Source organism: Schistocerca americana, chromosome 3, assembly GCF_021461395.2.
Source record: "Schistocerca americana isolate TAMUIC-IGC-003095 chromosome 3, iqSchAmer2.1, whole genome shotgun sequence".
Classification (NCBI taxonomy): domain Eukaryota; kingdom Metazoa; phylum Arthropoda; class Insecta; order Orthoptera; family Acrididae; genus Schistocerca; species Schistocerca americana.
The window spans coordinates 826,096,519-826,384,876 of NC_060121.1; the positions used below are offsets into that span (position 1 = coordinate 826,096,519).

The 288,358-nt window shown below is 40.3% G+C and overlaps 1 protein-coding gene across 1 annotated transcript; it reads left to right on the forward strand.

Annotated features, from left to right (window-relative positions):
- The first annotated feature begins 30,665 nt into the window (after positions 1-30,665).
- On the forward strand, positions 30,666-181,957 carry LOC124605507 (rac GTPase-activating protein 1). Its single transcript, XM_047137240.1, has 12 exons — positions 30,666-30,810; positions 30,894-31,096; positions 58,273-58,459; positions 62,525-62,688; positions 78,620-78,815; positions 106,521-106,698; positions 114,319-114,445; positions 150,802-150,948; positions 155,060-155,310; positions 155,545-155,677; positions 170,793-170,974; positions 181,815-181,957. Exons 1-12 carry the CDS (start codon positions 30,705-30,707, stop codon positions 181,864-181,866), a joined length of 1,926 nt encoding a protein of 641 aa, XP_046993196.1. The 5' UTR covers positions 30,666-30,704; the 3' UTR covers positions 181,867-181,957.
- Positions 181,958-288,358: the final 106,401 nt, after the last annotated feature.

A 288,358-nucleotide genomic window follows, 5' to 3' on the forward strand; every position in this document is an offset into this window, starting at 1 on the left:
GAGTCTGGGTTGGAGGAAGACCATTCTCGGTGCCAAGCATCGTCAATGTTAAAATTGTCTCTCACTAAACCCTCTCCCATCTTCCATGATGGTTTACGAGACCTTAGTCGATTGGGAGATGAGGTCTTGATGGATAGGAATTTGACGGTTGTCTAGACATTTTTGCCACTCTTTTGTCAGTGCTAGCTGTCTTCATAAGTGTGGAGGATGGATGTTGGACAGAACAGGGAACCACTGGGTTGGTGTTGTTGATGGTTCCCGATATCAACCTCAATGTATTATTGAACTGAGTATCTACTGCTCTTGTATGGGCGCTATTTAACCACGTAGAGCTGCAGTATTCTACTGCTGAATAGACAAGAACAAGGGCCGATGAGCTGAGGGTTATCGCATTCGTTCCCCAGCCATTTCCTGTCGGTTTTTGTATTATGTTATTTCTAGTTTTTATTTGGCAGGCTGTCTTCTCCAGGTGGGCTCTGAAGGTGAGAGCGCGGTCAAGCGTTACTCCCAGGTATTTTGGTTGAGGGTTGTATCTCAACATTTGGTTTCTGAAAGCGATTCTGGGTGCATAGTGAGCCTGCTCGTTGATTTGGTGAAAGCAGGCTCTCTCTGTCTTCATGACGTTGGATTTAAGTCGCCATACTTCGAAATATTCATCCATCTTTTTCATGTCGTTTTCAAGAGTATTTTCTGGTGTATCTAAGTCGACAGATTGGCTAATTAAACATATGTCGTCGGTGTAAATGAACTTTTTAGAGTGGGTGTTTGATAGGTCATATATGTATACATTGAAGAGTGTGTGTGAACTCCTAAGAGACCAAACTGTTGAGGTCATCGGTCCCTGTACGTACACACTACTTAAACTAACTTATGCTAAGAACAGCACACACACCCATGCCCGATGGAGGACTCGAACCTCCGGCGGGAGGGACCGCGCAATCCGTTACATGACGCCTCAAACCGTGCAGCCACTCCGTGCGGCATTGAGTTGGTAGTTGCGGCTTTTCTTGCCACGAAAGTGTACCTCGATGTGTCTATTTTCCAGCACGTTGTTAAGTAGTGTAGCCAGTTATTTACAAGGTAAGATGCTTAGGAATTTCAGCAGCATTCCTTGTCTCCGTACTGTGTCATAGGTAGACGATAGATGAATAATTACAGCTGTGGATTTTTTCTTTTCTTCAAAGCGCTTTGCTGTGAGCGGTGGTGGTGGCATGGGTGGCGAAGCCCGGTTGCTGTGTCCGTGCTATTGTCGTCGGGTGCAGAGCATACTGTACAGGAACGGTTTTCTTTTTCTCGTCTCAGTGAAATTTCAAAGGCCTCTTTAATCAAGCAACCCCAGAAGGAAGAAGACTGCTTAAGTATCTCGGTTATGTTGTAACTATAGAATGGTCAGTTTAGACATTGTGGTCAGCCACGGCTTAAGTAGGTTGGCGTGATTCAGTGTGGTGTGTATGTTCATAGCAGCTCTTTTCTACCGTGCCTACAGTTTCCCCGATGTGTGCTTTGCCGCATTGGCAGGGGATTTAGTAGAACACTGGTTTGCGACGGCCTAGATCATTCTTTACTCAGTAGGGTCAAGGTCTTGAGGAGTGTTTAGCTCCCCTCTCAGGAACTTAGCATTACTAGGGAAATAAAAGTAGGTGTGAGCGAAGAAAGGAAGGACAAATAGAACTAAGAGTTAGATAATATAAAGGTAATAGTATTAGTGATAGCAATGCGGCGTATAAATTACCGATTTAGTTGAAGATCTAACAGAAAGTGAGTGGAGAGATATTATTTGTAATAACAGTAACAGGGTCAAATGAGAAATCAGAAGTGGACGAGAATGTTGTTAACTCTAACATAGACCAACTTAAAAAAGACGATGAAGCGAGTATCTTTTACATGGAAAGAGAAAGAACTAGATCTACCATAGTAAATGTCGTAAGAGAATTAAAGAAAGGTAAGAAGAAGCAGGGAGAGAAACTGAGGAGGGCGATACGAAAAAGCCACCATACAACGAAAAATTTATATGAGTACTGAGTTCAGACAAGAGTAGACTGGTTCGCAGCTTATGTGACTCTTGCTTGGAGCACATGGCTTCCCGTGTCGATTGCACCATTTTTGCGTTGTCATATGGGTTTTTCCTCTTTTTTACTGTTGTGTACGTCTAATAGTAAAACTTTTCAACTATACTTAATCTGCCTTCATGTTTAAACAGTAATACAAAATGAGGAGTAATAATCAGTGTAATTTTCTGAATTGACGAAAAAGGTATCCACTGGAAAGCATAGTCCATTTACCTTCGTACAGGATCACGGAGAGTAACACCAACATAACAAACGAGAACCCTTTGTAAGCTCCCACTTCCTAATCGGCCTACTAGACTCCGGTGTAACTGACCGTAATCGCATATGCCTAATTAAAATTTTACAATGAGTAAGGCTTTCGTTACCGAAGGAAAGTAACGCCGGTTAGTCGGAGAAAAGTTTACAACAGACTCTACTGAAGGAAGAATCTATTTTAAGCTTAAGCTAAATACTGATGATAAGTTTGAAATGGGTGGAAAATTGTACAATCGCTCACGAACCGCTCGGGCGGGAAAAGGGTACCACGCAGTATTTACTACAAAAATCACTGATAACACAAAGAAAAAACCGATTTACCAAAAAAGGGATAATTAAACTGTCGCCAGCCCGCTAGGGCAATGCATCTCCAGAATCTCGAAAAAGGTAATGGCAACGAAATTTAAGCACTGGCGAGACAAAAGAAGGTTGTCACGCTTTTCAAAAATGCAACAGTTCATGAGAAAGTAAATGAATCAGAAAGCACTGAATTTGCAGTTACTTATTCTGAAATATTAAATTTTGAAGGTAATACTAAATGGAGTTACTCGTTAAATGAATGACTGGCGTAACTTAAACTCTGTTACGCAAAAAAAAAGAAAAAAGACCTTCAGTAACCTCAGTGTGACATAAAGCAAAATTTAGAAAAAAGCAAGCAATTTATTTTTGATTATTGAAAGACTGAACTGAATTTACTTTAAGCAAATGAGCAACTGGTTTTACTTTTAAAATACCAACAATGAAATGCATACTAAGACAGCAGAAGTCACTGGCCAAGCTAAATATAGAATAAACGAAATTGCACACTCTTAATTTGGGCTGTATCTTTGGTTATTAGTTTTGCCAGTGAAATTTTACTTCACTTTAAGTAGCTTCTGTTACGCAATACAATAACGAACGGTTACTGAGGCAGCAAATTTAGACTGAAACTGATCATTAGCAAACATACGAAACTGGCAGTAAATATTTAATCAATTTTGATATTCTTACGACACTCTGTGATTGCATGGAAAGGAAAAGGACCCTGCTTGGTAACAATGCCTGAGGGCAATGACAACGCCGATGCCCTACAAGTTTTAACTATTGCAAGTTATTATTCAAGTTATTTATACTCTGCGAAAGAAATATTGCTGGACACTACCAACATGAGTTCATAATTTTTCACATAACAGTCTTACGATGTTGTAGCTGTGCGGACGACGAAGAATGTAGCCGACGACAATGCTGAGCAGCCGATGTTGCTGCTACTGCTGTTCAGTAAAAACCCTGAGTCGTATCCAGAGCCATTGATAACTATGGGACAGGCAATAGATGGAACTGCAGCTTCCTCCGCCTGTCCACACCTGTCGAGTTCTCAATATTCGCGGGTACAAATCAGGCGCGTCTACACTGACGCGAGCACAGCTGCACACCGCGCCGGCGGGAGCGCCCAACAAACACTTCCGCACTCTTTCATCACTCAGGCTGCTCTGCTTCCTTTCTGCTCGCAACGCGACAGAGACTCGCCATACTCAAAGATAAACAACGGTACATCTACTACCATTTTGTCATTGTTATCGATATATTTCAATTAAGCTCCCTTGGCTATTGCCCAACAATTTACAATATTGTCATTGTAATAACAATCAATTACACACAGCAGAAATAAATACACTAGTACATCGATTACGTATTAAATATAGTTTCCGTAATACAGATTACAGTTCCAGAATCGGAAGTACAGTGTAAGTTATCAACGGATACTAAACGGCGAAAATTTTGGATGCCAAAATAGGGGCCAGCATTCAGTGAATGGTATCTTCATTCATCACTTTCTGACCATGTGCCAAGTGATGACCGAAGGGATCGCTGTGTCATCTATGGATACCAGTCATTGAGTGCTGGCCCCAACTTTGACTGGATCAGAGGTGGGATTTGGAGATGGGCAAACTCGTTCATCATTGGGAACTAGTTCACTGGTGATCCCTCTTTTTTGGGGAACCGTTTATTTTTACTCGTTCACCGTTCATATGTGCTTGGTATGTGGTTCTTTTGAAAAACTGAAAATTAGTAGCATAGGTGACCGAAGATGGAAGGCGCCAAGAGGGGCACTTGCCTCCCCCCGGGAGTACAGAGTTTTTACTCATAACAGAATTATCACACACTTGTAATTTTCGTGATTCTGCAAAACCTCTCGTTTAGCCAACTGTAGCGTTATGTGGCTGATCGTAGTGAAATAAAAACCGGCCCCGAGTACAGACTGCTCGCCAGTTATGCATGATTTGTTGACCACTCCGAGAAGAATAGATAAACATGTAATAATTAGGCAGTGAAGAAATAACAAGTAAGCTAATGCAGACAACAACTTAGAAACAATAGATGAGGACTGGTGGGCGACAATGAGCAGTCTAGTACTCGGGGGCGATTTTTCGTGCGCCACCCTGTACCACTGAAATAATATTGTAGAACTTATCATATTTTCTTTTCAAAATGTGACACCAGACACTCGTTTGTGGAGCTCGGGCTTCATTCGGTTGTAGGTCGGTCTACCTCCCATAAAAATGAACATGCCCTTTTACCTTGGATCAAAAGAAGACGGAAAATGGCGACTCGTGTGTGCCGTCCAGACTTCCTTTGCATGTGTAACAATAACAAAATCTTGCCTTTTAACACGTATTTCTTCTGCTGTTTATCGAAATAGTGAAGTAAGCTGATAAGCCGTTTTGTTACCTGAAAAGATGTATGTATTATATTCCATGTAATTTTTATGTAATTTACGTAATTATAAAACACATTTTAATTACCGGTCGTGGACCCTGAGTAGAATACGAAAAGGACCAGAAGTTCAGAGTTCAAAAAAGGTTTGAAACGGATCTAGAACGGGCGTGCGCAGCGAACGAAACGAACAGCAATTCGATACTGAACTATGACCAGTCGGCAGTGGAACTGCGACGAGTGGCCACGCGAAGAAGGACGAGTCCGACCGAACGAGACCGAGACCGACGGGAACGGGACCGAGGCTGGAAGGAGACCGGCCGACGTGCCGTTGCGGGAACGAGATCGACCGTTTCCCATTCCCGGGAACTATAAGTAGAAAGTCGCGGCCGAAGTGAACTATGAAAGACCGTTCCTTAGAAATCGTTCCTCGCTCGTTCCGTTCATCTTGATGAACCGTTCCTTTGTTCTCGTTAGTTCGCGAACGCCCTATCTCTAGCAGGATTCTTCCTGCATGTCGATCAGAGGGCCTGAAGATGGCGAAATGTAGCGCTGAAACTGGCTACTCAAATAAAATACTGGAAATTTAGACAACTGAAGGTGTTTGCGTTCGACATTTCAACAGCAAACTACGAGGGTAAGTTAATTATTATCCGCAATTTAGTTATAGTTTTGTTTATTTTGGTAGTACTGTCGTTTTACGTTGATGGCGCATGCTTTGTTTATTTGTTGTTATATATTTGCGGTTTTCAAGCTGCTAGGTTAGTTTCGTTATCGCTGCCGTGCTGTTAATCATGGCTATTTCACTGTCTATTTGCACCGTAGAAGAGCAACGTTCAGTGATCCGCTTTTGTTGTCGGAAGGCGTATCAGGGGTCGAAATTTATCGAAGACTTTCGGTACAGTACGGGAACAGTGTTTTGCCAAACAAATGGAAAAATTCCGAAATGGTCGCAAAAGTGTTACGCACGATGAAGGAGCCGGACGACCGTGTACCGCCACAAATGAAGAAATCATTGATCGTTCACGTGAAATCGTTCCCTTAGACGATTAACTATTGACGAAGTGGCACATCGTCTGCAAATTAGTCACGGTTCTGCCTACGAAATCATCCATGAAAGACTTGCGTTTCGAAAAGTTTGTGCAAGATGGGTGCCAAAACAACTCACACAGTTGCATAAACAAACGTGCTTGGACATCTGCAAAAAAAATTTGGATCGCTATGGTAACGAAGAGGACAACAACTTCTTAGACAGGATCGTTACTGGTGACGAAACATGGATCCATCATTACGAGCCGGAGAGTAAACGGCAGAGTATGGAATGGAAAAATCCAAAATCGCCGTGCAAGAAAAAGTTCAAGACCCAACCGTCCGCAGGAAAACTGAATCTTATGGTTTTTTGGGACGCGCAAGGTCCAGTACTGGAACATTATGGAGAAAGGGGCACAACAATAAACAGTGTACGTTACAGTGAGATACTTACTGCCAGGCTAAAGCCTGCAATTCGAAGCAAACACCGAGGATTACTGTCAAAAGGTGTTGTGTTGTTGCACGACAATGCCCGTCCGCATACTGCTGCCCACACTGCTGAAACGCTCCACAAACTCCAATTTGAAGTACTGGACCATCTTCCATATGGTCCCGATCTTGCCCCTTCTGTCACTTGTTTGGTCCACTCAAACCGGCGTTAACGGGGCCGACTATTTGCCTCGTACGAAGCAGTGAAAGAAGCAGTGCATTCCTGGCTCGCAACTCAACCGAGAACCTTCTTTTATGAGGTACGATGGACCAAGTGCGTTGAAACGCAAGGAGACTATGTCGAAAAATGATGTTCTTGTAAGTTTCCTACTTGATTACAATAAAATTTTATAACTAATTTGTGGATAATAATTGACTTACCCTCGTATCTTTCTAGCTGCACTAAAGTGCGCGTCATTTATGTTGGCAGCCGAGTTTAAGTTCATTCTGCGCACCTGACGTCACAAAACACAGTCAGCCAATGAACAGAGAACGACATTGCCATATCTCGACTGCAGTGCAGAGCCTGAACGAGTGTCTTCAGTTTTAGAAACGTTCAGTCATAAATAAAGTAATAGAACAAAAGCAATGTCTTGATAGCAGACTTTCTTGTATAGAAAGTTTGGAAAAAGCATTCTTTATACCAATTGCTTCATATTCTATTAATTAATTAAACCAAACAAGCAATAAGACTCCTAATTCAGGCGATAGCAAGGAAAGGTGTTTGTATCAATCTCACGAACCGCTTTTTCGCAATAAAGAACAGCGGTAATTGTTTATTTCCTATTGTACTTCGACGAAGCGTGAGTAATTCATAATCATGCCAACAGTGTTTGTCAGTATTTTGCGTGACGTGTTAGAGTCCTTATGGCATACTACAATCAGACGAGCTGCGTTAGCGTAACGGTTAAGGTGTTGGGCTTCTACCCGAAAGGTGAGGAGTTCAAACCTTGTGCGGTGACTAACATTTTCATTATTTAAAAACAATATCGAAATGCCTTACTTCACGAATTATATTCGCTTGAATGAAATTTTTTGAAACTTCTAGTGCTTCGTCTCTTCATTAACCCTTTCCCTGCTGCAGACACGTGCTCCCTGCATTCCGCGCTGTGCGCGATTTTGTCATCACTGCACTGCTCGCCGGTGCAGACACATGGTGTTCCCACTGCTTTGACACACTTATCATGCGACTTCACAAGAAGTATTTGGCCCAAAAATTTGATTTTTACGCGTCTTCTTGACTGATACTTTCCCCCATAAATGACTTAATTTTGTTTCGATGTTCAACGCAATTATTATGCAGCATTAAATGTAGTAAACCATTGCACGAAATTTTGAAGAGTTTGCAGAGGTAGAAGTCCATAGCGTATATTTTCCGTATGGTCGATTTTAGTTGCCACAATGTTGAGAATGAGATGTGGACAAGATACCTAAATTTCATATACAATTTACTGTATAAAAATATCTCATTTAATTTAAGGACCACATTGGTGTCGTATGTAATATTGAGAAATATTCCGTCTTTCGCGACTGTAATAAAAGTTTTATTTACACCGGACGCTTTTGGCTTTCTTTAAAGCGCTTCATTCAATGAAAGGTATGGCACATACACAATGGTACTCATGTTATCTTTCTTATTTTTGTTCCACAGTCGCAGTTTTACCAATGGTACTGAAATATATTCCTCTTCTGCAACTGTAATAAGCGACTTATTTAGACCAAACACGTTTCTCTCTTTTGAAGCATCTTCAGTGTACAGTTTTTTGTCTCCTCCATTGCAAAGTCACCTTTCGTAGTTTTGTGCTGCGGTAACACAATATTCAACGTTTGTGTTGGCTGATCAGTGTTTTAGCAAATAAATGATGTTTGTGTGTGCCACACACAAAAATTATATTTGACATAGCTCAGAGCACTTCAATGATAGACGGTATATTCAAGTCCTAATGTTTTTGTAAGTCCACAGTTTTGTTTAATGTATTTTGTCTACTTCCTTTTGATTGATTGAAGTGCTTTAAAATAAAGCCAAACGTGCTCAGTGTAAATAAAACTTTTATTACAGTCGCGAAAGACGGAATATTTCTCAATATTACATACGACACCTATGTGGTACATAAATGAGATATTGTTATACAGTAAATTTTATATGAAATTTAGGTATCTTGTCCACATTTCATTCTCAACATCGTGGCAACTAAAATCGACCATACGGAAAGTATACTCTATGGACTTTTACCTCCGCAAACTCTTCAAAATTTCTTGCAATGGTTTACTATATTTAATGCTGCATAATAACTGCGTTGAACATCGAAACAAAATTAAGTCATTTATTGGGGGAAGGTATCAGTCAATAAGATGTGTAAAAATCTAATTTTTGGGCCAAATAGTTTTTGTGGAGTCGAATGATAAGTGTGTCAAAGCAGTCGGAACACGATGTGTCTGCACAGGCGAGCAGTGCAGTGACAAAATCGCGCACAGCGCGGAATGCAGGGAGCACGTCTTTGTAGCAGCGAAAGGGTTAATGCGGCCTTGGTGGCTTTACTTCATGAACTGCGCGCTCCCCCCTAAACATAAGCTTACGAACTATGCTATACTATGGCGCTGCTTCTATTGGCGCGTGCGTCGTGTGCAACTGGCAACGCAGCCATCTCCCGCGTCTGGGCGGGCATGCGCGAGCCGCCAAGATAAAAGAATTCAACTATAGTTCTTGCAGACCTAATTAATTATGAGGTAGGCAGCTGCTGTCCCGTGGAGCCGAGCTGTCGAACTGAGGAGACGATGTGCGTTGACGAACTGGCCCCCGAGCGCTGTCGTCGGCGTTCTTTATGGCAGCGCCAGAGAGGATGCCGGTATCTTGTAGTCTTCCCAGAAAGGGGAGGTGGGGCGCCCGATTTCCATATACTGCCTCATTGGTGCCACCCCTCCGGATCCGCAGGTACTGATGTTCGTTCTGGTGGGCTTTTGACGGCCAGCACATGAGTGGTGTCTTATGATAATAATAATGAGCGTGTGTCATTGGTGGCCGGGAGACACCTCGCGGGGCGGTTCGGCCGCCGCTCCACAAGTTCTTTAACGTCACTACGGTGACTTGCGAGTGAATGAGGATGAAATGATGGTGAAAGACACACAACACCCAGTCATCTCGAGGCAGAGAAAATCCCTGACCCCGTCGGGAATCGAACCCGGGACCCCGTGCGCGGGAAGCGATAGCGCTACCGCAAGACCACGAGGCGCGGACGTGTCCTATGATGACACCGCAGTATCAGCATTACGATCCACCCATCGTAAAACAGCGCCTGTGAGGCAATCGTTTGTGGACAGTAACATCCCTAAAATGGAGTGGCCTGCTCAAAGTCCTGACCTGAACCAAATGGAATACCTTTGGAATGAGACAGAACGTCGACTTCGCTCCAGACTCCAGCGCCCTCCATTGTTAGCGTCTCCTGTGTCGGATCTAGAGCAAGAAAGGGCCGCCACTCCTCCACAGGCACTCAAACACCTGATTGAAAGTGTCCCCAGCAGATATGAAGCTGTAATAAAGGTGAAGGATGGACGCACACCCCTATTAATGTCCAGCAATAGATGTCTAGATAATATAGTGAGGCGAAGAACCAGACATGAACTTCTGAGGCGATACGTGTTGGATCTAGTGGAAGAATAGGTTGCTCCTCCTCCACAGAAATTTAGACACCTCCCTGAAAGTATCCAGAGTCAAGCCGTCATAAAAGAGAATCATGGATACATCTCGTATTAATGTCCACCATAGATGTCTAGATAATAGCGTGGGGCGATGAACCAGGTATTTACCTTTGAGGCGACGCCCCTAAGCCAGCAGCAGTAAGTTGTGTGTGTGTGTGTGTGTGTGTGTGTGTGTGTGTGTGTGTGTGTGCTAGCGCTCGCGCGCCACAGGCCTCGTGGAGCCAGCGCCAGGCAGGCAACAGGTGTGCGCTGTGCTGTGTCGTGTGGTGCTGTTGTGTGCGAGACTCCGCGCCTCGCCAGAGATCAATACTGCACGGCACGCGCGCCGCCGCTCCTAGCCTCTGGCGCTGACCTGGGGTCGCGGCCACTGCCTGCTGTCGCCGCTGCCTCTCCCGCCCGACCCGACCGAACAGACCGCTACACCACGTCCTACGTGAGCGGTCAAAAGCGAACGCGGCGCGCCGCCGGACCGCGTGAACAGGCGAGCGACACATTGCGAAGCAGTGCGGTTCGCTCGTTCTGTCTCCTATGTGAGCTGTCAGCTGCGCGGCGGATGATGACAGCTCATGAGAAAAAAGTTTTATCCGATTTTCTTGCAGTAAAAAACACTGTATGTTAATGAAGCAGGGCTACATCAACTCCCATAGTTAGTTTTTCGGTAGAGATTCTCCTCCTCCTTTAAAAAATTGAAAACCGCTTCTTTTGGTTTTGGAAGTTTTCTTCACTATATAACACTTCTCATTCAATTATAAGAAAACTAATTGTTGCAAAGAACCGATTTTTCCGTATCTTACAGTATCATATAGCAGCTTGATGATGAAGTGTCAATTTTTTCGATATTTGTCATATTCACTGTGATAATCAATTTCTAAGTAAGCTATCACATCAAATGTAGAGTGTTTACAGTGAAAAATGTGGTCGCTGGCTATTTCACCTTTGGTTAATTTTAGGTGATATGTCCCTGCACATAAAATGTAGCTGACATATAGATTGTTTCTAAAGCCGAAACAAAAGCCATATCTCATTACAGCATGAAGAAAGATGCTGAAGTACTTTAATTCGAGAGCGCAGGTGCCGAGTGTGCTGTCTGAGTGCACCACCAGCAAGTAGCCTTCAGGTCAGTCGTGAGTACTTGTGGAAGCAGACGCGTTATTCTGGTGTCAGCACACTCACCCTTTCAATACACTGCATTTTTAATGGAAAACTCGTATCTCAAGTATCAGATACTGAAGAAATATTGCCTACAACAAAAGAGTAAAACTAATATTATATATTTGGAAAGGCATATTCATGGAGATTTCACCATTTGTATGAAGAATTGAAATGTCGACATCTGCTATTCAAGGAGTATGCTCGAATGTTACCTACAACTTTTGATTATATCGTGGATGCTATAAAACCTGTTCTTCCATTCAATTCAACTAATTTCCAGCGACCTATTTCAGTTGAAGAACGATTGTGGTGACTTTAAGGTAAGAACACAAACAAATAATAAATCAATCCTTTTACTTCTTTATTCAAATAACTGTATGTACTTAATCTTTTACATTTATCGAACATTAGTAATATCTGAATTATCAACTTGTGACACCTGTTGCTTCAACAACTCCTTTAATAAAAACTCCTGCATTTGTGTTTTAAAATGTAATTTATTTAACAATGGCAACTGTTTGATAAATGGCAATATTGTCTTGAACCACATTGTTATCTTTTTGGTCTTGATGCATTATTTAAATTTTGTCTGTCTGTAACTAGAGAAATGAATATAGCGTATCTTTTTGCTTATGTTTACTTCTTGTTGCAACCGGTAGATTTATCGAGCGTGAAGGGATGCTATCATTGTGGGTAGTGTCTGTTGCTTGGAAAATCAGCAGCGTAGCCTGCTCTGGCTATTCAACTACAGGAACCTGAAGTTCAGGTCATCGTTGTTATCAACACTGCTGTCATTGAGTCTCATAACTGATATTGACAATAGCACTTTCAGAGGCATTTTCTGTGTCCCTCACACACATTTCGTCTTCCAGAGTAGTAGCACATGTAGAGTCCAAAACATCTGAAGACGTGCTCGCTGCTGAGTGTTCCGGCTAAATGTTCCCTTCTGTTTCTTGTTGTGCTAAAATATCTTTTAAAAGTAGCATGGACTCAAAATATGGCCATGTGCCTCTATATACCGATTCACTGTCGGCATCAGCTTCAGAACGAGGCTTAGGTATTTTTTTCAATTCTTTTCAAATGTGGCCCTTATATTTTTCCATTTTTTTCTTTGCCACATCACCTAAAGTAAAAATTTAAAAAGAAAAAGTCTTTAATGCGTAATGGTACTAAAAGATTGTTACCCTGTCTCTTTAACAATTGCCGTTTCAGTGGGGAATGCTACAAATTGTTGACTTGTTTGTTTAGAATTGATGGCTAACGGTATATTCGCGCTCAGTGAAAATGGAACTTTCCGTACACTATATGAGCTGAGCGAACATGAGACAAATTTAGTATCAAACTCTCCATACTACTGATTCATCCTTGTACATAGAAGCGTAGGAAATTAATGCAACTGTTTAACAACATAATAACTGATGAGATGCTGCAGACTTTCCTCCACAGGCAGATGTGACCTACATGATTTATAATTGCTTTTCCACTGAATCGCTCTATATCACAACTGACAGCTTGTTGACAATCTCTTTCAAAAGATGTTAAAGGCACATAATGGCAGGATATCACTCTGAAATCTATAGTGACTATAATCTCGAGCTCATTAGCGTGTAAACAAAGACTAGCTCACTATTCTGTTGTCATCAATTGTGAAAGGGACAGGTTATACAAATAACTATGTTATCTGTTAACGTTCGATATATCACATTACATACATAAAAAGGAAACAAATAATATTGTCCAATTTACAACCAACCCCATTTTTAAACAAATTTGAAAAATATAAGAAATTAACAAAGATTTTTCATCATTCCATGTACTTACCCATGGGCATACTGTTCTGCCAACTCGCTTTTTCATTCAGAATTTCTAAAATGGCTATTTCCACAATCGTTGCAGAGGTTTGTAAAGCTATCTAGACAACACTCTTAATGAATCATATGCCTGAGCCAACAGAAGATGACTTTAAAAAAATAGCACAATGTTTTTGGGACAGTTGGCAATTCCCTAACTGTATTGGAAGTATAGATGCGAAACACATTTGTATTAAAAAACCCAGTAAATCTGGTTCCATGTATTAGTGCTACAAATCCTTCTTTTCCATTGGATTATTAGCCGTCACCAACGCAAATTATATCTAGGTTTGTCATGGTGAATGTAGGCTCCTACGGCAAAGACAGTGACCAAATATGTATGATGAATGCCCCTTCCGACATGCAGTAGAAAAGGGAAGACTAAAACTACCTGAAGAAGAATTTTTGCCAGGATCCAGTGTCAAGTGTCTGTATGTTTTTCTACGTGATGCAGCATTTCCACTAAGGGAATATTTAATAAGGCCTTTAGCAGAAAGCACAACGACTGCAGGTGATGGTAAAGAGACATACAACTAACGGTTATCTCGGGCAAGAATGGTGGTAGAATGTTCATTTGGTTCTATAACATCTAAATTTAGAATTTTGCATAAACCTATCGAAACTAGTGTGGCAAATGCAGTACATATTGTTAAAGCTATAAGTCTATTATACAACAACATCCGTAATCTTGAATCAATTAATGAGCCAGAGGAGGCATTTTTCTAAGATGTATACTGAAATAGACCAAATACAGCACAAGACAATTTACAAAAGAGATACAATGCATCATCACGAGCAGCTGTGCAAGTGAGGGACAATTTTAGAATACAGTAAGCAGATTCAGAGGGATGTAGGTTGCAGTAGTCACTAGGAGATGAAGAAGCTTTCACAGGATAGATTAGCATGGTGAACCACATCAAACCAGTCACTGGACTGAAGACCACAACAACAACAAAATTTCATAGAGAGTAATCTAGCTTTCCCAAAGTCTACAAATGCTATAAACGTAGGTTTGCCTTTCATTAACCTATCTTCTAAGATATGTTGTATGGTCATTTTTATCTTGCGTGTTACTGGATTTCTCCGAAATCCAACCTATCTTCCCAAAGATCAGCTTCCACCAGTTTTTCCATTCTTCTGTAAAGAATTCGTGTTCGTATTTTACAACTGTGACTTATTAAACTGACAGTTCAGTAGTGTTCACACCTGTCAGCATCTGATTTGTTTGGATATGTAATTATTACATTCTTCTTGATATCTGAGGATATTTCGCCTTTCTCATACATTTTACTCACCAGATGGAAGGGTTTTTTCATGGCTAGCTCTCCTAAACCTATCAGTAGTTCTGGCACAACGTCGTCTATTCCTGGTGCCTTGTTTCGACTTAGGTCTTCCAGTGCTCCATTAAATTCTTCTCACAGTATCATATCTACCATCTCATCTTCATTTATGTTCTCTTCGATTTCTGTAATACTGTCTTCGTCTCTCTTGTATAGACACTGTATATACTCCTTCCACCTTCAAGCTTTTCCTTTTTTCCTTAGGACTAATTTTCTATCTGAGCTCCTAATGTTCATACAGCTGGCTTTTCTATCTTGATTTTAGGCTTTTGTATTCCCTTTCAACTGCTTCATTTGCTGCATTTTTATATCTCCCCTTTTCATAATTTAAATTCGCTATCTCCTGTGTCATCCAAGGATTTCTGATAGGCCTTGTCTTTTTATCCATTTTATCCTCGTTTGCCTTCATTACTTCATCCCTCAAAGCTGCCCATTCGTCTTCTGTCACATTCCTTTTCCCTGTAGTACTCACTCTGTGCCTACTGTTCGCTCTGAAACTCTCAGCATCTTCTGTTTCTTTCAATTCGTCCAGGCCCCATTTAATTAATTTCTTACCTTTTTCCAATATCTTTAGTTTTAATCTACAGTTCATAACCAATAAATTGTGGTCAGAGGTCACTTCTGCCCCTGGAAATTTCTTTCGATTTAAAATATTTACGTTTTATCATTATATTATCAATCTGAACTCTACCAGTGTCTGCAGGTCTTTTCCTCATATCCCCAGCCTTCTTTCACGATTTCTAAACCAAGTGTTAGCGATGATTAAATTATACTCTGTGCAAAATTCTAGCATGCAGCTTCCTTTTTCATTCCTTGCCCCCAGTGCTTATTCAACTACAGTTTTTCCTTCTCTTCCTTTTCCTACTGTCGAATTCCAGTCACCCATCACAATTCAATTTTCATCTCCCATAACCATCTGAATATTTTTTATCTCATTATACATTTATTCAATCACTTCATCGTCTGTGGAGCTAGTTGGCACATAAACTTGTACTACTGTGGTAGTTGTTGGCTTTGTGTCTATCCTGATTAAGATAATATGTTCATTATGCTGTTCGTAGTAGCTTACCCACATTCTTATTTTCGTACTCATTATTCAATCCACTCCTACATTACCCCTGTTTGATTTTGGTTTTATGAGCCTCTATTCTCATAACCAGATGTCCTGCCACCCAACTTCACTAATTTTCACTATATATAACTTCAACCTATCCATTCCACATTTTAAATTTTCTAACCTACCTGCACAATTAACGGATCTAACATTCCACACTCTGATTCTGGATATCCGAATAGGGGATTATTTTACCTCTGGAATATTTTACCCAAGAGAATGCCATCATCATTTACCCATATGGAAGAGCTGCATGCTCTCGGGAAAAATTACTTCTGTAGTTTCTCCTTGCTTTTGGCTGTTCGCAATACCAGCACATGAAGGCTGTTTTGGTTCTTGTTACAATACCAGATCAATCAATCATCCAGATTGTTGTCCCTGCAGCTACTGGAAAGGTTTGTGCCCCTCTTCTGGAACCACATGTTTGTCTGTCCTGTCAACAGGTACCCCTCTATTGTGATTGCACATACAATACAGCTACCTGTATCACTGTAGCATGCAAGCCATCCTACCAATGGCAAGGTCCATGGTTCATGGAGGGTACCTTAAAACCCTTGAAATTGTCTGGTGAACCCATTCAGTACACTTGTTAGCTTGTGGATGGAAAGGAATAGTACAAAGTTTTCATATAGGAACAGGTGACACAACTTCTTCAGAAGGTCTGACATAAAATTTATATCCTGATCTGCAATTAAAGAATCAGGAACACCAAACTTTAGTATCTAAGTCGTAAGCGATGTGTTTACTGCTGTGCTTGCTCACTGTCCAGAATTACCATCATTGCGTTGAACCAGAAAAAAGGATCTATTACTCTTAGAATATACGTGTTACCAGCTGCTGTCCTATTGAAATGTCCAAGAATATCTAAAGAAAACATTTCAGAAGGTGTCGTCGCTTCTGCTAATCTCTGAAATTGAGCACATCAGTGACTTAAACCTGCTCTTTGCGCACATGACACACAATCAGTCATGTACTAGTCACATCTTGGTTTCTGGTTATCCACAACAGCTTTCCTGCTATGCATCTATCTGTCGTTCATGTCCTTCATGATCTGCCATCAAGTGATTATGAGCCTGTTGCAATACTTCATTTCAAAATAATGCCGGAACCACCACACATGGTGCTCACTTTGTATTTCTGCACACCAAATCATAATGTATCAAAAACTGTTGCTGTGGACGGGAAGCCTGACGACTTGTGTCTGTTGCTTCTGCTTTCCGCCTTTCTCACAAACTTTTGTCTGGTGCTTACAGAGCTCAGTTTTCCTACTTAATGTGTCTGCGTTAGTGTGCATATTCCCAGATTTGTGCCCTATCTCATAAGTGAACTTGCTTTATTTCAATGTCCATCATGTTAATCTACTGGAGGGTTTTTCAGTCCCAATAGCCACTGCCTTAAATGTTTGTCCTTAAACAATAACAGCTAAAGTAGATAACACAATAAATAACAGCTGGCATATCTTTTTCTGTTGTTGAATAATTGCTTTCTTCTTTATTCAATGGTCTCGATGCATAAACCACTTCACGTTCATTATTATCCACGATTTGGTTCAAGACACACCCATCTGTCGTATTCCTTGCGTAGCAGGATAAGCTGTGCACCTCTCCAGTTGGACTTGACACTCTACCGACCACTCGAATTTTACTCCTTTTCTTAACCCTCGAGCGGACGCACCTTTGTATAAAGTGAGCCAAACACAAATAACATTGTATTGTAATGTTCCATTGTTGCTTTACAACTGCGGGCCCATACCTATTCCTTCATTATTGCGTCAGCTAATCCAGTGCTAAGTTATGCTGTCATACGTCGAACTGAGCAGCAGTAATGTAAAATAAACTGCATGCTGGTTGAGGAAAAATGTGCGATCCATGCAAAAGAACGACCAAGATTCAGAGCTAGCGACACAGTCTCACAAGGAGGCAGTTGTCTATGAGATAATTAGTAATCGAATAAATGGTTGGTTGGAATCTGATGAAACAGTGCTGTTCAATGCTTAGAGAGTGTCATTACTTTTACACAGCATCAGAATGATAAAATCAAAGGTTATTTCATTATTTTTTAATTAAACAGAGATTTAGCTCATATAATATGAGTTTATTTTATCTTTGTTTAATTAAACTAAGGTTAATCTGCGATTTTGCTCACTCATGTTTACCTTGGTAACATGAAGACAACTATTCTTTAAATTTGTACAGAGTGCACTGTGCACCCGCTCGTGTTACAAAAATCGGCACAGACACTTGAGGTTTGATTCAAGTGCTCAACAATTCCTGAAAAATTTCTTTGATATTTCCAATAATAACTGCAGAAGCTAAAACTGATTGTAACTGTTTTGTAGTTTGTGGTGGCACAAAATCACGAACTGCTGAAATTAAACTCCTTCCTGTCTATTTACATGCCCTAGATGGTTTACTTTTGTTTGAGTGAAACGGCCCTTTTTGGCACCGAGTGTTAAGCAAGCTGCCCTTAGTCATTTAAAGATTTCTTGCAACTGTTTCACATGTTCTTACACTTTGTTTGAAAATGCGATTATGTCATCATCTTAGAACAAGCATTTTGAGGTTTCAAACAGCGAAGCCTTCCATCAAGAGTCTCTGAGAGCTAGCCACTGCACATTTTAGTCCAAACAGCATTCAACTATACTGTTAATGTCCCTATAGTGTGGCAAAAATTGTAAGTGGCCGGTTTTATGGAACTGCTTCAGGCTGATGGTAGCCACTCTTCAAATCCATAGTCGAAAAATACTTACATTGACCCTGATTGTAGAGTGTCTCCACGAAGTTCGGAATGAGATACACTTCAGTGACACTTTTTGCATTTAAGAAGTGATAATCGCAACAGAATCTTTTTTTTTGGCACAATCTGATGATTTTTGGAGCATAATAATAACTTTTACACTCTACTATCAATATACTCAATGATGTATATATGCTGACTGAAGTGACAAATGAACATTTGTACCAAGATTGGGATTCAGATCCAGATCTCCCACCCACTAGAAACATGTGCTAACTATTACCACCCCAGAAAGTGTAGCACAATGGCTTTGCAAAATTAGATGGAATTACTGTAGCACAAGTCCCTATTTGGCCCAAATTCCCATTCACATCTCAGCCCACTGGGTATTCCCTCTAAACTCAAACAGCATAACGAAGGCCACCCAACAGTATTTGAATAGCACCTCAGCATCAAATGAAATAGGGGATTGTGCCTGAAACACAGCCACATGCTAAAGTGCTATTCATGTTTTGGGGGAACACCAAATGGGCTGAGCTGTGAATAGGAATCTGGATGCTAGGGTAATCGGTACAGTTGTGCAAAGCCACTGTGCCATGGAGGTACAGTGGTTAGCACATCTGCCTCGGTCCAGGTTCAAATCCCAGCCATCATACAAATTTTCATTTGTCACTTTAGTCTGTATATATACATCGTAGATGTCTGAGACTTGGAAAGGTCTATGGAACCACAGAGTTTCATTTGAATAAAGCATCTATGCCTGGCTCTCAGGCAGAATCCTCTGTCTCGTTCAATGCTGAGGTGCTATCCCAATACAGTTGGAGAGCCTGTGTAATACTGTTTGAGTTTAGGAGTGATACCAAGTGGGCTGAGGCATGAAGGGCAATTTATACTGAGGAAGGAGGCATGCTAAAATATTCCTTCCAGTTGTGCAAAACCATTTTGCCAGGGAGGCATAGTGATTAGCACGCCTGCCTAGTGAGCAGAAGACCTGCTTCGAATCCCAGTCTTGGTTCAAGTTTTCATTCTCTGCTTCAGCCTGCATCACAGATGTTTGGGACTTGGAGAGGTCTCTGGCACCATAAAATTTCTTTTGCTGCTCAATGAATTCCTTCATTAGCTGTTGTAATTGATTTGAGACTTCATATTGTTCCTTATACACCAGAGCATTGCTTCCTGTTGGTATCCTATGCTCTTTTTTAAAAAAAATGGCTCCAAGCACTTTGGGACCTAACTTCTAAGATCATCAGTCCCCTAGAACTCACAACTACTTTAACTAACCTAAGGACATCACATACATCCATGACCGAAGCAGGATCCGAACCTGCGACAGGAGTGGTCACGCAGTTCCAGACTGTAGCGCCTAATACCGCGCGGCCGATTGGTATTATATGCTGTGTGACTCGAGTCACTGGTAACAGACCTGCTGGCTTAATCAAATCTGTGAATCTAATCAATAAAGCTTCCATGTCTTCCCAATTTTTTCCTTGCAACTGTTTGATTTTATCATTTACAGCAGAAATGGTAATGATATGGTTGACATTCAAATTGGCAACCACTAGGCCATTTGTAAGACTCACCTTGTCTATACCAAAATTGTCAGGCACCACAAATCCTCCATGCATGGATGTGTGTGATGTCCTTAGGTTAGTTAGGTTCTGAGTCCTAGGGGACTGATGACCTTAGAAGGAACTATATGAAGTTTCAAATCAAATCCTCCATCTATATCCATAATGTCTACTGTGCTCCTATGCACCATACAATACAACTTATTTAAGTCTTTGTGCATGCCAGTGGTTCTACCATGCAAAACAAATATCTCAATAAGTCTGAACCAACGCTAACCCAGATCAATTTTCCTATACCTGATGATACATCCCACAGTGTACATGTATATAGTTAGCCAGTGCTACACTGATTACACGTGCACCTTGTGATATTGTTTCATTAGCAGCTTTCTCCCTGACAGAAACAGAGTTACATCACTTTGATCATATGCCACAAAAGATCAATTACTGCATGGTGTTTTTTTTTCCTTCTTCTTCAGAAAACAAGTACTGAGAATTGCACATGTGCCAGTACCTCCATATACTCTGTAAACTTTTCGATCCCAATGCTAAAAGTGAGCAGAGTTGTCCTCAGTGATTCTACCTTATTGTTACCAACTCCACACACATAAGCTGTATCATGGAGACCGAAGTCTCTTCATACCAAATGCCAGCCAGCCATCCCTGTCAACAATTCCAGTCATGCCAGCCATTCCACGAAGGCAGACATGCCTGCCAGGCATACTGGTCAGCCATGCCAGTCTGCCAGACAGGCATGTCAACCATATAAGTCAGCCACAACAGCCAGTAATGCCAGCAATGCCAGTCATGCCAGCCAGCCAGTCAGTCACGCCAGGCAATACATCCATGCCAGCTAGCCATGCCAGCTAGCCATGCCATCCTACCATGGCAGCTATGCCAGTCAGCAAACCATGCCAGCCGACCATGTTGGCCATACCAGTTATGCATGTTGGCCATACCAGTTATGCCAGCCATATCAGAAATGTCAGACATGGCAGACAGCCATATGTGTTAGCCATGCCTTCTAGTGTTGCCTGCTATAGCGACTATGCCAGTCATATGAGCCGTGCCATCAATACCAGTCACTGCAGCCAAGCCAGAAATGCAAGCCAGCCAGCCATGTCAACTGTGCTAGCAGCCACACTAACTATGCCACCCATGCTAACTATTCCAGTCGTGTTTGCCTGCTGGAAATACCAGCCAGCTCTCTGTAATTTAACCATGCTTTCTTCAGAATTTCAAATACTGGATTCCAGGCAATACTGTCAAAAGCTCTCTCTAAGTCCACAACAGTTCTAAACGTAGGTTTGCCATTGTTTAAGCTGTCTTCTAATATGAGTTGGAGGGTCAATATTGCATAATTTCTCCAGAACCCACACTGATCCTCCCCAAGACGTGCTTCCATTCTTCTCAAATAGGTGCTGTTAGTATTTTGCACCCTTGACTTATTAAACTGGTTGTTCCTTAATATTCTCATCAGTCAGCCCCTCCTCTATTTGCAGTTGCAATTATTACATTATTTTGGAAATCTTAGGGTATTTCCCCCATCTCATCATTACTGCACATCAGGTGGAATAGTTTCGTCACAGCTGGCTCTCCCAAGGACATCAGCAGTTCTGAGGGAATTCCATCCACTCAAGGAGACTTGATTCAGTTTAGATCTTTCAGTGCTCTGTCAAATTCTTCTTGCAGTATCATATCTCATCTTCATCTACCTCTTTTCCCTCTCTATAATACTGCCTTCATTTTCATGCCCCTATATTATTCCCCCGCCCCTTTCAACTTCCCCTTCTTTGCTTAGTACTGGTTTCCCATCTCAGTTCTTTGAATCCATATATTTGCTTCACTTTTCTCCAAAGGCTTCTTTAATTTTCCAATAGGCGATATTTATCTTTCCCTTACTTATACATGCTCCTACAGTCTTACTTTTGTCCTCTAACCATTCCTGCTTAGCTATTTTGCGCTTTCTGTAAACAACATTTTTATTAATTCCTTTTGTCTACTTTATTTGTTGCCTTCTTGTATTTTGTCCTCTCATCAGTTAAATTCAGTATCTCCTGTTACTGATACGATTCTCTTCTGTCTTTACTAACTTATTTCTCAAAGGTCCAGCACACACGAGCAACATATTACAGTAGGAAGATCATACAACTCTTTTGTGTGCAGTATCATTTGTAGACTGATTACATTCGCCTAGTATTCTATCAATGAACTCCAGCCTGGCACCCGCTTTACCTATGACAGAGCTTGTGAGATCATTCATATCCCTAAGAATTGTCACACCCTGATATTTTTTTGAGCTGACCAACTGAAACTGAGACTAATTCATATGCAGTCAGATTTTTCGTTTTATGCAGTGCACGATTTTATATTTCTGAACATTTAAAGCAAGTTTCCGATCTTTGCACTACTTTGAAATTTTATCAAGATCTGACTGAATATTTACACAGTGTTTTCAGTCAGTAATTCATATGTATAGATGTATCATCTGTTAAAAGTCTGATATTTCTATTAACATTGTTTGCAAGGTTATTAACATACAAAGTGAACATCAAGGATCCGAAATCACTTTCTGGGAGCTCACCTGTAGTTACTGCTACAACTACGGATGGCTCATCATCCAAGATAATATGTTGTGTCACAGATCTCGATTGATACCTTGTATGATTTCACTTTCGATATTAATTCATGTGTGATAATGAGTGAAATACCTTTCTGAAGTCAAGAAACACTGCATCTGTCTGGATGCCTTGATCCATGGCTTTCTGGACGTCATGGGAGAATTACTCAAGATGGATTTCACAAGCTCGATATTTCATGAATCCATGTTGATTGGTATAAAGGTCATTCTGTTCAAAATACCTCATTACATCTGAGCTCAGAATATGTTCTAAGATCCTACAACAAATGGATGTGCTTTCTTCCAGCTACTGAGAACAGTATTTGTTCGAAGGCTCACCAGAATTTATGGTTAAAAGAGGGACTAACTTAGCCACAAAACATAATCTGATAGTGATTCAATCAGGCCCTGTAGTTTTGTTCACTTTTAACGATTTCAGCTATTTCTCAACAATACAGACACAAATCTGTAGTCCACTTTTCTTTGCAGCAGTACAGGAGTTAAATTGGGGCAGTGGTCTTGGGTTTTCCTTTGTGAAGGTACATTTAGAAACTGAGTTAAGTATTTCTGAGTTTGTTTTGCCACACTCAGTTTCAGTTTCTGTCTTTTCTATGAGTGACTAGGCACTAACTTCAGTGCCATTGACAGCCTTTACATATGACTATAATTTCTTTGGGTTGTGTGAAAGATCTGTTTACAATATTCTGCCATGGTAGTCATTAAAGGCTTCATGCATTACTCCCTTGACAGCCAAATACGTTTCATTCCACATCCCTCTATGGAAACCTCACAAATCCATCTGTCTGTGAAAACCTCGTAATTCCAGTAACCTGCAACTCCATTATGAAAGAGAGATTTGAAAGTGCATGGATTTCTCCAGTCTGTCAATAACTAGAATTCTACTATATAGATACGTATGCAACAAGACTAACTGTATCTCGTTATATTACTTTTTATGTCACCTTTTTGCTTCTCTTGTACAATTTCACAAAATGAAGTTATGAGATTTTCATTGTCTACCATCACTATACTTTGTTTGTAACTAGTATGCAGTAGTTCTGTTTCTTTAAAAGTTCCATTACAGTGATTATATATCATGAAGCTCCCATTATGAACTGTTGTAGTAGGTACTTACTTATCTGTTCAGTGCATGCTCAACTATTCTTTTAAACTTGGATTATAGTTCTCTGCACACTCCAGTCTGGTCTAAAGTTTCAAGTCCCTTACTGAAATATGACACTAAGCCTTTTTCATGTAGTTTAAAGAACATATAAAGGTGTCTACTTGTTTTGGTACTCTATGTGCTTTGGTAATCATTATTGCTACAGTGGCCTTGTAGTCAACGTGGGCATTCTCAAAGAGGTCAGATGTCTTTGCTGTCATTACATCCAATGTATTTGCATTGTGAAAGGGGTTCTGATCTATCTGTTCTAGCCTGTTTTCAGAGAAGGTATTCAATAATGTTTCACAGGAGGTCTTGTCATGCCCACCACCAACAAAACTGTAATTGTACAATTAACTGTTGGGTGGATAAAATTTCCTTTGATGATTACAATATGACTGAGGAACCTATGTACTAATGAAATGAGATTTTCTAGAGTGTTTTCAGTTATATCAGGTGGTTGGTCTGGTGCTCAATAGAAGAATCCACTTATCTGTTTATGCCCATCCAAGACAGTGAGGTTATGAGACACCATTTGTGATAGAAAAGGGCTGAATGTAGTATCAGAATTTAACTATAGAAAATCAATATTCATAATGGATGTTCTTCACATATCTTGCATGGCACACAGCTGAAGGATGAAACAATAAGAAAGGAGTCACCCAAACCTTTCAGAACATCAACATTTATTTCATAGAGGAAATATGTTCACTCACACAAGGTAACCAATATTTAGAAGGATGTATGTAATACCTTTTATGTTAAATTTTGTCTTTTTCTCAAAGTACCAAACGAAATGAAATACAATTATATTTTATCCTTCAACAGAACTGACAGGTTCTGACTAAAATATTTCATGTACTGAAAATTGTTTGATTAATTTATGTTCTTACTTACACACAAGCCAAGTTCTTTCTTTACCCATGTATGTAAAACATACAACAATTTCACTATCAGGTATGGGACATTATTTGTGGAAGAAATAGGAAAAATATTCAAGTCGTTATGGAACCTTTACAATGTGTCATGAAGCAAAGCAGATAATAAAATAACGATTAAGAAGATGCAAATTCATGGAATCCACAGCTACAACATGTGTGAGCCCAGTGAGAATGTGTTAACCTCCAACATTAGTAGATGACCCCACTGCCCCACCACCAACATTAACATTTACTTTTTTATTGGAACTGGATCTGTAGACAAAATACATTTATGGAGCAGCTGATATGATGTTACTGATAAGTAAATATTATTTAATAATTGGAGTTTAGCACATTATGATTATGTACAATAATGATTGCAAGAATCAAAGTAAATGACCTGTCAAATAAATGTCAAATCGTATTTTGTAGTAAGCAAACTATCAGAGTAGTGTCAAAATGTTTTCCACACACTTATAATTACTACATATCACATAATCTCTATGAAGTAGACAAAAACAGTTTACTATAGATGCAATATGGACATCAAATCAAACTATGCGTTACTGAAGAATGTTAATAAAGCTGAAACAGTTGCTATAAAGAATATTAAACTTATTGCAGTTACTCAGGACCTTTTCTTTCCAAAATGTCATATTGTTCCAAGGAATTTTGTGAATTTTAAGTTTTCTGTTCCAACTCACCTATGTAAATGATGGTATCTTTATTGTGACAGTTTGAAATTTAGACAAACTATTTTAGTTACAATATGATGTACATTTAATTCAGTAAATCTTCAGTCAACATTACTGGTATTTAACTCGAACTTGATTTTTATTTTTAGATATACTGTGCCTTTACCCTTGTGTCATCTGCATAAATAACTATATTCCCACTGTTAACAAAATCTGAGATGTGATTTGTGTGTAAAATGAAAAGCAATGAGCCATACTGGATTCCTGTTGGAAAGAGAAGTGTAAAATTCTCCTTTCAGATCTTATTTTCTCCTGTGGCGTTTTTGTATTTTCTATATGCTGGCTCCATTTTTCTCGTGTATGATAGAATTCAAACTCCTGCATTTCCTTTTGTAGCTCACAGTCCTAATATATCTAATAGTATTTTGTGATCTCCACAGTCAAATGCCTCTGTTAGACCCATAAATATTCCTACACATTTATTTGTACGCTCGAAGTTGGTCATGACATTCTCAGTGAGATCTGTGACTGCATTATGGTACATTTCTGGAAGCGAAACTGGTTCTTACTCATTAATGTTTTATCTTCAACTGCTGTAAGTTACATTATTTAAACTCATTCAAATATTTTTGACGTGACTGGTAGTGGAGCTATGAGTACAATTTTCTGGTTTGTATTCATTTCTCTTTTCATGTTATGGGTTTTATCAACATTATCTTCAAGCAGTTTGGAAAAATTTCTTCCAAGAATGTTGTGTTGTTTAGTTGTTATATGAGGTCTCTTGAATTTCTGCATGCAGAATTTTGCTTTATATACAAGCTATTCCACCAGTTCCATATGAGTTTGTTTCTTTCAGGCTTTCTATTACCTGTAATGTTCCTTCTTCTATCAGTGTAAACACTGCCATAGATTTGTTGTGGTGACTAATGGATGTTTTTCATTTGTTATTGCATTTACTAATTGTTTTTTTTCTCTTACACTTCTGTCTACTGTGGAAACATGATCAGTAAGGGATTTACAACATTGTTCTGTCCAGTTATAGATTTCTTATATTTGCTGAATGTTAACTGCTTTTACTATGTTCCTGTGAGTCTGATGGTGTATGATTCCTGTTGATAATTTTCCAGCAAACCTTGCATTTGTTGTTGGCAGTACTTATGTAAGGTTTTACATCTAGTTGTCTGGGTGCCTGCAGAATTTGGCACTTTTTTTTTAATTTCAGTAATATACTCAAAAGTTTGCGTCATTTCTAGTCCTATACATCCAGTGCACCATTTTTATCTTTTTTCTGGAGATCGAAATACCTTTTGCTGTCCATTGATAATTTTGGTATAATCTTGTTTACTGGGCATATTATATCGAGATAGTAGGAAAAAGTATTTACTTACTTAAAAGGTACAACAGGTCTACTAAAGTGGCTGTCTACACTATGCTTATTCACCCTTGCTAGAGTATTTCTATCTAATAAGGGATCCTTACCATATAGGGCTGATGGACAACATAGAAAAAATCCACAGAAGGGAAACTCGTTTTGAATTACTGTGAAACAAGGGAGAAAGAATCATGGGTATGATAAGCGAGTTGGGGTGGCAATCGTTAAAACACAGGCATTTTGTGTTGTGGCGAGATCTTTTCACGAAATTTCAATCACTAGATTTCTCCCCTGAATGTGAAAATATTTTATTGTCGCCTACATAAGGAGAAATGATCATCATAGTAAAATAAGAGAAATCAGAGCTCATATAGAAAGATTTTGGTGTTCATCTTCTCCACAAGCTGTTATTGAAGGAGTGGTAAAGAAATAGTCTGAAGGGAGTTCAAAGTATTCGCTAACAGGTAATTAAGTGTGAACTGCAGAAGAGTGATGCAGGTGTAGATGTAGATAAAATGTCTCATTGTGCTTTAGTGAAGAGTCTCTTCCCAGTGTATCACGTCTTGTTTTTTGATTTTAAGCCTAACGACTCTTAGATTCTGTTCAATTAAACTTCATTTTTTTCTGTGTTTTGCCCTTTCTTTTGTGGTGATATGGCTTCATCATATTTTCTTCCAGAGAAAACTGTCTTTGATGATCTGTTCTGTTCTGTGCCATTAATGGGTTGTGAGTGTCTCCATTTGAAATAATTAAGGATATATTTTGGTGCTTCGTTTCTTCTTGGCAAGTGTGAATCGCTGCTAAAAGATGAGATCGTTTCAACTTAGTGGCTCCACAAGTCGTCCCTCATCACCAACTGTCACAATTCTCTGGTTATAACAACTGACAAAGGAAAGGATGATTGTTTGAGAATATCATAAGACTGAAATTGAGGTAGTCTGTTTTCTGCATTATACATTTTACTTCTAGAAAACACAAGTTGCTTTCTTTCCTTTATGTGTATTACAAGTTTATCAAGGTACAAGTCAGATATTGTATGTGAATTGGATAAACCTCTAATATAAAACATCTGTTTTAAGAGAGTTTTTGGTTACATTTAATTTTGTTGTCACTATGCTCACATCAATTGTGTAAAGATGTGAGCACTTCATGTTATGTGATAACACCCCTGGTAATCATGAAAACAAAATAGTTGAATTACATTAACAGAAGCATGATGTTTCCTATCAATACACTCTTGACAAATGTGATGACAGGATGAGGTTTCATCATGCCTTTTGTGAGTATAAAAACATCTAGAACCGAACCAAATTTTAAACATTTTCTGTCCCAGACCACTGATGTTGTTTAAAATGAATGAAGCAAAATATAGTAAAATAAATTCGTATTTTTTGCTAGTTGCAAAGACAGATTTTAAATAGTCAAGAAATTTGTTCTCAATTAAGTTCCTGTTATTAGCGTATGTTTGTCTTCAAGTCAAAGTTAAATATTATTTAAAAGCATATTACTTAATGAATGACTGAACAAATTAAGTTCTTAATGTATGTTAGTTAATGAATAAATGAACAAATGAATAAATGATTGAATGAAATTCTTCTTAGGATTTTGTGCCTCAATTGGTAAAAGAAAATCATTTTGGGATCACTTTGCTATCTCTCTGTCTGTCTGTCTGTTCAACTGATAAAAACTCTTTTTCTGAGTAAGGGGTAGACATATCAAGTTTATCTCACATACTATGTGAGGGCTACGGTCGTATGGAAATGTTAAAAATTGTAGCTTTTAAGTCAATGCAATACAAAAATATGGCCATTTAGGTCACAATTTTAATACTCCCAAAGTCACCCATCAGAACGTTTGGGATACTTTCTGTCGGCCTAGAATGATGAAATTTAGCAAAAACGAAGGTGTAACAGTACAACCAAAGGAAAAAAATCGAATCCATTAATTTGCGAATATACCACAAGAAATTTTTTTTATCGTTTCTTATCTGACTCTCCGTGTGTTCATCTATCTATTAAGACCTCTTTTCCTCAGGAACAGTTTCACATATGTCATACCGTAAAGTCTATGGTCCCTTGGCGGTATAATAAACGTTAGCTTTTAAGTCAATGGAATAAAGAGATATGGCCAATTATGTCACATCATACAATGTATGCTTTCATGACTGGTATTGTTTTAATTGAAGAATTATGTCACATGTTTTGAGTCTCACAAATTCACTTATCGAAGCCTAAAGAGTACTCCTGTTGATCTACAACAGTGAAATTTGGCAAGAAGTAAAGTTTCAAAGTACAGCTAAAGGAAAAAACCGAAAATTGTTAATATGTAATTATATCACATGAAAAAATATTTCTTTTTGTGTTTGTTATCCGACATCAAATTTAGAATTAAAACAGTCAATAGCTCTGCATTCAGGCTGAGTGGGTCACAATGGTAAAAGTCAAACATCAGGTAAGGAATGAGTCTGTTGCTCATTTGACATGTTTCAGAGTTCATCCATAATCAGATATCCACTGCAGGTAGGTATGGAGTTTCAAGTTGCATATGAAATAAACGTTTTCAGACTAGTCTGCATCTGAATATGCCATTGTTAGAGAGAGAAATGTAAGACATATTAGAGAGATGTCAATAGCTACCGACTTGTTCCACCACTGGCATCATTTTCCAAATTTTTTAGAAGGTGATGCGTTCTAGAATAGTATCACACTTTACCAAAAATAATATCCCCAGGAAATCACAGTTTGGTATCTTCTGTGACGTGTTTAAGACGTTTAATTAGATATTTTTGTGGGATTGATTATATAGCCAACCAACGCATAAAGTCATATATAGACAAAAGAATGTATAAAATTGTACTTAGTAATTCAAATAATACAGTCCAGAGGCATAATACTGATTATATGTAATCCTTTACCATCTAATATACAACAAGCAGAATTAGTTCTTTTTGCAGATGGCACTAATATTGTAATCAATCCAAACGTACACACAGAAGCAGAAGAAATAGTAAAGCAAGTTATTAAAAATATCATTGACTGGTTTTCTGCAAATGGTTTCAACTACAGTTTTAAAAAGACACAACATATTCAATTCTGCACATGTGAGGGTACCACACCAATGATGTTTGTAACACATGGGGAGGAAGTAAATAGGGTGGGAACTTCAAAAGTCCTAGGTGTCCACACTGATGAGAATTTAATCTGAAAGACAACATTTTGGAACTCCTAAAACAACTTACTTCAGCCACATTTGTACACAGAACCACTGAAAATCTTGGGGAGAGGAAAATCAGTAAGTTGAGGTATTCTAGTTATTTTCATTTATTATTGTCTTTTGGACTTATGTTCTCAGGTAACTCATAATTTTTTAGACATCTGTTTAAGGTGTTGGCCATTCTGACTGCTGCTTCACAGAATATTTATGCCCTTAAGAAGTTTGTGGTAAATAATCCACTGCAGTCCAAAAGGAACAATAATCTACGTAACTACAATAACAGAAAAAAATGAGTTCATTACTTTACATTAAGGTTGTCTTGAAAACATGTGTGCATAGTGCTACATTCAAAAGTTTTGAGAAGTTACATAGTCATATAAAATGTCTGACAGACACCAAAGTAGAATTTACAAACAAGGTGCAAAGTTTCTCCTTGAGAACCCTTTCTGTTTCGTAAAAGTGTTTCTGTTAATAGGAGTACTAACTTACATCTGTATAACGAAAAAATACGTTTGTAAATGGTCAACATGTAGGCATATTTGCGAATTAATTTGTTACGTTATGTAAAGAACTCGTTCCATGTAACTACGGTTTGTCGTACGAAAGCTCCATGGACTTTGAACTAACTTACGTATCGATCCATCTACCTGATCGGCCAGCGCAGCTATACCCTTTGCTTTGTAACATTCTCTCTGATGGCGGTTGAAATTTAAAATTGTTGCGTCGTTAGATGGTTGTTTGTGGATTAGAAAGCGGTATGGCTGCGTCACTTGTTGCTCAATATGATGATTTAATAAGGTGCACTAATGTGATAACAGGAGGAGGCTGTGAGCCAGGTAGTTTTCATGCAGTGTACGCTTAAGGGTACGTGTATGATGTCTTTTCTTCTAGAGTTGAACGAAGTGTCATTTTGTTTCAGAGTTCATCAAATTTGTGTTAAACCAAGAAGAATGTCGGAAACGATGGCTGGCATCGGAACAAGAATGCAAACGTCTTCGCTTAGAATTGGAAAAGCTGAACGCAGTGAAGGAGAACCTAGAGATGAATTTAAGCATGGCACGCCGAATTGTTGACATGGAAAAGAAAAAGCGACGCCAAGCGGAAGAAGAGCGGGACTCATTGGTAAGGTGCTATATTGTTGTCTTTTCCAGCTCCCGTCCCTCTACTGCACCAGTGTGTGGTAGACTGGTAGTGAACACCCTCCCCCACCCTCCTTCGTCATTTCTGAACTGAGTGTGTAGTTGTGCACCCCCATTCCCCCCCCCCCCCCCCCCGTCCTCGTTCATCGGCGAGTTTGTCAGTTTTTGTGAGGCTATGATAAAGCCTTTGGAATATGAATGTTCACCAATTATCAAAACCTAATTGTATTATCTGTTTACTTTTTTGATATCCGCCAATATAATGTTTATATAGAGCTAATGTATTTTAAGAGTAAGGAGATAATTGTACTTGCACTTCGTGTGTCGAGTGATACAGTACTGCGAAGAAAGCTGTTTTCTATAAATAGTGGTTTTATCATTACACTGCCATGACCTGGAAGCAGAACTGTGTTCCTGTCACAAGTGTTTTCACCAGCACTTTCTAAAATATAATGGTCCTCTTTTTCTGTAGTCCAAGATAACGTTCATGCTCATATTCTTGGCTGCTCTCATTATCTACTGTGGTGACATGGAAAGATTGAAATAAATTTTCACTGACCACTGGTCTTCTAAGAAACAGTTATAATTGAGAGTAATGATTTCTTATTTCTGTCAAATATCCTGCAGTGGCAACAGGTATGTTCCTCTTGCTCTTTGTTGATATGGTATGTTACTAATGTAAATCGTATTCTTGCAGTCAGTCATTTCTGACACCTTCACTACAAAAAAAGTACTCTGTTTTACATGTTTGTTTAAATTAGGCTACTATGCATATGTAGATATTTGCGATTTTGTACAGCTCAAGCATTGTGAAAATATTGAACTTGCCAGTACCATCAATCTGTTTTGACTTCAATCATTCAAATGGTGAACATAATGATTTGCTTAAGGATAATGTGTGTTAAACAAGATCAATTACAAGCATCAGTTATTCTCATGACACCACACAATGCATGATAAGCCTTTACCTTGCATCCTAATGTGGCCTCAGGGTAATCTACAGAACATTCTGTGACCACAGCATACACTCCATAATAATATAATAGCTCAGTAAATATTGTTATTGTTCTGCATCTCTGTTTTGGGAATGTTGTCACAAACAACGAAACAAGACAATCGAATCTCCACTTGATTTTATACTGAAATATTTACATATCTGATGACGGCAATCTTCGGTGCAAAGAACAACACCCAACTCACTTTACTCATTGGTAAATAATTTACACATACCATCTACATCCAACACTGCTGGGAATTGGTAATCGTAAACAATGTGTACTCCTTGAAAAACATATTCCTGAAATATGTGGTTAACCTGTAACTTAGAATTGTAAACAAATAAGAGATTGATGCTTATGCAGTATTGCATTGCTTTCTTTTCGGTGTAAAGAATTAAGAGGCAGGTTGGGTGCCCAAATGTGGTGATATATCCTTATTTTGTTGTTGCAAGTTACAAACAAAAATCAGTGAAGTATAAGATGCAAGCAGTAATAATAAACATATAATAATATTTTTACGCGTATAGCAGTATATATAGACAGCAAAATACTGCAAAGAACAGTTTCATTTAACAAATTCAAATATAAAGAAATTGTATTTTAAATACTCTTCCACCTTGGATATCCCATTGTTTTCCTTTACATCCTGATCAAAAAATGTAATGCACTTCAAGGTAAGGAATAAGATCTTTTCATAGCATTTGTTGTTGAGTTCATACAACTGTGCCCTGTGCCTTGGTAATAACTGAACATCCACCTAGCATATAATGTTGGAGGAAGAGACCCAAACACGATCTTTGGCACTAAGTCACAAAAAGAATTGAGGTCAACTGCGTCTTTCCTGCTGACTCACATAATCTTCCAATTCGTGTGAAAGCTGGAAGTGTCATATGTGCCAGTCTTCAATGTATTTGAAAGCCATATACTGCTCAATCTGCAGCTGTTCTGATGAAGCATAGCAACAGTTCTTCCATTTACATCTGTGCAAAGTCTTCATTAGAATAGTGTTTAGTAGCAGTAATCTGGAACTACTTTCTGTACTGTACTTGTGTTGCTTACTGTACTGTGCCTCTGTTGCAAGAAATCTTCATAAGATTGAATGCCTTTTAAGAGACAAAGAACCTATTAGTAGTCAGTAGTTTGTGGAATACCAATGTTTACAGATCTTCAGGTGTGAAGATAGATGAATGAATGAATGAAATTTTATTGTCGGTTAGCTATTACAGCAATTGACAAAGTCAAGTTGCATATATACAAGTTATACATCATATATACATGGGTTAAAGATCAATATGTGACATAGGTTTTACATAAAATACAACATTTAAAATGAAATAATATGAAAGCATTGCATCATAACTGATTCAGTTAAAGAAATTATGCTGCACTCTCCAAATCGGTACGACTATGATATTTTACAGTCGTAAAATTCCTGAAGTGAGTAGTATGGATTTGCAGCTAACCAACTGAACAATTTGTCTTTAAATAAATCAAATGGAGCTTCTACCCACTCTAGTGGCAAATTATTAAACATCTTCATACCCACCGCTTTGTAGCTGTTCAATGACTTGGATAATCTGTAGTAAGGTATGTCAAGATTGCTACTATTTCTGGTTCCATGAGAGTGTACATCTCTTCTACGCTGGTATTCTGATAAGTGTCTGCAGCTCGTGGTCGTGCGGTAGCGTTCTCGCTTCCCACGCCCGGGTTCGATTCCCGGCGGGGTCAGGGATTTTCTCTGCCTCGTGATGACTGTGTGTTGTGTGCTGTCCTTAGATTAGTTAGGTTTACGTAGTTCTAAGTTCTAGGGGACTGATGACCATAGACGTTAAGTCCCATAGTGCTCAGAGCCATTTCTGATAAGTTGCTCTTTATATGCAGTAGGGCAGTGTAAATATACATGTTTATCACAGTTAATATTTTTAAGTTGATAAACAGTGGTTTGCAGTGGGCCAGTTTATCACTGTTTGTGATAATTCGAATTACTTTCTTCTGAAGTACCAAAATGTCCTGAAGGTGTGAGCTATTGCCCCATATTAAAAGCCCATAAGATATAATACTTTGAAAAAAAGCAAAGTAGGCTGTTCTTACATAGGCCGCAGGTACATGATTTATTAAATTTTTTAACAAATACACCACTCTAGACAGCCTTGCACTAATGTATTTAACATGCGGCTCTCAAGTCAGTTTAGTATCTATAACAATACATAAGAACTTAACACTATTCTTGAAGTCTTTTGCTGGCGGATCTCTCAAACTAAATACAATCTTTTGAGTTTTACTCTCATTATTGGATGATGATAATAGCTCTTCTGACTAGGCATTTTATATTTCACCAATATCATTACAGGGACTTTTCCCATGGCTTGAAGCAAAAATGGTCATCCTGCTTCAATCCCAAAATTTTCTTGATTGTAAATTGGGTCTGTGAGGATGTGTGTGTCACAGCACCATCACTGAAGTATAATTTTAAAAAATAAAATAAACTGCCCGTCTGCAAGCTGCAGTTTTACATTGTTGACAAAATGTCTTAGAAGCACATTCACAGCTGTGGTATTGTGCTGCATTTGATTAGGTATATAGCCAGGGGCGCCGACTTATAAAACGTATTGGGGGAGGGGGTCTTACCCTGGGAAATTGGAAATTTTAGATGGGAAAATAGTGAGTTTTAACTTTTTTAAAGCATTTTAGATTCAGATTACCAACATTACAGCCCCGAAAACTGGACTCTCGATAACTCGACAAGCTTGACACATTTTTTTGTCTTCGAAAAAAGTAACAAAACATACATGCACAGTATTTTTGTAAAAAGATAACTTAATTTGCAGTAGTAATCAGTCTTATAGACTATTACAGAGCAGTGAATACATCGCGCTGAAAAGACTGAAATTATATTTATTTAAATCCTGAACTATCCTTAAAAGAATAAAACATAAAATATTGCTGTCACACAGTAACAGCACTTTGATTAATAACTGAAATAGCTAATTTAAGCTTACTTTCAATAAGGCTCAGGGTTCATTAAATAAAAACAATATCTCAAAGTTAATGCTTTAATACAGTTAATTAAGTTAATACAGTATGCCTAATACTTTCAGTCAAAAAGTATGTAAATAGCGGGTTTTAATTGGTTCTTACACCCTAAAAATATTTAAGTATTAAAAAATAACTAAAACAGTAATATAGTACTAAACTAGTACTAATATTTCGAAACTGAAACTTTGTTATGCATGTATTTTAATTCTTTAATTTATAAAGATTTTCAAGATTGCTCTAAATGCCATTATTAGGGCTAGAGTGTCTTTAGAAAGGTGCAAAGTCGACCATCTGACTGGATTACTGAATATGGAGTCGTTGATGACTGGTCGGATATCCAATTCATCCATAACATCTCGGTGGGCATGAAGAACAGCCAAGTTGTTGTCGCTTCTGTCCCATCTAAGGGTGCTAAATGACTGTTCTGCTGTTGCTGTCATGATTGGAACTACTTGGAGAAGCTTAATGCACTTCACTACTTCACGTAACATTTCTCCAACTGCAGGCTCTTGTGTAATGTACTTTCTTACATCATGCATGTTTTTATGACCAGTTGTTTTTTCAGAATGAGATTCTCACTCGGAGGTCCCGAGTTCGAGTCTCGGTCAGGCACACAGTTTTAATCTGCCAGGAAGTTTCAGTTGCTTTTTATTAGCGATATTGGCTAACATATTAAAGTGTAAGCGCTGTCTCTCAATGTCTAGGTCATTTTTGAGAAATGTAGTTGATTTTTCCAAATTTGTTTCACCTCTGTTCACTAAAAGCAAGCACTCGTGTTCAACTACAATGACCTTTGTGAGTCCAGTTGAAGCACACCGCTCAGTAATGCAAGATTGCACTGTTTCACAAACTTCAATGTAAATAGCTTTGTAGTATACCTTTGGGGTTTTGAAAGTGTGCCGTGAGCTGGCTTCGTTGTTTTTGTACTTCTTTCGTCTACTTAGATTATGAGGAAGCGAAGGATCATCAACTTGTGAAGGTTTTTCTTTTAGACACAATTCCCAAAAGTGTTCAGAACTATGACGCCGTCCATTCAATATACAAATCGAGCCCTCATATGTTTTTTTTTTTCCAAATCAGCATCTCTTAGATAAGGGCACTGAGTTTTTTCATTGACATCCTCTAGTGGGTTCATTGCCTGGCGATAAAGACATAAAAAGAAGTCAGTCTTGAATTGTAACATTGACTCAGGTAGCCTGCACATTTGTAACCTGCCTCTGTTTCATCCTCTGCAGAAAATGTTTAAAAAAAAATTCTAGAAGTTCTTCAAAGTTTTTCAATATTCTCAAGATACTAGAAGCTCGCATAGTCCATCAAGTCAGGCAAAGGGGTCGTAGACCACCTTGGTCGTTGGCGCTCTCACAGCGTATGCTTCTGAAATGTCCTATCATTTTGTTGGATTCCCTTACGGTGTTTATTAAGTCTGTGGCTAAAGCCATAATATCCCTCATGGACGTAAGATGGCGGAGACTGTTTAAACTGCCAAGCCCAAACTGTGAGCAGTGCGTTGCACATAACATGCTCTTGGTTGTATATCCAAAACTAACTTTTTTAGTGCTTTGAACTTACCTCTCATATTTGAGGCACCATCATAGCACTGTCCTCTTCAGTTAACCAGTGACAAATCAAGACGAGCAAAAACATCTTTTAAAATATTAAACAGATTTAGTGTTGGGGTCTTGTATAAGCCAGTAAAGTCTTCATTGATGATTAAGGAATCATCGACAGTATGAATACGAAATGACACTTGTTCACATGAATCAAACAATCACTTGTTCGCCAACCATAATAGAAAAATGTTCCATCTTCGTGATTGAAGCCAATACCTTTCTCAACACAGACTTTCGTAGTAGATCAATGCTCTCGTTATGAATATCATGGGACATCCACTTATATCCCGAACGCCCTAACCAATCTTTAAACTCAGGTATGTCATTCTTTCGGAGCTCCAACAATTGAAAAAAAAATTGCGTTTACATCTTTGTGCCCTCTAATTGCTAGTCTTTGTCGGCATAGAAATTGCACGGTAGTAAAAATTCTCAAGAGCTAAGTGGCCTTTCTTCATGTCACTATGTAACTGTTCATTCAATTGGGTTAGTGATAGAATTTAGTTTCAGAACCCCTTCTTTATGCGTAAATGTATTTTCAAGAAGATGGCATTTTTCCAAAACCTTTTTTCCAGTTAGAAAACAATATGAAAGTAAATGCATCTCCTTTTATTGAAGAAAATTGTAATAGATTCTCAGCATCTGCCTCATTGCAGGTTTTGCAAAAAGCTTTTTCGGTTGATGCTTCATATTCTAGCCATGTATATTTGATCAACCAAGACTTCTGAAACAATCTTCCCTTACCGTATTATCCAGGTTTCAGCTCTGAACGGTTCTCGCCTAAAGATGACAAAGCAGTTGACGACACAATAATTGTTGGAGGCTGACTTGCAGTATCAACAACTTCCAAGCACACCTTTTAGGTAACAAATTAATCCATTGCAAACTTGTTTCACAATACACTAAAGAGACTAAAGTATACGAATAAAGTATAGTTGTATAAAATAGAGCAATAGACACTAAAGTAGGAACACTAAACACATCTACAGCATGCACTGAACGGAACTATCCGCACTGAATGACTGCATCAGCAGGGTGGGCTTTATATAGCCGCGGCACTGTAATGTCTTGAAGTGTCTAGGCGACGCGAGGTGGAGGGTTCCAGGTGCTTCTGCTGTAGTTCTTTTGATGTCACCACGGCCACAGCGCTGGCCTGCCGGCGCCAGACTTTCCCTGTAGGTTCGAGCACTAGGACAAATTCTAAGTGTGCCCATAGCACCATAACACTATCATAATTCACGCCAAGGTTAGTTATGACAGTGCTATCCTCAAACAAGGAAAATAAAAAATTCTAACATAATTTTGTGATTTTACAAAGCATCTACATATACATACATACTCCGCAAACCACCATACGGTGCATGGAGGAGGGTACCTCGTACCACAACTAGCATCTTCTCTTCCTGTTCCACTCCCAAACAGAACGAGGGAAAACTGACTGCCTATATGCCTCTGTATAAGTCCTAATCTCTCTTATCTTTGTGGTCTTTCCGCGAAATACAAGTTGGCGGCATTAAAATTGTACTGCAGTCAGCCTCAAATGCTGGTTCTCTAAATTTCCTCAGTAGCGATTCACGAAAAGAACGCCTCTGTTCCTCCGGAGACTCCCACCTGATTTCCTGAAGCATTTCCACAACACTTGCGTGATGATCAAACCTACCAGTAACAAATCTAGCAGCCCGCCTCTGAATTGCTTCTATGTCTTCCCTCAATCCGACCTGATACGGATCCCAAACGCTCGAGCAGTACTCAAGAATAGGTCGTATTAGTGTTCTATAAGCGTTCTCCTTCGCAGATGAACCACATCTTTCCAAAATTCTACCAATGAACGGAAGACGACTATCTGCCTTCCCCACAACTACCATTACATGCTTGTCCCACTTATATCGCTCTGCAATGTTATGCTCAAATATTTAATCGACGTGACTGTGTCAAGCGCTACACCACTAATGGAGTATTCAAACATTACGGGATTCTTTTTCCTATTCATCTGTATTAATTTACATTTATCTATATTTAGAGTTAGCTGCCATTCTTTACACCAATCACAAATCCTGTCAAAGTTATCTTGTATCCTCCTACAGTCACTCAATGACGACACCTTCCCGTATACCACAGCATCATCAGCAAACAGCCGCACATTGCTATCCATCCTATCCAAAAGATAATTTATGTAGATAGAAAACAGCGGACCTACCACACTTCCCTGGGGCACTTCAGATGATACCCTCACCTCCGACGAACAATCACCATCGAGGTCAACGTACTGGGTTCTATTATTAAGCAGTCTTTGAGCCACTCACATATTTGGGAACCAATCCCATATGCTCGTACCTTAGTTAGGAGTCTGCAGTGGGGCACCAAGGTAAACGCTTTCTGGAAGTCAAGGAATATGGCATCCGTCTGATACCCTTCATCCATGGTTTGCAAGATATCATGTGAAAAAAAGGGCGAGTTGCGTTTCGCAGAGGCGATGCTTTCTAAAGCTGTGCTGATGCATGGACAGCAACTTCTCTGTCTCAAGGAAATTCATTATATTCGAATTGAGAATATGTTCGAGAATCCTGCAGCAAACTGATGTTAAGGATATTGGTCTGTAATTTTGAGGATCTGTCCTTCTACCCTTCTTATATAAAGGTGTCACCTGCACTGTTTTCCAGTCACTTTGGACTTTACGTTGGGCAAGAGATTCGCCATAAATGCAAGCTAAGTAAGGAGCCAGTGCAGTGGAGTACTCTCTGTAAAACCGAATTGGAATCCCATCAGGACCTGGCGATTTATTTATTTTTCAACCCATTCAGCTGCTTCACAACCCCAAGGATGTTTATCACTATGTCCTCCATACGGGAATCTGTTGTTGTTGTTGTTGTTGTGGTCTTCGGTCCTGAGACTGGTTTGATGCTGCTCTCCATGCTACTTTTAGATTAGATTAGATTAGATTTACTTTCATTCCAATTGATCCGTAGTGAGGAGGTCCTCCAGGATGTGGAACATGTGAGATCCAACAATCCTGTGCAAGCTTCATCATCTCCCAGTACCTACTGCCACCTACATCCTTCTGTATCTGTTTAGTGTATTCATCTCTTGGTCTCCCTCCACGATTTTTACCCTCCACGCTGCCCTCCAATACTAAATTGGTGATCCCTTGATGCTTCAGAACATGTCCTACCAACAGATCCCTTCTTCTAGTCAAGTTGTGCCACAAACTTCTCTTCTCCCCAATTCTGTTCAATACTTTCTCATCAGTTATATGATATACCCATCTAATCTTCAGCGTTCTTCTGTAGCACCACATTTCGAAAGCTTCTAGTCTCTTCTTGTCCAAGCTAGTTATTGTCCATGTTTCACTTCCATACATGGCTACACTCCAAACAAATACTTTCAGAAACGACTTCCTGACACTTAAATCTATACTCGATGTTAACAAATTTCTCTTCTTCAGAAACGCTTTATTTGCCATTGCCAGTCTATATTTTATATCCTCTCTACTTCGACCATCATCAGTTATTTTGCTCCCCAAATAGCAAAACTCCTTTACTACTTTAAGTGTCTCATTTCCTAATCTAATTCCCTCAGCATCACCCGACTTAATTCGGCTACATTCCATTATCCTCGTTTTGCTTTTGTTGATGTTCATCTTATATCCTCCTTTCAAGACACTGTCCATTCCGTTCAACTGCTCTTCCAAGTCCTTTGCTGTCTCCGACAGAATTACAGTGTCATCAGCGAACCTCAGAGTTTTTATTTCTTCTCCATGGATTTTAATACCTACTCTGATTTTTTTCTTTTGTTTCCTTCTTTGCTTGCTCAATATACAGGTTGAATAACATCAGGGAGAGGCTACAACCCTGTCTCACTCCCTTCCCAACCACTGCTTCCCTTTCATGTCCCTCGACTCTTATAACTGCCATCTGGTTTCTGTACAAATTGTAAATAGCCTTTTGCTCCCTGTATTTTACCCCTGCCACCTTCAGAATTTGAAAGGGAGTATTCGAGTCAGCATTGTCAAAAGCTTTCTCTAAGTCTACAAATGCTAGAAACGTAGGTTTGCCTTTCCTTAATCTAGCTTCTAAGATAAGTCATATGGTCAGTATTACCTCACGTGTTCCAACGGAATCCAGACTGATCTTCCCTGAGGTCGGCTTCTACCAGTTTTTCCATTCATCTGTAAACAATTCGCATTAGTATTTTGCGTCCTTGACTTATTAAACTGATTGTTCGGTAATTTTCACATCTATCAGCACCTGCTTCGTTTGGGATTGGAATTATTATATTCTTCTTCAAGTCTGAGGGTATTTCGCCTGTCTCGTACATCTTGCTCACCAGATGGTAGAGTTTTGTCAGGACTGGCTCTCTCAAGGCTGTCAGTAGTTCTAATGGAATGTTGTCTACTCCCGGGGCCTTGTTTCGACTCAGGTCATTCAGTGCTCTGTCAAACTCTTCATGCAATATCATATCTCCCATTTCATCTTCATCTACATCCTCTTCCATTTCCATAATATTGTCCTCAAGTACATTGCCCTTGTATAGACCCACTATATACTCCTTCTACTATTCTGCTTTTCCTTCTTTGCTTAGAACTGGGTTTCCATCTGAGCTCTTGATATTCATACAAGTGGTTCTCTTTTTTCCAAAGGTCTCTTTAATTTTCCTGTAGGCAGTATCTATCTTACCCCTAGTGAGATAAGCCGCTACATCCTTAAGTTTGTCCTCTAGCCATCCCTTCTTAGCTATTTTGCACTTCCTGTCGATCTCATTTTTGAGAAATTTGTATTCCTTTTTGCCTGTTTCATTTACTGCATTTTTATATTTTCTCCTTTCATCAATGAAATTCAATATTTATTCTGTTACTCAAGGATTTCTACTAGCCCTCATCTTTTTACCTACTTGACCTTTTGCTGCCTTCACTACTTCATCTCTCAAAGCTACCCATTCTTCTTCTACTGTATTTCTTTCCCCCATCCCTGTCAATTGTTCCCTTATGCTCTCCCTGAAACTCTGTACAACCTCTGGTTTAGTCAGTTTATCCAGCTCCCATCTCCTTAAATTCCCACCTTTCTGGAGTTTCTTCAGTTTTAATCTACAGTCTATAACCAATAGATTGTGGCCAGAGTCCACATCTGCCCCTGGAAATGTCTTACAATTTAAAACCTGGTTCCTAAATCTCTGTCTCACCATTATGTAACTTACCTTAAACCTGTCAGTATCTCCAGGCTTCTTCCATGTATACAACCTTCTTTTATGATTCTTGAACCATGTGTTAGCTATGATTATGCTCTGTGCAAAATTCTACCAGGCGGCTTCCTCTTTCATTTCTTAGCCCCAATCCATATTCACCTACTACGTTTCCTTCTCTCCCTTTTCCTACTACCGAATTCCAGTCACCCATGACTATTAAATTTTCGTCTCCCTTCACTATCTGAATGATTTCTTTTATTTCATCATACATTTTTTCAATTTCTTTGTCATCTGCAGAGCTAGTTGGCATATAAACTTGTACTACTGTAGTAGGCGTGGGCTTCTTGTCTATCTTGGCCACAATAATGCGTTCGCTATGCTGTTTGTAGTAGCTTACCCGCACTGCTATTTTTTTATTCGTTATTATACCCTCTCTTGCATTACCCCTATTTGATTTTGTATTTATAACTCTGTATTCGCCTGACCAAAAGTCTTGTTCCTCCTGCTACCGAACTTCACTAATTCCTACTATATCTAACTTTAACCTATCCATTTCCCTTTTTAAATTTTCTAGCCTACCTGCTCGATTAAGGGATCTGACATTCCACATTCCGATCCGTAGAACACCAGTTTTCTTTCTCCTGATAACGACGTCCTCCTGAGTAGTTCCCGCCCAGAGATCCGAATGGTGCACTATTTTACCTCCGGAATATTTTACCCAAGAGGACACCATCATCATTTAACCATATGGGAATCTGTATGAGACTCAAACGGCGGTATGTTTGTACGATCCTCCTCCATGAAAGATTTCTCAAATACTAATTTTAAAATGTCAGCTTTCGTTTTGCTGTCTTCCGTTGCCAGGCCAGTCTGATCAGTGAGTGACTGGATGGAAGCCTTCGACCCGCTTACCGATTTTTCGTAAGACCAGAATTTCTTTGGGTTTTTAGCAAGATCTTTTGCTAAGGTATGATGGTGAAAGTGGTTGAATGCTTTGCGCATCGCTCTTTTTAGAGCAGCGCGAATCTCTACTAACTTTTGCCTGTCCTCATTCGCCCGACCTTTCTTGTACTGGGAATGCAACTGTCTTTGCTTCCTGAGCATTCTCAGAATTGCGCTGTTAAACCACAGTGGGTCTTTTCCGTCCGTAACCCACTTTTTCAGCACATACTTCTCCAATGCATGATTTACAATGTGTTTAAAATTTGCCCTTAATTCTTTCACGTCCATCGTAGCGGAAGTAAATGAAGTCGATTCATTTACTAAGTGGGATGCTAACAACTGCCTATCTGCTCTTTCTAGTAAGAATACTGTCCTAGTCCTCTTGACCAACTTTTTAACTTTTGTAACCATAGTCGTAATGACAACATCATGATCACTAATCCCTGTCTCAACACTGACACTGTCGATTAGGTCTGGTCTGTTCGTGGCTACCAGATCTAAAATATTTCCATTACGCGTTGGCTGTTGATTTAGCTGCTCAAGACAGTTTTCGGATAATGTGTTCAAAAGTAATTCACACGATGGCTTGTCTGTACCACCTGTAATGAATCCATAGACAGCCCAGTCTATACTAGGTAGGTTGAAGTCGCCTCCGACTGATACAGCATGCTCCGGGTACTTACGCGATACAGAATGTGGACTCCCTTCGAATGATTCTAGAACTGTTACGGTGGAACCTGGTGGCCGATAACACCACCCCACAATTAACTGTATTTCCCCTAGCCCTGTTAAACGAGTCCAGATAACTTCACAATTACACTCTACTTCGACCTCAGTAGACACAATATTTTTGTCAACTCCAATGAAAACACCACCTCCTACGGTGTCTAATCTGTCTTTCCGATACACGTTCCTATCTCAGGGTTCAGCCAAGTCTCAGTCCCAAGAATAATTTGCGCACCACACGCTTCCTGGAGGGCAGTAAATTCAGGAACTTTATTCCGAACACTCTGAAAATTTACTGCTAATATCTTGATAGCTGAAGTGTCTTTACACTGAGCGTGTCCTGATTTCCCTGCCTACACGTCGAATAGTGAGTGTTAAAGAATAATAATAATAATATAACATAACTTGAACCATGGACCTTGCCGTTGGTGGGGAGGCTTGCGTGCCTCAGCGATACAGATAGCCGTACCGTAGGTGCAACCACAACGGAGGGGTATCTGTTGAGAGGCCAGACAAACGTGTGGTTCCTGAAGAGGGGCAGCAGCCTTTTCAGTAGTTTCAAGGGCAACAGTCTGGATGATTGACTGATCTGGCCTTGTAACAATAACCAAAACGGCCTTGCTGTGCTGGTACTGCGAACGGCTGAAAGCAAGGGGAAACTACAGCCGTAATTTTTCCCGAAGGCATGCAGCTTTACTGTATGATTACATGATGATGGTGTCCTCTTGGGTAAAATATTCCGGAGGTAAAATAGTCCCCCATTCGGATCTCCGGGCGGGGACTACTCAAGAGGATGTCGTTATCAGGAGAAAGAAAACTGGCGTTCTACGGATCGGAGCGTGGAATGTCAGATCCCTTAATCGGGCAGGTAGGCTAGAAAATTTAAAAAGGGAAATGGATAGGTTGAAGTTAGATATAGTGGGAATTAGTGAAGTTCGGTGGCAGGAGGAACAAGACTTTTGGTCAGGTGACTACAGGGTTATAAACACAAAATCAAATAGGGGTAATGCAGGAGTAGGTTTAATAATGAATAGGAAAATAGGAATGCGGGTAAGCTACTACAAACAGCATAGTGAACGCATTATTGTGGCCAAGATTGATACGAAGCCCACACCTACTACAGTAGTACAAGTTTATATGCCAACTAGCTCTGCAGATGACGAAGAAATTGAAGAAATGTATGATGAAATAAAAGAAATTATTCAGATTGTGAAGGGAGACGAAAATTTAATAGTCATGGGTGACTGGAATTCGAGTGTAGGAAAAGGGAGAGAAGGAAACATAGTAGGTGAATATGGATTGGGGGACAGAAATGAAAGAGGAAGCCGCCTGGTAGAATTTTGCACAGAGCACAACATAATCATAACTAACACTTGGTTTAAGAATCATGAAAGAAGGTTGTATACATGGAAGAACCCTGGAGATACTAAAAGGTATCAGATTGATTATATAATGGTAAGACAGAGATTTAGGAACCAGGTTTTAAATTGTAAGACATTTCCAGGGGCAGATGTGGACTCTGACCACAATCTATTGGTTATGACCTGTAGATTAAAACTGAAGAAACTGCAAAAAGGTGGGAATTTAAGGAGATGGGACCTGGATAAACTAAAAGAACCAGAGGTTGTACAGAGATTCAGGGAGAGCATAAGGGAGCAATTGACAGGAATTGGGGAAATAAATACAGTAGAAGAAGAATGGGTAGCTTTGAGGGATGAAGTAGTGAAGGCAGCAGAGGATCAAGTAGGTAAAAAGACGAGGGCTAGTAGAAATCCTTGGGTAACAGAAGAAATATTGAATTTAATTGATGAAAGGAGAAAATATAAAAATGCAGTAAGTGAAACAGGCAAAAAGGAATACAAACGTCTCAAAAATGAGATCGACAGGAAGTGCAAAATGGCTAAGCAGGGATGGCTAGAGGACAAATGTAAGGATGTAGAGGCCTATCTCACTAGGGGTAAGATAGATACCGCCTGCAGGAAAATTAAAGAGACCTTTGGAGATAAGAGAACGACTTGTATGAATATCAAGAGCTCAGATGGAAACCCAGTTCTAAGCAAAGAAGGGAAAGCAGAAAGGTGGAAGGAGTATATAGAGGGTCTATACAAGGGCGATGTACTTGAGGACAATATTATGGAAATGGAAGAGGATGTAGATGAAGATGAAATGGGAGATACGATACTGCGTGAAGAGTTTGACAGAGCACTGAAAGACCTGAGTCGAAACAAGGCCCCCGGAGTAGACAATATTCCATTGGAACTACTGACGGCCGTGGGAGAGCCAGTCATGACAAAACTCTACCATCTGGTGAGCAAGATGTATGAAACAGGCGAAATACCCTCAGACTTGAAGAAGAATATAATAATTCCAATCCCAAAGAAAGCAGGTGTTGACAGATGTGAAAATTACCGAACTATCAGTTTAATAAGTCACAGCTGCAAAATACTAACACGAATTCTTTACAGACGAATGGAAAAACTAGTAGAAGCCAACCTCGGGGAAGATCAGTTTGGATTCTGTAGAAACACTGGAACACGTGAGGCAATACTGACCTTACGACTTATCTTAGAAGAAAGATTGAGGAAAGGCAAGCCTACGTTTCTGGCATTTGTGGACTTAGAGAAGGCTTTTGACAATGTTGACTGGAATACTCTCTTTCAAATTCTAAAGGTGGCAGGGGTAAAATACAGGGAGCGAAAGGCTATTTACAATTTATACAGAAACCAGATGGCAGTTATAAGAGTCGAGGGACATGAAAGGGAAGCAGTGGTTGGGAAGGGAGTAAGACAGGGTTGTAGCCTCTCCCCGATGTTGTTCAATCTGTATATTGAGCAAGCAGTAAAGGAAACAAAAGAAAAATTCAGAGTAGGTATTAAAATTCATGGAGAAGAAATAAAAACTTTGAGGTTCGCTGATGACATTGTAATTCTGTCAGAGACAGCAAAGGACTTGGAAGAGCAGTTGAATGGAATGGACAGTGTCTTGAAAGGAGGATATAAGATGAACATCAACAAAAGCAAAACAAGGATAATGGAATGTAGTCTAATTAAGTCGGGTGATGCTGAGGGAATTAGATTAGGAAATGAGGCACTTAGAGTAGTAAAGGAGTTTTGCTATTTGGGGAGCAAAATAACTGATGACGGTCGAAGTAGAGAGGATATAAAATGTAGGCTGGCAATGGCAAGGAAAGCGTTTCTGAAGAAGAGAAATTTCTTAACATCCAGTATTGATTTAAGTGTCAGGAAGTCATTTCTGAAAGTATTTGTATGGAGTGTAGCCGTGTATGGAAGTGAAACATGGACGGTAAATAGTTTGGACAAGAAGAGAATAGAAGCTTTCGAAATGTGGTGCTACAGAAGAATGCTGAAGATTAGATGGGTAGATCACATAACTAATGAGGAAGTATTGAATAGGATTGGGGAGAAGAGAAGTTTGTGGCACAACTTGACCAGAAGAAGGGATCGGTTGGTAGGACATGTTCTGAGGCATCAAGGGATCACCAATTTAGTATTGGAGGGCAGCGTGGAGGGTAAAAATCGTAGAGGGAGACCAAGAGATGAATACACTAAGCAGATTCAGAAGGATGTAGGTTGCAGTAGGTACTGGGAGATGAAAAAGCTTGCACAGGATAGAGTAGCATGGAGAGCTGCATCAAACCAGTCTCAGGACTGAAGACCACAACAACAACAACAACAACAACAACTAATAATTTTCTTAAATTATTTGGGGCGGGGGGCTTTGACCCCCTCCTGAAACGAATTTTTGAGGGGGCTCGGTCCCCCTCAGGCCCCATGGAGTCGGTGCCTGTGTATACAGCACATACTCAGATATTTTACAGAATTGTAGCGTACTGCAAATGGATGCAGAGTTGCCTGAGAATTATCGCACTAATGTTCTGCAACTTGCCTTGTATCAAGAAACTATAATTTTCAGTCAATTCTGGAATAACTAGGATATCAGAATGGGCCAAATTTTCCATGCAGTATTGTAATTATGAAGACTGCACTTTTGCTGTGTAATGGTGTTGCTGCAGATCATCAACCATCTTGGCTAGATATTCACAGAGTTCACTGACAGGCAGTTGGAAACTTATTATGGTGGTTCTGCCCATATGCATCCATCTACACAAGCTGGTCTACTCTGCAAATCACACTTACATGCCTGGCAGAGGGTTCATCGAACCACCTTCACAGCAATTCTCTATTATTACAATCTTGAACAGTGCCTGGAAAAACGGACACCTATATCTTTCTGTGTGAGCTCTGATTTCCCTTACTTTAGTATGATGATCATTTCTCCCTATGTAAGATGACGTCAGAAAAAATTTTTCGCATTCGGAAGGGAATGTTAGTGATTGAAATTTCGTGAGAAGATTCCACCACAGCACAAAAAGAGCCTTTGTTTTAATTATGTCAGCCCCAACTCCTGTATTATGTCCATGACACTCTGTCCCTTATTTCTCAATAATACAAAACTTGCTGCTCTTCTTCGGACTTCCTAAAGATCTCACACCATGCAGCAGTACTTCCAAAAGAGGATGGATAGGCATAGTGCCATTATGACTTTATCACTTTAGGACATGATGTTGAAAAGATCTGAGGATGGTCATTACAGACTGAAACCGGTCAGCATCAAAAGAATTGGTATTGTGAGCAAAGACTGGAATGAAAAACATTTGATAGTGTAGGTAGTCTCTTTAGTAGACCAGTTGCATCTTCTAAGCATTCTGCTAAGCAGTCTTTGGTTCACCTTCCCCACAACATTTTCTGTGCATTCTTTCCAATTTAAGTGGTTCGGAATTCCTGGGTATCGAAGTGAATTTATCATCTTACTACGATCATCTTACAGGTCCATCTGATGTCCATCGAATTCTTATACAGTGGTCTTTCCAGGACATTGGACATGTTATCTACAGTGTTGGAAACATAATCTTTGCTTCCTGCACAAAGTCGTGAAAAATCGTCATTTTAATAAAACTTCTCATCTTGTTTCACAGTATCAGGTAACATAATTTGACGATTCCTGTATTCTGGAGAAGCAAATACACGACTACTGTTGTTAACTTTCCTTGCTGTGTATACAGTGTGCCCTGTGACACCAAAAGTAGCTGTTACTCTGGCAGTGCTCCATGAAGATGGGGCAAGTGTTAAAACTTGAATATGTTCACTGCAAGTTTAAGTTCTACATGTCCAAATTAGGCGGTCCATTACATCAGAAAAATCTTTGCCCTGCTCTCATGGACTTGCATTTCTTACTTACTGGACTGTAGAATCAGGATTCAAGGCTTTATGAATTTTCTGGTTTGCTGCACAGCTGATTTGATGTGATTTGTTTCCATAAGCTTGTTCGTAGCTGGCAGGAACTGACCTCAGTGGTAACATTCTGAGCAGAGTGTCAGATTTGTTCAGGGACTGACGAAGAATACTGGATGGGTCATGAGCATCGTCTGAATCTCTTGAGCTGACTTCTTTCCTTTCAGCAGTATTGAAGCAGGTACAACACAAATATTGGCCAGCTTCACATTCAGCTTCATTCACTTCATGCATGACTTCTGTAAGAGAGAAAGTTTCATGCTTTACAGTTTGGGAGAAAATGAAATAGCACGATTAATTAAAACAAGACTTATTTGAAACTGCTGATGGTAAAACCTCTATTTTACGTAAATTTTAGACACCAATTACAGGCTTCACATTCAGTACTAATTACACAAATAATATTTATAGTGATGAAATTGCTTACTTGTAATTTGTCTCCTATGCCTGGAGAATGAATTGGCACAACGAAGTTGCTGATGTGAGTGCCAGACACATCTTTTTGTGATGGAAACATCTCTAGTATCCTGGATCAACCACATCTTTCAGGAACAATTTTTCAAGGAATTACCAATTCTCTTTAGTGGTGAATGTGGAGTGGCATTTTCATTTTATTCTTTGTCATTGAATAAAATGCGTTCGCAATTGTCAAGACAAAGAAGAATATTCTATTAGGTATGTAAATATTTCAGCAAAAAATCAAGCTGAGGTTCAGTTGTCTACATCCTGCCCTCGCCCCTACCCCCTTCCTCCAGGTCTTTGAAGTTTGTCAAATTTGTTGCAGTGTGAAATGCTTTTCACTGTAATTTATACTTAACACTATGATTAAAAGAGTTAAAGAGCACAAGGTGGGGTCTGAACTGTTCTCTTGTACGAAGTTACGATTTTTTTTTTTTTTTTTTTTTTTTTTTTTTTTTTTTTTTTAAGAAGAATCATGAAATCTTTGCACAGCCTGAAAAAGTGAATGTTTCAACATTTTCTGCGAACAACCTGTATGATGCGTCCTACTTTTTATACGTTGTATGAACTTAATGGCCTGTGTACTGGACGCATTAAAAAACTGAGATCTACATACTAAGTAGTAGATCTCTGAAAATTTGTAAATTCGTGCCTGGCTGACAAGCTACACACCCTTGAGCATTCAAAACTGATTTTCCTCAAGGTTAGTTAGGACACTGCTATTTGAGAGTTTTACTGTTAAGACACATGGGTATCCTTGTACCAAATATGACTAAATTCTGAGATGGTCACAGTATCATCCACTGGGGACAATGCGTGGAATGACCCTTCAGCTTTCTCCAGTATTTGTAGATCACACATAACCTTTATTTCCCTTATTTCAATGTGTTGCTTCAAACTGTGGACAGACTTCTCAGTTATACCTTAATTAAAATAACAGTGATGGACATTCAAGCATGTTGGTTCACATTTGTATGTACACACAATATGGCTGCAGGGTGTTTCCTAGATACATTCTCACACTGCCCTTTAATGTGCATTATTGGGTTATCCTGGCACGTGGCTCAAATTAAAACTTTTCTACATACTTTTGCAGGTATTTTAATACATTCTTGTAAAATAACCACCACACAGAAAAATAATGAGGAGGAGTAAATTTTTGTGTTTCTGGCTGCAACTATTGGTTAGTGACAGTGATGGACTGAATTGGTGGGGCCAAGCTCATCCTCTGATTGGTTGTTGCTATGGTAATGGTCAGTTACTTTGTGCCTTCTCATGCTAAATAGAGATTACGGCCAAGTTCCTAATAGAAGTGTGGATACCTTTTCTTTCGTCACTTGTTCAATATAAAGCTGTTAACATCTCTGACTTGAGCAGCTGGTTAACAAAGCTGTGGCCAGCAATGGAATCATTGGCTCTGCTAACAGAGCCAGTCTTTACATGCATGTTGTCAATACTGTTCCCCCCTATGGGTCCGGGGGTTAGAATAGACCTGAGGTATTCCTGCCTGTCGTAAGAGGCAACAAAAAGGAGTCTCTCACTTTTCGGCCCTATGAGTTCAGGTCCCATTCTATTGTTTGACGTGTCACTTTCAAAATTCTACAGAAGTGCAGGCCATATGGGTAAGGATGCTTTATGTGGTGTAAGAGTGACCTTAGATTAAATATCCTGAATCTCTTGTCATGGCTTTGCATCTCCACCTGCGATTCAACTATTTGTGTGAGGACAGTTTCAGGAGTATGTCATCGTCTTCCATTGTCACCTGTCCTCTTCGCCCCATGACAGTATTGGATTTCTCTGCACCCAATATCCAGCACAAAAATGGTTCAAATGGCTCTGAGCACTATGCGACTAAACTTCTGTGGTCATCAGTCGCCTAGAACTTAGAACTAATTAAACCTAACTAACCTAAGGACATCACACACACCCATGCCCGAGGCAGGATTCAAACCTGCGACCGTAGCAGTCCCGCGGTTCCGGACTGCAGCACCAGAACCGCTAGACCACCGCGGCCGGCAATATCCAGTCAGTCTATTGTGGTGGGGCCTTCATGTACCCATTTGGTGGTAGCCCCCTAACAACACAGGGATCACACTGCTGATGCGTGAGCTGTAAACTCGCCCCCCCCCCCCTTTTTCCATGCCAAGGAGTAGATGCCTGTCTTTCTGGGGTGTCAGGACTCCCGGCAATGGCCGTCATGTGAGTTGGCCTTTGCTGTGGCTCGGTGGCGCATGTGGGGAGAGCCCCTGATCGGAGTGGGTGGCATCAGGGCGGATGACCCTTGATCAAGTTGACTAAGTCATTTCTTGCTGGTGACCGTATGGCACCAGCAGTCTCTAAGAAGGGAAAGATAGAATACCATGCTGACAGATATGACCCTAAATAATTTCCCTCTCTCGATACACCATGGGAGGTATGTAGAGCTACAAAATGGAGAGAGCCATATTTGCCTCTGTTTTTAGTCTGTAGCAGAACCGAAGGGGACTCTTTTCTGCCGACGAAGCCTCAGTTTTTCGTTGAACACCTTCAGGATAAGTTTGGAGGAGTGACAGAGCTGTCAAAGATGTGAAACGACCCGGTCTTGATTCAGACAGCATCCCCAGCCCAATCCGAGCCTTACTCGCCTGTGACAAGCTGGGTGATACTCCTGTTTCCCTCACACCCCATAAAAGCCTCAACATGGTCCAGGGGATTATTTTACATCGTGACCTCCTCTTTCAGCCTGACGACGAGCTCCGCGCGAATTTGGAATGTCGGGGTGTTCATGCCGTCTGGCTTGTTTACCGGGGACCCAAAGACAACAGGGTTGCTACCGGTGCCTTCCTCTTGGCCTTTGAGGGTGATTTATTGCCTGAAAAGGTCAAGGTGATGGTTTACTGCTGTGATGTTAAACCATACGTCCCTCCCCCTATTTGGTGCTTCAAGTGCTGGAAGTTCAGACACGTCTTCCCGCTGCACTTCCAGCACCACATGTCGAGACTGGACATCCACTGCACCCAGATACTCCAAGTGCACCACCTCCCACTTGCATCAACTGTGGAGAGCACCACTCCTTCCTGCTTGCCAGACTGCCCAGCACTCCAAAAGGAGCAGAAAATTATGAAGTAAAAGACCCTGGACTGGTTGACTCACAGAGGCTTTACTTAAATTCTAAAGATTACACCCCATTCCGTTGATGTCGACATACGCTTGCAGCTACATCACCACCGCTGTCCCATGTGTCAGTGGTTCATGAACAGTGCCCCCCCCCCCCTCGGGCCACCTGAATACATCTGCCTCCTTACTTGTTGGGGGCAAATCTTCCTCCATTGCTCCCAAAGCACCTACTTTGGGAACAAGGTCCCCTCCCCCCAGATGCAGTCCCCTCCCCCCAGATGCAGTCCCCTCCCCCCAGATGCAGTCCCCTCCCCCCTGCCAGAGGAGCAACAGCCTCCTCCGGCTCTCATGTGGAAGGGGTCCCTTGGGGTCCTCTCTTCCGAAGCCTCCACTAATGCCACCACGGACACTTGCCAGTGGTTCAAGGAGCCACAAGCTGCTGGATAAAGAGCTTCATGGTCTTCCTGTGTGCCTGAAGCTGTTTTGAGAAATCTTCCCAGCAAGCCCCTGAAGAGAAGAGAGAGAGCAAGCAAACTAAGTAGTAGTCTGTTAAGAAACAGGACCCCTCTGGTGTCTCCAACACACCACTCCCTATCAGTTTATCAGTTCTGCATCTGATGATGCAGTGGAGATCTTGGCATCCCCTGCGGACCTGGATGTCACTGGTGCCTCATCCACAATAGAAATGGCTACAAATACTCAGTCTGGGTAGCAGGTGACCCCGAGGCATAACCTGCCTCTTGCATGCTTCATTCCTTCCCAGCCTCGCGATAACGTCATCCTCCAGTGAAATTGCAGCAGTTTTTTCCAGTCTGGCTGAGCTACGGCAAGTGTTAAGCTTTACACCTGCTTTCTGGATTGCCCTCCAGGAAACCTGGTTCCCGGCAATGCGGACCCCTGCCCTCCGTGGCCATAAAGGATATTACAGGGACGATAGCAACTGTAATAGTGTCAGGTGGAGTTAGTGTTCATGTCCTGAACTTAGTATGCAGTGAACCTGTGCCACTTTAAAGCTCTCTTGAAACTGTGGCTGTCAGGATAAGGACGACGCAGGAAATAACTGTCTGCAACATATATCTTCTTCCAGTTGGTGCAGTACCCCTGAACACACTGGCTGCACTGGTTGATCAGCTCCCTAAACCTTCCCTACTTTTGGGAGATTCTAACACTCGTAACTTCTTGATTTGTGGCACAGTTATTACTGGCCGAGGCAGAGATGTCGAAAATTTACTGTCACTACTCGACCTCTGCCTCTTAAATACTGGGACCGCCACACATTTAAGTGTGGCACACGGCACATATTCACCCATTCATCTCTCAGTTTGCAGTCCTGGCCTTCTCACATCTATCCACTGGAGAGCACATGATGACCTGTATGGTTGTGACCACTTCCCCATCTTCCTGTCACTGCCCTCTTGTTGGGCCCATGGACGCCTGCCCAGGTGGGCTTCAAACAAGGCGGACTGGAAAACTTTCACCTCTGCTGTCACTGTTGAATCTCCCCCACGTGGTAACATTGATGTGGTGGTTGAGCAGGTAACTACAATGATCGATTATGTGGTGGAAAACACAATCCCTCGTGCCCTTGGTGGTCGCCAGAAGTCGCTGAGACAATCAAGGAGCGTCGGCGAGCTCTACAGCGGCGTAAACGGCACCCTTCCCTGGAGCACCTCATAGCCTTCAAGCAGCACTGTGCCCGTGTTCGCCAGCTTATCAAAAGGCGGAAACAGGAGTGTTGGGAGCGGTACGTTTCGACCTACGGGTGCCATACGTCAGCTTCCCAAGTCTGGGCAAAGATCAAATGAGTTTTTGGGTACTGGACCCCAACAGGTGTTCCTGGTGTTAACATAAATGGTGTGTTATTTACCGACCCAAATGCGATTGCCAAGCACTACGCTGAGCATTATGCTCGTGCCTCAGCGTTGGAGAATTACCCCCCAACCTTTCGCATTATCAAACAGCGGATGGAAGGGAAAGTCCTCTTTTTCACTATACGCCACAGTGAACCCTATAGCACCCCATTTACAGAGTGGGAGCTCCTCAGTGCCCTTGCACATTGCCCTGACGCAGCTCCTGGGCCCTATCGGATCCACAGTCAGATAATTAAACATCTCTTGTCTCACTACAAGTGATATCTCCTCTTGATCTTCAACCGCATCTGGTGCGATGGCGTCTTTCCATCGCACTGGCAGGAAAGCACTGTCATACCAGTGCTCAAACCCGGCAAAAACCCACTCGATGTGGATAGCTATCTGCCCATCAGCCTCATCATCGTTCTTTTTAAGCTGCTGGAATGTATGGTGTGACAGCGGTTGAGTTGGGTCCTGGAGTCATGTGGCCTACTGGCTCTGAGCCAGGGTAGTTTCCACCTGGGTCGCTCTACCACTGATAATCTGATGTCTCTCGAGCCTCGAATCTGCCATCCGAACAGCCTTTTCCAGACACCAGCACCTTGTTGCAGTCTTTACTGATTTATGAAAAGCGTATGACACCACCTGGCGCCATCATATCCTTGGCACATTATAAGAGTTGGGTATCCGAGACCCGCTCCAGATTTTTATCCAGAATTTCCTGTCTCTTCGTACTTTCTGTGTACAAGTTGGTGCCTCCCATAGTCCCACCCCCCCCCCCCCCCTCCACCCCGCCCCCTCCATATCCAAAAGGGGTCCCGCAGGGCTCTGTATTGAGTGGAGTGTATCTCTATTTTTAGTGGCCATTAACGGTCTAGCAGAGCTGTAGGGCTGCCCGTCTCACCCTCTCTATACGCAGACAACTACTGCACTTTCTGCTCCACCAGTACTGGTGTTGCTGAGTGGTGCCTACAGGGAGCCATCCACAAGGCGCAGTCATGGGCTCTAGCCCACGGTTTCCAGTTTTCGGCTGCAGTCATGTGTTATGCAACTCTGTCGGCTCCGTACCGTTCATCCGGAACCAGAACTTTACCTTACTGACGATCCCGTCACTGTAGTAGAGATGTATCGAAGTTTAGGACTGGTTTTCGACACCTGATTGTCTTGGCTTCCTCACCTTAAGTGGAAGTACTGGCAGCATCTCAGTGCCCTCTGCTGCCTGAGCAACACCAACCGGGGTGCAGATCACTCCATGCTGCTGCAGCTCTACAGAGCCCTTGTTCCATCCCGCCTTGACTATGAGAGTCTGGTTTAAGGTTTGTCAGCGCCCTCAACATTGCGTTTACTCGACCCAGTGCACCACTGTGGTGTTCACCTAGCGACGGAACCTTTTAGGATGAGTCTGATGACAAGCGTCCTTGTGGAGGCCGGAGTGCCTCCATTGCAGATGAGGCGTGCACAACTGCCGGCCAGTTATGTAGCACACGTTCATAGTTCTCCTGCGCATCTGAATCACCATATCTATTTCCCACCCACGGCGGTTCATCTCCCGAATCGGCGGCCCAGGTCAGGGTTTCCAATTGCAGTTCCCGTCCGATCCTTTCTTTCCAAACTGGAGTCCTTGCCTTTACCATCTGTACTTGAGGTCCATTCACGTACACCTCCATGGTGTACACCTAGGCCGCAGCTTCGCCTGGACCTTTCACGTGGCCCAAAGGACTCTGTTAACCCCACAGCTCTCCACTGCCACTTCCCCTCAATTCTTGACAAGTACAGAGGCCACAAAGTGGTTTACACCGATGGCTGATGCTCACGTTGGCTTCACGTATGTCCATGGAGGACATGTTGAACAGCATTCCTTGCCTGATGGCTGCAGCGTTTTCACTGCCGAGCTGGTGGCTATATCACGTGCTGTTGAGCACTTCCTTTCATGTCCTGGGGAGGCATTTCTTCTGTGTACTGACTCCTTGAGCAGCCTAAAAGTTCTCGACCAGTGCTACTCTTGTCATTCTTTGGTAGCGACCATCCAGGAGAGGCCATCTATGCACCGGAATGGTCCGGTCATTCTGTGGTGTTTGTGTGGACCCCAGGTCATGTTGGAATCCAAGGCAACGAACTTGCAGACAGGCTGGCCAAACAGGCTACGCAGAAACCGCTTATGGAGATTGGCTTCTCTGCAACTGACTTGCATTCAGTACTACACCGCAAGGTTTTGCAGCTTTGGGAGACGAAATGGCATGACCTCAGCATGCACAACAAATTGTGTGCCACGAAGGAGATTATGAATGTGTGGCTGTACTCCATGTGGGCCTCTCGTGGGGACACTGGGGTTCTCTGCTGGCTCCGCATTGGCTACTCTTGGGTGACACATGGCTACCTCCTGCACCGTGATGAGCCACCTCAGTCTCGGTGTGGCTCCCGGCTGACAGTGGCCCATATCTTGGTGAGCTATTCTTCTTTGGATGCCCTGCAACAGGCTCTTCAGTTACAGGACTCATTGCCATTAATTTTAGCTGACAAGGCCTCATTGGCTGGTTTAGTTTTACGTTCTATATGCGACGTTGTGTTTTATCATTCTATATATGTTTTAGCGCATGTCCCATTTGTGTTCTCCACTCTAATACTTTAAGGGTGGATGTTTTAATGTGTCGCATAATGGCTGGCTTTTCCTTTTTATTTTCATGGCTACAGTCATCTGCTCTCTTGGTTTTACCCCTTCTACCTGTTTCTTGCTTCTCTCTGTGGTTTTCCTTTCCTGTTTTTGTCCACCGTAGTGTTGGTTGTCCTCTCATTTTTCTGGTTCTTCCTTTCTCTTGTTATTGTGCTGTACATCTCCTTTCTTTTGTTCTTTTCGTTGTGTAATTATTTTACTGGGAACAAGGGACTGATGGCCTTGTAGTTTGGTGCCTTCTCCCCCTCTCCTAAACCAACCAACCAACCAACCAACCATGTGTTGTGCAACATCCACAGCACTCATGTTATGTGACTGGTGGCTGTGATTTCATTCTTGGTCTGTTTTTCTTCAAGGATATGACACATCGCTGGCCAGTTAGGCTTACAGTGACATTTGCACATGATTACAGCTTCACATAAATGCAACTGTGTCCACACCAGTATATTCTTCCAAGGTGGGGGGGACACCACATGTTGCTTGACAGGTGACAGATTTGCTTCGAGAAACCTTCAGTAATGACTGCATTATCTCTAGGCAGTTTCAAGGTGTTTGGCCTTCCAGACTTCCCTGTCTGAATCCATGTGACTTCTGGTTGTGGGGATATCTGGAAGGTCATGTCTATCAGGGATGTATCTGGACACTTCCTGACCTGAAGGATATCATATGGCGACATATTGCTCTGATTACACCAGATATGCTGCGAGCTACTGTCAGACATGCTGTGTTAGAGATGCGGCATGTTCCTGAGTCAGGAATGATATTAAACACACATTGTAAAATGTGACAATATCATAATAACCGTGCTCCAAATCTAGGGTTGTCATGTGTTTGATTGTTCCTCCCCTTTTGCTGCACCCAAACCACGTTGACTGCTTATAGCATCATCTTTTCACCTGGCGGCAGAAAGTGGAAGTGTTATTTTTTCAGCATACTTCATAAGTACACCGATTAGGAAACACACAGGCAAATGCCGGGTTGGTTCCTCTGAAAGGGCACGGCCGACTTCCTTCCTCATCCTTCCCTAATCCGATGAGACCGATGACCTCGCTGTCTGGTCTCCTTCCCCAAAAACAACTCAACCCCTAGGAAACACGCTACCATGTTCCAGCATCCTATGATGTATACAGCCAACACTGCACCACTCAGAACATTGTCAGTTTAAGTATAACTACCCGGTACATGCTGTTAAGGTCTTAAAAATTGCATTTATTTTATTTCCATTTTAGTTTAGTGATATGTAGCTTGTGCTTTGTTAGAACCAAAACTTTCTTTTTTTTCCAGGAGAAGCAGATTGGTCTGGTGAGAGAGGTAGTATTCATAGAAAACAGAATAAATGATGAAACAAAGGAAAGACTTGCATTCTTAAATAACACTGCCAGCCGCAGTCGTGTCAGCATAGGGAGACAAGATACTAACATCCTTGAAGCACAGAGACTCAGTGCAATAAAAGAAGACTGTGATACTACAGGTACCAATACAGGACCACTTCCAAGTTGTTTGATTTATGCTTTCATTGTATTTTTTGTGGTTTTGACAGGCATCTAAACAAGACTTAAAATGTCACAGAGCTTTAGGATGTCCTTCAGAATTAACTTACAGAGGAAACACACACAAAACCTATATTGTCCTGTGAAGAGAGAGGAGGTGGTTACGGGGAGGAAAGGGTATATTTGAAAATGTGGAATGTACTGCCCATAAGCCATCCCACAGTCTCAAAAGGCTATCCACTGCTCATGCAATCTATTGTCCTGCATCATCTGTTTATTTATTTATTTATTTGTAGTGCACAACTATTCCCATTCCCAACTCCTTGCCACATGGGCCATACTTTGTGTGTGTGTGTGTGTGTGTGTGTGTGTGTGTGTGTGTGTGTGTGTGTGTGTGTGTGTGTGTGAGAGAGAGAGAGAGAGAGAGAGAGAGAGAGAGGGGGGGGGGGGGGGGGGGGCTCGGTTCGATTTGTACCACAAATTTGATGTGGGTAGTCGCTGATCTCCAGCAGCATCAGAAAATTGGGCCTTAAAGTACATTGTTACACTAACACATTACATGTAGTACAGCAACAACTGAAAAGTCTGTGCAAGAACATTAGCACAGCCACAGAAGACAAAGAGAAAAAAAATGTATTTTTTTCTGGATGAGCAAAGCTACAACTTTTCCCAATGATTTCTGAAAATCTGGGTTGTGTGAAATTGAGTGAAAAGTGGAAAATCCGTAACAGTATAAGGAAAAGGATAGTTGTTACTCACCGTATAGTGGAGACGTTGAATCACAGAAAGGCACAACAAAAAGACTGTCACACAATTAGCTTTCGACCAACAAGGCCTTTGTTGAAAGCAAACCCCACCCGCAGAGGTTGTGCTCATGTCTGTATGAATTGCGTTTGCATGAGTGTGTGCGTGTGTGTATGTTGTCTAATTTTGACAAATACCCTGTTGGCTCAAAGCTAATTGTGTAACAGTCTTTTTGTTGTGCCTTTCTGCGAGTTGTCATACCCGCTACATGGTGAGTAGCAACGATCCTTTTCGTTATTCTGAAATTATGTAACACATTGGATGTAATATCTGCTGGAAGCCATGGATGGAGATGGCTCAGTGGATTTGATGCTTTTAGACGGACTGAAGCTTCTGATTCAGTGCTTTAGATGTCTACTAAATAAAATAGTTCTGTTTGATATTTATCCAAGTTTGCAGCTCATGGAAAATGTTTTGACAGGCAAAATGTTGCTCGTTACCTTGATGACCATTCAGCCAAAGCCAGAAAAAATTTTTGTGCTCTCCAGGAAAGTCTTACTATCGCCAGTGTCAACATTGTATGTTAATGGCTTCACAGAAATTATTAATTGCATCTGACTTTTCACAGATGATGCAAGTTTCTGTAAGGAACTGTCAAAATTACCACTAGTACCCAGTCAGATAGAAAGAAAGTGTTGATGTGGTGCAAAGTTTCTTCAGGAACTTGCAATGCAGGAAAAGTTGAGATTCACCTTACATAAAGTGTTATGGTGGTTATATACCCAGTTATCAATTAAGTCAGTTGGGCCACCAATTATCAGCAACTGTCAGCATGGTATAACAGTGGAGAAATGAGTAAAGTCATTTGTAGCTGATGCAAATTGCACACACCACATTCACCTTCAAATGTATTTCTTAACACTTTCATGGGCGCATTCTTTTGTAGCGAGTCAATGTCAAAATAAAGCAGTTTTTTTTTGGACCACAAGATGATTGGCACATCCAGACATGGTAAGACTTATTCACAGAAGCTTTGTAAAACCACTAATTTGGTGAAAGTGTGCTTCCCAAGGTCAACAGAAGACAAACAAATTTTGCGGTTAGTATACCTCCCTGCTAGCCGTGTGCGGTCTAACGCACTGCTTCCCAAGCGGGTATTAGTGCCAGTCCCCGGCACGAATCCATCTGCAAATTAGCGTCGAGGTCATTTTCCATCTGCCTCGGTGAATGTAGGCTGGTTCCCCTTATTCTGCCTCAGTTACACTATGTCAGCAATTGCTACGTAAACAGTCTCCACGTACATGTACACCATAATTACTCTACCACGCAAACATTGTCTGGAATGAGACGTTCCCGAGGAGGTCCACTGGGGGCCGAACCGCACAATAACACGGGGGCGGGGATGAAGCCTCTCTGTCGTTTCTAGCTCCCCAGTTCAATACATACATGCTGCCCAAATCTCTTTGAGAAACGGCTTGGTGCTAAATATTATTCCCTTGAAAATTAAAATGTTATTTGGTTTGATATGTACTTCTCATAGCCCTAAAAGAGACATTTCACAACAAACTGCAGCAGATTACTACTATACACCAGGCACTTGCAGAACTGATACAATGTATTCCCTTAAATCCAGTAAGGAAAAACGGACAGTGGTAAGTGTATCCCCCATGGCCTACAAAGGGGTTAATATGTCACTTCATCCTCTTCAGATGAACAGTGTCATTTCATTACTGAAATGCTGGTGACAATGTTAAGGCATTTCTGTGTTGTTTGCATAATGTGTAAAATACTTAACAGAAAACTAAGTCCATAGCCACCATTGTTTCACAGGTTGAGAGGGGCAAAGAACAAGGGGAAAAAAGTTTGCAACTTAAATCACAACATTGAAATAACTTAAGCAGCTTGTCTGTGCAGTTGAGGATATTGTTCTGAGGGTAATATTAAAAAAAAATAAATAAATAAATAAATAAAAAAAAGTGAATTTCTGAATCGGGCATGCAGGTCATTCAGTTGGGGTATTGCTAGACTATCACCTCAAGTTGGAAGTTATGAGATAGGCTACATCAGCAGCCAAAAGCAAGAATTGTGCTACAATGTTTGAGTGTCTCTTTGAAATGACAGAATGTTTAAATTACTGAAACGCAGTCAGTCATAGTTTGATCCACAAATTAAGGCCTTGAATTCCAGGACCTGTTCTATCATGAAGTTGAAGTTGATTTTCCCCATAGGATTAATTTTTGTTTGATCTAATTTTTCATACCTGTTACCAAATTATTGGTTATTTCGACCGTATAAAAGATTGTCATCACTCTTCTTACCTTTATCTTTAAGTGTGTCTGTTACTGAGGAGGTGGAAGTGGAGTGTATTTTTAATGGCAGTGACGAATACAATATTAGAAAATTTCTTCTTATTATGCCTATGATTCCACTGTTATAAATTCTGTGACATTCATGATAAGCTCTTGAAAAGATTTCATTGGGCTGTTAAGTAAATCTTGCTACATTCGTTATGCCTGAATATTATCATTTCTTACTAATAACAAAAGGAGGGTGAATATTGGTTGTTGAAGTACAAATCTTTTTTTGTGTTGCAAATCGATTTGAGTCACTGTGTGACCATCATCAGTGCTAATATTGGACTCATAAATACAAGCAGTAAAATTGCAATATCTGCACATACCAATGCAGAGCAATTGTCAGACTGAACTGGGCTGGGTTAGCCCAGTTAAATTTTTACTTGTCAGACCAAAGGTACATATGCAACTGGGCTAGCCCAGCCGAATTCTGTCTGACTGGTACTCGTCATTGGTGTGTTCAGATATTGCAGTTTTACTGCTTGTATTTGAGTCCGTAAGGCTTCAATACTAGCACTGATGATGGTCATGCAGTGATTGAAATCGATTTGTAACAGAAATAAAGATTTCTACTACAATGACAAATGCTGACCCTCCTTTTGTTACTAATACTGCTGTGGTGGTCATGGTGCACACAACTCTTGATGGAGTCCTCATAAAAAAAAACCTTTTCGTAAGAAAACTTAAAAGCGGTTTTACTGATAGACTCATTAAAGCTTCTCATCAGTGTTGTTGGGAGTGCAGCTTGTGTTTATGTGATGGGTTGTGGCAGGACGTCCTGTTTTTACCCTTACATCCATCAAATCTGAAGTCCATTAACAGTCATGCAATGATACCCCAAGGTGTAAATGAAAATTATGATTTATTATTCACTTGTTTTAAATGTGTATCGTATACAAATAAATAAATAATAATTGGTAGTGTTGGTCATAAAAGTTTTTCTTTAAGGTTCGCTGCTATCGGATTTAAGTTACTCCCGGTCTGAAGATGACCTTGATGTGGACGTGGTCCGTACTATTAGATCTTGGAGAAAGCATCGTCCTTCCATAACTGTAGATGAGGTGGAAGATCATGTGCCAAAGCGCCGTAGAAAATCAAATAGGGCTATTGAGGTAAGTTGTTTATTTTCCTGCTTTACAATGTCATCAAAAAATATCTTTGTACCTAATAAAGACAAAACAAGTCTTTTGTATTGAACTTTCTTGCTTCTAGGGGGAAAAAAAGTTCAGTTCTTATTAATTCATTTGCCGAAATGTGTTATTAATAGCAATTTCAGTTGATTCAACCAAGCTATAATGTCAGCCCATTCTTGTTGCTGATGGAGCTGGAATGACAGAAATAATGTGTTGGTTAGGAATCCAACAAGCATCCTGCCTAGCGGGCCAACAGAAATGGTTCAGATAGCTCTGAGCACTATGCTACTTAACTTCTGAGGTCATCAGTCGCCTAGAACTTAGAACTAATTAAACCTAACTAACCTAAGGACATCACACACATCCATGCCCGAGGCAGGATTCGAACCTGCGACCGTAGCGCTCGCTCGGCTCCAGGTTGTAGCGCATAGAACCGCACGGCCACTCCGGTTGGCGGGCCAACAGAATGAATGTGCATGTCCATTGAGGTGTGTGAAACTGACTAAAACATCATTTTCTTCTTCTGAAGCTTCACACACATTACCAGTCCACCATTTTCTATCATATATACAGGCAATGTATTGGCCTGGTTGTAAGGTAGTAATATTTCTGAATGAAACTGTTGCTTGACTTTGGTCAACATTTGCCACAAAAAAAATTGTATCATTGGATAGCTCAGTTTTTAATGTTTCAATTTCTTCTTTTGGAAGGGAAAAAAGAAAAAGATTGGATTCCTCTGATATTCTTTGTACAGTATTTAAAGAAATCAGTTGGTGTCAAAATTTGGTCCTCAGTTCATCTTTGAGGGCTTGCTCTTGCTGCCAGGCACTTAACAGTTCCTCTAATTCCATCACATGGAGATTTCCCGTGGCTTGTAGCAAAAATGTTCCATTCAGCTGAGATTCCAAAGTCATTTTGATGGTGGCGGAGATTGAGAATATTTTTGAACTTTTTGTACTGTGTTGCTGACCCATCACTGAAGTAGTAAATGTGTGTTATTTTTACAAGGAGACACTTTAGATCTTCTATTAATTTCACTATAGAAGCATGTACAGTGATTGCATCATGTTTCAGGCTGTCGCTTATTATACAGTAGCTGATGCTGCTGATGTCCAAGTTATTTCTGAAGTACACAACAAATGGGTATAAAGTTACTTGACTGTTATTCCAGTGAAAACCTGGAGCTGCATCCTGGACAGTGAAGGAATAATTTTTAGTGAAGTCCATTAATATGATCAGTTCAGTTGGCTTACAGCTTTCTTTTATCCATTTTAGGTGCTTGCTCTGGTGTGTTGCAACATAATAATGAGTGGAAAAAAATTGACAATCAGATCTTCAATAAAATCCTCAGTGGTCATCTGATTGGTTTCTAATGTATCTCTATCAGTGTGCACCCACTGTTTGAACTCAATGGTATAATGTGGATCACTGTCTTCAAAACTACTTTCTAAAAACCGTTCCAAGTAGTTCTTTTCCTGGACACATTTCACAGCGATGAAGGATGCAGTCTTTGGATTCCAAAGCACACACTGTTTTAGCAGTCAGACTCTTATAATCTTCTTTAATTGGAGTGCTTGCAAGCATCAGTTACACATTTTGGTGTAAAGTGCAAACACAGACTGAGTGGGTTCCTGCGGCAGCCACAGTGATGCACCATTTTGGCCTCAATTTGAAAAATTTGGAAAATCAAATTTCAGGCCCATGCTGAAGTCTATATGCAGCAAACATTTCTTTCAAATTATTCAGAAGAAGGTATTTTTGCATCAAAACTTTCTTTCCTTCTATTCTAATTGATACACGGTCTTTTGTACCTGGACAAATTCGGCTAAATTCTTCATTTCTGAAAAAATGCTACCACTCTTTCTTTTACGGCATCTGGAATCTTCTTGCCACAGTTGTTCCTTGGCAGAGCTAATACACCATTTTCTGCCCGTAACTTCCTAGCTGCTTTTACCATCCTGTCTGATACACCAAATTTTTGCATTGTCTCTTTTATAGCTCAGCTTTGTGGTATTAATGTCAGTATTTGCAATTTTTCAGGCTGCCTTGACAATTGCAACTTCTCTTTCAATTCTTTAATCAGCTGCTTATAATCTTCACAATCAGGGCATGTCTTATATGGCTACGAAGTCTTTCGCGACGTATTTCCTGAGTAAAAATTTCTCAGTGTACATGCCGCGTCAAATCAGGATAAATCTCCAAGCTTTCGACCACTACCTCCATGGTCGTCGTCAGGGCTAAAACTGACTGTCGTGAACTAGCGAGGTTCCCACTTTTATATGCAAAGGACGGCTTCTTATTGGCTGGAATACGTCAGCGATATGGTGCGTAGTGAAGTGGTGCCCTCTACTTCCATAGATGTAGTTGCTATCCCGCGTTGCTTGCAGCGCCATCCCTCACCTCCGCCCATCATGCTTCTACAGATACGTCGACGATACTTTTTGAATCTGGCCACACGGCAGCGACACGCTGCAGCAGTTTGTCGAACATCTGAATGGTGTACATCCAAACATAAAATTTACATTGGAGGTAGAGAAGGAAGGGAAGTTAACTTTTTTAGATGTGTTGGTAGAGCGAAAGCCGGATGGACGACTGGCCCATTCTGTGTACAGGAAGCCAACCCATACAGACTTATATCTGCATAGCCATAGCTTCCATCATCCGTCTCAGAAGAGAGCTATGCTGAATACTTTAGTACACAGAGCCAAGACTATTTCCGACAAGGACCACCTCGGTCCCGAGATCAACCATTTGACGACTGTTTTCAAGAGGAATGGTTATTCTGCCGGTGAAATTAAATCAGTATTGTCTAAGAAAGTAAGACACGATGCCGGCCACATACAAGAAGAGGACCAACACATAGCGCGGCTTCCTTTTTGCGGTGCTACAACGAGCAAGATAGCCAGAGTCCTGAAGAGGCAAGGAATAAAACCAGTCTTCCGACCACCTAGGAAAATTAAGGAAATGTTGAGACCAGTCAAAGATAGTCTCGGCTTAAGAGTGCCGGGAATTTATACTATTCCTTGCGAATGCGGCAAGAATTACGTGGGCCAGTCTGTAAGAACAGTTGCCGACCGCTGCATCGAGCACCAACGCCACCTGAAATACAGGTATTTGGAAAAATCAGCGGTGGCTGAACATAGCCTGCTTAACAAGCATAAGATTTTATTTGAAGAAACCAGAGTAATAGCCCACACATCGAATTACTGGGACTCTGTGATCCGGGAAGCAGTCGAAATTAGACTTAGCGATAATAACTTTAATAGAGACAACGGCTATGCACTTAGCAACACTTGGAAGAGTGCACTGGATAAAGAAATATCGCAGAGAAAAACCTCTCGCACTTTACCTCCTGATTTAAGGGATGGCGCTGCAAGCAACGCGGGATAGCAACTACATCTATGGAAGTAGAGGGCACCACTTCACTACGCGCCATATCGCTGACATATTCCAGCCAATAAGAAGCCGTCCTTTGCATATAAAAGTGGGAACCTCGCTAGTTCACGACAGTCAGTTTTAGCCCTGACGACGACCATGGAGGTAGTGGTCGAAAGCTTGGAGATTTATCCTGATTTGACGCGGCATGTACACCGAGAAATTTTTACTCAGGGCATGTCTTGCTTGTGCTAGGTGTTTGAAAATCTTTTGGGGTGAATCCTCGAGCAGCAATGTTACTCCCAATTTCCTCTTGAACTTTGCTTATTTTTCATTTTGCATAACCTTTCACATCCCTTTTTGATACTCTGAAATTTTACAGGGGAGACCCCAAAAGCAGTCAGACTTCAATCGATTGATACTTCTGGATATGCTTCATTTTCTGACTGCTTTGAAGTGGACTGTGATTTTTCTGCTTTCTTTGCTAAAAATTGTTTTCTGCAAGTTGGGCTGACCAGGTTTGACATTGATCTTAGTCTTGGCTTGCAATTATTTTGCTGTTTCCACATTGATAATCGGTAAACCCTTTTTAACAGAATGATTCTTTGCACCAAAAGGATTACAACAAGATCTCTGTAGAAAGTCACAAGTATTGCTTTGTGATGAAAGCATATTTGTGGATTTTCAGTAAGACGTATCTCACTTCTTTGGTTTATTAACTCGGTTATTATTTGAGCAATCTGGATGCCACTTGCAGAGTTTTATGACATGCTGACAGGTTGCAGATAAGTAAAGTGTCTGCTTCAGAAAGCTATACTTTCAGTAGATACATGGCAATGAAGTACTGTATAGTCAAAATTTGGTACGTCAAGATTTATGAGCCACTTTGATAGCACACTACGATTAATTTACCGTAGTTTGACCTTTAGAACTACAACTAAGCTATTGTACGCAAAAAGTTGAACAGGATCACAAGTTTCAGCTCAACAGGTCTCTTAGATCCTGAACAATGGTAAAACAAAGTCGATCATTTATTCATTTCAGTCGCAGTGTCAAAAAAACAATCATTTATGAAAAAGTGTCTAGTGGCCCCACCATACTACTTGTGAAGCTGTAATTTGGCAGTGCTTCATGTTAGGTCTATATGTGCATCCTGTAAAAATTTCATTGAAATTGGAGATGGTAGAGTGGGGACCCTTTTAGGCCACCTGACATGGAATGACCCAGGCCACACAGTTTATCGAAAACTCGCACACACAGAGCGTTATCTATGCTGGAATTTGAACCTCCACCAACATGCAAAAAAAGTGATGCATCATAAGAACATTGGCAGATAGAGTAAGGAACATCTGCAAACCATAGCTGCTTGACACAGTATTAAAATACCTCACCAATTCATTGCTCAAGGTGGGTTATTCATCCGCTGACGTAAAAGGAGCATTAAGACCACCACAAAAATCATAGTGGTGCACAAGTTCTGTGAAATGGAAAGTCTTTCTGCCTTTTATTAAGGACATTGCTGACCACATAAAAAGATTTTTGACAAAGTGGTAATCTACAGATCAACCTGGAAAGTACAGCATCACCAAAAATTGGCCAAGGTTGCTTGCAAACTGCTTGGGGAGGGAGGGGGAGTGGGGAGACACAGTTGCTTCCGTGTAGTTGCGGGTTCGTGTGTGTGGATACAACAAAAAGAATGCACGAATAATAGAGATATTTTCAAATACCTACTCTTTCTTCAAAAGTTTATTGAAGTTCTGTGCATAGGTACAGCATGCCTGATTATTTCTTAAAATAGTCTGTGATGTTGATCTGCTCCCAAGAGGAATTTATATTTTTCCTCACAGCATTTCAAATTTTTCTTGCAGCAGCAATGCCATTGTGCTGAAACACCCTCTGGCCCATATGATCTAGAAGGGTATCAGCAGACTGCAACATGGTGCAATGATTGACAAGGTCACTGACTTCATCCCCAGTTTCACATTCACTGTCTTCTTTGTTTTGTTTAGGATCCGTGACAATTTCAGTGTCACTCTTGTACTGGAAACAGTTTGTATGTGCTGACCTTCAGCCAATCATTCAAATTTTCTTTGACGTCTATAAAACCATTTAAACCGGTTGCCAGATCCATTAATTGAACAGGTGTTATTTCTTTATCACTGGAACCTGAGAAATCAGTTTCTTCTAAATATGGAAGAATTTTCCTTCGTGATCAAACTAGTGTATGTGGCTTGACGTCCTGCCAGGCATCACAAATCCCGTGCATGGCATCTAGAATTATTATCTTCTTCCAGAACACCACCAAATTGTCCTCACCAAGTAACAATCTCAGCAGATGAGCCGATTAGTGCTGTTTTACTGGTGCAATTATGTCTTTGTCCATTGGCTGTGTAATGGCAGTCAAGTTAGTGCGTAAAAACTTAGTTTCAATGAGATCACCATCATATATGAGAATTCTCTCATCAGAACGGCATGAACTGCGCTCTTAAAAGCAAGGTTCTGGTTGGTAGACATTTCCAATACACCAGTTTCATCTGCCTTGTAAATTTGGACTGGTGTAAAATTCTAGTCCACAAATTTCTGGAACTCTTCCTGGAAGGGATCAGCAGCCGCAACATTTGAACTAAGCCTCTGTCTTTGTACAGTAATTTCACAAAATACATGATGGTTTTTGAACCTGGTTAGCCATCCAGATGAGACAATAAATTCTCCCTCTAACCCCAGAGCTTAATGAGAAAAATCATACCTTTTCGACACAAACCGTGCCTCAACTAATGAACCTTCTGCTCTGCTTTGGCTGAACCACTGCAAAAGAGCAGCATCTAATTCATAAAATGTAGATCTCTTAGTGATTTTTTTGTGCAGATAGTCCAGAACTAGAATCGCATTTTAGTACCATGATCAGCACTTGGTTTCCCCCTTCTCAAATCTTTCAATTATTGCAAATTTTTGTTTTAATGTCAAACATGTTTCTTTAGTCTCCCTTTCATTTCTTTCACAGAGTCCTTTAAATGTGCTTCAGTGACACACACACACACTGACGAACATCAGAAAACCGATATTGTTTTCCATTGACTGGGGAAATCATCACACCCCCATCCATTACAGGCTCCCCTCCACGACGGAAACACGGTGAACGAGCAACCCCCATGATAGATGGCTCCCATGTTACAGTGGAACATTAATGGGTTCAGGACACATGTGGAGGAACTGAAACTGCAAGTGCAGGAATGCCCCCTGTGCCTGTGTTAAAAAAAAAAAAAAAAAAGCCACTGACACCCCGGTGTTATAGGGCATCCTTCACCGAAAGGGTGATCTGACTTGGGACAGAGCCAATAGGGGGTTGCTGTGTTCGGCGATAATCTGCTTCACTCCACTGCTCTCTCCTTGGCTATTGACCTGCAAGCAGTTGCTGTCAAAATTCATGGATGTCAAAGGATCGCCATTTGCTAGCTGTATTTACCCCTGCCAGATGCAACAGACTCAGGTTCTCATAGACCTTGTGGGCCAACTCCCGCTACCATTTCTCCTGGTAGATTTCGATGTCCATCATGTCTTGTGGGGCTCTCCCTCTACTTGCCCTCAGGGTCGGGTTATGGAGAGCCTCATGACATCTCATAAGCTGTGCCTCCTCAACACGGGTAATCACGTTCATTTCTGCACTGCTTGTGGGTCATCCTCAGCCTCTCTTTCTGCTCTCTGGCCCTTGCAGACTCCGTTCAATTGGAGGTCATTGACGACCTTCATTTCCAGTGACTGCATTCACCTTTTGAATGGAGCATTACCAGAAGAAAAGCTACCATCATGGATGGTCAGCAGGGCTAACTGGATGCTATTCAGTCAGCTGGCTGCATTTGTACATCACAACAGTGTCCAGGACTGAGTGGATTACATATCACAAGTGATCCATCATGCTGCTGACTTAACCATCCCAAAGTCCTCAGGTCATCTTAGGAGGCCACCTGTATGTTGGTGGACAGATGAGTGCCAGTCAGCTATCTGGGACAGACGATTTAAATGCTGTCCTATAGCAGATAACCTCACAGCCTTTTGAGTTGCAAGAGCCAAGGCTCGATACGTAGTTAGGAGAGCAAGAAAAGGTCATGATAAGTGTTTCTGTACTCTATCAACCATTCCATTTGTTCTATGAAAGTATGGGAAGCCATCAGGAGGATTTCTGGCAAACGCAGCTGTTTACCAATAGCAGCAGTGCTGAAACAAGGATATCTCCAAACAGTGCCCGGAGACTTCGCTCAAATGCTGACGGAGGATTTTGCACTAACTGCTGCCAGTGCCAGCCAGGATCCGGCATTTCGTGACTGCCATGCTACTGTAGAGATGGAAGATTAAACTTCAGATCCAACAGTTCTGAGACTTACAGCTACCCTTCCTCTATGTGTGAGCTGGAATCGGCCCTGTCTGAGACTTGCAATACTGCACTTGGTCTCAGCCAAATCCCTCACTGTATGCGTAGAAGTTTGCAGCAGCATAAAAGGAAATCCTCCTCAAATGTTTTAATTTTATATGGCGGACTTTCCCAGCTTGTGGAGGGGGGCACTTTTGGTACCTCTCCTCAAACCGGAAAGGACCGCACATGTCTCAGTAGTTATTGGAGTATCACCTTAACAAGGTATGTAGGGAAGACCCTGGAGCATATCACTAACCATCATCTATTCTGTTTATTAGAGACCTTTGCCACTCTGTGTGAATCCCGGAGATTTCGATCCACTGCCTACAACCTTACCCTGCTAGAGGCAGCTATTCAGCAGGCTTTCCTATGTAAACATCACTGCATTTGCATATTCTTAGATGTCAGTAAAGTGTACTATACTGCTTGAAGACACTGTATTCTCACACAGCTACATCAGTGGGGCTTTCGTGGCCACCTCCCTATCTTCACATGGTCTTTCCTGTTTGAGCAGTTCCTTAGGACTTGAGTTGGTGACTAGTTGTCAGATCGTTTTGGGCAGGAGAATGGTGTCCCTTACAGCACTGTTTTAAGTGTTACCGTGTGTGTGTGTGTGTGTGTGTGTGTGTGTGTGTGTGTGTGTGTGTGTGTGTGTCGCACACACGTTTTCATCGTTCTTGAATTTTTTTTCACTATGAGGTGCGCCACTCTGTTTTAGAGACTCTGGGAGGTTTCTGGGCCTCATTGCCACACCTGACGGATGTGAAAGTCAGAACCCTGAGGACCCAGAAGTCACTAGATATCATAAAGTATCTTAGCCGCACGTTTTGGAGAGTGGGCAGGGCATGTCTACTCCATGGTTACAGGGCTTTCATGCATTTTTGGCTGGACTATAGGTGCACAGTGTATGGATCAGCGAGGGCTTATTTGAAGATCATTGACACTGTACACCACAATAGGATTCGGCTCGCCATGGGTGCTTATAGACCAATCCCGTATTGAATCTCTGTGCTGAGGCTGGGGAACCACCACTCACCGTCTCGTGGCAGCTTCTCATGTAGGGCATGTAAGTTCCTTACAGCTCCAACTTCTCCTGCATACCATGCTGTTGCTCTTCCACCTCTGGAACACTTTTTCTCCAACTATCCACGAGCCACACTGTTGTTTGAGATCCGTGTGCAAAGTTGGGGACTCCATTGGTTGCTCTGTCGTTTTTTGGATCGTGTCCTCAGTGTTCAACTGCCTCAAGAATTCACTGTCTTTGATGCCGAATTATGTGTGTTCTTGTGGACACTGGATCAGATGAGATGTTCTTCCAGTGGTAAATTTCTTGTCTGTTCAAATTATCCGAGTGCACTCCACTCCATCCAATGTTTGTACCCAGTGGGTAATTAATCCAGAATGCCTTCCTCCAACTAGGATGACTGGGGAAGGAGGTGTCTTTATATTGGATAACAGGGCACATGAGTATTGTGTTGAACGAAAGAGCGGATCTAGCAGCCAAGGAGGTGTGTTGTGATCCTCAGTTCCTTCAGTGCAGCATCCTCCCACATGCTAGCACCTCGCTGTTGAGGTACAAAGTCGTGCATCGAGGGGGAGACGAGTGGCTGAAAGCGACTGACAATAAGCTCCGTGTAGTAAAGCCCGCAACTCGGCTGTGGCATACTTCCTTGCAGCCACATCGAAGGGACGAAGTCCTTCTTAATCTTCATCTCATCAGCCACAGCCCTATGACACATAGCTTTTTGCTGTGGCAAAAGGACCCTCTGACGTGTGGTGCTTGTGGAACACAGATCATTATGTGCCACATTTTATTGAAATGTGTTCTATTTTCTAACCAGCAGGCCGTGGCGGATTTGCCAAAGGATCTGCTCTCTGTTTTACATAATGTTCAAACGAATGTGGTTAGATTTTTAAAGTTTTGTGAATTGTCCAATGTTTTCCCCAAGAATTTAGGGGAATGATTTTAATGTGTTCACAGGGTAACTGGCTCACCTACGTTTTTATAAGTGGTCAGCAAGTCACATTTCCCTGTGCTTTTCTTTTAGCTCCTCTGTTGTTTTACTTGTTTCAATCTCCTGTATATCACATTTTAGTATTTATTCATTGTGTTAGCGTGTATGTTAACATTTTTGCTGTTTTATTCACATTCATATCATGTAATGTTTGTCGGGGCACTGATAACTTTGCCGTTGAGCATCTGTTAGCAATCCCCCCCCCCTACCACACACACACACACACACAAACACACACACACACACACACACACACACACACACACTTGTTACTGACTTCAGTTTTTCTGTTTTTAATTCATTGAATGGGTTAATAAATGATTATGAGCTCAGTTACACACACAGTTTCAGCACTCATTAACTTTTTGAGACTCTGCAGTTATGGTACCGTATTTACTCGAATCTAAGCTGCACCTGAAAAATGAGACTCAAAATCAAGGAAAAAAAATTTTCACGGATCTTAAGCCGCACCTGAAATTTGAGACTCGAAATTCAAGGGGAGAGAAAAGTTATAGTCCGCATCTCCAAATCGAAACAAAGTTGGTCCATTGTAATATTCGACGCAATTTAGGTCGAATGAATGACGATACAGCTACAGTAGTTTGGTTCGAATCAGAAGCTTAGCAGTTAAGCTTTACCAGGTAGCCATTGATATGCGTCAGGCGCTCCGTCCGTATTTATACGGGTACCCTTCCTTATCCACGTGCTTAGTTTGGTTTGAATTGATTGCTTATTTTTCTTTGATCTTATAAGCGCAGTTTTCTTTGTTATGGGTGTTTACGTCACTCTAAGCTGAAAATGCATTACTGTACTGTGTCATGCATTGTTTGTCGCATTCTGATAGTGCGTGTTTATGGCCTGTCGCCGCTCACGGCATGGCTTGCTTTTGTGCGCGCTACCGCCACATAATTTTTTTTTTTTTTTTTTTTTTTTTTTTACTGACGCAGAGGATGTGGTGCCAGTATTTATCTTTGTGCCTACAAAGCATTCCTGTGTAGCACTACATATATTGCGTTGCACTTGATTCTAAGCCGCAGGCGGTTTTCCGGATTACAAAAACCGGAAAAAAAGTGCGGCTTAGATTTGAGTAAATACAGTAGTTAGATGCACTAAATACATTCCTCTCTCCTAGGTAAAGTTGGTAATCACCAGAAACTAGTCAGCACTAGTTCATGTCATTCACCTTACGTAGATTCTGCAACACCCCTCAGTCAACTCATCGAGAATATCCGTAGGCTGCATTCACCTAGTGTGTTTGTGTGTTTTTTATTGTCGATATATATATATATATATATATATATATATATATATATATATATATCTAAAAACAAAGATGATGTGACTTACCAAATGAAAGTGCTGGCAGGTCGACAGACACACAAACAAACACAAACATACACACAAAATTCAAGCTTTCGCAACAAACTGTTGCCTCATCAGGAAAGAGGGAAGGAGAGGGAAAGACGAAAGGATGTGGGTTTTAAGGGAGAGGGTAAGGAGTCATTCCAATCCCGGGAGCGGAAAGACTTACCTTAGGGGGAAAAAAGGACGGGTATACACTCGCACAAACACACATATCCATCCACACATATACAGACACAAGCAGACATATTTAAAGACAAAGAGTTTGGGCAGAGATGTCAGTCGAGGCAGAAGTGCAGAGGCAAAGATGTTGTTGAATGACAGGTGAGGTATGAGTGGCGGCAACTTGAAATTAGCGGAGATTGAGGCCTGGTGGATAACGGGAAGAGAGGATATATTGAAGAGCAAGTTCCCATCTCCGGAGTTCGGATAGGTTGGTGTTAGTGGGAAGTATCCAGATAACCCGGACGGTGTAACACTGTGCCAAGATGTGCTGGCCGTGCACCAAGGCATGTTTAGCCACAGGGTGATCCTCATTACCAACAAACACTGTCTGCCTGTGTCCATTCATGCGAATGGACAGTTTGTTGCTGGTCATTCCCACATAGAATGCGTCACAGTGTAGGCAGGTCAGTTGGTAGATCACGTGGGTGCTTTCACACGTGGCTCTGCCTTTGATCGTGTACACCTTCCGGGTTACAGGACTGGAGTAGGTGGTGGTGGGAGGGTGCATGGGACAGGTTTTACACCGGGGGCGGTTACAAGGGTAGGAGCCAGAGGGTAGGGAAGGTGGTTTGGGGATTTCATAGGGATGAACTAAGAGGTTACGAAGGTTAGGTGGACGGCGGAAAGACACTCTTGGTGGAGTGGGGAGGATTTCATGAAGGATGGATCTCATTTCTGGGCAGGATTTTAGGAAGTCGTATCCCTGCTGGAGAGCCACATTCAGAATCTGATCCAGTCCCGGAAAGTATCCTGTCACAAGTGGGGCACTTTTGTGGTTCTTCTGTGGGAGGTTCTGGGTTTGAGAGGATGAGGAAGTTGCTCTGGTTATTTGCTTCTGTACCAGGTCGGGAGGGTAGTTGCGGGATGCGAAAGCTGTTGTCAGGTTGTTGGTGTAATGCTTCAGGGATTCCGGACTGGAGCAGATTCGTTTGCCACGAAGACCTAGGCTGTAGGGAAGGGACCGTTTGATGTGGAATGGGTGGCAGCTGTCGTAATGGAGGTACTGTTGCTTGTTGGTGGGTTTGATGTGGACGGACGTGTGAAGTTGGCCATTGGACAGGTGGAGGTCAACATCAAGGAAAGTGGCATGGGATTTGGAGTAGGACCAGGTGAATCTGATGGAACCAAAGGAGTTGAGGTTGGAGAGGAAATTCTGGAGTTCTTCTTCACTGTGAGTCCAGATCATGAAGATGTCATCAATAAATCTGTACCAAACTTTGGGTTGGCAGGCCTGGGTAACCAAGAAGGCTTCCTCTAAGCGACCCATGAATAGGTTGGCGTACGAAGGGGCCATCCTGGTACCCATGGCTGTTCCCTTTAATTGCTGGTATGTCTGGCCTTCAAAAGTGAAGAAGTTGTGGGTCAGGATGAAGCTGGCTAAGGTAATGAGGAAAGAGGTTTTAGGTAGGGTGGCAGGTGATCGGCGTGAAAGGAAGTGCTCCATCGCAGCGAGGCCCTGGACGTGCGGGATATTTGTGTATAAGGAAGTGGCATCAATGGTTACAAGGATGGTTTCTGGGGGTAACGGATTGGGTAAGGATTCCAGGCGTTCGAGAAAGTGGTTGGTGTCTTTGATGAAGGATGGGAGACTGCACGTAATGGGTTGAAGGTGTTGATCTACGTAGGCAGAGATACGTTCTGTGGGGGCTTGGTAACCAGCTACAATGGGACGGCCAGGATGATTGGGTTTGTGAATTTTAGGAAGAAGGTAGAAGGTAGGGGTGCGGGGTGTCGGTGGGGTCAGGAGGTTGATGGAGTCAGGTGAAAGGTTTTGTAGGGGGCCTAAGGTTCTGAGGATTCCCTGAAGCTCTGCCTGGACATCAGGAATGGGATTACCTTGGCAAACTTTGTATGTGGTGTTGTCTGAAAGCTGACGCAGTCCCTCAGCCACATACTCCCGACGATCAAGTACCACGGTCGTGGAACCCTTGTCCGCCGGAAGAATGATGATGGACCGGTCAGCCTTCAGATCACGGATAGCCTGGGCTTCAGCAGTGGTGATGTTGGGAGTAGGATTAAGGTTTTTTAAGAAGGATTGAGAGGCAAGGCTGGAAGTCAGAAATTCCTGGAAGGTTTGGAGAGGGTGATTTTGAGGAAGAGGTGGTGGGTCCCGCTGTGACGGAGGACGGAACTGTTCCAGGCAGGGTTCAATTTGGATAGTGTCTTGGGGAGTTGGATCATTAGGGGCAGGATTAGGATCATTTTTCTTCGTGGCAAAGTGATACTTCCAGCAGAGAGTACGAGTGTAGGACAGTAAATCTTTGACGAGGGCTGTTTGGTTGAATCTGGGAGTGGGGCTGAAGGTGAGGCCTTTGGATAGGACAGAGGTTTCAGATTGGGAGAGAGGTTTGGAGGAAAGGTTAACTACTGAGTTAGGGTGTTGTGGTGCCAGATTGTGTTGCTTGGAATTTTGAGGTTTTGGAGGGAGTGGAGCTGGAAGTGGGAGACTGAGTAGATGGGAGAGACTGGGTTTGTGTGCAATGAGAGGTGGTTGAGGTTTGCTGGAAAGGTTGTGAAGGGTCAGTGAGTTGCCTTTCCGGAGGTGGGAAACGAGGAGATTGGATAGTTTTTTTAGGTGAAGGGTGGCATGCTGCTCTAATTTGCGGTTGGCCTGGAGGAGGATGCTCTGAATAGCCGGTGTGGATGTGGGAGAGGAAAGATTGAGTACTTTTATTAAGGATAGGAGTTGACGGGTGTGTTCATTGGCTGAGTTGATGTGTAGGTGAAGGATTAGGTGGGTGAGGGCAATGGATTGTTCGGTTTGGAACTGGTATAGGGACTGATGGAAAGAAGGGTTGCAGCCAGAGATGGGAACTTTAAGTGTGAGGCCTTTGGGGGTTATGCCAAATGTCAGACAAGCCTGAGAAAATAAAATATGTGAGCGTCATCTGGCTAGGGTGAAGGCATGTTTGCGGAGGGAATGTAAATAAAACTTAATGGGGTCGTTGTGGGGGTGTTGTGAGGGTGACATGGTATTAGGAGGTGGAAAGTGTAACATGAGGTTGAAATGAAAATGAAAGATAAAAATATATGGGGAGAGATAAGGGTGAACTAGAAAATAACTGGAGATCTGGTATGAAAAAATGCGAAAATGTGTTGGTTAAGTTGATCCTGTGGTGAACTTGGGTTGGTAGACAGCGATGTGCATGAAGGTTAAGTGGTTGTGTTGCCGCTAAAACACGTTAAAGGACGGAGAAATTCGGGAAAATTTCGAAAAAACGTGTAAATGTAATAAAAGGCGTGGTGTTGTGGTGAAAGATTACGAAAATGGGGCTAACAATTGTAAATAATGACGTTAAAACCGGTGGAGAGCGGCTAAAAATGATCAGTGATGTACGAAAAACGGAAGTGGAAATAAAGTAAAAGTTATTAGAACTAGCCGAAATGGTAGTTTAATACGTGAAGGCAGCTGTTATTGAACTAGAAACGGTTAGCGGTATTGTTGAAAGCGCAAAATAAAAATTTTTTGGTTATGGTTTGGAAGTGGGTTACGTATTATAGAGTATATATAGGCGGGATAAAATTGTATTACGGTAAAAAGGGAAGGTGAATAGAAAGTGAGACTACTGGTAAACGCAGAAAGAGAAAATAAGACGACAGGAAAGATTTCGAGATGCAACAGCGACAATAATAAACGTAATTGTTGGGTTCAAATTAATGATATGGTTATAATAGAGGGAAACATTCCACGTAGGAAATATATATCTAAAAACAAAGATGATGTGACTTACCAAATGAAAGTGCTGGCAGGTCGACAGACACACAAACAAACACAAACATACACACAAAATTCAAGCTTTCGCAACAAACTGTTGCCTCATCAGGAAAGAAGGAAGGAGAGGGAAAGACGAAAGGATGTGGATTTTAAGGGAGAGGGTAAGGAGTCATTCCAATCCCGGGAGCGGAAAGACTTACCTTAGGGGGAAAAAAGGACAGGTATACACTCGCGTGCGCCCACAAAGGATGTGGGTTTTAGGGGAGAGGGCAAGGAGTCATTCCAATCCCGGGGGCGGAAAGCGCGCGCTCCCCCCCCCCCCCCCCTCCCTCCCCCCCCCCCCACACACACACACACACACACACACACACACACACACACACACCCATCCGCACATACACAGACACAAGCTGACATTTTGCTTGTGTCTGTGTATGTGCGGATGGATGTGTGTGTGTGTGTGTGTGTGTGTGTGTGTCCGCGCGCGCTTTCCGCTCCCGGGATTGGAATGACTCCTTGCCCTCTCCCCTAAAACCCACATCCTTTCGTCTTTCCCTCTCCTTCCCTCTTTCCTGACGAAGCAACGGTTGGTTGCGAAAGCTTGGATTTTGTGTGTATGTTTGTGTTTGTGTATCTATCGACATGACAGCGCTTTTATTTGGTAAGTCACATCATCTTTGTTTCTTGCTACTATTTGTATACTTAAGAATATAACTGAAAAGTTTTGTTGAGCTTCAGTATGTCTTCACCTGGAAACAAATTTTTTTAATTCTGCCATATTTTATTGTATCCACACTACTGGCATTTTAGATTGATGGTGTGGAGGCAGGACCTGATGAACACCTTGTTGCGACAACTACTTTCAAAATGGCGCGTGATGGTCCCATATCTGCAACTTCCAGAATTGAGGCTGTACCATCATCTGAAACCAAAAGTTCATTTTCAACACCAGTTGTGCCACCTCTAAAAAATGTTGTAGCATCAGCTCCACCAAAACCGACAGACTGTAAGTAATCCTCAGTTACTCTGTGCTGCAATAATTAAATGTTGTGGTGTACACAGTTTTCTTACTCTATGCTGTAATAATTAATTACTTGGTGTACACAATTTCAAACAGATACTTTAAGTATGTATAAAAGTGTTGTTTTTTAAACATTCTGTTTTAAATTCACTAATATGTTAGATAGTTAAATTGTAGCAATAATGAAAGTCTTAAATGGGAAATAGGCAGTGGAACGGTGCCAGACATCTGAAATTCCATATTTTCAGGCAGCACATTGATTCCGCTGGCTGCTGCTTGGTAGTAGATGGTAGCAGTTTCAGAACTGTGTCCAGTCTCCATCTTATATAATCACTTGTTGTTCCTTTTGTTTCCACTGCTCTTTGTTATAGTGATACAGGGTGTATACGATCCGGGAAAACCCAGGAATTTTTTCATACGGGAGAAAACTGGGAAAAATCCAGGAATTTTTCATTATTTTAGTTTTCAGTTAATTTTTTGTAATTTTGACTGGTAAGAACCGATATTCTAACAAAGGATATTACTGTATCCCGCTACTGCAGAATAGTACTGCAGCAATAAAACACGGACTAGAGAGAGAGAAAAAAACGAAAATAAAAAGCAAAAGAAATGCACATTATACAACAACAAAACATAGTGCTCATACAAGTGTCTGCCAACAGCAAAATGTGTCAAGGCTTTGGGGAGACCATGCAATGCTTCATAACAATAAATTGCCTCCAACGAGTGTGACGTCACAACTGTTTACATTTAGATTCGTTTTAGCAGTTAAGAGCGGACTTGTGCGCATGCACAGTTGAGTCACAGATTAGTAGTACCTTTTCCCGCTTCTGGCTACAGAAGTGTGGTAGTGGGATGTGTGAGCAGTCACAGCAAGCAGCTAGGTGCAACCGGGAAAAATTTTACTCCCACCCTCAACCTGCCAGATTCACGCATGCCAACTGGGCCCGGGGGAGGGGGGCAATTTGTTTCACAAAGCACCTAGCATTCAGCACTTCTTGGTCTATCGATTACTTATATGATTTTGAAATACATCCCTGTTTGTTTTTGAACACATTCTAAGCTGATTTCTGAATGAATCGTAAGTTGATTTTTGAATGCATGCATAGTGTGTGTGTGATACCTGTGTCAGGGGAATCCTTGTCGTGTCTAGAAATAAACTTTCCTGCTGGCAAAAGGGGATGGGGCTGTACAAGCTGAGCGGAGTAAAGCCGAACGGGAGAATGCCAAATGCTGTCTGATTATGTGGTTGGTTGGGTTTGCAAATGACCAGTGTTGTTATAATTAATAGCGAAATCCATCGATTCAGTCTACCAGAGTGAAAATAAACGACTAACAGGTACGAAGGATTACATATTATCTCCTCGGTGTATCCAAGAAAATGAAATTTTTAAAGAAAATTTTTGGTCAGATCGCTACGCTAGTAAGGGCCAGTTACACAGTCCCCGCTTAAGTTCTATTCTGGAAGTAGCGCAGAAGACGAGTTTTACGAACATGTAAAAAGCGCAATAACTAAATTGGTGATTCTGGCAGGGCTAGTGAAGTTAACCGGCGAATTAAGTTTTGAGTGTGGCAGGAATAGTTCCAGAATTAGTGATGACAAGATTGTTTGTTAGAATGGGGAAGGAGAAGAAACAGGAACAGCACATAATTATGGAAGAATATAATGATTCCAAATTTATATAAAAAATTTCGTACTACTACGTTTCGATCTCAGACTTGAGAAACTGGAGTGTATGAATGAAACATGAAACTAACATAAAGCTTTTTGCTTATAGTAGGCCTGATAGGCATTGGACATTGGTACTTGGAATTATATTCTGTTGTGTTACAAAAATGACCATTTGTGCCAAAACAGCCTGGTTTATTTGATGTGTGTTGCAATTGCTGCAATATTAGAAAGGCCTATTTTGTTTTATCTATCAGACAGTGACAAAATAGATGTAATCAGATCGAGAAACCAAACTATCTGGTATTGCCTAGGTGTGGAAATATCGTAGATCCGGAGCTGATGTGCAGAGCAGTCTGAATTATATTGGGGAATTGTGTAATCTTCACATGACCCATTTTTACATTTAGTGATTTTCCTCTTTCCTCTTTGTTTACTGCTCTCGTCAAATGAAAACAAAACGGATTTCTGTGGCCGGGAGCTATCAAGGGAATTAAAATACATTCACATAATTACGGAAGGCTAAAATATGTTATTGGTTTCAGATTTTATTTCATTTCCATTTCTTATGACAGTCAAGCATTAATCATCTTGCAGAACAATGAAGTTATTTTTGTCGGTTTGCTCGCAAAATTTGGTTTTTATTAATTGTTCCTGCTGAGGCAGTCAATGTATTTTAAATGAAATGTTTAATTCCACACTATTGGCTAGTTTCAACTGCTTGCTGCATTTCTAGTGCACATTTTAAACTTCTAGCGTGTATGGCATTATGCTATAATGAAGAACCAAACATGATAAGAATTTCACTCTGCAGCGGAGTGTGCACTGATACGAAACTTCCTGGCAGATTAAAACTGTGTGCTGGACCGAGACTCGAATTCGGGACCTTTGCCTTTCACGTGCAAGTGCTCTACCAACTGAGCTGCCCAAACACGACTCACGCTCCATCCTCACAGCTTTACTTCCGCTACAGGGTGTATACGACCCGGGACATCCGGGAAAAACCCAGGAATTTTTTCGTCCGGGCGAAAACTGGGAAAAACCCAGGAATTTTTTAGAATTCCAGGAACTTTCCCATGTTTCAGTTACCAGTTAAATTTTTGTGATTTTGCCTGGTAAGAACCAATACTCTAATGAAGGATGTTACTGTATCCCACTTCTGCAGTATAATGCTGCAGCAAAAAAACATGAACAAGAGAAAAAAACGAAAATAAAACTTAAGTAGCAAAGGAAATGCACCACAAACAACAACAAAACACAGTGCTCATACAAGCGTCTGCCAACCAAAGTGTGTCAAAGGCTTTAGGAAGAATATGCAGCGCTTCCTAACAACAAATTGCCTCCAATACGCGTGACATGACAGCTGTTTACATTTGATTAATTTGAGCAGTTGCGGGCGGTCTCATGCACATGCCTAGTTGAGTCGCCTATGAGTACTACCTTCTCCCGCTTCTGGCTACAGATGTGTGGCTGGGCGCCACTATCTAAATTGCTCCGGTTCGGAAATATCGTAGATCCAGGGCTGATGCACAGAGCAGTCTGAGTTGTAGTGGTGAGGTTGGTAGTCTCCACGTGACTTGTGTTTACGTTTAGTGATTTTGCACTTTCCTCTTCATTTATTGCTCTCACATTAAATGAAAACAAAACGGATTTCTGTGGCCGGGAGCTACCAAATGAATTAAAATACGTTCGCATAATTACGAAAGGCTAAAATATGTTGTTAGTTTCAGGTTTTATTTCCACCTTTCTGACAGTCAAGCATTAATCACCTTGCAGAACAATGAAGTCATTTTTGTCGGTTTGTTAAAGAGATTTGTCTTTTATTAATATTTTGCGCTGAGGCAGTCAATTTATTTGAACAAAGTGTTTAATTTCACACTGTTGGCTAGTTTTAACTGTTCGCTGCATTTCAAGTGCACGTTTTCCATCTAGCTCGTATGGCATTATGCCATAATAAAGAACCAAACATGAGATAATACAGTACTGGTACTCATCCGAATCTGGACATACGATTGTGCACTTTAAGCCGAATTATGCATTTTAGTATAGTTCACGAAATTCCAATGCTCCTGACGTATCCTTTCATGTTTTTTTTTTTTTTTTTTTTTTTTTTTTTTTTTTTTTTTTTTTTTTTTATGACATAATGCAAGATCTTTTAGTATTTTACACGTACGAACATGCGGGCTTCCTTCGTCACCGTAGCTGCACAGGCGCAGTGATGCCTCTTATCTGGCACTCTCTGGCAACTGCTGAAACGAACCAATTTCTAACAGGTCACGGGAAAATATTGCGAATGGCGGTTTGAAAAGTGTTAAATTTCCTTTTATGCAAGATGAACTATGTGCGAGAATGTACAATGAATTTCTTAAATCACAAAGCGTTTGACTCTCATTTAAAAATCAACTCTTTGAGGACGACCATTTAGAAGAATGTCGAGAAGATCAGACATTTACGTCGTTATTAAAAATTTTACTGGCACATTTGTGTGATTTATCTTAAAGTGTAACACGCACAAAATGATCAGCATTATATGTGGAAGCTTAGCTTCTCTTCCAGCTTATTAATCTTAGAGACCAATATTATTTGTGCAAGCTTTGTTTTTCTTCTAGCAAAACTATGTATATTAATTTAAAACATTAACTTTTCTTTTTGTGTGTTCGCGCTACTTAAGAGTGATCTTGCTATTGGTTGACTACACTATGTGTCGTGCTGTCATCAGCTGCCGAGATCAAGTGACATGAGCTATGACTGGCTTACAAAAGCGCGTCGCAATCTTGATTTCATTGCTTCGGAAAGTAACATGCGTTGTTTGGTGGAATTCGAATTTATACCTCTGTAAAACGAAGGAATGCAGCGTACATGTCGCTGCACATCAAAGATCTTTCCAAAAAGGTGTTTTTGTTTCCCCTCTAGGTTTCGTTTTCTAAAGTACCGGCAAATTCTACGTCTGTGTAGAAAACAATAAACATTCTAAGGATTGATAAGTTTTACAGTGCCAAGGAAATGTATACTGTCATTTAACACGAAAAAGTGTATTTTCACCTGGGAGAATGCGTATTTTCAACCGGGAAATCCAGGAATTTTTTTTTTCTTGTCCACGTATATACCCTGCGCCAGTACCTTGTCTCCTACCTTTCAAACTTTATGGAAGCTCTCCTGCGAACCTTGCAGGACTAGCACTCCTGAAAGAAAGGATATTGCGGAGACATGGCTTAGCCACAGCCTGGAGATGTTTCCAGAATGAGATTTTCACTCTGCAGTGGTGTGTGCGGAAGTAAAGCTGTGTGGACGGGGCGTGAGTGGGACGTGAGTCGTGCTTGGGTAGCTCAGTTGATAGAGCACTTGCCCGCAAAAGGCAAAGGTCCCGAATTCGAGTCTCGGTCCGGCACACAGTTTTAATCTGCCAGGATGTTTCATATCAGCGCACGCTCCGCTGCAGAGTGAAAATCTCATTCTCTAGTGAGATGTTTCTCTAGTGAAGTTTACTCAATTCTAGTTCTTACTTGATGTCTCGCTTGACTTCATCCCGCGTTCTTTCTATTGACATTTGATGTCACTGAATGAGCTGTAAGTGGTACAAAAGACAAACGAATCGCAACATGGATGATGGCAGAGTTAAGAGAATACTTCAGGCTATTGCAGAGAGGGGAGACATAAGAGAGGAAATGTTGACATAATCCACATTCAGTGTAGCCAACACAGCTTGCAGTGTTTAGCTTCATCGCGCAATGATAATGGGTCGAATATGTTTCGCACTACTTTTTGCAGGAACTGACATAATTGTGAGATGGTGGCGCTATGAAGGTAACCAGGAATGAGGCTATTGATTTGTCACCCACTATAGCATCAAGTTGATGTTTATGGGCGTGTTAGTGACAGGAGAATCTGTTGTAGCAAGAGCTCTTTAGAGAATATGTTAATGGTTGCACAGTGTGCGAAACATTTGTGACAGGGAAGAATTACTCATTGTTTCACTTGTAGCAGTTTAAACTGTCCTCTTAGGTTCCTGCTTTACCACACACTCGAAATCGCCACACATTGGGAAATAAGCAGGCAAATATTTATTTAATCCTTTGTTTTCTAACTAGATAGAAATGTTTAACAACACTGAATATTTCAGAACATACTGTATTAAGACTATAACGAAAGTGATAACGTTAATAAGTTGAAGAAACTATTGGCATGCAGCAAGTTTGGCACCTCTAACCTCTTAAGTCAGCTGTTACAACTTATTCATCTGAATTTTGTGTTGTGCATTAGTGATTATAAACTCTATCGAAGCCTTACGTCATTGATGCTTTATTAATTCTCATTTAATGATAAGTGTGATGTATTTGTGATATGGTATTTTCAGTGCACCATTGTTTTGAAAAGACATACTGCACTTGTATGGCACACACTTCATACAGGGTTCGTTAATAAACTCTTCCAAATGTTGACAGTCGAAAGCCCACAAGTTATGTCACTACAGTAAAAAGTAGTGTGAAGTGGCGTCCACACTGCCACTGAAAATATGTTTCTGTTGGAAACATCATTTCCTACAGCATTTCATATCTGCTTCTGACTTTGTTTCTTGTCTCCATTTCTGTCCACACTAGCAGCAAACATTTCTCAGTGTATTCACATTGTCTGCAACAAGCTTTGTTGTATTGTTTTCTTATTGTCTGCCATGTCACATATAGAGATGAGGAAACTGTAAATATGTGCTGCTGCGTTATTAATTCTCGAAGGTTTATGCAAACAGAAGGAAAGATGTCTTTGTTAATTCTTTTTTTTATTTATTTATCATAACCCGATGGCCATAAGCATCTCAGTGTTTAATAGATTTACAGAGTAAGGTTGCATTTATCAAAGAATTTCGTAATTGGTTTTAAAACTCTGATATTATTTTGATGGAGAGTTTGTATAGTAGTTGTTAATGGTTGATGAAATTGGATTAGTTGTTGTAAGGAATCAGTTTGTTGGTTTGCATACAGTTGTCTTCTTTGTTGAGCGAAAACATACCATAGAACAACTTGTGGGAAAAACTTGCTCTAGTTCATGTAATTTCAATTGGATATCGTCTAACAGATTTTTGAAATTCTGACATGCATCACTGTTTCTTAAAAAGAAGAAGATATAAATTTCCGGAAAGCAATTACAACCAAACATGCTGTTAGTCTTAGTTACTTTTGAACAGGAGATTCATTCCAGAGCCCTGAGTATTTATTTCACATTTGGAAGCAAGCTACAACAAACTACCCTATTTTCTTTTCTACGCAGACTTTTGCAGTATTCTACCAAACATAGCAATAGTTTCCTGCAGAGCGTCTTGTTTTATTGCTGTTCCTGTACTCCTTTCCTCAATAATTCCACAAGCAGCTGTCAGCCAGGTAAAAGTATAAGAATAAGACAGTCTGCTGCCTCGTTGACTGCATTTCAACCCACACCCTGGAAAACAAAACATCTATACAACAGATGACACAATGCAGCTTATAAACGTCCACTTGCCGCATTCAGCGGTGACATGCAGTAGCTGGCCTGATCGATTGTTTCCTTTGATCTTTACTGATGCTGATACAGACAGATCTTTCCGTGTTTTGAAAGATGTTTCCAAATAGTGTCCACATCAGATAGCTGGAAATGTGTTTCAAGCTTAGTGTGTACATGACTTGTGTAAACTGCCACTGCCTGCACAAAACACACACACACACACACACACACACACACACACACACACAGTTAGATACCGACGCCTTTAACTGTACTTTAATTTCTGGTTTAATTCACTAATTTCATCAGTTTTTGCTTCTTTCTGGGTGAACAAAGGAAAGATATCTGAAAGTTGTGTGATTTGATCTATAATTTATGGTCGTAGCATGTCTGAAAATAGCTCGATTACCTTGTAGGCAGATACCAATTCAAATTTTTGAGGAGATTGTACTTGCTGTTACTCATGTGAATTTTTAACAATTGATGAAATTCACTACCACAAATTATTGTATAAACATTGTATTGTGCCTCTAAAATTTCCTTCACTTGTACTGATTTTATACAATGTATTGGTGGTGATTACGATTTTTATCATAATTGCCAATTACATAAGTTTTTCCTCATATTTTTGAGGTTTTAACATTTTCCTAGACTGCGCATTTTTCTCAGTTTTGCGGTTTTTAAGTCTGGACCCCTCGAATAGATAAAATAGGGGTTCACTGCAGTTTACGTATGGACAGTGTCATTTTACGACTTCAGACAAAAATTTGAAACGTTATCAAATGTTAACTACTCCACTTATGTACAGTTGTCTACAATTGTCAATAACTTATTCTTTGATATGATTGGTACTTTTAACCATGTGATGTTTGTGTCGTCATTGGAATTTTATTAAAAGGCGGAATAACAGTTCTTTCATATGAATCTTACGTGTCAGCAGGCTCTTCTCTGCAAATTATCTAATATGCTGCTCTTCCAGCAGAGAAAGGCGCGCGTAGAATATTGCTCTACCATTGGTCAGTTTATTCAACAGCCAATAGCAAAACAAGACTCTCCCGCGTCAGTCTGCGCTTTTCATCAGTAACCAATGGCAAAATAGTAAATCTAACGACTGCACCTTTTACTGACGTAATTATCTAATATGCTGAAGTTTTGTTTGTGCATGAAGTTATTTACTATTGTTATTCATACCTGAATTAACTTTCCCTTTACCATAAACTTACTTTACAAATCTATTCTACAAAAATCCCCTTTGTCCACATCCATACTTCTTTGAAATGTTCCCACACTAAATCCTACTACATAACCCGTTAAGCAATTATCTTCATATTAACCTTAAACCACACTCACGGATCATTCATACTGCTAAAACACATTTATAACATTTTACATACACAAAAAGATGGGCACAAATCGAAACTAAAATCACAGTCCCCCTATCCAATATTGTCCTCTATCGGCTGATACATAAACTACGTGCGCGTCCAGTCTCGCGTCACCATCTGTCACTATCCAGGTCTGAGACACATCTCCCACTTAACCGCCTCCAAGGCAGGATCGTTATACGGCGCTACACCTCAACAGTTGTCTTCCATTCTTTTTTTTTCTTGGAAATTTTTCCCATCTTATTCTGCAAGGAAGAGAATGAAACTACAGTTAAGTTGGTGAATGAGTTTGAGGCAGTTCACTGCTCTCCAGGTAGATAACACTATGGCTACAAATCAAGATGATGCAAGTGATTCTGTTTGGGAACAAATATCAAGAATTTGTGGAGCCGATAGACTTCTTAAATATAACTGACTCTCCAGGGTAATGTTCTCTTTTCTCACTTTACCCCAAAGCAATGCAGAATGTGAATGTGTTTTCAGCTTTGCGAAGAAAAATAGAACAGAGTCCAGATTATCCATGTCCACTGAATCTCTGGAATCTATTTCTATTTTGAAGACCAGGAGTTTTGGACCCTATTATGACAAAACATTTTTTAAAGACTTTTTGCGGGAAGCTAAAAAGGCTGCAACTGTGATTGTAAAGTCGAACTAGCATGTGATTTCCAATGTGTATTATATTATTTCTTGCCTTTGTTACATTAAACAAGTTTCATTGTGTAAAGCCTTTTTCAGTTATTGCATATCTGCTGCATTTATCAATGAAGTCATGTTATGTATGCTCCCAACCAATATTCACAATACCTGCTGCTGTTAAACATTGATGTCTTCTTGACTGTTATGTTCATGTACTAATTAGCCTATGATGTAAGTAGTTGTGATTTCATTGAAGTATCCTGTTTACAGCCTGAATTATAGTATTGTAAGAAGTATTATTATTTTTCTCAAGCCAGGATATGTCAAAAATCAGTGGAGTTTTTGGTCGCACACGAGTTTTATTGATAACCTTTTCAAAAATCAGCAGAAAGAAATACTGACCTATAAAGGTTAAAGAAATTTGCAACCTTTCAGAGGCAGTGGTTCCTTCTGGCAGAATAGCATAGTTGAAGGGGAAGGAAGAGGGATGAAGGAAAAGGATAGATGAGGTTTAGGAAGTGGGAAGAGTTCATAAGTCGACCAGACCCCTGAGTCGAGGGTAGACATACCGGAGAGGATGAGAAGAAAAGAGTGATTGCACCGAATGAGATTCGGTAGAATTAAAATATTTACAGTAGTCCTCAATAGATTTCACATTTAATGACGTTAACCCAGCAGACACAGAATTTTACACAAAACTGACATAGCTTGTTTGTTCGTTAAGAGAGATCACAGAAGAAAAACAAAGCAAAACTAAGTGAAGGCGCATGCAACAGTCTGTCTGTCTACAAGTTTGGTTATTAAGAGCTTAACTGTGAAAGTTAACTGATACATTGAAAATGTTATTCAGAAGAATCATAAAAAGAAGTGGTTACTTAATTTCATAGCTAGTGGATAGCAAACATAATCTTCCATTATCACAGTGCATCCTTGCAGACGGTGAAGAAGTTTGATATAGCTACAGTTGGCACTGCATAGCAGGAGCACAGCATCAAGGGGTGACATGAGTGCAGAAAGAGAAGATTTAAAGGTACAGATAATTATGAACATACGACTGACAGGTCACATTCATGGAATTGGTACCCTGATTAAGACCTCTTCATCAGCAAAAACCAATGGTAACATTCCAAGGGGTAAGACCATAGGGGAGGAAAGTAGGTGCAGAAGGACAGTATGGTCGGACAAGGATATTGCGGAGATTCGGGGGTCATGAAAAGCTATTCTAGGTTTGCGCCAAATGTTGGACAGAATGGCCACATTTAGAATGTGGTTGTAGAAAGTCTTAAGCTTGTTGAATTAGCTGATCAGTACATGCAGGACCAAGGTGACAATGAGTGACAAGAGGTTTACTCCAAAGTTGTTTTTTGGAGGGATCAGAAGTACCAGGACAGGATGTGGTATCTCAGGAAATATGCTTTTGAACTAAGCTGGTGAGGCAGTTACGTCCAGTGAAGGCTGAGGGAGAATGGTGTTGTGTTGCCGTGAAGTGTCTGCATCTGAACAGATATGTTTGCCTCAAATGCTAAGGCTGTTCAGGAGGGATCTGACATGGAAAGGATGGAACTGTCAAAATGTAATTACTGTTCCTCGTAAGTAGGTTTAATGTAAACAGAAGTCTTTAGCTGACTTGGTGAGGACAAGGACAACATAAGGAAAGAGGCATAGGATTCGGGATAGGACCATGTGAAATTTAATTATAGGGTAATGTATTTAGAGATTGAAAAAATTCTAATAAGTAATCATCATGGATCCATATGGCGAAGATGCAATCAGTGTATTCAAACCAAACCAGGGGTGAAAAGATAGGCATATGAAGTAGCCATAATGATTACCTTGGCTGTGCCCCCGATCTGTTTGTATTCTGATCCTAAAAGTTAAAGTAATTATTGGTAAGTAAAAGTTGTTTAAGGTGAGCAGGAAGGATGCTATAGTTTAGGAATCTGGTCGGTGCTGCTTTAGGTAATATTCAGCAGCAGGCAGATCATGTAATATACAGGTGTTGGTTTGGGAGGTCATTCTACACGCACGTTATTCACCTGATCTTGCACTCTCAGATTTTCATACTCTTTTCTCCCTATTGATCATCCTTCAAGGAGCTTCATTTCCGGTTGAAAATACGCTCCAAACAGGGCTCGACATGTTCTTTGCCTCAAAATCACACGGTGTCTACAGTCACAGAATTGAAAAGTTACCCCAGCATTGGCAGACTGTTTTAAATAATGAAGGAGATTATATTATTGATGATGAGTCAATGTGTATCTGATGTGTTTATTAAACTTGGGGTAAAATGCTACGAACCTGTGCACCAAACCAGTACTGTAGGTTGCAGGTATTCATCAAGTAGGGCAGACGTACATTCACTGGGAATATTGAAGCCAGCAACAATGGGATGGCCAGGGTAAATGAGTTGTGCAGAAGACAGTTCAGAGTCGTGTTGTAGGGACCTGAGAAAGAATTGTGAAGTAATACTGGATGTTAGGAATTCTTGGAAGTCTTGTAAGGGGTCATTTTGAGGTTTTAATGGTGGGTGAAGTTGGAACCGTGGCCAGAACTGTGAACATTGAACCACAATGTTAGGTTTGCTGTTGGAAAGCCTTTGGGATTGGGTTGCAAAATGATATTTCGAGTTGGCATTACATGTGAAGGAAAGTAAGTCTTTCACCAAAGCAGCATGAATAAATGCAGCCCCTGTGTTCCGCCACCTGTGAGTGTCAATTATTGTGACGGCCACTCCCCTCACTCGCCAGATTGCCCAGCTTATGAGAGAGAGAAAAGAAGATCCCCTGCTGCTGCAGACAGCCCCCACCCCCCACCCGTTGACTTCCTCCTTTGTGTCACAACATAAATTACATAAACACACATATCGGTTTGTTGCCCAGAAATTTACTGTAAAATAATACTAAAGTTAAAACATTTTCTCATATTAGAATAGACATATCATTAACTCCTATATCATCACTGAGGTTGCAAAAGTATTTCAGTTCAACAATACTATTCTGTCATGAGCCTTGTAGATTATGTGATATATATCAAGAGTAAGAGGCGAAATAAGCAAAGTATCTGTGTTATGTTATCAACATAGCTGAACAAAAATTGGTTATCATGGTGAGCATGATGTAAAACAAAACCACACTTGCATATACAAGAAAGTATAGTCTATTAACTAGAGAACATATTTTATAAGCATTATGGTCTATTTAAGTGACTGAGCAAGATTTGCCAAATTATGAGATTTGCTATTCTCAAATTGTTGGGGTGGGTGACATGAGCTGTCTCCAAGCATCCTCAGTAAAATAAAGTCCCTCATTTATCAAGTTTACATATTTTGCAATTCATTAAATACTGTACAATTGCTTAAACAAGCATGTTGGAATCATGAAATCTAATCTTACAATAGAATTAAGTGACAATCAGTCTAGATACATCATTTTGCATGAGATATGTTACATGGCGTAGTATGGTGGCTGGAATTTGTTCCTGTGACTTTATCTCACAGCATTTTGATGTAATTCCCCACCCCCCACCCCGTAAAATTCTTTGCAGATACGGGCATGTTCGTAGGCTCAATTTGTTCTTTTCTGAATATATGGCTTCAAAGAAACAACATTTCTAAGACCAAACAGCTTTCTCGACTTGGGATTTACTAATCGGTATGCATTTGGGTGGGGGTTCTCAATAATCTCAAATGGCCCAATGTAAATATCAAAGAACTTCTTATGGTCGCCTACTCTGAATGTGGTGGCCTTTATTTTCCTATCATGTCTGTTTTTCCTAGCGTCACCTAGTTTCTTCATGGTTTTCTTTACAATCTCTTCAGGTTCTTTCATTGATATTGAGCTACATTGTGGAAAGTCTATTAATTCAGAAATAAGATTCACTGGTCTGAGATTGAAACATAATTTCATATGGTGAAAACCCAGTAGTGCTATGCTGCAAGCTGTTCATGATATCCTCAAAGTGGTTTACATGGTCGGAACTTCTAGGGTGTTTGTGACTACAATACGTCCTGCAAAGTCTCCCTATTTCTCTCATGTACCTTTCTGCTGGGTTTGAAGATGGGTTGTGCACAGATATCAAGATGTGTTTTGTGTTAGTTTTTTCCATGAATGCTTTCCAGTTTTTTTAAACAAATTGTGAACCATTATCAGATAGTATAGCTTTAGGTTTCCCTACACTCTTGAAGTAATCTCTCTCAATCTTTGAAATGATCTCTTTACTTGTAGCTTTTCGAACAGAATAAGGTTTAATTAGTTTGGAAAATACATCAACCATGACGAATATAAAACAATGGCCATCTTTGCGTTTAGGTAAAGGACCATAAAAGTCTACAGCTACTAAATCTAATGGCTTATCTGGAATGATATTCTGCATTTCTCCCTGACATATTCTGTTGCTTACTTTTACTCTTTGACACTTGTCGCATGTTGATATTTCTTTCCTCACCTTCTTTACCATGTTATAAAAGTAGATATTTTCTTGTAACTTTTTTACACATTTCTGTTTTCCACAGTGACCGTAAATCTCATGGGTGTACTTAATTAACTTGTCTGCCTCACACTCTGGCCAACATAGCTTCCAATTGTCAGAGTCCACATCTGTTCTTCTAAAGAGTGTTCCCTTAAAGATCTTATAGTATTTGTCAAGTTTATCATACCCTCTTTTGCCTAAACAGTCCTTAACCAATTTCCAATTAGGATCGTTATTTTGTCCCCTCCTGATGTTATTGCAAAGTGTCCTTATGAGCTTTTCATTTTGGATTCCCTTCATGTATCTTATTTTAAATTCTTTTTCTTCTTCTTGATCAAACATTTCCTGATCTCCTCCTACTGGTAACCTGGATAAAGCATCAGCTACTACATTTTCTGACCCCTTAATATACACAATTTCGTAGTCAATCTTTTGCTTGAACATTGCCCACCTAGTTAATCTACTGTGATATAGTCTACACTCCTGCAAGTAACTTAAAGCTTTGTGGTCTGAATACACTTTTATCTTGTGTCCTAACAGGTATGTTTTAAATTTTGCAAACACCCAGTGTACTGCGAGTAATTCTTTTTCTGTGACTGTTTAAGTTCTCTCATGTTTAAGTAACATTCTGCTGGCAAATGAAATAGTACATTGAAGATTTTTTCCATTCACAACTTTCTCCTGAAACAGTTCTGCTCCTAGTCCATAATCGCTACTGTCAGTGTGAAGACAAAATGGCAAACTAAAATCTGGTCTGTGTAAAAGACTGTTCTTACAAATTTCATTCTTAATTTTATTGAATGCTTTCTGACACTCTTCAGACCAATTCCATGTAGCATTTTTTCTAAGTAAGTTGCTTAAACATGTTACATTAATTCATTGTCCATTTATATATTTTCGATAGAATCCACAGAGTCCACAGAAAGATTTCAATTGTTTTCAATTTCTAGGAGATGGAAAGTTTACAATAGATTTTCTTTTCTCAGGATGTGCCGCTTATCCCTTCCTTAGTAATGACATGACCTAAAAATTTGAGTTCTAACACATCAAATTTACATTTTTCCAGTTTTAATGTCATCCCCCCCCCCCCCCCCCCCCCCTTCAGAGTTTGTCATACACCTTTTTCAATAACTTCAAATGATCCTCCCAACTTTGATTTGACATTAATATATCGTCTACATAAATTGTTAATTCTGACACAACTTCTTGGCCAAGTACATAGACTAGTGCCCGTATAAATTCAGTGACTGATAGGTTTAATCCGAAAGGCACTACACAATACTGGTAACATTTCCCATTGTATAAGAAAGCATTGTACTTTCTAGAACTAATTGCAAGAAGTACTTGATGAAAACCTGAAGTTAGGTCAAGGCTTGACATAATTTGGATATTTTTAAATTTGTATAACAACTCATCGATGTTCTCTGGGTGGTCAGTTTCTCTGTATAAACATTTGTTTAACTGTCTGAAATCTAGTACTAACCTGACTTGCCCATTAGGTTTATTTACAATGACTAAGGGATTATTATAAGGGCTTATACTCCTCTCAATGATTTCACACACTTCCATCTTTTGTAATTCTTTCTTCAGTACTACCCTTTTCGAGATTGGAATACTGTACGGTTTTGTAAAGAAAGGTTCATGTGGCTTCAACTGTAAAGTACATTGGTATCCAATTACTTTACCTGGTATATTACTAAATACGTCACTATATTCCCACAAAAATAATTTCAAATCTTGTTTTTGGTTCTCAGTTAGTTCTCTAGCTTCGGCTACTTTTTCATTTACCAACTTTTCAAACACTCTCTCATCTGTATCAAAATCTGTGACATGGCTTTCAAGGTACCTACCTTCTTTTGTAAATTCAATACTGTTCATAGTCTTATTCATACAGAAAACATTTGTTGCAAGAAGTTTCTTAGCGATGACTTCACCACTTGGTAGAGTCATCATTAATTTCTGTCCGGCCCAGTCAAGTGCTGCACTTACTTTTGTTATCCAAGACAAGCCTAGGATAAAATCCTCTGTGAGATAAGGAATGACGAGACACCCATGTGACCATGATACTCCTTCAATTTCAAAAGTAATAAAAGCCTGACTCCTTATTGATTTACTGTGCTTCCCGGTAGCACCTCTTATTTTAATTCCTACTACAGGTAACTCAACATAATCCTTATTAGTTTTCAGTTTTTTCCTTAATGATTCTGATATCCCAGATACTTGACTTCCTGTGTCCACTAAACACTTTTCTTTCCATGATCCTATCTGCACATCAATAAACGGACTGCTTACATCAAAGTCAAATTTTTTGTTAATATTCTCATGTAATAAGTCATCTTCAATTTCACTAAATCTATATCCCTTTCCAGTGTCCTTACCTGTATCATTACTACCAGAGTTATATGCTGTTATTACCCTAATTGCATTTTCTTTGGCCAGATTACTATTCCTGAATATTTCTTTAATCCAACTACATTCATTTGTGCTATTGTGTGTCTCTCCTTTATATTTATCTCTTAACATTTGTGCAATGTGATACTTAATTCTATGCCACCATTCTGGATACAAAGTTTCACATATATCAAGTGTCACCTTTCTGAAATTTTCATCATCCTTAATGGCACTACTGTTAACCCGTAAGTTGAACAAAAGTTGCTCACTATCAGACATTTCATCATCTACTCCCCTAATGCTGTTAAGATTACCTGCTGTCAATTCCTTCTCGTTTTTCTTACATGTATCAAGATCAAATAACTCATTGACAAAAATTCTGGCATCCTTAACATTCAAATTGTCAACTGTGTTCATGTGTACCTCGCTAATTTCATTACTATCCTCTTTTAATCAACATCACAAAAATTATCCTATTGATCCTCTGCACCCTCACCTTCAGTATGCAGATACACATTTAAATCATCTTTACTAGGTGCTCTCTTTCATTCCTAGCCCACCAGACTCTTCCATAAGTTCTCTAATTCCTAATACTCTTTGATCATTTGAACAACTATTTTCCAGCAAGGTGCCCCTCTCAGCCCACTCATAGAATGAATCTAAGTTTAATTCTTCACAGTTTTCTAAACAATCAGTGTCTTTAAATAACTTACCTTTTGTTTCTGGTTTATTTGTATGACATATTATTTGTAACAGATACTACATTAATGGGATAACATTTGTCTTTAAAATAATTACTCATCTTTACTTATCTTTCTGTTTAGTTTGACAGTTTGGGTTGGCCCTTTCCATTAGTGTATAAGTAGCTCCTACCTTGTGGACCGCCAATGGAGCCCTATTCAGTTTTTTAACTCCTGTTGCAGTTCTCCCCATACCATTATGACTATTCCACTCCTTTGATTTATTTCCAAAGTGTCTGCTACCAAATTGATTATGACTATTTCCATATTGACCCTTGTAATGGAAATTGTGTCCTTGTGACCCCTTGAAGTTGCACTGGTGATTTCTCTGATGAGAATCCCTACTTCAAAAATTGTGTGGTTCCTTTTTATCATGTAGTGTGTTTCCCCAATTTGTATGCCCTGTCTTTTGAAAATGGTTTTGACTATGGTGTGGTGGTTTACCTGTTTTCTCATTAATTCTGTCTAGTTTGTCAGCATATTTCAAAAACTGATCTATTGTGTCATCTGGACCATAAGCTAACTCCCACTGTAGTTCATACGTTAGCCTCCTTTTAAGTGCATCGATTTGAGTGAGTTCATCAAAAGGTTTGCTTAGGTGAGTGAGTTTCCTTAACTGATATCTGCAAAATTGCTTCATGCTACCAAACTCATGTTTATAAACAGGTCCGTTCAAGAATTCACTTTTTATTCTTGCTTGTTCTGTCTCTGACCAGAACTTACCTCAGAAGTTCTCCTCAAACTCTGCAAAAGCCATTCCCTCCGTACAATAATGATTAGTCCATGACAATGCTTCACCTTCTAGAAATCTTTTCACAAATTTAATTTTCAAATTATCATTCATATTTGGAAAAAAGTTATCTTTGCAATGCTGCAGGAAATCTACCGGATGCATACTGCTCTCATCTGAAAAGTTTTTTACTGGAATGTTGCACCACAAAGTGCCAATATTGTTCGTCAAACTATTGGTGACCATATTGCTACTAACACTTTCAAGTTTCTTAAGGATGCCATTAATACTACTTTATAAACTTTTGACTTCATTTTTGCTTATCCGGTTAATTACTTTTTTTTTCAGTAATAATTCCTATCTTTTGTTCAAATTTGCTTTCTACTTGAAGAATTTTATTGTCTACAATAGAAATACAATCAGATACTGTTTCTTCTACATGTTTGATACCTGAATGCACAACTTTAAATGCATTACGGATTTTCTCTCTACCTGTACTAACTTCAGTTTTCAGATTTTTGACATTTGCATCTACGTTTTTAACTTTTCTCCCGACATAATTGACCTTACCAGTGATATTAACCATGTTACGACTCAAACTGGAAATCTTTGCTTCTACTTTTTGAAAGTGATCGTCATTTTTATTTTCATATTCTTTGAACTGTTTTTCAAATCTATCACTGATGAGCTTAAGATTCTGGTCTAACTGAGCAGCATTGTTTTGCTCCTTTGTTTCCTAACGAATCTCATTAGCATCACGTCTGTCTTTAATATTTCCTAACCACGGCCCATTTTGTCTGTTAGTGTCATCAATTGCCTTAAATTTTCCCTCCGTATAATTTATTATTGTTGATAACATGTCTTTAACTTCATCCTGTCTCTCCATACGAGTTTCAACTTTGTCTACAGGATCCAGACTATTACTGTTGCATTCACTTTCGTATGATAAATTTACATCGGTACTAGCGTTGGCGACACCGTCGTCAATACTTTCCTCTTTTACAATAGTCATCTTTTTACACAGGAATAAACAAAATACAATAAATTTATCTTTTCTAAAGGATACTAAATTATCTTACTCCCAGTTTACTGTTTACTGATTTTCTTATCTTATTACATCTTTTTTGTTGATTGGCGCGTGATGGAATTCACAACACTGAAACAATACAGTTATGAATATTGCCCTTTTTTTTTTACAACACTTTACAATTTTTCTTCTTTCTTGACTTATTGCGCGATTATTTTTGCTCCAGTAACTGCATTCCGTTGTCTTGAAGCTATCAGTATACGACTTCCTTGAACATTTTCATCCAGGATGTACGAATTCTGTAGTTTTCTTCGCAATCTCGGTGGTAATTTATTTCGGTAATATTTTCAATAATCCCGGACGACGCCACCATATTGTACTGGTTGTTACCTATTTCTTTCCTTGATAACTGCACAGTTGTGGAATCTTACGTGGTATATTGTGGTAGGACCACACTCTCACCACGTGTTTTTTGAATGAGAATAGTATGAGTAGTTCCAGCACAATTTCAGCAAGACTTATTTTTTAGTAGCTGCTGAAAGATTACACACTGCAGATCTCGTTTGTCTATGGGGTTCTCAAAGTTTTGTCTGCAAAATTAATCATTCCAACAAGCATGGCCTGGGTTTTCTTCTTGTTTGAAATAAACACTACCGAATCTGAAATACTTTCAGCTAAACATTATATTTATTTGTACTTTTTGTTAGTAACTACACCATTTTCACTATGAACATTGATACTTTAAATCCATTATACTGCACTTGTCACATAAACACGTCCATCTCCATCCAATACAGACAAAGAAGTGGCGGGCAAGCCAACATGTGCCCGGAAGTTGCAGACATTCCTGCATTCTAGATTCTTTGGTCTACTGACCTTAATAAACTCCAAAGATACATATGAATAAATACATATAAATATAAAGTATTTAACATCTCAAACAAATCCATTATTTATCATAGAAGAAAATATTCATAATTAAATAAATTAAACACATTTTCTGGCAACATAATGAAATTACCTTAACTTATTACTGTGGGCATCGTACTTTTCACATGAGATAAACTTTATCTCCGACAGTTAATTACATTACACTCTTCATTGCAGGTTTGATCCAAGCTCCGTAGCCCTGTGGGCCGCCAGTCCGGGGTCTTAACCTCCAAGGTGCTCTGTGCATGTCAGCGTCCTCTTCCTATCCTGTTACCTTTCTCTGGCAGAAACCCTAAGTTGAACAGACCCCCTCTGTTTCATCCCGCACCTTGCTGAGCCCTGTACTAAGCCCTTCACTGAATGGGAATCCTTGCATGAGACACTTCCCCAGGCCCGGATTCCATCCACAAGTAGATTATCCGACACTTGGACATTCCCCAGAGGCAGCGTCTCATCAGTTTTCTCAAGTGCATTTGGCTCATTGGTGCTTTTCTGTCACAATGGCGAGACAGTATAGTTATCCCCAGCCTTAAGCCCAGGGTGAACACAACTTCTCTCAACATCTACTGCCCAATTATCCAGACGAATGTACTTTGCAAACTGCTTGAGAGGATGGTTGGCTTCAGTTTATGTTGGGCACTCGAACCTCGGGGCTTTTTTCCACCCTTATCAGTGTTGGTTCCGGGCAGGACGATCTCCTACTGACCATTTACTGATATTGGAAACAGCCATCCGACAGCCTTTTACTAACCACCAGCACCTTGTTGCAGTCTTCTTTGACCTACACAAGGCATACGACTTGACTTAGTGCCATCACATTATAGTTACCCCCACTGCTGGGGCTTCCGTGGTCATCTTCCAGTTTTTATCCGCAAGTTTTTATGTAACCGGCTCTTTTGGATTAGAGTTGGCACTTCACTCAATGCCCCTCGATTTCAGGGGAACTGTATCCCACAGTGTTCTGTGCTAAGTGTCATACTCTTCCTTGTAGCCGTCAATGGGCTTTGAAACTCTGTTGGGCCTCTGGTTACCTCGCCATTGTACGTCAATGATTTTTGCATCTGGTGCAGCTCCTACTCGGTAGCATCTGCTGAGCACCAACTCCAAGGTGCCATCTGACGGGCCTCTTTGTGGGCCACCTCCCATGGCTTCCAGTGTGTTACAGATTTTTGTTGTCAACCCACTCTACACCCCGAACCAGAATTTTATTTAGGCAACCACTCATCGATGTTGTAGCAGTCCCGTTTCTTGGTCCTTATTTTTGATAAAAATATGACATGGTTGCCCTGTATTTGCTGCCTAAACACTACAAGCATGCAGAAGCTTAATGCTCTCCGCATCCTGGCCCACAATCTTGGGGTGCAGACCGTACCACTCTTCTCCATCTTTATCGAGATCTGGTCTTGTCCAGACTAGATTATGGTTGTCAGGTTTATGGCTCTGCAGCTCCTTCCACTTCGCAGCTACTTGACCGTGTTCACCATTGTAGGGTGCATCTGGTTTTTGGTGCCTTTCGTACTAGTTCCATTGAAAGTTTCCTCACAGAAGTGGGGATTCCCCCTCTACAAATACGATGGACGCAACTCATGGTTTCTTGCGCAATTGCCATTTGCCAGTGTCCTGACCATTTTGTGTCCCCTAGCCTCTTTGCAAATGAGGGATGTCTCCCTCCTGACACCTGCCCACGGGTGGGACGGCCGGTTGGCATGTGTCTCACTTCCCTCTCTTGGGATCTCCATCTCCACTCGCTAGAATGCACCCCATATATTTCCTCACATATCCTACCTCGATGGTGCCTAGACCACGGATTGGGACCGACCTATTCCAGGGTCCTAAGATCTGTGTCACCCCTGTGGTATTCTGGCGTCTTGTATGTGCCATCCTTGCAGAGTTCCAGGGTGCCACCATCTTCTCCACTGATAGTTCTAAGACAGTTGATAAAGTGAGATATGCTTTCATGTCTCTTACTGGCTTAGAACATCATTTATTGCTGGGATCATGTAGTGTGTTCACAGCAGAGCTTCTAGCCATTCAAAAAACCCTCAATTATGTTTCTTAGCCCCCCCCCCCCCCTCTCCCATAGTGTTTTAATTTGTTCAGGCTCAATGAGCAGCCTGCAGGCTATCCACCGATGTTACTTTTGTCACACTTTGATCTCTGCTATCCATAATCTGATCTCTGCTATCCACAATCTTCTCTCTGCCCTTGGTTGTGCCACCTGCTCAATTGTTATTTTCTGGGTCCTCCCAAAGTCGTGGGCATCTCAGGGAAACAACTGGCAGACAGTTTGGCTAGAGAAGCACATACTTACCTCCCATTCCCTTTCATGATTCCAGCTGCTGAAATGCCAATCTATGTCAAACCTGTCTTTGTCCAAAAGTGGAATGACATCTGGTGCACTACTGCTCATAGTAATAAACTCCGCACACTCAAGAAGTCTACTGCAGTTTGGCAATATTCCTTCCGCTCTTCTCAGGAGTCCACTGTTTTATGCTGTCTACGCATTGGTCATACGAGGCTCACCCATCGTTTCCTCCTCCGTAATGAACTGCCCCCATAATGTGGTCGCGGAGTCAGACGGGTGGTATCCCACGTGTTCATGGAATGTCCCCTTTGTGCTAAGTATAGTGTTCCTGTTTCCTTAATTATAATATTAACAGACTATTTACAGATCGTTGAACTGGTCCTCAGTTTCCTCCGTGAAAGTGGTTTTTATTTCCAGACATAAGGTTTTACTTTACTCTTCGAGCAGAGGCAGGATGGTTGTGGTTGGGACCTCTCTGCTTGTCTTCTCGGTTTGGCACCCCATGACCACTCCCCCACAGAAAGATGCCCCTTTTTTCCAGTTTCTAGATTTGTTCTCACCTTCTGTGTCTTTTACTGTGTGTGTTTTAACTTCATTATATTATAATTTTACTCTGCTGACTGGATCCATCCACTTTTGGCAGACCCTCTTTCTTCTGTGCCTAACTTCGGAACTGCAGGACTGATGAGCTGGCCGTTTGGTCCCATAAACCCTCTCAGTTAATCAGTCAAAATAATGAGTAAATGCAGGTTTAGTGCTGAAAGTGAAACCATTGGATAATACAGATATTTCATGAGGGGAGAGGGACTTGGATGAGAGTTTGAGAACACTGTACTGTTGTGGCTAGTTCTTGTGATCATAAGTTGCCATTGCCCAGCAAGGCATTGGCAAAGGCTGGGGAATGATGAGCAAGTTGGCCAAGTTCGTTCTGTAGGAGAGGGTAAAGTGTGATCTGTTCCAGTTTCAAGTTGGCATGATGGATGAGACCATCAGAGGACACTCAAGGGGCAGATAATTGTAGGATTTTGTAGGAGAGGAGTGCGGTAAAAAGAAAATAGGCAGATAAGGCATATAGGACACAGATCAACTCGGTAAGTGCAAGAGAGTGCTGTATTTGAAACTGTAAAAGGGCCTGGTGTAGAGCAGCATTACATCCAGAAACAGGGCCTTATTTTGGGGGTAACTCCCAGGGACAAGCAGATTTCAAGAAACACTGTGAAACATCAGTTGTGATAGTTCAAAAGCAGGTGATGGGATTCATTGTGGTGAAAGAGGTGGGTTTGGACTATTATAGATGGTGGGAGTAGCAAAAAAGCAGAGGGGGAAGTAAGGGAAACAATCAGGGAAAAGGATGGGAAAAACGTAGGCAAATTCGTACGAAAATTTTAAGGACAAGTGAGTGGGCCAGAACTTCTCCCAAGAAAAATTAACTATATGATAAGAAAGAATTAAAACAATAAATTGAACTGGGAAAGTTCATGAAACCTACTTGAAAACTGTTTAAGTTAAAAAAACCTGGTCACACCCTGTGCACCTTCTGCACCCATTTCCCTACCCTGTGGCTTGTCTACTTGACTGCCCGTTAGTTGGCAAAACACATGCTATCAAAGGGAGAGCCACCTGTGAAATTACATATGTACCGTAAACAGTGTTCAGCTTTCTACGTTGGTATGACTATCACTAAGTTATTACTTAGGATGAATGGGTATAGGCAGAGGGTGTACATTGGTGTCACTCAGTGTCCTGTTGCAGATCCTGCTGTACAACATGTCATGACCTCGGTACCTGTTTTGCAACACATGCCATCTGTATTCTTCCACCAGGCACCAGTTTTTCAGGGCTTCACAAGTGGGAACTGGCTCTAAAAGTCCTTGGTTGGTGCCACCCACCTAGTCTTAATTCACGTTCATTATTTTCTTTAATTTCCTCGGTGTCAGCATTTCTTCTCAGTAACTACTCCTTTCTTCATTCCCGTTTAGTTTTATTTTTCTGACCTGTCTATTTTTCCCATCATGCACCTATACAACATACAATGCCCTTAGCTTTCCACTCTTATGAACTGTACCAGCTTGTCAGTAGTTTCTTTCACGCTTATTACTCCATCTTCCACCTTCAAGCTTTCAGATTTTCAAATCTTGTCCAATGCAATCTCCAGCAGTTAATCTTTCCTTCTCATCACATTTAATAGGTCTCCGCCGCACAGAATGGCCATGCGGTTTGAGGCGCTATGTCATGGATTGCGCGGCCCCTCCTGCCAGAGGTTAGAGTCCTCCCTCAAGCGTGCGTGCGTGTGTGTGTGTGTGTGTGTGTGTGTGTGTGTGTGTGTGTGTGTGTGTGTGGCGGGGGGGGGGGGGGGGTGTATTAGCATAAGTTAGTTTCGGTAGTGTGTAAGTCTAGGGGCCGATGACCTCAGCAGTTTGATCCCTTGGGAATTCACACACATTTGAACATTTTTTGATAAGTCTCCCCTGACCTGGTGTTCTGGTCAATATCAGAATTCTCCCAATTTCCTGGACCTCAGTTGTCCTTTCCATTCATCCCCTATCGTTCCCCTTCAACCATTCTGACAGAATAAGGACTTGCTGGCTGTGAAAGCTTGTACATTCCTTTAACCTTTGTATGGTCTCATATCGCTGCTTTGTGAGCATATCTCCCCCAATCTATCCAATTATAGGACATTGTAGTGTGTGATACTTAGAGGGTATGGAAAAAGATGCACAGCAGTTCAATTTTGCTTGGTAATTTTTTCCTGAGGCTGCAGCTGTTAGCAAGGGTGGTAATTTGCACTCTATTCTTGGTGAGAACGAACTTTCAAATACCTACATAACTTTTGTTTTACTTTCCAGCTTCAACCCAAAGTAGTTAAAAAGAGTATTAATTTGACTCTTCATGGCATTCATAAGCTGTTTGTCAGATGTAGACATTAACCAGGACCATCTACTTTGGTGAAAAATGTTTTTACCTGTAAACTTGTCCAGCCATGCCCCACAGCATGGTATGCAATCTCTACAAAAGCCAAGTGTCTGGGTCAAAGTTCCGTTATAGCGCATAGTCAATCAGAAAGTTTCACGACGGCCTACACTCTTCTACAAAGTGAAATACCCATTCTGGTATATTTGTTTCTTAATTGCTTGTTGTAATCTTCCATTGTCTCCTACTTCAGACAACTTCATGCATTATTTTTAGCGTTTTCATGTTTTTTATTGTTGCTGTTTGTTACTTCCCCTTTTTTATACGGAAATGTTTTTCTTAGTTATGAACTGCTTTCCTCTACAGGCACATAATCCCAGTCTGCATCTTCTTATTCACTTGATCAGCTGCATTCACTTATACACCTGAAGAACTTTCACGTAACGTTAAAACAAAAAGCCAGGCATACCTCCTCAAAGGTTCTAAATTCAGCGCACACATCATTAACATTTATTATGTTTACTAGTGTTATCAGTCACAATGATGATCAGCTGTTAATTTTTCATATATTCCACTCAACATATAAGAAATAATACTGATTAGCGCTGAATGTTACATAGTGTTTTAGCATTATATTGTGATTTGCAGTTTTCTAACCCTTCAGATAGAGGATTGTATTTGCATTCTTCTTGAATTTCTATACCTCTTTACCCAAACTTCCATCAGCATTTTCTTGCTCACTCACTCAGTCATTCAAGATTGGGATTCAAGCACTTTCGGTGTGGCATAGGTATGTTAGTTCGAACGAGAGGCTGGGTTATCTAGCAGTGATCGCAGCATATCGTACTGCCCTATATACAGGGCTATTACAAATGATTGAAGCAATTTCATAAATTCACAGTAGCTCCATTCATTGACATATGGTCACGACACACGACAGATACATAGAAAAACTCATAAAGTTTTGTTCGGCTGAAGCCGCACTTCAGGTTTCTGCCGCCAGAGCGCTCGAGAGCGCAGTGAGACAAAATGGCGACAGGAGCCGAGAAAGCGTATGTTGTGCTTGAAATGCACTCACATCAGTCAGTCATAACAGTGCAACGACACTTCGGGACGAAGTTCAACAAAGATCCACCAGCTGCTAACTCCATTCGGCGATGGTATGCGCAGTTTAAAGCTTCTGGATGCCTCTGTAAGGGGAAATCAACGGGTCGGCCTGCAGTGAGCGAAGAAACGGTTGAACGCGTGCGGGCAAGTTTCACGCGTAGCCCACGGAAGTCGACGAATAAAACAAGCAGGGAGCTAAACGTACCACAGCCAACGGTTTGGAAAATTTTACGGAAAAGGCTAAAGCAGAAGCCTTATCGTTTACAATTGCTACAAGCCCTGACACCCGATGACAAAGTCAAACGCTTTGAATTTTCGGCGCGGTTGCAACAGCTCATGGAAGAGGATGCGTTCAGTGCGAAACTTGTTTTCAGTGATGAAGCAACATTTTTTCTTAATGGTGAAGTGAACAGACACAATGTGCGAATCTGGGCGGTAGAGAATCCTCACGCATTCGTGCAGCAAATTCGCAGTTCACCAAAAGTTAACGTGTTTTGTGCAATCTCACGGTTTAAAGTTTACGGCCCCTTTTTCTTCTGCGAAAAAAACATTACAGGACACGAGTATCTGGACATGCTGGAAAATTTGCTCATGGCACAACTGGAGACCGACAGCGCCGACTTCATCTTTCAACAGGATGGTGCTCCACCGCACTTTCATCGTGATGTTCGGCATTTCTTAAACAGGAGATTGGAAAACCGATCGATCGGTCTTGGTGGAGATCACGATCAGCAATTCATGTCATGGCCTCCACGCTCTCCCGACTTAACCCCATGTGATTTCTTTCTGTGGGGTTATGTGAAAGATTCAGTGTTTAAACCTCCACTACCAAGAAACGTGCCAGAACTGCGAGCTCGCATCAACGATGCTTTCGAACTCATTGATGGGGACATGCTGCGCCGAGTGTGGGAGGAACTTGATTATCGGCTTGATGTCTGCCGAATCACTATAGGGGCACATATCGAACATTTGTGAATGCCTAAAAAAATTTTTTTGAGTTTTTGTATGTGTGTGCAAAGCATTGTGAAAATATCTCAAATAATAAAGTTATTGTAGAGCTGTGAAATCGCTTCAATCATTTGTAATAACCCTGTACTTTTATGCATATGCTCATAACAACACCTGGTGGTGAAACAGCCTGTTGCTGTTTATCCTATGTTTGCAAATTAAATTGGTGTTTTAAATACTTCACACTCTCCAAAATTTTAAGCTTTCTCTGTTTTACTTTTTACTGAAACGTGTTTGAAACTTGTATATCATCTTCAGTGGGTCTTTTTATTTCTATTGATTGTTATACAAAAATTGTGATTGGTTTTGTATTTTATTTTTAATAACTACTATATGTTCATTTTATTTTGTTGTGGTTGATCATCTGACGCTATATCACTTTTACAATGCATTACAAACCAAAATTTTACATATTTGTGCATTATGCATTTATTTTCCTGAGCAATTTATGTAATGGGCCTTCCTTTGGGATAGGGGCTGCAGATAAAGTATCAAAATAGTGATTTTCGTATACTCTCACAGGAAGAAATAGAAAATTGTGTGTGGGCAGACAGTGATGGTGATTTTTGACACCTTTAAGAAGCTTTCACAATGAAAATAGTAATTCAGTTTCATGAATAATCTCTCATATGTGATACATGAATCTCTAATAGATTCAGCGGTGGGACCACTCCCATTGCCACACTTTCAGGTAATTTCATGCAGTCGGCTTACAGTTTACCATTTTTAAATCTGTTTGGTTGAGATTGCATTGCATCATGACAACACTCTCTTGATGCATTTATTTCTGAGTAACAACTGCATTAAAAATATTGTTAGCCTTTTTTTTTTCTTTTAATTTGAGTAATGATTAGTATTACTTGTGTGTGCTACCCATTACGGAAATACTAAATTTCTTGTTCTCTCTTTCCAGTGTCTTCTGATACAGATGATTCATTGACACCAAAAACCAGTCGCAAGCAATCCATACAACCGAGTCCTCATGTTGGTGGATTTAATTTTGGTGCTGATAAAATTATTAATAACAGGCCTCATGCATTTTGCTCAAAGACAATTATTCGCCCAGAGATGTGCGAACCTTGCAGTAAAAAGTAAGTTTCTTTATTGAGGGACTTCACTGATTAATAGATTGGTAATGCTTAATGCTCGGTAACATAAATCTAAATAAGTAGATGACCAGGGATGAGAACTTGGTGCTGTTTACAGCATAAGATCTCTTTTAAATATTCACCAACTTTAATGACCAATTTGTGCTCTTCAGAATTTTTATGTTATGGTCTGCACTTTTAAATTGTGGACGTTCTATTTTCCTTGTATTTCAATGTCATCAATTTTTGAGGCTGAATATGAAAGACTTTACTCTTAATTCTGTTCCTGTAGACTGAAATTAATATATTTCCTTCTTAAATAGTTCAAAATTTTCCTTATAAGTAACTTAACTTCACTGTTTATTCTCTTGTTTTTCATACAAAAGCTTCAAAAACCACCTTTACCGTACTAACATGAAGTTAATGTTATGAAGGTCAGCCAGTAACTGAATGACTTTAACACACATATAATACAGTATATACTTCCACATTCCATTTGTTGAATTACTACAGTGAAGCAAATTGAGGCTCCAGATAATGGGACTCTAGTTGTGGTTTGTGCCAGTTGACGTTCGGGTAACAGGCAGTGCAAAACTTTGCGTCTGTTGAGAAGACACCATATTTTCAGGATCTTATTAACTTTACCTCTATTAAACAGAGAAAGTAACAAGGTTGTGGTAATGTTGGGTGTTCCATTTATCTGATGTCAGCGTGACCGGGGTATTGCAGGCCGGCCAAGGAAGCTGCACCTGCCCCAGTTTTTTAGCCTGAAGGCCACGCAGACATATTGTCTTGTCGGCCACAACAATGGCAAGAACAGAAGTTTCCAGGTGTCGGAGTTCAGAGTTACGATGCAGTTCACAAATTAGTGAATAAATTTCATGAAACAGGAAGTGTGTAAGACAAGAAGCATAAACAATAATGTACTGTGCTCACTGAAGCTTATCTCAATGACATTGCCTGGAGAATTCCCCTAAAAAGTCTCTTTGACGTCTTTCACAGCAAACACAAATATCGTGCACCTCTGTTCAAAGAGGTGCTAAGCTGCTTGCGCGCGTTCGAGAGTGCAGGTGCAGTTGTCTGCTAGTTATGGCTCACATCGGCACCGGCGACACCTGTCACATGGGTTCTGGGGCAATCTTCAGTTTGTACTGGCGGCTGGCGGAGGTGGTGCAGACTGCTGGCCTCGCACACACAGTGCAAACGGAGTTCCAAATTTGCAGCATCGTTCCCATAGTGGATTTGGGTCCTTCTGTTTGGAGCCGAGTAGAGGGTCTCAACCAAAGGCTTCAACTTTGTGACAGTCTTGGCTGCAGATTTCTAAACCTAAGTTTTCGTGTGGGGATTAGTAGGGCTCCCCTTAATAGGTCAGTCGTGCTCAAAACAAATGAAGCAGAGTACTTGAGGAGTGCACACGAGGATTTTTTTAGACTAGGCTGTAAGACATAGGTGTTCTGATGAACAATCACCAGTTGATCCACAGCTATGGAAGTCAAACAGCGTTCACAATAGAGACGCTTCGACTGTCAGATTTTTACATCTACATCTACATCTATACTCCGCGAGCCACCTTACGGTGTGTGGCGGAGGGTACTTATTGTACCACTATCTGATCCCCCCTTCCCTGTTCCATTCACGAATTGTGCGTGGGAAGAACGACTGCTTGTAAGTCTCCGTATTTGCTCTAATTTCTCGGATCTTTTCGTTGTGATCATTACGCGAGATATATGTGGGCGGTAGTAATATGTTGCCCATCTCTTCCCGGAATGTGCTCTCTCGTAATTTCGATAATAAACCTCTCCGTATTGCGTAACGCCTTTCTTGAAGTGTCCGCCACTGGAGCTTGTTCAGCATCTCCGTAACGCTCTCGCGCTGACTAAATGTCCCCATGACGAATCGCGCTGCTTTTCGCTGGATCATGTCTATCTCTTCTATTAATCCAACCTGGTAAGGGTCCCATACTGATGAGCAATACTCAAGAATCGGACGAACAAGCGTTTTGTAAGCTACTTCTTTCGTCGATGAGTCACATTTTCTTAGAATTCTTCCTATGAATCTCAACCTGGCGCCTGCTTTTCCCACTATTTGTTTTATGTGATCATTCCACTTCAGATCGCTCCGGATAGTAACTCCTAAGTATTTAACGGTCGTTACCGCTTCCAATGATTTACCACCTATGCCATAATCGTACTGGAATGGATTTCTGCCCCTATGTATGCGCATTATATTACATTTATCTACGTTTAGGGAAAGCTGCCAGCTGTCGCACCATGCATTAATCCTCTGCAGGTCCTCCTGGAGTACGTACGAGTCTTCTGATGTTGCTACTTTCTTGTAGACAACCGTGTCATCTGCAAATAGCCTCACAGAGCTACCGATGTTGTCAACTAAGTCATTTATGTATATTGTAAACAATAAAGGTCCTATCACGCTTCCCTGCGGTACTCCCGAAATTACCTCTACATCTGCAGATTTTGAACCGTTAAGAATGACATGTTGTGTTCTTTCTTCTAGGAAATCCTGAATCCAATCACAAACCTGGTCCGATATTCCGTAAGCTCGTATTTTTTTCACTAAACGTAAGTGCGGAACCGTATCAAATGCCTTCCTGAAGTCCAGGAATACGGCATCAATCTGCTCGCCAGTGTCTACGGCACTGTGAATTTCTTGGGCAAATAGGGCGAGCTGAGTTTCACATGATCTCTGTTTGCGGAATCCATGTTGGTTATGATGAAGGAGATTTGTATTATCTAAGAACGTCATAATACGAGAACACAAAACATGTTCCATTATTCTACAACAGATTGACGTAAGCGAAATAGGCCTATAATTATTCGCATCTGATTTATGACCCTTCTTGAAAATGGGAACGACCTGCGCTTTCTTCCAGTCGCTAGGTACTTTACGTTCTTCCAGCGATCTACGATAAATTGCTGATAGAAAGGGGGCAAGTTCTTTAGCATAATCACTGTAGAATCTTAAGGGTATCTCGTCTGGTCCGGATGCTTTTCCGCTACTAAGTGATAGCAGTTGTTTTTCAATTCCGATATCGTTTATTTCAATATTTTCCATTTTGGCGTCTGTGCGACGGCTGAAGTCAGGGACCGTGTTACGATTTTCCGCAGTGAAACAGTTTCGGAACACTGAATTCAGTATTTCTGCCTTTCTTCGGTCGTCCTCTGTTTCGGTGCCATCGTGGTCAACGAGTGACTGAATAGGGGATTTAGATCCGCTTACCGATTTTACATATGACCAAAACTTTTTAGGGTTCTTGTTTAGATTGTTTGCCAATGTTTTATGTTCGAATTCGTTGAATTGGAAGAACTCATAATAAAGTTCCTGAATTTGCTGCCCCGCCGGAAAAGTTTTGTGCTCAAATTATTCTTGTGCTGTGAGGTGGCTGAAACCTGAAGTGGAAAGCTCTGAGAGAATTAGTGAGTTGTGGAACATACATCGCAAAGACAGATTAGAGACCATAGGAAGGGGAGTGTTCATTGCAGTTCACAAAAATATTCTCTCTATTGAAGTCTGAGTTGAGTGTGACCATGAAGTCTTCTGGTGACATACAACAGTTGTCGGTGAAACTAAGTTAATTGTTGGATGTTTTTACTGGCCACCTTACTCCACTGTTACAGTTCTAGAGTCATTCAAAGAAAGTCTACGTTCAATAGTGTATAAATACCCAGATCATGCAATACTAGCTGGAGGCGACTTCAACTTGCCAAGTATGACGGGGATGTCTATGGATGCATTGTCAGAGCACAGACAGTCATGCAAAATACTTTTGAACACATTTTCTGAAAATTGTATTGAGCAGCTAACACGGCAGCCCGCACGCAATGGAAATAACTTGGACCTTTTAGCTAGAAATAGGCGGGACATTATAGACTGTGTCAGTATAGAAACAGGGATTAGTGATAGAGATTCATTATAGCAGCTATGATTCTGAAAGTTAATAAATCAGTTAAGAATGCTAGGAGAGTGTTTCTGGTAGATAGAGCAAGTAAACAGTTACTAAAATCTCACTTAGATAGTGAAGTGGCATGACTTAGTTCCATTAAGATGGATGTAGAGGAATTATGGGCAAAGTTTAAGCAGATTGTAAATCATGATCTGGAGAGTTGCGTGCCTAGTAAGTGGATAAAGAATGGAAAAGACCCAACGTGATTCAATAATGATATTTTTATTGAATGAGACATTGATATTTTTTTCTTTGCCATGTCGATACTTTCTGTAAGTATAACAAGGGCCAATGATATTTGTTTAAATATTGTTTTATCGGATTCTCTATATTTTTAAAAACATCAACAGTCCTACAACTAACCTGTGATACCATATGACATTCACTGTTAGTTCCATGTACTCCATCTCTTGCCTAGTACGTAGTTTCCATCAATTTTTTCCTTCCTTTCAGCACCTATGTTTTCTGCCTTCCATCGATAAATTGGAAATGGGCTGAAACATTTAGGTCTGGTTCTTCTAGCATGTGCTACTATACTGTGGCACAGGGTTTTTTAATTTGTCCAGGACAGTAGACGTGCTGCTATAAACAAAAATTAATTACATAACTATTTTTAAGCTGATAATTAAAACTGAGACATCTTTGTTAATTTATGTGTCAGACTAATGTTCTGATGTTTCTGCTGTTTTCTGTTCCTGAATAATAAGTGAAAGAAGTAAATAGATATAAAAAGAAACTACAGTGGAACTTCGATTTTACGTTCGCCAATTTTATGTATTTCACGGTCCTACACGATAAATTCATAGTCCCTGTGAAAAACTCGTAAAATCAATCCTAACTATTTTTTTTTATTATTTTATTTATTTTTTTTAATATATATTTCTTCCTAGTAAAATTTACTTGATTCTACATTCTTACTTAGTCTCACTTTACTTTGTCCCGTTTTCTTCCTAGTGACGTCTGATGTGACTAAATGAGTTAGAAGTGGCCCAAAAGACAGGAGTTTGCACCTTGGATGAACGCAGTTAATGGAAATTTCAGGCTGTTGCAGAGAGAGGAAATGCTGACATAACTCACTATCAGCATTGCCGACACAACTTGTAATGTTTGGCTTACTGCACAGTGATGATGGGTCAAGTACATTTCACACTACGTTTTTCAGGAACTGACTTAATCATAATGTGGTGGCAATGTGGAAGCAATTAGAATGAGGCTATTGAGTTATTGGTCGCTATAGCATTAGGTTGATGTTTATGGGTGCGATAGTGACAGGAAAATCTCAGTTGTAGCAAGAGCTCTTTAGAAGAATATGTTCGTGGTTGTGCAACATGTGAAAAATTTGTGACAAGGAAGAAGTGTTCATTGTTTCACTTGCAGCAATTTAAGCTATTCTATTAGATTCCTTCGTAACCACACACTTAGAAATCACCACATATTCGGAAATAAACAACCAAGTATGTGTGACAAGGAACAATATTAATTTTATTGCTGCTCGTTTAACTTGCAGGAATGTAAGCTGTCCTCGTAGTTTTCTGTGTAACCACGCTTGGGATCACCACACATTTGGAAATAAACAGGCAAATGTATATTTCATCATTCATTCTCAAACCATAAATAAACGTTTAACATCATCAAATATTGCAGAACATATTGTATTAAGACTATAATGAACACGTTAACAACAATATGTTGAAAAAAATATTGGCATGCAGTGAGTTGTGAACTTAAATCCTCTGTCAGCTAACGATGATAAGTGTAAGGTATCTTTGATAGACTTTAAATGCACCGTTGCTTTCAGATGGTGTACTGTGCACATACATGTCACACACTAGGAAGGAAATGAACAATTGAAATGCACACAATTCACAAGTGCTTGCATAAGCTGATAGTCGAAAGCCCACTAGTGATGTCATAACTGCAAAAAGCAGTGTGCAGCTGTGTCCACACTGCCACTGGAAACATGTTTCAGTTGGAAACATTTCCTGCAATGTACTGCATCAGTTTCCGACTTCGTTTCTTGCTCTGTTTCTGTCCATATTTGCAGTAAACATCTTTTAGTGTATCTGCATCGTCTGCAACACTGTGTGTTGTGTTGTTTTCATATTGTCTGCCATGGTATATATAGAAATGAGGAAACTGTAATATGTGCTGCTGCATTATTAATGCTCGAAGGTTTACGCAAACAAAACAGAAAGACATTATCGTCATTCATTCTGTTTTTATTTATTTATCGTAACCCGTTGGCCATAAGCATCTCTGTGTTTCGTAGATTTACAGAATAAGGTCGCATTTATCACAATAATTTTGTAGTTGGTTTTAAAACTATGATAGTATTTTGATGGAGAGTTTGTATAGTAGTTGTTAATGGTTGAGAAAATAGGATTAGTTGTTGTAAGGAATGAGTTCGTTGTTTTGCATATAATCGTCTTTTTTGGTGAGCAAAAACATACTACAGAACTGGTGGGATACTAGCTATGTGTGGGAACTGTATATACAGCTCTAGTTTGTGTAATTTCAGTTGGATATCATCTAACGATTTTGAATTTCTGACATATATCATCATCCTTAAAAAAAATCGGGAATGCAGTTACAACCAGACATGCTGTTGTCTTAGTTATATGCCAACAGGAGATTCATTCCAGAGCCTTGAGCATTTATTTCACATTTTGAAGCAAGCTTTGCCAAATGTAATAGCAGTTTCTGCAGAGTATCTTGTTTTATTGCTGTTCTTGTACTGCTTGCTTCATATATTCCACAAGCAGCTGTCAGCCTGGTACAGGTATAAGAACACTACAGTCTGCTGCCTTGTCCACTGCATTTCACCCCTCCACCCCCATGGAAATACTTAATACAGCATGAGAAAATGAAACGCCTAACAATTCTATAACACAGAAGAGACAATCCACCATATAAACACATACTTGCCTCATGCAGCAGTGACATGCAGTAGCTGGCCTGAAACATGGTTTCCTTTGATCTGTACCGACGCAGCTACAGATAAACATTTCTGTGTTTCAAAAGATGTTCCCAATGGTGTCAACATCAAGTAGCTGGAAACATGTTTCAAGCTTAGTGTGTACGCAGCTTGAAGTCTATTCGACCCAATTAAACTGCCATTCGCCACTGAAAGAAAACACAAGCCACCAAACGTTTGATTCCGATGCCTTTCACTGCCTTCACAGTTTTCGGTTTAATTCACCATGTTCATCAATTTTTGACTTTCCTTGGGTGAACGCAAAGGAAATAGGTCTCAAAAACGCGTGATTTGATGTATAATTTGTGGTCGTAGCATGTTGGAGACCAGCTCGATTGCCTAGCACCCAGATACCAATTTCAATTTTTTGGCGAGTTTCTACCTGCTGTTACACAGCTGTGATTTTTTTGAGAACTGATGAAATTCATTATCAGTGTATTGTATGTTTAATTTCCTTCACTTAGGCAGATTTTATACATTGTATTGGGGAGGATTATTATTTTCTATCATAGATGCCGATTACATATGTTTATGCTTGTATTTTGTGGGGTTTTAATGTTTTCCTCAATTCTGCATTCCCCTCACTTCTATGGTTTTTAAGTCTGGACCTCAAGAAAATGTAAAATAAGTGTTTCACTGTAAGTCAGTTTGCATATCGTCAGTTAAAAGTAATTTATGTTCATTTCAGAATCAAATTTGGTAAAATAGCACTCAAGTGTCGTGACTGCAGAGGAGTTTGCCATCTGACTTGTAAAGATAATCTTCCATTGCCGTGTGTACCAGTTACGAACACACCTACAGGGAAAGGTTTTATTGTGAGTATTGAAAACTTTGATAAAGTTTATTTATTTTACTTCTTGATCTTCGATCTCAACTGGTGAATTCAATCAATTCTGTCCTCTTTTCTTAGCAAATCGTCATAATTTGTGTAACATTATCCTACAACTATCATAAAAATATGTCGTGGCTTATAGAGGTTTTACACTATTGATTTCCAAGACAGATTAAGTCTGGCAATCGACTATTCTGCTTTTCAGATTGAGTCTTTTTGTACTGTAAATGGGTACGGTTATCAACTAATGGTAACGCAAATCTGCTAATGTGCACCGTTTGAAGTGCAGATACTGCCAATTTTGCTGACACTGTTACTTCAGCTAGCATATTTTTAAAGACTTCACATCACTATCACCAGACACTAAAGGCAATGCCATAATGATGTAGTTGTCCTTTTCTCTCTCGTTATATATACCATTTGCAGTGGCGGACTAAGCACTAAGCTTCTCAGAGGCCTGGGGGAGTGAAACTAGATTAGGCCCCTGTCAGGTTACAAATTAATTAATTTGTAGAATACGTTTTGTAAAAAAAAAAAGAGATAATAATGTAATTTAATGGCTGACAAAAATGTATGTATAACGTGTGTATTCTATGCTCTAGGATTTGTGATATATATGTATTTCAAGATATATGTGAAAAATTGAGAACTGGAATCACCATTTAGTGCAAAGAAATAAAGAATATTTTATGCTCTCTGTGACTGACACGATAAACTTCACAATTTTGAAATGGGTGTGAACTGTTAAAAAATTCATTGTGCTGTAGTTAACTGCAAAGGTTATGTAAATAAATATTTTTCTGAACTAGTCAGCCATTGTATCCAACATCAGTAATTGAAGGAGTATATTTAAATAATTCGGTAATGCTGTTTGATTATTTTGTTTCTGCTGCTGATGGGTACAACGCGTCATTTGTCACTCACAATAAAGAAAAGAAATATCCAACTTAAGCTGCTTTCACTGTTAGTCACATTTCAGTGAATTTCTTTATTTATTTTTACCCAGTCCTAACTGTATGATAGGTGCAAATAAATGTAAAAGAACATATGTGACACTGTTACCAAGAAGAAAGAAAATGATGCCGGCATTGATTCTAAGTGCCTTACCTAAATTTGCTTTCTAATGTGTTTGAGCCTAAATTTGATGAAGTTCCATTTTGTGAAACCACTTATCAAAATAATACACAGAGTACTGGAAGCTTATGATATGCCAGTCTAAAAATCATCACTATCCCTGGTGCAAAACAAAGGCTGTCTTGAGCGTAGGTGAAATGAAATTCTTACTGCTGTGTACAAACAAAAGTAAAGCTACTATCTTCATAGACAGTGCAGCCACTATCGTGTTCCTACTAAGAACGGATCAATGCAGATCTTATTGCAGTTGTTGTGAAGCAAACATGATGTACTGTCTCCCAAAGATTCCAATGGCAGTATGTATTTATGGACTGCCAAAATGCCACAAACAATAATTACTTCTCTACCCCATTCTTACTCTCTTGTGATATTGAAAATCAGCTTCAGCTCTGGTGTGTGATTTTATTTGCTGTCTCGTTTTCTTCTTCCCCCCCCCCCCCCCCCCCTGCCGCCCTTTCCCTCTTCTTTAGCTACTGATACTCCCTTTCCAAGAGAATTGTGCCTTACTAAGACAATGCAGAAAAATATACAGAATTCAAGGCAGACTTCCTTCCATCATTTGACAATAGAGACACTGTTGCTTTTTTGTGATATGTTCACTGCTTTTATTTATTTTGAAGTGCGTATAGCGAGATCTTGGTTAGCACTCTTTCTCCCTCGCCATATTGAGCTTGGAATAGCATGGCCAGTTGCTTATACACATAATGAAGAGTTATTTAAACAGACCTTGAAGAGAGTCGGTGTGGTCATTAGCTGAATTGACACAAATCAAAATTACGTGACCAACGCTGACATTTCCTCACAGTCCACCTAGCCTTACTTAGTTACCAAATGTGCTCTGAACCCCTCATGTACAAAAGCAGACAACATGGAAAATGCACAAGTGGTGTAACTCCACCTACGATAGTTTTGAGTAAGAGGAGCATTAATTAAGAAGTGTATAAACAATTATTAACGTTAATAATTTATTTGTATTGGTGAATATGTGATAATATGCACTAAAGTCTGTAAATATATTAACAAAACAGAATATCATACAGGAAATGTGCAGGAAATGACTTGTTTAACAAAAAAGAAAGGGAACCCTTTTATCAGTCATCTACTGTAACTTCAAATACATTGTGTGAATACAGGTTTGTTGCTCATCCGAAATGTGATCCCGGGAATCTGAACGTTGAGTAGTCACCTTCATAGGCAAGTTCTTGAAGAATTCGCGATATACAGTAGGAATAAATTTTATAAGATCAAGCATATCCTTCTTCTTGTTGGTTATCACAGTCCGCCTGGTCTTGTGGACTCGGCTTTGTGTCACTGATGCAAGGCTTTGAAGAGGTCTGCCTAACACATGCTTACAAAAATCCACCCTCACAACATCCCCACGACCCCATTAAGTTTTATTTACATTCCCTCCGCAAACATGCCTTCGCCCTAGCCAGATTACGCTCCCATATTTTATTTACTCAGGCTTGTCTGACATTTGGCATTACCTCCAAAGGCCTCACACTTAAAGTTCCCATCTCTGGCTGTAACCTTTCTTTCCATCAGTCCCTATACGAGTTCCAAACTGAACAATCCATAGCCCTCACCCACCTAATCCTTAACCTACACATCAACTCAGCCAATGAACACACCCGTCAACTCCTATCCTTAATAAAAGTCCTCAATCTTTCCTCTCCCACATCAACACCGGCTGTTCAAAGCATCCTCCTACAGACCAACCGCAAATAGAACAGCATGCCACCCTCCACCTCAAAAAACTATCCAATGTCCTGGTTTCCCACCTTCAGAAAGGCAACTGCTCACCCTCCACAACCTTTCAATCAAACCTCAACCTCTCATTGCACACAGACCCAGTCTCTCCCATCTACTCAATCTTCCACTTCCAGCTCCTCTCCCCCCAAAACCTCAAAATTCTAATCAACACAATCTGGAACCACAACACCCTAATTCTGTAACTAACCTTTCCTCCAAACCTCTCTCCCAATCTGAAACTTCTGTCCTATCCAAAGGCCTCACCTTCAGCCCTACTCCCAGATTCAACCAAACAACCCTCGTCCAAGATTTACTGCCCTACACTCGTACTCTCTGCTGGAAATACCACTTTCCCACGAAGAAAAATAATCCTAATCCTACTCCTAATGATCCAACTCCCCAAGACTCTATCCAAATTGAACCCTGCCTGGAACAGTTCCGTCCTCCGTCACAGCGGGACCTCTTCCTCAAAATCACCCTCTCCAAACCTTCCAGGAATTTCTCACTTCCAGCCTTGCCTCTCAATCCTTCAAAAACCTTAATCCTACTCCCAACATCACCACTGCTGAAGTCCAGGCAATCCGTGATCTGAAGGCTGGCCGATCCATTGTCATTCTTCCGGCGGACAAGGGTTCCACAACCGTGGTACTTGATCATCAGGAGTATGTGGCTGAGGGACTGCGTCAGCTTTCAGACAACACTACATACAAAACAAAATCTTTCACCTGACTCTATTAACCTCCTGACCCCACCAACACCCAGCACCCCTACCTTCTACCTACTTCCTAAAATTCACAAACCCAATCATCCCGGCCGCCCCATTGTAGCTGGTTACCAAGCCCCCACAGAACGTATCTCTGCCTACGTAGATCAACACCTTCAACCCATTACATGCAGTCTCCCATCCTTCATCAAAGACACCAACTACTTTCTCGAACGCCTGGAATCCTTACCCAATCTGTTACCCTCGGAAACCATCCTTGTAACCATTGATGCCACTTCCTTATACACAAATATTCCGCATGTCCAGGGCCTCGCTGCGATGGAGCACTTCCTTTCACGCCGATCACCTGCCACCCTACCTAAAACCTCTTTCCTCATTACCTTAGCCACCCTCATCCTGACTCACTACTTCTCCACTTTCGAAGGCCAGACATATCAACAATTAAAGGGAACAACCATGGGTACCAGGATGGCCCCCTCGTACGCCAACCTATTTATGGATCGCTTAGAGGAAGCCTTCTTGGTTACCCAGGCCTGCCAACCCAAAGTTTGGTACAGATTTATTGATGACATCTTCATGATCTGGACTCTCAGTGAAGAAGAACTCTAGAATTTCCTCTCCAACCTCAACTCCTTTGGTTCCATCAGATTCATCTGGTCCTACTCCAAATCCCATGCCACTTTCCTTGACGTTGACCTCCATCTGTCCAAAGGCCAGCTTCACACATCCGTCCACATAAAACCCACCAACAAGCAACAGTGCCTCCATTATGACAGCTGCCACCCATTCCATATCAAACAGTCCCTTCCCTACAGCCTAGGTCTTCGTGGCAAACAAATCTGCTCTAGTCCTGAATCCCTGAACCATTACACCAACAACCTGAAAACCGCTTTCGCATCCCGCAACTACCCTCCCGACCTGGTACAGAAGCAAATAACCAGAGCCACGTCCTCATCCCCTCAAACCCAGAACCTCCCACAGAAGAACCCCAAAAGTGCCCCACTTGTGACAGGGTACTTTCCGGGACTGGATCAGACTCTGAATGTGGCTCTCCAGCAGGGATACGACTTCCTCAAATCCTGCCCTGAAATGAGATCCATCCTTCATGAAATCCTCCCCACTCCACCAAGAGTGTCTTTCCGCCGTCCACCTAACCTTCGTAACCTCTTGGTTCATCCCTATGAAATCCCCAAACCACCTTCCCTACCCTCCGGCTCCTACCCTTGTAACTGCCCCCGGTATAAAACCTGTCACATGCACCCTCCCACCACCACCTACTCCAGTCCTGTAACCCGGAAGGTGTACACGATCAAAGGCAGAGCCACGTGTGAAAGCACCCACGTGATCTACCAACTGACCTGCCTACACTGTGAAGCTTTCTATGCGGGAATGACCAGCAACACTCTCCATGCGCATGAATGGACACAGGCAGGCAGTGTTTGTTGGTAATGAGGATCACCCTGTGGCTAAACATGCCTTGGTGCACGGCCAGCACATCTTGGCACAGTGTTACACCGTCCGGGTTATCTGGGTACTTCACACTAACACCAGCCTATCAGAACTCCGGAGATGGGTACTTGCCCTTCAATATATCCTCTCTTCCTGTTACCCACTAGGCCTCAGCCTCCACTAATTTCAAGTTGCCGCCCCTCATACCTCACCTGTCATTCAACATCTTTGCCTCTGTACTTCCGCCTTGACTGACATCTCTAAGTCTTTTCGCTCCCGGGATTGGAATGACTCCTTACCCTCTCCCTTAAAACCCACATCCTTTCGTCTTTCCCTCTCCTTCCCTTTTTTCTGATGAAGCAACCGTGGGTTGCGAAAACTTGAATTTTGTGTTTGTGTGTGTGTCTATCAACATACCAACACTTTCGTTTGGTAAGTTACATCAGTGTTACAAAAAGGTACGGCCAAACTTTCAGGAAACATTCCTCCTCACACACAAATAAAGAAAAGATGTTATGTGGACATGTGTCTGGAAATGCTTAATTTCCATGTTAGAGCTCATTTTAGTTTCGTCAGTATGTACTGTACTCCCTCAATTCACCGCCAGTTGGCCCAATTGAAGGAAGGTAATGTTGACGTCGCTGCTTGTGTTGACATGCGACTCATTGCTTTACAGTACTAGCATCAAGCACATCGGTAGGTAGCATCAACAGGTTAGTGTTCATCACGAACGTGGTTTTGCAGTCAGTGCAATACTTACAAATGCGGAGTTGGCAGATGCCCATTTGATGTATGGATTAGCACGGGGCAATAGCCGTGGCGCGGTATGTTTGTATCGAGACAGATTTCCAGAACGAAGGTGTCCCGACAGGAAGACGTTCGAAGCAATTGATCGGCGTCTTAGGGAGCACGAAACATTCAAGCCCATGACTCGCGACTGGGAAAGACATAGAACGACAAGGACACCTGCAATGTACGAGGCAATTCTTCGCGCAGTTGATGATAACCCTAATGTCAGAGTCAGAGAAGTTGCTGTTGTACAAGGTAACGTTGACCATGTCACTGTATGGAGAGTGCTATGGGAGAACCAGTTGTTTCCGTACCATGTACAGCGTGTGCAGGCACTATCAGCAGCTGATTGGCCTCCACGGGTACACTTCTGTGAATGGTTCATCCAACAATGTGTCAATCCTCATTTCAGTGCAAATGTTCTCTTTGCGGATGAGGCTTCATTCCAACGTGATCCAATTGTAACTTTTCACAATCAACATGTGCGGGCTGACGAGAATCCGCACGCAGTTGTGCAATCACGTCATCAACACAGATTTTCTCTGAACGTTTGGGCAGGCATTGTTGGTGATGTCTTGATTGGGCCCCATGTTCTTCCAGCTATGCTCAATGGAGCACGTTATCATGATTTCATACGGGGTACTCTACCTGTGTTGCTAGAACATGTGCCTTTACAAGTACGACTAAAACATGTTGTTCATGCACGATGGAGCTCCTGCACATTTCAGTCGAAGTGTTCATATGCTTCTCAGCAACAGATTCAGTGACCGATGGATTGGTAGAGGCGGACCAATTCCATGGCCTCAACCCTCTTGACTTTCATTAATGGGGGCATTTGCAAGCTCTTGTGTACGCAACCCCGGTACCAAATGTAGAGATTCTTCGTGCTCGTATTGTGGATGGCTGTGATACAATACACCATTCTCCAGGGCTACATCAGCGCATCAGGGATTCTGTGCGACGGAGGGTTGGTGCATGTATCCTCGCTAACGGAGGACATTTTGGACATTTCCTGTAACAAAGTATTTGAAGTCATGCTGGTACGTTCTGTTGCCGTGTGTTTCCATTCCATGATTTGAAGATAAGTAATAAATTGAACTCTAACATGGAAAGTAAGCGTTTCCAGACACATGTCCACATAACATATTTTCTTTCTTTGTGTGTGAGGAGTGTTTCCTGAAAGTTTGGCCGTACCTTTTTTGTAACACCAATTATTTTTTTTTTTTTTTTTTTTATTTTTTTTTTTTTTTTTTTTAAAAATTGTAAGCGGTGGTGGCGCGCACAAAAGCAAGCCAGTAAACACTCATTATCAGAATGCGACAAACAATGCATGACACAGTACAATAATGCATTTTCAGCTTAGAGTGACGTAAACACCTTTAACAAAGTGAACGGCACTTATCAGATCAAAGAAAAATATGCAACCGATTCAAACCAGACGAAGCACTTGAAAAAGGAAGGGTATCCGTATAAATACGGACGGAGCGCCTGACGCATAGCAATGGCTACCTGGTAAAGCTTAACTGCTAAGCTTAAGACTCGAACCGAACTACTGTAGCTGTATCGTCATTCATTCGACCTAAATTGTGGCTCATATTACAATAGACCAACATTGTTTCGATTTGGAGGTGCGGCCTAAGACTTTTCTCTCCCCCTTGAATTTCTAGTGTCAAATTTCAGGTGCGGCTTAGATTCGGCCATATTAGCTGGCTTTGCTAATATGGTTTCAAATAGAACGAAATAAATACTTCAACGATCCTAGTCGTTCGTCTTACAAATGTTTGTAGCTAGTGCATAATTTATATTTGTTTTTAAGCCAACAATAGAATCTGTCATGAAACATTTACAGATTTCACCCTATAACAAAAGTATTAACTAGGAATGAATGGGCAAAATAAATTAGGAAATTAATTATGTCAACAAAATTAGACCCGATGCATAATTCCTTAGGACTGAGGGCCAACCTTTCTCTTTTATGGAAATGCAGATTATACATATGCATGTTAATGGTACTTAGGCAAAAATGAAAATAAAATGAATTTAAGAAGGCAAAACAAGAGAGGAAATAAAGATATCCCAGCTTGCTTTGTCACAAACTCCAATTTGCTTTCACCTAACTTAATCATTTGTAACTTTGAGAGAAGGATAATGAGTGCTGAATTTGGCTTAAAACCTCCTCTTGTTCCCATGTTAGCATTTGCTTCTTTTGCCAAAACGCAGCTGAGTTTACACAATGTCAGCTCACTAACATGTAGTGCAGACGCCAGTTGGAAGAGAATTCTGAAACAATGGTTCATTACAGGGTGTATACAACCTGGGGAATCTGGGAATTTTTTCACCCGGGAGAAAACCGGGAAAAACCCGGGAATTTATTAGAATTCCGGGAATTTTTCGTTGTTTTATTTTCAGTTAAATTTTTGTACCTTCGACTGCTAAGAATCGATACTCTAACAAAGGATATTACTGTATCCCGCTACTGCAGAATAATACTGCAACAATAAAACATGAACGAGAAAAAAAAAGAAAATAAAACATAAATTGCAAAGGAAATTTGCCATATACAACAACAAAACACAGTGCTCATACAAGCGTTCGCCAACAGCAAAATATGTCATAGGCTTTAGGAAGACTACGCAATGCTTCATAACAAACTGCCTCCGATGAACGTGACGTCACAACTGTTGACATTAGATTCGTTTTAGCAGTTACGAGCAGGCTCATTCGCATGCGCAGTTCAGTGGCGTATGAGTAGTATCGTCTCCCGTTTCTGGCTACAGAAATGTGGCTGTTGGCTGTGTAAGCAGTCGCAGCAAGCGGCTAGATGCAAATAGGAAAAATTTTACTGCCGTGCCCAAGCTCTCAGATTCACGCATGTGTAGTGGGCCCGGATCTATGAGGGTGGGGGCACCAAATTCATATTCTTGAGGAGAAAAAACCTTGTTTCACAAAGTGCCTAGCACCCAGCGCACATTGGTCTATCGACTACTCATATGACTTTCATGCGCATTCCTGTTGGTTTTTGAACACACTCTGTAAGATGATTTCTGAATGAATCATAAGCTGCGCGGGTAGCCGTGCGGTCTAGGGCAACTTGTCACGGTTTGCGCGGTCTAGGGCGACTTGTCAAGGTTTGAGCGGCTCTCCCGATCGAAAGTTCGATTCGTCCCTCGGACATGGGTGTATGTGTTGGCCTTAATGTAAGTTAGATTAATTTGTGTGTATAAGCCTAGGGACCGATGACAACTCCAGTTTGGTGGCATATTAAAAAAATATCATAATTTGACTTTTGAATGCGTGCATAATTTACGTGATGTCTGTCATGGGAATCCTCGTCGCATCTAGAAATAAACTTTCCTGCAGGCAAAAGGGGACCGGGCTATACAAGCTGAGCTGAGTAAAGCCGAACGAGTGAACACCAATCGCTGTCTGATTATGTTGTTGATTGGGTTTGCGAATGATCAGCGTTGTTACAATTACTAGGGAAATCCGTAAATTCAGACTACTAGAGTGGACATAAACAACTAACTGGAGTAACAGATAAGAAAGATTACGTATTATCTTCGTGGTGTATCTAGGAAAATGAAACTTTGTCAGAAAATGTTAGGCCAGATCGCTACATAAGTAAGGACCATTTGTGCAGTCGCTTAAGTTCTATTCCGGAAGTAGCGCGGAAAATGGTTTGTACGAACATAACAATGCCTAACTGGAGAATTATCAGGGATAACTAAACCAGAGATTCTGGCAGGGTTAGTGAGGTTAACCAGCAAATAAGTTCTGACAACGACAGGAATAGTTCCAGAATTAGTCATCACAAGATTGTTTGTTAGAACAAGGAAGGAGAACAACAACAAACAAATTAGGGAAGAATGACACATATCCAAATTTATATAAAAATGTCCTACTACAACTTTTCGATCTCATGCTCGAGAAACTGGAGCCTATGAATGAAATGTGAAACTATTTTCTAACATACTACTTTTTGCTTGTAGTAGATCTAATAGGAATTTGATATTGGTACTCTGTGAATTATATCGTGTTATAAATATGACCATTTGTGCCAAAACAGTCTCGTTTATTTGGTGTGTGTTAAAATTGCTGCAGTATTAGGCAGGACTATATCGTTTTATCTAGCAGACAGTGACAAAACACGCGTAATCAGATCGAGAAATACACCAATCTTGGGTACTATTTGTATTTACAGCTTTTTCATAAGTCGACAATGACATTTCAATTTTTCATGTAGCAAAAAGTTTGACGAACTTTGATGAAGTAATAGATTCTTTCCCAGAAAGGAAAGCACGCCATGTAAAGCTGTAGCAAGATTAGAGAGGGAAAAAAGCTAGGACTTAAAGTCTTTACTTGATTTATCTATCATATATTTAATTTTATGTCAAACAAAACAGCAAGTTATTAGCTAACAGGCAATAAAGAGCGCAAATTTCCTGCAGAGTTCTTGTTCTCCCGATTACAAATAATCCCATCCAGTATTAATTGCGTGTTTTTTATTTTTATTTACTTACCATTTTTAAGAGGGGCAGGATGTCAAACCGGGCTACTGGGAGCACAGGACATTTTAATTTCCACTGTCCTGAATGTAGTTTGATGGCATCCGATACAAAATATACACGTTTCAGTTCCACAGAGCGAAATACAGTGACGTGCGATAGAAGAATGCTGTATGAAGAGGGGCGGCACTGCACGCTGGCACACGTAGGACCAAATAACATGTCTTACATTTCCTCAAACATATGTTTTACTTATGAGACTCTTCAGAAAGATGTGTGTTACAAAATGCACATATTTTTGAAAATTCGATTTTTTAAAATTTTTGATGTATTCTCAAACGCTCGAGGTGGGGGGGGGGGGGGGGGGGTAAAGCCACTATCTTAGTATTGCCCCGTTCGGAAATATCGTATGTCCGGGGCTGATGTGCAGAGCAGTCTGAGTTATTGTGGGGAAGTGGGTAGTCTCCACGTGACCTGTGTTTACATTTAGTAATTTTGCTATTTACTCTTCGTTTACTGCTCTCAAGTCAAATGAAAATAAAATGGATTTCTGTGGGCGGGAGCTATCAAGTGAATTAAAATACATTCACATAATTACGGAAGGCTAATATACGTTATTAGTTTCAGATTTCATTTCCACTTTTCGGACAGCCATGCATGAATTGCCTTGTAGAACAATGAAGTTATTTTTGTCGGTTTGCTAAAGAAATTTGGTTTTTATTAATCATTTACGCTGAAGCAGTCAATGTGTTTGAAACAAAGTGTTTAGTTCCACACTATTGGCTAATTTCAACTGCTTGCTGCATTTCAAGTGCACTTTTCCATCTTCTAGCATGTGGCATTATGCCATAATAGTCAAATATGAGTTAATACAGTACTGGTAATCCAAGAAAATTTACATTCCGAAACCAACAATGAAAAGCTTAATATCAGGTCGAGACCTACTTCATTGGGAATCAGGACATACGAATGTGCTCTTTAAGTATGCATTTTAAAAGTGCCATTTTAGTATGGTTCACGAAATTCCGATGCTCTTGGAGTATCCTCTGATGTGTTTTTTCTTCCCCTCCCCCTCCTCTTTTATGACATACTGTAAGATCTTTTAATGTTTTACACGTATGAACATAAGGGCTCAATGCATCATAGCAGTTGCCACAGTGCGGTGACGCATGTTATCTGGCGCTCTCTGACGACTACTGAGACGAACCTATTTGTAACAGGTCACGGGAAAATATTGCGAATGGTTGGTTGAAAAGCGTTATTTTCGAAGTAAATTTCCTTTTGCGCAAGTTGAACTATGTGCGAGAGTGTACGATGAATCTCTTAAATCAAAGAGCGTTGGATGACGAGCCATTTAGAAGAATTTCGAGCCCAGAAGATCAGACATTCATGTCGTTATTATGAGCAAATTGATGTAGTGCTACGGGAAGGTCTCTCTCCTTTGTGGTAGCTAATTTATTTGTGGATAACTTTGAGGACAGGTCACTGGACTCGGTTATAAATTTTACTGGCACGTTTTTGTGATATATTTTAAAGTGTAACACGCAAAAAATATCAACATTATAAGTGAAAACTTAGCTTCTCTTGCAGCTTATTAACCTTAGAGACCAATATTATACCTGAAAGCTTTGCTTTTCTTGTAGCAACACTATGTATATTAATTTAAAAGATTAACTTTTCCTGCTTGCGTATCCGCTCTACTTAACTGTGATGTTGCCATTAGCTGACTACATCACGTGTCCTGTGGTCTGATTAACCGCTGTCATCGGCTGGCGGGATCATGTTACATGAGCTATGACTGGCTTACAAAAGCACATCGCAATCTCGATTACAATGGTTCGGAAAGTAACATGGGATGTTTGGTGGAATACGAATTTATGTTGTCGTAATACGAAAATATGCAGCGTACATGTTGCTGCACATCAAAACTCTTTCCGGAGTTTCTTCCCTGAGTTTCGTTTTCTAATGTTCCGGGAAATTCTACACCCTTGTATATAAACATTACCATTCAAAGGACTGATAAGTTTTACAGTTCAGGGGGAAAATATACTGTCACTTAATAACACGGAAAAAGTGTGTTTTCATCTGGGAGAAAGTGCATTTTTAACCAGGAAATCCGGGAATGTTTCTTCTTTGTCCACGTATACACCCTGTATTAATACCTTAGTTGCTGGACGTTAATCCCCAAGGTTATGTACCAGGCTGAGGTGTTTTTCAGATCTGTGTAATTGTTAGGCATATGGCTTTGAAGTTAATTTCTTCAATATTATTCCTGCTCGGACATATGTATATAAACATTCTTCAATTACAAATAAAGGCTCAGGTGAATGACACTTATTTTTGCAGGAATAAAGGAAAAATAACATAAATGCTGAATTTGTTATGCTTCAGTAAGTCGATTTAAAATTTCGTAGCAGATGTAAAAACATATTTCAATTCATTAATAATTTGTATGCTTTACAAGTGTGAATACTGAAAAGACAGTCCAAGCACATGAGCTTTTGTTTTGGATAACTCGTGCACATAGTTGTCAACCTTGAGAAGAAGCTGTCAGTAATCACATGGCAAATATGGAGGCGGTCCATCAACACATTTCAGAACCAAACCTGTCCAAGAGGGCTGGGGAGGTATACAGGGTGAAGAGAAATTTGCGTACTCAGACTTTGCAGCGCGATTCCTCGTATACTAGCAATACAAAAATGTCACAAAATTTCATCCTCCGTGTATTTCGGGCAGTAAATGGACATTAAAGATTGGTGATCTGGAAACACTGTTATCACATGTTTACTAACTGCCGCTGTCAGGATATAGCAACAGTGCTCTGTAGTTGGTGCAGTAGATAGCGTTGTGGGTTAGCATGCAGAAGGTAGATGGTTTGATTCTGGATCGAGGCTTATTTGTTTTTATTTGCTAAATGTAGGCTACGTGGCACGGTATTTGGCATCTCAATCAACATACAGTGATTACAGTGGGTCTTCTACGTAAGATAAGTTCTACAAACACAGAACTGGAAATACAATTGTTTTCATTGTTCAGGTTTTAAAGAAACCTTTTGTATGTCATGACTCAATACTGCATCTGCTAGATTCTAAACTCGTGTGGACCCTCTCTCCAGTGGTCCCATCTATTAATACCAACTGTTGTTCTTGCCACGTTCAGGTTCATTACATTTTGTTAGAGCCTTACCTCACTAGTAGGGTTAGCAACGTGCTTTGCAAATAATTTCGATGGGACCGTTTGGGGGAGTGTATATAGAGAAAACGGGTTGGAATGTAGCAGATGCTGTGCCGTGAAAAAAATCAACATCCACAACATGCAAAAGGCTTCTATAAAAGCTGACCAATGAAAAAGATTTTACTTTCATTTCTGTGTTCGAAGTACGTAACTGCAAATGTTTTGTAGAAGACCCACTGTATGACGATTAAGACACCAGATACCATATCTGCAGAGTACTTTCATCAATTGAAAACAAAATAAGCTGCAACCTTCTGAATGCTAACCCTAAACGCTATCCACTGTGCCAACTGCAGAGCACTACTGCTATATCCTGAAAACGGTAGTCAGTATACACGTGATTACAGTGTTGCCACATTGCCAATCTTTAAAGTCCATTTACTGCCTAATATATGTGCAGGATGAAATTTTGAGAGAGAGACTTTTGTATTGCCAGTATGTGAGGAGTCGCACTGTGAAGCCAGAGTGTGCGAATTTTTCTTCATTGTGTGTATCCATTTGAGTTCAATGTAGCTGTGTTCACAAAGTACACAGGCAGCCTGAAATATGGTGTATTTATTTTATGCACTTGTCCTGGCAGGAAAGTAACCTTGTGTGCCAATTTGACACAGGCAGTTAAAGTGTTGAGTGAGGAACTGAGAACAAGGTCAATAACTTATGAAGAAGCACCGTCTTGGCACAAAAATAAACGTGTAATGCCTTTACTTAAGTTTTTTCAAAACCCACAATGTTTCTCATTTAACTAGCTGTCAGGTATCTCAAACCATTTGAGATATGAGGAATGATATGGAAATTTCATTCTGGCTTTATCATTGGCACTTGAGGTTGCAAATGGGTCCACTAGATAAGATCAGTTTTCTTGAGATTGGTGACAGGCAGAGACCTCTATCAAAGTCTAAACAAAAATTCAGTAGGTTAGCTAAATTTCATACCCGACAACATATTGCGTAATATGCACCAAACGCAAAATCATTGTGACCCCCATTTTTCATTGCAAATTTTTTCGATTTTCGTGCAATGTCTTCAGTGCAAATACTAAAATAATTGTGACCCTTAAAAAAATGATGGGAACATTTTCATGAGGCTGACATATAAAGCTGTAAGTAACACAAAAATGAAATTTTTTGTGACTAATTCATAAGCAACCAGTTGTATAAAAGAAATTTAATTTCTTTACTGGTTTCGGGCACTTAGTGCCCTTCTTCATAAGGGTACATCTATTGCATTATTTGCGAGTGTCAACAATAAGAAGCCGGAAAAGAAATTAAATTTCGTTTATGCAACAGGTTGCTTATTGTTTCATTATATAAAATTACAGTTGCTGAAGATAGATTACTGAAATTTTTTACCAAATAGTTTCTGTAAAATACATTTGAGAGAGACTACAGAGCGTGCGTCTTGATACTGTAATTTCAGCGCACCTCTGACCGGTAGTAAGTGGGCAGACAATCTTTGCCTCTCCTTCCGAACAGACAAATGAACTTGCCCAGCGCTTAACACACAAATTGGTTGTTGCACACCAGTCAACGTGTATTGCACGGTCTCTTTCACACCCTAAAAGCTCTCACGTAGTGTAAGTGGTGATGATAAAGTAACTACTTGTACAGAATTGACGATGCAAGAGCAGTTGCACCCTCAGCAGTTCTAATTCTACACACACTTGTTGGAGAAATATCATGATCTACACCTCACAATACTTGCACCTCAGTATCTGGCGTGCAAACTATGCGAGATCTACTGTGATCCCTTGTCCTTATGAATGATTGCATGTCTGCAAGTCATTTCGGCTATCTTCCCAAATGGAATAGTATTTGATGTATGACATGCCCAGCAATTTACACGACACATACCTTCCGATTAACATAATTTGGTAAACTGTAGGACATTACTGTGTTTCCCATTTCCCACATGGAATAAGATTACCACTCTCTTGGTTACATTGCGAGCTAACATCCCAAAGGTGTTCGAGCTTACATGCGGTTCCTCTTTGTTGAAATGTCTTGGCTCAAAGTCATCTAGGCACTGAACTGCATGTGTTGCATTACACGCCCTAAATTAGATACTTGTGACCCTTTGGTTAAATTGTGTGGCTGATGGCAAGTGTGCTAAATTGTATGTAACATACAACAACAGTAATATTAATATTGGGAGCTAAATTAATGATCCATAAATGATGTAGGCCACACAGTTGTGATTTGGTTAGAATAATGTTTATTCAGAAAGCAGACTAATAGCGAAAGTGATCGTATTTAGAATTACTGTTACATTATATCCATTGACACAGTTCAATCATTCACAGTCTCATTGCAAATTAAAAGTCCAATACTCCACCTCGTTAACTACTCAAAAAGTTAGTCCATACCAGGCGCACGGCTGCTAACCGTTCAGAGCCTAAGTCCCACAATACCGCACAACGTGAAACTTTCTAAGTCGTTTCACTTCCAAGCTACCTAAGGACTGACCGTCCACTTTCGCGAAAAAGCCAACCTAAGGGAAGATCAGTCTGTCTTCCAGAGAAATGCAGGAATACGTGAAGTCTTACTAACTTTGTGACTCATCTTACAAGGTGAGTTAAGAAAACGCAAATCCATATTTATTAAAGCATTAGTAGTTTTAGAGAGTGTTTTTGAACGGAATGGAAGTCTACAAGAAGCAGGGGAAAAAAACTTAAGAACCAAGAGGTTGGTTACAACTAAAACACAAACCAAGCTGCTTTTAGAAGAGAGCGAAACAGAGTTGTAGACTGCACCTTATGTTATTCAACCTGTAAATTGAGCAAGCAGTATATGAAAAGAACAAGAAACTTGGAATGGCATTAAATTTCAGGGAAAAGAACAGTAACTGGAGTTTCACTGACTACATTGTAATTCTGTCAGACAGCAAAGGACAAGTAAATGGCTGTACAGTGTCATGGAAAAAAGGTACTACACGAATGTCAACAAAAGTAAAGTAGCATATGGGCTTTGCTATTCAAGGAGCAAAATGACTGATGATGGCCAGTTCCTACTATCGATTCCATATTCCCCCCACAAATCTGTCTTCTATTACCTTCCTCATCACCCACGATTATGAGATTTTAACTTTCTTTCATACACTGAAATGTATGTTCATTATCTTAGTGTTCATACATTTCCATATTATCTATTTGTAATGTTGGCAAGTATACTTTAACTATTGTTGTGCAGTTTGTTCACTGTCCATTCTGACGAGAATAATCCTACCACTGACTATTACAGTAATTCACTCTCTGCCCTCCAATTACGCAATTTCTGCTGCTGCTATATACCCTATATATGTCTGTGCAGAAAGCCTTTTCTACTTACCATTTCGCATCAGTGACTGCCATGATGTCGAGACTAAGCCTTTTCACACCCCTTGCCAGATATTTCAGGCCCCTACTGTATTTGAACTTCTCACATTCCACACCCTAACTCCTCGTACTTTACCTTCTCATTGTTTATTCCATCTTTTCTCTTGGTTGCCTTCCCTTCTGCTACTCCTTCCCAGTGATCCGAATGGGGTCTAAGCCACAAGCTTTTGCCACTGGAGAAATGATCATAGCACTTTTTCAATTACAGCCATATGTCTTGTGGATGGTAGCACTATGATACTCCTGAAGAACTGAGAGGAACAGACAATGAAAGGTCATGGAGATGACAATCTTTAAGGTCCTTGAAACACATCTGGTGTAATTCACAGTATGGACACTAACCAGGAAAGGGTAGGGTGGAAGCCATGGGTTGGTGTGGTGTGATGAAACATGGAGTATGTTCTAAGAGTTTGGGTAGAGGTTCTGGCAGAGGTTCTCAAGGCACACTCTAACTGATAATCCACTAGAGGGTAGGTATCAAGTGGCCCCTTGTATGCAAAATGAATATGGTAATCGAATTTCATTGCAGAAGTGAGCTAGAGTGGGTAACATCTGAATTGAAGAGGGAAGATCCCCAATTCAGCAAGAAGACGCCGGTGTCCAATCTTTTGGCACAAGAGTGGACCCGGGTCCAACAGTTTCAAAGCTAAAGGTGCCACTGAGCCGTGAAACTGTCAACCACAAGCCAACTGAGACGAGACAAGGACCCAGTAAATTTGGAGAACGGTAGCAGGTTCTGCATTGTAAGAAATGTGGGCAATGAAACACAAATCATTAAACTTTCTCGTGCAGCTCGTCTAGTTGACAAATACGGAGCAGTCATATCAGATATTTACTAAACAGAAGTTCCAAAAATAGGGACTGTGCAAAGTCCAAGCATCTGGGTCAGGATGGATTGTGGTATGAGATATATGCACGACTCATATTTTTGCAGATGAGAATTGGAATCCATGGCAGAGAGTCCAAATTGAGGCCCTTCGAATGGAGCCTACAGCTTAACATCTGCCACTGAATCGAGACCAAAGACTGGTCACTATACCACTGGGAAAAGTCGCCAACAAACAGCACAACACAAATCAAAACAGAACCAGATGAAGTTAACAGAGACTCTGTGCCATTACTGAAGTCCATTTACTTTAGGATTAATGAATTCAGCCAGCCGCGGTGCTCTAGCGGTTCTAGGCGCTCAGTCCGGAACCGTGTGACTGCTACGGTCGCAGGTTCGAATCCTGCCTCGGGCATGGATGTGTGTGATGTCCTTACGTTAGTTAGGTTTAAGTAGTTCTAAGTTCTAGGGGACTGATGACCACAGATGTTAAGTCCCATAGTGCTCAGAGCCATTTTTAATGAATTCAAACTTGGTTGGACAAGCAGCGATGATGAAGCGTGAGGTCACAACAAAGAAAACTGCTGATATGGTAATGCAAGACCACCAAATAAAAATTTGGGATATTACCGAGACTGTTTGCATCTCAACTGAGCTATGCATAAAACCTGCATGGAGAGTTAGCTATGAAAAGTTCTGAGCAAGGAGCCACCGCAATTGCTCACAGTCAACCGAAAGCCCACGTGGCACAACATTTCAACACAATGTCTGGTGATGTTTAATCGCAATGTACAAGACTTTTAGACCGATTTGTGACAGTTGAAACCTAGAGTATCATTAAGTGCCAGAGACAAAACTGCATTGAAAACGATGGACAAAGGTTGGTGAAAACGCACCAAAGGAGGCAAAGACCATTTTGTCAGGTGGTTTTTTTGGGGTTCCCAAGGAATAATCCTCACGATCACTTGGAAAAATACAGAACCATAAGAACCCTATTATGCTTCCCTGTTTGAACACTTGAAACTTGCACTGGCTGAAAAAAGACCAAGGTTGACACACGAAAAAGTGCTCTTTTTGCCAGGACAATGCAAAGTTCCAAATATCAGCAATAACAATCATAAAAAGTGTGTGAACTGGGCTTTAAATTGGTTGCTTGTCCACTCTATTCACCAGACTTAGCCCGTCTTCCTGTTCTCTAACTTGAAACTTTGGCTTGCTGGGAAGAAATTTTCAGCAAATGAGAAAGTGGTAGTTGCAGTCATAGAGTATTTTACAGAATTTGATAGAACTTACTTTCCCGATGAGAGGAGAAAGCTGTAGGTTCACTGGATCAAGTGTACATGCCTCAAAGGAGACTGTCAAAACGTAAGGCGAGTTGTATGCAAAAGAAACATTTTTCTTACTTTTATACTAAACTTATCAAACCATCCTCTCAAGTATTCATCAGAATTAATGTTCAACACAGCCTCTCTACCAGTAACAATAATACTGAATGTAAATTACATGGCTATATATGAGACTGTAGGCTTTCCTGGCGTAAACTGTTGATGAAGGTTTCTCGGGTCTCCAGCCGGGTGGTAATGTTTATAATCGTGACGTTTTGGGAAGTGTCATACTACCCATCTTCTGGTGAAGTGTCAAGATTCATGAGGAGCGGGTATTTATACGTGCAGTCAGCCCCCTCCACTAGACCTTGGGAGGCCGCGGTGGGCAGCAGCGAGCGCGCACTGGCGGGGGTAGCGTTTGGTTCTCTGTGTAAGCATTCCGTCTGCATCTGCGGCGGAGGATCTTGACGGGTGCGCTCCCAACGGATTGCCGCTATTGCAGGGTTCCATGCTGTGCTGAGTTCGTATCCCTCATGCCTGTTGACCAGGTTGTCGTGAATCCTTATTTCTAGGGATTCTTTAATAATACTTCCCCAAAATCCAGATGCTCCACACAGCATCTTCGTGTTTTCGAAGTTGAAGGTGTGTTCTTCATTTATGCTGTGTTCTGCTATGGCTGATTTTTCTGTGTGACCTAGTCACACACATCTGGTATGTTCTTCACAGCGTTCAGATATACAGCGCTGTGTTTGTCCAATGTATTGTTTACCACATTCGCATGGGATGCTGTATATTCATGGTGTGTTATGCTTCAGCGGGTCTTTGGCAGAACCAGGGAGCTCCCTCGTCTTCGGTGGTGGGCGGAGAACGGTTTTCACATTGTATTCGCCCAGAAGTCGTGCAATTTTGGCCGAGAGCGGATCCACATACGGAAGGAATGCACGTCATTTGTCTTCTTCTGGAGTTGTCATTGCTTGCCTCTTCCTTTTAAGCACCCTGTTGATCTGTGTTTCACTGTGACCATTTTGGTGGAAGACTTCCCTCAGGTGTTGCAGCTCAGATGGTAGGCTGTCTTTGCCGCAGATGACGTGCGCCCTAAGTTCCAGGGTGGTCAGTCCTGTTTGTCTTTAATTATCGTCTCCTGTTCCCGCGATCGGTCGTCCATCTGCCAGATCGTCGGCCCCGGTCTGGTTGTACAATAGCAGTCCGCGTCAAAGAGCTTCTCTCTGGGCTTCAGGTTTTCACTGTTCCACCTACTTTCCGGGCTACTTTGCATACACCCCCATGGTGTGTTCGTCGCCCTTGCCTTCGGCTGGACCTGGCACAGGGCCCGAAGGACTCAGTCCCTCCAGAGGCTTTCCGCCGCCGCTTTTATTCTATCCTGGCCACGTATCAGGGCTCTGGTATTGTCTACACTGACGGTTCGATGGTTGCTGGTCGTGTCGGGTATGCGCTCACTCTAGGGGACCGTTCCGAACAACGTTCCTTGCAGGATGGCTGCAGCGTTTACACTGCTGAATTGGTCGCCATCTTTCGTGCCCTAGAGTATATCCGCTCCTGCTCAGGTGAGTCCTTCGTTATCTGTAGCGATTCCCTGAGCGGTTTACGAGCTCTCGACCAGTGTTTCCCTCGTTTTCGTCTGGTGATGGCTATCCACGAGTCTCTGCATACTCTTGCCTGTTGCGGCCGCTCTGTGGTCTTTGTGTGGACCCCCGGTCATGTCGGTATTCCGGGTAACGAACGTGTTGACCGCCTGGCGAAAGAGGCCACCAGCAAGCCCTCTCTGGACCTTGGCCTCCCAGAGATTGATTTGCGGGCAGTCTTCCGCCGCAAGATCTTGGCGCTATGGGACGATGAATGGCGCGAACTGACAATGTCCAATAAACTCCGTGCTGTCAAGGAGACGACGGCTGTGTGGCGGTCATCCCTGCGAGCCACTCGCAGGGACTCGGTAGTTCTTTGCCGGCTCCGCATTGGCCACTCCCGGCTGACACACAGTTATTTACTGCGCCGGGAGGACCCTCCTCTATGTCGCTGTGGGGCAGCTTTGACAGTGGCCCACATTTTGCTGGCCTGCCCCCTTTTAGCTGTGGTCAGGCAGACATTTGCGCTGCCTGCTACGCTCCCTGCCCTTTTAACAGATGACTCCACTATGGCTGACTTAGTTTTACGTTTTATTCGGGCAGGGGGATTTTATCATCTACTCTGAGTGTTTCTGTTTTATTTTATCGTTTTGTGTTGATTCTGGCCTTTGGCCTATGGTTTTACACTGATTTTTTTTAATGTGTTTCTAAGTGGTTGGCTTTTCCTTTTTTATTTCTATGGTCGGCCAACCACCGTCACACTCTGTGTGCTTTAATTCGTTTTGTCTTGTCTTTGTCTCAATTTCTCTTCTTCTGTATCGTCTGTGATCTCTTCTGTTCCTCGTTTTTATTCTGTGTGGGTGTTCTTTGTCTTTGGAAAAAGGGACCGATGACCATAGCAGTCTGGTCCCTTTAATCCCCCCAAACCAAACCAAACCTGTTTGTCTTTGTGCTGGATGGTGGCAGCTTTTTTGTATGAAGGTCTATGTGTCTCTTCTTGCTATGTACTGCATGGCCTAGTGAACCACCTGCCTTCCTCTTAATTAGTATGTCCAGGAAGGGGAGGCATCCATTTTCCTCCATTTCCATCATAAATTTGATATTGAGATGGATGCTGCTGAGGTGCTCCAGAAACTCATATAGTGCTGCTTTCCATGTCCCCAAACGACAAAAGTGTCGCCAGCATAGCAGAAGGGCTTTGGTTTCTGTCTGGCAGTTTGATGTGACAAAGGAACATAAAACAATGATCAAAGTCATTTCATCTCAATAAGGATTAAAAATTGCTGCATCTCATGAGATTCAAACCCACAGCCTGCTTCATGTATAGCTAATACCCTATCCATTACACCATGCAAGCTGTGTAATTCTACTTCTTTAACACTATGGAGCAACAAGCAAAACTCTGATATTTTTTTGTCAGTTACTCTCAAATGAGAGCCCATGAGGTTTAATGGCTGCAGGATGTGATTCCCACCATCTTAACTAACATAACTGTATGGATGGTTTCAAAAAGTCAGTTGCACTGCTGTGGCCCTCTCCTCCTCACTGACGATGTCTGTTCGACCCTCACAGATGCTCTCTCGTGACCGAATGCACAGTAACTTCCAAGAACTGGAGCATGTTCATAAGGAAGTGTATTTTGAGAGCAACACATATTGTAGAACAAGAGGAAATTAGTTGTAGTTTGGACAGGTGATAGCAATATCCACTGCAGTTCTGGTAAATAATTGCCGTGAGGGTATACTGGTTAATTGCGATGAAACTAGGAGTACAGGTCATGCCACAAAATCAACTTGTCACCCAAGGAGGTAGAACAACGAACATTGTTTGGGAGTCTAGTGGCATGAGGGAATCTGGCACCTCCTGAGATTTCTTCAGCCTCTTTTTAACAGATTTTGTCGTTTGGCGATTGGGAATGTAGATAGGGTTTCCCCAACATGAGTGTAGTACCCGAAGAAGAGTGGGCAGCCCTGGGACCCACAATTGATGGCTCCTTCAGTCATTGGCTAGTGTCTGGGTGCTGAGTTGTGGATTTCCAGTGAGAGAGTTCCTGAAAGGGAGCCCTGTCATCGGTAGACACAAATGAGGATGCTGCTTCTCTGGCCATGTGCAGGGAATGGTTCCCTGGGATGATACCACGTGCACCCCTCGCCTCTCCAAGTGTTGGCATTGTATTTCGTCCATCTACAGTTTTAGATCCTAGTGACAAATTAATCCCTGTACAATGTTTAGGTTCTTGAGGGGTGTTATAGTAACACGTACATCACCAAGTCGTTCATGTGAAAATGCCCCGGAATGGGTACATTTTATCAACTTCAGCTGGAACCCCTTTCACAATTTACTAAGGGAAGAGTATTCGTCAAATACATTTTCAAATATCCATCACAAATAACGCTGCCTTCACAAAGACACAGGGACACATGACCATCTATTCAGGTATAAACCAGGAACTGAGGGGAGTAACAGCCAGTCAATTGGTTTTGTTTTCCTCCCATAGCGTGTCCAAGGAGCAAAGATTTCTACGTTCATAACAATCTGCACTGAATAGCGGTCTGTCTGAAAGGATAGCTGGAGCCTCACGGCCACCAACTAATAACTTTGCTCGTTTCATGATGCCAAATATTCACCCTCATGTCAACAACTCCGAACAAGGATTCTCCCTAAAGACACGACCCAGCCAGAGAACAGGCCACCTGGTGTGATCGCCAGTGCCCAAAGATATGGCACCCCTGAACAGACAGAAGAATTTTGAAAATTGAAGATCAAACCCAGATGTGAGGATCTAAAGTTAATCTAAATATGTGGTGTAAAATTAAAAAAAACATACTCAACAACCTATGAGTGAGCTATTTTGTCAGCAAGCAATCTGTCCCACGCGATAGGTCAGACAAGACAGACAGCAGAATTGCAGCACAGCAAAGGAAGAAGTACTGTAATGGCTTGGGACCCCATGTTCTCAAGGCACTCTCAAAAGAGTCATGAGCCATATGAGGGTTATCTATCTGGTAACGAAGGGTTGTGTGGACAGTAAAAATTAGAGAGAGAAATCAAGGAAGGAATACAATTAAGTAGTTTCAAATGAATGTAGACTGCATTAGTTACACAAAGATCAAAAGGTTTGCACAGCATGGAGAGGCACTTCTAACAAACCTTTGGGGTGACTACAACATTCTCTTCCTGTTGACATTCACTGCTCATTTCATATTGTGGGTGGATGTGCACATTTACTATTCATGCATTCCAAGCTGACACTCGGCACAGTGGCTGATAGGAGTGACCATGAAGGAGTTCACCATTTACTTTACTCCCATCTGCCACAAAGTCTAATGTCATCTTCGAGTATGCCAACAGTAGTTCTCTGCTGAATGTGATGGTGTTCTCAGACAGCACTTTACAGATTCTGTGGATTATGAATAATGTTGTGAGTTAACGAGCATTTCACTTTTATTTAAGTATATGGCTGAAAGAGCCATCCTTCAGGAATTGCGAAATGTACCCTGTTGTCCAGGACCGTGTGCCACAAAGAGCACAGATTCGCCACGAGATGGGTAAATTCACAGGCATCTATTGTGCTGAATGAGGTCTAAGTGCTGTAGTGTCAAGTGAGACAGACGAGAATCTACGTCATAGGGAAACCCCATAGAAGCTGTTTGTGGCCAGGGAGACATAGCAGTGTTAAATATGGCAGACCTAATATCAGCCATAAAGGTAAACATTTATGAAAACCATGTATTTCTGTAGTAGTTCAGGCAATGAAGCCACAATAATTTTAATCTACCATCCTTCATAAATTTTCATAGTGATCCCAACAAAACTTTAATACTGATCATATCTATCTAGGATTTACTGTTAAGTGAAATTAACAAGTTTTGTAACAAAGACCTGAATGCTAAAATCTGAATGCTTCGGTCGATCTCAACGATCGACATTTCATATAGAAGAGCATAATTAAAATGACAAATGTTGTAAATATCTATTCTGTAACTTTATTTGTTTAAAAGATATAGTAAATTTAAATTATTAGTATTTTCAGTTAAGCATCAGATCATCATTTCCTCTGCACAAAACGCATTGAAAGATGGCAGCATGACACTTTATTGAATCAATAGGTAATAGAACATTTGTTGTAAAGTTTAGTGCATAATAGTTACTTTTGTTCTTTATTTAGTTATCAGAAAGCACATTTGTGCAAGACTACTGGCTGTGGCATTCAAAGCTAAGAAGGAAATTGTATTGGTTTCCTGTAAAAGAATTTAATATTTATTGTGTAATTGATATTATTGTTACTTTATTTAGAAAGTGGTCAAGCTTTGATTATTTAAATACGATAAAATGTAGAATAAACTGTAGCGAATCAGATGAGAAAAAATTTTTAGGGTACAGAAGCGTATAATAAGAATAATGTGTAGTGTAAATCCAAGAACATCATGTGAAACCTATTCAAAGAATTGGGCATACTAACCACAGCTTCTCAATATATTTATTCCTTTATGAAGTTTGTTGCAAATATTACATCTCTTTCTACATCTAACTGCTTAGTACACAGTATCAATACTAGGAATAAAAACAATATATATAAAGATTTAAAATCACTTCTCTCCCAGAAAGGAGTCCAGTATTCAGCAACACATTTTCAATAAGTTACCAGCAACCATTAAGAGTTTAGTTACAGACAAGGCACAATTTAAACATAATTTAAAAGAATTTTTGGTGGCCAACTACTCCTATTCCATCCATGAATTTCTCAACAAGTGCAGTAGACCATTTTAACCAAAGGTTATTATACTTTAAATTTTGACAAACTTGGTTGTAATAGCCAAGTAACTACTTACTGTGTGAATGACGGATTTAATTAAAGCAGATGTAAGTATTAAACCTGTATATATTAGAAGTTTAATTTTAATTCATATACATAATTTTATTGTTTATTGACTGAGGATTGGAAAGGGTTGGTGAGAGATTATGTCTGCTGAAGGTTGTAAGAGAAAGGAAAAAGAACTGGTAGGGACATTCATTGAGAAGGGAGTGCTTGCTAGTAGATGCTTTGGAAGGATTGGTCTGTGGCATAACACTGAGAGGAAGAAAGAGATACAAGAGGATAGATGACATATAGGGAAGGGGAAATTATACAGACCTGAAGAGGATGGCGGAAGACAGGACAGCCTGGAGAATTACCATGTGAAAACCTGCCTTAAGGTCGAACACTGATGATGAAAATGACTGAGGATCATTAAAATTAATGAAACTCAAGTTTTTCTAATTACATTTTTGTAATTTAACCTTGGCTGCCGACCAGTAGACATCCATTGGGGAAAAACAGTGTGTATAGGGGTAAATGTCTGTAGAAACCCACCATTGCAGAATGGTGCTGCTGCTTCATATCACACGTCATAGGTCTTGTAACATGGAAGTTACACCGAGTTAAAATGGGAGCCACTTCAGAATTCACCCTATAGTCCTGATCTCTCCCCATATGATTATCACACCTGTGGTCACTTAAAGAGTCAACTATTCCTGTCAGATGAGGGTATGCAGCAGGTAGTTACAGACTTCTTCGTACAGCAGGACACAACGTTCTGCCAAATGGGTATATTAAAACCTGCCATAGCGTTGGATTGATTGCTTCAGTGCTCAAGGTGATTTTGCCTGATTGGCATACTGATTCTGGACAGAATGGTCTTTGAATGGAAACTTTTTAATTGCCTCTTACAATATTTTGGCCATCTCTGGAGCAGGCCAACAGTCTGAAGCTGCAACACGCTCTTCATCCTTTTAAACATATGCATGAACTGTGCTATATATACATCTACATCTACATGTACATTTATACTCCGCAAGCCACCCAATGGTGTTTGGCGGAGGGCACTTTACGGGCCACTGTCATTACCTCCCTTTCCTGTTCCAGTTGCATATGGTTCGCGGGAAGAAAGACTGTCTGAAAGCCTCCGTGCGCGCTCTAATCTCTCTAATTTTACTTTCGTGATCTCCTCGGGAGGTATAAGTAGGGGGAAGCAATATATTCGATACCTCATCCAGAAACGCACCCTCTCGAAACCTGGCGAGCAAGCTACACCGCGATGCAGAGCGCCTCTCGTGCAGAGTCTGCCACTTGAGTTTGTTAAACATCTCCGTAACGCAATCACAGTTACCAAATAACCCTGTGACGAAACGCGCCGCTCTTCTTTGGATCTTCTCTATCTCCTCTGTCAACCCGATCTGGTTCGGATCCCACACTGATGAGCAATACTCAAGTATAGGTCGAACGAGTGTTTTGTAAGCCCCTCCTTTGTTGATGGACTACATTTTCTAAGGACTCTCCCAATGAATCTCAACCTGGTACCCGCCTTACCAACAACTAATTTTATATGATCATTCCACTTCAAATCGTTCCACACGCATACTCCCAGATATTTTACAGAAGTAACTGCTACCAGTGTTTGTTCCGCTATCATATAATCATACAATAAAGTATCCTTCTTTCTATGTATTCGCAATACATTACATTTGTCTATGTTAAGGGTCAGTTGCCACTCCCTGCACCAAGTGCCTATCCGCTGCAGATCTTCCTGCTTTTCGCTACAATTTTCTAATGCTGCAACTTCTCTGTATGCTACAGCATCATCCGCGAAAAGCCACATGGAACTTCCGACACTATCTACTAGGTCATTTATATATATTGTGAAAAGCAATGGTCCCATAACACTCCCCTGTGGCACGCCAGAGGTTACTTTAACGTCTGTAGACGTGTCTCCATTGATAACAACATGCTGTGTTCTGTTTGCTAAAAACTCTTCAATCCAGCCACACAGCTGGTCTGACATTCCTTAGGCTCTTACTTTGTTTATCAGGCGACAGTGCGGAACTGTATCGAACGCCTTCCGGAAGTCAAGAAAAATAGCATCTACCTGGGAGCCTGTATCTAACATTTTCTGGGTCTCGTGAACAAATAAAGCGAGTTGGGTGTCACACGATTGCTGTTTCCGGAATCCATGTTGATTCCTACATAGTAGATTCTGGGTTTCCAAAAACGACATGATACTCGAGCAAAAAACATGTTCTAAAATTCTACAACAGATCGACATCAGAGATATAGGTCTATAGTTTTGCGCATCTGCTCGACGACCCTTCTTGAAGACTGGGACTACCTGTGCTCTTTTCCAATCATTTGGAACCTTCCGTTCCTCTAGAGACTTGCGGTACACGGCTGTTAGAAGGGGGGCAAGTTCTTTCGCGCACTCTGTGTAGGATCGAATTGGTATCCTGTCAGGTCCAGTGGACTTTCCTCTGTTGAGTGATTCCAGTTGCTTTTCTATTCCTTGGACACTTATTTCGATGTCAGTCATTTTTTCGTTCGTGCGAGGATTTAGAGAAAGAATTGCAGTGCGGTCTTCCGCTGTGAAACAGCTTTGGAAAAAGGTGTTTAGTATTTCAGCTTTATGCGTGTCATCCTCTGTTTCAATGCCATCATCATCCCGGAGTGTCTGGATATGCTGTTTCGAGCCACTTACTGATTTAACATAAGACCAGAACTTCCTAGGATTTTCTGTCAAGTCGGTACATAGAATTTTACTTCACTGAATTTTAATTCACTGAACACTTCACGCATAGCCCTCCTTACGCTAACTTATACAGGGTTATTACAAATGATTGAAGCAATTTCACAGCTCTACAATAACTTTATTATTTGAGATGTTTTCACAATGCTTTGCATTACATACAAAAACTCAAAAAAAATTTTTAGGCATTCACAAATGTTCGATATGTGCCCCTTTAGTGATTCGGCAGACATCAAGCTGATAATCAAGTTCCTCCCACACTCGGCGCAGCATGTCCCCATCAATGAGTTCGAAAACATCGTTGATGCGAGCTCGCAGTTCTGGCACGTTTCTTGGTAGAGGAAGTTTAAACACTGAATCTTTCACATAACCCCACAGAAAGAAATCGCATGGGGTTAAGTCGGGAGAGTGTGGAGGCCATGACATGAATTGCTGATCATGATCTCCACCACGACTGATCCATTGGTTTTCCAATCTCTTGTTTAAGAAATGCCGAACATCATGATGGAAGTGCGGTGGAGCACCATCCTGTTGAAAGAGGAAGTCGGCGCTGTCGGTCTCCAGTTGTGGCAATTTTCCAGCATGTCCAGATACACATGTCCTGTAACGTTTTTTTCGCAGAAGAAAAAGGGGCCGTAAACTTTAAACCGTGAGATTGCGCAAAACACGTTAACTTTTGGTGAATTGCGAATTTGCTGCACGAATGCGTGAGGATTCTCTACCGCCCAGATTCGCACATTGTGTCTGTTCACTTCACCATTAAGAAAAAATGTTGCTTCATCACTGAAAACAAGTTTCGCACTGAACGCATCCTCTTCCATGAGCTGTTGCAACCGCGCCGAAAATTCAAAGCGTTTGACTTTGTCATCGGGTGTCAGGGCTTGTAGCAATTGTAAACGATAAGGCTTCTGCTTTAGCCTTTTCCGTAAGATTTTCCAAACCGTTGGCTGTGGTACATTTAGCTCCCTGCTTGCTTTATTCGTCGACTTCCGCGGGCTACGCGTGAAACTTGCCCGCACGCGTTCAACCGTTTCTTCGCTCACTGCAGGCCGACCCTTTGATTTCCCCTTACAGAGGCATCCAGAAGCTTTAAACTGCGCATCCCATAGCCGAATGGAGTTAGCAGTTGGTGGATCTTTGTTGAACTTCGTCCTGAAGTGTCGTTGCACTGTTATGACTGACTGATGTGAGTGCATTTCAAGCACGACATACGCTTTATCGGCTCCTGTCGCCATTTTGTCTCACTGCGCTCTCGAGCGCTCTGGCGGCAGAAACCTGAAGTGCGGCTTCAGCCGAACAAAACTTTATGAGTTTTTCTATGTGTCTGTAGTGTGTCGTGGCCATATGTCAATGAATGGAGCTACTGTGAATTTATGAAATTGCTTCAATCATTTGTAATAGCCCTGTATATAGCCACAGATAAGCAAGCACCAGAGACACTGATTGACGGCAATAAGTTTCCACAACTGACATACTGGGCTGTAGGAGTTGGGTGTACTTACAGTGTTCCGTGCATCGTTTGTAGGCTGTACATTAATTCTAGCATTGGCTTCACCTATTTTGGACTCGATTGGGAAAGAAGCAATTGTAATGTGGTGTTCTGGCACCGGCTCACCCAGAAAATAACAGGAAAGTGTATAGTCAAAATATTAGAAGAAATAGTTTATGCAACTACACTCTTGGAATTTAATGTATACGTACTGGATAGTTAGTGGTTCTCTGCAGGCACACAGATTGATTTGGTCCCTCTAAAGAGGGTCCATTGTGCCATAGATACTTTCGTCCTTTTTACCGCGTTCCTTAATCTAAGAGTTTTCCCAGTCCAGATATCTGCCAGATGCCTCAGGCTCCTTTAGGACAGTGTGTGTTCTGGAGCTGAGTCTAGGTTGCCATAGATGGAGTCTAAATGCACCACTCATAATATCGAAATGATTTGTACTGCTTGGCAAGTTTTGTCTGAACATAAATTTCTCTATAGGTGTTTGATGTCTGTCCAGTGGTGGTCCGTGTTACATTCCATCTTACACCTTTCTGCACTAATGGCTATTTAACATTGCACTATGTGGTGCAATTTAAGGTAGGCTATGAAATGCGTCAACAGTTGACCAGTTGAGACAATTCACCTTCTCTTATTTTGTTAGCAGAAATAGTACATCAAGAAGTCAATGAAAATGACCATTTCATGATGATTAACTGTGAAATTACATATTGTCCCATTAGGCACATTATTGAATTTGTGTTCTTCAGGTGGAAATTTCTTGAGGTCAAAGTATGTTGGATAGTTATTTCCGAGCCAGATATGTACATCTGCTGAGTGCTGTATTTCTCCTCATTCACTTCCAATTTTCCACTCCTCCATATGACATAAAAGCAGATTCAAAGAACAACTGCTACTGAGAATCATATTGATTAGATTGAAAGTACGCTTCAGTTGCGAATGATACATCATGTATTGCATGACTAGTTTCTAAGACACCTGTAGCTCCACCAGCAGACCACACAACAGTTAAAATTGTGGCTGTGGGCCAGGGAGGACAGTCAGTCAAAAAAAGATATAACATGGGGCTATGCACCATTCAAAAGCGACATAGTAATTGGAGAATTACCGGCCTGGCCAGTACACAAAGGACTTGCATGTGGATGGGTGAAATGTAATATAATTTAAGGAGTATTTGTGACATTTGTCTGTTTCACTAAGAAGTCCAGTCCAGTAAAGCTTTTCATTTGTAGAACAAAGTTTTAACTCTGTTGCGAGGTACGCACTGAAATGAAACTTTCTGGCGGATGAAAACTGTGTGCTGGACACAATTTGTTTCATTTGTGTTTATTATGTTATTTATAGCCTTATATCAAGCAGATTTTGCATGTATCTGGGTATTTCAATTTTCTCAGACCATTTTCCATATTATGTTTGCAAACTAGTTTTCAATGTCCTTCTTCAGTCCTGCAAATCCTTATTTGATGTCTTTTGTAGTACTGTTTAGTTTTCCTATCATACAGCATTTTAAATAACTTAGCCCTCTATAGTAAGTCCCTTTGGGTCTTCGTAATAGTTCTTTTCTGTATCTGTTAGATCTAGCAAACTTTTCGGAGCTGATGCTTCAAAGAGCTATGCTGTAATACACTGTGTAGTGTTTTTTTTAAAGCCCGATTTATTCTATTTGTATACAGGCTGCTCGTTCATCGTGGATACTGAGCTCAAGCCGCCCTCTGTCTGCATGGAGTGTGCAGGTTGTTGTTAAACAGTTCCTTCCTTCTTCCTCAAGAAGATCCATGCCATCAGCATTTTTATTAACACTGTAATATCAGTTGCATAAGCTCTCATTTTGAAATTTTGTTAAAGAATTGTTATTTGTGACAATTTTTTATGATCATAAGTTGTGGTAAGATAACAAAAATTGATATTGATAGAAGACTTCCTTTGGGGTCTTGACATTTTATTCTTATTTCTTTAGATGATCATCCATTTACATAAATTTTCATGTAGTTCCAGTTATCATATTTGTCAACACTTCCGTGTTGTTGTCAATGAGATCCATGTTCTTCATTGTTTTTATCAGGTGATTGTGATTGACTCTGTGGAATGTTAAGAAAACTGTCTGTTGGAGCTTGACAGACTCTTTTATGAAAGTCGGGGAAAATGGGGGAGGGGAGAAGCTTCTTCTCATTATAGTTGTGGAAGTTACTGCTATTATATCTTTGTATTCAATTAGTGTGTAGAATACTTGCCCCAGGACTGTGCGACTGACCTTCATCAATAAATTAGGGAATGACTGTTGACAGTCTCTGCATAACAGTTTTGGCTACTATTTTGTAAACTCTTCTTCAGGTGCTGCGAGTTTTGCTGCTGTGTGTACTCACTGCCTGGGCTCAACCAGGCTGTGAGCTGTTGTTGGTCTCAAACTGCTGTTTATAGCAGAGTTAGAGTCCTGATGTCTGCTGAGCCCTTTGATACTCTGTTTTTACAGAGAAGACACTGATACTCCATGAAACACAAATTCCCTCTGCGTTTTCAGACTCGTGTGTGGCAGTTGGCGAGATTTTAATAAATTGAGTCCCAGCTGACCCCAAGTAATATTTAAATGAAACTTCCATTCCTGTTTATTAGGTTTTCTGATATTTTTATTTCGATAGACTCTCTAATTACGCTGTCCCAGAAACTTGGTGTTTACACCACAGCACTGGTCTCACCATATTTCACGGATAGATCGTCTTTAATAGAACAAAGAATACTTTTTATCTTTGTTAAAGGGAAAAAATACATGGATGCCATGTTTCCACAGTATTCTACCAATGTTTGCAGATATTGGGCCAGCACAAGGTAGATAGTGATTTTTGGGCTTCCATTCCTCAGTCTGTCTGAAACCTTACCCCGCCCCCATTCTTCATTTTGATTGTTAACCGTTCAGTTTGATGTTCTTAGTACCCATTCCTTTGGATCACCAGTTGTAGGTGTAATTTTTGTGTATATTCCGTCACCCAGGGATCCATCTGGTATTCTCTTAACTGACACATCGAGGAAAATTAATTAGCTCACTTTTCAAGCTCCATTACGAATTTTACATTACAGTGGATAATTTTACATTATGTGGATAATTTTATGTTACAGTGGATAGTGCTCAAATGCTCTAGGAAATCTTGAAGCTTTTACACTCCATGTAGCCACACCAATAGAAACACAAAGATTTCAACGTGGCAGCTTCTAGTGCCCTTGCTTCGAAGTGTTCCATGTATAAGTTTGTTGTGACAGGTAATAAGAAACTACCTGTTGTCTTGCCATCAGTTTATTCACTATATTTCCAGTTCTACAAGAAGTGGCTTGGTGATGGGTCAACGGTTACCTATTTTTTGCTGGTACTATCTCTGTAGGAATATGGGAAGTTTCTTTTCGTACAACTCCTGTGAATCATTTATTGGTACAGGAAATAATTCCTGTCGTCTCATCCTCGTAAAATGTTTTAAATACTAAGAACCTAAAAATTTGAGTATTCTGTGCTTGAAAATTAATGCCTATTATCTCCGGTGGTATTGCAATAGTGCACTGCTTATGATGCATCTTGAGAACCCTAGCAAGGGGCTGAGAACCCCTCACTCTGCTAGAATGTTTAAACTGACTGAGATGAACCCTTATGAGCTTGCCCTTTCCCAGGTCCCTGACAAAAAGATTGACTGGGCTTAGAATTTTGACAATGGAATATGGACCTAGGAAATGCAGGGCAAGCTCCCCTAAGCATTTATCCCGGGAAGGCAGCCCCATCTTCCCTTGAAAGGCAAGTTTCCATTACATAATCGAAGCTTTTAACCATAAATTTTTTAACAAAATGAACAAATTTGCAAAATTCTTTTGACCTTAAACCTTAAGGTGAATAAGTTTTTAATCTCTGCAAAAGAAATCTGAAGTGCTGTATTCCAAAATTATAATGATTACAAGATGGCTGGATCTGGAGCCCGCCCATTATCGGGTGAACATCGGTGTTTACTGCTGTGCTGGACACTGTCCGTCTTTTTAACTGCCCCTCTGCAACACATGAAAACTATATAAGCACCATTGACGACAAGAGTGATTCAATTACTCAAAACAAATGACTGCACTTTTAATTTGAAAGCTGTATGTCGAAAGGTTCGGGGCTAAGATGGACACCTGTGCTTAAAGGTTAAACAGATTAGCAAACTATATGACAATGATAAGGCCTACTTCAAAGCAACCAACCATATTCAGTCGGCAACCAAGATGCGACTGGACCCCAACCCCTCCCTTCTGACAGTTGACTAAAGCCCTGGTGACAGTTGGTTGTTAATATTTTCAAGGTTAAACTGATAGTCAGTTATTAAGACTGCTCTGAAGAAACGTGTTCAAACATCTCTTGTAGACACTTATTACTAGAGAACTCACTCGACGGAACCACAAGATCCAGCTAAAATACACCAATAATGACTCGTTCTTTCAAATACGGAAACGAATGGTTTAATACAACAGCTTGATCAGATTATAAGTAATGACTGATAAATGCAATTACAATCAAATAATTGAACTGGTTAACAGCTAAATCTAACCATAAGGTCCCTCTTTTAACAGCAACCTATGCTTAGTAAAATTGACCTGGCTGTATTTACAAACAATTAGAACATTTAGGGTTGGGTACAAACCAGAAAATAATAAGGCGGGCAGATAGACAATGAAACAAATCACCACGAGGATTACAGAATGTTACTCCCCTTTATCAGCAAGCAGGTCTGTGGGTCCAGAGTGCATCGCAGCCTTTACTGAGTGGTGCCGATGAAAGCCAGGTAGAAGAGAGCAGCGAGGCCATGGAGCGGTCGCCCAACATGAATGTTGTGCCAACCAACCGACAGGGTGTTGGTCTGCTGCTTGTAGATGCTGACTCTGGTGAAGTACTCCGGTATTTTGGCTCTGCACAGGCCCTCCTTTGGCAGCTTATGGCTTCGGCCGCTCAGACCTCGTGACCACCTCTTGTCGCAACACTACCACCAATCCCCTAACTTCATACCTGCTTCTGGGGCCCGCGAACCCCTTATATATAACAGCAAGCAAAGACCTTCTAAGGATACAACTCGCAGATACCAACTGGGGCCGCAAGAGGGATAGTCGATACTACACTTCAGCCAGTGGAGCCAGACAACAGTCCACTAACTCAGTGGTACCACGGCTCTACTGAGATAATTTTCTTCTGATCACAGGAAAAAGAATACACCTTGTAAAGTAGTGACAGTCTTGAAACAGTAGTGGACAGTGCACAAGGCATTAAAATAAAAATAAACATGTAATGAAAATGTTTTTATGAGGTTTTTTTTTTTCTGAAGCAGTACTTTATTTGAATACATGCCTTGAAAATTGCATATAGCAACTAACAGTCAAATCAATCCTAGGTCAACTAAGATTGAGTGTACCATTTTTGTACCTTCCCTGCTCAGTAACAAACAAAAATACTGGGGGGGGGGGAGGTGTAATATATTAAGATGGGCTTAAGTCAAGTTGACCACTTCTTTCAGGGGCAGAGGGGTACATAGTGTGGCTACTGCAGGGTTAGAGGAAGTGAGAGGTATTTTGTTTTGTTGTTCATCTTTCAGTACTGATAAATCACAGGTGTGTGTGACTCATACTGATGAGGCGCTATGGTATAAATTTTGACATGTAAATAACATTGATTCTCTAATGTGCTTTATAAAGAAAGTGATACATATTTGTAGCAAGGAATGTGAAACTATGGTTGTTGTAATAAAATGCAATGGGTAGAACAAAAATTACATTGAAAGTGCGTAGTAAACATTTATGCTTGTTATATATGACTGAATGGTTTCACAGGTAGATATACTCATAAAATTCTCTCAAGCTTCCAGCCGCATTACATGGTTTAAAATCCATGAGCTTTTATCCGATTACTCCTCAGCCATGGTGATGCTACTTGACAATGGCTAAGAAGTACTCGGCCAAAAGTTCAAGCATTTTAAATCACTTGCCACAGCTAGAAGGTAGAGGGAATTTCATCATCTATGTTTGTGTCACATAAGGCATAATGCATTTAAATATAATTACTTTTATTAATCAATAATTTTCCCCGCACAGACAGTACACCACTTAATCCGGCAACTACAGTGTCAAAACTTTGGGTTACTGAAGGTGACAGTAATCTTAAACAAAGAACAGTTCACTCATAGTGTTTCAAATGGTGCAGATTAATATTACTACATCTAGTCTATTGTGATTCTTAACATAGTAAATTGTGCAGGTCACCAGTTAATACTAAGATTGGATATATGCTGCCTGAAGTGCCGCCCCACGGTGCAATATTGGCTCTTGAGAAAAAAAGTTTGACAATACCTGTTCCAGGTTCTAGGCATGCTCTGGAATACACTTTTAATCTGTTTGGAAGTTTAAAATGTTAAGAATAATTTCTTGAGGTAATTCATATGAGTACCTGCTAGTTGAATCAGATTGTGCATTGAACTGATCAGTTTTATCCCCTTGGGAAAAGATTTTACGCCATTAAGAAAACTTGAACCAATTGGCATTCTTTACTTTGGTTGATGTAAAGACTAGTAATGCATTTCAGATTGTTGCATTCTCTCTTAGGGCTCCATTGCGGATTTCGCGCCACCAACACCACCGATGATACCAGCTCTCATTCTGCATTGTGTGAAGGAAGTGGAAGCAAGGGGATTGAATGAAGTTGGACTCTACCGTGTTCCTGGTTCTGATAGAGATGTTCGAATGCTAAGGGTAAAATTATTTTTAGTTTGAACCAATAAGAAATTTTCTCTTAAGTGCTGTTCTCTATTAAAAATATTGGTATATTTGGTCAGTAACTATTCTGGTGGTTGCTGTACAAAACTTGTTGAACAAGTTTGCTCTTGGATTATTAGTTTTCTCCAATACCTGTTGAGATACACCAGCTTCTCTCTCTCTCTCTCTCTCTCTCTCTCTCTCTCTCTCTCTCTCTCTCTCTCTCTCTTTGAAAATATAGTGATTTTGACAATATTATAGTTTGATCCTTATGGTATACATTTTAAGGTGACACAATAAAACAATTTTAGTATTCTCTGTATTTTTTTGGCAAAATTGTCATTCATTTCTATTTTAATTATTGCAAAGTAAATAATTTTATGATATGTTTGAATTCCATACTTATAAGCCACAAAGAGCATGGTCTAGTTTATATTTTATAATCCTTTTTGGCTCACGCCTTAGTGGTACTGTTTTGTTGTTAACTTTTTGAAGATCATTAGAAGACAGTACATTCCGTTCTTTTACTTTTTAGTAAAATTTTAGTGGTTTAACTGTTACAGTAATTTCGTAAACACATGGTGCACTACTGACCTGTTTCATGACAACTGGCATGCACAAAATTACTGTAATTCCATGTCTTTACTGGGTGTGTGGACTGTAAACCATGCCAAAGCTGCAACCACGCAAGCTTCCACACAATTTGCCAATACAATACCCAGTTACCAGCATAATCAATGTGGCACTTAACTGTTGGTGTAACAAGCCGCTAATAGTTTTGGCAGAAGAGTGCACATACCACAGATTTTTTCCACACCTTTAGAATTTTGTGGCCGCTCTAAAATTTTGTCATGTTTCAGTTGCATCACCAGCCTTGCTGACCATCCTTAAATATTCATGACATGTAGAGTTATTTTAATAAGTTAGGTGATTGTTTAATTACTCTTTCCCTACAAAAGTACATGGAAGGCTGGATGATAAAATGCCTATCTGACAGTTCTTCAAAGCATAACAAACATATGCATGTAAATTTTACCTTAATATACACTGAAGTGCCAAAGAAACTGGTATAGGCATGCGTATTCAAATATAGAGATACGTAAACAGGCAGAATAAGGCGCTGCGTTTGACAACGCCTATGTAAGACAAGTATCTGGTGCAGTTGTTAGACCAATTACTGCTGGTACAATGGTAGGCTATCAAGAGTAAAGTGAGTTTGAATGTGGTGTTATAGTTGGCGCACGAGTGATGGGATACAGCATCTCCGACATAGCGATGAAATGGGGATTTGCCCGTACAACCATTTCACGAGTGTAAAGTGACTATCAGGAATCTGGTAAAACATAAAATCTCCACCATCGCAGCAGCCAGAAGAAGATCTTGCAAGAACAGGACCAGCATCAACTGAACAGAACTATTCAACATGACAGATGTTCAACCCTTCCACAAATTGCTGCAGATTTCAATGCTGGGCCATAAACAAGTGTCAGCGTGCGAAACAGTCAACAAAAAAATCATCAGTATGTGCTTTTGGAGCCAAAGGCCCTCTTGTGTACCCTTGATAATTGCACAACACAAAGCTTTTCGCCTTGTCTGGGCCCAACAAAACCACCATACAACTCTGACAGGTATGTAAGCATCCAGTCTGATCACTTCATCCATTCATGTCCATTGTGCATTCTGATGTACTTGAGCAATTACAGTAGGACAATGCGACACTCTACACATCCAGAATTGCTAGAAAGTGGCTGAGCTTAAACACTACAGGTGACCAGATGCATATAGTCTTCAGCAATGGGTGCAGCTCTGGCATGGTTAACATTTCTCACATGAAGCAAAGACGTGAAATTTCACCAATTTTGTGTATGCCAGTTGCCATGTAACAGGTCTGTAGTTAACCCTGTGCTTACAAAATTCCAGACAATAACAGTTAGACCATTATAATTTTACTCAAAAGTAAAAATGCTGTCACACCTTCTTGCCCAAGTTGAGCAAAGTTGTCAGTTGGGTTATCTGATCATGACAAAACCTGGATATAGCAACAAACAGTTTTTAACCACAGTCAAGCTTGGAAAAATCTTGTTTGCTGTACACCAATAAAATGTAGTATCATGCTGTAATTTGTTTCTGGCAGTAATGGAAATGGTTGTAGTTGTCCAGTCAATCCATAACTCTTAAAAGGCGTCTCCTGGATTGCTTGATGGAGCTGCAACATTACCAGTGCTGCCAAACATGAATTACAGCATTATACACCACTTTATCAATGGGCAGTGCTATTTTGTTTTGTTTGCGTACTGTATTGGTATTCTGTGGTCCTGTGGTATGAGGATTTCAGTGTACCAGGCCTGCAGACATGTACCTACAAACAATTAAAATCTCAATTAAAAATATTATGTCCTGTATTTGCGCAAATGTACGCCACACTTCTTCCCTTGCTTTTGTCTTGAAAAATCATGGTGTGGCCTGTAATTTAGATTTGTTCCCCTCAGATCATAAATCATCAATTTCAGAATGACATATACACACATCTTTATTGAAATTAATACCATTACAAGTTACTGCAATTACTTTTTACAAACCATCAAAGACTTAAGAAGAAAATAGCAGGAAAAGGTATACCTTGTTCGCAGATATAGTAGCTGTTCTTGAAAAAGAAACCGCTGCTGTTCGGCAACAGCTGTACATTTTTGCGCACTACATTCCCCTATGTTATTTACTGTAGTGCTGTTTAGCATGTCAAGAGAGACAAGTGTTCGGTCTGCATTCCCTTATTTGGGAATGTAAATAAAAATTTTTGACCCGTAAAGTCCCAAAATGCTGGAAAGATATAAAATTCTTTTTGTAAGCTTGAGGCAGTTTTTGCGTAGTTGTAGTTCTGTGACTAGTGGATGTATTACTTCATTCCATAAATTGCCAAACCCTCCCATATGAACTTTTAAATTCCAGTGGCGAAATGTTTCTTTTACGTGCCATTTTGCAACCTTTTGTTTGAATTGTTTCAGTTGCAACAGCATACTCACATTTCCTGTTTTGCACTACAAAATAGCAGGAAAAGGTATACCTTGTTCGCAGATATAGTAGCTGTTCTTGAAAAAGATATGTGCGCTTCAGCCCTCATAATGAACACTGATCTTTTTTGAACTGTTCTAGTTTTTCCGTGTCAGTGTTGCACAGCACGGAGATGTCGAAGCGTGCTGGCATTTTAAATTTACAAAAGGCAGGAATCCTATTGTCACTGATGTTAAGTTCCTCTTAGTACTCTAATTATATTACCATTGAATAATTTTTTGGAAGGTATCATTTGTAGTCAGTAGACCATGCTCTTCATATTCTGTATTGTACTATGCCACTCCGTGTACGTCATTTCAGCCGTCAAGATCCCTGTGTAATTAGTCTCAAGGTTTTCCATAAATACAGATACATTGGAACTAATTTGTAGTAAAATAATCAGATTTTTTGTCTATACACCTTTATGGGATCATATTGCTATCCATTATTGCTTGAAATAACAGAATTATTGATTATCCAGTCTTCTAACACTTACATAACAAAGTTGTAACACACACTATTCCAGTGTGAAAACTTTTATTACCTGTGGCCCTAATCCCCTCTCCATCTCAAGGCTGTTAACGGAAATGCCATGTGGCTAGGGCCTCCCATCAGGTAGACCGTTTGCCTTGTGCAATCCTTCTGAGTGGACGCCACTTTGGCGTCTTACGTGGCGATGGAGATGAAATGATGATAAGGACAACACAACATCCAGTCCCTGAGCGGAGAAAATCTCCGACCCAGCCGGGAATCGTACCCTGGCCGTTAGGTATGACATTCCATCGCGCTACCAGGGGCGGACAAGGCTGTTAATCTGCACAAATTCTAGCTTGGTTTTATAATCTTCACTTCATTTACTAGACTGCTTGCTGCTGTGTGTAACTAAAATTCATGTTATATGCCACACTAATGATATTTTTTCACTTATAGAATGTTGTTTTATGTTATTTTTATATCAATTTTGGGTATTTATCATTTTGTAAATTATCGTTTTTAACCGTGGGTTACACTGATAATTGTAAGTCAGAGGTTCTTGATATGCATTTATATCTTTACGCAGGAGAAATTCTTACGTGCACGAGGTGTCCCAAACCTTTCTGGGGTTGAAATTCCTGTTATCTGTGGGACAATAAAGGATTTTCTACGTTCATTGAAGGAACCACTTGTAACCTACTCTCTGTGGCCAGAATTTATTCGGACTGTGGATATAAAAGATCTCACAGAAAGAAACTCAGCATTATATCAACTTATTTCAGAATTGCCACAGCCCAACAGAGATACACTGGCATTTATGATTCTGCACCTTCAAAAGTAAGTACAGCTGTAATAGTAGTTTGCACCTGTTACCTGCTTCAAGGCATTCCATTAAGGAACAATGTTTGGAATATTTTAGTGTTAAGTCGTTGGTGCGTTATAGTTATACAGTAAATTGTGTGAGGGTTTAGGTGTTGAAGTTTGGGACAAGGAGGAATTTGAGTAGAACATTGTAGTGTGACTACTAAAGCTAAGTTTTCATTATTAAATTGTGACAAAATCTGGTTGCAGAGTGTCAGAGTGCCCAGAGTGCAAAATGCCTGCATCAAATCTTGCCAAGGTATTTGGTCCTACGTTAATTGGTTTCTCTTCTCAAGAACCGGAACCAATGGCAGTGATGACAGAATCAAAGCAGCTAGTTCCAGTAAGTGTTACTTTATGTAAGACAGTTTTACATCTTGTAGATGTGATTTCTACAGGGTGTTTACACAAGAGTGCACAAAAATTTAACTAACAGGACATAAAGGATGCTCCATTGAACAATTTCAGGCAGGAAACCTGGCGTCAGAAAAGCTAACTGAAGGAGATAATAGGAATAAAATCGCATTGCTGTGTACTTTTTTTATTTACATTAGTTACAGTTAACTACAAATAATATCGCTGACACAGTGAACATAAGATTTGCACTGTACCTTACAAAATGTGCTAAAACTGATGGCCACCAACGTCAATGCAAGCATGACATTGGTGAACCAGATTCTGATGCACCCATACAAATATCCCTGGTGTGTTTTGAATCGCATTACAGGCAGCTACAATTCTGGCAACTACACTGTTCCAGAATCTTACTCATACTGCAAAACTCATTAAGCGAAACTATATATTCCATATAAATTAATGTAAAATACGACAAAGTGTTCCATGCGGGACAAGTACTAAAAGTTTTGTCTTATTCGTGCCATTTATTCATAGAAAATTATACATACAGTATTATGTACTTCATTAAACATGATATATAACTAATTCTCTTTTTACTAGGATGCTATCTATAGTCATTTGTTTCTGCCAATGCTTCAACACTTTGCATAAATGCGACACAGAATTATCGTCAAATAAATTTGCAGTGCGCTTAGCCACTGCTTGATTGGGGTGATGATTTTCAATGTATAATTAATTACTATTAAAAACAGTCTTGATCACGATTTATTTAACGAGGTGACCGGTTTCGACCACTACTGTGGTCATCTTCAGACCATTGAGTAGGAACCTCTTTCTGTTGGAGAATCAGTAGTGATTCTCCAACAGAAAGAGGTTCCTACTCAATGGTCTGAAGATGACCACAGTAGTGGTCGAAACCGGTCACCTTGTTAAATAAATCGTGGTCAAGACTGTTTTTAATAGTAATTATTTATAAGACATTGATCACTGCTGTTCCCGTAATGCATTCAAAAGTAATTTTCAATGTATGATGCAATCGATTCCCATGCTTTCAGTATTTCTCTTATTGTGCCAGAAGATTGCCACTTTTCTGTTACCGCCTCCACCTCCTCTCCTCTTCTGAAAAGCTCCTCTCCAAAACTTCCTGCTGTGAAACATACGGCAACTCCATAAGCTCTTCAGTGGTCATTTTTCGGTTGTGATCTTCCACAAGCTTATCGATATCATTGTTAACCATTCCTAGTCCCAAGCTCCTGGCCAAAGACACAATCTCGTTGACTACAGGCTCCACAGGTACTGACTCAAATGCCTCAGAGTCACATTGGACAACACACTCCAGGCAAAGCTTCTTCAAAGCAGAAGTGAGAGTTCTCGATGTAACTCCTTCTCACACCTTTTTGATCATCTTGATGCTGGTAATGGTGTCAAAGGGAATATTTGCAGAACTCTGAGAGTGAGATCGGTAACTTCAGTCAACCCAAAGCAATGCTCGAAGAGTGCTCTAGTATAGAGCTTTCGTGTTAGAAATAATCCGCTGGCCCATAGGCTGGGGTAACAGAGTAGTTTGGGAGGCAGAAATTGCACCTTGATGGATTGAAATTCTTCAAGGAGGTGGTCTTGTGGGCCTGGAGAATGGGCAGGTGCATTGTCCATAACAAGCAAAACATTTGAGTGGCAGAGTCATCTCAAGCAAATATTTTTTCACCCAAGGATCAGTCACTTCATTCATCTAATCACAAAAATGATCACTTGTCACCCAGGCCTTTTTGTCAGACCTCCACATCACCTTTAACCTGCTCTTTTGTACTTCACACTTCTTGAAGACTTCAGGAGTTTCTGAATTGTAAACAAGCAGCTGTTTAATTTTCGAATCACCACTTCCATTGGCACAGAATAGCAATATGAGACAGTCTTTCGTTGGCTTATGACTGGGTGGTGCATTCTCCTCTGCTGTTACAAAGGTACGCTTCAGCATCTTTTTCCAGAATAGACCCATGTTGTCACAATTAAAAACCTGTTGCGGCAGATAATCTTCAGAATCTACGAGCATTTTGAAGTTACTGATGAAGTTATCTGCTGCCTTTGTGTTGGAGCTGGCTGCTTTGCTGTTCCTCACAACGCTGTGGATGCCAGTTCTTTTCTTAAACACCTCGAACCACACACTGTTCCCCATAAAAACTTCTTCACCCACTGACGATACTGGTGTCTTCTTAACAAGGTTGGCAAAAAACATTCTCAGCTTCTCACAAATGATGATCTCATTAATAGGGTCATCCTGCAATTGCTTTTCATTTATCCATATAAGGAGCAACCTTTCAACATTGTTCCTAATATGAAATTGTTGTGTAGATACTCTTCTCACTTGCTTTGAAGCATCTGTTCCTTAATCTTCTGCTTTTTCTTAAGGATAGTGCAAATAGTTGATGTAGAGTGAATGTCTGTGCACGCTAAACCAGCAAAGCTCACGCAATATTCGTGTTTTTCAGTGATTTTACATTTCATTTCTGAGGTAATTTTCTTTCTCCAATGGTTGTCATCTTGAAGCTTTATCTTTGGGAAGATTTCTACGATGGTTATTAAAATTTGCACTCAAAAAGTAATAGTGTGAACACAAGTTTAGAAAAATGTTTGATCACAAGCCGCCGTAAGATGGTAGCAGAAAGAGCGCTAAACCCAGACAGTAGTATGTACTAAAGACATTGTTCATATGCCGCTGCCAACAGTGAAAACTGTTTATGTTGTTGAACATTTCTCTCGTCATGATCGAACAGATGATATTATCACACTAAATTGTCGCCACTCATTATGAGAAACATGGCTCGTTAAGCGAGTCATTTTTTTACAACTTGTTTTGCTTGTTATGCAAATTGTTCGTTATGGGAGATGCTCCTTAAGCGAGATTCTACTGTTAATTCCATCTTTGTAGCCACTGGGATCTTGTACACAAGTGACTTCAGGTACCCCCATAGGAAATCGCAGGCCATGGAATAGGACCCCCTCTTAAAATCAAGCGACCAGGAAATACAGCATTGAGATTGTTGCAGACATCCACACTGAAGTGACGTGGTGCACTGTCATGTTGTTTCCACATCCTCTCACGAACGGCCAAGGGTACTTTCTCTAACAACTCAGTTAGAACTATGTGCACAAACCTCAAGTACAGGTGGCCATTCAGAAGGCCAGGTAGAAGATACGGCTCAGTGAGATCGCCACTTACAATGCCGGTCCAGATATTCGCAGCAAAACGTACTTGATGTTGTGAGTCTACGACAGCATGAGAGCTTTCCTCATCCCACAGATGGTTATTCCTGCTGTTCGAAGTACCATCATAATCAAATGAGGCCTCATCAGTAACACGATTTGGAGGAAATCTAGTCAATTAATCCTTTGTTGGAGCAACTACTGACACAATGCGACCCCTGGTGCAAAGTCAGTCAAAAGCATTGCACGGACTCATTATGGATGTTCGTGGAGTACTTGACACGTGCTAGTGTCTACAGCATCCATTTCACGTGCAGTACAAGAAGTACTTGCAGTGGCGTTCGCTGCAACATGTTCCAGCATCTCCGCTTCAAAATTGGGTTTGCATGTGGTCCTCATGTCGGCAGGTGCCTGGTTTCTTCTTTCCAATGAACCAGTCTCCCTTATTATCTGTCAACCGAGAGAAATAAACACTTGCTGTGAAAGATGAAACCTGTTGGAAAATTGTTCCTTGTACAGCCTTTCAGCAGTGGAAGCATTGCAGCATACTTCCCCATGAACAAGGTGCGCGTGTGGGAGTTCTGCGAAGTTGTACCAGTACTTGTACTGTACGTCTCTGAAAAGCACTGACTAATGAATGGGTCTGTCATTGATTCATAGCACATTCTGTCAGGGGAAAATGTAAATACAATAAAAAAGAGCCACCTTGTGGACAAGTCAAGTAAACAAAACCTGCATCATGACTTCCTAGTAATCAGGATCATCCTCCTTGTTTCCTTGCAGGAAATAGACAATGTACATGTATGTAAATAGCACAATAAGTGTGAACTTGTATGAATGTTAGTTGTAAACAAGCCAGAAAACAGTAATGCTAGACAAAGCAGAAGACAAGTTTACTTCCGTATCTCCTTAAGCTGAGTTCTGTCACCGCAGGTTCCCTAACTCGTATTGTTCAGTGGACCATTCTCCATGTCCTGTTACGTTATAATGGATTATACTGTAAATGATGAAAGTATGTGAATGCAGCTTGCCGCTAACTTGGTGTAATGTCTCTCACACATAAACCTGTACGGTAAAATAAGGGCCTCCTGTTTTATCTTTAGGCTGATCCGTGATAAGACAGGCAAACAATTATACTAATGGAGGATTCTGCGTATTTTCTCTAATTTCATTCGCTCTCTCTCTCTCTCTCTCTCTCTCTCTCTCTCTCTCTCTCTCTGTGTGTGTCCTTTATCTATATACAGTTTTAAATATAATATTTCATTACGTGAACTCAGCCCAATAGAATCTCTGGTGGAGCCCTTCGTCTTAATATTCAGCGGCTGGCTTGCTGTAAAAGATCTTTATATCTATTATTATTGTTAAGCGCTGCATTCAGTTGGGAAAATCGATCGTTAGAACAATTCGTTCATTTTACGACAGATTTAGAATTTCAGATGTGTCCGAAGCCTTTTTGGACGATTTTATAAAATCTCGGTGATTGCAGGCTCTCTTCGTCACAACTGAAACTTCCCCACTAATTACAGGGCCAAGACAATCATCAATGATTCAGACAGAGAACTCATTTGTCATTCACTCTAGAATAAAAGGGTCACAAACCTTATTTCTGAGGAAAATTGTATATTCAATCCATCTCCATTACATGTTCCGTTTTCTGTTGATTCTCAGTCTTAATTAATTTGCGTTTACAATTTTTCTCTCTCTTCAAATAACCCGCTAGTGGCACAAACTTTAATAGCTCGCTTTAGCGAGAAGAAGAGCAAATATGTCTCTTTTAGCAACCCGACAATCTTCCAACAGATACTTCCTAAGCTGTCCTAGTTATCCGTCCATAATAACCATGGAGAATACATATATGTATCTCTGTTATTCCAAAGAATAAACGTACTAGAAAAATACCTTGGCGTTGACGAGCTGTCGGTGCATATATTACTAGAAAATCCGATCAGATACTTTTCAAAAGTGAATAAATGTGGATGATTTGATTGACCATTATTAATTATTGCGTGGTAGAGGGTAATTTTCCGTGGGGAGATTACAATGCCCCTCGCAGCGAGTGAAGTTTGTGAGCTCAATTTTGATTTACCGAACACACTTCGCGAGCTATCTATTAGTGTGGATAACCCGGAAGTGATGATTGTCAGTCCTCCGACTGAAAACGAATATTATATTTAAGACAGACGAAGAAAAGAAATGTTGAAAACAGAAGAAATGAAGAGACAGTTACCGCGGCTGTATTGCTTTTACGTGCATCTAGGTGTTATGTTTGCTGTGCACAACCAAGGAAGATGATCTTTCATGAAACTGTTATCAGGGTCTACCCATTCGGGAACTATCTTAAGCAGGGAAACCTTGGAAAACCTCTTAAGCCTAGACCCCCAGCCTACGGTACATAGAAGATAGGAAAGCCTATAGAAGAAAAAAATAATTTTGAAATAGATCTCTAAAGGAAAGACAGGGATCAATTTATATCACGATTTAGAGAAGAGTGATTTGTGCCTCTAGCAAAAAAAAAACATTTTACAATAAATAACGTGAATTTTCGTTTTACAATCTTGTTCCTAGGACAATATCTTGAGGTGCTAAAACTCCCCCGGGTCTTGCATGTCCCCGACGTCCACATTTGTAGTCGGTCTTCTACGCGACCCACAATGGGAAGAGTAGAAGGGACAGGGATACTCGAACTCACATGCAACATTCATTCCAAAAGAATTAGCAATGACCAAAAGGGAAACTCTTCCTGTAAGAGAACTGGTTAGGTTGCACCGTCCAAGATTCTCCTTTTTGAAAGCAAAATCCTTATGGCTTCATGGATCCTTTTTGTTACGACGTACGTCAAGGAATTTAGCCATTAACTAATGATGTTGCCAAAAGCATCATCATATTTACTCTCGTTTGAATACTCTTTTTGACTTTGCATCCCCACTTGTGCTTATAAGTCCAAAAGTTCTGACACATTTTCTATCACTGATTTGTTCTTCGTAATTTAAAGGATTCATGCAACTTACAATAGATTTTGGATTCAAATCATCGAATAATGGAAAGTGTAGTTCATTTTATACAAAGACATAACCCATCATTTCCTTGAAAGTCGTATAATTTATATATACTCAAAAACTTTTTATCCTAAATACACATATTTCTCCAATTGATTGTTGTAATGTAAAAGTTATTAGCATTGAGGAATGCAGATTCACTTCTTTCATTTATTCTCTGATTCATACGGCGTTCACACATGCACATATATGGAAATGGATTCCCCCCCCCCCCCCCTCAAAAATTCCAAACGAACACGACCCATTAAATAACTATTAATTCTATGAATATTACTTTCTTTAAACATTCAATAATAAATTAAAAACTCTTAACTTCTAATTATAACACCTTTTCTTTTTAAAGTTCAACATGAATCAGTTTACCCTCGCGTTTGGTGCGAGTCTCTTACAAAGCATATCTGTGTCGTCTATATCGATTCTACCTCTCGCGCCGATGTCAACTGTTTTGCGCGGGAAATTGTCTTTGCGGCGTTAACCGTCACTCATGATTCACTGCCTCAACACATCCCTTCACACGTTTACACATCTAAGCGTGCACTTGAAATTATATAAGAACCTTCACTCGGAACCTCTTTTGATTATTCAGCATCATTTACGGGAAACATTTCATTGTTCTTGAAGGTCAGTTAGATCCTTTATAAATCTTGATGACATTAGCAATGCTAAAGTTCCATGTTCACCCAAACACAGGTGAAGCCTATCTCCACTATCTTCTTTGCAACACTCAATAGTAATAGTTAGTCACTATTTCTATAGTCTATGTCACTGATTAATTATTTCAATTTAAAGTTTTCTAACACTACACACACAGTTTATTGTTATGTTTTTTTTTTTTTTTTTTTTTACGAGCGTTCATCTCTGTCACTCACAACACCATTCCTCCCTATCTTCTAATCTTCATTAAATTTCTTCAAGTCGTTATGGGAAAATAACCCTTTTATTTTGTTCGATCCCGGGTATGCTAATAGGTAAGTCCCAGGATTCGGAATTTGTAGGATAATGTATGGGCCAGCATATAGTAACTCCCATTTCTTTATACTCTTCTTTATTAAGGATGATTTGGTATGTCTTTTGACTAATACCTTTTCTCCGACCCGGTATGTCTGTACCCTCTTGATTAATTTGTCAAATTGTTGTTTTCTCTGATCCGGGTTTTTTTTTTTTTTTCCGTCATATTTTTGATGGCTTGTCTTATTTTTTCTTCCCAAGGCATCTCAGTTTCCTGAGTTTTGGGCATATGGTCAGTCCAGAAGTTTTCCTCTTTTGCTTCGAACATCAATTCACAAGGTGTATATCCAGTTGAGGAGGGGGGCATGTTATTGTATATCTGCTCAAACTCTTCCACATAATTTGCCCACGCAGTCTGCTTATTATGGCAATACGTCCTCATAAATCGATTGAATTCTCTAAAAATTCTCTCAACCAAATTGCCTTGTGGGTGGTAAAATGATGTTAGTATGTGTTTCACACCAACTTGAGGCAAAGTCTGTTTCCATCGGAGTCCCGTGAATATTTTAGCATTGTCTGTTATGATCGCTTTAGGTGTACCAACATGTGGAAGATAATCCCTTATCAATCTTAATACAATTACTTTGGCTGTAGCCGCCTTTATCGGGTATAGCTTTACGTATTTCGTACACACATCGAGAAATGCTAACACATATTTAACACCACCTCTTGAAGTAGGTAACGGTCCACACAGATCACACGAAATTAATTCTTTTGGTTCTTGGACTAATATAGAGCATAATGGGTGCTTAGTCCCTTTTGAATCCGGCTTTGTTTTTTGACAGATTATGCGTCTCTTTAAGACTTCATGCACTCTGCGCTTTATGTTGGGAAAATAACAGTACCCACTTATCTTGTCTGCACATTTTGTCGCACCGAAATGTCCCCAGGTTAAATGAGTGAACCATACAAGTTTCTCTATTTGCGCCTCAGGTATACAAACACACCAACGGACTTTGTTTTGCCTTCCACAGCGGAAAAATAATACGCCATTTACCAGTTTGTAATAATTTGCCATCTGATCCGAAGGTTGGTGTTGTAACCTTTGAATGACACTTTCCCATTGAGCATCTCTTTTCTGTAACTGTGCCATATGCGCACACAAATTGACGTAGTACGTCTTAAATGGATTTTCCTGCAGCAGCAATACAGGGAATTCAGAGTTATTATTTACTTCAATCTCTTTAGTCAAACCCTGCGGTGACCTTGATAGAGCGTCAGCAATAATGTTTTGCTGTCCTGAGACATGCACGATCTTAAATTGGTATTGTTGCAGAGCGAGAGTCCATCTAGCCAGTCTGGGGTGTAACAGTTTACACGTTTGTAAAAACGTTAAGGGATTGATGATCGCAATATATGATAGTCTTTGACCCATATAGATAATAATGAAATTTTTTAAAACCCCAGACGACTGCAAGAGCCTCTAATTCTGTCGTCGTGTAAGTTCGTTCACAGTTGGACAAAACACGACTGGCAAACGCAATAGGACAGAAGGTGAGTTGTCCATTTATCTTGCGTACTTGGAAAAGGCACGCTCCAAGACCCACATTCGACGAATCTGCTGACAAGTAAAATTCTTCTTGCATGTCCGGATGGTACAAAAGCGGTGCATTTACTAATTGCTTCTTTCTCTCCTCGAATGCTTCTTGACACTAATGTCCAGAGCCAGGGCACATCCTTCTTCAGCAAACTATTTAGAGCTGCTGCATTCATGGCCTGATTTGTTATAAATCTTCTAAAAAATGAGGCAAGACCCATAAACCCTTTTAATTGCCTCCTATTTCTGGGTGTTGGAAACTTACTAATCGCAATTAGCTTCTCCTTGGTTGGTAAAATTCCCTTTGTGTCAATTATATGCCCCAGGAACTTGATTCTGTTTACTGCAAAATGGGATTTCTGTAGGTTAGCAGTTATTCCCATGGTTTTGAACACGTCCAACACCCGTCTCAGTAAGGTAATATGCTCCTCCCAAGTCTTCGATGCAATAAGCAAATCATCAACAAACACTGTTATCCTGGTTCTTAGTTCTGGGCCTAGTGCATAATCTAGAGCTGCTATAAAGATTCCAGCACTAATGTTGAGTCCGAAAGGAACTACAGTAAATTGGTAACTTCTTCCGGAATAAATGAAAGCCGTATATTTCCTTGATGACTCATCCAGCTTGACTTGCCAATAAGAACTCCGCAAATCAATGCTTGTCAAATATTGGACATCCTGGAACCGTTGTATAAGTTCTTCTATGTTTTCCGGATGTGTTCTCACTGGAATTATGATTTTATTTATTTCTCTGGCGTCGAGTACCAGTCTCACAGTCCCATTTGCTTTTGGCACGACCAACAGTGGGGAGCAGTATGGGCTTGTAGAGGGTTCGATCAAACCCCATTTCAACATGCGATCTATTTCTTTCTGAACTTGAGCCTTTAACCTCCAGGAAACAGGATAGAAAGTTCTACAATACGTTTCGTGCGGCTTAACGTAGAGATGGCATATGTATCCCTTAATAACTCCTGGCCTTTCATCAAACACGTTTTTATACGCTAATAATAATTCTTTTAGCTGCTGCTTCTGATCTTGAGTAATGCAGTCGGATTCATTTAACTTCTCGTACACTGTTGTTGTTGTTGTGGTCTTCAGTCCTGAGACTGGTTTGATGCAGCTCTCCATGCTACTCTATCCTGTGCAAGCTTTTTCATCTCCCAGTACCTACTGCAACCTACATCCTTCTGAATCTGCTTAGTGTATTCATCTCTTGGTCTCCCTCTACGATTTTTACCCTCCACACTGCCCTCCAATACTAAATTGGTGATCCCTTGATGCCTCAGAACATGTCCTACCAACCGATCCCTTCTTCTGGTCAAGTTGTGCCACAAACTTCTCTTCTCCCCAATCCTATTCAATACTTCCTCATTAGTTATGTGATCTACCCATCTAATCTTCAGCATTCTTCTGTAGCACCACATTTCAAAAGCTTCTATTCTCTTCTTGTCCAAACTATTTATCGTCCATGTTTCACTTCCATACATGGCTATACTCCATACGAATACTTTCAGAAATGACTTCCTGACACTTAAATCTATACTGGATGTTAACAAATTTCTCTTCTTCAGAAACACTTTCCTTGCCATTGCCAGCCTACATTTTATATCCTCTCTACTTCGACCATCATCAGTTATTTTGCTCCCCAAATAGCAAAACTCCTTTACTACTTTAAGTGCCTCATTTCCTAATCTAATTCCCTCAGCATCACCTGACTTAATTAGACAGGATCGTACACTAATTGACCGAAATCTCCTTTGACTTGGAACTCATTAATTACGTGCTGTTTAGAATTTTGTGCCTTCCTGATTACTTGCACACTGATCCCACTATTATATTTTCTGGTAAGGCTTTCTTTTTTCAACAAGTCCAACTCAATTTCTTGTTTATTTACATTTAACCAAATTTTTCCTGTTTTAAAATCTATTCTGCATCCGTATTGACGTAGGCTGTCGACTCCGATAATGCAGTCTACCACCAAATTTTTCACAACAAGGAATGTGCTTAATATTGCTGCATTTCCGACTTCTACACTAAGTAGTGACTGCACTTTTACATTAGCCGATCTAGCCTATTATTCTGCAATTTTGAACTGGAAAAATTGGTACTCGTCTTATATTTCTGATCTTGTTGACTAGTGCCTCCGAAATAACATTTGTGGTTGCAGCTGTGTCTAAAACCGCCACTATAGGTACAGTCTCCAAAATGACTTGCACTTCGGCTACTGCCACCTGTTCCTTATCCTCATCCTGTGGTTCTAAGTCCTCGGTCAGTTCATCTGCCAGTAATCGTCCATCATTATACGTTAGCATGGGTACACATATCCTGTTGCCCCTCAACCAATTGTTGACCGCTCCTCCGGGGCACGAGTGGGTCCTTACAAGTTTGTTGGATTTTGACTTGCCTGCTGGTTGACATCATCCGTCACTTCGGTAATTACCGGTTGATTCGTAGATGTCCGTCCCCACTGATGATTATTTGAATTCATTCCCCCCGGTTGATTCCACTTTCTATTACTGTTATTATTCCAGGCTTGGGGTCTGAAATTCCTTTCGTTCCCCCACACGGGATTGTATCTTTTCCCATTCCTGTTGTTCCTTGGATAGCCCCTCGCAAGACTATTGCCGGTATTACTATTGAGATTTTGAGGGGTTTCTCCGCTATTTACCGATCTCTGTCCATTCCCTTGCCTACCGTTGGGCGGAGGTTCTATCTCCCTATATTGGAATCTGTTATTACGGGCTTTCTGGTTGTTCGCTTCAATAATATCTATATGGTCTAACATCGTGAGGAACGACTCCAAGTCTTTATCATTGCCGTAAATCAATTGATTCCGGATGCTAATTGGTAGTCTTGCCTTAAGTATGTTTATTATGTCTGGCAAGGGCATAGGTCTGTCCCAGTATCTAGTTTTATTTATATATTTTTCAAAATACTTCCTAAGGCTTCCTTTTGAAAAGGAGAAAGGCTCTGGGTAGAGCACCTCCTGCCTTAGGCGTTCCTGTACCCCTTCTGACCAGAACTTTGCTAAAAACGCCTTCTCAAAATCGTCATATGTCGAGCAAACAGAAGTCATGTCCGAGGCCCAAATCGCCCCCGAACCTTGTATATATCCTGTAACGAAACTGATCTTCTGCCACTCCGACCAATTTCTGGGTAGCACTCCTCTGAAACTTCGAATAAAAACAATTGGATGGACCCCCTTTTGTCAGTGTTAAAAATCTGGAATTGCCGATGCTTTATCATTTTTTCTTCGGCATGGCAAAGGCTTTCGTAATCTCCGTTAGATAAAAATTCACGCGAACGACTAGCTCGTGGCAATTTAATGTTTGAGTTACTTACACCAGTCGGTATCGTGTGCGAATGTGCAGTAACTGGCTCTATAGTCGCTGCCAACTTCTGCTGCTGGCCTGTATTCATTTGTTCTGAGCCTTGTTGTGAAACGCGTATCGACTCTTCTATCGTTTGTTTCCAATGCTCGAAATCAGCACCTAACTGCTGTCGCACTTCCTCAAGTCCTTTCGCAAACAAATTCTCTTCCTGTTTGCCAAATAGACTCTGGAATGCTGCCTTAACATTTTGCTCAACGTTTTCACACAATAGCCTTTTGTTTTCTAATGTGATTTCGGATAATTTGCCCGTTAATACATTAATTTGGTGGTCTATAACATCTTGACGCTCTGTCAGATGTTCAACACTTTCCTTTAGGTTAGTCTGCGTACGTGCCAATTCAGGAAGTTGCGCAATTGCACATGACATGGCACCTTGCTTTTGTACTAATTGCGGAACCATTTCCACCTGTTCCCGTACGGTATCTATCTTAATAGCCACATACTCCTTCATTTCTACACGTATGCGGTGAGTAGATTCCTCACATTGAGCTTTCACCAATTCTATTTGTGCAGTTAATTTTCGTTCCGTCTCTTCGGCCTGATCTTTGAGTTCCTTTGTCTTCGCCTCTATCCGCTGCTCTAATTCGGAAAAACTGTCTTGTAACTGCTGCTTAATCTCAGTTTTCAAATTTTCCTGCCCTTCCGTAACTGAGGCTAATTTCGCGTTCAAATCATTTTGCCCTTCAGTGACTGAGGCTAATTTTGTATTCATATTATTCATGCTCTCGGTTATCATCTGCATCTGTCTCATGATAATGACCAATGGATCTAACCCATGTTGCGTACTTGCCGTTTCATCTCCAGCCGTGTCTACAGGGCGTTCTCTTGTGCTATCTGTAACGATCGGTTCTACAACACTTCTTACTACATCATTATTATCAGTGCTAACAGCTGAAGGCTGTTGCGTGCTGCTCTGCTCTGCTTGACTCATCTTAAACATTGCCCTAGTTAAAACCATATAAATGTTCTACCGTCAATATATATCTCCCTTCTACTGTCACTATATGTAACTCCGTTCACACAAGAGTACTTCTGTGGCTAGTTTCTTACTGTACTTATACAAATAAATGCAACTGGGGCAAGTCAATCAAACTACATCTAGCATGAACACAATTAATCAATGTTCAAATATCCAATAATACTAAATAGAAAAGCGTATACTTCATCTATACTAGCAAGCTGTAATAATAAAATTATAGATCTGGCCTTTTCTCTGCGCCCAGCGTGTTGTTTTATGTTCTTATTTGTAGATCCACTTAATGTGACTGCGAGTATTTCTTCTCTTTTCCAAGCGTCAGTTAAGTTGGCTCGTCATATTTCACATGAAACAGAGAACAAAATTATTTTAACAACATCCAAAAACGTGTCCTGTCACGGATTGGCCATTATAATGGATTATACTGTAAATGATGAAAGTAAGTGAATGCAGCTTGCTGCTAACTTGGTGTAATGTCTCTCACACATAAACCTGTACAGTAAAGTAAGGGCCTCCTGTTTTATCTTTAGGCTGATCCGTGATAAGACAGGCAAACAATTATACTAATGGAGGATTCTGCGTATTTTCTCTAATTTCATTCGCTCTCTCTCTCTCTCTCTCTCTCTCTCTCTCTCTCTCTCTCTCTCTCTGTGTGTGTCCTTTATCTATATACAGTTTTAAATATAATATTTCATTACGTGAACTCAGCCCAATAGAATCTCTGGTGGAGCCCTTCGTCTTAATATTCAGCGGCTGGCTTGCTGTAAAAGATCTTTATATCTATTATTATTGTTAAGCGCTGCATTCAGTTGGGAAAATCGATCGTTAGAACAATTCGTTCATTTTACGACAGATTTAGAATTTCAGATGTGTCCGAAGCCTTTTTGGACGATTTTATAAAATCTCGGTGATTGCAGGCTCTCTTCGTCACAACTGAAACTTCCCCACTAATTACAGGGCCAAGACAATCATCAATGATTCAGACAGAGAACTCATTCGTCATTCACTCTAGAATAAAAGGGTCACAAACCTTATTTCTGAGGAAAATTGTATATTCAATCCATCTCCATTACATGTTCCGTTTTCTGTTGATTCTCAGTCTTACTTAATTTGCGTTTACAATTTTTCTCTCTCTTCAAATAACCCGCTAGTGGCACAAACTTTAATAGCTCGCTTTAGCGAGAAGAAGAGCAAATATGTCTCTTTTAGCAACCCGACAATCTTCCAACAGATACTTCCGAAGCTGTCCTAGTTATCCGTCCATAATAACCATGGAGAATACATATATGTATCTCTGTTATTCCAAAGAATATACGTACTAGAAAAATACCTTGGCGTCGACGAGCTGTCGGCGCATATATTACTAGAAAATCCGATCAGATACTTTTCAAAAGTGAATAAATGTGGATGATTTGATTGACCATTATTAATTATTGCGTGGTAGAGGGTAATTTTCCGTGGGGAGATTACAACGTTTTTGCACATTCGTACGGAAACACCTGATTTTGTTTACATAATTAGTTTTATATGCTTTTGTGGCTATGTTCAAATTTTGAGTTTGATATTAATTTATGCCTGGTAGTTGTAACAGATCGATATGCATCCCCCACTCCCCATGAGAGTATGTGATGTGGCTTCTTAAAGTAATAAGAGAGAATTCTACTGTACAGTTATTCAGCATTGCTCATACCCACGACGGCAGTCTTGTGTTTATTAATGTCCCCTACATGGACAAGGACTTGGTCAAGTGCTGATGGTTGTGTACGTCTATATTCCTTGTTAATTGTAATTAGTCTGCATGAGATAATTGGTAAGTTCGTCAACTGCCACATGGTAGTCTTCTATAATTACTGGTGGATCTTTAGATGTAGTATTTGTTAAGTGTTGTTGCTTCAAAATTTTGGTAGTTAAATTGAGATCTTTTATTTACAGGTTGTTGAAAATTTGATGAGTTTACCTTCAGAATACTGGGCACATTTTGTGAATAATAATTCAACACCAATTAGTTCTCGATCTGACACACTTTTTGCTACACCGTCAGCTACATCATTAAAATGGCAGCATTCAGGTTCTTCAACAAGGAGGTTCTTTAATACTCCACATGGAGGCAACAGGTAATAAATCTTGTTAAGCCTAGCTCTAGTGCATTATGAACCACTTTTACTATGAAACTTCCTGGCAGATTAAAACTGTGTGCCAGACCGAGACTCGAACTCGGGACCTTTGCCTTTCGCGGGAATGTGCTCTACCAACTGAGCTACCCAAGCACGACTCACGTCCCATCCTCACACCTTTACTTCCGTCAGTACCTCGTCTCCTACCTTCCAAGCTTTAAAGAAGCTCTCCTGCGAACCTTGCAGAACTAGCACTCCTGAAAGAAAGGATATTGCGGAGACATGGCTTAGCCACAGCCTTGGGGATGTTTCCAGAATGAGTTATATTGCCAGTTCACTGTTGGTAAATGTTGATAAGCCTCGTTAATAGGTTGCAGGCAAACATCAACGTACTGCTACAATAGTTTGATGTTGAACATCGATGAGTATTAAAAGCCTAACCACACTGTTCACAGTTCTTGCCTAATAATACAGTACGTGTGGCACCATTTCTGAAATAACTTGAGTAGGCATTGTCATTACTTGATCTAACACAGGCTCAATATGTGTTACACTAATTCCATTGTTAAGTTGATGCATTGTTGTTATTGTAACCGCCCGCATCTCGTGGTCGTGCGGTAGCGTTCTCGCTTCCCACGCCCGGGTTCCCGTGTTCGATTCCCGGCGGGGTCAGGGATTTTCTCTGCCTCGTAATGGCTGGGTGTTGTGTGCTGTCCTTAGGTTAGTTAGGTTTAAGTAGTTCTAAGTTATAGGGGACTGATGACCATAGATGTTATGTCCCATAGTGCTCAGAGCCATTTGAACCATTTGTTATTGTAACCAATACGAATGAAAATTGGCCATGGGCTGACTATCTTGGGACCAAAATTCAACCCTTTATCTGTCCTCACAATAATAGGCACTGAACCTATACATCGTTCGATGTTTAAGTTACAGAAATTACTATTGAAGCATAATTCATTCAGTTACTTGAATACCATCGAAAAATTGCTTCTTTGTAACAGTTCCTTGTGTCGTAAAGGTTAGGCTGAATTATTTGTTTAAATAATGAAATTAACAGATATAATTGTACAAACAATACTTCTGACAAATCTGGTAATTATTTTGGAATTAATTAAGGGTTGGCTTTGCTAATATGTTTTTAAATAGAGCCAAATAAATACGTTGAGAATCCTAGTAGTTCTTTTTCCAAATATTCATAATTAGTGCATAATTTATATTTGTTTTTAAGTCAACAACATAATCGAACTCATGAAACAATTGCCGATTTCACCCCATAACAAGTATTAACTAGGAATGGTCAAAATAAATTGGGAAATTAATTACATACACAAAACTAAGCACAAAATTAGACCCAGTGCATATATTCCTTAAGACTGAGGGCCAACCTTTCTCGTTTATGGAAATGCAGATCATACTTCTGCATGTTTATGGAAATTCTGCAAAAATGAAAATAAAATGAATTTAAGGAGGCAGATGGAAAAACAAGAAAAGAGGTAGAGAAATCCCAACTTGCTTCGTCACAAACTCTTTAGGGAAATATATTTGTAGGTTGCACAGCGTGCGAAATATTTGTGACAGTGAAGAGTATGAATGTTATTGCTCATTGTTTCACTTTGCAGCAATTCAAGCTGTCCTCTTGAGTTCCTGCCTAACCACATGTTTAGAAATTGCCGCATATTTGGAAATGAAAAGTGAAGTATTTGTGACAAGGAACAATATGAGCTTTATTGCTGCTCACTTAACTCACAGGAGTGTAAGGTACCCTGTTGGATTTCTGCCTAAGCACATACTCAGAAATCTCTCAGATTCAGAAATAAACAGGCAAATATTTATTTCATGGTTCATTCTCTAACCAGGCAGAAATGTTTGACAACATCGAATATTGCAGAACGTATTGTATTATGATCATAACGAATGTGATAACGATGCTAAGTTAAAGAAAATATTATCACACAGTGAGTTGCGAACCTATAACCTGTAAGTCAGCTAACCATGTCGTTATTCATTACACTAAAACCCACTGATCTAAATTTTGTATTGCGCATTCATCATCATCATCATCATCATCATCTTGGACAGTTTCCAGCCACTGGCTGGGTCTGTCGGGAACACAAGCCTCTCCATCGTGTTCTGTCTTTCCACCATTCCCCCTCTTCCACCTTCGTCCAGTTCTCTCCTCTACTCGTCACACATTCCTTCACTCCCTTCACCCATCTATCTCTTGGTCTTCCCCTGGGCCTCTTCCCCTCCAGTTGCAGATCAAACATCCTCTTTGGAATTCTTCCCTCATCCATTCTCTTGATGTGTCCATACCACTGCAGTCTTGATTTTTCTATCCTGTCCTGTACTGGTTCCTCCTTTAGTCTTCCCCTCACATACACATTTCGCAATCTGTCTCGTCTTGTTACACTCAACCTGCTCCTCTGGAACTTCATTTCACTAGCTTGTATTCTACTTTTGTCGCTTTTGTGCATTACCCATGTCTCACTTCCGTATGCCAATATGGGGACAAAGTAGGTTCGGTATATAATTCCCTTGGATTTCTGTGGCACCTCCTTGCTCCAAATAAGCCCCCTAATGCATTTGAAGAACTGCCCTGCTTTTCTGCTCCTTTCATTTATTTCCATTGCGTTTCCCCCCTTACTTTCAATCATGCTTCCCAGGTACTTGAAGTTCTCTACCACTTGTAGTTTTTCCCCTCCACAAGTTATATCCACATTTGGCCTATTCTTCTTCCTTGTTGTGACAATTATTTCACTTTTCTTTGCAGAGAAATGCATTCCATATTGTGCTGCCGTTGCCTCCCATACATCTAACTGCTCTTGCACCTGCTTCTCGCAATTTCCCCATAACATCAGGTCATCGGCAAAAAGCACTGCTTTCATTTTATGATCTCCAATTGCATCTGATACTTGCTGTAGGATTTCATCCATAACAATAATAAACAATAAAGGCGAAAGTGCACTTCCCTGTCGCAGCCCATTTTCCAGCTTGAACCATGCAGTACGTTCCCTCCCCACTTTCACACAACTCTCACTTCCCTCATACATTTTTCTGACTTTTCGTGTTATCTCTTCATCTATCCCTTTTGCGTTCAGCACATCCCAGAGCTTGTCCCTATAGATACTGTCATACGCCTTCTCAATATCTAAAAAGGCCATGATTAAGTCCTTCCCGTACTCATAGTGCCTTTCCTTCAGTTGCCTTACCGCAAATATGAGGTCCGTTGTTGATCTTCCCGGTCTGAATCCATACTGCTCCTCTTGCAGTCTACTTTCAATACTGCTTCTTATTCTCTTCTCCAGGATCTTTTCATAGATTTTTCCACAGTGGCATAGCAGGGTGATTCCTCTGTAGTTCTCACATCTCCTTTTATCCCCTTTCTTGAAGATCGGGACTATAATTCCTTTCTTCCAATCCTCAGGAATTCTGTTCTCCTTCCACACCACCCTCAGCACTCTGTATAGCCACTGGGTTCCTACTTCTCCTGCTGCTCGTATCATATCCACTGTTACTTCGTCCCAACCTGGTGCCTTGCCCCCTTTCATCCTCTTTATGGCTTCTTCCACTTCATTCCAAGTTAGATCATCAATTTCCCCACTATTATAATTGTCTGCTGCCTTAGGCTCTCCATCGCTGTTAGTTACCCGCTTGACGGCATTCAACAGATCTTCAAAGTACTCCTTCCAAATCTTTTTGAGCTCATGCATTTCCTCCAAAACTCTTCCATTATTATCCATGATCCTCAGGCACTCGCTGCCTCGTCCGCTACTCCCCACCCCTCATTTTGCTCCTGGAAAACCTTCATACAGCAAGAGAAAACAAAACATGTAACAACTGTATACAGTGGAAGACACAATGCGACACACAAATATACACTTGGGCCATGCAGCAGTGGCGTGTCGTAGTTGCCCAGAACATCGTTTCCTATGATTTGTTCAAATGGTTCAAATGGCTCTGAGCACTATGCGACTTAACTTCTGAGGTCATCAGTCGCCTAGTACTTAGAACTAATTAAACCTAACTAACCTAAGGACATCACACACATCCATGCCTGAGGCAGGATTCGAACCTGCGACCGTAGCGGTCGCTTGGCTCCAGACTGTAGTGCCTAGAACCGCACGGCCACTCCGGCCGGCCCTATGATCTCTACGGACACTGCTATGGATAGATGTTCCCATGTTTTGAAAGATGTTTCCAAATGGTGTCCACATGAAGTAGCCAGAAACATGTTTCAAAAACGTATTTCAAGCTTTGTGTGTATGTGGTTTGAAGTCTACTCGCCCAAATAAAACTGCCTTTGACTATGGGAGGGAACCCCACCCCACCCCACCCCTGAACTCCCATTAAATTCCGACATCTTTCACCATATTTCACAGTTTTTGTTTAATTCACCATGTTCATTGATATTTTTCTTTTTTGCAGGTGAATGCAAGGGTAAGATGTCTCAAAGATGGGTTTTGACATATATTTTGTGGTTGTCACGTGTCGGAAAATAGTGCTGTTACCTTGTACCCAGATATCTATTTCAATTTTTTGATGAGTTTTTATTTGATGTTACACATCTGTGATTTTTAAAGAACAGAGGAAATTCCTTACCACAAATTATTGCATAAACATTGTATTGCACATTTAATTTCCTTCACTTATACAGATTATATACACTGTATTGGTAAGGGTTACAAGTTTTAATCGTATCACATTCTTAGGCTCTTATTTTGGGAGCTTTAATGTTTTCCTCAATTTTGCAGTTTTTAAGTCTGGACCCCACAAAAACGTAAAACACATGTTTCACTGAGATCACTTAAGAAAAAAGGTATTAGTTGCAGAGTTGTTGTTGTTGTTATCTTCAGTCCTGATACTGGTTTGATGCAGCTGTCCATGCTACTCTATCCTGTGCAAGGTTCTTCAAATCCCAGTACCTACTGCAGCCTACATCCTTCTGAATCTGCTTAGTGTATTCATCTCTTGGTCTCCTTCCACGCTGCCCTCCAATACTAAATTGGTGATCCCTTGATACCTCAGAACATGTTCTACCAACCGATCCCTTCTTCTGGTTAAGTTGTGCCACAAACTCCTCTTCTCCCCAATTCTATTCAATACCTCCTCATTACTTATGTGATCTACCCATTTAACCATCAGCATTCTTGTGTAGCACCACACTTAGAAAACTTCTATTCTCTTCTTGTCTAAACTATTTATTGTCCATGTTTCACTTCCATAGATGTCTACACTCCATACAAATACTTTCAGAAACGACTTCCTGACACTTAAATCTATACTCGATGTTAACAAATTTCTCTTCTTCAGAAACGCTTTCCTTGCCATTGCCAGTCTACATTTTATATCCTCTCTACTTCGACCATCATCAGTTATTTTGCTCCCCAAATAGCAAAACTCCTTTACTATTTTAAGCGTCTCCTTTCCTAATCTAATTCCCGCAGCATCATCCGATTTAATTCGACTACTTTCCATTATTCTCGTTTTGCTTTTGTTGATGTTCATCTTATACCCTCCTTTCAAGACACTGTCCATTCCGTTCAGCTGCTCTTCCAAGTCTTTTGCTGTCTCTGACAGAATTACAATGTCATAGGCGAACCTCAAAGTTTTTATTTCTTCTCCATGGATTTTAGTACCTACTCCGAACTTTCCTTTTGTTTCCTTTACTGCTTGCTCAGTATACAGATTGAATAGCATCGGGGAGAGGCTACAACCATGTCCACTCACTTCCCAACCACTGCTTCCCTTTCATGTCCCTCGACTCTTATAACTGCCATCTGCTTTCTGTACAAATTGTAAATAGTCTTTCGCTCCCTGTATTTTACCCCTGCCACCTTCAGAATTTGAAAGAGAGTATTCCAGTCAACTTTGTCAAAAGCTTTCTCTAAGTCTACAAATGCTAGAAACGTAGGTTTGCCTTTCCTTAATCTATTTTCTAAGATAAGTTGTAGGGTCAGTATTGCCTCACGTGTTCCAACGTTTCTACAGAATCCAAACTGACCTTCCCCGAGGTCGGCTTCTACCATTTTTTCCAGTTGTCCGTAAAGAATTCACGTTAGTATTTTGCAGCTGTGACTTATTAAACTGATAGTTCGGTAATTTTCACATCTGTCAACACCTGTTTTCTTTGGGATGGGAATTATTATATTCTTCTTGAAGTCTGAGGGAATTTCGCCTGTCTCATACATCTTGCTCACCAGATGGTAGAGTTTTGTCAGGACTGGCTCTCCCAAGGCCGTCAGTTGTTCTAATGGAATGTTGTCTACTCCCAGGGCCTTGTTTCGACTCAGGTCTTTCAGCGCTCTGTCAAACTCTTCACGCATTGTCATATCTCCCATTTCATCTTCATCTACCTCCTCTTCCATTTCCATAATATTGTCCTCAAGAACATCGCCCCTGTATAGACGCTCTATATACTCCTTTAACCTTTCTGCTTTCCCTTCTTTGCTTAGAACTGGGTTTCCATTAGAGCTCTTGATATTCATGCAAATGGTTCTCTTTTCTCCAAAGGTCTCTTTAATTTTCCTGTAGGCAGTATCTATCTTACCCCTAGTGAGATAAGCCTCTACATCCTTACATTTGTCCTAGCCATCCCTTCTTAGGCATTTTGCACTTCCTGTCGATCTCATTTTTGAGATGTTTGTATTCCTTTTTGCCTGCTTCATTTACTGCATTTTTATATTTTCTCCTTTCATCAATTAAATTCAATATTTCTTCTGTTACCCAAGGATTTCTACTAGCCCTCGTCTTTTTACCTACTTGCTCTTCTGCTGCCTTCACTACTTCATCCCTCAGAGCTACCCATTCTTCTTCTACTGTATTTCTTTCTACCATTTGTGACAATTGTTCCGTTATGCTCTCCCTGAAATGAGATGTTTGTATAGCCTCTGGTTTAATCAGTTTGTCCAGGTCCCATGTCCTTAAATTCCCACCTTTTTTTGCAGTTTCTTCAGTTTTAATCTACAGTTCATAACCAATAGATTGTGGTCAGAGTCCACATCTGCCCCTGGAAATGTCTTACAATTTAAAATCTGGTTCCGAAATCTCTGTCTTACCATTATATAATCTATCTGAAACCTTCTAGTATCACCAGGGTTCTTCCATGTATACAACCTTCTTTCATGATTCTTGAACCAAGTGTTAACTATGCTTAAGTTATGCTATGTGCAAAATTCTACCAGTTGGCTTCCTCTTTCAATTCTTAGCCCCAATCCATATTCACCTACTACGTTCCATCTCTTTCTTTTCCTACTGTTGAATTCCAGTCGCCCATGACTATTACATTTTTGTCTCCCTTCACTACCTGAATAATTTCTTTTATCTCATCAGACATTTCATCAATTTCTTCATCATCTGCAGAGCTAGTTGGCATATAAACTTGTACTACTGTAGTAGGCGTGGGCTGCATGTCTATCTTGGCCACAATAATGTGTTCACTATGCCATTTGTAGTAGCTTACCCGCACTCCTATTTTTATTCATTATTAAACCTACTCCTGCATTACCCGTATCTGATTTTGCATTTATAACCCTGTATTCACCTGACCAAATGTCTTGTTCCTCCTGCCACCGAACTTCACTAATTCCCACTATATCTAACTTTAACCTAACCATTCCCCCCCTCCCCCCACTTTAAAGGTGACCTGTGAAGTCGCAGACAGGCACAACGAAAAGTCTGTTACGGATAAATAGTTTTTGGCCAAAGTCTTCTTGAGCAAAGTTTGTGTGCGCACGTGCACACACACACACACACACACACACACACACACACACACACACACACCGCTACCATCAGCAGCTGTGACCTAACTGTGACTATCACTTGAATAGCAATCTGGAGTGGGGTGGGGTGGGGAAGGGGAGGGATGGCAGGGTGCGGGTAGGTGGAGAGGAGTGCTGTCTGGCATTGGGGGGGGGGGGGAGGGGGGGGACACAGTTTAAAACGAAAGGATCAGGGAAGGGGATAGGATAGGTGGGTATGTTGGCTGAGGGAATGGCAGGATAAACGGGTGGAAACTGTTGGGAGGAGGTTATGGAGACAGTGGATTACTGTAGGTTGAGGCTGGCATAATTTTGAGACTGGAGAATGTGTTGGAAGGATTGCGCAGTTCAGAAATAGAAGTGGAGCCCCACCTTGTGAAGCTACCTTTGAAATAAAGCATGTTAATTCAACTGCCCTGACAAAGGTTGTGGTTCATTTGTTCCTGTCCAGGGTGGTATTGGGTGGTGAAGGGGCACTCTTTTGTAGCTGGCTCCTGGGAGTGGTGGGAGGATTGAGTTGTGTGTGGGAAATGGCATGGAAGTCTGTTTGAAGAATAGGTCCTGGGGATATTGTTTGTCTTTAAGGCCTTGGTGAGACCTTGAGCATGCTGGGAAAGTGTTCAGATACGCTTTCCCTGGATGGCAAGGCTGTATGGGAGGGATTCTTTTGGTGTTGAAGAGTCGGCGGCTGTCAAAATGTAAGAACTATGTGTGGTTAGTGGGTTTAATGTGGACAGAAGTGTGGATGGAGCCACCAGGGAGGAAGTGATGAACATCTAAGACGACAGTATGCTGGGTTAAGGAGGCATAGGAGGATGCCATGTGGGTGCCCATGACTGTGCCACTGATTTGTTTGTTTACTTTCCTGCATGGCACCCTCCTATGCCAACCTGTTTATGGGTCTTCTAGAGGAAACCTTCCTAGCCTCCCAAAACCGCAAACCCCTGGTCTGGTTTGTTGACGATACCTCCTCGATCTGAACTCTGGGCCAAGACACCCTATCATCATTTCTTCAGAACCTCAACTCCTCCCCCATCTGCTTCAACTGATTTACCTCCCCCTTCCCCACCCCACTCCAGATGGTTATACATGTGATACTCGCTGCCAGAGTTAGCAGTCATGTGTGCATGACTTCTGCTTGTGGGAATATGTTTATTTTTTCTTTGCTGATGAAGGCTTTGGCTGAAAGCTATTAATCTGTAGCAGAATTTTCGTTGTGCCTATCTGAAACTCCACAAGTCACCTTTACAGTTTGTAGCAATCTATTCTTTTCCCAATATTGAAGGTACTGCTTCCAAATGAAATAACTAAAGACGTATTATACCAGTTTGAATTTCAGTGTAAAGAAAGTCAAAGTGCACATTTTTTTACCCTCCGATTTTAGAAGCAATCTGACAAGACTGAAAGTGAACATACATTTCAACTCTCTACAACCCCTCCCTCTTTGCACCCCTCAATTCTTTCCATTTCGTAACTGGCAAATTCATATAGACTGATAAAGCTTGTGAGCACGTGCTCAGCCAGGACTTGCTCATATATTTTTGCTTTTACTGGCTGAGCTTGCCAGTTGTAAGTGTTGGTTCAAGGAGCCAAGAAAAATTCTTCAGTGCACTTAGTTTTGTATCACCTGCTTTTCACACTTTTCTTGTAAAAACATCGTTTCAGTACATTTTTACTTTTTTAACTGTCCATGATGACTAATCAGGTTTTTTCTGTTGCTGCTCGTGGTTGGTCACTTGTCATGTATTCCATTATATGGCATGCTCCCAACAATTTTTTCTTGCTGTTCTTTAACCAAAATTATATCACGTAAATGTGAGGTACGTTACTGCAGGATTCTCGAACAACTATCGTTTTTCTGAATTTTCATTTCTGTTTGAGATTTGAAGTCTGTTTTCTACTTGAGTCACTCAGATATTTGGCTGCAGTTGCTCATATTGTTGAACTTCATGTGTGGTAGACCAACTCTTGATTTTATGGTCACTAAAAACTTAATTTGACTTGTAGTGGGTGGTAATTTGTGTGTACATTTATAATGAACTCGGAACCAGAAAGCCCGCTGAAAAGTGTTACATCGGTAAGTAATAGTAGGATATAAAGTTCCAAAGGGTCACAGAAAACTTACAGAATTACAACTTTAGCACTTCATACCTCTGTTCTCGTTAAATAGAGGTGGATGTCCTTAAACTTTTAGTTGCCTATGTTTAACAGAGGTGTTTGAATAGTCGTCCGTAGTCTCATTTGCAGTACTGTGAAATACCATCATTATTTTATTGATGGTCTTATTCTAGCTGCCAAAGATTGTTACACGGGCTCTTCAGGAAGACACATGGCATTATGGATGATGGGAGTCACAGGAATAGAAGTCACAAGATAGTTCAATATTTCAAACAGTTGTTCAGTTCATTCAGGTTACTAAGAGTCCAGCAGAAATGGGGCATACACTGTTATTGTTGTTACATTTCTGTTAAGTCTTCACTGTGCTTAGTGAAGTATGTTCGTTTCTTGTTCTGCAATTGATTAGGTTTTTTGAGCTACCCAAAATCAGTGAAGAGAGAAATTAAAAATAATTAACACACTATATTATATTGGTAAACTAGAACAGAGATAAGTGAGGTTAGTAATAATTAAGTGTCCTCAGATTTGTATCAATTCAGCTATGCCATCAGTCACCACACTCAAGTGTCTTCTTAGAGAGCACTGATGTGGTAAGTAGTACTTCGCTTCATTGTCATGGACTACAGTTTACAGGGTTTATCTTTCACGAAGAGGAGCTAATTATTTCCTTAGTGTTGAACTATTCGTGTCACTGCCAGTTTACCTACCATTTCTCCACTTCTGTAAATACATTCTTGTTTGCCACTCAAAATGCAAATGTTTTCAGCATTATTTATCTGTGGTTATAGTTACAGTTTTGTTAATCTAATTTCTTGCCACTAGGTGTGGAGTATGCTTTTGTAATTGTTTCTCTTTCCCTCATTTCAGTGTTGTAGATAATCTGACCCATTGAACTGTACCATACATATTTTGTTTTGAATTTGTTTTAATTCTGTTATTTCTTTCTTTCTGTCTACCAGGCCATTTGGAGGCAAAAAATTCTTCACGGACTCGCCCATGCAGAAGGAGTAGGAGGCAGAAGGAATATAGCTCCTTGTTCTGAAATGTGTAACAAAGTGTACAAACTTTAATTTTAATGAAGTAAATGTTATTACACCAAACAGTTGTCAGGATATGTTTGTTCGTTCATTCATTCACACATCATGTTCAATAAATCTCATTGTGAAGGAGAACATTCATGGATGTAGAATTAGTGTCAAGTTACACATTAACAGGCAGAAGCTGCCGCTACAGGCTGCATCTGTGAAGTATTTTGACTACAAATCACTACTGCTGAACTAATCACATTGATAACAGTATTAATTACTGCCTTGTGACTGTAAATATGTATATTAGGAGAAAGAGGCACTTTCAAGAAGGAAGAAAATCACTCCTCCTCCACCTTGGCTTTAGCTCTTACTGTTGCTTGAATTACATAATTTAAACGAACTGGTCGGGAAGTGTGGTTGAACTTCTGTTTGTACAGTTAGAAGTTATGCAGTATGTTGTACATTTCGAAGGATGTTGTTAAACTGTGTAAACTATCACATTGTCTAAATTGCTTATCACATCAGATGGTAATTTTTAATTATAAGAGTTTGCACAGTAAAGTTAATAATGTAAAAGTACAAAATGTACCTATGTGTTCTAGCTGTTTCTCTTACTTCGATTTGTTGTGTACATTATATTAGTTTTGCTGTGTGTGTAATATACAGTAACTCTTGACGAGGTGGATAACTAGAAATAACATTATATTGTAAAATAATATTAATTATGTGTAATATTGTTTTAATGCATTATTTCCATTTAAATCTGAGCATTGCATAAACCATTTGATCAGAAATTTATGTGAGACTACTCACATTCTAAGTTGATAATTGAAGCAGCTTGTAGGTATCTGGGTTGTTACACTTCCATAATGTATGTGTACGATTTGATGATACATCCTTCAAACTACTAAGTCTGATTTGCTTTCTTATCAGTAACATCAATTCTGAGCCAAGTTTCATAAATTCCTGTTTAGTAACTGAAGAGTTACTGCAAATTTTTATGTTGAAATCTACCAGTGAGTTGTGCGGTAGATTTATTACTTTCCCTTGTGTCCAGCAAAAGCCTTAGTTTGAAGTAATATGTTTGCCTGGAATCATTTCTTCCTACCCTTTCTGTGTAATGCACGTAAAAAAGATCATTGTTACTATTATTTTAAAAAAATATTCTGGTAATTCCGTCCAGACATTATTAATTACATGCTGTAAAAAAGAAAGTTCTCCAGCTAAAACTGAATAAAAGTTTTTAAAATACGGAGTGTGTATGTTCTGCCACCCATCAAAGTTACAAAGCTTTGAATTTGCTAAAGTGAATGTTTCAATATTTTTGTTTCCTCTACATCTAATCACAAACAATGAATTAGGGCAAAGTAATTGGAAGATGTTAAAAAATTCTAAAGAAAGATCATGCTACCACTCTAGTATAGATGAGCGTACAAATTTGCTTCAGCTGTTAGCACTTCCATGTATAATTATTGGTGGTGGTGTGGTTGTTAGGGTGAAACAAAGAGCAGCTAAATCAACAAAAGGTCCCACAAGTTGTTACCAGTACGGCAGAATGAGATTCAAAAGCAACTTAATACACTTACCTTCTCAAAGCCAATGAAAAGTACGGACAAAATTAAATCAGGTTTGTCATGTCTTGGCATTGTTCTCTGAACTGTCCATCTTAAAATAAGATCCACAAGGCTGTATAAATGCAACATGCATTGGTACAGGAAAAATTTAATGATTGGTAACACCTGTGCTGTGTTCTTTATTGTGATGACCTAATGAATGGAAGCAAAAGAAGTGCATTTCTTCAAAGCTGAGCTCTGCAAATGTTATCAAACTTCTTGGAGTAAGTGTTGATGTCACAGGTGGCATATGTACAGTTTCAACCAGAATGTTCAAAAAACTTTTAACCTCTGACTGTAAGATTTCTGTTAGCTATGCCCATCAAGAAAAGATAGGCCCCTTCTGATTACATCAGGAAAAAAGGTTTGTTGCCCTTGAAAAAAGCTACAAGTATAGCCAGAAGATACATGCAAAAAGAAAGCCGCACTTCAGTCATGATAATAGTACTAATATAGAAATATTTTTGCATTTCTTATGCAAAATGCATTTAATAAAATCATAGTTCAACAGTAGCAATTTCAAGATGATTTTTTAAATCTCTTTCAGATTGTTTCTGAAACGAACTAATCCTTTTGTGGTTCAAAATAAATAAATCACATAGGTGATAATATTTAGCATTATCGCATCAGAGTATTCGCAAACTTGATTTTAAAAACTATGGCACGTTTACTTACTGTGAACTTAAAAGAATACTCTTGTAACTGCTGGAATTAGGCAGAAATACTACTCTGCAGAATTACTAAAGGGCACTCAATACACAGTCCAAGAATTATTGCAGTCCTGTACAGTGAGTCAACAGACGAGTGCCCTTATATTGTGAATATGTCTTAAATGTTTTGCATGTTTTTCTGTTTGAGGTATAATCTGTGTTTTTGTAATTGTTAAGTGTAGAATCAGTCTGTAGCATAGTCGTCATTTCTTCTGAACAGCTTGCTCAGGCATCAGCCTGCATTGGTGACACTTCAGGATGGTAACAAGTTGCATATCTAGGTTTCTGTTGGTACTTTTACAGTTTACTTCTTCAGTTATTCCAGCTAGGATGTGTGCAGACACAGTAGCTGGTTACATTACTCCAGCAGCTCGCAGCTCAATGCACTTTTGGCTGTGGTCAGCCACTTCAGGCTGCTGCCTTGGGGTGCAATGGGGATGGAGAATCTGATGCAGCACATGGAACACCTCAGATGTCACAGGCTCTGCATCTGAGGCATCATCCAGTGTACCAGATGCAGTGGGAGGGTGAGTTGCAAGTGATGACGCGTTCAAGTCTATATAAGCAGAGGGCCAATGTTCAAGCTGACCGCGTGGCCTCACCCTGAGAGTAGACAGGTAGTCATTCCTTCAGCACGGTAGGAGGAAGTACACGGGGGCAGGTGTTTGCTAGTTATTGGGAGTTCCAATGTTAGGCATGTTGTAAAGCTCCTTAGGAACGTAATGGTCAGGGCAAGAAAGCAAGCCAATGTGCACTTAGTACGTCTGCGGGGAGCGGGTCGGGGTCAGAAGGAGGCTTTGCCTGCAGCTGTCGGATCTGCAGAGTGCAGCTGTCTGCAAGTTGTGTCTCACATTGGCACCTGTTGCTTGTGTTCAGAGGTCATCTTCAGTTCATACAGGCAGCTGGTGAAGGCTACTGGCTGGTCGCACAGGGTGCAAGTAGAGCTTGCAATTTGCAGCATTGTTCCCAGATTTGATTGTGGTCCTTTGCTTTGAAGACAAGTGGAGGATCTCGGCCAAAGGCTTCATCAAATGACAGGCTTGGGTGCAGATTACTGGACCTGCATTATTGAGTGAGGAATTGCAGGATGCCTCTGAATAGGTCAGAGGGTGCACTACACAAAGGAAGCAGCTTTTTGGGTAGCAGAGAACTTACGAATGCACTTGGGGGTTTTTAGGTTAAGTGGTAGTTTGACATACTTGAGTCCAAAGTAGAAAGCTCATAGATATTTAGTAATTCATGAAACATATCGAAAAGGCAGATTAGACACAATAGGAGAGGGGTGTTCGTTGCAATTGACAAAAATATTGTCCCTATTGAGGTTTGTATTGAGTGTGACAGTGAAGTTGTCTGGTCGAATGTAACAGGTATACGTGAAAGCAGGTTTGGCGCTCGTGTGTGAGGTGTGCTTGTTTGTGTGTATGAATGGTGTGTTCTTCTCTGTTCCTCTTCTGCTGACGAAGGCTGTGGCCAAAAGCTGTGTGTGTCTTTTAACTGTTCCTATCTAAAACTTAACATGTCTTCTTTACAGTAAGTAGAAATCTAGCTTTTGCTACATTGTTGACATTATGTATGATTTTACCAGCCACCTGAGTCCAATTTTGAAGTCCTGAGTCATCCAAAAGAAAGTCTGCAGTCACTAGTGTGGAAATACTCATACCATGCAGTATTAGTTGGAGGCAACTTTAACCTACTGTGTATAGACTGGGACTTCTATGGATTCTTTGCAGCAGGTACAGAGACAGTCTAATGAAGTACTTCTGAAAACTGCCTTCAAGCTAATTCAATAGCGCACACACAATGAAAATATTTTAAACCTCTCCTGGAAAAATTCCTGTAGTAGTTGGTGTTAGAGCTGTACTTTTTTTTAGATTGATGTCAGCTGACACGTTTACCTGCTTAAAGGAAGTCCCTCTAACTAAGGGCTCACCTTCAGAGGACATCATGTTTCCAAGTACAGAAGGAATTAGCATATTTCATCGAAGTATAGGAGACATTAGAGATAGTATAGGAGACATTAGAGATAAAGTTAGTGAACTGCTTATAGATGTTGACTCTGAAATTATTGGTATATCGGAGCCCCACTTAAGTAATGTGACAGTTCAGAGTCTTCCTTTACCTGGATACAGATTAGCTGGCTGTTTTTCAAGGAGTTCCTTGTGGGGTGGGAGAGTGGCCATGTACGTAAAAAGCCATTTGAGTCCATAGATGTATCACGGCACTGCACTGAACAGATATATCGATGTTTTGCAGGGGCAGTTGAATTCAGTGAAAATAAACTTCTAGTTGTTGTTGTCTATAGGTCCCCTAACTCCGACTTCAGAGCATTTCTGTTCAAGATAGAGGTTTCTTGATTCACTTTATAGGAAGTACCAGAAATTAGTTATATGTGGCGACTTCAATATAAATTTTGTATATGAAGGTGCAAGAAAAAGGATGTTGGTAGATCTAAATTTGTATGATCTGATGCAGATTGTGTTTTCTCCAACTAGGGTGCAGGGGGGACAGTAGCAAAGCCATAGACAATATTTTTATTCATCCTTCATTGCTAGATGGGCATTCTGTTAGTAAAAAGATGAATGGCCTTTCAGAACATGGTGCGCAAATTTTAACGCTTTAAAGGCTTTTATGGGCCTTCTCAAACAAATGTCACATACAATTACAAACTATGTAGGAAAGTTAATGCAACAGCAATAGAGTGTTTCTTAAACCTTGTCAAGGAACAAGAGTTGCAGGATGTTTATAGTGCTGAAAACATAGATGACAAATATAATGCTTTTCTTAACACATTTCTCATGTTCTTTGAGAGAAAAGGCAGCCTGTGTGGCTGACTAGTGTGATAAGGATATCGTGTAGAACAAAGCAGGAATTAAATCAAAATCTTAAAGTAGTCACAATCAAGCTACAGTAGCCCATTACAAACAGTGCTGTAAGGTACTTAAAAATGTTGTTAGGAAGGCAAAGAGTATGTGGTATGCAAACAGAATAGCTAATTTTCAGGATAAAATTAAAACCATTTGGTCAGTTGTGAAGTGTCTGCTTGGTAAAAATATTTCTGTTACTGTTAAATCAGATATATGTACAGTATTTGACAATCATTTTCTGAGCATCGCTGGTGAATTAAATAAAAATTTAGTTTCCACAGGGAATCGTATAACTCTCCTGGCAAATGCCTTTCCGAGATTGATCTCTGAAATACTCCTCTGTGATACAGACAAGGGGGAAATTGAGTCAATAATTAAATCGCTGAAGACTAAGGACTCTCATGGATATGATGGAGTGCCTTGCAGAATACTAAAGTATCATAAAACGGGGTGAATAGAAACAAAACTTCATATACACAGGGTGTATACGATCCGGGAAAAACCAGGGATTTTTTAGAATTCCGGGAATTTTTCATTGTTTTAGTTTTCAGTTAAGTTTTTTTAATTTTGACTGGTAAGAACAGTTACTCTAACAAAGGATATTACTATATCCCACTTTTGCAGAATAATACTTCAACAATAAAACATAAACGAGATAGAAAAAAGGAAAATAACTTAAATTGTAAAGGAAATGCTCCAACAACGACACACAGTCCTCATGTAAGTGTCTCCCAACAGCAAATGTGTCAAAGGCTTTAGGAAGACTATGCAATACTTCATAACAACGAATCCCCTCCGATGAGCGTGAAGTCACAACTGTTTACATTTGATTCGTGTTAGCAGTTACGAGCGGGCTCATGCGCATGCGCTGTTGAGTCACGTTTGTGTAGTAGATTCTCCCGCTTCTGGCTACGGGAATGTTGGCTGTGCAAGCAGTCTCAGCAAGCAGCTAGATGCTGCCGGGAAAAGGGGGCGCCAAATTCATATTCTCGAGGGAAAAAAAAACTTGTTTCACAAAGCGCCTTGCATCCAGCGCACGTTGATCGATCGATCATTTATGTGATTTTGAAACCCATCCCTGTTGGTTTTTGAACACATTTTAAGTTCATTTCTGAATGAATTATAAGTTCGCGAAGAGTTTTCGGGCTTCCAGCCAGGTGGCGGTGTCTTCAAACTGCGACGTTTCGACGAGTCTGTACTCATCATCTTCGCCAGAAGAGAACTCTTCGCCAGCTGTATACGCCGGGAAAGCATACATTCAGAATTTTAAGTTAATTTTTGAATGTGTGTATAGTGTACGTGATGTCTGTCAGGAGAATCCTCGTCGCATCTAGAAATAAACTTTCCGCAGACAAAAGGGGATGGGGCGATACGAGCTGAGCGGAGTAAAGCCGAACGGATGAATGCCAATCGCTGTCGCATTATGTGGTTGACTGGCGAAATCCGTAGATTCAGTCTACCAGAATAGAAATAAACAACTACAGGAATAACGAGTGAGAAAGGTTACGTATTATCTTCTCGTTGTATCCAAGAAAATGAAATTTTGACAGAAAATTTTTGGCCAGATCGCTACACTAGTAAGGACCAGTTGTACAGTCCCCGGCTAGCAGCCACTAAGTTCTATTTTGGAAGTAACGCAGAAAACGTTTTGTACGAATATGTAACAACGCCTAACCGCAGAATAATCGCGGGGTAACTAAACCGGTGATTCTGGTAGGGTTAGTAAAGTTAATCGGCGAACAAACTTTGACAATGACAGGAATAGCTACAGAATTGGCGATGACAGATTGTTAGAACGAGGAAGCAGAAGAAACGGGGACATCACACAAATTATGGAGGAATAGACGATTCCAAATTTATTCAAAAATTTCGTAATACTACTTTTCGATCTCATGCTTGAGAAACTGGTGCATATGAATGAAATGTGAAACTATTTCCTAACGTAAAGCTTTTTCCTTGTAGTAGGCCTAATAGGCATTTGATTTGGTACTTCGTGAATTATATTCTGCCGTGTTACAAAAATGACCATTTGTGCCAAAATAGTCTCGCTTATTTGGCGTGTGTTACAAAATTGCTGCAATGTTAGAAAGGCCTATTTTGTTTTATACATCGTATAGTGACAAAATAGACGTAATCAGATCGAGAAACCACACCAGTCTTGGGTATTATTTGTATGAACAGCTTTTTCAGTATTAGATAACGAAATTTCGATTTTTCATGTAGCAAAACGTTTGACGAACTTTGGTGAGGTAATAGATTCTTGCACAGAAAGGAAAGCACGCCATGTAAAGCTGTAGCAAGATTAATAGAGAAAAAAATGCTGGGAGGTAAGGATTGAAGAAATGTTCTTTCTAGCTTGTCTCTTGTCTATATTGGTTTTGTGTATCCTATATTTAATTTTATGTCAACAGCAAGTTATTTGCTAATAGACAATGAAGAGTGCAAATTTTCTGAAGAGTTCTTGTTCTCCCGATTACAAATAATCCCATCCGCTATTAATGGCGAGTTAAAAAAAATAGAGGGGCAGGCTGTCAAACCTGCCGACTGGGATCAGGAGCGGCACTACAGGACATTTCAGTTTCCACTGTGCTGAATATAGTTTGATAGCATCGCTTACAAAATATACACTTTTCAATTCCACGGGGCGAAATACAGTGACATGTGATAGAAGAATGCTGTATGAACAGGCGTGGCACTGCACTGTGGCACACTTAAAGACCAAATAACATGCCTTAAGTTTTCTCGAACACACGTTTCATGTTTCAAACTTTTCAGAATGATGTGCTCTACAATATGCACATATTTTTGAAAATTCGGACCTGTGTTCACTTTTAGTAATTTTGCTGTTTCCCCTTCCTTTACTCTCACGTCAAAGGAAAACAAAGCGGATATCTGTGGCTGGGAGGTATCAAGTGAATTGAAATACATTCACACAATTAAAGAAGGCTAAAATACATTATTAGTTTCAGATTTTATTTCCACCTTTCTGACAGTCAAGCATTAATCGCCTTGCAGAACAATGAAGCTATTTTTGTGTGTTTCGTAAAGAAATTTGGCTTCTATTAACCTTTTCCGCAGAGGCAGTCAATGTAATTGAAACGAATTTTTTAATTCCACAGTACTGGTAATTTAAACTGTTCGCTGCATTTCAAGTGCACGTTTTCATCTTCTAGCGCGTATGACATTATGCCATAATAAAGAACCAGTTAGAGCATAGGACGCGTGTTCCAAGAAAATTTACATCGCGAAAAACCACACTGAAAAGCTTAATATCAGGTCGAGGTCTACTTCATTGGGAATCTGGACATACGAATGTGTTTTTTAAGTTGCAGTTTAAATGTGCACATTTTACTATGGTTCAAGAAATTCTTATGCTCTTGGAGTACCCTGTGATGTCTTGCTGCTTTTACAACATAATGTAAGATCTTTTAGTGTTTTACATGTACGTTCATAGGGGCTTCCTACGTCATGCTAGCTGCGCAAGCGCGGTGTCACCCGTTACCTGGCGCTATCTGGCAACTGCTGAAACGAACCTATTTCTAACAGGTCGCGGAAAAATATTGCGAATGCTGGTTTGAAAAGCGTTACTTTCAAAGTAAATATCCTTTAACGTAAGTTGGACTATGCGCGAGAATGTACCATGAATTTCTTAAATAACAGAGCGTTTGACTCTCATTTAAAAGTCATTTCTTTGATGACGAGCCATTTGAAGAATTTCGAACCCTGAAGATCAGACATTTACGTCATTATTAAAAATTTTACTGGCACATTTGTGTGATGTATCTTAAAGTGTAATACGCGCCAAAAAATAAACATTATATGCGGGAAGCTTTGCTTTTCTTTTAGCAAAGCTGCGTATATTAATTTAAACCATTAACTTGTGTGTCACCGCTACTTAACAATGATGTTGCTATTGGCTGACTACTTCACGCGTCCTATGCTCTAAATATTTTCTGTCATCGGCTGGCGAGATCACATGACATGAGCTATGACTGGCTTACAAAAGCGCAACGCAATCTTGATTTCAGTGATTCGGAAAGTAACATGCGGTGTTTGGTGTAATTACAATGTATACTTTCGTAATACGAAAATACGCAGCGTACATGTTGCTGCACATCAAATATATTTCCAAAACGTGTCTTTTTTTCCCTGAGTTTCGTTTTCTAAAGTGCAGGGAAATTCTACACCCGGGGCCAAAACCATAACCATTCAAAGGATTGATAAGTTTTGCAATTCCGAGGAAAATATACTGTCTCTTAAGACAGAAAAAGTCTGTTTCCACCCGTGAAAAATGTATTTTTAATCGGGAAAAATCCGGGAATTTTTTTTCCTTGTCCATGTATACATGCTGATACTTAATTACTTTGAATACTATAATGTTGTACTGGACATTAATTTTTAACTAGTATTGTTTTTGGGTTGGCAACACTTCAGACTAACAAGGAAATTATGTTTTGTTGTGTTGGCAACATTGTATGTTGATGTTTACCCTTGTGTCTGGTCGATAGTTTTCCTATGTACTTTGAACTTTTCTGGTAAGTAAACATGTATTCTACATATGACAGTTAATGGCATTGTAAGTACTAGGTATAAGTTCTGTATAAAACAGTAAGATCTGGTTTTGCTTCACTTTCAATGAAATCAGTCTGTGAATTTTCAAAATTTTTAGGTTATATTCATAAACTTTGCGCGTTTAATAGAGACATATGAATTCTGGTGTTTATTCGCCCCTCAATAACGAAATCTAAAAAAAATATATTAGTATGCCATATTAATACTACATAATTCTCTAGTAATGTTACATGCACAACTAACATATCTTCCTTGTTTCAGAGTTGTTGTTCAAATATGTCACGGAAATACAAATCCATCATGGGAGGTGGTTACAATAAACAGACCTAACTGTGTAAACAGTGCCCTCTCTGATACCAAATTGGGGGTTAGCTTGTGGAAAGCAGCTGAAAAACATGGGATTCATTTTAGCATACTATACAGACACCGAAAAAGAGGCACCGAGATTAAACCTGACGGTGGACAAACTGCCGTGTCTTTTGAAGAAGAGAAGCTGTTTGTAGACAGATTGAAAATATACAGTGAATGGGCTATTCTATTAACTTTACGACCTTAAGACTTCTAGTAAAGGATTCTCTAGACAGAAGGGGGAAGGAAGTGAGAAGGCTTACGAATAATCTCCCTGGTCATGATTTTGTGGAATCATTTAGGAGGCGACACAAAGATCAGTTAGCAGTGTGAATGTGCCAAAACATAAAACGCTCCAGAGCTGGTGTTACACCAGAAACTATCAACAGTTACTTCGATGAACTGTCAGAGAATGTGCTGCCATCTAATATAATAAATTATGATGAGGCAAACCTTACAGATGATCCAAGAAAAGCAAAGGGAGTCACACAGAGGGGTACTACATATGCTGAAAGGGTCTTGAGCTCCTCAAAGGCATCAATCTCCGTAATGTTTACAGATGGCACTATACTACCCCCTTATGTCGTGTATAAGGCTTTGCATTTATATTGAAGGTGGGCCAAAATATGCAGGATACAATCAGACAAAGTCTGTCTGGTTCAATTCCTTCTACTTAAACGATTGGGTCCTTACAGTTGTCCCATACCTGAAAAAGCTGGAAGGTAAGAAATTTCTCATTGGAGACAATTTATCTTCGCATCTGTCCATAGAATCAGTTTACCTGTCAGGACAGTGACATAAGATTTATATTCCTGCCAGCAAATTGAATACACTTGACACAACCACTGCATGTGGCATTTTTTAGGTCTTTTAAAAGTACTTGGCGCCCAATATTAGAAGAATGGAAGAAAGGCCCAGGAAGAAATGAGGCAACAGTTTCTAAGAATAAATTTCCTCTGCTTTTGAAAAAGTTGTGTGACACCTTGAAGGGAAAAATATGTTTTTGCAGGTTTTAGGAAATGTGGGAGTATGACTCTAGACTGCAATGAATGTTGTCAATGCTCCCAGGTACTGGTAAATGAAAACAAGGATAAGAACGATCTTGAAGAGTCCACTAATGCTGTTGACAACAGTTTTATAGAACTCGGACAGAGTCTTAGACAAGAGCAGACTCCTAAACAAAGGCAAGAAAGGACAAAAGTTAATGTCCAACCTGGTGGAAGTGCTAGTATTGATGACTGAGGACATGGATGGGGAGGATGTAACACCCAATTCTTCACTTTACAGTGTTCCAAACCCTTGTACATCGGAATAAGCCAAGGTAACGAAAAAAAAGAAAAAATACCAAGAAAAACAGAAAAGTCTTGATTCATTATCAGAGGATGAAGACGCATACACAGTGCAGGACAGTGGTGATGACTTGATTTTGTCCTCTTCAGATCAAGATGAAAATACTGGTATCTCCATAAGCCAATGTGACTATATGGTGGTCAAAGTATATGGTAAAACTTCATCTTATTGTTGTTATGTTTGCAAAGTTAATTACCTTGTTGGCAACGGTTTTGTTCGAACATTTTTAAAAAGAGTTCATCAAACCAAAAAGTTCACAAAGATTGAAGAGGAATATTTTGTCTCAAGAAACATCTACATCTACATTTATACTCCACAAGCCACCCAACGGTGTGTGGCGGAGGGCACTTTACGTGCCACTGTCATTACCTCCCTTTCCTGTTCCAGTCGCGTATGGTTCGCGGGAAGAACGACTGTCTGAAAGCCTCCGTGCACGCTCTAATCTCTCTAATTTTGCATTCGTGATCTCCTCAGGAGGTATAAGTAGGGGGAAGCAATATATTCGATACCTCATCCAGAAACGCACCCTCTCGAAACCTGGCGAGTAATCTACACCGCGATGCAGAGCGCCTCTCTAGCAGAGTCTGCCACTTGAGTTTGCTAAACATCTCCGTAACGCTATCACGGTTACCAAATAACCCTGTGACGAAACGCGCTGCTCTTCTTTGGATCTTCTCTATCTCCTCCGTCAAACCGATCTGGTACAGATCCCACACTGATGAGCAATACTCAAGTATAGGTTGAACGAGTGTTTTGTAAGCCACCTCCTTTGTTGATGGACTACATTTTCTAAGCACTCTCCCTATGAATCTCAACCTGGTACCCGCCTTACCAACAATTAATTTTATATGATCATTCCACTTCAAATCGTTCCGCACGCATACTCCCAGATATTTTACAGAAGTAACTGCTACCAGTGTTTGTTCCACTATCATATAATAATACAATAAAGGATCCTTCTTTCTATGTATTCGCAAGACATTACATTTGTCTATGTTAAGGGACAGTTGCCACTCCCTGCACCAAGTGCCTATCCGCTGCAGATCTTCCTGCATTTCGCTACAATTTTCTAATGCTGCAACTTCTCTGTATGCTACAGCATCATCCGCGAAAAGCCGCATGGAACTTCCGACACTATCTACTACGTTGTCATCCTAAAATTGTCATCGCTGGTTCTCAGTTCAAGTACTCGTTTCAAAGACATGTTTTGAGGATGATCTGTCTGGTTTAACAATTTAATAATAATACAGTACCAGGCTCATGGCAAACAGCTGTGTTCTGTTTGTTCACCTTAAGTTTGAATAGATTAGTCATGCAACAAACATTTCTGTACATTTTACTTACTTTTAAAATTAATAAACCATTATCTTTTGAAATAAATGTTTATCTGTTTATTTTATTATAGGAAAAAGTAATTTCATAGCTTTTATCAACCTCTCTTTGCTTTTATAAGAAATGATGATAGTTTTATAACACTGTTTCTATTCAGCCCTATCTGTGGGGTGATTAGAAACACCATTTTTAATTTTTTTTTAATTTATTGAAAGAAAATAATTTGTTGATATCATAAGCTGATAAGAACAATACAGACCTGAGTTTTGGGTAGTATTTTTTTGTTTGAAATTGACAAAGTTCAGATTTGTTGCTATTAACCCCATTTTACAGTACTGTGCTGCACATGTTAGTCCTGTATGTAATTTTTCCTTTAAGAATTCTCAGTTTCCTGAACAATTAAAATACTCGGTAGTAAAGCCGCTTTATCAAAATGGAGAAAGGGATAATGTAGATAATATTAGATCTGTTTTTGTGCCATCAGTGTTTGCCAAAATTATGTAAGGGTAATTGATCAATTTATATCGCTTGATTTGCTATCAAATGTACAGTTAGGCTTTAGAAGTCGTTTTAACAATAGAAAATGATATATTCTCTTTTCTCTGTAAGGTACTGGATGGGTTAAACAAACGGTTTCGAACACTAGGCATATTTTTTGATTTAAGTAAGATGTTTAATTGTGTTGATCACAAAAATATTGCTCCATAAGTTGGACAATTACAGAATACAGGGCGCAGCTAACAATTGGTTCACCTCTTACTTTAGCAACAGACAGCGAAAGGTCCGAGTGGGGTATGGTCAAGTGGGAGGTGCTCCAGGGATCAGTGTTGAGGCCACTCCTGTTCCTTATTTATATAAATGATACGTCCTCTAGTATTATGGGTAACTCTAAAATATTTCTGTTCACTGATGACACTAGCTTGGTAGTAAAGAATGTTGTGTGCAACATTGGTTCAGTTTCAAGTAGTGCAGTAGCTAAGTTCACAGCTTGTAGAAAGTAAACTAATGCTAAATCAGAGTAAAAGTCAGTTTTTCACAGTTTCTAAGACACAATTCAACAAAACCCAACATTTTAATTTCACAGAATGGGCATATGATTAGTGAAACTGAACAGTTCAAATTTCAAGTTTTTCAGATAGATAGTAAGCTGTCGTGGATAGCCCATGTTCAGAACGTTATTCAAAGACTTAATGCTGGCATTTTTACAATTCGAACAGTATCTAAGTGAGTGATCATTCGACATGCAAATTAGTCTACTTTGCTTATTTTCATTAGCTTATGTCGTCTTGTGTTATATTATGGGGTAACTCTTCCCATTGTAAAATGCTATTTCTGGCTCAGAAATGGGCGGTTCGGGCAATAAGTGGTACAATTGCTGCATCCATTTTCAGTAAGCTACCACTAGAATTCAAAAATCTTAGCAGTAATCCATGTGCTTTTAGATCGGAACTGAAGAGTTTCCTCATGGGTCACTCCTATTCTTTCGAGGAGTTGATTCTTGTTGTGTTATTGATTGCATTTATTTAGATTTATGGCTTGACTTATTTCAGGTTCATAAACATTTTATTTTTACCTGTTATTACTTTTATGTTGTAATTTCATGTACTGACACATTCCATGACCTTTGAGATTTGCTCCTCAGTTTGCTCCTATGGAACTTGACATGTAAATAAATAAACCTTCAATCTATAAACAAGCCTGACATTACCGATTATGGCGTCAGTATAGAGTTGAGACGCACCCACATGCCTTGCTCATACTGTGGCATCAAGCAGTCAGGCCTGCAAGATGAGTAGTCTGCCAAGCGAGTGGATTCATTCTTATTTATCGAGTAACATGAACTCTCGTACTTACAATTAAGTTACAAATTATCCTCCTATATGAATAATACACAATGGAAATGCACATCTGACTATCAGTAATTTACAGAACTCTGACTGTCCACTACGCACTGGCAATACCACATTTTCTTTTTTTTATTTAACGGCTTTTATCAACATGTGGCCATCGCACTGAATATGAGTGGCGCACACATTATAAATTCTGGATATCATGACAACATACAATTCGAAGGAAAGGGCCACCAATCTTTTTCTTTTCACTATCTTACTTATTCCGATAAATTCTATAACCTAAACACACAAATTCTATAACGTACAACAATAACACATGAGAAATTCCGCCCAGTGGGCATGGCTTTACATTGGTGATTCTCTACCTTATGGTCTCGTAATTATTTAACGCTACAGTGCACTTCCTGGATAGGATGGTGGATCTTTTGCTATATCTCACACTTCGACTCTCACAACCATCATCACGAAACTTTCCTCCAGACCGAGCGGTACAAAAGGTACACGCATAACCCACTACCTCTGAAACTACCTTGCTACTCTCCTATGCAAACCACACATACTTAAATTACATGACATACACCACACTACAACATGAAATACAACACAGGGAATAGTCACAACATTATCAGTTTCAGCTTTCCCACTTCAATTAATATTTATCCCAGCTTCACACGACACTGCCCCACTTCGTAATTCTACTTTCCTACTATGAACTCTGGAGATATAAGCACATCTTCCTGTGCAATGCAAGCCAAGTGGCGTTGCTGGATAGACGGCTTACTCACCTTGCTTCTCTCTCAGAGTATTATAGTTTGAATCAAGCATCACATGGAAACATATCACGCAAAGTAATATTAAGAACATATTCATCACACACGAGTCCTCTCAACTGATACCATGGACGAGTACTTCTCGTTATCCTTTGTCTCATACACAGATTGAGACTCACACAGTATTCAACACGTGGAAGTACTCGTCTCTAATTTCAAGTCCTGCACACGCTATTTCTTAAATATTTCAACTTATAGTACACAAGCTAGTAATTCAGCTTAACTTAAGCACACGGAAGTACTTCAACTTATTGCTACACGTGGTTTCATTGTGACCGTTGGTCACTTCTGAAGATTACTATGATCCCATTAATATTACCTGCCTGACATTTAATTCTCCCCACAAAAGTTCCTGAAATAGATAAATTATTATTTCAAAGTACTCTTAAATATTCCACATGCATACCATGTCTCCACTCTTTTGTCTTTACGGAGCACACCTAAGACAGGTCTTAACAGCACAAGATCCAGTGGCAGAGTGCCGAAACATGGCCGATCTTCAGGTCCTCTCGCACCTCTGCCGAAGTGGGGAGCACCTTGCTACCGTATTGCTCAGCCACATTTCAGGCGCTCAAAGCGCAGGTAAATTTCATCTCTTTGGTCCCACCAAAGGTGGCCAAAGGATCGTCTCAAAGATGATCATATATTCACATTCACTATCTGCAGTTAGCAGATGACCATACATTCATTCATTTCACAGATCTCACCAAACTGGATGTAGGGATTTATTTTGTGGGAGTGCACATGTGATCAATTAAATAAATAAACTGTCATTTTTTCCCACACTGGTATCCGGCTTCGCTGTATTAATGGAAATTGAGTTATTTTTACAAAGAATATGTTGTTCTGACAAGAATAATGAAGTATATTGTACCTATTTTCAATGTCGGGCGGTACTGTACCCTTTCACCACCGGCTACCCATGCAGAAAAAAATGGCATGGTACTATCCTTGCAATGCGAGCGTAGTTCCGAGCATTTTTTTAAGAAAGCTGTAGTAGAACAAACGTAGCAAGTCATCATAATAACCAGGAGGAGACCTTAGCCCCTGGTGACCTCAAATAGACGACCAAATGCTGTTACTTTACCAAATTACTGACACAGTTGTTACATTATTGTACTCTCCACAATCCGGAGTAACGTACACATACAAATTTACGTCAATCCAAATGACAAATAAAACATTACATCATACAAATAAAAATAATGCTGAGATAAAAATTTGCTTGTTTACAGGGATCTCCGTTATTTTTAGGAGTAATCCAAACTTCAATAATTCTAAAACAAACAAAAAAATACTAATTGTACTCATAAAATTTTAAATAGCTCACCATCCAAACACAGAACAAGTAATCTGACATTCATAAATTGCATTGTAATAATCTTTACATGGCAATGTCTAAATACAAAACAAAATCAACAAAAGAAAAAAAGTTGCATACACTAGTTACATGTAGAATGTCAGGCTCCATACGATTACCCTGAAATGTACATCAAACCTACAGAGAAATTAAACTGAGAAAAAAAAACAATGAAATATACCACAAGTTACATACTGGTTACGTAATATAGTTCATCTAAGACATCATGTCATACTTCATTAACTATCATCACTTAAGCAATTGCCACCACTAATCGACTGTGAGTTTAACCTTATCCTTGTCCACCAGTACAAATACCTGCTGCTGAGCTAGTCAGTCCATCAACTTTGATCAATACACGCAGTAAATAGTTAGCAATAAGTGCTTGAATCCACCAGTAGCTCTCGTATCTTACTCTACTGCTCATTTCTCTGTTGTTACACATTTCAGACGACAAGAACTTGCATTTCGACTAGCCTTCGTTAAACTTTAATGTGAAATATCACCACTGTGATGATGCAAATAAGTGGCTTCAGTCAACACACCAACAAGATCATTACTGTCGACGACGTCAAAATGCATCAGTTAATCCTGATAATTGTTGTGCAATGCACACTCTTGTCCCCTGTGACAACCTTACTGACCAATGCAACAAGAGCCGCTACGTTAGTATATCACCACTGGCTAATAATTAAAGCATCATTGTACCAAATATTCTAATAAACATGCTACGTGAACTTGATAACCCAGAACAAACAAAAAAAACACTAACTATTCTTAACACAAATGTTAATGAAATACAATTACACTTGCTGTCCCTTCAGGAATGAAACACACAAAAAAATTTACACAATTACAAGTACAAATACATTATTCCCTATCTTGCGAGTCACATGGAATCATTTCATTCTGTGATTTTCTTGGGGTCAAAAAGTTGCTGACGGTTTTCCTAGAAACACTGTCTCGGTGTCAAATCTCTCCCATGGTTACCCGGACGAAAGTCTTTAAGTCACTCAAATCGGCATTTTGAACACATTAAACACAAATGTCATAGTCACTCTCAGAGTACCATCCACACGAATCTGGTCGTCCAGAAATGGCCCTACAACTACTATTACCCACGGTTCTGTCCTTTCAGTTCATGGTGTAATTAAAAGTCGTAAGTTCCAACAAACAGCACTTATTCCCGCACCAATTAAAGAAATGTCTCCTACTACAAATGCAAATGTCAATGTCCCACTTTAGTTTTTTTGCGTTCAGACAATAATTAGTCACCAATCCTCTTTAAGTATTCCAAGCGTCCCACATGCAATTCACAAAGCACACTTAACAAGTCACTGCCAAAAGTTTATGGATCCCACCGTTCAGTCGTCAAGACGAAACAAAACAATCGTCCTGTCTGCTAAAGACAAAATCTTTTCCACCACTCACACCGTGGAAACACCAGTTCTTCACTTTCCAACTTATTGAGACACACGAGCAGTCATCTTGTTTCATGACTCCAAAGTCCAGAATTAGTTAATAGTTGCTGTTAAAAAATGCCCGCCGGACTCTGCCGCACGTCGTTCATTCTGCCGCCGCCGCGCGAGCTGTTGAGCGGAAGAAACCACCCGCTGTTGCCTCCTCGGGATACTGTCTCCAGTCGTAAGGGTGGTGGAACTTATGAATGGCGCCCCAGGCTGTTGACCTGCTGTAGCGGGCGCATGGAGTGTACCCCGACCGACAGTGGAGTGGGGAGCGCCGCGGCTCTGTCGCCTCTCCCATGGCGACGTCAGCTTGGCCTCACGCTTTGTTTTTGTGTAGGTACGGGCGCGTTCTGCGTGGGCACCTCAGCGCTACGACACCCAATCAGTCAGACCGTTCCGTGCATCTCGCAACATTACAGACAAAAGGATATTCTTACAGTATTTAAATACTCATTGATTACATGTATGATCTATTAGATACATTGGTAATAAAAGAATCTTTGTTCTAAAAAAAAACATAAAATCTTACACCCTAGTTTTCTACACATACGACATCAACATTTATCTCTTTTCTATATACAGCCCACACCTGTGCTATTGATTGTACCTGTTGGGAATAAGAAACAATCTATACAACTCACAATTACAATATGAAATAGTAGACTACTCTAACATCCTATCACAGTGAAAATATTAGAAACTGTTGATTCTAAAGCTACAATATAAAATGAACCTTTGTGCTTGTGACAGACTAAAATTAATACCCCTTGAAAGTGTTCTAACAAAAAAATAAGAAATAATCTACACAGCTCTCGATTACCTACCACATGTTATTAAATAGTAAACTACTTTAACATCCTAACACAATAAACATTTTAGAAACTGATGACTCTAAATCTACAACATACAATGCACCCTTGCGCATGTGACAGACTGAAATTAGTATCTCTTTATATATTTTACCTTTTTATTATATATAACAACATTTCTAGGACATGTGTGAACCATACACCTGATGTCAGATCCTGACCTGCCATCTAGGTTCTTCCAAATCAAACAATAAAGCAATAATGTTTTAGTTATGGATCGGTAGCATCCCCTTTACAGGAGTGTGCGCATTGATCACACTCCTCTATGACTGTCACTCACCAGACATCACATTTTCCTTCTCATTCAGTCCATTAATACACTAACAGAATAGGTCTAGAAGTCAGCTAACCTTAACACCACCACACTCACAACAACATACCATACCTTTGCTCCCTTATACTCAACCACATAACACATGAAGCTGTTTCGGAGATAGCATTCCAGTCTCCGAATTCGTCCTCACTCTGGCACCTCTCTCCATCGGCTTACCTCTGCATTCACTTTACCGATTATTCATCCTGCTAAATATCAACTTAGAATTGCGACATTTCATCTAAGAACAAAAAATACACAAATTATTCATCCTGCAAAATAACTGTACACATTCTTGGTACCGTTTTGATTAGTTATACTGCTACCAGGCTTCAACAACAACAACAAAAGTTACTTTTTCATATTGCAAATATTATGGCAAGAATTAGATTTACACTTATATTACATCTTACGTCAGTATTCCACAACGTTCACCATCTGGATCTCATACTCCCTTTATGTCCCTTCACGTTGTGCAGTTGTCCTCATCTCTTCATTCGTATTTCGGCTCTCCGTCCGTCCATTACTCCATCATTTCCTGGTCTTCCTTCGCCATTCGCATCAATCTCGATTGCAGCATACCCAGGCCTCTCTGTAACATACATCTAAGACATCTCCACATTATTAATTCTACTCACCTTTATTTACCACTGTTTCATCACGTCGAATCTCTCTTTATTAATCACACTGCTTCACGTCGCTTCTCTCCTCAAATATCACCTCTATCCCCTATTATTTATCACGTTGCTTCTCTCTCTATCTACCATCTTTATCCACTCATTAATCATCACATCGTCTCTGCCTGATCCTTATTCATATGACAAAAAATACGTACATACACTACTCTGTCGACTCCTGTTCATGACTCATTCGACCAGTCTATTCCGTCATACTTCCTGACATCCCGCCTGAAAATTCTTATGTTCGATTTGACCTTGCACAACGTTACACACCACAAATAAATACACTGACTATCTACCATAAATTGCCTACTTTCGATCTATCCTTAACTTTTCCATAATTTGATGTTAGAAACGTGATGAAGCCCATGAGATTGTTTTCCCTTGATCGTCTCAATCAGTACAGCATTTTCATGGACAATCCGCCTCACTCTGAATGGTCCACCATAAACCGTAAAGAATTTGCTAGTTAGGAATCTGTGCTTCTTTGATAATCGATGAGTTTTAATTACAACCTTGTCTCCTATTGCCAATTCGATCTTACGGATCTTTCCTTTCTGCTTCTCCTGCCTATCCTTAGCTGCTTTCTTAATACACTCTATCGCAACCTTGACAAGTTCTGTGTGCCTCTGCTTTCCTGATCGCGGAAAATCTACCAGCTCCCTGACTCGATCTGGTGGTAGTTCATTCTTTAGTACCGTAATTGGTGATAAACCAGTTGCCCCATGTGGCAGCTCATTGAGGATGTCCTGAAAATCTTTGAGAAAAATACTCCAATTTCTATGTTGCCTATGGCAATAGATCTTACACAACTTTCCCAGTTCTTTTACCACTCTTTCACTGGGGTTACTTGCAGCATGGTATCGGGATATGAACACCGGTTTTATCCTTCTTCTCTTCAGTGTGGTTAACCATTGTCTGGATCTATACTGTGGTCCATTGTCAGCTATGAACTTTTCTACAGTTCCTACTTCTCGCAAAAAGTTTTTAACGATTGCTGCTGCTACTGTCCTTCCCGTCGCACGTTTCAATGCGGTAAAAGTCACATACTTTGACACCAATTCCACTGCTACTTAAACATATCTATATCCTTGCACTGACTTAGGTAGCGGGCCAAACAAATCTGTTGCTCCGAATTCCCTCAATCTACCTGGCACTATCGGAAAAAGCGGTGCTTTGCATGAGATAGTTAACGATTTTGCCTTCTGGCACAATTTGCAACTACCAAGCACTTTCTTGATCCTCCTCTCCATACTAATGAAATAAACTGATTCCCTTAACTTCTTACAGCATTTCCTTGCCCCGTAATGTCCGCAACTTAGGTGCGTGTACCAGATCAACTTGTTGACTATTTCATTTGGTATACACAACACCCAGTCCTGTGTGTTCGGATTTCTATGGTAGAAAAGGACCCCGTTCTGAATTGTATAAAAGCGCGCTATATTGGCACCTAAGTTCGCTCTAACTCTGTCCTTCACCATTCTCCATGACGTGTCTTTATCCTGCTCTTTCGCGATATTTGTGAGTACCGCTCCTATGTATTTCTCGAACGGCACGCCCTGCATATACAATATATCATATCTGTTCTCGTTTACCTCCTCATCAAAGCATTGACGATGACCTACTGGGTTCCTTGACAACGCATCTGCCACTATATTCTGTGGCCCAGGAATATACATGACCGAAAACTGAAACTCCTGTAAATAGAGTGCCCACCTAGCGAGTCGTCTATGGTTAAGTTTGGCTGACATCAGAAACTGTAGTGACTTGTGGTCAGTATAGATTTTAGTATGCCTCCCATATAAATAGTATCTAAACTTACTAAAACCCCATACTATTGCCAAAGCTTCAAGCTCAGTTACCGTGTAATTTCTCTCAGCTTTGCTAAGCACTCGGCTCGCAAATGCAATAGGTTGTTGTATTACTTCTACTCCTTGCTCTTGCTCTTGGAACAATGTTACCCCAAGTCCACTACGGGAACTGTCTGTGGCCATACAAAACTCTTTCCCTAGGTCTGGATGCCCGAGAAGAGGTGCCGATAGTAGTGCCTTATTTAATACCTCATATTCTTCCTGCGCGACAGGGTCCCAATTCCATACCATTTTCTTTCCAGTCAGCTGACATAGTCTGGGTGTCGCTGCACCCCCAATCTTAATGAACCTCCTGTAAAAATTGATTAATCCTAAATAACCCCGTAGCTGACGTTTTGTTCTTGGCACCGGAAAATCTCTGATTGCTTCGAGTTTGTCTGGATTTGGTCTTATTCCCTCTGGTGTCACAATGTGACCTAGAAACTCGATTTCTTTTCGTCCAAATTCTGACTTTCCCAGATTCACGGTTACCCCATGTCTCTCCAATGCACCGAGCAATACGCTTAACGTTCTATTGTGGTCTTCCCAGTTTCTTTCTGCTATCAGGACATCATCCACGTACTGTGTTACCTTATCTCTTATTTCATTAGGAGTGACAGTATTTAGCGCTCTGATAAATGCCGTGGATGATACATTTAACCCAAATGGTAGTTTCCGGAATTGATACGCTTTTCCCGTAGCACAAGAAAGCAGTGTATTTTCTACACCCCCTATCTAACTCCACCTGCCAGAAACTCATTCTCAAATCAACTGAGCTGAGAACTCTGATCCCGTGAAACTTTTGTAGCAATTCTTCAAGTGTCAGCGGCCGATCTGTCTCTGGCTCTATTATCTTATTAATCCTTCATGCATCCAAAACTAATCTAATTGACCCATCCTTTTTTTCAACACAAACTAAAGGGCTGTTGTACGACTGGATGCTGGTTCGATAATCCCTTGTTGTAGCATGCTTTCGATCTCAGCTTCCACTCTTTCTTGTACACAACAGGTATCGGGTACACTTGGGCCCTAAACTGTTTATGAGGCTTGACCTTGAACCTATACACAAAATTTCTTATTGTACCCACAGCATGTTTAAATACCTTTCTATTCTTGTATAAAGTTTTCTGCAATTCCCGTAGACCATGGTCCCTTGTAAATGCCAGATTTTCTCCCTGATCTCCTCCTCCGAACATTTATGAATTTTGTAACCTTCCCACAAAATTTAAAGAAAATAATTAAATGTGAATTGTCATCGTGCTAAGTGTAACCTCCCCACAAAAATTAAAGATAATAATTAAATGGGAATGGACATCGTGCTGTAAAACATAACCTCCCAGCATAATAAAGAAAATTCTATGATAATGAAAACGAGTCAAATGTTTGCTCCCCACAAAAATTATAGAATAATAATGACCCAAATGTAAATTCGACACAAAAATTGAGAAATGAAATTTAATCATTAAACCCACAATAATAGGGCAGCATCGCTGACCTTAGGCCCTGTGCAATAATTAATCTGATAAATTGAAGGGCAGCATCGTTGACCTTAGGGCCTGTGCAACAACTAATCTGATAAATTGATTCTGGGATGAAAAGCATAGGAAATATTGTCTCAATTGGAATGATTCTTTTCTTAAAAACGATTGCTTTGAAAACAAAATTATTATTGGGGTATTTCTTGAACAAATTAATTACAATTAACAGATGTTATTGGCTGAGCGCAATGCTGCTTCATTACCTTTGATAACAATATACCTCGTCCTGAATCGTGACCAGAGACCCATGTCGACACCCGCCGACTCCTCACACACATCTCCGACTCTTAACTGAGTCCAACACGCAACAGCGTCCAACTCGGAACTCAACTCTCGCGCAGTCAAGCGCAGACTAGCAACGATAAACAACTCTGTGGTCAGAGATTCTGTCATGCCATGCCATCGCTGGTTGAAACGTACGCGTTTCATAACCCTCCACTGGGGGGGGGGGGGGGGGGGGCAAAAATTTGGCAGCAATGGTGAGTCATTTGGACTTGCCATGAGCAACTAATTTTTTAAGAATTAATTAACTTTACAATTACAGCATATATACAGATATAGAACATGAAGTAAATATGGTGCACATGCACCAAGTACAAAACATATTAGGCAATGACAAAATGTGAGGACAAAACATATTAACAAATGACATAAGTGCACACGCACTGAAAAACTCTTTAGCATTTTCACAACAAATAAACATAATGGCAAAAAATCATGTTGACAAGTGACATAAGTGCACATGCACTGCAGTTCAGAACATATCAGCAAATCAAAATGTACATACAATGAGTAGTAATCATGTTATAAAATGACAAAAGTGCAGACGCACTGAAATTCAGAATATATCAGCAAATCACAAAATGTATATACAATAAGTAGAAATCATGTTAGAAAAATGACAAAAGTGCACACGCACTGTAGTTCGAAAAAAAATGTATAGGCCATGAATACAAATGATGTTAGCAAAAAATGATTTTCACTATGTTACAAGAATTAGGATAGGAAAGGGAAGGATTGCATCATGGTTGTAGCACTTTAGGTTGCACGCAGCTGCACTGAAAGTCCATATCTTTCCACAGAAGTACAACACCAAGTCAGACAATCTGAAGTTCTTTTACCAGAAGTATTTATCAGCGTACCCAAGACACTGAAATGTCGTAGTAATATCCCATGTTATCATTTTGGCAGTACATCAGGTACACCAAACAGTGGGACTATAATAACGTCTCCATCGCTCACGGTGGTGGACAGCATGTCGTGTCAACACCACGCTCTTACATGGCACACCAATGTAGAATTAGTGCAAAAACCAAATATAGTGCTCCATGATCAAGAGGATATACAGGACAAATGGATATAGCAGTAATTCAGGGTAGTTAGGTCAGAAAGTGAAGGACATTAAGTCACATACTAGTCTTCATTGGGAATTACATTAGTAGTTTGCGGCATTCATAGCCCAGTTATTGAACATTTCTGTACCATGTATGTGGTATTACAGAAAAATGTTTATTAATTGATTTACAGACAACATTGTCATTGGTCATTTCAATACCATTATCAGTAGCGTTCATTTCCCAGTTACAAAGCATAATCAGTAGCATTCATTTCCTTGTTAGAAAGCATTATGAATTAATCATTGGTCATTTAAATACAGCAATCATCTCAATACAGTAATCAGAAGCATTCTTTTCCCAGTTACAAAGAATAATTGGTAGCATTCATTTCCTTGTTACAAAGCATAATTAGTAGCATTCATTTCCTAGTTACAAAGCATTATTAATTAATCATTGGTCATTTAAATACAGTAATTATCTCAATACAGTAATCAGTAGCATTCTTTTCCCAGTTACAAAGCATAACCAGTAGTATTCATTTCCTTGTTACAAAGCATTATTAATTAATCATTGGTCATTTAAATACAGTAATCATCTCAATACAGTAATCAGTAGCATTATTTTCCCAGTTACAAAGCATAATCAGTAGCATTCATTTCCTCAGAACTCTCTTAAACTGGTATCATTATTTGGGACTGGTAATACATTTTTTTGTTAGCAATGCATTGCTTTGGGTAATTATAGGGGAAAGCAAGAAAAAAAATTGCTTCTGGGTTGTTGCTGTAAATGAAAATGTGTAACATCATTCGTCATGAGTCCGCTGTTGCAAGATTATGAAACAAGTAGAGTAAAGCATTCATAAATGACATAGATTTAATGAACAACTGCTTATAGCACATTAATTTCATAAATAATTTCTCCTGCAAAAATATACAAAAATGGATTATTAAGCTGAAAGAAGAAATGCGCTTTATGCTGAAAAGTAGTGAACTTCGAATTAACAGGTAGTGAAATGTGTATAAAAATGTGTTCCATAGCTGTCCTTTCCAAAACCTGCCATCATTATACTATGCAATATAACACCTGCTGTCAAAGCAAACTGCAACAAATACTTAAATAACTACATAGCATAAATACATAACTTCAACAATATCCTCATCTGAAAAGAGAAAACTTCATTATCCATCACTTCATTATCATAACTCCATTATTATCATCACCTGTAAAAAAAAACTTCATTATTCATAGTAGCATATTCTTCATCATTATTCATCAGCATTCATTATCATCTGCAAAAAAAAATCATTTCATTACTCATTACATAACTATTCCTTATCTCTAGCATATTCCATCACTAAAACTAAGATGTGTAGTTCTGTCTGACAGCCTGCATCAATCGCCTTGTATTCTGAAAGAAAAAATTAGTTAAGACTGCTATGCTACGATGTGTATAGTATAGTCTTGTTAATGCTTGTTAATCCTGATCCATTTACTCTTCATCACGAGATTTGCATCTTCTTTCGTTCATTCCGAAGGTGAAATTCCCATTTCTGTTTAATTTATTTCTTTTACGCATCATTTCTTTCTGAAATTGATGAACAAAGATTAATGTCTTGCATTTACATCATATACTCACTGAATAATGACTGGTTTATGATAACAAAATTAAGCATACAGCATACCATGACAGAAAACGTAATATGAAAAAAAATAGACAGTGTTCAAATGCAAAAATTGTACACAAAATATCACAATACAGCAGCAAAAAATGTAAAACAGTCACAATGTTGAGATATCATAGGGCAAAAATGTCAAAGTCAACTGGTGTGTGTTATATCTTAATTATTTCACAGTGCATATAAACAAAATATGAAAACAATCGTACATACATAAAAAAAATGATGACAAGAAATGTGACCTTCTTTGAGTTCACCTTGTATGTTGTGTAGTTAGTAGAGGCGAGAATTAAAGACTTTAATGGAGAGAGAATTTAATAAAATTAATATGTCACTAGATAAAATTGCATAATTATTCATAAGATACGTAAGTTTCTCTGAAAAAAAATGTGCACAGTCTGATATGTAACGACAAGAAGAGCGACCTGCTAACCTTACCTTGCCGGGCACTTGCCAAGAAAAAATACGATAATCATCAATAAGTAGTCACATAAATATAATTGCAGAAGTAGTCATAAATGTGTAAATTCATCTGGAAAAATATGCACAGTCTGATGTGTAACGACAAGAAGAGCGACCTGCTAACCTTACCTTGCCGGGCACTTGCCAAGAAAAAATACGATAATCATCAATAATTAGTCATGTGGATATAATTGCATAAGTGATCATACAAATTAGTAAATGGCATCATAGTATGTTAAATCATAAAGTGTCTTCATTCAATAAAGGGTTTAATATTGGAGACATGGTGGTTGCCTTTACTTTTTCTGGTTCTCAGAGTTTCGACGTGTACAACATTGGGGTGGGGAATGCTGCGAATCCGATATGGACCTGCGTATAGAAGTTCAAATTTACTGCACTTACCTTTTATTCTGCTGGATAAATAGTGTGTACTTACTAATATCTTCTGTCCAATGTGAAAGTCACGGCATATACAAACTTGTTTTTGATGTCTTCTCCGGCGCTCTGCGGCACGTTTGATGTTGTTCAGTGCAATGTTAATTATTTCATGGTGTCGTAGTCGACGAGATGTAGGAAAGTTTACTAATTCTGTAATTTTGTTAGGTGGTTCAACATTTTTCAGTATAACAGAGGGAGATAGCATAGTGGATTCATTTGGTATGGAATTAATTACTTCTTGGAATGAGAATATGTGTGTGTCCCAATCAATATGTCTTTTGTGGCAGTATATTCTACACAGTTTACCAATTTCTTTCATTAATCGTTCACAACGGTTCGAAGAAGCATGGTACTTGGATATATAGATCGGAGAAATGTTTCTAGCTCGTAACATACGTGTCCATATAGCAGAACGAAATTGTGATCCATTGTCAGAAATTACTTTCAACACATGCCCTACATGAAATAGAAAATGCTTTCGAAACGGTTTTAGCAGTAGCTTTGCGTAACGGAGTGAAAGTAACAAATTTTGAAGTGAGCTCAACAGCGACAAAGATGTAGCAAAAACCTCTATAAGTTCTCGAAATTTGACCAAAAATGTCTACAGCGGCCATATGTCTCAATTTAACAGGTACAATGGGATATAATGGAGGAATACGTGAAGTCGTGTCTGACTTAGCTTTCTGGCAAATTTTACATGACGCTAAAACTCGTCGTGTACGTTTCTCCATGTTGGTAAAATAACAGTTCTGTCTCAGTATAAGAAAACATTTTCTGGCTCCGTAATGTGCGTAACTTAAATGAGTATACCAGATTAATTTGTTAACCAGTTCGTCAGGAATGCATAATAACCAATTGTTGCTGTCAGGATGAGAGCGGCGAAACAGAACGTCATTGCTTACAATGTAATGGTTTCTAATGGTAACATTATTCCTATCTTGCCATAGGTGTTTAATTTCTTTCCACACGTTGTCTTTATTCTGCTCTTGTGCTATGTCCTGTAATGACGACGAAATAAAATTTTCAAATGCAACTTGTTGAATGTACATCACGCTGAAATTTGCTTTGCAGAAGTTGGTTGCGACGCCTTGTTGATTGTTGCTGAGAGAACGAGATAGTGCGTCTGCTACAACATTTTGTGTGCCGGGAATGTGAACAATTGTAAAATTAAGTTCCTGTAAATAAAGCTTCCATCTACTTAGTCTGTCGTGTGTGAATTTAGCTGAAAGTAAAAATTGTATCGCTCTGTGATCTGTGTAAACGGTGGTATGTCTTCCATAAAGAAAGTGCCTAAATCTCGTAAAAGCCCAAACAACACATAACGTTTCCAGTTCTGTAACAGAATAATTTCGTTCAGCAGGTGACAGAATGCGGCTTGCAAATGCGATGTTTTTAATTATTGTAGAACCATCTTCTTCAATTTCCTGGAAAATATGTACGCCTAAAGCGGTGTTAGAACTGTCGGTAGCAATGGAAAAATTTCTGGTAAGATCTGGGTGCGATAAAAGTGGTGCATTCAACAGAGCATGTTTCAGGTTCATAAATTCAGAATGTGCTTGCTTATCCCAGGACCAAATACTGTTTTTACCTGTCAATTGGCATAATCTAGGTGTGTCTAAAGCAGAGTGATGAATAAATTTACGGAAAAAGTTAATTAAGCCCAAAAAGCTGCGTAGTTGTTTTTTCGTTGTAGGAACAATAATGTCACGTAGAGCTTGAAGTTTTTCCGGGTCAGGCGCAATGCTTTCTGCTGAAATTACGTGTCCAAAAAATTTTATAGAAGTTTTACCAAAGTGCGATTTACTGAGATTAACTGTGAGTCCTTGCGCATGAAAAGTTTGCAACAGTCGTTCAAGAATCATATTGTGTTCAGACCAGTTAGCTTCTGCGATAAGAATGTCGTCTACGTACGTCGTGATTCTGTCTTTAAGTTCTGTCTGAAGTATTGTGTTCAAACCGCGAATAAAGGCTGCTGAAGAAATAGTTAAGCCGAACGGTAATTTACAAAATTGATAACAGTCACCAAAACAGAGAAAAGCTGTATACTTTCTGCAATTCGGATGAAGCTGAATTTGCCAAAATCCCGATTTCAAATCTAGTGTGGAATAAATAGCCGTACCGTGAAATTTCTGTAGTAGTTCCTCTAGTGTCTGTGGTCGATCTGTTTCATTAATAATTATGTCATTGATGTGACGTGAATCAAGCACGAGGCGAAGTGAGCCATCCTTTTTCTTAACAATATGTAGCGGGTTTATGTACGGACTAACTGCCGGTTCTATAATTCCTTGGTCGAGCATATCTTGCAACTCTTTTTTAACTTGTTCTCTGTGGATATATGGAATGGGATAATGCTTTGCTTTAAATGTGTCGTGCTGTTTGACTTGAAATTCATACATAAATCCGGACATAGTAGCAGGAACATTGTCAAAAACTGGAGCTTGCTGTAAAAGAATTTTGTGTAGTTGCGTGCGTTCGTCGTCTGTATTTGCACTGCTTTGTTTAACTTTAACAGAAATCATCTGCATTACGTCGTAGTCAGCTTCGTCTGGAGTGTCAAATCGATAACTGCGTCGTGTTGTACCAGAAAATTCGTACCTAAAATAACGTCTGTTGTCAATAAAGAAACAATCCAAAAATTTGAGTGAAATGTATGACCTGCAATGCAAAATGATAAATGTGTCTGTAATTTAACGTCTACTCCTTTACTCGATACTGCTCCTTTTACTTTCGTTTTGCCTAATGGTAATGTAGGATAGGTATTCTCTTTGTTACACTCGTTAAAAGTTTCTTCATTTATAACTGACATAGGTGATCCGGAATCGATTACTGCTGAAAATTTCGATGAACCAATTTTAATTTCGATGACAGGATGTGAAATGGTTTTCTGAACAACTGGTCTTTCCTGCAAAAGAGTGTCTGGGATGTCGTCGAAAGTAATAACATTTTCGTGAACAACATTCTGCGTGTCAAAAGTAGTGCCTGTGTTATCGGAAGATGCGACCTGTACAGTATCTAGTCAGATTCTATCTGACTTGTTATTATTTTCTGGAGGATGTTGTGGCATTTCGACTATTTGAACTGTTCTGTTATTTCTTCCAGACGTATTACGTTCTGGATGATACCTGCTGTCGGGTTCATTCATGAGAATATGTTCTTGCTGATCATTTTGCTGCTTGTAAGACCGACATTTATTATACGTACGCTGATAATTGTGCTCATTGTTTTTACATCTGTCGTGATAGTCATTCCTATACGGTGCATTGCGATAGCAATTGAAATACTGTCTTTTCTGTACATAGTTATTTCCTTGCTGCCGTGCGTTACTAATTGTTGTACCAGGGACTATACGTCCGCGCGGCGAAACATTAAAGCCTGGCTGACCTTGCACACTGCATTGTTGGTCAAGTATACTAACCGGCTGACTTTCATGCTGTTGTGGTGAAAAATGTCTATTGTTACCAAAATGTGGTTCCTGTTGCTCATAATTTTGACGATACCGATAATTAAAATTTTGCCTGTTATTAAAGTTCTGTTGGTTGTCGTTCCTGAAGCGTCTATTACCTTTATTATTGAAATTGCGTGACTGATCGTAATTACTGTAAGTTTGTTGGCCTTGGTTATTATATGAAAAATTTTTGGTTACAAAGGAATAATCCGATTGCTGCACTTCCAGAAGCTGTAACAGATCTCTAAATGCCAAAATATTTTCTTTTTGCTGACCCGTTAGAAGTGACACTCTTAATGATCATGGTAATTTAGAGATACATAGTTGAATAAGTGCAGATTCACTATAAGGTTCACTTAAATACTGATTTTGTTGGACCATGTGCTCAAAAAATTGCGTGACACTGGGAAAATTTGAGTTCTCATAATTTGGCAAACTAATTAATTGATCCTTAATTCCGCGCTGTGTTGTCTTCGACCAGTGCGCTGACAGAAAAGCATTCTGAAATTCTTCTACCGAGTAGCATTGTCTCGCGATCGGTCTCATACGAGTTGCCAGTTCGCCTTCCAAAAAACTGCAAATAAATTCAAGTTTATGTGTTATGGGCCAAGTCGGTGGAAAAGCAAAGCTAAACTGTTGTATCCAATCCAGTGGGTGAATCTGTGTTCTGTCATTTTTAAACACTTTAAATTTTCTCACTGATAGAAAATGTTTGTAATCGAAATTATCGTCTCTGTATGACGGAACAGGTTCTGTATTGTAAGAGAATCTATTTGTCTGTGTCTGTTCGGAATCTAAGTCCCGTACTCTCTGTAGGTTACCCAAATTATGCGTTCCGCGTGAGTCCGACAAACGTTCGCAAAGCGGCGCCTGCCGTGATGTGTTAAACCCTGAAACACTTTTCATCTCTGTTATCTCTCGCTGTAAACATGACAATCCTCTACGTAAGGTGTTAGTAGATGAATCGATCTCATTGATTGTCTGTTGTAGATTTCGGAATTCAGGTGTTTGGTTAAACGAAATCGGTGCAGTATCGTCTGATTTATTGTCATTATTACTTTCGATAACATCAATACGACTGGCCAATTCATCATATTTTTCAGTCAGTATTTTTCCCTGATAATCGTTTTTACTGTCAGAAGCATTGATCTGTTTTTGTAATTTACGTGTGGTTGCGTTCAATTTTTTTAACGTCAGCTTTGATGTCATCGGAATCCTGTGTTAGTTCTAATTGTTCGAGTCTGTCGGTCACTGTTTGAATATCTACTGTGTGTGTGTATCTGTTTTTGATTTAAGATCAGAAATTTCATCACGTAATTCTGTGTTCAACTGTTTGATGGTATTAATTTCGTCGGACACTGTAGCAATATTGCTGTCCACGTATGTTTTTGCCTTCACGAACAATTTACGTTTGTCTTCTTGTCTCTGTGCTGTGATTGTTTCCATTACTCGTCGTTTTACTTTATTTTGATCCTGTATAAATTTGCAGAAACGCGTATCACTGTTTTGTATGTGGTGATTAAAACGTTAGTCAATCTGAGTGTTCTGTTGGTCGAATTTCCCATCTATCTTTGCATCCATTGTGCGCGAAAGTTCTGCTGTCATTAGTTTAAACTCGTCAAGTAATTGTGTAACTTTTTCAGAGCATTGTTTACCGACTGCACTTATTTCGTCTCTAAGTGTTTCTGTTGTGGCTGTTTGCATATCCCTTAATTCCTGAGCAACAGACCTAATTTCTTCGCTACTTTTTTTTGAACAAGCCGCAATTTCCTCGCGTAACTGTTCCTTAGTATCATGACACTGCGCGGCAATGGCTGTAATCTGTTCACTAAGCTGTCTGGAATTGTTGTCTAATTTTTCATTAAAGTATTGTTTGAGTTTTTCGTTATCTTGTTTGTTATCTTCACTCTGTTGTCTGACCTGTTCACTAAATTGTTTGTGATTTTTGTCTTGTCTTTCATTCTGTTGTTTGAAATTTTCATTAAGTTGTTGTAGCAATATTGCCATAATTTGATCCAAGCCATTATTACCTACTCTATTCACTGTGCTGTTTGATGACGTACCTGCAATTGTCACGTTTTGTGTGACCATTTGGTCATTCTGTGATTCACCAAAAAGTTTGCCCATTGGATGCGCACTTTTAGTCACTACCTCTGAATTAAATGAATCCGTCGCACTTTCAGTACACTGTTCATTTTCATTAGAAAAATTTTTCTGTACGTTACTTGAATTTTCCAAACCGGGTGTGTTAAGCTGGGCAGCGTTTATTGCAATAGAGCACCCCGCGTCATCAATTGTCATCAAAGTAACAGAGGACACAATGAAGTTTGCTTGTTCATCATTAAGATCTACATCATTATTAGTGGTTGGAATGCACTGATTGTCAGTGAACACAGGATTGTCATCATTACACTGCGTGTCACAAGTACTATCGGTGAAGTTGTTTAATTCAGTTATTTCACTCATTATCTCGCGATGCACTATTCACAGTCTTTCGCGGCATTTTGACAATAGTCACAATTATTCACAAAAGAAATAAGCACAATGCAAAAAGCAACAAACACAAATACAACAGAGAGAACGAATTGCCGATGATCTGTGGAAAGAAAGTTATAAAATTAGTAAAAGCGTTGCGCCAAATGCTAATTATATTTTAGTTAATAAGAGCAGATATCTGATTACTTTTCAGAAGATTCTCAAAGAAATACGATCCTGGTCCGGATGTCGCCAAGTGTAACCTTCCCACAAAAATTTAGGAATGAAAATATTTTAAATGTGAATTGACATCGTGCTAAGTGTAACCTCCCCACAAAAATTAAAGATAATAATTAAATGGGAATGGACATCGTGCTATAAAACGTAACCTCCCAGCATAAATAAAGAAAATTCTATGATAATGAAAACGAGCCAAATGTTTGCTCCCCACAAAAATTATAGAATAATAATGACCCAAATGTTAACTCCACACAAAAATTGAGAAATGAAATTTAATCATTAAACCCACAATAACAGGGCATCATCGCTGACCTTAGGCCCTGTGCAATAATTAATCTGATAAATTGAAGGGCAGCATCGTTGACCTTAGGCCCTGTGCAACAACTAATCTGATAAATTGATTCTGGGATGAAAAGCATAGGAAACATTGTCTCAATTGGAACGATTCTTTTCTTAAAAACGATTGCTTTGAAAACAAAATTATTATTGGGGCATTTCTTGAACAAATTAATTACAATTAACAGATGTTATTGGCTGAGCGCAATGCTGCTTCATTACCTTTGATAACAATATACCTCGTCCTGAATCGTGACCAGAGACCCATGTCGACGCCCGCCGACTCCTCACACACATCTCCGACTCGTAACTGAGTCCAACACGCAACAGCGTCCAACTCGGAACTCAACTCTCGCGCAGTCAAGCGCAGACTAGCAACGATAAACAACTCTCTGGTCAGAGATTCTGTCATGCCTCGCCATCACTGGCTGCAACGTACGCGATTCAATTTCCTCCTTCTCTTGTTCGAACCCCGTATTCTGTGCCTGTCTACCGGACTTTACCGCCAGACATAATGCTATGTGTGCGTCATCTTTAGCATATAAGCAATCGTCGAATCTTAGTGTAATTTCCTCCGAATCTCGTTTCAACTCCATCGAACCATTTCTCATGTTAACGACTGCTTTATATTGGTTCAAAAAATTAACGCCTAATATCCCTTCAACAGTTAGAGATGGCACAATCATGAACACTGTACTAAACCTCTTTGCCTGGCACACAAAGTCTACTTGCGCTTGTAACTTCACCTCAGTTCCCTTTCCTGTAACTGCCCCTCTCACTGCTGTCCTTTGCAATGACAACGTTGGCCATGTTTTTGTAAGACTACAACACTTAAACACATCATCCCTCAAAAAACTCATTACACTGCCTGTGTCGATGACACAAGGTACGATTATATTATTTATTTCTACGCTAATTATTGGGTCGACTTCACTCCCCACATCTCCTACCTCCACTAACAGATTCTCCCTTAGTTATCCGTAATCGATATACCTAATATTTACATCATTAATAGTCCTGGTTTGTACCCGCCTATCATGTAGTCACCTTCTTGTCCCTCCGTCATTGTGACAGTGATTGTCCTGTCGTGAACCCAATGACTGCCTATCCTCTCTTCGCCCATCATTTTCATTTTCCCTTCTTCTTCCATCTCTGTCTCATCTTCTATTTTCCCGGTTTGTCGGCCGATATCCCCATGAATTCTGCCCCCTATTTCCTCGCCATCTTCCATTTCCGTCATTCCTCTGATTCCATGCTCTCCTGTCATTCTGATAGTTTCTGCCGTTCCTATCCTCGACTCTGTCTGACCTATGAGTCGTATCGCCGTTCACAATATTGCTCTCATTACCCAGTTCCTGTAACAAGTGCTGCAATGATGCGGAATCGTCTAAGCCTCTGCCTGCTATCACTATATCTCTGCGCAATCTCACTGGCAACTTCGTTATACAGATCCTAATGAGCTCCCCAGTTTCGTATGGCACATCCAAATACCTATTTCGTCTCAGCATTTCCTGATAGCACGACATTGGATGTCTTATACCACCTTCGTTACAATTTGGCATCATCAATATGCTTTGCTTAACCTGATCCTGCTTACTTTTCGACCAGAATTCATTTAAAAACTTGTCACAAAATATCTTGTAGCTACTACAGTCTTTAATGACTTCCCGCATTTTCGCTCTAGCCTCGTCCCTCAAATGGTTACACACAAACTTCATTTTGAGGAGCGGTCCCCACGATGAAGGTAATGAATCTTGAAATTGAGACAGCCACAGGCGTGGATGTTGGTAATTATCAGGATCCGGAAAACAAGTGTACGTTTGTACCGACACGAAGTGCCTCCTACATTCTTCTTCCGCATTTATGTTTTCCAACCTTGGACTATACCCAGTTGGGTTTGCCACCGGTTTTATCCGACACAACCGTTCTTCTAACTCTCTGAGTTCGTCTTCCTCTTTCTGCCTATTTTCGTTTTTTGGATTTATCTCAGTCTCCCTCTGCAGTCTACCTGGTGGTGTTTCACCTTCGCTTCTGCACACTAATTGCAACTGTGCTAGTTCTTCCCTATGTTTCCTATTTGTTTCTAATTGTGCCTCTTTAAACTGTAATAGTGATTGTATCTCCTCCTGGTCGGCATAAACCTCTCGCTGCGTACTGTCAGAGCCTGTTTCGCCTCTTATACTGATCTTTTCTACATCTGCGCTAATCGTATTCATTCTGACCACTACCTCCGCAACTTCATCCCTGTGTTTATTTAGCGCCACTTCCTGCCGGGTGACTTGAGCTTCCACGCTGTCTAATGCCCCTTGTTTATCTGCAAGTAAGTCCACCACTATCTCTTCGATTCGCTCATCCGGCAACACGTCCCTACGTTCTGTAATATCGCTCTCTATTGCACTTATTCGTACCTCCAAATTATTGGCCTTTTCTTTCACGGCATCACATACTTGCTTCAACGCATCCAGATTCTTCTCCCCCTCATCTAACCGATTATTAACTGCGGACAGACGCTCATCGATAACTGTGTGTAGCTTCCTCATTCCCTCTTTATTTCCCTTATCCATTGCCTCCAATCTTTCCTTATTTGCTTCCAATCTTTCCTTAGTCTCCCTATCGCTCTCCTTATTATCTCTATCCATCGCTTCCAATCTTTCCTTATTTGCCTCCAATCTTTCCTTATTATCTCTATTCATCGCTTCCAATCTTTTCTTATTATCTCTATTCATCGCTTCCAATCCTTCCTTATTATCTCTATCCATCCTTTGTAAAAACTGCAATAGCACATTGTCATTTGCTACTTTCGGTGCGCTCACCTCGTTCGCCTGAGAAACCGTAGCTTCGCAAAGGGTAGCTTCACTTTCACTGCATACCTGACCTAGTCCCGGCTCGCCCGCGTTGTCGGGAAAAGCCCCCTGTTGTGGACAAAGCCCGCTGCATAAAGGATCACCTAGCAGCAGTCCGCTGAACAATTCAGCCTCTTCCGAGTGATCGCCGTTCTCGCTCATTAACCCAAGGTCGACACCTACTTCCTGCTGCACTACTACGTTCACCCCAGAATCACTATTCTCCATGGTGACTACACTTTTCGACTGCGACCTAGTTACTACGGACATTACGCAAAAAGTTATGCAATGATCTTCCAGGCTTGGACGCTATAGCAATTAATTACATAAAAAAATAAAAGATCCTCACCAATCCAGAAAGAAATTGCAAACAAAAAAAATTTTACTTCTCAGCGCTATCACAATATATTCCATCAAATAAAAAAATCTTAACAGCAAACCCTAACAGCAAAATATCCTGGCACAATATCCTGGCAGGGTCGAAATTATGAGAGGCACCCACATGCCTTGCTCATACTGTGGCATCAAGCAGTCAGGCCTGCAAGATGAGTGGTCTGCCAAGCGAGTGGATTCATTCTTATTTATCGAGTAACATGAGCTCTCGTACTTACAATTAAGTTACAAATTATCCTCCTATATTAATAATACGCAACGGAAATGCACATCTGACTATCAGTAATTTACAGAACTCTGACTGTTCACTACGCACTGGCAATACCACATTTTCTTTTTTTTATTTAACGGCTTTTATCAACATGTGGCCATCGCACTGAATATGAGTGGCGCACACATTATAAATTCTGGATATCATGACAACATACAATTCGAAGGAAAGGGCCACCAATCTTTTTCTTTTCACTATCTTACTTATTCCGATAAATTCTATAACCTAAACACACAAATTCTATAACGTACAACAATAACACATGAGAAATTCCGCCCAGTGGGCATGGCTTTACATTGGTGATTCTCTACCTTATGGTCTCGTAATTATTTAACGCTACAGTGCACTTCCTGGATAGGATGGTGGATCTTTTGCTATATCTCACACTTCGACTCACACAACCATCATCACGAAACTTTCCTCCAGACCGAGCGGTACAAAAGGTACACGCATAACCCACTACCTCTGAAACTACCTTGCTACTCTCCTATGCAAACCACACATACTTAAATTACATGACATACACCACACTACAACATGAAATACAACACAGGGAATAGTCACAACATTATCAGTTTCAGCTTTCCCACTTCAATTAATATTTATCCCAGCTTCACACGACACTGCCCCACTTCGTAATTCTACTTTCCTACTATGAACTCTGGAGATATAAGCACATCTTCCTGTGCAATGCAAGCCAAGTGGCGTTGCTGGATAGACGGCTGACTCACCTTGCTTCTCTCTCAGAGTATTATAGTTTGAATCAAGCATCACATGGAAACATATCACGCAAAGTAATATTAAGAACATATTCATCACACACGAGTCCACAACTGATACCATGGACGAGTACTTCTCTTTATCCTTTGTCTCATACACAGATTGAGACTCACACAGTACTCAACACGTGGAAGTACTCGTCTCTAATTTCAAGTCCTGCACACGCCATTTCTTAAATATTTCAACTTATAGTACAAATGCTAGTAATTCAGCTTAACTTAAGCACACGGAAGTACTTCAACTTATTGCTACACGTGGTTTCATTGTGACCGTTGGTCACTTCCGAAGATTACTATGATCCCATTAATATCACCTGCCTGACATTTAATTCTCCCCACAAAAGTTCCTGAAATAGATAAATTATTATTTCAAAGTACTCTTAAATATTCCACATGCATACCATGTCTCCACTCTTTTGTCTTTATGGAGCACACCTAAGACAGGTCTTAACAGCACAAGATCCAGTGGCAGAGTGCCGAAACGTGGCCGATCTTCAGGTCCTCTCGCACCTCTGCCGAAGTGGGGGAGCACCTTGCTACCGTATTGCTCAGCCACATTTCAGGCGCTCAAAGCGCAGGTAAATTTCATCTCTTTGGTCCCACCAAAGGTGGCCAAAGGATCGTCTCAAAGATGATCATATATTCACATTCACTATCTGCGGTTAGCCGACGACCATACATTCATTCATTTCACAGATCTTACCAAGCTGGATGTAGGGATTTATTTTGTGGGAGTGCACATGTGATCAATTAAATAAATAAACTGTCATTTTTTCCCACACTGGTATCCGGCTTCGCTGTATTAATTGAAATTGAGTTATTTTTACAAAGAATATGTTTTTCTGACAAGAATAATGAAGTATGTTGTACCTATTTTCAATGTCGGGCGGTACTGTACCCATTCAGAGTCCGGGATTAAGGACCATGATGTCATAGTGACTATGGTTACTAAAGTTAATAAATTAAGAAGGCTAGGAGAGTATTTCTGATTGAAAGAGCAGATAAGCAGTTGTTAGCATCCCACTTACAAGGGAAGGTCATGGTAACTGTCGCAGAGAATAGAACAAAACTATTTTCATTTTTTCACTGATTAGAAAACCTCTCTGTGAAGTTTTAGCTGCTATGCTGCAGTGGTATTGACAGGGAAATAAGGAAGGGGGGGAGGGGGTGGAAATAGGTTTCCCCTCTCCACCAAAGCTCGCCATTTACTTATATCTCCACAAACAGTACAGTAGTCACAATATGTCAGATGAGTTTGTGTTTTATCTTAGAGTAGATAAGATTATCTTCATGGTGTGGAAGTGTGTTTACAGTGTTAGTTTTTCATCCTGGACAGTGAAACAAGCAGTAATAGTGAAACTGTTGCTTGGGCACTTTGATATGGCAGATAATGTACCTATAGAAGAGTGTGTTATGTAACACCAAATAAAGCAACATTTCTCAGAAGAGAATGCTGTAATACCACAGGTTACTACACTTCTAATAGATAAAGAGATAAAAAGTGGAGGAAATAACAGTATCATGGCAGAAGAGGATGTAGCTATGTCAGCAATGGCGGATTTCAGGGAAGTTGTGTTTGATCTTAACATATATCACCTCCAAGAAAACAAACGAAGTTTCCAGGGAAGATGTGTGATTGATTTGTTCAAGATATGGACAAAACAACCTTAGGAAAAAGATGGGAATATTAATTCCCCTTCTGTATCATCCTGGATTAGCAGTTGATATAATACTGCATGTGAAATTACAACAGTTTTGCACATAAAACGAAAGTAAAAAAATCATGCTCTGGAAACAGGCTGAAACATCATCATATGTCAAACCCAAAAATTCTGCAGGATATGATAAAGCATGAATTATGTTGTCGTTTTACAACAAAGATATGGGAAATTTCGAAAATCATGACCGTATATTGAGACTTTGGACACTGAAAATGTAGATGAGAACTGATCCTCCCGGTTCACTGCAGTTCAAAGCTTCCAACTCGTGGATAAAGAAATGTAAATATAAGAAAAAGATCGTTGCAAAATAACCCACAAAGTTAGCAAGCAGTCTGTTGCAGGATTGCTGATATTCAACGAAAGGATTATTAATTTGTGAGGTAAATAAGGTATCTCACTGAGGAAAAATATGTCACCAGATCAATTAATTAATCCATCCAATCAAGTTTGATAGCTACGATCTGGAGGGACTCTCACATTCAAGGGAAACAAAAACGTCTTTGGTGCAGTTGCATCCACAGCAGCAGCCCCTCTTACATGATAATGCGTATAATTGTAATGGATGGTACATTGCTACCCCATTTGTGTGTCCTTGTATAGGAGTCCACCAAGAGATATGCACATATACAGATGGTGATAGAATCGCGCACATGAGGTATTAAAAGGGTAGTGCATTGGTGGGGCTGTCATTTGTACTCAGGTGAGTCATGTGAAAATGTTTCCAACATGGTTATGGCCTCACGACAGGAACTGACGGACTTTGAACCTGGAATGGTAGTTAGAGCTAGACACATAGAACGTTCCATTTTGGAAATGTAGGGAATTCAATATTTGAAATCCACAGTGTCAAAGTGTGATGAGACTACCAAATTTCAGGCATTATCTGTCACCACAGACAACACAATGGCCAATGGCCTTTCCTTAATGACTGAAAGCAGCAGCTTTTGCGTAGATTTGTTAGTGCTAACAGACCAAGCAACACTGCATGAAATAACTGCAGAAACCCATGTGGGTAGTATGATGAACATATCCGTTAGCACAATGTGCCTAAATTTGGCCTTCATGGGCTATGGCAGCAGCAGACCAATGCGGGTGCTTTTACTAACAGCACATAACTTGCAGTGCCTCTCCTGGGCTCGTGATTGTATCAGTTTGATGCTAGATGACTTTAAACCTGTGGCCTGGTCAGATGAGTCCGATTTCAATTCATAAGAGTTGATGGTAGTGTTAGTGTGTGGCGCAGACCACACCTAAGCCATGGACCCAAACTGCCTATAAGGCATTATGTGAGCTGGTGTTGGCTCCATTATGGTGTGGCCTGTGTTTATATGGAATGGACTCTGTGCTCTGGTCCAACTGAAATGATCATTGACTGGAATAGACCACACGCAGCCATTCAAGGGCTTTGTATTCCCGAACAACAATGGAATTTTTATGGATGGCAGTACACCATGTCAGTGGTCCACAATTGTTCACGATTGGTTTGAAGAACATTCTGGACAATTAGAGTGAATGATTTTGCTGCTTTGTTATCAATCCTATCAAACATTTATGGGACATAACCATTAACACTTTTGCCTTTATAGATGGCAGTGTGGCTCAATATTTCTGCAGGAGGTTCCAACGACTTGAGTCAATGTCACATTGAACTGCTGCACTGTGCTGGGTAAAAAGAGGTCCTATACAATTTTAGGACCTCGGTATACAAGAAAAAAAGAAAGATATTCTTTTGGTTGACTCCTGGAGAGCCAATAGAAATCACGAGCTACACAACTCTACTGTTTCAGAAGGCATTGAATTCATTAAGAAACTGATTACAATGAAGTGCATAGGTATTGTGCAACCTGCTGACATTTTCTTCTGCCTGTACAAAACAAATTTTTCAGTTTATCACAGCGACATTAACATATGGCATAGAGAACACTTCCTACACTTTCGTTTGTTTGTATATTTCCAGTTCTCATTGGCACGCTTCTCCAACTCGTCAAATTTGCATTTTTTCAAGGCAGCTACACCAAAGACTTTCCTGATGCATTTCAGACACCCTTGGAGTACTGGTTTGAAGAAGGATTAACGGAAGAAAATTTCCATGAGAACTGTGACCAGTTTGCTTTCATCAAATGTACACACTGTCAACTCATTGAACATGCTCTTATTGTATTGCTGACTTGCATATTTTTGTCTCTTATGGGGCAGTCGAATAAGTAGACACTGTTGTATGTTTCAGGTCACATTATTGATTATTTGTCTCAAATAATCCTTTTGTCTAATAAATCATTCATACTTACAGTATTCTCATGGCATATTTGACTACTATTCCCTCCTGTTGTAATGGTCCTTAGAACTATTTTATGCTGTATGTATATTTTGTTGCTCTATTAGCATAACGTATTGTGACCTTCCCTTGTTAGATAACATTTAGTTGCAGTATGATGGACATAGAGAAATTATGGGCAATGCTTAAGGGGACTAGTTAGTGAACATGGTGGGGAATCTTGAAAAATTTCACGGTTTTCAAATAAATGTAGCTCAAAGAATAAGAGTGGTAAGCCTATGCAATGCTTGCCATCTTTCAACAGATCTTTTGGGAACAATTTGATATATGAACCCCAGCTTTTGGTCTCTCTCTCTCTCTCCCTCCCCCCCCCCCTCTCTCTCTCTCTCCTGAATTATATTTTGTGTTGCAAGTAAAACAATGCATTTTAATTATTTATGTACAACATAGGTACACATCTCGAAATAAGAAAGTAGAAGATTTATTTCTTTTATTTATTTATTTTTTTGCTGAAAGTTCTTGACACACTTATGTTTAAAGTAGACTGTCGCTGTCTTAAATTATCGTTTTTAAAAACATTAAACAGTGAATTTCAAAAATTTCAGTAGTTATTTCATAGTTTTTCTTCAAAAAAGTCTTTAATTTTCAAATTTAAGTCGTAAGAATAGTCTACTTTCTAGTGAAGTATGTTTTAAGAAAGTATAAAAAATGTCAGCCCTCTAACTTTTGTAGTTTATGACCAAAGTGAACCAGAACATCAAAAACATGAACTTGCAGGAAATTCTAGTTAAAGTTACACATTGTTTCTCTACCTACTTGCATAACATTAATGCATCCCAGGTCCATTTCCATATTGTTTTTGGTGTTGTTCTACTCCCATCTCTTTTTCAGACTACTCCTTATACTTGCTTCATTGGTGCATTCCAACACTGATTTCTCTAAAATGAAGAATCTCCTGTTGCCAATGACCAGGCAGTCCCATCAATTCCATAACCATAAACCTTGACACTGCACCACCCCTGAAATGTATCAGAACATCCAGGACACGTATTTTTTAGGTATTTTGTCCTACCAGAATATTTTTTGGTATCCATGCAGCTTTTAAAACTCTTATATGGGTAATTACTATGTAATTACTTCTCCAATAATCACGTGTCACTATGACATTGAAGACTATAAAGTGACAAAAATAAACAAGAGAGAACAAAATTCTTTTTTAACAGAGCTGTATGTGTAGTGGGGGTATTGTTGCGTGTGCATACACTGTTAAATTCCTCTAATCTTGGGGCTTTCTTCAGTACAATTTCCTCGAAGTAAACTTTTTTATTTAAAAAGCTACAGAGAATTTTTTAAGGCAAAAATTAAATAAAATCTGTTTTTGACACATACTACTTCCCTTAAATCGATAGTAATGCGTGCTGTGAAGAAGTATGTACCGAGTATTAAGAATGGAAAACACCCACCTTGGTTTAACAGTGAAATTCTGAAAACGCTGATTAAGCAAAGGCTGTTGCTTTCTCAGTGCAAAAGAGAACACAGAAATGATGGCAGGCTAAGGTCTGTAGAAATTTGTGCATCTGTAAAAAGATTGATGAGCGGAGCATACAACTACCACCACCTTAACACCTCATCAAATAACAGTGCCAAAAACCTGAGAAAATTGTGATCCTGCGTAAAACTACTAAGCAGATCCAAGGCTTTTATCCAGTCACTCATTGTCCAGGCTGGTGTGACATTACAAGATAACAAAAGGAAAGTTTAAGTTTTAAATGTTGCCTTTCGAAATTGTTGATGTAGGAGAGTTGTCAAACTTACTATCATTCGACAATTGCCCAGTGTCCCCTAAAGAGGACGTAGTGATAGGCATCCCTGGTGTAGAGAAACACCTGAAAGAGTTGAAATCAAATAAATTACCTGGTCCAGATGGAATTGGAATATCAGATGGGTTTCACAAAGAGAGCTCTATGGCATTGCTCCCTTACTTAGATTGTATTCGTCGTCAATCTCTTGCCTTGTGCAAAATCCCAAGAAATGGGGAAAAATTCGCAGGTGATTCTTTTCTTCCTTTTTTTTTTTTTAATCATTCTTTTGAGTGGTCTAATGCGGCCCACCACGAATTCCTCTCCTGTGCTAACCTATTCATCTCAGAGAAGCACTTGCAACCTACGTCCTCAATTATTTGCCGAATGTATTCCAATATCTGTCTTCCTCTATAGTTTTTGCCCTCTACAGCTCCCTCTAGTACCATTGAACTGATTCCCTCATGTCTTAACAAATGTCCTATGATCCTGTCCCTTCTCCTTATCAGTGTTTTCCACATATTCCTTTCCTCTCCCATTCTGCATAGAACCTCCTCATTCATTACCTTATCAATCCACCTAATTTTCAACATTTGTCTGTAGTACCACATCTCAAATACTTCGATTCTCTTCTGTTCTGGTTTTCTCACAGTCCATGTTTCGCTACTATACAATGCTGTATTCCGGACGGGCATTCTCAGAAATTTCTTCCTCAAATTATGGCTGATATTTGATTTTAGTAGACTTCTTTTGGCCGTAGCTAGTCTGCTTTTGATGTCCTTGCATTGTCTGTCACTGGTTATTTTACTGTCTAGGTAGCAGAATTCCATAACTTCATCTACTTCGTGGCCATCAATCCTGATGTTAAGTTTCTCGCTATTCTCATTTCTGTTACTCATCATTACCTTCATCTTTCTTCGGTTTACTCTCAATCCATACTGTGTACTCATTAGACTGTTCATTCCATTCAGCAGATCATGTAATTCTTCTTCACTTTCACTCAGGATAGTAATGTCATCAGCGAGTCATATCACTGATATCCTTTCACTTTGAATTTTAATTCCAATCATGAACCTTTCTTTTATTTCCATCATTGCTTCCTCAATGTACAGATTGAACAGTAGGGGCGAAAGGTTGCATCCTTGTCTTACACCCTTTTTAAGATAAGCACTTCAAAAATGGTTCAAATGGCTCTGAGCACTATGGGACTCAACTGCTGTGGTCATAAGTCCCCTAGAACTTAGAACTACTTAAACCTAACTAACCTAAGGACAGCACACAACACCCAGCCATCACGAGGCAGAGAAAATCCCTGACCCCGCCGGGAATCGAACCCGGGAACCCGGGCGTGGGAAGCGAGAACGCTACCGCACGACCACGAGAGATAAGCACTTCATTCTTGGTCTTCCACTCTTAGTATTCTCTCTTTGCTGTTGTACATACTACGTATGACCCATCTCTTCCTATAGCTTAGCCCTAATTTTTCAAAGTTTCGAACATCTTGCACCATTTTCATTGTTGAACGCTTTTTCCAGGTCAACAAATCCTATGCACGTGTCTCGATTTTTCTTTAGTCTAGCTTCCAGTATTAACCGCAACGTCAGAATTGCCTCTTTCGTGCTTTCACTTTTCCTAAAGCCAAACTGGTCATCATCTAGCGCATCCTCAATTTTCTTTTCCATACTTCTGCATATTATTCTTGTAAACAACTTGGATGCATGAGCTGATTGTGTGATAATTCTCACTCTTGTCAGTTCTTGCCGTCTTCAGAATTACAGACAAACATTCTTATCAGTGTGCTGTAGAATTCGAGAACATATTGTGAGTTCGAATATAATAAATTTCCTTCAGACAGAAAAGCTTATGAGCATGAAACAGCAAGGATTTAGAAAACATTGCTCATGTGAAACTCATCTTGCCCTTTTCTCTTATAATATCCTGTGAACTGTGGATGTAGGGCAGTAGGCAGATTCCATATTCCTAGACTTTCGAAAAGCATTTGATACCATGCCCCACTGCACTCTTTTAACTCATACGGAATAGGTTTCCAGGTATGTGAGTGGCTTGAAGACTTCTTAACAGATTCCATTCAGCCCATAGCGACTGCTGCGGTCTCCAACATGTCATAACTTTTTCTTCCTCTTCTCAGTGTGGGCCCTGCTTATGAGATGAAAGATTCAAGCAGATTACCATGTTGTTGTTGTGGTCTTCAGTCCTGAGACTGGTTTGATGCAGCTCTCCATGCTACTCTATCCTGTGCAAGCCACTTCATCTCCCAGTACCTACTGCAACCTACATCCTTCTGAATCTGCTTAGTGTATTCATCTCTTGGTCTCCCTCTACGATTTTTACCCTCCACGCTGCCCTCCAATACTAAATTGGTGATCCCGCGATGCCTCAGAACATGTCCTACCAACCGATCCCTTCTTCTGGTCAAGTTGTGCCACAAACTTCTCTTCTCCCCAATCCTATTCAATACTTCCTCATTAGTTATGTGATCTACCCATCTAATCTTCAGCATTCTTCTGTAGCACCACATTTCGAAAGCTTCTATTCTCTTCTTGTCCAAACTAGTTATCGTCCTTGTTTCACTTCCATACATGGCTACACTCCATACAAATACTTTCAGAAATGACTTCCTGACACTTAAATCTATACTGGATGTTAACAAATTTCTCTTCTTCAGAAACGCTTTCCTTGCCATTGCCAGTCTACATTTTATGTCCTCTCTACTTCGACCATCATCAGTTATTTTGCTCCCCAAATAGCAAAACTCTTTTACTACTTTAAGTGTCTCATTTCCTAATCTAATTCCCTCAGCATCACCCGATTTAATTCGACTACATTCCATTATCCTCGTTTTGCTTTTGTTGATGTTCATCTTATGTCCTCCTTTCAAGACAGTGTCCATTCCATTCAACTGCTCTTCCAAGTCCTTTGCTGTCTCTGACAGAATTACAATGTCATCGGCGAACCTCAAAGTTTTTATTTCTTCTCCATGGATTTTAATACCTACTCCGAATTTTTCTTTTGTTTCCTTTACTGCTTGCTCAATATACAGATTGAATAACATCGGGGAGAGGCTACAACCCTGTCTTACTCCCTTCCCAACCACTACTTCCCTTTCATGTCCCTCGACTCTGATAACTGCCATCTGGTTTCTGTACAAATTGTAAATAGCCTTTCGCTCCCTGTATTTTACCCCTGCCACCTTTAGAATTTGAAAGAGAGTATTCCAGTCAACATTGTCAAAAGCTTTCTCTAAGTCTACAACTGCTAGAAACGTAGGTTTGCCTTTCCTTAATCTTTCTTCTAAGATAAGTCGTAAGGTCAGTATTGCCTCACGTGTTCCAGTGTTTCTACGGAATCCAAACTGATCTTCCCCGAAGTCGGCTTCTACTAGTTTTTCCATTCGTCTGTAAAGAATTCGTGTTAGTATTTTGCAGTTGTGGCTTATTAAACTGATTGTTCGGTTATTTTCACATCTGTCAACACCTGCTTTCTTTGGGATTGGATTTATTATATTCTTCTTGAAGTCTGAGGGTATTTCGCCTGTTTCATACATCTTGCTCACCAGATGGTAGAGTTTTGTCAGGACTGGCTCTCCCAAGGCCGTCAGTAGTTCCAATGGAATGTTGTCTACTCCCGGGGCCTTGTTTCGACTCAGGTCTTTCAGTGCTCTGTCAAACTCTTCACGCAGTATCGTATCTCCCATTTCATCTTCAACTACATCCTCTTCCATTTCCATATTATTGTCCTCAAGTACATCGCCCTTGTATAGACCCTCTATATACTCCTTGCACCTTTCTGTTTTCCCTTCTTTGCTTAGAACTGGGTTTCCATCTAAGCTCTTGATATTCATACAAGTGGTTCTCTTATCTTCAACGGTCTCTTTAATTTTCACGTAGGCAGTATCTATCTTACCCCTAGTGAGATAAGCCTCTACATCCTTACATTTGTCCTCTAGCCAACCCTGCTTAGCCATTTTGCACTTTCTGTCGATATCATTTTTGAGACATTTGTATTCCTTTTTGCCTGCTTCATTTAAAGCATTTTTATATTTTCTCCTTTCATTAATTAAATTCAATATTTCTTCTGTTACCCAAGGATTTCTACTAGCCCTCGTCTTTTTACCTACTTGATCCTATGCTGCCTTCACTACTTCATCCCTCAAAGCTACCCATTCTTCTTCTACTGTATTTCTTTCCCCCATTCCTGTCAATTGTTCCCTTATGCTCTCCCTGAAACTCTGTACAACCTCTGGTTCTTTCAGTTTATCCAGGTCCCATCTCCTTAAATTCCCACCTTTTTGGAGTTTCTTCAGTTTTAATCTACAGGTCATAACCAATAGATTGTGGTCAGAGTCCACATCTGCTCCTGGAAATGTCTTACAATTTAAAATCTGGTTCCTAAATCTCTGTCTTACCATTATATAATCTATCTGATACCTTTTAGTATCTCCAGGGTTCTTCCATGTATACAACCTTCTTTCATGATTCTTAAACCAAATGTTAGCTATGATTATGTTGTGCTCTGTGCAAAATTCTACCAGGCGGCTTCCTCTTTCATTTCTTAGCCCCAATCCATATTCACCTACTACGTTTCCTTCTCTCCCTTTTTCTACACTCGAATTCCAGTCACCCATGACTATTAAATTTTCGTCACCCTTCACTATCTGAATGATTTCTTTTATTTCATCATGCATTTCTTCAATTTCTTCGTCATCTGCAGAGCTAGTTGGCATATAAACTTGTACTACTGTAGTAGGTGTGGGCTTCGTATCTATCTTGGCCACAATAATGCGTTCACTATGCTGTTTGTAGTAGCTTACCTGCATTCCTATTTTCCTATTCATTATTAAACCTACTCCTGCATTACCCCTATTTGATTTGGTGTTTTTAACCCTGTAGTCACCTGACCAGAAGTCTTGTTCCTCCTGCCACCGAACTTCACTAATTCCCACTATATCTAACTTTAACCTCTCTATTTCGCTTTTTAAATTTTCTAACCTACCTGCCCGATTAAGGGATCTGATATTCCACGCTCCGATCCGTAGAACGCCAGTTTTCTTTCTCCTGATAACGACATCTTCTTGAGTAGTCCCTGCCCGGGGATCCGAATGGGGGACAATTTTACTTCCGGAATATTTTACCCAAGAGGACGCCATCATCATTTAATCATACAGTAAAGCTGCATGCCCTCGGGAAAAATTACGGCTGTAGTTTCCCCTTGCTTTCAGCCGTTCGCAGTACCAGCACAGCAAGGCCGTTTTGGTTATTGTTACAAGGCCAGATCAGTCAATCATCCAGACTGTTGCCCTTGCAACTACTGAAAAGGCTGCTGCCCCTCTTCAGGAACCACACGTTTGTCTGGCCTCTCAACAGATACCCCTCCGTTGTGGTTGCACCTATGGTATGGCTATCTGTATCGCTGAGGCACGCAAGCCTCCCCACCAACGGCAAGGTCCATGGTTCATGGGGGGCAGATTACTATGTGTTTCACATATACTGTCATAGATTACAAAAACATAATCGTCAAGATTCGGAACCAGATTCTTCAACCGGCCTCAGAACTTTTAACTATCAAACTGTCGCATATTGTATGACAAACATTCGCAGTCTAGACAGACCACAACAACAAATGTGCAGGAACTGATTATGCCTGTGATATTTTTTGCATGTCACGTAGCAGTTTGTGGAAGCAGGAAGATCCATTTAGCGGCTCTACAAAATACTATACAAATGAACAAGTGACTACCAGGTATCACTGCTTGGAAATAATGTCTTATGAAGCAACATTCAGGAAAGCTGCACTCGAAAATTCTTTGAGCACTGACTTTTAGGAAAATCACGTCACATCTTTAATTTCTAAGGGCAACGACCGGAATGTGTTAAGTTTCAGAACCAGATATTTTGTCTACGGTGCCAAGTGTCCATTACAGTCAAGAAATATTGTCAGGAGTCCCCCAGAGATGTATGACATGACAGCTGTTATTTTCTGTATACACAGATGATCTGGTGGATAGGAGTCTGCGGCTGTTTGCTGTGGTGGTGGGAGGGTGTCCTCATTGAGTGGCTGCACAAGGATGCAAGATGACTTTGACAATATTTATAGTTGGTGTGATGAACGGCAGCTAACTCTAAATGTAGAAAATTGCAGTTGAGTAGGAAAAACAAACCCATAACATTAGATTACTGTCACATCAATTAAACATCTCGGCGCAACACTGCAAAGCAGTATGAAATGGAATGAGCATGTAAAGATTGTAGTTGGCAAGGCGGATGGATCAGTCTGGTTTTTTGAGAGAATTTTAGGGAAGTGTGGTTCATCTGTGAAGGAGACCACATACAGGGCACTAGTACGATCCTTTCTTGAGTGCAGCTAGAGTGTTTGGGATCTGCACCAAGTCAGACTTAAGGAAGACATCGAAGCAATTCAGAAGCAGGCTGCTAGATGCGTTACCATTAGGTTCGAACAGCACACAAGTGTTACAAAGATTCTTTGGGAACTCAAAATACTGATCTGTGGAGAGAAGGCAATATTCTTTTTGAGGAACACTATTCAGAATATTGAGAGAATAGGCATTTAAAGTTAACTGCAGAACGAGTCTACTGCTACAAACGTACATTTTGCATAAGGACCACAAAGATAGGAGAAATTAGGACTCATACAAAGGCATATAGCCATTTTACCCTCACTGTATTTGAGAGTGGAACAAGAAAGTAAATGACTAGTAGTAGTAGTAGTAGTAGTAGTAGTAGCAGTAGTGCAGAGTACCTTCTCCCATGCACTGTATGGTCGCTTTGCGATGAAGCAACCTAGGATATTTTTACTTCCCTTCTCGTTTTGCCATCTGCCCCCTTAAATCTGTTTTTTCACTTTTAAGTAATTATCATTAACATACGTGAGTGTAATTTGCATTTTCATGAAAGGGAAAGGCTGGCCCTCAGTTTTAGAGAATATAACACAAGATCTAATTTTGTGCTTAGTTTTATGTATGTAATTGGTTCCCTAATTTATTTTGACTATTCCTATTTCATTATACGGTGAAATCAGTGATTGTTTCGTAACTTAAATTCTGTTGTTGGTGTATAAACAAATATAAAATCTGTACTAATTATAAACATTTTGAGGAACAAACAATAGTATCCTTAAATTATTTATTTGGCTCTATTTGAAAACATGTTAACAAAACCAGCACTTAATTAATTCCAAAGTAATTAACAGTTTTGTCAAAAGTATTGTTTGTGTAATATCATTTGTTAATTTCATGATGTAAACAAATGATTTGGCCTAACTCTTGTAGTAGAAGAAACTGTAAAAAGAACCAATTTTTCGATGTATTCAGTTAATTTAATGAGCTAAGTTTTAATTGTAATTTCTGTAAATGGAACTTTGAACAATATTTAGTTTTGGCACCTATTGTTGTGAGGATATATACGGACCGATTTTTGATCCTGACACAGTCAGTCCACGGCTGAGTTTCAGATGAGGAACCTGTATTGGTTAGATCAACAACAATGCATCCGTGAAATAAGTGTAAAACAATTATGCCGTGTGTTAATACAATGACAGTGTCTGTTCAATATGTACCTTGTCATTCTTCAAGAACTGTGTGGTTAGGTTTTTACTGCTCGCCTTCCATTTATTAATGAGGGTCATCGAAAGTTAAACAATAATGACTGCAGAATGAGATTTTCACTCTGCAGCGGAGTGTGCGCTGATATGAAACTTCCTGGCAGATTAAAACTGTGTATCCGACCGAGACTCGAACTCGGCACCTTTGCCTTTCGCGGGCAAATGCTCTACCATCTGAGCTACCGAAGCACGACTCACACCCGGTGCTCAGATGGTAGAGCACTTGCCCGCGAAAGGCAAAGGTCCCGAGTTCGAGTCTCGGTCGGGCACACAGTTTTAATCTGCCAGGAAGTTTCATATCAGCGCACACTCCACTGCAGAGTGAAAATCTCATTCTGGAAACGTCCCCCAGGCTGTGGCTAAGCCATGTCTCCGCAATATCCTTTCTTTCAGGAGTATTAGTTCTGCAAGGTTCGCAGGAGAGCTTCTGTAAAGTTTGGAAGGTAGGAGGCGAGGTACTGGCGGAAGTAAAGCTGTGAGGACGGTGCGTGAGTCGTGCTTGGGTAGCTCAGTTGGTAGAGCACTTGCCCGCGAAAGGCAAAGGTCCCGAGTTCGAGTCTCGGTCCGGCACACAGTTTTAATAGTGATATGGGGGGTTGTGAACTGTGAAACTAAACAACTGTGAAACGCAAATGCGCACCTGACAGCTACCTCGTTTAAAGTAGTCCGTGTTTGATTTCCACCCCCCACTTTTCAGTAAGTATAGCAACGCAGTACGTCGACACTGAGGACAACGAACGAAGAAATAGACCATCACAGTTTGTGGAGTATGTGTGTAGATGAATAGCATACATGCTGTCTGGTAAACCTGCAACGCCAGACAGCACTGGAGGAAACCTAAGTGTTTTTCATTTCATATGTATCTTCTGCGTGGTTTCAGTAGGAAAGAGCTGTACTAAATGCAATACTTTGTGTGTGTAATAATGTATTGAAAAGGAATTATTGGATATAATGGGATATTTCACAGATGTGCCCAAAAAACTGGGATGTCATATTTTTCACTGAGGTACTAGTTTTGAATGCTAAAGTATAATGTACAAGGCGCGTGCAGGAAATAAGTTTTCCTGTTTTTATAAAATAAAGATGACATGGTTACATGAGAAACTTTATTGACAACAGAAACAGCAATGTTTGAGCTGTTTTTCGATGTAGTCACCAAAAGAACCGAGACACTTGTCATAACGTGGGATCAACTTTTGTATTCCTATGTTGTAGAAGTCTGCCACCTGTGAGTGGAACCAATTTGTGACAGCCACCTTCAGCTCTTCGTTGTTCTCAAAATACGCGTGCAACAAGGATCACGATATCTGTGGAAAATGGCTGCTGAGCTCCATAATCATGAGGCGACGATTCTCCTGCATGAGCTGCCGCTCCAACTGTACCAGGTGATCCTTGAGGAGGGACAGTCGCCCACTGTGCTCTTCATCATGGTCATTTTGACGACCTTCGAAAGAAAGCCTACAGCACGGATGCACCATCTGTTTGCTCATGATGTTCTGCCTGTAGACCTAGCAGAGCCAATGATGAATTTTGATGGGTGCTGTGTTTTGCGCGTCAAGGAATCTCATCACTGATTGAACCTTGCAGGTGGCGGGAGAACGAATAAGAGAGACCATTTCGGGGCACTGCTGCCATGGTACTGGCAGCAGGTGGGATCTGTCCAGTTGGCATTTGATTGTCATGTCATAGATCTGCTGCGCATGCGCAATTTTCCCCTCTAAATAGTCTACTTTGAAGGAAACAAAATTGGGAAAGATACTTTCTGGATGTGCCTCATACGTATTTCATCATTTGAAGAAATGTCAAGGCAGGCAGGCATCATCCAGTAGCTCTGCTGTGGCAAGTAATGGCAGTGTGTTACTCATTCTGAAACTCTTACATTAAGGATGAAGTCTTTTAACTGTAGTATACTTGTGGAATTACACCCTTTCTTGCCTACCTTGCTGCACAGGGTGTTCCAGGAGGGATGATCAGTATTCAGGGATATGACAGAGATAACAGTTCAAAGCAAAAATATCTAGTAAACATGGGCTCTAAAATGCTTACCTTAAGAGCTATAAGCACTTCTGCAACTTTGATGTTGAGTATCAAATCTCTTCTAGTGCAAGCTCTTGGCTTTACTGAATTTGGGAGGAGATAGTATGGACAAAGTTAACTAGGTCACATGAGCACTAAAATGCACACGTTAAGAGCTATGAGTATTTGTTCAGTAGAGCAGATGTGTTTAACAGTAGTGAAGATCAACAGATGCTCATAGCTCCTAAGGTACGCACTTCAGCGCCCATGTTTACTGGTTATTTTGTTCTTGTTTTATCCATACTACAACATCTCAAAATATGGCAAGTAAAGGGCATGTAGTGTAAGATATTGGTTGTACAGTATCGAACATGAAATAGGGCTCATAGCTCTTAAGACAGGTGTTTCATAGCCCATGTTTACTAGATTTTTTGCATCAATTGATTGTCCCACTCACATATATGAATATTTGCCATTCCTGCTGGGACACTCTGTATAGTCATGTACAGTTGTGTAAAATGTAAATACTTACATATTTTGGCTTTGGAGCTTGTTTGGGAATATATCACGGCATAAGAACAACTTTCTGTAGGTTCTAGATGTCATATTTATTTTACGAATGAAGTATCTAAAATAATGAAACTGGAACACTGCAACAAACAAAATAAAACAGTAAACTTTCGACACAGGTTTGGACACTTAGATTTCTTTAATTGTTCATATGGTCGAATCATCGTGCTCACATGTATTGAATGTACACTCCTGGAAATTGAAATAAGAACACCGTGAATTCATTGTCCCAGGAAGGGGAAACTTTATTGACACATTCCTGGGGTCAGATACATCACATGATCACACTGACAGAACCACAGGCACATAGACACAGGCAACAGAGCATGCACAATGTCGGCACTAGTACAGTGTATATCCACCTTTCGCAGCAATGCAGACTGCTATTCTCCCATGGAGACGATCGTAGAGATGCTGGATGTAGTCCTGTGGAACGGCTAGCCATGCCATTTCCACCTGGCGCCTCAGTTGGACCAGCGTTCGTGCTGGACGTGCAGACCGCGTGAGACGACGCTTCATCCAGTCCCAAACATGCTCAATGGGGGACAGATCCGGAGATCTTGCTGGCCAGGGTAGTTGACTTACACCTTCTAGAGCACGTTGGGTGGCACGGGATACATGCGGACGTGCATTGTCCTGTTGGAACAGCAAGTTCCCTTGCCGGTCTAGGAATGGTAGAACCATGGGTTCGATGACGGTTTGGATGTACCGTGCACTATTCAGTGTCCCCTCGACGATCACCAGTGGTGTACGGCCAGTGTAGGAGATCGCTCCCCACACCATGATGCCGGGTGTTGGCCCTGTGTGCCTCGGTCGTATGCAGTCCTGATTGTGGCGCTCACCTGCACGGCGCCAAACACGCATACGACCATCATTGGCACTAAGGCAGAAGCGACTCTCATCGCTGAAGACGACACGTCTCCATTCGTCGCTCCATTCACGCCTGTCGCGACACCACTGGAGGCGGGCTGCACGATGTTGGGGCGTGAGCGGAAGACGGCCTAACGGTGTGCGGGACCGTAGCCCAGCTTCATGGAGACGGTTGCGAATGGTCCTCGCCGATACCCCAGGAGCAACAGTGTCCCTAATTTGCTGGGAAGTGGCGGTGCGGTCCCCTACGGCACTGCGTAGGATCCTACGGTCTTGGCGTGCATCCGTGCGTCGCTGCGTTCCGGTCCCAGGTCGACGTGCACGTGCACCTTCCGCCGACCACTGGCGACAACATCGATGTACTGTGGAGACCTCACGCCCCACGTGTTGAGCAATTCGGCGGTACGTCCACCCGGCCTCCCGCATGCCCACTATACGCCCTCGCTCAAAGTCCGTCAACTGCACATACGGTTCACGTCCACGCTGTCGCGGCATGCTACCAGTGTTAAAGACTGCGATGGAGCTCCGTATGCCATGGCAAACTGGCTGACACTGACGGCGGCGGTGCACAAATGCTGCGCAGCTAGCGCCATTCGACGGCCAACACCGCGGTTCCTGGTGTGTCCGCTGTGCCGTGCGTGTGATCATTGCTTGTACAGCCCTCTCGCAGTGTCCGGAGCAAGTATGGTGGGTCTGACACACCGGTGTCAATGTGTTCTTTTTTCCATTTCCTGGAGTGTATATGGAATCTAAAAAAGTGTTCTGCGTGGAGTTAATTTGATGTAAGATGTGTGGAGATGCATTGTTGCCACAACAGCTACATACAGACAGACTAGGCTGGAACTCTGAAATTGTGATGAAAATACACTGTAGAAAGTGCACAGTGTCATACAAACTCATAAGCACTGTTTGGTATTGATTGTTTCAGTGTCTCCACTGCAGGCATTTTTCCCCAGGCTAATGGAAGCTGCTTGATTATACTGTTTAATTTGAGTTTTGATTGCTTTTATGCAGGAGAGTATGATGATCCACGTAATTTCATCTTATTTAAATCAGATAACTACACTATTTTAAGCTGTTTAGGTATGTTCTACAGGAACCACTTATTAATATTAGTGTCAGTATGCTCAGAACTACTGTTTTGTTGGAAGATATAATTTTCCTTTACTTCACCCTCTGTAAGCCACTATATGGTGTAGAGATGGAGGGTACCTCATATACCACAGTTTCCAGTGCAAATCTAATTTTTTCACATTTGTCCATGTTCTCCTTCAGTATATCAATGTCATGTTACCCACTATTCATTACACAAAATTAATTCAGTTTCCGATTCCAAACCCCGCAGGACTCATGGCTCTTTCGTTAATTTGTATCTGATGCACACAGGGGCCTGAGCTATTACAGCCATTTCGTGCTTTCCAAGCTGCAGTCAATTCCCTCATATAATCTCCCCCTCCCTCCCTGTCTTCACTCCTTCCCCTCTGCCTCCTCCTCCTCCTTCTCCTCCTCCTCCTCCTCCTTATCCACCTCTACCTGTTACTTCCTCTCTTTCAGTGTCCTTGCTTATGCTGGTCTAGCTATCCTCTTGGTTACTGCTATCCCTTACAGTTTTCTTCCTCCTGTTCTTTTTCTGTTCCGGAATTTTTGGTCCTTGTATTGGGGTTTGATCTCCCCTTCTAAATTTTTTCTCCATAGTGTTCTTAGCCAACTGTGGAAGAACAGCTTACTTGGTGTCTTCAGCATGAGGCGGTACTGCCTCTTTGATCTTCTACTAGACACCATTGTCCTGTTAATGCTATATAGACAGCACAGTAGTCAATCTGTGTACCCTTTTGGCTGAGCCTCCTGACAACACAGGGATCACACTTCTTACAGCTTAGCTGTTAGCTCCCTTTGTGTGCCTTGGTGTGGTTGCTTGTTGCCCTGGAACATCAGAAGTCCTAGTAACAGCCATCATGCCACACAACGCTTGCTGTGACTGGGTAGCGCCCATTGGAAGAACCTATGATGATTGGAATGGGTGGTATGATGGCGAACGCTTTATGTATGAAATGTCTTAAGCTCCAATAAACTCGTCATTCCTTCACAGCTGTCTCATTAGTTGGGACTAGGTGCTTCTTAAGGTCCTGCAGACTTCCCTTCCCTGGCCACCCCCTAGGACCAGGTCCAGGCTCACTGGGTTGGGTGACAACTTTTCTGCACTCCCAAGTCTGCACCAGAAGAGAGTTTTGCTGCCACCAAGCCATTGTTTTTCATAGACACTATTGAAGTGAAGTCTGGCGAAACAGACTCTATGAGTAAGATGCAGTTGATCAAAACAATTTCTGCCACCCAGCAGTCTGCGGCCCCTTGTGCTCATGAGCATCTTGATGACATCCTGGTGACCATTGCCATTCACCAATCTTTGAATATGGTTCTGGGTGTCATTTTTCATAGGGACCGAATCCTTCAAACTGATGAGGAACTCCTGGCCAGTGTGGAACAGTGGGATGTTCATTTTGTTTGGCACGTTCAGAAAGGCTCAAGAACAATCGCATTGATGCTGCCACCTTTAGTCTGCCTCTTAAGTGGGGATACCCTCCTGGAGAAGATTGAAGTTATGTTTTAGTGGTGTGACGTGAAGCCATTCATGCTGCCATCAATGAAGTGTTCCCAGCATTTGGGTTTAGAGTGTGTCTTCTGCTGTACAATCTCTATGGTGAATTTGGCCACCCACTCTATAAAAGCAGCTTCTGTGTTCCGATGCCCATTTGTTTAATTGTCATGACCATCACTCTTGCCTTACTGCCCAGTTTATAAGAAGCAAAAGACCAGGACTATAAGTCCCTTGATCATTTGTCCTTACAGAGGCCTGTCAGAAATACGACCATCTTCACCCCTCGTCTGTGACTTCCAACTATGCCTCTGTTACATCCTTTTCCCTCCCTCCCACCTTATCCCAGTTCCACCCCTTCTCCTTTCCCACTCTCCTCTCTCTCTCTCTCCCCCTGCAGTTTTGATGACTTCCCTATGGGTGCTGCTTTCGCTACCATGGTGGAGAGGTGTCTCCCTTTTCAGAATCTAGCGATGATGGGAACCCATCCTGAGACACCCCCCCCCCCCCCCCTGGTCTCCAGTGGCTCCCAGACTAGAACCCTGCTGCCACAGGTTGGTCATGGGCCTCACAGTCGTGCACCCCAGGGTTGCCCACTGTCTCTCAGTTCCAGATCTCACTGAAGACTGCTCTCTCTCCAGGACCTTCGTTCTTAACTCTATGAAAGAGGAGAAGATGATGTAGTAGTCCCAGGACAAGGCCTCTCTGGCAGAAGGCATGACTCCCCCCACCCCAAGCAACCTGAGTCTGACCTCATGTTTATGGATGTCCGCCATTCTTATTTGTGGCAGTTAGTGATCTGGTGGTATGATTGACTTCGGCCCATTTGCCTCCCATTTGGATCACTCTTCCTTACTTATTCAGTGGAACTGTAATTTACTTTTATTTTATTTACACATATAGTTCCATAGGACCAGATTGAGGAGCAAATCTCCAAGGTCACGGAACGTGACAGAACCTGAAATTTCTACATAAAAGTAATGACAGATGAAAATAAAATGTTTATGAACCTGAAAAAAGTCAAGCCATAATTTTAAGTAAACACAATGAACAATACAACAAGACTCAGCTTAATTTTTAAAGGAACTCCTCGACAGAATAAAAGGGATGACCCATAAGGAAACTCTTCAGTTTTCATCTGGAAGCACATGGATTACTGCTAAGGTTTTTGATTTCTAATGGTAGCTTATTGAAAATGGATGCAGCAGTATACTGCACATCTTTCTGCACAAAAGTGAAGGAAGTCCGAGCCAAATGCAGGTTTCATTTCTGCCGAGTATTAACTGAGTGAAAGCTTCTTATTCTTGGGAATAAGATGATATTGTTAACATGAAATGACAGTAAGGAATACATATATCGAGAGGCCAGTGTCAAAATACCCAGACTCATGAACAGGGGTCTACAAGAGATTCACGAACTTACCACAATTATTGCCAGAATTGCCCATTTCTGAGCCAGAAATATCCTTTTAGAATGGGAAGAGTTACCCCAAAATATAATACCATACGGCATAAGCGAATGAAAATAAGGAAAATAGACTAATTTTCGTTTCAAACACTCACTCACTTCAGATACTGTTCGAATATTAAAAATGGAAGCATTAAGTCTTTGAACAAGATCCTGAACATGGGCTTTCCACGACAATTTACTAGAAATTTGAACTGTTCAGTTTTACTAATGATATGCCCATTCTGTGAAATTAAAATGTCAGGTTTTGTTGAATTGTGTGTTAGAAACTGTAAAAACTGAGAGTTAATGTGATTTAGCATTAGTTTATTTTCTACAAGCCATGAACTTGCGTCATGAATTGCACTATTTGAAACAGACTCAATTTGCACATAACATCCTTTACTACCAAGCTAGTGTTATCAGCAAACAGAAATATTGATACTACCATCGCCTCCTGGAGCTAAAGTCCCTAATTTCCTTTTACTCTAAAGCTTGTATCGTTCTACAGGAATCTCATAGTGAAATTTCACTGATGTTCACTTACTGACCCCATGTGGGTTCCATGCCTTCTCGAAACAATGTTGCCCTTTTGAGGTGTTATTTGCACACTGGTCCATACGAAAGTTGTTAGTACATGGACTATAATTTGTACCATATAGGAAGCAGCTGCCATCTGGTTCCTCTTGTACTCCACAGTCTTGGTTTAAGACTGGAACTGGCTTCCCCTCCTTGCTTCCCAACTTGGCTATCTCTTATAAGCACCCTCTGTCATGTGCTTAATGTCAACACTCTGCCATTTATGATGTATTTCACTTTGCGGCTCCCCAGCTTAGCAGGTGGCTCCTAGTATAGATCCCCTCCTTGCTTCCCGACTTAGCAAGTGACTTTACATAAACGTTGAGAGAATCTTTCAAATGTGTCTCCACCTTGTTTTTCGTTCTTTGTTCCAAATGCAGGCGTCAAAGACATGCAGTGAAGAGTTCTCTAGTGGTAAGTACTATAGTTTTGTAACCCAGGCAGCTACATAGCACTAGGAGTACTTGGCATAATTGCCCACATTAAACATTGTCTTGAAATTTCGATTAAATTACATGAAAATTAAAATACTTGCACATTCCAAGAATCGAACCCTGAACCTTCCAGCTCCAGAGCTTGAACACTGTTGTGAAATTGTTGTGATGTGACATGCCCTTGGGGACTATTAGCTCACTTGCACTATTAGATGGGGTAACACTTGCTTTTCTGTTTTCCTCAATTTCCCTGAATGTTTTTGTATTTCCTTCTTTCAGCTGATCGATGAATGAATCGAGTATTCGGGGGAATACAAGTTGCTGAGGAATGAAATAAATAGGAATTGCAGTGAAGCTAAGGCTACATGAAAAATATGAAGAAATCAGAAAAAAACTAATTGTGAGAAGGACTGGCCCAGCATTTAGAAGAGTCAAAACAGCCTTCAGTGACATTAAAAGGAAGGGTGGTAACTTGAAGAGTGCAACGGGAATTCCGCTGTTAAAAGGAGAGGAGAAAGCAGATAGGTGGAAAGAGTACACTGGAGGCCTCTATGATGGGGAAGACTTGTTTGATGTGACTGAAGAAGAAACATTAGTCAGCAAGGAAGAGGGAGGAGGTCCAGTGTTAGAATCAGAATTTAAAAGATAATTGGAAGACTTAAGATCGAGTGAGACAGAAGTGATAAATAACATTCCATCAGAATTTCTAAAATCACTAGGAAAAGTGGAAACAAAATGACTACTCACGTTGGTGTGTAGAATGTATGAGTCTGGTGATACACCATCCAACTTTCAGAAGAGAATGATCCATACAATTCTGAATACTGCAAGAGTTGGCAAGTGCGAGAATTATCGCACAATCAGCTTAACAGCTCACATATCCAAGTTGTTGACAAGATTAATATAGAGAAGAATGGATGTGTCAGATGATGATAAGTTTCCCTTTAGGAAAGGTAAAGGCATCAGAGAAGCAGTTATAACATAGTGATTGATAGTGAAAGCAAGACTAAAGAAAAATCAAGACACGTTCACTGGATTTGTTGACCAGGAAATAGTGTTTGACAGTGTAAAATGGTGCAAGATGTTCGAAATTCTGAGGAAAATAAGGGTTTGCTATAGGGAGAGATGGATAATTTACAACATGTACAAGAGCCCAGAGGAATAATAGGATGAAAGGATACCAATGATAAGATTGGGAAGAAGAATTACAGGATCTGTTGAATGGAATGAACAGAGTAATGAGTACAGAATGAGGACTGAGAGTAAATCGAAGAACAATGAAACCAATGAGAAGTGGCAGAAATGAGAACAGTGGGAAAATTAACATCAGAACTGATGGTCAAGAAGTAGATGAAGTTAAGAAATTCTGCTTCCTATGCAGCAAAGTAACCCATGATGGATGGCGCAAGGAGCACATCAAAAGCAGACAAGCATTGGCAAAAGGGCATTCCTGGCCAAGAGTAGTTTCCTATTATCAAACATAGGCCTCAATTTGATGAAGAAATTTCTTAGAATGTGAATCTGAAGCACAGCATTGTATGGTAGTGAAACATGGACTGTGGGAAAATCTGAACAAGAGAATCAAAGCATTTGAGATGTGTTGCTGCAGATGAGTGTTGAAAATTAGGTGGACTGATGAGATAATGAATGAGACGGTTCTGCACAGAATTGGAGAAGATAGGAATACATGGAAAATACAGACAAGAAAATGGGACAGAAAGGTATGACAACCGTTAAGACAGATCAGGGAATAACTTCCATGGTACTACAGGTAGCTGTAGAGGGTAAAAACCGTGGAAAGAGATAGAGACTGGAATACATCCATCGAATAAATGAGACTGTAAGTTACAAGTGACTGATGACTAAAGTTATGACAGTGGTAGGCAATAGCTTAAAAGTGAAAGTATGTCAGAATATTTAGGATGTGACCTTGGCAAGTGGCTGAATGCCAAATCCCACCCTACTCCCGTGTGGCCAAATAACAAGTAGTTGTTGTGGTCTTCAGTCCAGAGACTGGATTGATGCAGCTCTCCATGCTACTCTATTCTGTACAAGCTTCCTCATCTCCGAGTAACTACTGCAACCTACATCCTTCTGAACCTACTTAGCTATTCATCCCTTCCACAATGATTTTTACCCTCCACGGTTCCCTCCAGTACTAAGTTGGTGATCTATCGATTCATCAGAACGTGTCCTATGAACCAATCCCTTCATTTAGTCAAGTTGTCCCACACCCTCTTCTCCCCAATTCTATTCAGTACCTCCTCATTAGTTATGTGATCTACCCATTTACTCTTCAGCATTCTTCGGTAGCACCACATTGTGAAAGCTTCTCTTCTTGTCTGACCTGTTTATCGTCCAAATTTCACTTCCATACGTGGCTACACTCCATACAAATACTTTCAGAAAGGACTTCCACACTTAAATCTATACTCGATGTTAACAAATTTCTCTTCTTCAGAAACGCTTTCCTTGTCATTGCCAGTCTACATTTTATATCCTCTTTACTTTGACCATCATAAGTTATTTTGCTCCCCAAATAGCGAAACTAAAAATTTTTCTTTTGTTTCCTTTGCTGCTTGCTCAATATACATATTGAATGTTGTTGTTGTGGTCTTCAGTCCTGAGACTGGTTTGATGCAGCTCTCCATGCTACTCTATCCTGTGCAAGCTTATTCATCTCCCAGTACCTACTGCAACCTACATCCTTCTGAATCTGCTTAGTGTATTCATCTCTTGGTCTCCCTCTACGATTTTTACCCTCCACGCTCCCCTCCAATACTAAATTGGTGATCCCTTGATGCCTCAGAACATGTCCTACCAACCGATCCCTTCTTCTCGTCAAGTTGCGCCACAAACTTCTCTTCTCCCCAAACCTATTCAATACTTCCTCATTACTTATGTGATCTACCCATCTAATCTTCAGCATTCTTCTGTAGCACCACATTTCGAAAGCTTCTATTCTCTTCTTGTCCAAACTATTTATCGTCCATGTTTCACTTCCATACATGGCTACACTCCATACAAATACTTTCAGAAATGACTTCCTGACACTTAAATCAATACTGGATGTTAACAAATTTCTCTTCTTCAGAAACGCTTTCCTTGCCATTGCCAGCCTACATTTTATATCCTCTCTACTTCGACCTTCATCAGTTATTTTGCTCCCCAAATAGCAAAACTCCTTTACTACTTTAAGTGCCTCATTTCCTAATCTAATTCCCTCAGCATCACCCGACTTAATTAGACTACATTCCATTATCCTTGTTTTGCTTTTGTTGATGTCATCTTATATCCTCCTTTCAAGACACTGTCCATTCCATTCAACTGCTCTTCCAAGTCCTTTGCTGTCTCTGACAGAATTACAATGTCATCGGCGAACCTCAAAGTTTTTATTTCTTCTCCATTAATTTTAATACCTACTCCGAATTTTTCTTTTGTTTCCTTTACTGCTTGCTCAATATACAGATTGAACAACATCGGGGAGAGGCTACGATCCTGTCTTACTCCCTTCCCAACCACTGCTTCCCTTTAATGTCCCTCGACTCTTATAACTGCCATCTGGTTTCTGTACAAATTGTTAATAGCCTTTCGCTCCCTGTATTTTACCCCTGCCACCTTCAGAATTTGAAAGAGAGTATTCCAGTCAACATTGTCAAAAGCTTTCTCTAAGTCTACAAATGCTAGAAACGTAGGTTTGCCTTTCCTTAATCTTTCTTCTAAGATAACTCGTAAGGTCAGTATTGCCTCACGTGTTCCAGTGTTTCTACGGAATCCAAACTGATCTTCCCCGAAGTCGGCTTCTACTAGTTTTTCCATTCGTCTGTAAAGAATTCGTGTTAGTATTTTGCAGCTGTGACTTATTAGGCTGATAGTTCGGTAATTTTCACATCTGTCAACACCTGCTTTCTTTGGGATTGGAATTATTATATTCTTCTTGAAGTCTGAGGGTATTTCGCCTGTCTCATACATCTTCCTCGCCAGATGGTAGAGTTTTGTCAGGACTGGCTTTCCCACGGCCGTCAGTAGTTCCAATGGAATATTGTCTACTCCGGGGGCTTTGTTTCGACTCAGGTCTTTCAGTGCTCTGTCAAACTCTTCACGCAGTATCATATCTCCCATTTCATCTTCATCTACATCCTCTTCCATTTCCATAATATTGTCCTCAAGTACATCGCCCTTGTATAGACCCTCTATATACTCCTTCCACCTTTCTGCTTTCCCTTCTTTGCTTAGAACTGGGTTTCCATCTGAGCTCGTGATATTCATACAAGTCGTTCTCTTATCTCCAAAGGTCTCTTTAATTTTCCTGTAGGCGGTATCTATCTTACCCCTAGTGAGATAGGCATCTACATCCTTACATTTGTCCTCTAGCCATCCCTGCTTAGCCATTTTGCACTTCCTGTCGATCTCATTTTTGAGACGTTTGTATTCCTTTTTGCCTGTTTCACTTACTGCATTTTTATATTTTCTCCTTTCATCAATTAAATTCAATATTTCTTCTGTTACCCAAGGATTTCTACTAGCCCTCGTCTTTTTACCTACTTGATCCTCTGCTGCCTTCACTACTTCATCCCTCAAAGCTACCCATTCTTCTTCTACTGTATTTATTTCCCCCATTCCTGTCAGTTGCTCCCTTATGCTCTCCCTGAATCTCTGTACAACCTCTGGTTCTTTTAGTTTATTCAGGTCCCATCTCCTTAAATTCCCACCTTTTTGGAGTTTCTTCAGTTTTAATCTACAGGTCATAACCAATAGATTGTGGTCAGAGTCCACATCTGCCCCTGGAAATGTCTTACAATTTAAAACCTGGTTCCTAAATCTCTGTCTTAGCATTATATAATCTATCTGATACCTTTTAGTATCTCCAGGGTTCTTCCATGTATACAACCTTCTTTCATGATTCTTAAACCAAGTGTTAGTTATGATTATGTTGTGCTCTGTGCAAAATTCTACCAGGCGGCTTCCTCTTTCATTTCTGTCCCCCAATCCATATTCACCTACTATGTTTCCTTCTCTCCCTTTTCCTACACTCGAATTCCAGTCACCCATGACTATTAAATTTTCGTCTCCCTTCACAATCTGAATAATTTCTTTTATTTCATCACATATTGAATAATATTGGGAATAAGCTACAATCCTGCCTCACTCCCTTCCCAACCACTGCTTCCCTTTCATGTCCCTCGACTCTTGTAACTGCCATCTGGTTTCTGTACAAACTGACTGTAAATAGCCTTTCGCTCCCTGTATTTGACTCCTGCTACCTTCAGAATTTGAAAGAGAGTATTCTAGTCAACATTGTCAAATGCTTTCTCTAAGTCTACAAATGATAGAAATATAGGTTTTTTCCTTTCGTTAACTTACTTTCTAAGATAAGTCAGAGGGTCAGTATTGCCTCACATGTTCCAACAGTTCTACAAAGTCCAAACTGATCTTCCCTGAGTTCAGAATGTAACGGTTTTTCCATTCATCTGGAAAGAATTCGCGTTAGTATTTTGGAACTGTGACTTCTTAAACTGCTAGTTCGGTAATTTTCACACCTGCCAACACCTGCTTGCTTTGGGATTGGAATTATTATATTCTGCTTGAAGTCTGAGGGTATTTCACCTGTCTCATACGTCTTGCTCACCAGATGGTAGAATTCTGTCATGACTGGCAGTCCCCAGACTATCAGTAGTTCTAATGGAATGTCGTCTACTCCCGGGGCCTTGTTTCGACTTAGGTCTTTCAGTGCTCTGTCAAACTCTTCACGCAGTATCATATCCACCATTTCATCTTCATCTATGTTCTCTTCAATTTCCACAACATTTTCCTCAAGTACATCGCCCTTGTATAGACCCTCCATATACTCTTTTCACCTTTCTGCATTCCCTTCTTTGCTTAGGACCAGTTTTCCACATGAGCTCCTGATATTCATAAAGGTGATTCTCTTTCCTCCAAAGGTCTCTTTCAATTTCCTGTAGGCAGTATCTACTCGTATCTTACCCCTAGTGAGATATGCCTCTAAATCCTTGCATTTGTCCTCTCCCCACCCCTGTTTGGCCATTTTGCACTTCCTGTTGATTTTATTTTTGAGACGTTTGTATTCCTTTTCACCTGTTTCATTTACTGAATTTTTATATTTTCTCCTTTCATCAATTAAATTCAATATTCTTCTGTTACTCAAAGATTGCTACGAGCCCTGGTCTTTTTACCTATTTGATCCTCTGCTGCCTTCACTATTTCATCTCTGAAAGCTATCCATTCTTCTTCTATTGTATTATTTTCCCCTGTTCTTGTCAATCGTTCCCTAATGCTCTGTCTGAAACTCTCTACAACCTCTGGTTCTCCCAGTTTATCCAGGTCCCATCTCCTTAAATTGCCACATTTTTTCCAGTTTCTTCAGTTTTAATCTACAGTTCATAACTAATATATTATGGTCAGAATTCACATCTGCCACTGGAAATGTCTTACAGTTTTAAACCACGTTCCTAGATCTTTGCCTTACCATTATATAATCTGTCTGAAATCTTCCAGTGTCTCCAGACCTCTTCCACATATACAGCCTTCTTTCACGGTTCTTAAACCAAGTGTTAGCTATGATTATGTTATGCTCTGCGCAAAATTCTACCAGACGGCCTCCTCCTTCATTCCTTACCCGCAATCCACATTCACCTACTACTTTTGCTTCTCTTCCTGTTCTGTTATCGAATTTCAGTCCCCTATGACTATTAAATTTTCATATCCCTTAACTATCTGAATAATTTCTTTTATTGAATCATACGTTTCTTCAATTTCTTGATCATCTGCAGAGCTAGTTGGCATATAAACTAGAACTACTGTGGTAGGCATGTGCTTCGTGTCTATTGTGGCTACAATAATGCATTCACCACGCTGTTCAGAGTAGCTTATCCGTGTTCTTATTTTTTTATTTATTATTAAACCGACTCCTGCGTTACCCCTATTTGATTTTGTATTTATAGCCCTGTATTCACCTGACCAGAAGTCCTGTTCTTCCTGCCACTGAACTTCACTAATTCCCACTATATCTTAACTATAACCTATCCATTTCCCTTTTTAAATTTTTTAACCTACCTGCCCAATTAAGGGATCTGACATTCCACATTCCGATCCGTAGAACGCCACTTTGCTTTCTCCTGGTAACTATGTCCTTCTGAGTAGTCCCCCCTGGAGATCTATTTTACTTCCAAAATATTTTACCCAAAAGTACGCCTTCATCATTTAACCATACAGTAAAGCTGCATGCCCTTGGGAAAAATTACAGCTGTAGTTTCCCCTTGCTTTCAGCCATTCACAGTACAAGCTCAGCAAGGCTGTTTTGGTTGATGTTAAAAGGCCAGATCAGTCAATCATCCAGACTGTTGCCCCTGGTACAACTGAAAAGCCTGCTGCCCCACTTCAGGAATCACATGTTTGTCTGACCTCTCAACAGATACCATCCGTTGTAGTTGCACCTACGGTACAGCTATTTGTATCGCTGAGGCACGCAAGTCTCCCCACCAATAGCAAGGTCCATGGTTCATTTGGGGGAGGTGGGGTGAGTTATTGCAGTAAAGAATGAACGAAACTGACATGCAAGCCACTTGAAGTAGAATCAGACAGGAAAACTTGCACTAGGCTGGGAGACACTCAGCACTATTAGAACTATAATACTATATGTCTCTTTTTCATGAGTCCCATCAAGAACACATAAAGAGAAGAGGACATAGATGACTGCTAGGAGGAACTGACAAATCACTGAAAGACCTACATAAAACAAGCCTTCAGGACAGATGACATTCTCTTGCAACTATAGGTATCGGTGGAGCTAGCCATGGCAAAACTATATCATCTCATGTGCAAGATGTGTGAGGCAGGAGAAATACACTCAGACGTCAAGAAGAATGAAATAATTTGAGTTCCAAAGAAATCATGTGCTGACAAGTGTGGATAGAATGGGACTCATTTTAACAACTCATGGTTGCAAAATACTGACAAGAATTACTTAAAAAAGAATGGAAAAAGTGGTAGAAAACAACTTTAGGAAATATAAGTTTGGGTTCTGGAGAATTGCAGGAACACACGAGGCAACACTACGACTTCTCTTAGTGCTTAGGTTAAAGAAATGTGAACCTATGTTTGTAGCATTCATAGGCTTAGAGAAAACTTCTGAAATTTTGTCTGGGACACTCTTTCAAATGCCAAAGGTAGGAGAGGTAAAATGTAGGGAGCAAAAAGTTATTTACAACTTGTACGGAAACCGGATGACAGTTAAACGTCAAGTGGCAGGGAAGGATACACTGACTGAGAAGGGAATGATACAGAATTGTAGCTTATCCCCATTCATTCTGTACATTCAGTGAGTGATAAAGAAAAAGTTGGGGAATGGATTAAAGTTCAGGGAGACGAAATAAAAACTTTGAGGTGACTGGCGACATTGCAGTTCTGCCAGAGACAGCAAAAGCCTTCGAAGAGAAGTTGAATGGAGTGGACAGTGTCTTGAAAGAAAGGTATAAGAATAACATCAACGAAAGCAAAAGAAGGGTAATGGAACGTAGTCAAATGAAATCAGGCTATGCTGTGGGGATTACATTGGGAAACAAGTAAAAGTAACATGAGTTAAGCTATTTGGGTAGTAAAATGACTGGTGAGAGCGTATAAAATGCAGACTGGCAATGACAAGAAAAGCATTGCTGAAGGAGAGAAATGTGTTGACATTGAATATAGATTTTAGTGTTAGGAAGTCTTATCTAGAAATTTTTGGCTGGGGTGTATCCTTACATGGAAGTGAAACATGGACAATAAACTCCTGACAAGAAGAGAATAGAAGCTTTTGAAATGTGGTGTTACAATGCTGAAAATTAGATTTGCAAATCATGTAATCATTGAAGACATACTGAATAGAATTGAGAAGAAAAGAAATTTGTGGAATAAGTTGACTAAAAGAAGGAATGCGTTGATATAATCTGAGACATCAAGCGATCCTCAATTTAGTATTGGAGGGAGGGGTAAAAGGCCAAGAGATGAATATAGCAAGCAGGTTCAAAAGAATGTAGATTGCTTTAGATATTCAGAGATGAAGAGGGCTGCACACAGGATAGAGCAGCATGGAGATCTGCATCAAACCAGTCTTTGGACTGAAAACAACAACGAGATCAAGGAAACATACTATATAAATGAAATTTTAAGTGGAAGAAAAGGAAATAAGTTCAGGGTTTCCTAATGGCTGTTATACAGGGTGACAGTTATTTTACTAGATGAAATAAAATCGTCATAACTTCTGAAAGGTTTGCGCAGGGATGCACAAACTGCACAGTTGGCCATGGAGCTTGATGGGAATTGGTATGCGTATGTGCACTTTCATTCGGATAGGTTCATTAATACGCAAAATCGGCGCATTTGGGGAACTGCGAATCCGCATTTCATGATCAAAGAGTCTCTTCACCCCCAATGAGTGACTGTGTGGTTTGCAATGTGCAGTCAAGCAATGGTCGGTATGATATTCCTTGATGGCACGATAACTACCGAAGGGTATGTGAAGGTTTTGAAAGATTATTTCATCCTCAATATCAAAGTGACCTTGATTTTGACTTGAGATGTGGTTCATGCAAGACAGAGCTCGAACCCATAGAAGTAGGTGAGTGTTTCATGTCATGGAGGAGCACTTTGGCGACCGCATTCTGCCTCTGGGTACCCAGAGACCACTGACATGAGCCTCGATTGGCCACCATATTCTCCAGATCTGAACATATGCGACTCCTTTTTGTAGGACTATGTTAAAGTCAAGGCGTTCAGCAATAATCCCAAAACCATTGATGAGTTGAAAACAGCCATTCAGGAGGTAATCGACAACATTGATGTTCTGACACTTCAATGGGTCAATCAGAATTTCGCTATTCATCTGTGCCACATCATCGCCAATGATGGCATGCATATTGAACTTGTCATAACCTAAATCTAAACATATGTAGTGACGTTCACATGTTGAATAACGTGTGTGCACGCTGTAGTTTTTAACTAATCTACGTATTTTTCTCATGTAGTTAAATAATTGTCACCCAGTAGACAGAACAGTATATCAGATATTACAAGACTGTGGGAGGAATTGATAGCGGGTGTCTTGATGGAACCAATATGTAACACTCCAAAAATAATTTAGAGAATGATCCTATTGGGATTTAGACACGAATCTGAGTTCTAACACCTATTTGCTAAATTATTGGAGGTTCCCTGCCACCGAAACTAATGTTGCATAAGCATTTGGTAGTGGATAACACAAAGTGACAAGGCCCCATATTTCTAGTTTCCACCAACTGGCCAAATGAAGATCCACAATAACGACCCCTTCAAACTTTGCTGCGTGGTGATAACACTGCCTCTCGCGATTAGTTGTATCTTTGTGTCCTTCACAGGTATCACTAAGCATCCGATGCTGTTCACGCCCCTTACATATACCCAGTCAGTCCTAAAACAATTCTAGAAACAAACAACACAAATGCAACTCTAATCATGGAGTGTACAGTTATGAAGGTATGAGCTACAGGGACAGTGGAGGATATGGACAGAGAGAGGAGTAGGAAGAGATGGACAGAGAGAGGGATTGGAAGAAAGAATGAGAGGAGGAGAGGGGGCGGGGGGGGGGGGATAGGAAGAGATGGAGGAGAAGAGACGAACAGTCGAGGAAAAGAAAATGAGCAGAGAGTGAGGTGGAGGAGACATGTAATACATGTACCCTTCAGGTACACCGGGGAAACCATAGGTAAAAGACTGTTTCTTTTATTTTCTTTTTTGGCGGGTCGTTAGTCTTCTGACTAGTTTGGTGCAGCCCGTCATGAATTCCGCTCCTGTGCCAACCTCTTAATCTGAGAGAAGCAGTTGCAACCTACGTCCTCAGTTATTTGCTGAATCTATTCCAATCTCTGTCTTCCTCTACAGTTTCTGCCCTCTACAGTTTCCACTAGTACCATGGAAGTCATTCCCTCATTTCTTAACAGATCACCCTGTCCCTTCTTCTTATCAGCATTTTCCACATATTCACTTCATTCTGCACAGAATCTCCTCATTCCTTACATTATCAGTCCACCTAATTTTCCACATTCGTCTGTAGCACCACATCTCAAATGCTTCGATTCTCTTCTGTTCCAATTTTCCCAAAATCCATGTTTCACTACCATACAATGCTGTAGTCCAGACGTACGTTCTCAAAAATTTCTTCCTTAAATTAAGACCTATGTTTGATACTAGTAGACTTCTCTTGGCCAGGAATGCCCTTTTTGCCATTGCGAGTCTGCTTTTGATGTCCTCCTTGCTCCGGCCATCATTGGTTATTTTACTGCCTAGGCAGCTGAATTCCTTAACTTCATCTAATTCGTGGCCATCAATCCTGATGTTAAGTTTCTCACTGCTCTCATTTCTGCTGCTTCTCATTACATTCGTCTTTCTTTGATTTACTCTCAATCCATACTCTGTACTCATTAGCCTGTTCATTCCTTTCAGCAGATCATATAATTCTTCTTCACTTTCACTCAGGACAGCAATGTCATCAGCGAATCATATCATTGATATCTGACTCCTGAACCTTTCTTTTATTTCCATCATTGCTTCCTCGATGTACAGATTGAACAATAGGGGCGAAAGGCTACATCCTTGTCTTACACCCTTTTTAATATGAGCACTTCGTTCTTGGTCGTCCACTTTTATTATTCTCTCTTCGCTGTTGTACATACTGTAAACAACCCATCTCTCCCTATAGTTTAGCCCTACTTTTTTCAAAATTTCGAACATCTTGCACCATTTTCATTGTCGATCGGTTTTTTCAGGTCAACGAACCCTATGAACGTGTCTCGATTTTTATTTAGTCTAGCTTCCATTATTAACCCCAACGTCAGAATTGCCTCTCTCGTGCCTTCACCTCTCCTAAGGCCAAACTAATCGTCATCTGGCGCATCCTCCATTTTCTTTTCCATTCTTCTGTATATTATCCTTGTAAGCAACTTGGATGCATGAGCTGTTAAGGTGATTGTGCGATAATTTTCGCAGTTTTCAGCTCTTGCCGTCTTCGGAATTGTGTGGATGATGCTTCTCATAAAGTCAGATGGTATGTCGCCAGACTCATACATTCTACACACGTACGTGCATAGTCGTTTTGTTGCCACTTCCCCCAATGATTTTAGAAATTCTGACGGGATGTTATCTATCCCTTCTGCCTTATTTGATCTTAAGTCCTCCAAAGCTTTTTTAAATTCTGGTTGTAATACTGGATCCCCTATCTCTTCTAAATCGACGTCTATTTCTTCTTCTATGACAACAAATATCTCTTCCCCCTCACAGAGGCTTTCAATGTATCTTCCCACCTGTCTGCACTCTCCTCTGTATTTAACAGTGGAATTCCCGTTGCACTATTAATGTTATCACCCTTGCTTTTAATGTCACCTAAGGTTGTTTTGACTTTCCTGTATGCTGAGTCTGTCCTTCTGACAATCATTTCTTTTTCGATTTCACATTTTTCCTGCAACCATTTCGTCTTAGCTTCCCTGCACTTCCTATTTATTTCATTCCTCGGCGACTTGTATTTCTCTATTGCTGAGTTTCCTGTAGCATTTTTATACTTCCTCCTTTCATCAATCAGTTGAAGTATTTCTTCTGTTACCCACTGTTTCTTCGCAGTTACCTTCTTTGTACCTATGTTTTTCTTTCTAACTACATGATGGCGCTTTTTAGATTTGTCTATTCCTCTTCAACTTTACTGCCTACTGAGCTATTCCTTATTGCTGTATCTATAGCCTTGGAGAACTTCAACCGTATCTCGTCATTCCTTAGTACTTCTGTATCCTACTTCTTTGCGTATTGATTATTCAAATAGCTCTGAGCACTATGGGACTTAACATCGGAGGTCATCAGTCCCCTAGAACTTAGAACTACTTAAACCTAACTAACCTAAGGACATCACACACATCCAAGCCCGAGGCAGGATTCGAACCTGCGACCGTAGCGGTCGCGCGGTTCCGGACTGTAGCGGCTAGAAACGCTCGGCCACATCAGCCGGCGTATTGATTATTCCTGACTAATGTTTTGAACTTGAGCCTACTCTTCATCACAACTATATTGTGATCTGAGTCTATATCTGCTCCTGGATATGCCTTACAAGACAGTATCTTATTTCGGAATCTCTGTCTGACCAAGATGTAATCTAACTGAAATCTCCCCATATCATCCGGCCTTTTCCAAGTATACCTCCTCCTCTGGTGATTCTTGAACAATGTATTCGCTATTATTAGCCGAAGTTTGTATTGGCTTTCCTTTAAGTTTCATCTTAATATACGTCCAAACGTTTCTGTCGGATTACCATCCGGAGATTTTGCAGGCCAATCCATCGTGGACACCCCATTGTCTTTTTTCCACGTTGTACAGTAACGGTTGCGATCTTTCGGATCATTACCCTCCTGAAGCACCCACTTTGCCTTATTCAGCTTCATAACGGGCCTCAGAAGGCATTTTTGACAAATATGAAAATGTAAATACAAGTGACGCTTCAAATATTTTGCACTCATTTTAAACTGCAACCGACAAAACAAAACATTCAATTCTCACACTGTGTATGTATACACTGTGCAAAAACGCATTGATCACAGGTTCGAGACGACTACCAGAGATGTCGTTGCGGACGTTACATTTAAAATTATGGCGTACACTTTCTTGTGGAACCGACAGTAAGTTGGAAGTACCTCTGTATACCGCTATACGCGTGCTCTATCCGCCGTATGACGCTTGTCATATATGGCAATAGCGCTGTTTGCAATTTCACGGTACAACCATAAAAGACGGGCTCCTGAGGGGTTTAATTGAAACAATAAGTTCTCGCTCTCTGTCGGGTCCGGGAATAACCAACGTGGAGGCGGCGAGAGGCTATTCCCGTTTTGTTTTTTCACGGTCCTTCTCTTACTTGTCTGTGGTTTGTTTCAGTTCGTTTCTTTGGTTGTTTGGTTTTGCATATTACGTTTCACATCTACTTTGTTATTTTACAGTATTTAGGTTGTGTTGCGCTATCTATAATAGTCAGTGCAATAACGAGGGGACGTTGTATTATCCACTGCAAAGAAGTGCTGCGTACACATACATATTGTGCACCACGCACATCTGATTATTGCAAATATTATTGCGAATTTATAGCATGTATTACAAGTTTTAAAGCAATAATTAATAGGAGGTTCGCGCTTATCAGGTTTTTCTGTGATGTATCCGCTCTTGAACCAGGCATATCTAAACATGTTCACAAATCGAGGGGATGAAAACTGATTATGAATCAAAGGTTGAATTTTCAGCGTATTATTCCTCAGGTGCAAATTTAAATCATAGCTTTATAGTAGGATTACATCAGAGAACTGTTTCAGAAAATTCTTCCGATGTCTGAATGTGTAAACATTAAGAGTCTGGATTATATCGGTTGTTCCAGCAGGAATCGTTATAAACTGTACGTCCTTATTGAGTAAGGTGGCTATAATTTCGCACCTTACAAGAACTCATCCACACACTTTGCAGTGATCTACAAACGCAATTATGTATCATGTGATAGGTTGTACATCGTATATATGAATATATGAAGGAGAGTGACATTGTCACGTACGTCTTGTAAATAATTGTTAACGCTTATTGTATGAAAGGTGACGGAGTGTCTTTACTATAAAAACGGCGTAATGAATGATTCCCTATACTAGTAGAGGTTGGAACGCTAGTGGAGATGAAGCGGCAGGCAGAACTCAAGCTCTGGGTGGAAGGCCCACACAGGTGTTGGTCCTACTTAAACACAGGAAGCAGCTAGACAGACGTCGTGGCACCTGAGCTCTGGAGCACAACAGGGTGACGGCCAGCCGCTATTGTAGTAGGGGCCGGAAGGATAACCGGATAATACTTGCAAACGCTGAAAATCTTGGACGCAGGTGATAGGAACGAAGAAAGCGGCATCTCGGAAACCACGCAGGCTGGATTATTTCCCAGGATTTTTACTCAGAAGCGTACCATTGTACGAGTATAGGTTTATTCTCGCAAACTTTCCGCGCTGGACGACAATAGACTAAAATATGGTTGGTCGGCATTCGGAAGAATCTGTGGAGAGGGAGAATATTCCGTGGTTTCGGGAATATGATTCGTTTTCGGAATTACGATGGTGAGGAGCTAAGCCTTTCTGGGAAGCCAGCGCTGGAGAGACGTGGTCTTGCATTGTCAGTGCCCGTGTGTGATGGTCGCTCGATATCAGCTTTTGAAGGTGCAGACGAACTTGCTGTCATTGCTCTCAATAGAGAAGATAGTTAGAACAGTTAGGAACTGTACTGTTGCGAACCTATACGATTCTGGACTTCACCTCCGGCTTGGAAGTCGTCGTTGCGTACGCAGCGTTCAGTAATTGAGAGCACTTCCTCTGCCTATACTTACGTTGAGACGTTATCTGAACTCCGTCCTTGTGGCTGGGAGTTCGCGTTTCTCGTCTGTAGAACACAGAGAGGAGAAGACATTATTAGTCAGAGGACCTTCTTCTGCCGTCCTAGTGCTTGAAAGAGTTTATTTGTGGCTGGAGTTCTTCCATCATTGCAGACGAGTACGAGAACCATCACTTCGACGCACCGGACGCAGTACATACGGTGATATCGCAAATTGCTTCGGCTTATTAGGGCTATAAAAGCTAAACAACTGTGATCACGTTAATTTATTTCCACTGAGGTTCCACCTTATCGTAGATCATCTTTGAAAGTAGTGTCTTCTAGTGTTTGGTACGTAGATAATGTCAGTCATTTCGCGTTATTGATGTTAGAAAATGGTTCAAATGGCTCTGAGCACTATGGGACTTAACATCTGAGATCATCAGAAGTGCCTAGAACCGCTCGGCCACACCGGCCGGCTATTGATATTAGACCGCGCAGCCATAATAAGGGGCAGAGTTGGGCAATTGATCAGTAATTTTACTCAGGAAATGTAAACTTTGTAATATAAAGGCTTTTTTTTTAATCTACAATAAATATATAAGCAGGAGCAACGTTTATCATTTAGTAGGATTAGTTGCCTTCATCATTCGTTTATGTTTAGATTGTAATTTATAGAATTAAGAGAACGTACGGTCTGCTTCAGGGGGTAGTCAGACAGGGCCAAATCTTCATTTTAGTGTTTATTATTTTCCGTTGCGTACATTTATTTTACACCCGCCTGGAGTAGCATCATGAAATTTCCTTATTCCATATACAGGGTGAGTCACCTAACATTACCGCTGGATATATTTCGTAAACTACATCAATAACTGACGAATCGATTCCACAGACCGATGGTGAGGAGAGGGGCTAGTGTAATTTGTTAATACAAAACATAAAGAAATGCACGGAAGTATGTTTTTTTAACACAAACCTACGTTTTTTTAAATGGAACCCCGTTAGTTTTGTTAGCACATCTGAACGTATAAACAAATACGTAATCAGTGCCGTTTGTTGCATTGTAAAATGTTAATTGCATCCGGAGATATTGTAACCTTAAGTTGACGCTTGAGTACCACCCTCCGCTGTTCGATCGTTTGTATCGGAGAGCACCGAATTACGTAGGGATCCAAAGGGAAAGGTGATGGACCTTAGGTACAGAATAGACTGGAACAGCACATTACGTCCACATGCTAACACCTTTTTATTGGTCTTTTTCACTGACGCACATGTACATTAGCATGAGGGGTGAGCTACACGTACACACGTGGTTTCCGTTTACAGTTACGGAGTGGAATAGAGTGTGTCCCGACATGTCAGGCCAATAGATGTTCTATGTGGTGGCCATCATTTGCTGCACACAATTGCAATCTCTGGCGTAATGAATATCGTACACGCCGCAGTACGTCTGGTGTAATGTCGCCGCAGGCTGCCACATTACGTTGTTTTATATCCTCTGGGGTTGTAGGCACATCACGGTACACATTCTCCTTTAACGTACCCCACAGAAAGAAGTCCAGAGGTGTAAGATCAGGAGAACGGGCTGGCCAATTTATGCGTCCTCCACGTCCTATGAAACGCCCGTCGAACATCCTGTCAAGGGTCAGCCTAGTGTTAATTGCGGAATGTGCTGGTGCACCATCATGCTGATACCACATACGTCGACGCGTTTCCAGTGGGAAATTTTCGAGCAACGTTGCCAGATCATTCTGTAGACACGCGATGTATGTTGCAGCTGTTTGGGCCCCTTCAATGAAGTGAGCACCAATGAAGTGGTCGCCAATGATTCCGCACCATACATTTACAGTCCACGGTCGCTGTCGCTCTACCTGTCTGAGCCAGCGAGGATTGTCCATGGACCAGTAATGCATGTTCCGTAGATTCACTGCCCCGTGGTTTGTGTAACCCGCTTCATCGGTAAACAGGTAGAACTGCAACGCGTTCTCTGTTAATGCCCATTGACAGAATTGCACTCGATGATTAAAGTCATCACCATGTAATTGCTGATGTAGCGACACATGAAACGGGTGAAAGCGGTGACGATGCAGTATGCGCATGGCACTACTTTGACTCAGTCCGCCGGCTCTCGCAATGTCCCGTGTACTCATGTGTGGGTTCATGGCAACAGCAGCTAACACACCAACTGCACCCGCTTCTCCTGTGACGGGCCTGTTACAGACCCGTTTGCGTGCTACGATCATACCTGTTGCATACAGTTGGCGGTAGATGTTTTGCAATGTGCGGCACGTTGGATGCTATCTGTCCGGGTACCGTTCTGCATACACCCTGCAGGCTTCAGCTGCATTTCGTCGACACTCGCCATAGATGAGTATCATCTCCGGCTTTTCAGAGTTGGAATACACCATGGTCACAGTTCCTATAACACTACACTATCACAGACGTCTGGTAACACGGTGTACTACAGTTGGTGTGCGTGCGGAGACGAATGCAGAATAACAATAGCAGCAAGCGCTACATGCGGACACTGCGACAGCTAGACCAAACCACAACAGTGCACTACAGCCACACTCGTAAACACGGTCGTCATCGTAAACATGTCACTGCAGATGCTGCTCGCCGACCGTGGCCCGTGTTTGTTACAACACGCAACTGAACGTCGGAGGTTTCAAGCGTCAACTTTAGGTTACAATATCTTCGGATGTAATTAACATTTTACAATGCAACAAACCGCACTGATTACGTATTTGTTTATATGTTCAGATGTGCTAACAAAACTAACGTGGTTCCATTTAAAAAAACGTAGGTTTGTGTTAAAAAACATACTTCCGTGCATTTTTGATTGGTTTGTATTAAACAATTACACTAGCCCCTCTCCTCACGTTCGGTCTGTGGAATCGGTTCGTCAGTATTTGATGTGGTTTACGAAATATATCCAGCGGTAACGTTAGGTGACTCACCCTGTATTTGTGATAGCTCGCTAGAAGAGGGTATTATGGGAAAGACCAATCTATACTACGAATTATCACAAAGGCTGCGATAACTATGAACATGTAGGAAGCACTTATTCTGCTCACATGTATATTGGACCCCTAGTGTGACCATGTACTGTGGGGGCGGGGGACGGTTAGGGGGGGGGGGGAGTGGGGCGGCGGTGGGCACGAGCCGGCCGGTGTGGCCGTGCGGTTCTAGGCGCTTCAGTCCGGAACCCCGCGACTGCTGCGGTCGCAGGTTCGAATCCTGCCTCGGGCATGGATGTGTATGATGTCCTTAGGTTAGTTAGGTTTAAGTAGTTCTAAGTTGTAGGGGACTGATGACCTCAGATGTTAAGTCCCATTGTGCTCAGAGCCATTTGATGAGCACGACTCCCTCGGCCGTCGGTCTGCCCAAGACCTCCGCCTCACACATGTGCATGGCCGCCTCGTGTTTACTTCAGTACACGTCATGCGGCGGGGTGGTTACGGACATCGAATCGCTCGGCGGAAACACGTTGATCAGAAAGTGTTGGACGGCCGGCCGATGACGACGTATGCATTAATGTAAGCATGCGCTTCAGCTGCGTGCGTACAGGTGCCCATACTGGGCACTGCCATTCGGCAATCACCGCTACCATAAACTGGCGGTCGGAATTTGCAGACAGAACGTCATATTGAAATCGAATAGCGTATATAACAGACTGTAACAAATTGAGTGTATACAAGTTTATTCTGAATTCAGCATGATGAAGCCAAATAATGTATTACACGTATCACACAAAAGCTTCGATCATCCGCAATACGATATCGACTCTATTGTTACCGACGAAGGAACATCATTCGCATTACCTTTAGCGAATTTGACTAACGAGTTCATCAACGCCGATATTTGTAGGCTATTATAGCACTTCGACCTGTGATGAAGAAAGTGTATTTCCTGAGGATGTCACAGTGGAAGAGGTGTTTGAAGACAGTTATGAGGACGTTGTGAAAGATAGTAAGAATAGAAAAATTATAATGGATTTGGAATATAAAACCAAATGCAGTTGTCTTTTGGGGTGGAAAGAAGAGGAATAAGAGTTTGAAAACAGTACAAAATAATTTCAGAAAGATTAAGGAAACAAAATCACTATATAGGTAGGTAGGAAACACAAATTACTGACAGTGGGACTTCCAACTTATATCTGACTGCTGCGACTTCTGGAAGTGACTTTATAATATGTGATTGAATTTGTTGTTAGTTATACTATTAGATTCACTACACATAAACTTTTTACCGTTTCATAAATTGTGAGGTGAGGGGAGGATTTCGAAATATATCAAAACGTTTAAAGATGTGATTGCACAATTGTAGAGTAGCAATTATGTAATTATGTTTCAACATTTTTGTTATGTCTCCTACTGTTTCGACGACATGTGCTCAGAACGATAACAAGTGCGTTTCCTTCGGGAGAGTTTTCACCACCGTACGGGCACTTATAAAAAAATACGTGTCTCATAGACTACAACATATTCGAAGTGTGTCAGGATCGGCGAATGGCGCTTGGGTAGTGCTACTTGTGAAATGCGTGAAAAACTACCACATCGTGAATGACGTTTTAATTTATTATTTATTTACTACAAACTCTATTCGCAACGCATTTCACAGACAGTAGGCACACATACCACTGGAAATAACTGCGAAATTATAACATTGTACAGCACACATTTCAGGAGATAAGATGTCATTAAAAAGAGATACTTGGAAATGAAACTGCAGGGGAAAAAAAGAGTGAACTATGGGTACAAATAAATACAAGATTCAATGGTGACAATTTCTTTGTTGATAATCAAGATAGGTTATTTTTTAGTCTTCATATTATTTTAACTTTATTATTTACAGAATTACGAATAATGTTGTAACCTCCCCCTCAATTATCGACCTCAATGACAGTGGAAAATTAAACCGCGTGTACCTAATGGAAATTTGGGAAAATCAATCGTCACCGAAGTTAATCTGTCGGTAAAGAGGGAGGAAAGGGTTACATCTAAATGAAAGGAAAAATGCAAATGAAATTGGTGGAAATTAATTTTGAGAAAAGGGTAAAATTAATAAAGAAAGTAAATGTGAAGTCGTTACGTTAACAATTAATTGGCGTTAATTAGATATTTGAGATTTGGGGAAAATTACGGTCGCCAGTCCTATGGACAACTACTATAATAACTGAAAATGAAAGATTAATGAAAGATTAAGGTTGACACGTGTTGTGGGAAAACTGAATGTTTGTCAGAAGTAATAAATTTCGCTACACTCTGAGTTAATTTAGGAAAAGAATTAATAAAACCGGAAAATTGAAAGTTAATTTAGTGACTGAAATAAACAGTGAACTTTGTTTCTGAAGCATTACGAAATTCAATAAAATAAGGTTAGTCTTGAGCTACCTCAACAATCATTTCAAAAGCTTCTTGAATCTACGCAATTTAGAAATAAGAGATTTAACTTTGATCTTGAATTAAACGATTCTGGACAATTAAAAATAGTAACATTTAGTACGTACCAAGCTTAGCTGCAGTCGCAGGTAAGCTAAAATATGCTAACAAAACTCGCACTCTTAATTTGTGCTTGTGTAATCTAAATTCATTCCAGAAAAGGAAGGGACCCTACTTGGTAATGCAATTGGGGCAATGAGCAACAAAGGTTCATGATAAGTTGCTGTATTTTTGTGATGCAACAGTTTGAAAAGCTGAGGCCTGCCATACAGTTCTAAAACTTTACGTACTTCCAGTCTTCCTTGTTGGTTGATTGAAGGTTTGAAGCCGTCGATCGAGGAGGTGGCGACAGTCACTCATTGTCGGCAGTTGCTGTTGCAGAAGCTGGATGTTGGCGCGCCTCCTTCTCGACACGGTCACCAGGCGAAACGGGCTCTTGATGTGCGCCGGCTAATGCTTCCCGTCCGCGACACAGTGTCAGAAACTATCATAGCAAGTCGAGCGCAATTACATGCTGCCAAACCCCGAAAGCGCGGCAACTCGTGGGAGCGTCACACAACACCCCTGCTCAACCGCACCACACCAGCCAGACTCTCTCTGTCCGCGCTCCACGCGGCAGAGTTAACACTACCAAAGATCCTAAACACTTTGATTCGCCACACGACCTATCGATGTAATCGTTCGATAGCATAATTTTCCCTAGGCCAGACCCAGCGTAGAAGTACAAATAATATTTACAAAACAAACCAATTATACATCGGCATAAATGCATATATATATAGTAAAACAATTACAACTTATAAAGACACAGAAATGTCATATCTTGAGGTAACAAAATAAAGAAAAAATGTATAGTGCAATAGATGGAAATAGGAGTATACGCATTTCCGGCGTTACACGTGGCCCACATTGTCTGAGGATGTTCGTGTAACCTAAACAGACTCAGAAAATGTCAAAAAGAAAAAGCGGAAATGCATATGCTCAAAATACCAGGAAATCTTTGCATTAGGCTGATTAACTATAAACCAATTTTTAGACCATAATAATTGAGTAGAGACACTCCTAATCTTATTCCACTCTGTCATTTACACATAAGAAAACAGGTTGACAACATATTAAAATTCATAGAAAACATAGAAAATGGTTTAGCTATTCTAAAATCGTCAAAATTCCTAACAGTATCAAGAAATGGAATTCTATTTACAAAATTAACCGTAGTAAATGGTCATAAAAACAGATATATCAAAATAGGCAAACTAATAATTAATTACATAGAATACACATTTTATATAACCTTTTCATAATTAATATTCTTGTCATGAGAGTCCAATTAACGCTAAACAAGAAAATAATATACAGCAGATCGACAAAAACATAAATATTGACAGCAAAATTCTTTCATGTCAGCTGTCCGGGAAGAAAAACAACTCCGCGTTCCGTACCCGCAAGTACAATGAATGCCGACAGTGGCACAAGAGCCGACAGCGGCACAGGAGCCGACAGAGGCTCCGCCTCGCCAGTATTGTTGCGCCCGCCTGTGCGGCACGCTTGATCTCACTCGCCTGTGTAACGGCATTTCCAGAACCTCCGTTTCACTTAATTTTTTCGGAAAAACTCACTCCCGAGTAATCTCAAGGAGTCCATTAACACTACGAGGTGCATTCAAGTTCTGAGGCTCCGATTTTTTTTCTAATTAACTACTCACCCGAAATCGATGAAACTGGCGTTACTTCTCGACGTAATCGCCCTGCAGACGTACATATTTTTCACAACGCTGACGCCATGATTCCATGGCAGCGGCGAAGGCTTCTTTAGGAGTCTGTTTTGACCACTGGAAAATCGCTGAGGCAATAGCAGCACGGCTGGTGAATGTGCGGCCACGGAGAGTGTCTTTCATTGTTGGAAAAAGCCAAAAGTCACCAGGAGCCAGGTCAGGTGAGTAGGGAGCATGAGGAATCACTTCAAAGTTGTTATCACGAAGAAACTGTTGCGTAACGTTAGCTCGATGTGTGGGTGCGTTGTCTTGGTGAAACAGCACACGTGCAGCCCTTTTCGGACGTTTTTGTTGCAGTGCAGGAAGGAATTTGTTCTTCAAAACATTTTCGTAGGATGCACCTGTTACCGTAGTGCCCTTTGGAACGCAATTGGTAAGGATTACGCCCTCGCTGTCCCAGAACATGGACACCATCATTTTTTCAGCACTGGCGGTTACCCGAAATTTTTTTGGTGGCAGTGAATCTGTGTGCTGCCATTGAGCTGACTGACGCTTTGTTTCTGGATTGAAAAATGGCATCCACGTCTCATCCATTGTCACAACCAACGAAAAGGAAGTCCCATTCATGCTGTCGTTGCGTGTCAACATTGCTTGGCAACATGCCACACGGGCAGCCATGTGGTCGTCCGTCAGCATTCGTGGCACCCACCTGGATGACACTTTTCGCATTTTCAGGTCGTCATGCAGGATTGTGTGCACAGAACCCACAGAAATGCCAACTCGGGAGGCGATCTGTTCAACAGTCATTCGGCGATCCCCCAAAACAATTCTCTCCACTTTCTCGATCATGTCGTCAGACCGGCTTGTGTGAGCCCGAGGTTGTTTCGGTTTGTTGTCACACGATGTTCTGCCTTCATTAAACTGTCGCACCCATGAACGCACTTTCGACACATCCATAACTCCATCACCACATGTCTCCTTCAACTATCGATGAATTTCAATTGGTTTCACACCATGCAAATTCAGAAAATGAATGATTGCACGCTGTTCAAGTAAGGAAAACGTAGCCATTTTAAGTATTTAAAACAGTTCTCATTCTCGCCCCTGTGGTAAAATTCCATCTGCTGTACGGTGCTGCCATCTCTGGGATGTATTGACAATGAACGCGGCCTCATTTTAAACCAATGCGCATGTTCTATCTCTTTCCAGTCCGGAGAAAAAAAATCGGAGGCCTTTGAACTTGAATGCACCTCATATCACAGTGGATAACTCAACACTGTCCATCATCACACGCATGTACTAGCCCGAAACTTAAAACAGCGTCTAAGTACATCGGCAATGACTAGTAAATCACATATTTATGAAATCTTACAGCTAGTTACAAAATCATATTTACATTCCTTAATCTACTGTGACTCAGCTGAAAGCTTAAACTAGCAGCTTGGATTTTTCAATTGATTGTATATCAGTTACTCTTAAATCATTTAGTCAAAATTAATTACTTATTAATTACAACTTCTTTAATGTCCTCTTGGTCAGGCAAAAGCATGGCAATCTAGCAAATCGTTAAATATTACACTCTATATTTACATACTGTACAAATTACCCATTCTGTGGTATTGATCAATCCTAGGTTGGTACAAATTCAAGTCTACAATGTTCCGTATACCTAATAGTTTTCCAGAGCTTGGATACTCTAAGCAATAAGCATTTGTGTGAGGTATTCCAATGACTTTATATGGTCCATTACAACAAAATTTAAATTAATAGATTTCATTGTCTATCTCGCTCGATTTCTCATGAGCTTTTACAAGTACTAAGTCTCCGATTCCAAACTTAGCAAAACGAGCTTTAGCGTCATGACGACGTATGCGAGCATCGGCTTTTAGCTTCATTATTTCTCGCAAACGATCTTTTTTCACACCAATATTAATGTCAATCCGTGAAGGGAATTTGATTATCTCTTCCACTAAACTTTTACTTCTGTCATCTAACAGGATTTCCTCACGTCGCAGTAGTTCAAATTCACGCCTACGTCAATGGCATCCAGCCAGTTAACAATGTGTATAGGCTGGTATTGCCTATGCACACCGTCTCCTGCCTCGTCAAAACTAATTACTATTGTTTTATCTTATGCTGTACATGTCAAAATTAAGCTTTTGCAATTAATCACTGCACGGTACATTAATGGCCAATCTAACCCAATAATTACTTCCGTAGTTAAGTCTGACACGACGACAAATTCTTGTTCAAATCCTGCCCCACATATCTCGAAGTTGACAAAAATCTGTTTTGTGACTGGTTTACTGGACTTCTCAGTAGCACCGATAATTTTCACACTTGTTACTGGCATAACTACGATGCCAGGTCTGTCTTTCAGTAACTGAAATATTTTTCCAGATACAGCACTCAATTCTCCACCGGTGTCAATCAACACGTTTAGTTGTAGGCCATGCATATTAACAGACACTACTACCTGTCTACACTTATCCTCGACTGTTTCTTTATTTTCCCACAATAAATCCTCGTCTATATCCAGGTCATTCCAGAAAAAACCATCGGGCTTTGATCCTAAATCCGGCTTATCTGGTGGTTTTTTCAGCCTCTGTTCACATACAGTTTTAATTTCAACACGTTTGTTTTGAGGCTTAGTCTGTAGCTTCACCTCCAATACCGAAACCTTTTCCTGTAACTCGTCAACTAGTGAGTGTTGCTTTGCTATCAATTCACTAATTGTCACCATCGTTGATTCCTCTTTGGCCATATTGATCTCATCTGCCAATCTACCTGGAGGAATGTGCCCAGTAGTATCTGCAATTACTTCCTCTGGATCTGCGCAATCCACACTGCTACCGTCTGACCGTATAACGTCAGCTCTAACCTCATACACGCTGTAATCTACGTGCTTTTCTACCAATCGTGTCCGGCTATCACTAAAATTTTCGTATTCTTTCTCCTTAATACTCTCGCAATGTTTAAACTGGAGGTTTGCGTCGGATGGGTTGGCTACTTCTACCACTATAACTTTCGGTAAGGTCTGCCGGTTATGGCCAGAATTTTCCGTTACTACTTCAACATCCAACTCCTGCGGGACGAAACACGACGAGTCTTGCTCGTGCTCCCCATTAACATCAACTATTTCTGGTAAAGTCTGCCGGTTAGGGCCAGAACTTTCTATCACTTCACAAACACTACCTTCCTGCGGGACGAGACGAGGCAAATTCTGCCCGCGCTCCCCATAAACACTTCTCCCGTACAGGCCCCTATAATCTCTTAGTTCGTCGTATAAGCGACCGAACTGCCTTAACCAGACCTCATCCCTCTCTGCATCCCCTCGCTCGATGACGGACGTGTTATCCGACATCTGATTTTCTCTCAACAATTGCGAATCATTCTTAAACTCAATCTCCAGTTCCGCTGTGGGTGTTACAGCTGCCACTTTATAATCGATTTCCGGAACACTACTTAAATTGTTCTCACTGACAGTGAATGTATTTTCTACTGCCGTGTCTACAGCTGATCTACTACTTGTGGGCGCACTCCTTTCTCTTAACACTGTCACACTCTCCCGACGTTGATTATTCCATACGGAATTTTCATAACGACGACACCTCGGTTTTCTATTGTTGGGCTGCCAAAATTTCTCCACGCCCGGTCGGCCCCCCACCGGCGCGGCTAATGGTTTCCCTGTCTCGTCCCAGCAGATACGCTCCCCGGATGCTGCCGAGGCGGCTGATCACACCCTCTGGCGTTATTACTATTCTGCGAAATCCGTATCACGCTAGCATGATACTGGTTTCCATCATTCCTCTTATTATTTGCATTGTACCGATTGTTATTACTGTCCGACCCATTATTGTTATTGCTACCATGGTTGCGATATGCATTATTCCCATGATTATCATTGTTGTGATTGTTGTGGTACCCCTTGTTGTTACCACAGCTTCTACCACTGTCGCGATTATTGCGCTAATTGTCCTTGTCCTCAACTCTTTCCAGAAAATCGTTGATTGTCTTGTAATTGCTTCCCACATAGCGTTTTGTATCATCTGGAAGCTTCTTGTAGAGTTCCCAGACTATTTCGGATTCCGTGCGGCGATCACGCAAATATTCCAGCTGGCAGATCCAGCCTTCACAAATCTCCTTGATCGAGCCACGCGAATTCGCATTGAAAGGCCTCGATACGACAAATTCGCGCCAGACACTTTGTTGTTTTTGCTCTGACCAGTATTCAGCCAGAAACAAATTTTTAAATTCGTCAAAAGTCAGGTCCGTAATGTTGAGGTTCAAGCCCCAACGCTTGGCATCACCAGCCAACACGTCAGTAACTGCATTAATTTTTCTCTCATTAGTCCATGATCTGGGTAAAACTCTTTCACAATTTTTAATGAAATCTGTCGCGTGTGTACCGCCTTTTTTCATGGGGTCGAACCGCTCCTCTTTCGTCAACAATTCCGAACTATGGGCACAGATTGGCACGTAGCTCTGTTTTTCGTCAAGTTTTTCTAATTCCGACACTCTCGTAATTACTTGGCAAGTGGTTGTCACAAGCGTTTCCACTTCCCTCTTTTTCTCTTCGCAGGTATTAGCCTGCTTCCTCACTTTAGTATCTACTTTGGACACTAAAGCCTTTAAAGTTTCCACCTTCTGTTGATCCTCTTTTTTCACTAATTGAATTTGTTCCGTCACCTTATTCTCGATGATCGGAGCAACTGCTTCTCCTACACTTTTCTCGATTCTGCTAATTTCGGAATCAAAACGAGTATTTATGCTCGCAATTTCCGCCTGAACGCCTATCATTTCCTGTTTAAGATTACCGATTTCGGTATTAATTACAAAAATATTTTCTTTGATTGTATCGTCTTTTGCCTTAACAACTCCAACATTATTGTTAGCAACATTAATAGCTTTGTCCTGATTGTCTAGCTTCCTGTCAATTTTTTTCAGACTGAGTCCCTTGCTTGGCATACTGACATTCTTGCCTGGCAGCCTGAGCTTTAATTTCTGCCGATTGAGTTTCTATCTTGCTAGACTGAGCCTTGATTTCTTTAGTCAAAACGTTCAATAAATCAGCTAAATTCCCGGAAACCGGCGGTTTTACTTCCGTAGCGGGTGCCTCTTTAATTCTCCCTCCGTATTCGTCATCAAGGGGTTCAGATCTGATTATCACTTCCGATTCCGAAACATTTTCTAAAGTTTAGAATTCCATTTCTGCTCTTTGTTGCGTTTCGGCGGTCGCTTCTTTCACGCTAGCCGCCTGCCCCTGAACAATGGGTACCGCGGTGCGCGTTTCCCACTGTTCGACCGATTGTTCCGTATCCAAGTCTACCAAATTTTGGTAATTGTTGTCTTCACTCATTTTACAGGTTTTCAATATAAATGACAAATCTCAAATATGATTAGGATTCCTCCCACTACTTATTCTCGCTGACGTAACGACCTGTTCGTAACCAGAACTTTGTTACGAGATTTGCACAATGCAAAATTCATGCCCAGAACAACCTCAAATCCGAAGATTGTACTGTCACCAGGTCGCCACGTGTAACCTCTCCCTCACTTATCGACCTCAATGACAGTGGAAAATTAAACCGCGTGTACCAAATGGAAATTTGGGAAAAGCAATCGTCACCGAAGTTAATCAGTCAGTAAAGAGGGAGGAAAGGGTTACATCTAAAATGCAAATGAAATTGGTGGAAATTAATTTTGAGAAAAGGGTAAAATTAATAAAGAATGTAAATGTGCGGTCGTTACGTTAACAATTAATTGGCGTTAATTAGATATTTGAGATTTGGGGAAAATTACGGTCGCCAGTCCTATGGACAACTACTATAATAACTGAAAATGAAAGATTAATGCACATATAATTAGCACTAAAAGCGCTGTAAGAGGTATGTGCTGCCTGCGATATGTAAGCTATAAGAGAATCTGAGACCAAAGAGCAGTGTTGACTGCAGTACGAACTGTGTAGCAGTAGCAGTAAGTTGTTGCTAGCGAGCAGTCGCCTGTCTGCGCTTGTCAGTCCTGTCTGGTGTATCATGTTGGCTGGGCCGGTGGCGGTGCAGCGATGCCGGAGCCTGAGTATTATTGTATAAGGTAAAAAAGCAGCCTCGCGCATATCTAGTAATATTATGTAAACTCACATGTAAATCTTTTAAAAATGTCTTAATAATAATCTTTGTCTAATTTCTAACAAGCATTCATTTCAATTTAAAGAATTTAATATTTTTTTAATGCATGATCATTCTGATTGTTGCAAAAGAAAAATCATTTGCTTCCTTTCATAAATAACAAATGTATAGGCCAGCATTGCACAGAGCTGTGCCGGAAAAGAGCTATTGTAAGAGCAGATAGTTGCCGACTTTATCGAGGTGAAAATTTTTGCTTTTTATTCAGAATGATCTTACAGGGCCATGATGCAGCGCTGCTGTCGTCCAAATTTTACCAGGTTACTGAATTTATTTTTTATTACGAGGTTTAGGAATTTTTCTGTTTCGAGCTTATATTAAATGAGAAAAGAATTTTGTGGGTACATTAAATGGGAACCAATTTTGTTCAGAGGTTACACAAAAAAAATAGAATCATATTAGTATTATTATTAATTAAGTTTTTTGTGAGGTTACACAAAAATTAGAATCATTAACCAAATAATATTTAAGATTATTTTTCGTGTGGGGAGGTTACACTTGGCGACCCTGCCAGGATCGGATTTCCTTTGTGAATTTCTGAGAAGTAGTCATATATCTGCTCTTATTTACTTAAATGTAGTTTGCATCTGGCGCAACGCATTTACTAATTTGTCACTCTTTCTTTCACAGATCATCAGCAATTTATTGCTCTTTGTTGTAATTGTTTGTTTCATTTCACTTTGTCTTTGTTTCATTTGTGCTTAATTTTCGTTTGTGAAAAAATGCCACGAAAAACTCTTAACAGTACATCACGATGTGCAATGAGTGGAATTGCCGACTCGATTAATTTGACCGATAATACTTGTGACACTCAGTGTAATGGCGATAATCCTCCATTTACAGACAATCAGTGCATACCGATCACTAGTAATGATTTTAATGCTAATGATGAGCGAACAAATGCAATTATGTCCAGAGTAAATTTAACAATTGATGACGCGGCACGTTCCGATACAGTGAACGCTGCTCAGTTTGACACACCCGGTTTGCAAAATTTGCATAGTGAACAGATAAGTTTTTCTCATGAAGATGAACAATGTAGGCAAAGTACGTCAGATTTATTTGATTCCGAGGTAGTGACCAAAAGTGCACATCTAATTGGCGAACCTTTTCAAGAATCAGAAAATGACCAAATGGTTACACAAAACGTGACAAATTCAGATACACCACCATATAGCTCAGAGAAAAGAGTCGCTAATTTTGGCTTGGATCAAATTATGGCAGTATTGCTACAACTTAACGAAAAAATAGACAACAATTTCAAACAGTCGAAGAAAGAACAAGACGACAATCACAAACAACTTAGTGAAAATTTCAAACAACAACTTAATGAAAATTCCAAACAACAGAATGAAAGACAAGATAACAACTTCAAACAACTTAATGAAAATTACAAACAACTCAATGAAAAATTAGACAACAGTTCCAAACAGCTTAGTGAACAGATTACAGCCATTGCCGTGCAATGTCATGATACTACAGAACAATTACGTGACGAAATTAAAGCTTGTGCTAGGAACAGTAGTGAAGAAATTAGATCTGTGGCACAAGAATTAAGTAATACACATGCAGCCACAACTAAAATACTTAGAGAGGAAATTACTGCAGTCGCTAAACAATGCTCTGAAAACGCAACACAGTTACGCGACGAGTTTAAATCAATGTCAGCAGAACTTTCACGTACACTGGATGCGAAAGTAGACGCGAAATTTGACCAACAGAATAGCCAAATTGACGAACGTTTTAATCACCACCTAGAAAACAGTGAAACGCGTTACCGTAAATTTATACAGGAACAGAATAAAGTAAAGCGAGAAGTCATGGAAACAATTACTGCACAGAGACAGGAAGATAAACGTAAATTGTTTACGAAAGCAAAAACATACGTAGACAGCAATATTGCTACAGTATCAGACGAAATTAATGCTATCAAACAGTTGAACATCGAATTACATGATGAAATTTCTAATCTTAAAACAAAAACAGACACACACACAGTAGACTTTCAGACAATGACCGACAGACTTGAACAATTAGAACTAATACAGGATCCCGATGCCATCAAAGCAGACGTTAAAAAATTGAACGAAACCACACGTAAAATACAAAAACAAATTAATGCTTGTGATAGTAAAAACGATGATCAGGTAAAAGCACTGACTGAAAAATATGATGATTTGGCCAGTCGTGTTGATGTTATCGAAAGTAATGATGACACCAAATCAGACGATACGTCACCTGTTTCGTTTAATCAAACACCCAAATTTCAAAATTTACAGCAGACGATCAGTGAGATAGGTTCGTCCAATAATACATTATGTAGAAAATTGTCAACTTTACAGCAAGAAGTGACAGAAATGAAAAATGTTTCAGTCTTTAACACATCACAGCATACGCCACTTTGCGAACATTTGTCATACTCACACAGCCAGTGTAACTTAGGTAATGTACAGAGACTACGTGACTTAGAATCCGAACAGACACGGACAAATAGATTCTCATGCAATCCTGAACCTGTTCACACATTCAGAGACGATAACGTTGATTATAAGCAATATTTATCCGTGAAAAAATTTAAGGTACTTAATAATGACAGAACACAGATTCACGCTTTGGACTGGATACGACAATTTGCTTTTGTATTTTCATCAGCTTGGCCTGTAATGCAGAAACTAGCATTGGACTGGATACGACAATTTGTTTTTGAATTTTCACCGCCATTGCCTGTAACGCAGAAACTAAAATTTAACTGTATTGCGTAATTGACCTCAGAGGATTCATTACAATTCGATGAATATGTGCCGTAGCGTGCACAGGGCCCCAAGCCGTAGTAGTGCTATTTCATCTTTAGTTTTCTGCACTGCTGCCTTCTCTTCTACTATCCTTTATATCTATCAAAACAGCTCTTCAACTATCGGTCTATCTAGGATTAAGGATGTATAAAGAAAACCTGATAAGACAAGTTTTACCGAAAGTGACAGTTTTCTTTAGACACTCCCGAAATGACAACTACTGGCGTAATTTTAATAACAGACAAAATTGTAATCATCAGTATGTACAACATTTTGAGCAATCGTCAAAATTATCAGCAACCACATTTTGGTAACAATAGAGGTTTTTCCCAACAACAGCAACAAAACCAGCCAGTTAGCATACCTAACCAACAATGTAGTCTGCAAGGTCAACCAAGCTTTAATGTTTCGTCGCCTACACGTATAGCGTCGGCCACACCGAATAGTAACGCACAGCAACAAGGAAATCAATACGTACAGAAAACACATCATTTCAATTCCTATCGCAACGCGCCATGTAGCAATGACTATCATGACAGACGTAAAAATAATGGTCACAATTTTCAGCGTACGTTTAATAACAGTCGGTCTTATCAGCAGCAAAATCATCCGCAACAACATACTATCATGAATGAACCAGACAGTAGATATCATCCCGAACGTAATACGTCAGGAAGAAATAACAGAACAGTACAAATAGTGGAAATGCCACAGCATCCTCCCGCAAATGATAGCACGTCAGATAGAATTTGGCTAGATATAGTACAGGTTGCATCTTTCAGCAACGCAAGCAATACTTTTGACACGCAGAATCTCGTTCACGAAAAAGTTAATACTTTTGACGACACCGAGACACTCTCTTGCAGGAAAGACCAGTTATTCAAAAAACCATTTCCCACCCTGTCATTGAGGTGAAGATTGGATCATCCAAATTTTCAGCAGTAATCGATTCTGGATCACCTATGTCAGTTATAAATGAGGAAACTTTCAACGAATCTAACAAAGAGAATACCTATCCTACGTTACCATTAGGCAAAACTAAAGTAAAAGGAGCAGTATCTGGTAAAGGAGTAGATGTAAAATTTCAGACAGATTTATCATTTTGTATTGCAGGTCATACATTTCACGCAAATTTTTGGATTGTTCCCTTATTGACAACAGACGTTATTTTAGGTACGAATTTTCTGGTACAACATGACGCAATTATGGACTTTCAAAACTCCTATTTAACGTTAAAGGATGAAAATGTACAACTGGCTTTAGAATTTCAGCACTCTTTATCTGTAGAAGAGCAAACAATTAATCGTACAGATGTCATTTCCGCATCACGTAAGATAGACTGTCATTCCACATTGTTCACAGATACGTACGCACAAAACTATCCAGACGAAGCCGACTAAGACGTTATACAAATGATTTCTGATTAAGTTAAACAGAGCAATGCAAATACAGAGGACGAACGCACGCAATTACGCAAAATTCTTTTACAGCAAGCTCCAGTTTTTGATAACGTCCCTGGTACTATGTCCGGTTTTATGTATGAATTTCAAGTTAAATAGCCCGACACATTTAAAGCCAAACATTATCCCATTCCGTATATTTACAGAGAACAAGTTAAGAAAGAATTGCAAGCTATGCTTGACCAACGAATTATTGAACCGGCAGTTAGTCCGTACATAAACCCACTCCATATTGTTAAGAAAAAGGATGGTTCACTTCGGCTCGTACTTGATTCGCGTCACATCAATGACATTATTATTAATGAAACAGATCGCCCTCAAACACTAGAAGAACTACAGAAATTACATGGTACTGCTATTTATTCCACGTTAGATTTGAAATCGGGATTTTGGCAAATTCAGCTCCATCCGAACTGCAGAAAGTACACAGCTTTTCTCTGTTTTGGTGACTGTTATCAGTTTTGTAAATTACCGTTCGGTTTAACTATTTCTTCAGCAGCATTTATTCGCGGTTTGAATAGTATACTTCCGACAGAACTTAAAGACAGAATCAAAACGTATGTAGACGACATTCTTATTGCAGAAGCTAACTGGTCTGAACACAATCTGATTCTTGAACAACTGTAACGAACTTTACGTGCATAAGGACTCACAGTTAATCTTAGCAAATCGCACTTTGGCAAAACTTCTATAAAATTTCTTGGACATGTAATTTCAGCAGAAGGCATTGCGCCTGACCCGGAAAAACTTCAAGCTTTACGTGACATTACTGTTCCTACGACGAAGAAACAACTACGCAGCTCTTTGGGTTTAATTAACTTTTTTCGCAAATTTATTCATTACTCTGCTTTAGACATCCCTAGATTATGTCAATTGACGGGTAAAAACACTATTTGGTCCTGGGATAGCCAAGCACATTCTGAATTTGTGAATCTGAAAGAAGCTTTGTTGAATGCACCACTTTTATCACATCCAGATCTTATTAGAAATTTTTCCATTGCTACCGACAGTTCTAACACCGCTTTAGGCGTACACATTTTTCAGGAAACTGAAGAAGATGGTACTACAGTAATTAAAAACATCGCCTTTGCGAGTCGCATTCTGTCATTTGCTGAACGCAATTATTTTGTTACAGAACTTGAAACATTATGTGTTGTATGGGCATTTACGAGATTTAGGCATTTTCTTTATGGAAGACACACTACCGTTTACACAGATCATAGAGCTATACAGTTTTTACTTTCCGCTAAATTTACACACGACAGATTAAGCAGATGGAAACTTTATTTACAAGAATTTAATTTTACAATTGTTCACATTCCCGGTACACAAAATATTGTAGCAGACGCACTATCCCGTTCTCTCAGCAACAATCAGCAAGACATCGCAACCAACTTCTGCAAAGCAAATTTCAGCGTCATGTATATTCAACAAGTTGCATTTGAAAATTTCATTTCGTCGTCATTACGAGACATAGCACAAGAGCAGAGTAAAGACAACGTATGGAAAGAAATAAAACACCTTTGGCAAGATAGGAATAATGTTACCATTAGAAACCATTACATTGTACGCAATAATATTCTGTTTCGCCGCTCTCACCCTGACAGCAACAACTGGTTACTATGCATTCCTGACGAGCTCGTTAACAAATTAATTTGGTATACTCATTTAAGTTACGCACATTATGGAGCCAGAAAATGTTTACTAATACTGAAACAGATCTGTTATTTTACCAACATGGAGAAACGTATTCGACGAGTTTTAGCGTCATGTAAAATCTGCCAGAAAGCTAAGTCAGACACGACTTCACATATTCCTCCGTTACATCCCATTGTACCTGTTAAATTGAGACACATGGCCGCTGTAGACATTTTTGGTCCGATTCCCAGAACTAATAGAGGTTTTTGCTACATCTTTGTCGCTGTTGAACTCACTTCAAAATTTGTTACCTTCACTCCATTACGCAAAGCTACTGCTAAATCTGTTTCGAAAGCATTTGTAAAACATTTTTTATTCCATGTAGGGCATGTATTGAAAGTAATTTCCGACAATGGACCACAATTTCGATCTGCTATATGGACACGTATGTTACGAACAAGAAACATTTCTCCGATCTATATATCCAAGTATCATGCTTCTTCGAACCCTTGTGAACGATTAATGAAAGAAATTGATAAACTGTGTAGAATATACTGCTATAAAAGACATATTGATTGGGACATACAAATACTCTCATTCCAGGATGTAATTAATACCATACCAAATGAATCTACTATGCTATCTCCGACTGTTATACTGAAAAATGTTGAGCCACCTAACAAAATTAAAGAGTATCCTTTCCTACATCTCGTCGACTACGACACCATGAAATGATTGACATTGCACTGAACAACATCAAACGTGCCGCAGAGCGCCGGAGAAGACAGCAAAAACAGGTTTGTGCACGCCGTGACTTTGACATTGGACAGATGATATTAGTGTGTACACACTATTTATCTTACAGAGGAAAGAGTAGATGTAGTATATTTGAGCTTCTATACGCAGGTCCATATAGAATTCGCAGCATTCCTCACCCCAATGTAGTACATGTCGAAACTCTGAGAACCAGAAAAAGTAAAGGCAATCACCATGTCTACAATATTAAACCTTTTATTGAATGAACATACTTTATGATTTATCACACTGTAATGCCATTTCCTGATTTTTATATGACCACTTATACAATTATATTAATATGAACACTTACTGATGATTATCATATTTTTTCTTGGCAAGTGCCCGGCAAGGTAAGGTTAGCAGGTCGCTTTTCTTGTCGTTACACATCAGACCGTGCACATTTATCCAGATAAACTTACACATTTCATGACCACTTATGCAATTATATCTATGTGATTACTTACTGATGATTATTATATTTTTTTCTTGGCAAGTGCCCGGCAAGGTAAGGTTAGCAGGTCGCTTTTCTTGTCATTACACATCAGACCGTGCACATTTTTCCAGATAAATTTACACATTTTATGACCACTTATGCAATTATATTAATGTGACTACTTACTGTTGATTATTATATTTTTTTCTTGGCAAGTGCCCGGCAAGGTAAGGTTAGCAGGTCGCTTTTCTTGTCGTTACACATAAGACCGTGCACTTTTTTCCAGATAAACTTACACATTTTATGACCACTTATGCAATTATATTAATGTGACTACTTACTGTTGATTATTATATTTTTTTCTTGGCAAGTGCCCGGCAAGGTAAGGTTAGCAGGTCGCTTTTCTTGTCGTTACACATAAGACCATGCACATTTTCCAGGTAAACTTAATTATTTTATGAACAATTATGCAATTCTATCTAGTGACATGTTAATTTTATCAAATTCTCTCTGCATTAAAGTCTTCAACTCTCGCCTCTATCAACTACACAACATATAAGCTGAACACAAGGAAAGTCATTTCTTGTCGTTATATATCAGACTGTGCACATTTTCCATTTTTTATGTATGTACGATTGTTTTCCTGTTTCTTTGTATGCACTATGAAATCTTTAAGATATAACAAACACCAGTTGACTTTGACATTTTTGCCTTATGATATCTAAACATCGTGACTATTTTACATTTTTTTGCTACTACATTATGATGCTCTGTGTACATTTTTGCACCTGCACACTGTCTGTGTTTTTGACATATTACGTTTTCCGTCATGCTATGCTGTATGCTTAATTATATCACTAGAAATCAGTTTTTATTTAATGGGTATATGATTTAAATGCAAGACAATCATTGTTCATCATTTTCAGAAAGCAATAACGTGTAAAAGAAATAAATGAAACAAACCACAGTGGATTATTATGAAATGGGAGTTTCACCTTCGGAATGAACGAAAGAAGATGCAATACCTCGTCACGAAGAGTAAATGGATCAGAATTAACAAACATTAACATGAATATACTATACACATCGTATGATAGCAGTCTTAACTAATTTTTTCTTTCAGAATACGAGGCGATTGATGCAGGCTGTCAAACAGAACTACACATCTTAGTTTTAGTGATGAAATATGCTAGAAATAAGAAACTCTATACTATGAACAGTTATATGAAGTAAATGGTAATATGAATAATGAAGTGTCTTTTTGCAGATGATAATGAATGATGATGAATAGTGATGAAGAATATGGTAATATGAATAATGAAGTTTTTCTTTGCAGGTGATGATAATAATGAAGTTATGGCGATATGAATAATAAAGTTTTTGTTTACAGGTGATGATAGTGATAAATTTTATATGGCCACTAAACGCACCACTTTAAAGTTTTTCTTTGCAGATGAGAATAATGATGAAGTTTATATATTTACTGTTAGTTAAGAAATGCTATGTAGTTATTTAAGTATTTGTTGCAGTTCGTTTTGACAGTATGTCTTATGTCGTATGGTACAGTGACTGAAGGTTTTGGAAAGGACATCTAGAGTACATATGTACTGAGTACACATTTCATTACCTGTTAATTCGAAGTTCACTACTTTTCAGCATAATATGCGTTTCTTCTTTCAGCTTAATAATCCATTTTGTATTTTTTCTAGGAGAAGCTATTCACGAAATTAATATGCTATAAGAAGTTAATCATTAAACCTGTTCTAGTACTTGCATTTTTTACCCATTTGTGTGTGTCATTCATGAATGTAATCACATATACTCTACTTGTTTCATAACCTTGCTACAGCTGACTCATGACAAATGACGTTACCTATCCTCATTTGCAGCAATAAGTCAAAAGCAAATATTTTCATCCCCCAGCAATTAATTATCGATCCCAACGCAATGCATTGCTAGCAAAAAAAAAAAAAAATAAAAAATGTATTACCAGTCCCAAATAATGCTACCAGTTTAAGAGAGTTCTGAGTAATACGGAATGATGTTTTCTAGTCACAGACCTTGAGTAATAGACAGTGTGTTACTTTTTCAATATGTCCTATGTCACTTGAATGATGAGTTCTAAGTAATACTGAATGATGCTTTGTAATAATGCATAAAGACTACGCCAATAATTTCTGTAAATAATATTTTTGTTATACTCTATAAATGCTATGCCAATAATTAACTCTCATTTTGAATGATAACTTCTGAATAATACTGAATAAGGTTTTATAAAAATATAAGAATACTTTGTAACTGGCCAGTGAGTGCCAATAATTATTTTAAATATGTCGTATGTCACTTGAATGATAAAAAATGTTTTGTACTATTCAATACGTGCTATATGTTTAGTAACTGGCCAATGAGTGCCCTGTTTATTATTTTAATTTTGTATTATGTCACCTACATGCTATTATATATGAATACCAGTAACTTGATGCTACATTCATTAAATCCTGTTTTGAATGACAACTTCTGATGGCTTGTAACTGGCCAATGAGTGCCAATGATTACTATAACTAGGTGAATTATGTTAATACTATGCCATAATTAGCTCCTGTTTTGAATGATGACTTCTGATGGTTTGTAACTGGCCAATGAGTGCCAATGATTTCTATAACTAGGTGAAATATGTTAATACTATGTCATTCATTAGCTCCTATTTTGAATGATGACTTCTGATGGTTTGTAACTGGCCAATGAGTGCCAATGATTACTATAACTAGGTGAATTATGTTAATACTATGCCATAATTAGCTCCTGTTTTGAATGATGACTTCTGATGATTTGTAACTGGCCAATGAGTGCCAATGATTATTATAACTAGATGAATTATGTAAATGGTATGCCATTAATTAACTCTTGCTTTGAATGATGATTTATGAACATTATTCTGTAATACTTCATACATAGTACAGAAGTGTTCAGTAACTAGGCGATGAGTGCCAACAATTAGTCAAATCGGTTGATAGACTAGTGTAATTCTCAATGATGACTAGCATGAGACTTAATGTACTTCACCTTCTGACCTAATTACCAGAAATTACTGCAATATACGTTTGTCCTGTCTATCCTTATGATCATGGAGCACTATATTTGGTTTCTGCACTAATTCTACGTTGGTGAATGAGTATGGTGTTGACACATCATCGTGTCCACCACCTTGAACAATGGAGATGTTACTATGGTTCCACTGTTTGGTGTACCTAATGTACTACCAAAATGATAACATGGAATATTAATACGACATTTCATTGTCTTGGCTATACTGAGTAATACTTCAGGGAAGAGAACTTCAGATTGTCTCACTTGGTGTTGTGCTTCTGTAGAAAGATATGGACTCTCAGTGCAGCTACGTGCAACCTAATGTGCTACAACCATGATGCAATCCTTCCCTTTCCTATCCTAGTTCTAGTAGAATGGTAACAAAAAAATACTACAGTGTGTATGCACTTTATGTCATTTGTTAATATCTTTTGTACTCACTGCATATACATTTTGTCATTGCTTGATATGTTCTGTACTACAGTGTGTATGCCCTTTATGTCATTTGTTAATATGATTTGTACTCATTGCGTATACATTTTGTAATAGCTTGATATGTTCTGTACTCAGTGCATGTGCACCCTATTTCATTTTATGTTCTGCACTTATATACACTCCTGGAAATTGAAATAAGAACACCGTGAATTCATTGTCCCAGGAAGGGGAAACTTTATTGACACATTCCTGGGGTCAGATACATCACATGATCACACTCACAGAACCACAGGCACATAGACACAGGCAACAGAGCATGCACAATGTCGACACTAGTACAGTGTATATCCACCTTTCGCAGCAATGCAGGCTGCTATTCTCCCATGGAGAAGATCGTAGAGATGCTGGATGTAGTCCTGTGGAACGGCTTGCCATGCCATTTCCACCTGGCGCCTCAGTTGGACCAGCGTTCGTGCTGGACGTGCAGACCGCGTGAGACGACGCTTCATCCAGTCCCAAACATGCTCAATGGGGGACAGATCCGGAGATCTTGCTGGCCAGGGTAGTTGACGTACACTTTCTAGAGCACGTTGGGTGGCACGGGATACATGCGGACGTGCATTGTCCTGTTGGAACAGCAAGTTCCCTTGCCGGTCTAGGAATGGTAGAACGATGAGTTCGATGACGGTTTGGATGTACCGTGCACTATTCAGTGTCCCCTCGACGATCACCAGTGGTGTACGGCCAGTGTAGGAGATCGCTCCCCACACCATGATGCCGGGTGTTGGCCCTGTGTGCCTCGGTCGTATGCAGTCCTGATTGTGGCGCTCACCTGCAAGGCGCCAAACATGCATACGACCATCATTGGCACCAAGGCAGAAGAGACTCTCATCGCTGAAGACGACACGTCTCGATTCGTCCCTCCATTCACGCCTGTCGCGACACCACTGGAGGCGGGCTGCACGATGTTGGGGCGTGAGCGGAAGACGGCCTAACGGTGTGCGGGACCGTAGCCCAGCTTCATGGAGACGGTTGCGAATGGTCCTCGCCGATACCCCAGGAGCAACAGTGTCCCTAATTTGTTGGGAAGTGGCGGTGCGGTCCCCTACGGCACTGCGTAGGATCCTACGGTCTTGGCGTGCATCCGTGCGTCGCTGCGGTCCGGTCCCAGGTCGACGGGCAAGTGCACCTTCCGCCGACCACTGGCGACAACATCGATGTACTGTGGAGACCTCACGCCCCACGTGTTGAGCAATTCGGCGGTACGTCCACCCGGCCTCCCGCATGCCCACTATACGCCCTCGCTTAAAGTCCGTCAACTGCACATACGGTTCACGTCCACGCTGTCGTGGCATGCTACCAGTGTTAAAGACTGCGATGGAGCTCCGTATGCCACGGCAAACTGGCTGACACTGACGGCGGCGGTGCACAAATGCTGCGCAGCTAGCGCCATTCGACGGCCAACACCGCGGTTCCTGGTGTGTCCGCTGTGCCGTGCGTGTGATCATTGCTTGTACAGCCCTCTCGCAGTGTCCGGAGCAAGTATGGTGGGTCTGACACACCGGTGTCAATGTGTTCTTTTTTCCATTTCCAGGAGTGTATATATATATATATATATATATATATATACTCTGTGACTGTAAACTTAGTTAATTAAGAAAAATTGCGTATATATTTTGTGACTTCTTGATATGTTCTGTACTCAGTGCATGTGCACTCTATTTCATTTTATGTTCTGTACTTATATATATATGTATATACTCTGTGACTGTCAACTTAGTTTATTAAGTAGATTTTAGAAAAATTTATTGCTCATGCCAAGTCCAATTGACTCACCATCGCTGCCAAATTTTTGCCCCCCCTCAGTGGAGGGTTATGTAAGAGGTATGTGCTGCCTGCGATATGTAAGCTATAAGAGAATCTGAGACCAAAGAGCAGTGTTGACTGCAGTACGAACTGTGTAGCAGTAGCAGTAAGTTGTTGCTAGCGAGCAGTCGCCTGTCTGCACTTGTCAGTCCTGTCTGGTGTATCATGTTGGCTGGGTCGGTGGCGGTGCAGCGACGCCGGAGCCTGAGTATTATTGTATAAGGTAAAAAAGCAGCCTCGCGCATATCTAGTAATACAGGGTGATTCAAAAAGAATACCACAACTTTAAAAATGTGTATTTAATGAAAGAAACATAATGTAACCTTCTGTTATACATCATTACAAAGAGTATTTAAAAAGGTTTTTTTTCACTCAAAAACAAGTTCAGAGATGTTCAATATGGCCCCCTCCAGACACACGAGCAATATCAATCCGATACTCCAACTCGTTCCACACTCTCTGTAGCATATCAGGCGTAACAGTTTGGATAGCTGCTGTTATTTCTCGTTTCAAATCATCAATGGTGGCTGGGAGAGGTGGCCGAAACACCATATCCTTAACATACCCCCATAAGAAAAAATCGCAGGGGGTAAGATCAGGGCTTCTTGGAGGCCAGTGATGAAGTGCTCTGTCACGGGCTGCCTGGCGGCCGATCCATCGCCTCGGGTAGTTGACGTTCAGGTAGTTACGGACAGGTAAGTGCCAATGTGGTGGCGCTCCATCCTGCTGAAATATGAATTGTTGTGCTTCTTGTTCGAGCTGAGGGAACAGCCAATTCTCTAATATCTCCAGATACTGTAGTCCAGTTACAGTAGCACCTTCGAAGAAAAAGGGACCAAAAACTTTATTGGCTGAAATGGCGAACAAATCTACAACTAAATGAAACTTTATAGCTCCCTTAATTCGCCGACAGATAGTGCTTAGCTCTGCCTTTTGTCGTTGTAGAGTTTCAAATTCCTAAAGTTGTGGTACTCTTTTTGAATCACCCTGTATTATGTAAACTCACATGTAAATCTTTTAAAAATGTCCTAATAATAATTTCTAACAAGCACTTCAATTTAAAGAATTTAATATTTTTTTTAATGCATGATCATTCCGATTGTTGCAAAAGAAAAATCATTTGCTTCCTTCCATAAATAACAAATGTATAGGCCAACATTGCACAGAGCTGTGCCGGAAAAGAACTATTGTAAGAGCAGATAGTTGCCGACTTTATCGAGGTGAGAATTTTTGCTTTTTATTCAGAATGATCTTACAGGGCCATGACGCAGCGCTGCTGTCGTCCAAATTTTACCAGGTTACTGAATTTATTTTTTATTACGAGATTTAGGAATTTTTCTGTTTCGAGCTTATATCAAATGAGAAAAGAATTTTGTGGGTACATTAAATGGGAACCAATTTTGTTCAGAGGTTACACAAAAAATAGAATCATATTATTATTATTATTAATTAAGTTTTTTGTGAGGTTACACAAAAATTAGAATCATTAACCAAATAATATTTAAAATTATTTTTCGTGTGGGGAGGTTACAGCGTGGCAACTGAAGGTTGACACGTGTTGTGTGAAAACTGAATGTTTGTCATAAGTAATAAATTTCGCTACACTCTGACTTAATTTAGGAAAAGAATTAATAAAACTGGAAAATTGAAAGTTAATTTAGTGACTGAGATAAACAGTGAACTTTGTTTCCGAAGCATTACGAAATTCAATAAAATAAGGTTAGTCTTGGGCTACCTCAACAATCATTTCAAAAGCTACTTAAATCTAAGCAATTTAGAAATAAGAGATTTAACTTTGAACTTGAATTAAATGATTCTGGACAATTAACAATAGTAACATTTAGTACGTAGCAAGCTGAGCTGCAGTCACAGGTAAGCTGAAATATGCTAACAAAACTCGCACACTTAATTTGTGCTTGTGTAATCTAAATTCATTCCAGAAAAGGAAGGGGCCCTACTTGGTAATGCAATTGGGCCAATGAGCAACAAAGGTTCATGCTAAGTTGCTGTATTTTTGTGATGCAATAGTTTTAAAAGCTGAGGTCTTCCATACAGTTCTAAAACTTTACGTGCTTCCAGTCTTCCTTGTTGGTTGATTGAAGGTTTGAAGCCGTCGATCGAGGAGGTGGCGACAGTCACTCATTGTCGGCAGTCGCTGTTGCAGAAGCTGGATGTTGGCGCGCCTCCTGCTCGACATGGTCACCAGGCGAAACGGGCTCTTGATGTGCGCTAGCTAATGCTTCCCGTCCGCGACACCGTGTCAGAAACTATCATAGCAAGTCGAGCGCAAGTACATGCTGCCAAACCCCGAAAGCGCGGCAACTCGCGGGAGCGTCACACAACACACCTGCTCAACCGCACTACTCCAGCCAGACTCTCTCTGCCCGCGCTCCACGCGGCAGAGTTAACACTACCAAAGATCCTAAACACTTTGATTCTACACACGACCTATCGATGTAATCGTTCGATGGCATAGTTTTCCTTAGGCCAGACCCAACGTAAAAATACAAATAATATTTACAAAACAAACCAATTACACATCGACATAAATGCATAAATATATATATCTATATACAAATAGTAAAACAATTACAACTTGTAAAGACACAGAAATGTCATATCTTGAGGTAACAAAATAATGAAAAAAGGTATAGTGCAATAGATGGAAATAGGAGTATATGCATTTCTGGCGTTACAATATGCAATGTGTACAAAATCCCATTGTGAGCGGAAACATACACTTAGCTACGTAATAATGATGAGGTAACTTTATTAGTTTCATGAGCAAATCAAGAGCTGGGAAGTTACAGACTCAGTCACATTCTTGATGAAATCTGAGTTATTACATCAAATGTTTCCTCTTCATCAGTTTTCTTTGATGCACTTTTATTCCTACATATGGAATTACTTATTTGGTAAAAATATCAACACCCTATACATCCCAACAACTGAGAACGTGAAGCACCTCTGCGTCTCTCTTTTTAACTTATAGGCATTCCATTAAATTTGTGTATGTTAGGAGTTAGCTGGCAGGTCATGGAACCAAATATTTATCATCACTAAGACTCACATCGAGTTGGTGAGATTATGTGTTATATATTACTATTTTATTATTTCATTTTCTGTAATGACAAAATGTGCAATATTCGTGATTTCATCTTTATTTTGGAGTCATACGACAGGGAAATGGACATTAGAATCTTCGAATATTAGAAAACATGAAGTTAATTGTCATGTGAATACAGAATGGAAATAAATACCTCAGTCAATGTTGGGAAAACCCGAAATGCAAAGAAATGTCTTATTATACAAAAACCCACATGAAAACTGGAAGAATGAGAAAAAAATAATTTACTCAAAGTTCTATAGACTGAGGACATTCTAAAGCTGTACCTTCTTAGACCTCAACAGTGCTGTGTGAGCTACTACCATTTTTTTCCCAAAGGAAGCAACGTTGCAGTCCTGATATTGCAAGTTCATGGTGTCTTCCATTCGACCATATTACCATACGTTTCATAAATGTTTAACACCGGCAAACAATACATGAAACAATGAACACTCTGAGCAGATTTAATGTTTGTCGAATTAGTTGTATTTTCAAAATTTTTTCGTAGCATCTGATCATTACCCTTCGAATTGTTCATTTGCAACACAGATATAATATCATAACTGTTTTATTTCTTTAAAAAAATTATAATCTTTGACATTCAGTGTTTTCTGCATTTTCAAAATGTGTAGTGGACATATTCACTCCAAAAAGCTGAGTGATAGAAAAAAATCACTAGTTGTTAATTGACAGATGCGTAATAGCTCCCTCTCGCACTAGGCACAAAAATGATTGTGTATATTCCAATATGTCGTCTACAGTGCCTTGTAGTGTAGCGTAGGGTATACCCTGATGTCTGAAAACAGACTCAGTTCTAAGTAAAGCGAATGACAGGGTTCGATTCGTTGACAAGATACTGGGAAAATACAAAGAAGATTATTTACAAAACACTCATGCATCCGATTTTACAAAATTGCTCAAATGTGTATGACCCGTACCAAATAGGACTAACAGGAGACGTAAAATGTGTACAGCTCGTTTGGTCACAGGTGTGCCTGAACCATGACAGAGCAGCACGAAAATGGTGAAATACCCGTACTGGTAGTTGCTTGAAGACTTACAGCCTGTCGACCGCGAGGAAACCGTGGAGACAATTTCATACGAATTATGGCAAGCACACAGGCGTTTAAAGCTCTTATACTTCTCGCACTATATAATCGAATGCAATGTGAAGATATCCTAATACGTAGTGCAATGGGAAGTACCCTTTGCCATACACTTCACAACGATTTACAGACTATGGATGTAGGTGTAGATGTCCTACTATTCTATTCTTTCTTCTAGCTAGTTTTTCCATAAATTTCCATCCTCAACGACTCGAGAAGAACATCTTCATTTCTTGTTTCAGTTAATTTTAAGCATCACGTATCACTCCATCTGAAATGCATCTCTTCTCTTTTCTGGTACTATTGGTCCACAATGAATCCAACAATATGCATCTACTGAGAACTGCCGATTACGATAAGAATGTGGACGTAGTTGCTCTCACTGTTGGGCTATAGCCATCACGCTCAGTTTCAAAAGTTTTCCTTAAGGGGAGGTTTACTATCTTCGGCCCGAAAAAAACATGTTCTTTGAGAATTTTTTTCTCGGTATGTGATATAGATATCAATTTAAAATTTGGTCAAAATGTTTATTGATATTTACTCTACAAACTGGAATTTTTTCGACCGGAAATGTCGAAGAGCGAACGCGGAAATACCGTCGGAACGAAACTAAATTTTGATGCAGACCTCCACGTGCGGTATGTCACAGGTCAGCCGGCTTGTCTAAAAGCAAAATTGAGTTGACCTTAGCGAAGTATATAAGATTCTTTAGGAGTTGTGTCTCGCTTAAGTTATTTGGACCATAGGAAATAAAATGGCGGCAATCTGAAAAAAATTGAGTTGTTTTCATCGATTTTTCGTCTTCGTCGGCCAAGTAAGAGTATTGATAGTCGAT

What these genes read in the sequence shown, in the direction of transcription:
- LOC124605507 (XM_047137240.1), top strand. Translation starts at nt 30,705, where the DNA reads ATGGTTGTTTGTGGATTAGAAAGCGGTATGGCTGCGTCACTTGTTGCT. An exon ending in AGGAGGAGGCTGTGAGCCAG is followed by an intron (nt 30,811 to 30,893) that starts GTAGTTTTCATG and finishes ATTTTGTTTCAG; the next exon opens with AGTTCATCAAATTTGTGTTA. An exon ending in AAGAAGAGCGGGACTCATTG is followed by an intron (nt 31,097 to 58,272) that starts GTAAGGTGCTAT and finishes TTTTTTTTCCAG; the next exon opens with GAGAAGCAGATTGGTCTGGT.